General features: G+C 36.8%; 28 protein-coding genes, 1 long non-coding RNA gene and 1 other non-coding gene across 39 annotated transcripts in view; 17 read left to right on the top strand and 13 right to left on the bottom strand.

Moving 5' to 3' along the window:
• Nucleotides 1-5,737: 5,737 nt before the first annotated feature.
• Nucleotides 5,738-12,875, bottom strand: LOC133864629 (cytochrome b5). Of its 2 annotated transcripts, XR_009899528.1 has the most exons (5): nucleotides 12,720-12,875; nucleotides 12,460-12,557; nucleotides 8,509-8,575; nucleotides 8,029-8,334; nucleotides 5,738-5,917 (listed from the first exon to the last, which is right to left on the bottom strand). XR_009899528.1 is itself a non-coding variant. In XM_062301019.1 (4 exons), the coding sequence occupies exons 2-4, from the start codon at nucleotides 12,553-12,555 to the stop codon at nucleotides 8,096-8,098; spliced, it is 402 nt and encodes a 133-aa protein (XP_062157003.1). In that variant the 5' UTR covers nucleotides 12,556-12,557; nucleotides 12,720-12,875; the 3' UTR covers nucleotides 8,013-8,095. The 2 variants fall into 2 exon arrangements, 1 of the variants encoding a protein (XP_062157003.1); XM_062301019.1 differs by lacking the exon at nucleotides 5,738-5,917 and having other exon boundaries at nucleotides 8,013-8,334.
• Nucleotides 12,876-49,461: 36,586 nt separating this feature from the next.
• On the bottom strand, nucleotides 49,462-50,934 carry LOC133864942 (lignin-forming anionic peroxidase-like). Its single transcript, XM_062301393.1, has 4 exons — nucleotides 50,580-50,934; nucleotides 50,301-50,492; nucleotides 50,043-50,208; nucleotides 49,462-49,924 (listed from the first exon to the last, which is right to left on the bottom strand). Exons 1-4 carry the CDS (start codon nucleotides 50,796-50,798, stop codon nucleotides 49,530-49,532), a joined length of 972 nt encoding a protein of 323 aa, XP_062157377.1. The 5' UTR covers nucleotides 50,799-50,934; the 3' UTR covers nucleotides 49,462-49,529.
• A 2,124-nt stretch (nucleotides 50,935-53,058) lies between these two features.
• LOC133864625 (protein TILLER ANGLE CONTROL 1) lies at nucleotides 53,059-55,836 on the bottom strand. Its single transcript, XM_062301013.1, has 5 exons — nucleotides 55,739-55,836; nucleotides 55,594-55,639; nucleotides 54,865-55,517; nucleotides 54,492-54,639; nucleotides 53,059-53,210 (listed from the first exon to the last, which is right to left on the bottom strand). Exons 1-5 carry the CDS (start codon nucleotides 55,742-55,744, stop codon nucleotides 53,197-53,199), a joined length of 867 nt encoding a protein of 288 aa, XP_062156997.1. The 5' UTR covers nucleotides 55,745-55,836; the 3' UTR covers nucleotides 53,059-53,196.
• Nucleotides 55,837-73,259: 17,423 nt separating this feature from the next.
• On the bottom strand, nucleotides 73,260-74,847 carry LOC133864828 (vegetative cell wall protein gp1). Its single transcript, XM_062301255.1, has one exon. The coding sequence runs from the start codon at nucleotides 74,773-74,775 to the stop codon at nucleotides 73,483-73,485; it is 1,293 nt and encodes a 430-aa protein (XP_062157239.1). The 5' UTR covers nucleotides 74,776-74,847; the 3' UTR covers nucleotides 73,260-73,482.
• An 11,229-nt stretch (nucleotides 74,848-86,076) lies between these two features.
• Nucleotides 86,077-88,356, bottom strand: LOC133864056 (uncharacterized). The gene is made up of 4 exons (XM_062300253.1): nucleotides 88,054-88,356; nucleotides 87,718-87,974; nucleotides 86,648-86,807; nucleotides 86,077-86,513 (listed from the first exon to the last, which is right to left on the bottom strand). Exons 1-4 carry the CDS (start codon nucleotides 88,274-88,276, stop codon nucleotides 86,335-86,337), a joined length of 819 nt encoding a protein of 272 aa, XP_062156237.1. The 5' UTR covers nucleotides 88,277-88,356; the 3' UTR covers nucleotides 86,077-86,334.
• Nucleotides 88,357-89,954: 1,598 nt separating this feature from the next.
• Nucleotides 89,955-90,581, top strand: LOC133863121 (uncharacterized). The gene has a single exon (XM_062299112.1). It carries the CDS (start codon nucleotides 89,955-89,957, stop codon nucleotides 90,579-90,581), a length of 627 nt encoding a protein of 208 aa, XP_062155096.1.
• A 13,118-nt stretch (nucleotides 90,582-103,699) lies between these two features.
• On the top strand, nucleotides 103,700-104,131 carry LOC133863120 (uncharacterized mitochondrial protein AtMg00310-like). Its single transcript, XM_062299110.1, has one exon. It carries the CDS (start codon nucleotides 103,700-103,702, stop codon nucleotides 104,129-104,131), a length of 432 nt encoding a protein of 143 aa, XP_062155094.1.
• A 5,188-nt stretch (nucleotides 104,132-109,319) lies between these two features.
• LOC133862951 (AAA-ATPase At2g46620) lies at nucleotides 109,320-111,610 on the top strand. The gene has a single exon (XM_062298878.1). The coding sequence runs from the start codon at nucleotides 109,733-109,735 to the stop codon at nucleotides 111,236-111,238; it is 1,506 nt and encodes a 501-aa protein (XP_062154862.1). The 5' UTR covers nucleotides 109,320-109,732; the 3' UTR covers nucleotides 111,239-111,610.
• Nucleotides 111,611-115,203: 3,593 nt separating this feature from the next.
• On the bottom strand, nucleotides 115,204-117,064 carry LOC133864542 (ras-related protein RABA3). The gene is made up of 2 exons (XM_062300913.1): nucleotides 116,546-117,064; nucleotides 115,204-115,701 (listed from the first exon to the last, which is right to left on the bottom strand). The coding sequence occupies exons 1-2, from the start codon at nucleotides 116,800-116,802 to the stop codon at nucleotides 115,245-115,247; spliced, it is 714 nt and encodes a 237-aa protein (XP_062156897.1). The 5' UTR covers nucleotides 116,803-117,064; the 3' UTR covers nucleotides 115,204-115,244.
• Nucleotides 117,065-123,874: 6,810 nt separating this feature from the next.
• Nucleotides 123,875-128,757, top strand: LOC133863639 (pentatricopeptide repeat-containing protein At5g16420, mitochondrial). Of its 3 annotated transcripts, XM_062299676.1 has the most exons (3): nucleotides 123,875-125,670; nucleotides 126,441-126,580; nucleotides 127,104-128,757. In XM_062299676.1, the coding sequence occupies exon 1, from the start codon at nucleotides 123,938-123,940 to the stop codon at nucleotides 125,537-125,539; it is 1,602 nt and encodes a 533-aa protein (XP_062155660.1). In that variant the 5' UTR covers nucleotides 123,875-123,937; the 3' UTR covers nucleotides 125,540-125,670; nucleotides 126,441-126,580; nucleotides 127,104-128,757. The 3 variants fall into 3 exon arrangements, with proteins under 3 accessions (XP_062155660.1, XP_062155661.1, XP_062155659.1); XM_062299677.1 differs by lacking the exon at nucleotides 126,441-126,580; XM_062299675.1 differs by having other exon boundaries at nucleotides 123,875-126,580.
• A 3,325-nt stretch (nucleotides 128,758-132,082) lies between these two features.
• Nucleotides 132,083-140,527, top strand: LOC133862767 (U-box domain-containing protein 24-like). Its single transcript, XM_062298640.1, has 5 exons — nucleotides 132,083-132,436; nucleotides 133,251-134,646; nucleotides 135,211-135,514; nucleotides 136,703-137,193; nucleotides 138,874-140,527. The coding sequence occupies exons 2-5, from the start codon at nucleotides 133,417-133,419 to the stop codon at nucleotides 139,867-139,869; spliced, it is 3,021 nt and encodes a 1,006-aa protein (XP_062154624.1). The 5' UTR covers nucleotides 132,083-132,436; nucleotides 133,251-133,416; the 3' UTR covers nucleotides 139,870-140,527.
• Nucleotides 140,528-140,658: 131 nt separating this feature from the next.
• On the top strand, nucleotides 140,659-142,779 carry LOC133862768 (pentatricopeptide repeat-containing protein At5g08510). Its single transcript, XM_062298641.1, has 2 exons — nucleotides 140,659-142,012; nucleotides 142,113-142,779. Exons 1-2 carry the CDS (start codon nucleotides 141,086-141,088, stop codon nucleotides 142,710-142,712), a joined length of 1,527 nt encoding a protein of 508 aa, XP_062154625.1. The 5' UTR covers nucleotides 140,659-141,085; the 3' UTR covers nucleotides 142,713-142,779.
• A 1,466-nt stretch (nucleotides 142,780-144,245) lies between these two features.
• On the bottom strand, nucleotides 144,246-150,314 carry LOC133863092 (calcium-transporting ATPase, endoplasmic reticulum-type). Of its 2 annotated transcripts, none has more exons than XM_062299083.1 (8): nucleotides 150,165-150,314; nucleotides 148,199-149,744; nucleotides 147,991-148,112; nucleotides 146,832-147,110; nucleotides 146,359-146,742; nucleotides 145,934-146,043; nucleotides 145,632-145,860; nucleotides 144,246-144,994 (listed from the first exon to the last, which is right to left on the bottom strand). In XM_062299083.1, exons 2-8 carry the CDS (start codon nucleotides 149,664-149,666, stop codon nucleotides 144,434-144,436), a joined length of 3,153 nt encoding a protein of 1,050 aa, XP_062155067.1. In that variant the 5' UTR covers nucleotides 149,667-149,744; nucleotides 150,165-150,314; the 3' UTR covers nucleotides 144,246-144,433. The 2 variants fall into 2 exon arrangements, with proteins under 2 accessions (XP_062155067.1, XP_062155068.1); XM_062299084.1 differs by having other exon boundaries at nucleotides 150,145-150,278.
• A 14,184-nt stretch (nucleotides 150,315-164,498) lies between these two features.
• Nucleotides 164,499-168,106, top strand: LOC133864349 (serine/arginine-rich splicing factor RS31-like). 3 transcript variants are annotated; one of them, XM_062300647.1, is made up of 6 exons: nucleotides 164,499-164,636; nucleotides 164,979-165,095; nucleotides 166,799-166,911; nucleotides 167,048-167,277; nucleotides 167,389-167,667; nucleotides 167,823-168,106. In XM_062300647.1, the coding sequence occupies exons 2-6, from the start codon at nucleotides 164,990-164,992 to the stop codon at nucleotides 167,851-167,853; spliced, it is 759 nt and encodes a 252-aa protein (XP_062156631.1). In that variant the 5' UTR covers nucleotides 164,499-164,636; nucleotides 164,979-164,989; the 3' UTR covers nucleotides 167,854-168,106. The 3 variants fall into 3 exon arrangements, with proteins under 3 accessions (XP_062156631.1, XP_062156632.1, XP_062156633.1); XM_062300648.1 differs by lacking the exon at nucleotides 164,499-164,636 and adding an exon at nucleotides 164,766-164,878; XM_062300649.1 differs by lacking the exons at nucleotides 164,499-164,636; nucleotides 164,979-165,095 and adding an exon at nucleotides 166,210-166,664.
• A 1,821-nt stretch (nucleotides 168,107-169,927) lies between these two features.
• Nucleotides 169,928-170,527, bottom strand: LOC133864157 (calcium-binding protein KIC-like). The gene has a single exon (XM_062300408.1). It carries the CDS (start codon nucleotides 170,442-170,444, stop codon nucleotides 170,088-170,090), a length of 357 nt encoding a protein of 118 aa, XP_062156392.1. The 5' UTR covers nucleotides 170,445-170,527; the 3' UTR covers nucleotides 169,928-170,087.
• A 4,598-nt stretch (nucleotides 170,528-175,125) lies between these two features.
• Nucleotides 175,126-177,173, bottom strand: LOC133864321 (protein yippee-like At4g27745). Its single transcript, XM_062300611.1, has 3 exons — nucleotides 177,067-177,173; nucleotides 176,475-176,601; nucleotides 175,126-175,511 (listed from the first exon to the last, which is right to left on the bottom strand). Exons 2-3 carry the CDS (start codon nucleotides 176,565-176,567, stop codon nucleotides 175,284-175,286), a joined length of 321 nt encoding a protein of 106 aa, XP_062156595.1. The 5' UTR covers nucleotides 176,568-176,601; nucleotides 177,067-177,173; the 3' UTR covers nucleotides 175,126-175,283.
• Nucleotides 177,174-179,421: 2,248 nt separating this feature from the next.
• Nucleotides 179,422-182,211, top strand: LOC133863485 (uncharacterized). Its single transcript, XM_062299435.1, has 4 exons — nucleotides 179,422-179,647; nucleotides 180,357-180,499; nucleotides 180,629-180,719; nucleotides 181,982-182,211. Exons 2-4 carry the CDS (start codon nucleotides 180,386-180,388, stop codon nucleotides 182,110-182,112), a joined length of 336 nt encoding a protein of 111 aa, XP_062155419.1. The 5' UTR covers nucleotides 179,422-179,647; nucleotides 180,357-180,385; the 3' UTR covers nucleotides 182,113-182,211.
• A 3,230-nt stretch (nucleotides 182,212-185,441) lies between these two features.
• On the bottom strand, nucleotides 185,442-190,295 carry LOC133863484 (serine/threonine-protein kinase WNK8-like). Its single transcript, XM_062299434.1, has 7 exons — nucleotides 189,670-190,295; nucleotides 187,967-188,004; nucleotides 187,573-187,800; nucleotides 187,271-187,491; nucleotides 187,038-187,195; nucleotides 186,529-186,931; nucleotides 185,442-186,427 (listed from the first exon to the last, which is right to left on the bottom strand). Exons 1-7 carry the CDS (start codon nucleotides 189,787-189,789, stop codon nucleotides 185,559-185,561), a joined length of 2,037 nt encoding a protein of 678 aa, XP_062155418.1. The 5' UTR covers nucleotides 189,790-190,295; the 3' UTR covers nucleotides 185,442-185,558.
• Nucleotides 190,296-191,792: 1,497 nt separating this feature from the next.
• TRNAV-AAC (transfer RNA valine (anticodon AAC)) lies at nucleotides 191,793-191,866 on the top strand. Its single transcript has one exon. It is a non-coding gene; the product is annotated as a tRNA-Val (tRNA).
• Nucleotides 191,867-191,939: 73 nt separating this feature from the next.
• On the top strand, nucleotides 191,940-199,125 carry LOC133863694 (bifunctional fucokinase/fucose pyrophosphorylase). The gene is made up of 7 exons (XM_062299743.1): nucleotides 191,940-192,501; nucleotides 193,127-193,382; nucleotides 193,768-194,132; nucleotides 195,627-195,753; nucleotides 195,855-196,868; nucleotides 197,147-197,880; nucleotides 198,463-199,125. The coding sequence occupies exons 1-7, from the start codon at nucleotides 192,136-192,138 to the stop codon at nucleotides 198,871-198,873; spliced, it is 3,273 nt and encodes a 1,090-aa protein (XP_062155727.1). The 5' UTR covers nucleotides 191,940-192,135; the 3' UTR covers nucleotides 198,874-199,125.
• A 2,353-nt stretch (nucleotides 199,126-201,478) lies between these two features.
• LOC133863082 (protein LEAD-SENSITIVE 1-like) lies at nucleotides 201,479-206,804 on the top strand. Of its 4 annotated transcripts, none has more exons than XM_062299070.1 (3): nucleotides 201,479-201,611; nucleotides 201,720-201,892; nucleotides 205,860-206,804. In XM_062299070.1, the coding sequence occupies exons 2-3, from the start codon at nucleotides 201,799-201,801 to the stop codon at nucleotides 206,558-206,560; spliced, it is 795 nt and encodes a 264-aa protein (XP_062155054.1). In that variant the 5' UTR covers nucleotides 201,479-201,611; nucleotides 201,720-201,798; the 3' UTR covers nucleotides 206,561-206,804. The 4 variants fall into 4 exon arrangements, with proteins under 4 accessions (XP_062155054.1, XP_062155055.1, XP_062155058.1 ...); XM_062299071.1 differs by having other exon boundaries at nucleotides 201,491-201,646; XM_062299074.1 differs by having other exon boundaries at nucleotides 201,501-201,646; nucleotides 201,762-201,892.
• Nucleotides 206,805-206,929: 125 nt separating this feature from the next.
• Nucleotides 206,930-209,296, top strand: LOC133863084 (protein LEAD-SENSITIVE 1-like). Its single transcript, XM_062299075.1, has 3 exons — nucleotides 206,930-207,070; nucleotides 207,289-208,124; nucleotides 208,274-209,296. Exons 2-3 carry the CDS (start codon nucleotides 208,031-208,033, stop codon nucleotides 208,954-208,956), a joined length of 777 nt encoding a protein of 258 aa, XP_062155059.1. The 5' UTR covers nucleotides 206,930-207,070; nucleotides 207,289-208,030; the 3' UTR covers nucleotides 208,957-209,296.
• Nucleotides 209,297-210,628: 1,332 nt separating this feature from the next.
• On the top strand, nucleotides 210,629-215,536 carry LOC133864042 (uncharacterized). The gene is made up of 5 exons (XM_062300236.1): nucleotides 210,629-210,906; nucleotides 211,792-212,490; nucleotides 213,941-214,837; nucleotides 214,931-215,041; nucleotides 215,173-215,536. The coding sequence occupies exons 1-4, from the start codon at nucleotides 210,813-210,815 to the stop codon at nucleotides 214,963-214,965; spliced, it is 1,725 nt and encodes a 574-aa protein (XP_062156220.1). The 5' UTR covers nucleotides 210,629-210,812; the 3' UTR covers nucleotides 214,966-215,041; nucleotides 215,173-215,536.
• Nucleotides 215,537-217,026: 1,490 nt separating this feature from the next.
• On the top strand, nucleotides 217,027-221,123 carry LOC133863953 (uncharacterized). Its single transcript, XM_062300118.1, has 5 exons — nucleotides 217,027-217,270; nucleotides 218,124-218,822; nucleotides 219,604-220,431; nucleotides 220,539-220,736; nucleotides 220,844-221,123. The coding sequence occupies exons 1-3, from the start codon at nucleotides 217,177-217,179 to the stop codon at nucleotides 220,344-220,346; spliced, it is 1,536 nt and encodes a 511-aa protein (XP_062156102.1). The 5' UTR covers nucleotides 217,027-217,176; the 3' UTR covers nucleotides 220,347-220,431; nucleotides 220,539-220,736; nucleotides 220,844-221,123.
• A 3,284-nt stretch (nucleotides 221,124-224,407) lies between these two features.
• Nucleotides 224,408-230,244, bottom strand: LOC133864720 (uncharacterized). The gene is made up of 5 exons (XM_062301130.1): nucleotides 230,053-230,244; nucleotides 227,947-228,642; nucleotides 226,424-226,870; nucleotides 224,859-225,689; nucleotides 224,408-224,751 (listed from the first exon to the last, which is right to left on the bottom strand). The coding sequence occupies exons 1-5, from the start codon at nucleotides 230,144-230,146 to the stop codon at nucleotides 224,717-224,719; spliced, it is 2,103 nt and encodes a 700-aa protein (XP_062157114.1). The 5' UTR covers nucleotides 230,147-230,244; the 3' UTR covers nucleotides 224,408-224,716.
• Nucleotides 230,245-236,790: 6,546 nt separating this feature from the next.
• On the top strand, nucleotides 236,791-242,255 carry LOC133863978 (uncharacterized). The gene is made up of 4 exons (XM_062300157.1): nucleotides 236,791-236,944; nucleotides 238,023-238,973; nucleotides 240,993-241,754; nucleotides 241,862-242,255. The coding sequence occupies exons 1-4, from the start codon at nucleotides 236,851-236,853 to the stop codon at nucleotides 241,894-241,896; spliced, it is 1,842 nt and encodes a 613-aa protein (XP_062156141.1). The 5' UTR covers nucleotides 236,791-236,850; the 3' UTR covers nucleotides 241,897-242,255.
• A 7,396-nt stretch (nucleotides 242,256-249,651) lies between these two features.
• Nucleotides 249,652-250,596, top strand: LOC133863119 (uncharacterized). The gene has a single exon (XM_062299109.1). It carries the CDS (start codon nucleotides 249,652-249,654, stop codon nucleotides 250,594-250,596), a length of 945 nt encoding a protein of 314 aa, XP_062155093.1.
• A 12,603-nt stretch (nucleotides 250,597-263,199) lies between these two features.
• Nucleotides 263,200-265,898, bottom strand: LOC133864655 (uncharacterized). Its single transcript, XR_009899543.1, has 3 exons — nucleotides 265,682-265,898; nucleotides 265,539-265,604; nucleotides 263,200-263,519 (listed from the first exon to the last, which is right to left on the bottom strand). It is a non-coding gene; the product is annotated as an uncharacterized LOC133864655 (long non-coding RNA).
• A 1,455-nt stretch (nucleotides 265,899-267,353) lies between these two features.
• On the bottom strand, nucleotides 267,354-269,510 carry LOC133863117 (uncharacterized). Its single transcript, XM_062299108.1, has 3 exons — nucleotides 268,583-269,510; nucleotides 267,876-268,358; nucleotides 267,354-267,685 (listed from the first exon to the last, which is right to left on the bottom strand). The coding sequence occupies exons 1-3, from the start codon at nucleotides 269,508-269,510 to the stop codon at nucleotides 267,354-267,356; spliced, it is 1,743 nt and encodes a 580-aa protein (XP_062155092.1).
• A 15,574-nt stretch (nucleotides 269,511-285,084) lies between these two features.
• Nucleotides 285,085-285,095, top strand: part of LOC133863116 (protein LEAD-SENSITIVE 1-like) — a 1,294-nt gene continuing 1,283 nt past the window's right edge. Inside the window, exon 1 of the mRNA XM_062299107.1 lies at nucleotides 285,085-285,095. This exon is cut by the window's right edge and continues 446 nt beyond it. Within this exon, the coding sequence (XP_062155091.1) occupies nucleotides 285,085-285,095 (11 nt within the window).

Raw genomic sequence — 285,095 nt, 5'->3', positions numbered from 1 at the left:
TAATTTTTTTGATGCGTCCACGTGGTCTTTTGCTTAAGTAAGACCAAATTAGTTAGTGGTTTATTAAAAAGAAACTATAAAATAATCATAGTGGATAGTGAAATATTAATCATTCGATTAAAAAATTACAAAAGTTTCAAACTTAATAAATTAGTTTGATCAATGACTTAATTTTGATTAAAGATCTTATATATATATATATATATAAAACAAAAAAATAGTATATATATATATATATATATATATATGGTGTGTGTGTGTATATAATAAATAAAAATATAGAAGTATAAAAAGACAGAATTTTACTAAAATTATATGAAAAAAAAAAAGTGACATTTGGTTTCAAAGAGAATATTATTAGTAACACATCAGACATCGGGGTTTGATTCATACACAACATCATCACAACAACCCCTCACATGAGGGTGGGCTCCAGTGTGTGGGGCCCACCCTCATGTGAGGGGTTGTGTTGGTGTTGTAAATTTAACATTTTCCATTAAGTTAAGCGCCACATATACGTATGTAGTTACCGCTTACCTCACTAACGTATTCAAGATGGTGTTGACCATCTAGAATGGTAAGGTATTTTATACTTGGGACCAATCAATATCGATCGATCAATTTATAAAAGTGGACAAGTATTTAATTGTGACATCAAGCTAGTGATGTGTTCGTTTCGAACCAGATTAAAATTTTTGATGGCTATATGGCTATTGCATCAGCATGACGTACGTAATATAAAATTAATGCCAGCATGCATGTATCGATCCGTGGTTATTGTTAATTACAAATACAAATGGATCTTCTTCCTCTTCCTTCTCAGTCTCTCTCTTGTGAGTTGTGAATATAGTTTTGCTTCCAAGTCACTCAACAACAGGATGAAGAAAATAAACATTCAAAATTTAATCTGGCAGATCGATTTCTCTGCCTGGGCATCGCATTTTTCTATAGGTTTTTTTTTTGGGAGATTATCCCCTATATTTTTGCCTTTTCTGATGTCCAAATTTTTTTTCAAGCTTTCGTTAAAATCATAATAGCAGGATATGTAGAAAGTGTTCGCCTCCGCTGGAGCTTTTTTGAATTTTTCTATAACAATCCCCCCATATATCACTTGTTGATGGACATCGCTACAGAATATGATAAGTAGTACTTCACATCCAGTCCACAAATAGGACACAAGAGAAGTCCTGAACAATCTTTTTTTCAATTAAATTTTCCTTGGTTAACAACAAAGTATTGCTTGGTTTCCTTAATAAACTTTCATCACTCCTGTGACATTTAGTTGCCATATCATCTTCCACGCACTGCTATAGAAAGAGGTGGTAGTGCTTTCGCCAGTAGCGTGTTTGGTTCTATTCTTTTCCAAATGGTATGCGCTTTTTACTGAAAATCCCTCATTGGATGTACTAATCCAAGCTAATTGATCAGTTTGGTTATTGGGATAATTGCCAAACTACAGATCCTTTCAGCCTCATCTTCATTAAAAAATCTCCTTAATAAGTGACATTTTCCATGCACCATGCACCTTGTATTTTCATCAATTAGCTCATTTACTCTTTGCATCTCTATCCAGAAACCTCACTGCCGGTGGTTAAATCGTAAAAGTTGACGGATTAAGGAGCCATTTGTCTTCCCAAACTTTTAAGCTAGACTCATTCCCCACTTTCCAAACTAGCTGTGCCTTTAGAAGATCCTTGACATTCTACAAGCTAGCATAAGATGTCCTTTGTCCCAGTAGGTTAGTAAGCTAGCTAGGAATATTCCAAATAACTCTTTATAGGACCTCTTAGATATATAAGACATGATCAATTATGTTATAAAGTCGTAATTAGTTTTAAAAATTAACAGTGTTACATATAATATAGATAGTGATATTTGTACAACTTCTATAACAGCTCTGATAATCTATTTTCTATATAATATCAGATAACTGAGTATGTACTGGATGATCATGAGTAGAGACTAGTGTATGAATTTTTTTTGTGTAGAATGAATCCTAAATCTCCTTCATGATTGCGGAAAAATGCCATTAGACTAGGTGTACACGATCAGTGGTAGATGACTAGCTAGTAGGATAGATTTTATTATTTCTTAGATTCGTTTGAATAGATTCTTTAGGCAATCAAGGTCTTGTACGTATCTGTAAAAAAAATGAAGAGAAGCAAAAATTCAATGCCCAAAAAGTAATTAAAAAAAGAAGACTCACCACTAACGTTTGCAGTGTACGTTGATAAGTTGTTTTTGTTCATTTGGCTTATACAATTAAGTCTGCTGAGAGGAACACATGCATAGTTCCAATGACAATGATCAAAAGAACAAATATTATGTAGCCTTTCGCTAGCTAGCTAGCTTAATGAATTTGATAAAGACCCCCCACCAATTCAATTAGGTAAGTATCAATATAGATGGGCTTTGATCACATAGCTAGCTGCAAGAACCTCTCTGAACCGGTCTCCTAGCTAGACAGATAGTGACTGGAAAAGACATCTAAACAAAACAAACAAAACAGGATGACTTCCTATGTTCGGATAAGGAACAATGATATGATGCTCAAAGTATGATGGTTTTCCTTGACTTGTTCACGTCCATTTCAATCTGATTACTTGCACATTTGGATTAATGTTTGTTCCGAGAGTTACGTTGCATGTCCTCATACATGAAATTGCCATTAGGTCATGTTTTAATAAAAAATTGCCCACTTGCTAACTCTACTGAATGAGCCTAGAATCTATCTAGAAGTAAATACTGCTTTGATTTTAGTTCTACGTAGTTGGACGTTTGTGTTAGGTTTTGACCAGACTGAGGAACGTACCTAATACATGAAGATGCCTGCATGTTATATAATTCACTTTAGATGTTTGCTTCATTTGTTTTGCCAAGTGCTTCCGATGGGGAGTGAAATATACTTGAGTAGGAACTTACCTAAAACATATAATATTTAAGAAACCTACGTCACATATACATGTATATGTCATTGTGTGTGTACCGGGGAGAGAAACTTTTTCAGGATAACCTTCAAAATTTGGTAAACAAAATAACATGGTTTCACCAAAAAAAAAAAAAAACCCCTAGCAATATAGGTTTAAAGTTCGTATAATAAAATGAAAAAAAGGTTAGCTTGTAGTTAACTAATCAATCAACCTGATGATCATTATTAATAGTTAAGGATATTCTTTTACCTATACCATTTGACATGAATGCCCTATTACAAACTAATCATCGTTTAATTGTTAAGATTTTTCTACTACAATAGTTACCTAAATGAGTTCACATGAATGATTACGAACTTCCCTATCTGCCTAGCTAGTTGTTGAACTAGCTCATTCACAACATCTAATCTACCCTCTAAATTATGAACACGGCAAATCCCAGGAATCTTGCAGACTTGGGGCACAAATCATACCGTACAGTCGACATCTTTATCTTTAGAGTTGGCATATATTGTCATCTTCAGTAGATGAAAATAGTACCAAGGTTTTGGAAGATAGACCCCTATAGTTTGTTTCAATCTGGCACCGCAATCTGCAATCTGACAAGAAATAAAAAGCAGATGATCGACGTACCCCTACTAAACAGTGAGATTCTACTATTCTCTCTCCATTAATATAATATATATATGTATTATGGCTGAATTGTCTTTAGCGATGGTGAATATTGGTTGAATTATCAGTGTTCACCATCGATCACTACAATCATCAATCATGTGTATTTCGGCATTCCGTAGAATTAATATACACCATTCATGCTTAATAGCACTAATAAATGGTGAACTTGCACGTTTTCTATGGCTTCTTTACGATTCATGCTCAATATATTTCACTTGGAATGGAGAGATCGAAAAGACATTTCATTTAATGTTGTTACGTTGCATCCTATTCCATAATTTAGAGTTCTTCTATTTGTATATATATATATTTAAGAATGTTATTATTTTTAGGAGTTCTCATTAATTATTGCCTTAAGAAAATTAGGGGTAAAATTGTAATATTGCATCGAATTTATCTAGAAGTTCCTAATAAACTAAGTTTCTTAGCCAGAAAAAAAAAATAAAAAATTTACTTATAAATTAAGAAAAGCTTCCTCCATAACCAATTAGCTTTTCAAGACAAATTTTATTTTTTGGGCTGAAAGACAAATTTTTGTTAGTACGTTGATGTGGCAGGTATTTTTCTCGATCTTTACGTTTTTGGCCCCGGCCCTTTATTTTCTTCGTTCTTTATTGTTGCCTTGTTGGATTTGATTTCTTTTGTTTGTTCTTATATATGACGCAAAAGTCCAACACATACCTCAACCTGATCACTAATTACAAATGTTTGAGGGTAATATCAATCATTTCATACAAGAAGAGTGAAATTCATGGGGGTTGTAACATTTCCTATCCAAGCTAGGCCTAAGTTAGTCCTTAAGCAAGCCCAAGGAGATGGACTTAAGATGTGCATACTCGTTTAATTGGGCCTAAGTTAAACTAGCTAGAAGATTAATCAAAAATCTATTAAACATGAGTTAAAATTTTTTATTTTCTAAATATATTTTGAGGATGACATGTTGCTTAATGGTTTGAGGTGAGGTGGCAGATGGGGACACTAAAAAAAAAAACGCAAATTCTGGACGATTTTTTTCTAAACGGTTTTAAAAACAGTCTAAAATTAAATTTTTACAGACGGTTTTTTTGAAAACCGTCCGTAAAAAAATAAATACGACGGTTTTAAAAAAACTATCTGTAAATTTACAGAAGGTTTAGATGAACCGTCTGAAAAAAATAAATTTTCAGATGGTTTCTTGAAACCGTCTGCAATTTTAACAACTAAAACTCATCCCTATTAATTTCATGTGATCGATCCGCACCACAAAATAACACCCCACATCTCAGCCGTCTCTTTCAAAATTATCAACCACTCATATAACACCACCCCACAATCCACATTACTTTATTCACAGACTTGGCCAAGGATTCCCAAGAGGTAGGGCGTGCAAGTCTCGTTGATCTTCTTCTTCTCAATCCGGCTGGCGACTGAAGTCGAGTGACGGGATCTGGACGGAACCGCGGGATCGGGACAATTGGAACGGAACGGCGGGAGAGAGTGTTGGAGATGGAGGGCCGAATCTGTGAAACCCACGCAGGTGTGCGTGGGTTTCCGGCAGATCTGGTGAGGACGTCGGGATTTTCGGCCGAAACTGGCTCTGGGTCGTTTGGGGTTGGAGCTAACGGGTTGGTAATTGGGGTGGGTTTCGGTGATTCTGGGTTGTGTTTAAAAGTGTGTGGATTTCCGGGGTATCTGGCGAGGAAGTCGGGATTTCTAGCCGGATCCGGCCGAAATCGGCTCTGGGTCATTTGGGGTTGGTTTGGTACTAGGGGTGGGTTTCAGTGTTTCTAGGTTGTTTCGATGCTTTTGGGTTGTTTCGTGTTTCTGGGTTTCGATGGGGGGTTTGGTTCCAGAATTAACTTTTTTTTTCGTAGTGGGATGACTTTGAATCCTCATGGGGCCACATCACCATGGTTTAAAGATTGTTTTCTTTGAATTGATTTTTTAGGACAAATCTCTACAATATTTCCTAGCATGTAAAACCCTAAAAATCCTCTTAATATTTTTCTCAATCTCTCTTTTTCTCCTCAAAAATCGGGTACCCTATGTTTCTCAATCACTGTTTCGTTTTAAAATTTAAATCAAGCACAAAAGGGAGGAAATTGAGATTGTTTAGGGAATTAACTACTAGGTGTGGATGGTCCAAGGTATCATATTTCCCTACACATCATATGCATGCTATGCATCTAATCCCTTTTTGAGTCCATGTTCAAAGTAGTATAATAGAAAGGAAAGAGGTTACATTCATGCATGGGGAGTCAAAAACTGCATTAATCATTCAATACCCCACCAAATACCCTAGTATGACGCCACCTTGAAGAAGCACTAAGAGCCTGTTTGAGAAAGTAATCATAGAAGAAGAAAGAATAAAATAAATAAATAAATAAAAAAGAAAAGAAAAAGAAGTAAGGAAATAATATTTAAATGGGATATGAAAAGATAAGGAAATGTGGACTGTTTTTGAATATGGAAACAAAAAATAGTTTGGTTCAATAAATTTGAAAAAAAACTATCAAAAATATTCTTGAAAAACTCAAAAAAGTAAATCAACATGCTTTTAAAAACTCATTAATCAACATGCTTTTATATATGCAAAGAAATAATGTCTATGTTCAATTATTTCATTCATTAATCAACAACTTTGATTATTATTTTGAGAAATTTCACTACAAAAAAAGGTTGTTAGTGTCGTTTGAATAGCGGCGTTTGAACTCAAACGCTGCTAATTAGGAGTGCTTGAGTTCAAACGACACTAAACAGTTAGTGTCGTTTGAATAATCAACAACACTAACCGTTTAATGTCGTTTACTGTTCAAACAATATTAACTTTTTAGTGTCGTTTGAATAGTTAAATGAACACTAAATTGTAATTTTGAAGAAAAAGAATTAAAAATTTCTAAAGGCCTCTCTTTCATTTGTTTTTTTTTTCCTCCCTCCTTTTATTTCCTCTTATTCTTCTCCACTGAATCATGTATTCCATGAAGAAGAAGAAGAAGAAGAAAAAAAAAAAAAAAAAAAGGGAGGGGGGGGGGGGGGGGGCCGGACGCAAAAAAAAAAAAAAAAGAAAGAAGAAAAAAAAACCAGAAAAATAGAAGGGGGAGATCTCAAAGAGAGAGAGGGGGGAAGGATAATATATAAATAGGAAGGATTTTAGTGTCGTTTAAACAATAAACGACACTAAAAAATTGAATTTAGTGTTGTTTGAACAGTAAAATGCTCTAAATTTTACGTCATTTTATACAAGCGACAATATCCCAAGTGTCGTTATTTATTTATTTATTTTTATGAACTATGCAAGTCATGATAATTGTTCCAAGGATATATATATATATACACTTGGTAAATATTCCAAATTTTGGAAGTGTTTTTCTTTTTTTGAAAGCAAAAGAAGCAATTTATTTGATTGCATTGAATGATTTTTTTTTTTTTTTTTTTTTTTTTTTTATTTTTTTTTTATATATATATATATATATATATTTTATTGCAGTAACTGTTAAGTGAAATTTTTTATTTTATTTTGTATTCATACAAAGAAGATTTTGTATTTTTCTTTTTATATTATTTTTTCGAATGTTCATAATTATTTGACTTTCATTTGTATTGAAATATAATAAGTATAACAGTAACAATATCATATATTCCTACCTATTTTCTATTAATGTTTTGATAATCAAAATTCAAGTTTTCTTCTTTATATTTTTCATTTTAAACTACACCTTAGGAACAACTATTTAACATGTTTTAATTCATTTCAATGTTTTATGGATTTTTTTTTTTTTTTAAAAAAAATGTGTGCGATTTACTTGTATTTTTAGGCATTTTTTTGGAAGTGTTTCTTTTTTTCTTTTTCTTTTTTTTTTTTAAAAAAAAAACCAGAAGAAGACAAAAAATTATATGATTATTATGCAGAAAATGAATAAAAACATTTTCAAAACACCAAAGAAATAATAAAGCATTGAATCTGATATGAGATTTATTTGATTGCATTAAATCTTGACCGAAAGATTTTGTTTCACTTCGTATTCATATCAAAATTATATATATTTTTTCAAATGTTCATAATTATGAGTTCAAATAATAGATATCACACTTACCATATCATAGATCGATTTCTATTAATTTTATATTAATCATTTGATAATCATTTCGTGCTTTATATATTTATGCAATATTTTATGTATGATCATGGTGTCACTATGTTAAATAATGTATTGGTGTAAAACTTTTAGTATGTCTTTTTATTAAAAGAAGGGTGATAGATTAGTTTACAAATCTTTTTTAAATTACAATGAAAAATCCTGTGTATGGCGCAGGTTATGGGCTAATTACTCGTTAAAAAAAAAAAAAAAAAAAAAAAAAAAAAAAAAAAAAAAGAAGAAAGAAAAGGGAAGAAAAGAAAAGAAAAGAAGAAGGTGTGAGGGGACAGAATTAAAAAATGAACCACCTATAAGTAATAATTTGTTCTCAAGCCTTTGTCTCAGCCGTAAACTCCATGGATGAAAAAGGTCGAACTACCCTTTTTTGCTGAAGTACTGCAGTGCGAAAGCTAGTCCCAAGATCAACAACGGCACCAGAACTAGCAAGATTTTCATTGCAGATACTAGAGAATGGTTTTGTTGGGGAGCAGGACTGTGCTTATTTTTCATTGGAATAGCCGGTTTATCAAACTCACCAATATAATATTTTTTCATCATCTCCTTTGCAGAATCACTGTGGCCGACAAATTCAAACTCATCTGTGGCATCCTTCTCTGCAAAATTTGTATAGACTTTTAGTCTTTTTTTTTTTTTTTTTGTTTGGTTGCCAATTAAGACACTAGTAGTAACATTAATCATCATTACTAAATAAGAGATACTAGTACTATTAGTCACCTGACTTAAAACAGAAAAATGAAGCAACTAATTAACATGAAGAGATTGCTTACCCGTGGATGATACCAAAACTTCACCACCTCCTGGATGATCGTCCAGAAATGGGGTGACATCGTACACCTGAAAGAGCATTAAAACATATACCATTCAGCAAAATCATCTCTTTTAACGAGACAGCCCAACATACCGATCGAAGAGAATATCTTTTACTGTACGTGACTAGTGGAAAATTGTAGTTTTGACTAGAGAATATCTAATCCACCCTATCTGAACCAAGATCCAAAGAAATTCCTTTCAATTCAAAAGATCTCATTCTAAAGATTAGGTCAAACTTCACCATGCGATAAATTAAACAACCCGATTTATTAAGGCACTGCAGTATGTTTCTAGTCCTATATATAATGTTCCACTATCTGGAAAGTTGCATATATAGCCAATCCTTTAATTAATTAGAGGCCATTGCAGCTTTTTTGGTAATCTGCTTGATTAGTGTTTAAGTCTGAAAGCACCATTGAGCACCGCAATTTTACTTATTACTTTTCCATATATTTCTACTTTCTTTTACTTTTCTTCAAGATCTGGGCCTACAAAGGGGAAATCAAACTCAAGGGGATCGGAAGTCCTAAAGAAAACCTTTCATTTTCTTTTCTCTGTTTGAATGTTTGAAAATCATTGCTGGCAAATAAGAAGCAAATGTTGAGAAATTAAGTTTCAGCTGATTACGCTAGCGTGGTAAACAAAATATACCAACAGATATAAGAATTTCTATTAATTACAACTTCAACTTATGTGTAGTAGCCACATTGATAATTCATCCATAATTATTTTATTTTATTTTTCAGGCAAAACACTATAGTTCATCCATAGTTGTTGGAATCTTGTACATCATATGTACAGTGGAATAATCTCAAGAACGCTTCATTAAAACATGGATAAATCATGCTTTAAAAATTAAAACAAGAGAAGAGCACTCATATGGCCGCGGAGTACTCTCACGGCTACACAGCTTTTAGGTTGGTTTTGTTTTCTTCTTTCTTTCTTCAAGAAACACAGTCAAGAAGGGATTTTAGAATCTCTAGATCTTCTCCTCAATGGCTGAATATGACTTAAAGAATTGATTATGTGTGAGTGCATCTTATGCTTTCACAATATTTAAACTTCTCCTTTTTATAGTCACATACAGGCGCATGGAAGATGCTAGAAACCTAGTGATACATGGCCAATTGTGAGAGCTAAGGTCTTTATGGGGCTTACTTACCCGAGTAGGACTTTAGGGAGCCTAAGAACTACTCAAGCAGGTAGCCTCCATAAGGGCTCTATCATAATAGCTCGCTCGAAGGTATAGGAGAGCGAAGAAAAATGTTTAGCGTGGAGTAAAATGTTGATTAACCTAAAAATGTTTTAAGTTTACGAAAGAAAATAATTTTCATGAGGCTTAATTAAAATAGTTTATGTTTTTTATTTGCGTAAATCATTTTTTGATGTTCTCTCACACGCCCGGGTAAGCAATTCTGAGATGGCCCTTATAGGGCTATTTGCTACATGCACATGTCTTCCCAAGCAATTGAATAACAAATCTTTGTCTTCCCAAGGCATGCCTCCTTAATTCTTTCTTTTATTTTTTTTCTTCTTTCTTTTAAGTCTCATTCTTTCTTTAATTTTCTTCTTTATGTCGCAACCAGCCCCTAGAGCAAGCCGTTGCAGACCCAGAACGTGAAGATAGCACTCAAAGAGTCGGGCCTGGCCTCAAAGGTCATGGCAGTCAGTATGGGCCACGAAGAGCACGTCCTTGGTGTGACCCACAAAACAGCGGGCCGAGACACTGACTTGGTTATCCCAGAGGTGGAGCTTGCCGTCCCAAGATCTGAAGAGTGTGAATTGGCATGAAGATTTTCTCTTGATGGACCCGAAAGATTTTCTCACAATGAAGAACTAACTCTATCCGCATCAAGTCGTTAGGCGAGACGAAAATATTGTTTTGCTTCAAATCCAAAGCTCTCATGGAGATGAAAAAGGTGCCGCACATACTTGGCATAGAGGTGGAATTGAATGGGCCGGGATTTTGGGGTGTTGTTTGTTTGTTGTTTGGATGCTGAGAAAATTTCAGCTACCAATTTTTTATTTTTTTTTAATTATTAATTTTGATTCACGTCGTTTATTTAAATTACGTCATTTATTTAAACGACGTACATCAATTTCTACAGTAACGACATAACAAATGACGTTGCTTACTAAACAACGTCAAACAATTGATTGTCGTCATTACACTCGTAACGACGACATTTGGCTTAGGTTGGCACAAAAGTGACACGTAATGACTTTCTCGACCAATTTATCGTGACCAAATCAAAGCGATGTCAATCAAAAGACATGAACCATTTCGCATCGTGTTAAGGTAGTTTAGTATCATTTTTTAAATTATGCCAGTTGGACTTTTTTCGGTAGTGTGATAAAGGCCTTTAGGGATACATTTTTACTATGTTGAAGTATATTGAATTGTACTACATTGTATGATATTTATAGAGGTAATAAGGGTGGGAAGCTAGGGTGACCAAGGTAAGGAATCAATGATACGACAGCACGAATTAGGAAGAAAAAAAAAAAAAGACAGACAGTACCATTAGAAAAACGCCATTTAGAGTCGTTTTTCTTCACGTTGTTTGGTTCAAACGACGTTAATTAAGGATGAAGTTTTACGTTATTTTTTCTAAATGACTTAAACGACATTCACATAATGGTGCTATCGCCTATCTTCATTCTCTAGAACACGACAAGAAAAGAGTTTTGTCGTCGTTTAGGTTTAAAAGAGATTATAAACGACGACAAAATATGATATTTACTCGTCATTTGTATAAAAGGACGTGATTTATTTATTATTTTAATTGAGTGAAAGATTAAAGTAGAATTGCGTACGTGGTGGAAGACAGGCTATACAGGCTTGACTTGCGTGGTTTGTCATTGTTTTTCAATTGAGTGAAAGATTAAAGTAGATCATTGCGTACGTGGTGGAATTAAGATGGGCTGTAAAGCTTGCATCGCGTGAGCCAAGACAATTGGCCGGTTTCTTCGGCAGGCAAATTTCAAACTTTCCTAACACACGGCTAGCAATATTGCATGACTCACGGACTTTCAAAGCTTTCAAACTTTTATTTTTTTGGCCAATAAAACTTTCAGACTTGCTTGCATTAATTGCATAGAAGAATAAATTAAGAGAATTGAAGTTTAATGCGTAGAAGAAAAGCCAAAGGAAAAGTTTCAACACCGAGTTTTTGGCGCCCCCCCAAGGGAGAGCATCGGCAGATGATAACTGCCACTACCTCAACCAAGTCCCACAGATCCTCGTCCTCCATCTCGTACTTCCGGTTTCCAGAAGCCACCGGCGCCATAGGTTCATTCAACTAAGTCCGACGGATGACCAGTTACTCCCTCTTCCACCACGTCGTCGATCTATGCGGCCATGAAAGGTTTTTCTCACTTTTACGACGACCTCGCCGAATCCGAATCTCGATTTCAGATCTCGACAGGTATATATATATCATGTCGAAAATCAAAGGACGACAATTAAACGACGTAACGCTATTCACGTAGGTTATTTGACAATTGACGTCGTTTGAAGTTTGGTTTTTTGTAATGGAGACCTAGCTAGAAGGAAAGTAAATCATGCTAACATTGAATATATATATATATATATATATATATATATATATATATATATATAGAAAAGATTACAACATTTTATTAATTCAATATTTAGGCAAAAACAAGTATAGCTAGTATAAAAAACAAAAAGTGATAGGAATTTTCTCTTTGACGAACATATTATCCACGTACAAAACCAAGAGAATTGTATATCCACTGAAACAGTCAATTTTTCAGAAACTGAAATCATGCAGACATGATTTGTAAAACGATCCGCGCATATTAACGAGATAAACATAATAGACTTCCTAAACTACATTAGCAACGCGCATGTGTTTGGAATTAACAAAAGCCATAAAGCTTACCTTTCCAGAGACAACAATCCAGCAGTCCTCCTTATTATTGTGCTTCGCCACCTCTTCTAAGGCATAAACTTTGGCATTTGAAGCCATCCCTGCCATCACTACAGGGTTGATCCCCCAAGAACTCAAACGATTATACATAAAAACAAGGAAAAAGAAAAGGCGAAGAAAAGAAGAGAAGAGAAAACATGGAAATCTCTGAATTGGATTCGATAATATAAAGTGTGTAATGGCTCATAAAGATTGCATGAAAACGTTCTTACATGGTAGAATGAAAACGGGCCTTGAGAGTCTGAGAGAAGATGGCCGGCTCTGAATGACAGTTTTTCCTCGGTATTAAAGCACTTTCTATACGTACTTCGGTTTGAAAATTTCAAGTTGACTTTAAGCAAGCAATCTCATAGTCGTGAGTCCCACGACGGGCATTACCAAGCGAGTGGGTTTGTGCGATGTTGGGATGCATCAAGTGGCCACATGCAGGCAATTGAAGGGGCACGACTGAAGTTTAATGTGCCTTAATATTTTTTTATTTTTTTTTTCATATATTTTTATCAACAACATATGGGGCTGGTCGGGTTAACTTATATAACATGACTTGTATGCGATCCTTAATATCCCTCTTAGTCCATGTCTTCCCCCTGATCGGCTGATTTGGAAGGATTCAAAAGATGGCAATTCAAGTTCTCGGTCAGGGAGTGTTTTACCATTTGGGTCTGTGCCTTAATGACCTTTATAAGGGGCAATGTTCTAGGGGATTAGAGGAGAAGTTAATTTGGAAGCTCATTTGGAGTTTAAAGGTTCCAAATTAGGTAAAGACCTTTACTTGGCGTGCCTGCCATGATATTCTGCCCACTAAGTCCAATCTTTTGAAGCCTAAAGTGATTGAGGAAGACATTTGTCCTCGCTGTAACTTGGAGAAGGAGACTTTATTTCATGCTATTTGGCTTTGCCATGCGGCCTAGGATGTATGAGGGGACTCCAAGTATGAAGTGCATGCATCATGCTTTGTAATTCTTTTAAATCCCTTTTTGAGGAATGTATGTCCAGATTCTCCAAGGAAGATATGGAACTCTTTGTTAATATTGCACGTAAGATCTGGCTTAGAAGAAATGTTCTCATTTTTTAAGGTTGTTTTAAACATTCTTCGGATGTTCTTAAATCTTTGATGATTTCCTTGCAAGACTATCTTAATAGTGCCGTGACAACACTAATGGCCAGGAGCCGGATGCATCTACAATTCATAAGTGTCAAGTGTGGTCAGCTCCTCCTCCAAACTTCATTAAAATCAATTGGGATGCGGCTTTAAACTCTAGTAGAGGCTATGTTGGTTTTGGTTTGGTGGCTAAGAATTGTAATGATGTTTTTTTGGCTGCCAAATGTATTGTGCATCATTAGAAAATAGAGGCAATATTAGCGAAAGCCTTGGCAGCTTTTTGGGCAGTTAGATTGTGCATGGAGATGGATTTCGTGAGGTAATCTTTGAGGGAGATGCGACTCAAGTGGTTGATGAGATTTATTCCCCTCTTCCTCATCTTTCTAAATTTGGCCATGCTATATTACTGAAAGTGTTGCCCATGACATTTATCACTTGACATCTGCCAAATTTGCTCACATTAAAAGGGAAGAAAATGTAGTTGCTCATTGTTTAGCAAAGTTGGTAGTTGACTAGAATTTATCTTCTTGTTGGATGGTTGAGACACCGACTTATTTTGTAGATTTATTGGTTAGAGATTGTTTGCATCTCTAGATTTTGTTTAGAATCACCTTTGTATTTCTCTAGTTTAATGTGAAGTTAATTCTTCTGTTCATAAAAAAAAAAAAAAAAAAAAAAAAAAAAAAAAAAAAAAAAAAAAAAAAAAACCAAACAAATATGACTTGTGTGTTTATCAAATAGGTTAGATAGGTCATGTTGGGTCACTTGCTTATTTAAATTAGTTGTGTTAAGATTAAAAGATTTGACTAATTTACATAAACGGTTCATGCTTGCCAAAATTGACCCTTAACTGGTTGGCGAATCGACCCAAATTTGACACATTAACCCTAATTGTTAGCCTATATTTGTAACATGAGTGGGGGTATGTTAAAATGACATTATTTTCCATTGAATTAATGTTTTTACATGTGATGGAAATTGTTAGTTTGTAATTGGTCACATTCTGTTGGACAAAATCATTTCTTTGTAATGATGCTCTTTAACAGGAATTCCGCTATTCAGAAGTGTTTTCAGAAGATTCTGTCACAGTTTGCAAGTCAGAAAATTTGGTTCCATGCCAGCCATCCGAACGACTTGTCATACCGTTCGGATGCCCAGCTGTCCAAAGCACCAGCCGTCCGGACGACGTGTCATACCGTCTGGACGCACATCAGACTATAGCATCATCCGTCCGGATGAAGTGGATTCCCGTCCGGACTTTCCTCTGTGTTGAAAAGCTTCAAACTGCTCCAGCTTGCATCTGTCTGGACGATTCAACATCCCGTCCGGACGACCCTCAGTGTTTGATTAAGCTTTAGGATTTCTTTCCAAAACACAAATATGGGAAGATTGCTGCAACCGTCCGGACGACGTGGATTTCCGTCCGGAAGCGCTTATCCATAAGGCAAGTATCGCAATTCAAATCCAGACGTCCGGACGCCAGTCATTATGGTTTGGATGCGCGTGTATCAAATAAGGAAATTGCGTGCATCAGAATAACCGTCCGGATGATCATCCTCCTCGTCCGGACGCGCGAAGCCTCTATATGGAAATTACTTGCAGTGAACGTGCGACCGTCCGGACGACAAGGCAACACCGTCCGGACGCGGCTCTCAAACAGGAAAGATTTTCAGCGAAATTTTCAGAATTTCGGTCACACAGTTATCCGCCCGGACGGCCTTTGACCATCGTCCGGACGACACCCAATTTTATCAAGCCATACGCTCATTTGAACTGTCAGCCTATAAATAGAGGCTACTAGGCTTGAGAGCTACAAGAATTCGGTATTGAATTCAGTATTGAATTCCACTAGTGCTTAGAGAGCTATATTGAGTCTATTGACCTGAGTTGATCTCTTTGAAGCCGTTGTTGTGTGTGCTGTTGTTGCGCTTAAACTGAAGTCTATCTTAGGGGTTGGCCCTAAGGTAAATGATTCCATTGAAGACCCCTTCAGGTAGGAGACCTAGTTGGGAGGCGTTCGTGTTGGGTTACACGTTAGAGTTCAAGGTACGACCAATGCATCAGGGGTATGTGAGTGCTACTACTTTGTAACAAGCTTTGTCTTCTGAATAGTGGATATCTTGGGTTTGGCTGCCCCGGAGTGGTTTTTCTCTTAATTGAGTTTCCACTTCGTCAACAAAATATTTGTCTCCTTTAATTTTCGCATTTAATATTTTGTTGCACACTGTTCACACACACTTGTATAAATTAGAAGTCTCTTTATTTTTCAATTGGTATCAGAGCTTGGTACACTCTGTTAGGATTTATTTCCTGAGTGCGATCATTATCTTCTATGACTTCTATTTTTTTGATTACACCTTTTATCATGAATTCTTCTCAGTTATCTAATGAGGATTATGATATTAAGCTCTTTAAGATTTTTAATAAATTGAAGAATGCTCAACATTCTAAAGTTTCTCATAAAGAGGTTAAAAATGTGAAGCAAGAAAAAGAGTCTTTAATTGTTCAGTTATCTGAATCACATGCTTTGATTGACTCTTTGAGATCCGAGAATACCATGCTATTTAACATTATTGATACACTTGAGAATAAATTAAAAGAATCTGAGAATCTCTTGAAAAAATTCTCGAGTGATAATTTGAAGAGCATGCTCTGTATTCATTTAGATATTTCTAACAAGCCTGCTTTAATTGTTAATGATATGGCACTTCTACTTCACATACTTCTGATTTTGAATTAGATTCTGTTGATATTAAGCCTGTGATAGTAGATGCAGCTTGTTCTGAAAACTCTTGCTTGAATAATTGTGTGAAGCCAAAATCCAAAGACACAGGTACACAAGTTCATGGTAAGTTTGCCCCTACTTGTCATAATTGTGGGAAGATTGGTCATATCAGGCCAAATTGTTATTTGTTGAGATCCCACAGGCCTTGGATTAAGTAGGATGCTCTGAGGAAAAGTGAAATTAAAGATTCTTCCTCATCTAAATATGTCCCTCCTCATAGGAGACATATAAAAGGTAAGGGCAATGTTATTTGTAAGAATGCTAATCATAATTCTGCAGAGAATGTCAATAAGCATTCAAACAAAAGAAGCTTGCCCACCTGTCATCACTGTGGCATCACTGGTCACATCCAACCCAAATGTTCACATCTCTAGGCTTAGAAGTCGAAGGTTCAAAGGGAGCTTCCAGCAAGAACTACATCAGGCATTCTACCTTTGACAGCACATCAGGCTTCACGGCATCAGCAACAGTTTGTTCCTATCAATCAAAGTGGCAAAACAAAGAAGAACAAATCAATGAGCTACAAGAGAAAGCCGCAGAAGCCCATTAGCTACCATAACTATGAAGGGTTTCTGAGTTTGATGCAAGGAATGCTAAGGAGAATGGACAACATGGACAAGACGTGCAAGGCACCGCCACGGGTCAAGCAGGTATGGGTCAAGAATGATGAGACCATTCACCCCTTAAGGGGGGGTGGACTCATCTTGTAAATGTGAAGTCTCACCATGCTTAGGATTTTGGTTCCTAAATCCTAGTGCATGTCAGGTATGTTTGCATTGCATTGTTTTTCATGTCATATCTTATTCATGCTTTGCACTCTGTTTGAGGAACCATTTATTCTATCCCCTATATATTTTCTTGTTATCTTGAGAAATTTCTGCAGATTTTTTTTTTTTTTGGATGACAGTTAAAAGCACGTCGGGCGGCTACTTTTATGTTTTGGTATTTATAAACCTCTCACCATGATGACAGGTTTGGTTTTACCTTACATGCTGAGACTAAATGTTATTTCCTTTTCCATAAGCATATTCTTGTTGTTTTTCTGTCTCATTTTTTTTCAACCAAAAAAAAAAAAAAAAATTGGGGGAGAAGATGAGGATTTTTTTTTTTTTTTTTTTTTTTTTTTTTTTTTCTCTTGATAGCTTTTTAGATATTCCATGTGTTTTTGCCTAATATCTCAGTTCATTGTACATTGACTAAATATGCTTATATATGATTGAGAGTTTATGCATGATATCTGCTAAGTTTTCATGTTGCATCTTAATGATAGATAATTACTTTCTTTATGCGATGAAAATGTGCACTATCCAAGGCTCCCCTAAGATACATCATTTTCCTCTCTGACTTCTTGCTTCTAGAAATTCTAATGCGAGAGATATCTTTGATTAAGATGGTCAAATTGACCACATGCTGTAACGCCCCGTCTTTTACAAAAAGACGTAAGTGAAAATTTCAATTTTTACGTGACATTACGACATCATCAGAGTTATAAATTGGCTGCGGAATATTTTTTTTAATGATAACATATCAGAGCTTCTAACAAAAATACTTCAAAATATATAGAAAGAGTGTAATTGAATAATTACACATTAAAATAGTATTTGTACCATGTATGGCACAGATAATTTACAAACATTATATTCATAGCATCATTAATACATACCAACAAAAATATAAATATTGTTCTCCGGATATTATAATAATGGACTAAACATAGTAGTCCACAAAAATGGGAGGCATCCTAGCCTCATATACTGCCAACAAGATCATCTAATGGTCTGGGCAATCCTGATACTCCTCATCTTCATAACTTGCATTAATATATAATACAGAGAGAAACAATAATACAAAAATACCTAGTGAGTCCACTGTTTTCAATGCAATGATATGATGTAATGACAGTTTTATATGCAGAGTCTTAATTATTTTCTTCTTGCACTCCTCTCATACCATGGCCATTAAATCCTGTTCGTTTAAGCGGCTAATTATTGGAGCACAGACTCCCTTACCATGTTTTCTTAACTTTTCCGCACTAGTAGTCAAAGTAGCATATTTAGTACATTAGTCATCCCGACAACCAAGTACATTGACCATCCCGACAGTTAATTAAGTAGCCATAACTTGCCTAGCACATTGACCATCCCGACAGCCAATTTGTACTTATTATTGTTTTTGCACAAGCGGTATGCCTGTCCATTGGTCATCCCAACAACCAACTTGTTATTAAACCTGCATAATTTTTACAACAATATGCAATATACTATTCCTATGCATATAATTAAATAAAGCAGAAATCACAACATTATAAAAAACAACCACGTATGATCCTCAGTGAGTAAGAATACTCATAGTTTTCTGCTACAAAGAAAGATCCACAGGAATAATGACTGCACAGTTATATACATTTGATAATATATTAGTATAAAATACTAAGAGCCTATTTTAACATTTTATCACTTTCGACTTATAATCACTTATCCCAATTTCTAATGTCACTCAGATATTATAACGGCATAAAATAGGTTAATTATATTACCACGTATTCGTGTGGGCATTATTATGACATTAGCATTACAAGCTTATATATATATATTTTTGTACCAAATCGACATAGTGACTCCATTAATATAATTAATGGGTTTTATATTTTAAAAGTACACAAGCAAGCGGTACAATATAAATAATTCTTATTTTAATCTTATTATAAAATTTGGGTGGAATAACGGCATTAGTGTTAACGACATTAGTGTTACTAATGCCTAAAAATACTTTTAGAATTTTTGGCGGCATAACAGCATTTTTGTAAAATATTACTTTTTACTCGGGCATCATAATGATGCGATTTATTACTTAAATGCGCCACTTGAAATGCCCCGTTAAAACACACTTTAAAATATTAGATACTTAAAATAATAAAAACCGTAAATTTACAAAATATTAAAACAAAGTTAATAACTTAGAAATTATATAAAACAAATCAAAACCTTCGATTAGATACTTACCAAGTATCTCAAACCATCCACACTAGAATTGGCCAAGTCAGAGGCAAAATAGAGTTCATTTTCTTTATTTTATTTCTTTGCTTTTTGTCTATTCTTTTTGTGTATCCACCGAATTGCCCAAGGAGAGAAGAGCTTGTTCTTTGTTTTCAGAAAAAGTGAGTAATATAAAACAACAGAAAGATGACTTACGAGAGAGAAAGTGAGGTGGGTCCTAGAGTCTTCTTTTTCTTTCTTTTCTTTTCCATTATCTTTTATCGAAGTTGACTCAAGACTTTCCTCTTCTTCTTTATCTTTTCTTCTTCTTTGTCCTATTAATCTCCTTTACAGCAGGTGAAACCCGAGAAAGACAGTGAAGAGAAAGGGAGAGAAAGAGAGTCAGAGAGAGAGACTACCTTCTGTCTTTCGATCTTCCTTTCTTGCTGCTGGACAAGTTATTGTACTAAAGAAGAAGAAATGAAAACTAGAGAGAGAGACCCGGTTTTTCTGTTGTAAAACCGTGACAGAAACAGAGGGGAAAATCTACTGGTTTCCTGTTAGAACTAAAATGGAAAGAGAGAATTTCTGCTGCAGTTTGGGGGATTTCTTTCACTGCAAAAGGAAGGGTATTAAGAGGGATGCTACACATGCACCCTTCATCCCCCCTTTATAATAAAAAAATTGGTTTTAAGGAAAAAGTTGTCTCTGATGTCACATTAGAGACAACTTTTTCCTTAAAATCAATTTTTTTAAGGAAAAGGGGGAGACAAAGGAGGGATGAGTGGTGAATTTCTAGCATTTCTCAGGGTATTAAACCCACAGTTTGGCTATGAAAAAGACGGAGAGGAAGAGAAATTGTGTCTGAAACTTGAAGAGGACTTGTTCCTTTATAGAGCACTCGAACGGCCTGGATGCATTTGAGCTGAAATTGATCTAATGGCTGTGCATCAAACGTGGAGAAGACGCGTGTGGATGGCGGGCTGGTTCGTGGATGAATGCATGTGGAAGAAAAATCTGCAAATGAGATTCCCTTATCAACTTCTAACGAGTGTTTAGGATCTAAATTTCCTCTTAACTAAGTTTTCTTCCGTTTTAGTTTTGTAGCTACTGGGTTGGGCTTATTAAGCATATGCTGGAAATGAGTATAGGTTGGTGTTGGCATGGATTGGGCTGTTGGGTCATCTTCACGTAGGCTGGGGCTGGGTGTGTGTTATTTGGGAATAAAATGGGCCACAAATGTTATGTCTGAATTTTCGTCCTAATCAGAGGTAGAGTTTTTCGCGGATATTTTCGCACCCTAAACGGAGTTCAAAAAATTATGAAATTCGGAGGGTAGTTAGAGGACTTCGAGACGAGCGTTCTGGCTTTTGAATCGACCAAAACGGAGTTTGTTTGACCCTATTTTCGTTATTCCAAAGTTTAAGGTCCGTTTAAACTTTTTATTAAACTGAAACTATAAATGCTCCTTAAAAAATGAATATTTATTTTCATAAATATTCATATTTATTCTTTTACGTCATTATTAGATTATAAATCATATTTTAAGATATTTTATTCAATATCTTAAAATACGGGGTATTACACATGCTAGTTGAACCTAGAGCCTAAAAATTCAAGCACTCTCTAGGTTGCAACATCACTAGAATCAAGTAGTAATTTTTCAGTTTTCTGTGCTATATGCTTAGATTCACTACTTCTGTGCTTAAATAATCATTGTCCTTCATGGTGCAAGTAAAATTTTACCTTGTCCTTTATGGTACAAGTAAAACAATTAGGTGCTGCATCTTAGGGGGAGTGTATCAGATGTGGGTGGCTAGGCCCTAGTAATTAATAAGGTTTGACTTTTGACTAATCTTTCATTGATTTTCTCTCTTGTCTAGAAAATCTAGTTGCTTTTTGTCATATCAGTTACATTCATACCTTTTGGGAAAAGTCTTCACACACATACACGCATTGCATGAGTTGAGTAAACTATTTAAAATTTCTATCTGCAGGGAAATTTGTGCGTATTGAATACTTAACTCTCATTTATATATTTGCATATTTTTGCAATTGCTATTTGACTGTTTTATCAGTTGATTATACATGCGTGTTTTGAAGTTAACTTCTGGGAAAAATATTTTTCTGCAAATTTTTTCCAAGTTTCAGATTTTCAGTGTGAAGTGTTTGGATGAACCTATTCTTACGTTCGAACGAGCGCAGTCTTGCCGTACACTGTCCTAGTAGTAGCCGTTCGAATGGTTAAGTGACTGGATCTCTACAGGTTTAAGACTTGCGTCTCTTTCTCTGCCATACACACATCTTTGCATTTTTATTTATTAATCATGGCATGTTGTGTGTTTTTCTCGTGGATTTCTCACGAGATTTTAGCATTCTTTGCACATCTCTTCTCATCCCATGATCTTCATTGTGTCTTCCGTTATTCTTTTAAGTTTTTGTGCTTTTAGAATATTGGAATATTTGTTGGGATATTTTCTTGAGATAGTGTGCATGAAAATCCTATTATGTCTGTGTGTTGGGTTGATATTGATATATCTGGGTCATTTGGATTGCAATCTTTGCTTTTTTACTACTTGGGCATCCAATTGACAGCTGTCATAATACCACTTTCTTTTTGGGATTAACAGGATCTAATATTCCTTTGTGGTGTTATTTTTGGAAATATTTCTGTTTAGATCTCTACAGGAATATGTCATCCAGCAGCTCCCTGCACAATATCTGACAGATGGATCATTTGGAAAACTGACCGTTGTTGAAGTTGGATGTTCAAATTCCAAATGTCTTAGGATTAAGATGAGCTTTTTCCCCTAGCTCATGTAGAGCCTTCCGTAGTATTCCCTCAAATCCGTATCAGTTAGAGGTTTAGCGGTGAATCTTCTCATTTTTCTAGCAAACCAGTTGCTTAGAGGATGTTAATCTGCGGATAATCAGTTTTCGGCTTTGCAAAATCAAGAAATTAAAGATTTTTCAGTCCATGGTTCCCGGCTTCCTGATCTAGAAGCCGAAGTAGTACAAATCCAGCTTTTTATAAGGACTTCTCTCCGTTACTTGATTTAAGTGGATCAGCAGGATTGGGTACTTGGAGGATTTTTGTTCCTCTCTTTTGGGCCACTTGCAAACTTTTCTCTATTTTCCTATTGTTTTGGATTTTAGAACCTTTTTGTCTGTGGATTTTGTATACTCTGTTTACCCTTGTATTGTTGAGACATCAAGGGGGAGTATCTTCTTACTATGGTCTTTCTATACTCTGTTTACCCTTTGTTCCTTTGTGACAAAAAAAGGGGGAGTATATGTTAGTTTTGGACCAGAATTGTACTTTTAACCGGTCAAGTGATTTTTGTCCCAGAATGGCCAAATGGGGAGTTTGTTAGTTTGTAATTGGCCACATTCTGTTGAACAAAATCACTTCTTTGTAATGATGCTCTTTAACAGGGATTACGCTATTCAGAAGTATTTTCAGAATATTCTGCATAGTTTGCAAGTCAGAAAATTCGATTCTCTGCCAGCCGCCCAGACGACGTGTCGTACCTTCCGGACGCACATCAGACTATAGCATCATCCGTCCGAACGACGTGGATTCCCGTTCGGACCTTCCTCTCTATCGAGAAGCTTCGAATTGCTTCAGCTTGCATCCGTCCGGACGATTCAGCATCCCGTCCGGACGACCCTCAATGTTTGATCAAGCTTCAGGATTTCTTTCCAAAACACAGATATGGGAAGATTGCTGCAACCGTTCAGACGACGTGGATTTCCGTCCGGACTCGTTCATCCATAAGGCAAGTATCGCAATTCAAATCCAGACGTCCGGACGCCAGTCATCATGGTCCGTACGCGCGTGTATCAAATAAGGAAATTGCGTGCATCAGAACAACCGTTCGGACGGTCATCCTCCCTATCCGGACGTGCGAAGCCTCTATATGGAAATTACTTGCAGCGAACGTGCGACTGTCAGGACGACAAGGCAACATCGTCCGGACGCGGCTGTCAAACAGGAAAGATTTTCAGCGAAATTTTTAGAATTTCGGTCACACAATTGTCCGTTCGGACGGCCTATGACCACCGTCAGGACGGCACCCAGTTTTATCAAGCCAGACGCTCATTTGAACTATCAGCCTGTAAATAGAGGCCCCTAGGCTTGAGAACTGTAAGAATTCGGTATTGAATTCCACTAGTGCTTAGAGAGCTATATTGTGAGTCTATCGAACTGAGTTGATCTCTCTGAAGCCGTTGCTATGTGTGCTGTTACTGCGCTTAAACTGAAGTTTATCTTAGGGGTTAGCCCTAAGGTAAAGGATTCCATTGAAGACCCCTTCAGGTAGGAGACCTGGTTAGGAGGCGTTCGTGTTGGGTTACACGTTAGAGTTCAAGGTACGACCACTGCATCAGGGATATGTGAGTGCTACTACTTTGTAACTAGCTTTGTCTTTTGAATTGCGGATATCCTGGGTTTGGCTGCCTCGGAGTAGTTTTTCTCTTAATTGAATTTGCACTTCGTCAACAAAATATTTGTCTCCTTTAATTTCCACATTTAATATTTTGTTGCACACTGTTCACACACACTTGTATAAATTAGAAGTCTCTTTATTTTTCTAAAATAACAAGTTGCACACCCACCATTCATTTTTTAATTCAGGTAATGAATTATGACCCCCAAAAAAAAAAAAAAAGCAAAAGAAAAAAAATTGAACAAGTATATTAGCTAACATTTATGCGCACAGATGTCCAAGCCTTGATGGGAAGAAGGAGAGTCACGCATACACAGGCTTTGAGATCAAACCAAGAGACAAGGCACTTGACATTCTAGATAGTGCGTTACATGCAACCAGTGAACAACTGGATTCTATGTTATTTACATGTTATTTAAATTCCTTCAAAGACGGTGTTGTCCTGTACCAATTCCAAAATATTCTAAGGAAAGGCAACGTTGGCTAGATGCTGGCTAATGTAGAGGGTTAGTACGTGTAGAGTTTATCACAGGTTGTAGTAGTAGACTAAGGTCTCGTTTGGTTTGCGGAATAGATCCCTGGAATGGAATGGCTATTCCTATGGAATAGCCATTCTTTTGTTTGGTAGGAGTCTATTCCATAGAATAGCTATTTCCATTGGAATAGCTATTCCAATGGGAATAGATTAGATTTTCTAGAAAAATTACTATTTATTTTTTATTTTCTTTCAATTTTTTTTTTTTTTAGAAAAAAAAGGGAAAAAATCGAAACCCCACCCCCCTTAACAGTGGCTGGCCGACCACCCCAATGGGTGGTCGCACCACCCCCGAAACGCATCGTGGTGGACTCCCGGGGCGATTTGGGGGTGGCACAGGCCACCCCCGATTCTCATCGGCCACCCCCTGGATATTTCGTGGGTGGCCGACCACCCATTGTGGTGGTCGGCCACCCTACAGTATTCAAAAAAAAATAATTATTTTTTTTTATAATTTAAGTTTTTTATTTTTTATTTTTAAAATATATATAATGTGAGGTTTTTTTTAGTAATTTTGATTGTATTCCAATTAATGTATACGAGTTGTTACCAAACTAAATATTAAGAATAACCATTCCATTCTACCACCTTCTATTCTTAGGAATAGCTATTCATTTTCCTAATGGAATAGTCATTCCGCAAACCAAACGAGGCCTAAGTGGTGGGTTAATTAGTTATCTTAGTGTTAATGGGTTTAGCAGTTATTTTATTTCAATTGTGTTTAAACCAGATTACAGTATTGAATAAATCATCGAATTACTTAGAATCTTGAAGTATGAGGAATTGACCCATTGAAGTGTCAAAATAGTACTATCAATCACAAAATACAATATCAAAGAAGTAGACTCATAATAAGTGGTATCAGAACCGCATTCTCGTGACCACGGTGGAAGGCACACGTTTTGCCCAACTAACCGAAGGAGTAGCTTCCAACAAACAGGCCATTATCCAACATGTCGATCTACTGAAGACTTCGGAGAAAATAATGGTAGTCATAATGTCATTAATGAAAGAGGGGGAGTAATTCATAAAAGAACCATTAAGTTGGACTCTCCCAAGTTTGATGGGATTGACCCAATCAATTGGATCTTGAAAGCCCAACAGTTTTTTTCTTATATCCAAACAACAAAAAATCAAATGGTGCCAATAGCTGCCTTCCACATGGAGGGAAGAACACTTTGTATCATTGGTTGATGGATTCAGGTTACACTGGGGGATGAGAGGAATTTATAATTGCCCTCAAGGTAAGGTTTGCTCCCTCAGCTTTTGATGATCCTGTAGGGGCTTTTACTAAGCTCAAATAAACATCAACTGTAGAGGAATATCATAGTTTGAAATCCTTTCCAGTAGGATCCAAGGAATGAGTGAGGAGTTTAAGGTTAGTACATTTCTAAGTGGGTTGAAAGAGGAAGTAAGGATCACAGTAACCGTATTGAAACCTAATGCACTGACAATAAATTTTGGGCTGGCAAGGTTGCAAGAGGAAGAAGTTAATTAGAGGAGTAGAGGTTACAAAAATTAATCTTGGCTACCCAATTTCCAGAATTATGCCAAGCTAGCCCCATCTCCTAACATAACTCGATTCCTTGCCCCAAACACACCCTCGGAAAACTGAAACACCAACCCCACATATCCTACCAATTTCAACAAAAGACCTAGTATACCTATTAAAAGATTAACACCAGCCCAAATGCAAGAAAGAAGGGAAAAAGGGTTTCGTTACAATTGTGATGTGATAAATGCTGAATGTTACACATTCAAGCCCCTTAATTTACATATGTTAAGTTCTTAATTTTGTTATAGTTTGATGTTTTGTGTTGTTTTTGTGTTTTCTTAAACTCACTTTTAGATAGATTCAATTCCAATCAATTTTGAATTTAAGGAAAAAGAAGTCGGCAAAAATTCGTTATTTTTGGAAAGAATCCAGATGAGCATGTCTCAGTAATTTAATCATAACTTTCGGCTCAAATATTGGATTGCAACAAAATTATTGGCGTTGGAAAGCTACGACAAAATGAAATAAATATGTCAGAAATAGATTTTTCCTAATTCCGATGTTTACCATGCGAAAATCGCACTGAAATAAAAGTCCGTAAATCTGTACTAATTTTGGAATCATTTTCCTACTTGGATGGAAATTTCAGAAAATGAAAAGACTTGTAATTATTTTATTGGACTAGAAGACCTATTTATAATTGTTCTAGGATTTCTAGAGCTTCTCTAATCCCTATAAATAGGCCTCTAACCTTTGAAGAAAAATACGCGCAAGCTTTGAGGAAGAATCAAAGGCTACATAAAAAAGAAGGTTATTTCTAGTTTTTATTTTCTTTCTTCCTTTATTTATTTTCTGTATGTATATAATTTTAGTTTATATAAGTTATAACTAATACTTTAGTTAGGGCTCGATTGAAGCCCTAATCATGTCTCTTTAAGTTTTTCAATTTGCTTTGCTACAATTTATATATTGATGCTTAACTTGATTAATTCTAGTTCCTTGAATTCTTCGCATGTTTATGTTTGGCCATCATATGCATGTGGTATGGATTGTTATTTATGTCAATTTGGATGCCTGATGTTATCAGTCATGGAAAAATATATTACGTATATTTCTTCTCTTTGTTTACAATGACTATGGGGTGATTTTATACAAGAGACTTTCTATTTTAGCCTACGTAGATTTTGGCAAGAATCATGGCTGACCCTTGTAACAAGGGATATACAATCAGAGATCTTCCTATAATCCCTCTTCCTAGAACCTCTCCTAGAATATCTGATTCTTTCTATAATTAACTCACGCCAACACTCCCCCTCAAGTTGGTGCATACAGATCTTTCATGCCCAACTTGTCAAGTGAGTTGTAAAAGTTCTTGCTGCATACTGCCTTTGTGAGAATATCTGCCAACTGGTCTTCGGATTTGACGAACGGAAATCGAATTATCTTATTCTCAAGATTTTGCTTGATGAAATGTCGATCCACTTCCACGTGTTTGGTCCGGTCATGTTGCACAAGATTGTGTGAAATATCAATAGCAGCCTTATTATCGCAAAATAGGTCCATCTCGTCATTTGGGGCAAACCCAATTTCTGTTAATAGCCTTCTAAGCTAGAGAAGCTCACATAGGCCTTTAGCCATCCCGCGGAATTCAGCTTCAGCACTTGACAAAGCCACCACATTCTGTTTCTTACTTCTCCACGTCACCAGGTTCCCTCCAACAAACGTGAAGTACCCAGCGGTGGATTTTCGATCGGTTATATTTCCTGCCCAATCTGCATCTGTATAACCCTCGACTCTAAGATGATTGTTCTTAGAGAACATAAGCCCTTTCCTTGGAGATGATTTTAAGTATCGAAGAATTCTGAGTACTGCATCCATGTGATCCTCTCTTGGACAATGCATGAATTGGCTTACCACACTCACTGCGTAGGCAATATCTGGGAGAGTGTGTGAGAGGTAAATGAGTTTTCCCACTAACTTCTGGTATCTTTCTTTGTTGGTTGGCACCTGGTCTGGGTATTCTCCCAATTTGTGATTCTGAACAATTGGTGTGTCTGCCGGCTTGCATTCTAGTAGTCCAACCTCTGATAGGAGGTCTAGAATATATTTTCGCTGGGAGAGACATATACCCTGCTTGGATCTAGCAACTTCAATCCCTAGAAAATATTTGAGTCATCCTAGATTCTTCATCTCGAATTCAGTTGCCAACTGTTCTTCATCTCCCGTAATGATCATGTCATCCACATAGATTATTAAAGCTGTGACTTTGCCTCTTTGACGCTTTAAGAAGAGTGTATGATCTGAGTGGCTTTGCTGATAGCCATATTTCTTCATAGCCAAACTGAATCGCCCGAACCATGCTCTAGGTGATTGTTTCAAGCCATACAATGCTCGTTGTAGTTTGCACACCACCTCATCTCCAGAAGTAGCTGTGTAGCCTGGTGGAAGATCCATGTAGACCTCCTCTTCCAGATCACCATGAAGAAAGGCATTCTTTACATCAAACTGGTGTAGTGGCCAGTCAAGGTTTGCTGCAAGGGATAACAACACTCTAACTGAGGTCAATTTCACTACCGGTGAGAATGTCTCTTGGTAGTCTATCCCATATGTTTGGGTGTAACCCTTTGCTACGAGTCTTGCCTTGTATCGGTCGATCGAGCCATCTGCCTTGTGTTTAATGGAGAACACCCATTTACACCCCATCGTTTTCTTTCCTCTGGGCAAGGGAACAAGAGTCCATGTGCCATTTTTCTGTAGTGCCTCCAGTTCTTCCTTCACAGCCTGGGTCCATTTAGAGTTTGTCAAGGCTTCATGTATATTGGAGGGAACAGGGCACGAGGAGAGTTCGTGCACTAAGGCCTTGAGTGGTTCAGAAAGGCTTTCTGTGGATACATAGTTGGCAATTGGATACTTTGAGCTCTGTTCTTCAATATCTGGAGAATATCGATTCGGTGGTTTGCCACGATTATGCTTGAAAGGTAAAGTATAGCCAACATGTACATCTATATCATTAGAGTTTGAAGATATAGTAAGAGAGTTTACCTCAGGAGTATTCCCAGGAGATGGGTCATCGGGTACTGTTGAGTGGGGGGGGTCTTCTGTTTCGACTTCTGTTTCAGGAGATGTACCTAGTTCTGTGTTGAGTTCCTTATTGACTTCTTCAGAAGGTGTACCCAGTTCTGTATTGACTTCCATCTCAGTGTTGTTAATGTCATTGTCTTTCAAACTCGGCTAGTCAAATTGTAGCCAATTCGGCTCGTCATTCCTGATCTCCCCCTGACGAGGAGAATCGGGTACTGAAAAAGAGAAAAATGTCTCTGATTCCAAGAAGGTGACATCCATGGTCACATAGGTGCGTTTGGTGGCTAGATCATAGCACCGATATCCCTTCTGATGAACGGCATACCCCAAGAAGAGACACCGAACAGCGCACGGGTCAAGTTTCGAGCGCTGGTTCTTATGAAGGTGGACAAAAACCACACAGCCAAATATCCGAGGAGGAAGCAATAACATCGTGGGAATGGAGACATACATGGACAGGGCCTGTAATGCAGACTTGAACTCCAAGACTTTTGAGGGCATCCGATTGAGGAGGTCCACGACTGTGGCAACAGCATCAGGCCAATGTCGACTAGGGACATGAGCTCCAAGTAATAAAGCCCGGGCAGTTTCAAGTATATGGCGATTCTTTCTCTCGGTAACACCATTTTGTTGAGGGGTCTGTGGACAGGAGGTCTCATGGATAAGGCCATGTTGCTGAAAATAAGCCTGAGATTGGTGGTTCACATATTCACCGCCATTGTCAGAGCGTAGGACCTGAATCCTAGCTGAGAATTGAGTTTGCACCATAGTATGGAAGGACTGAAATGTAGTCAGTACTTCGTTTTTATGCTTCAACAAATAGAGCCACGTCATGCGAGTGCAATCGTCTATATATATGACAAACCAATGGAAACCAGATATAGTAGTAACCGGGGAAGGACCCCACACATCGGAGTGGATTAGAGCAAAAGGAATAGTACTTTTATTCAAACTCAAAGGATAATTAGCTCTATGGCTTTTAGCAAGAATGCAAGTTTCACATTTGAGGTTACAAGGTGAAATATTTGAAAACAAAGCAGGAAATAGGTACTTCATATAACCAAAGGACGGGTGTCCTAACCGACGATGCCATAGCCAAATTTGTCGCTCGTTCTTGTCAACCGGAGGGCGCATGTGATGTGCTCGGCCCATACTGAAATCATCCACGTAATAAAGCCCCCCCTCTTAGTACCACACCCAATGATCTCCTTGGTAAGAATATCCTGAAGTAGACAAAATGTAGCATACATTAGAACCACACAGTTTAAAGCCTCTGTCACTTGGCTTACAGAAAGCAGTTTATGGGATAGAGAAGGAACAAGCAAAGTATGAGTTAGTGATAAGGTGGGTGACAAGTCCACAGTGCCAGTCCCTGTAACAGGTGATACGACCCCATTGGCGTTAGCAATACAGGTGCGCCGTGGTGTGGATTTTTTTGAGAAATCTGCTTCATCAAATGTCATGTGGTTGGTGGCTCCCATGTCAACTACCCAGGATTTTTGATCACCATCTAGAGACGAACCACACAGAGCAGTACCTGGTTCAGTGTTGGGTAAATCACCCTGGGCCGTCTCCTTGGTCTCCTCGGCGGCGGCTACTGCAACCTAACCTGTTCCTCCATCAGTGGCCTCTCGACGTTTCTGGGCTTGAAGTTCGTTCCACCAGTCCGGGTAGCCGTGTAGTTTGAAGCAATTGTCACGGGTGTGTTTCAGGTTGCCGCAGTAGGAGCACTTCGTCCCATCAGAGGAAGACGCACGCGGCTTTGAGGCGGTACTAGCCTTCCCATTAGCCAGAGAGAGAGACCGGTTAGGACCTAGAGTTGAGTGTCCAGGCTTGAAGCCCTTTGAGGCCATAACGGCACCTGGATTGTCAGATGGGCCATTGTTGCTCATAACAGTTTGCCGGACAGCCTCTCGGCGAACGTGAGCATATGCTAGCTCAATTGTAGGAAACGGTCTCATCTGTAGTATGTCACTTCGAATATTATCAAGCTTATCATCGAGGCCATCCAAGAATGAGTAAACTCGGTCTTCTTGCAACATGTCATTATAGCGCTGAATATCACCCACGCATTCCATTGGGTTTGGGCGACGAAAATCGATCTCGCGCCATAACCCTTGGAGATCAGTAAAGTACTTCTCAAGAGAACCACCCGCTTGTTTCAGACGGGTCACCCGTCGCCTGAGATCATACACCTGAGTCGTATCGCTTCCATCAAAATAAGTAGTAGCAATAGAATCCCATACTTGTTTTGCAGTCGGAAATCGAATAAAGTTGCTGATTAGTGATGGGTCCATGGAGTTAATAAGCCATCCTTTAACAATGGCGTTGTCTGTGTGCCATTTGCGGAAGGATGGGTCATTCGGAGGAGGTTGAACGATGTCGCCGTTAATGAATCCCAATTTGTCTTTGCCGAAGATGTACATCTCAACAACTTGGGACCAAAGAGCATAATTGAAGCCGTCCAATTTGATGCCAATTGGAGCAGCAACACTGTCGAGGGTCTGGGTAGGGGCTGAAGTTTTGTTCAGAACTTCAGTCATTCGGGTAGTTAACTCAGTGATGATGGCTGTGGAGTGAGGATCATTGGTTTGACTGGATTCTGCATGGGGGGCAGTGGTAAGGGTTCCAGGTTCTGCCATGAGTGCAGAGGCAGGGGTTGTGGCGGCAAGTGGTGAAGGATAATAGGGTTAGAGGAACAAATTGGGTTGAAGAGAAAACTTGCATAGGATCGCAACACGCTCTGATACCATGTTATCAGTCATGGAAAAATATATTACGTATATTTCTTCTCTTTGTTTACAATGACTATGGGGTGATTTTATACAAGAGACTTTCTATTTTAGCCTACGTAGATTTTGGCAAGAATCACGGCTAACCCTTGTAACAAGGGATATACAATCAGAGATCTTCCTATAATCCATCTTCCTAGAACCTCTCTTAGAATATCTGATTCTTTCTATAATCAACTCACGCCAACACCTGAGTCCTGGGCATAATAGAGTAACGAAAGAACTTCGACACAGGTTCTTGGATTAATCAACATAAAGGCAATTGGAATAGATACCATGTTCCAATCTGAATGTGTTTACCGATTTACATAGATTTAAGCTCTTTTGAAGAACAACTTAGTAGATACCATGCTAAATCCTTCAAGGAAGAAAATAGTTAGAGTAGATACCATGCCTAACTCGTTGCATAGGAAAATCAATAGCTTTAGGAGAAGATACCATTCTCTTGTGGCTAGTAAACATTAAGCCTCATGTTATGATTGTAGTATTGTGCATATTGCGAATCTTATTTGAGTATGATTAGCGGTGGATATTGAAGCCCTACCTTTTCTTCATATTATTTTTAATTCAATCTTTTATCTTGTCTTTTTCAACATATCTCTTTTAGGAATTTCTCTTTAAATACAATTTATACCAATCCTCGTGGGAATGATCTCGTATTTGCCTGCTATACTATTGTTTTGATCTTGTACACTTGCGAGTAAAACGTACAAGTATTTGCCTATTTATTTAGGTAGATATTTACACAACAAGTTTTTGGCTGATGATAAATTCTAGCCTGGCCATAGATGTAGCAGACCTAGGCTTTACATGTTGAAAAGAGTTAACTTGGTAGAATAAGAGGAAATAAGGGTAGAGGAGGTAGTGCAAGAAAAGGAACTTGAATGTAAAATACAAGAAGTAGAACTGTTGGACATTTCCTTGCATGCTCTGGCAGGAGCTCTTGCTCCTAGAACTATGCAGTTGATTGAAAGAGTTGGGCCCCAAACCGTGGTGATCCTAGTTGACACTGGCAGTACATATAGCTTTATGGATCAAAATGTAGCAAAGAAGATTCAACTACCAGTACAATAGGAAAACAAGCAGACAATCATGGTGGCTAATGGTGATACTATTCCTTGTCTAGCTTGCTATAAGACAGTTTCCTTCAACTTACAAGGGTACAATTTCCAAACTACTCTACATCTTTTAATTTTAGGAGGATGTGATATCGTGTTGGGGGTGGATTGGCTAAGCACTCTAGGTCCTATCCTCTGGGATTTTATTGAGCTTACCGTGAAATTCACACATCAAAATCGGGACGTGGCATTGCAAGGATTGGTCTCAACCGTGACCAACCTAGAGGTAGGAGAAACTATTCCAAAGAAGGCAGGGTAGATTGCAAAGGAGTTTGGTTGCAACTTGTAGGAATGGAGGAACCAAAACCAAAGCAATTCCAACACCCACCCATTACTGCTAGATGAAATCAATGGCATATTTAAGGAGCCAACAAAATTGCCACCAACAAGGTGCTTCGACCACAAGATCAACTTGATAGAGGGAGCTAAACCAATATGTATAAGACCTTACAAGTACCCTTACTACCAAAAGGAGGAAATCGAAAAGCTAGTTGGGGAAATGTTAACTTCTTGAATCATCAAGCCCAGCCAGAGTCTTTATTCTTCTCCAATGTTGCTAGTAAGGAAGGCCGGTGGAAGCTAGAGGATGTGTGTGGATTATCGTGTCCTTAACAAGACACCATCAAAGATAAGTATCATATTCCTAACATTGATTAACTTCTAGACGAATTACATGGGTCAGTCATCTTTTATAAACTCGAACTTAGGTCTGGTTATCATCAAATCAAGATGAAGCCAGAGGATGTACCAAAGACTGCATTTAGGACTCAAGAGGGACACTATGAGATTCTAGTTATGCCCTTTGGGCTGACTAATGTTCCCTTGACTTTTCCAGGTTTAATGAATGAAGTGTTTAGGCCACACCTAAGGAAATGTGTCTTGGTATTTTTTTTTTTTTTGATGATATATTGGTTTACAACAAGAATCTAAAGGGTGTCTTAAACACTTAAGGGTCCGTTTCGGTTTGCGATTTCAAAAAGTGCAATTTAAAAATAACGATTTTAAAATGTGCGATTTGAAAAGGTGATTTTTAAAAACGCAGTTAAATGTTTGGTAAAATCATAGTTTGGCCTTTAAAATTATTCGTTTTCAAAAAAGCATCCCATTCTCTGCGATTTGAAAAAACAGTTTTCTATGTTTTCAAATTGCAATTCCCAAACGATTCATTTTCTGCAATTTGGTTTAAAATCACACTTTTTGTCTACGAAATCACATCTCAAACACACTTTAAATGCTGTATTAGAAATTCAGCAACTCCATCAGCTATATGCTAAGATTTCTAAGTGTCAATTTGGGTGCATAGAAGTAGACTACTTATGGCACTTAATTTCAAAGGAGGGGGTGAAAGTAGACCCAACCAAAATCAAAGCTATGCTTAAATGGCCAATTCCTAAAACCATCAAATCCTTGAGAGGGTTTTTAGGCTTAACGAGGTACTATCGGAAGTTTGTAAAAGGATATGGGGGAATAGCAACTCCACTAACTACATCATTAAGGACGGATGCCTTCAGATGGAGTGAAATGGATGAGGAAAGTTTCAACCTACTCAAGAAGACAATGTCCACTCCTCCAATTATAGGCCTCCTAGACTTTTCAAAGCACTTTGTAATCTAGTGTGATGTCTCAGGCGAGGGAATAAGGGCAATATTAATGCAAAATGGGTGCCCTCTTGCCTATTTGAGCCAAGGGCTAAAAGGCAAGAATTTGAGCCTATCTACTTATGAGAAGGAATTACTAGCCCTGGTAATGGTCATAAGGAAGAGGAGGCACTACTTGCTAGGGCAAAGCTTTAAGGTTCGAACTGATCTACAAGCCCTAAAGTATCTACTTGAACAGAGAATTAGCACCCCAGCCCAGCAAAAATGGGTGTCTAAACTGCTAGGCTTTGACTTTACAGTGGAGTATAAGAAGGGAAGGGAGAACTGAGTAGCAGATGCCTTATCCAGATTAGAGTGGCCAGAGACACAATCAAAGATCAACCATTAGGCAGTTGACACAGATACCACTGAACAAACCGCAACAAGCAAGTCAAGGGGCAATGTAGAAGCCGACATGGAAGCACAATCAATAAGCACACTACGACCAACGTGGATAGGGAGACTCACAGGTATTTATGCAGAATATCCGCAGCTCCAACAGCTAATCCAGTAGTTCCAGCAGGGGGACTTAGATCCAATGAAGTACCACTTCCAGAATGGATTGCTTTTCTACAAAAGGAGAATCCACCTTGGTACCTTGACGAATTTCCAGCAGTAGATCCTACAACAATTTAATAATAGTCCGTTAGTAGGTCATATGGGGACACAAAAGACATATTCAAGGTTGAAAAAAGTACTTTACTGGCCTGGAATGAGACAGGAGCTTCGGAAACGCATCAAGGAGTGCGATATTTTCCAGTACAACAAAACAAAGAACCTTCACCCTGTTGGACTGTTGCAGCCACTACCCATTCTGGATCGGAATTGGACAGAGGTAAGCATAGATTTCATACAAGGTTTATTTAACTCACAGGGAAAAAATGTCTTCTTGGTTGTGATTGACCGAGTGAGCAAATACGCTCATTTCATTCCCTTAACCCATCCATATATGGCGGGATCTGTGTCCAATCTGTTTGTGGATCACATCTTCAAATTGCACAGGCTACCCAAGTCCATTGTCAGTGATAGGGACCCGGTGTTCACCAGTCACTTCTGGAAGGAGTTATTTTCGTGTGAGTGATATTATGGCCTTTCTAGGTGATCCAGCAGATAGGTATGGTGAACAACAAGCTAGATCTACACCCCTAACTCCTAGATCTACCCAATATTTTACTTTTCTAATCTCAAAAAGAAGCTGGGCACTCTGATTGAACCTTAACAACAACTCCAAGCTGTCACCCTCGAGGGAACACTTATCCCTGAACCAGAGACTGTGCTACAGAACAAGACACTACACAGGAAGATCTAGACGAGCACAGATGTCCAAGCCTTGATGGGAAGAAGGAGAGTCATGCATACACATGGCTTTGAGATCAAACTAAGAGACAAGGCACTCGACATTCTAGATAGTGCGTTCCAGCCAGTGCACAGCTGGATACTATATTATTTAAATGTTATTTAAATTCCTTCAAAGATGGCGTCGTCCTGTACCAATTTCAGAATATTCTGAGGAGATCGATGCAACGTGGGCTGGATGCTGGCTAATGTAGTGGGTCAGTACGTATATAGTCTATCATGGGCTGTAGTAGTGGAATGTATAGTGGACTAAGTGGTGGGTTAATCAATTATCTTAGTGTTAATCGGGTTAGCAGTTATTTTATTTCAGTTGTATTCACTACAAAAAATGATGACATTTGCCACGTGGCTACAATAGAGGTTACTGTAGCCACGTGGCTGGATAGCCACGTATCATAATGACAACATGGCTAGATGTAGCGGGGAGACATGTGGACACGTGTAATTATGGGACGCGGCCACGTAGCCGCGTGTCTCAAATACACGTGGCTACAGTCCGCCACGTGTATTTGTGCATGTGTCCAAATGGACACTTGTTCCATATGCCACGTGGCCAACTGTAGTTTTTTTTTTTCTTTTCTTTTTTAATTTTTTTTTAAAAAAAAAACAAATAATACTACTATATACATGCATAATGACTCGTTTTATACACAATGCATATAAATCCTTTGATGTAATTTTTTTTTTAGAATTAAAAAAAAATCGTATTATTATTATGGCTATGTATAGTATATACACTTAATTAGGTTTAGGTTTTAGGGTTTATGGCTATATATAGTATATACACTTAATTAGGGTTAGGTTTTAAGGTTTATGGCTATATATAGTATATACACTTAATTAGTATAAATATATATATATATATATATATATATATATATATATATATATATATATATATACATTTAATTAGTGTTAGGTTTTAGGGTTTATGGCTATATATAGTAAATACACTTAATTAGTATATATATATACACTTAATTAGTGTTAGGTTTTAGGGTTTATGGCTATATATATATATATATATATACACTTAATTAGTGTTAGGTTTTAGGGTTTATGGCTATATATAGTATATACACTTAATTAGGGTTATGTTTTAGCATTATGTGCTATATATATGTAAATAGTGTACTTAGGGTTTAAGGGTTTAGTTCTTTATATACGAAATACTTATAAGTAAACCCTAACCCTAATTAGGATTAGCGTTTACATTTGTGGACGTACTACAAATAAATTTTTATTTATTTTATACTTTATCAATTTAGTACTAATTTATATATATATATATATATATATATATATATATATATATATATATATATATATATATATATATATATATATATATATATATATATATATATATATATATATATATATATATATATATATATATATATATATATATATAATACATATCTATATACAAGTGTTAATGATATATTTTACTAATAGAACCCTAATCCTAGTTTAGTGTTATATGTATATTGTACAAAACTAAACTCTAATTTGTTGCTATATACTATATATTAATATAGTAATAAACCCTAACTAACTAACTAACTATATATATATATATATATCACCCAGTTATTTTAAGTTTTATACACTATCGCCTTAACAATCCTTGTATAAAAGAGAAATCTACAAATAAATACAAAATCTATAATTAATACTATATACATGCATAATTCACGTAAGCGGTTTAAAAACTATATACATGCATAATGACTCGTATATACCCTAACCCTATTGTTTGTGCTATATATAGTATGCGTATATATATATAGGGCTTAGGGTTAAGCACTATGTATAGTACATACACTTAGGGTCGGGTTAGAGTTTGTATTTGTTTTCACAAATACAAAATATATATAGATATATATTTTATTCTTTTCCAAAATACATTAAAATATATATATATATATATATATATATATATATATATATATATATATATATATATATATATATATATATATATATATATATATATATATATATATCACAAATGGCGACGTGTAGTAAATTACACGTCGCCCAATTGGGAAGTGGAATTATGACACGTCCTAGATTGGCCACGTGGCCATAATTTTGCCTAGTGCGTTGCACGGGACAATTCCCGCGCGCCACTTGGCCATTTATATTTTTTTTTTAAAAATAATAACTTTAAAATATAATTAATATTTTATTTTTAAAAAATATATTTATATTCAAATGGGTAGCTTCCTCTGGAAGCTACCCATTTGAATCTACTCTCTCTCTCTCTCTCTCTCTCTCTCTCTCTCCGTCACAGCACCATCGGCTGGCAGCTCCACCACCGCGCGTCCGGCCCTCCTGCCGGCATGGTTCCTCCACCATCAACGGTGTACTCTCTCTCTCTACCTCTCTCGGCTTCATATCCCCCTCTCTGTCTATACCTCTCTCTCTCTCTGTCTCTCTGTCTCTCTCTAACCTAAATGAGGTAAACTCTGGCCGGCGCTACTCTTTCCAGCCATCATAGTGGAGAAGTTCAGTTTCCCTCTCTCTCTCTCTATAATATCTCCCTCTCTATCTCTATATACATACATCTCTCTCTCTCTCTCTCTCTCTCTCTCTCTATCTCTGTCTCTCTCTCTAAACTCCGGCCTAAACCCACTCTCTCCGGTAAGGGTTCGTTCAGTACCCTCTCTCTCTCTCTCTTGGTTTATACATACAGTGTAATGTTCTAACGGTTTTTTTTTTCTCTCTCATCCAAAAATGCAGGTACACAGATATAAGAATCATTAATTACACCACAAAATTCATTGTGAGTAATTTTAAAATTTTTGGAACTTGTTTTTTTTGGTATAATGTATTTGTGTATATATTTTCCTAATTGATTTTTTTGCAATTAACAATGAAATTTTTTTGCTTTTTCCATGCAATGCTACTGATTTTGTTGGGTTTGTATATATATTGTTGTCTATTTTTCGGGGTTTTGCTGCAATTGGTCATTATGCATGGGAAATATGTTGTTTTGTGATATATTTTACTGTGCTACAAATTTGTGTTGCTATTACCATTTTTTTTGCAATTAACAATGAAATTTTTTTGCTTTTTCCATGCAATGCTACTGATTTTGTTGGGTTTGTATATATATTGTTGTCTATTTTTCGGGGTTTTGCTGCAATTGGTCATTATGCATGGGAAATATGTTGTTTTGTGATATATTTTACTGTGCTACAAATTTGTGTTGCTATTACCATTTTTGGCAATTTTTTTTAAAAAAAACAGAATAAACAAACTCTTCATCATTTTAACTTTAAAATAAAATGATCGTAACCAATAATTTCAACCAAAATTAAAATCAATAATTAAAATCAATTTCTTAAAAAAACGAGAATAAACAAACTCGCCATCTTTTAACTTTATAATAAAATGATCTTACACAATAATTTCAACCAAAATTATAATCAATAATTATAATCAATTTTTTTTTAAAAAAAAACGAGAATAAACAAACTCGCCATCATTTTCACTTTATAATAAAATGGTCTTAACCAATCATTTTAACCAAAATTATAATCAACGATTTTGGTACAAATTTTAAACAAATTTGCCACCGTCTACCATTTACAATAATATAATTTATTAAACAATTTATAACAAAGTTCAAAAGCCTAAACAATCCTAAACCCTAAACCCTAAATCCTAAACAACCCTAAACCCACAATCCTAAACCCTAAACAACCTTAAACCCTAAACCATAAACCAAAAACCATAAACCCTAAACCCTAAACAACCCTAAAACCTAAACCAATAATTATAATCAATAATTTATGTGGAAGAAGAAATATAAACTATAAAAATAATTTCTTATTGTGTTACTAATTTTATAAATTGGGTCTATTTTTGGAAACAAATTTAATACAAATTTGCCAACGTCTGCCATTTACAATAATATAATTTATTAAACAATTTATAACAAAGGTCAAAACCCTAAACCCTAAACTCTAAACCAAAAACCCTAAACCCTAAACAACCCTAAAACCTAAACCAATAATTATAATCAATAATTTATGTGGAAGAAGAAATATAAACTGTAAAAATAACAAATATTGTGTTACTAATTTTATAAATTGTGTTTATTTTTGGAAACAAATTTAACTGGCCATGTTACTAATATTTTTTTAAAACATTTTAAAACAATACTTCGAATCAACAGTTTCAAACAAACATTAAATTAAAACAAGATCAACGACCACGTTAATCTCTTTATAAGTTCATATTCTAAGGAATATAAGCACTTTAATTACTTAAATCAAATATCTTAATTTGTTTCAGTCTGTTAAATCATGTACAGAGAAATATGGACAAGTCTTGGATGTTAGCACGTAGGGGTACGACACAGTATAACGACGGGTGAAGAGCGTTTGTAGAATTTGCCGTTAGTAACTGTACGGCTGCTGATGACAAAATTTGTTGTCCATGTAAGTACTGTCGAAATAACCAACGACACGCCCCGGATTACATTCTTGCCCACCTGACAAGGGGTAGGGGAATGTCTCCGGGATACAGTTTGTGGTATATGCATGGTGAGACCGTACAAGGGTATGTTGTTCCTGGTCGGTGTTCGAGTCATCCCAATGTCACTGATTCGGCTGCTGGTAGCACTGAACATGGTGAATGCACAGAACAAGGCGGAGGTCTGGAACAGGGTGGTGACGTGAGCGCCATGCTGCCTGATGCCTTCGGCGTGCACGAAGTGGGTAAAGCCGTTAGTATCTAGCCGCAAGAAGTTAATGAAGGAACCTCTAGAGGGGACGCATTGAAATACTATGAGTTGTTAAAGACTACCGAGAAGCCACTTCACCCTAGTATCAAGCATAGTAAATTGAGTGTTACTGTACACATGTACAACTTGAAGTGCGTTAGAGGTATTAGTAACAAAAAAATTTCTGATATTCCCGAGCTTATTAATCAGTTGTTGGCTTCTAGCGATGAGACCTTGCCAATTAATACATACGAGGCGAATAAGTTTATCAGTTCCATGGGTCTCGGGTATGAAAAGATTCTGGCGTACCATAATAACTGTATGTTATTCTGGAAAGACAATAAAGACTTAAATTCATGTACCGTATGTGGGGAATCTAAGTGGAGGGCTGAAACACATTTATATCAAGATGGTGAGGTCATATCATCATGGAAAAAGCATCCAGTGAAGGTGTTGAGGTGGTTTCCTCTAACCCCACGGCTACAGAGGTTATTCATGTCGGAACATACTGCGCCCTATATGAGATGGCTTGCAGAAGGCCGCACCAGGGATGGCGTATTGAGGCACCCGACCGAAGGTGAGGCATGGAGATCGTTCGACATTGTACATCCAAATTTTATGTCAGACAGTAGGAACGTGCAGCTTGGTTTCACAGCAGATGGATTTAATCATTTTGGGAACATGAGCACATCCCACAGCACATGGCCCGTAATGATTGTGCAGTACAATTTGCCTCCTTGGATGTGCATGAAACAGACGTCGTTCATCCTGTCACTGGTTATCCCTAGACCGAGCTCACCTGGTATGGATATCGGCGTCTACCTTCAGCCATTGATTGATGAGTTGCTGGAACTGTGGAATGTAGGGGTACGAACATTTGATGCTTCAAAGATGGAAAATTTTAATATGCGAGCTCAGTTGATATGGACAATAAACGACTTACCGGCGTATGCAGATTTATCCGATTGCCCTAACAGGAGTGTGAAGACATGTCCTTGCTATATGCATTCGACACGCTCTAAATATTTGAAGAACGGAGAGAAATTTTGCTATATGGGGCACATGAGATACTTGCCAACTAAACATCTGTGGTGGCTAAACAGAAGAACATTTGACGGTATTGAAGAATTTGAGTGCGCTCTAAATGTGCCATGCGGGAATGAGATCCTCCAACAGTTGGACGGAATTGCATTTGGGGATGAGAACACGGGTAAGAAGAAACGGAAGAAGCGAAAGACGGGTGCAACAAGTTCTGATGATGTTGTGTGGAAGAAGAAAAGTATTTTCTTCAGATTGCCATACTGGAAAGACAATTTGCTTCGGCATAATCTTGATGTCATGCACATAGAAAAAAATGTCATGGACAATATACTTGGCACTATTTTCGACATCAAAGGAAAAACGAAGGACAACCTGGCAGCTCGGCTGAACTTGCAGGAAATGGGGTTAAGACTTAAATTGCATCCGTTCACAGTCGCAAATGGTAAGACATATATGCCCGCAGCTTGTCACACGATGTCTAGGGAGGACAAAGAAAGTTTTCTAAAGGTTCTTCGAAATGTGAGAGTCGCAGACGGATATGCCACAAACATTTCACTGTGTGTTTGGCTCAAGGAACGTACAATTTTGGGGTTGAAGAGCCATAATAGCCACGTACTGATGCAACAGCTTCTCCCAATTGCATTGCGCCAGTCACTGCCGGATAAAGTGGTTAGACCTCTTGTGCAGATGTCTGCATTTTTCAGAGGCATATGCTCAACCAAGCTAACACAAGATGAGATGGACCGACTGTAGGGTGACGTCTGTATCAGTTTGTGCAAGTTGGAACAGGTATTTCCTTCAGGGTTTTTTACCAGCATGATCCACTTGGTCGTGCATCTTGTGCGTGAGTGTAGACTCAGCGGACCAGTGCAGTATAGGTGGATGTACCCGACAGAGAGGTAAAATTAGAGAATATATATATATATATTAATTATTTTGATGTATTTGGTTGGACAAACTGAAAATGTCTTGATGTGCATGTGTGTACACCAGGAGCCTTGGGGGTTTCAAGTCTAATGTGCGAAATAAAGCGGCTCCTGAGGGTTGCATTGCGGAGGGTTACATAGCGACCGAACTGGTAACGTTCTGTTCGAGGTATCTAGATAACGCACCAACCTTCCACCACAGACCTCAGAAAAATCCTGATGGTTCAAAGGGGGCGGGAATGAGAGTTAGCCTAAACCGGTTGGCAATGAACCAGATTCACCGTTATATTATGTTCAACTCTGAAGAGTTCCTCCATTTGCGGATGTAAGTAGTGTTTACAGATTTAACACGATTCAAATACAATTATTAATAATAATTAGTACATAATTATATCCACTGAATGTAGGATGCACAAAAACGCGCTTAGGCGATCATGCACTAGGGGTCGCATTACGGACGCTCTTATTGAAGCCCAACATCATGAGTAGTTCTGCGAATGGTACTGTGCATATGTAAGGAAATGATGGTATTTTTGTATATAGTATTTATGCAGTGTAATTTAAGATAGGAATTACATGCCCCACATGTACAATGTGGTCTTTAATATTTGAAATTATAACATAGGTTGATGGCCTGGACGATCAACATAGGGAGGAATTGGACCACAAATTGGTTATGCATTGGAGATGGTTGAAGGAGACAGCAATCAAGTATAACAGGTACGTGGTAAATGGCAAACTGTTTCACATGCTTGCCCATGATGTGGGTAGGAGGACCCAGAACAGCGGCGTATGTGTGCCAACAGTTGAAGGCGAAACGTACTACGGGCAGTTAATCGATATAGTTGAGGTCGAGTACTATGACAGGACTACGTACGTCCTATTCAAGTGCAATTGGGCGGACCCCATTGTTAGGTTGTGATTGGCTACATTTTGATTGGACAAAATCACTTATATGTAAAGATGCTTTTTAACAGGGTTTTTGTTATTCAGAAATGCTTCAGAAGATTTTGCACTGTTTGCAAGTCAGAGATTTCGGTTCCTTGTCAGCCGTCCGGACGACGTGTCATCCCATCCAGACGCCCAGTTGTCCAAAGCTTCAGTCATCCGGACGACGAGACATACCGTCCGGACGTTCTTCAGACTAAAGCATCATCCATTCGGAAGATGTGGTTTTCCATCCAGACACTCCTCTGTATCGAGAAGCTTCTGTTCTAGCTTGCATCCGTCCGGACAACTCAGCAGCCCGTCCAGACGACCCTCAATGTTCAATCAAGATTCAGATTTTCTTTCCAAAAAGCAATTATGGGAAGATTGCTGCAACCGTCCGGACGTGCTACTTCTTAAGGCAAGTTCGCAATTCAAACTCAACCGTTCGGACGCCGATCTTCCATGGTCCGGACACGCGTATGACAGATATGGAAATTGCGTGCAGCAGATCACCCGTCCGGACGGCCATCCTCCTGGTCCGGACATGCGAAACCTTTATAAGGAAATTACTTGCAGCGGACATGCGACCGTCCGGACGATAGTACCTCACCGTCCGGACGCAGCTCTCAAACAGGAAAGATTTTCAGCAAAAATCTCATAATTTTGATCGCACAGTTGTCCGTCCGAACGGCCCATGACCACTGTCCGGACGGCACCCAGCTTTATCAAGCCAGATGCTTATTTGAGTCCTCAGCCTATAAATAGAGGCCCCTATGCTTGAGAACTGCAAGAATTTGGTATTGAATTCCATTAGAGCTTAGAGAGTTATTTTGTGAGGTTATTGAGCTGATTTGTTCTCTCTAGAGCTGTTGTTGTGTGTGCTGTTGATGCACTTAAACTGAAGTCTATCTTAGGGGTCGACCCTAAGGTAAAGGATTTTATTGAAGACCCCTTGAGGTAAGAGACCTGGTTGGGAGGCGTTCGTGTTGGATTACACGTTAGAGAGCAAGTACGACCACTGCATTAGGGGTATGTGAGTGTTACTATCTTGTATCTAGTCTTGTGTTCTAAATAGTGGATATCCTAGGTTTGGCTGCCCCGAAGTGGTTTTTCTCATTTTGAGTTTCCACTTCGTTAACGAAAATCTTGTGTTATTTATTTTCTGCATTATTTTGTTAACACATTGTGTGCACACACTTGTTATTTGTTTTAGAAGTCAATTTCATTTTTCACCCACGATAAACAGGGGATTCATAATAGACGATTATGGCCTAGTGTTTGTCAACTTCAATCACCTCGTCCACAGGGGAGAACCGATTACTGATGAGCCTTACATGCTGACATCTCAAGTAGACCAAGTATTTTACGTTGAAGATGGAAGGAACCCAAATTGGGTTTGTGTCGTGAGGACTAAACCGTGAAACGTGTATGACGTTGGTCAGGGGGAAGGGAGTAATGACGCAAGTGCAACCTATCACGAGTGCGTACCGCTCGTATTAGCCACTACTGACCTACACGATATGAATGATGAATTTGAGCACGACAGGCCCGACATTGATCCGATTGAAGCTCTCGTTGAATGAGTGCTATATTCATTGTTGGTACAATTCGCTTAAACTAAATATACATTTATAATTTGTAACATATAATAATTAATAAATCTGATCATTGCATAATTTTAATAAATCTCATTGTATAATTTGCATGTTCCTTACTAATATATAATTTTAGTAACGTCTTTAATAATTTTTATACATTGTTTGCAGGTACCGATGGATCAGAGATTTCCTCCTTGTGCACATTGGGCACCACGCCTACCCATGCCCTCCATGACCACGTCCATAACTCAGGCGTCACTGCATACTGTGCCGCGGCCACACCACCCAAATGCCGTTTATAGACCAATCCTACCGGCTACGGCGGGGATGACCCCGTCAGATCACGGGCAAACCAACTCAGCTGGATATTATTGTTCTCCATATTGGTGCCACCAATGTTCTCGCAGATGGGGATGACCTCACCGGGTCATGTGACTCGATGGTGGGCGCGAGAGGGTCATGATGGGATCAGCCCACATTGGGCTAATTTGCTGTACTTTCCATATACCTATACTAGACCTACGCCATGTGGATCTGACAGTGAGACACAGGATGATAGGTTTCCACTGCCACAGCCGGGGGAGAGGCAGATACCGGCTATGGGGGTGAGATAGATGCTGCCACCGGGAGAGAGCTAGGGCCCTGCGCCTGGGGTGAGCCAGGCTCCAACTTCGGGGGAGACCCAGATGCCACTTTCTGGGGAGAGTCAGGGGCTAGATCTGGGGGAAACCCAGATGCCCCCTGAGGGGGACTTTGCGATGTTGGGTCCTAATCAATTGGCCCTCGAAAGTCCCCAGGATATGCTTTCAGATGACGATCAGCATCCTCCCCCGGAGGAAGGGATTAGCGAAGAGCATGCAGGCTACCCAGTGACCCAGCGTATACAGACTGACCAGATTCGGTAAGTACATATTTATACATCATTGAAACCCATAATATTAAATTTAAGTTTAATATTAAGTTTGAAAATAACATAAATTAAATTATATAATTAGTTTTTTAGTATATTAAATTAAATGTTTTATATTCTTTGAATAGGGTACAATCCAGAAGGGAGCATCTATTTATGAGATGATTAGGGACCCGGTGAGGAATTGGGTGCTCCCGAGAGGGAAGAAGGTTGTGTTGCAATACAATGCTGCAACACAACCCGTAGGACAAGCCTGCAATCGTTTTAGGTGTGCTACGGGCATGCTTGTGAGGAGCGAGTCCCACATACATATGCATGGGCTGATATTGGATGTAAGCACCATTCGTGGAAGTCAAAATTTAAAAAATCGCTAGATATTCGAGACAATGACAAGCCCGAGAGTATACGTGCAAGAGTGCCTAATGCAGTTTTTGAGAAGTATGACAGAACAAAAGTGGAGGACCTGCTGAGGGATAATTGTACTGAGCAGAAAAAGGTATGTAGGTATTTGAATATATTACTATTAATGTTGTGTATTTTTCATAACTGTTCATTTAATTTGCGTAGGCGATATGTGAACGGATGAAGCAGATGCGGGAGCAGAACGACCTCCCCCTTTGTTTGGGATCTAAAAGTTATGCCAGATTTAATCACGATGAGGTATGAACAAATATATGTAGATGTTATAATATTTGTGTCCAAATGTTTTTTTTTTTTTTTTACATTAAATTTATATTACTATTTGTTATTTATTTCAATTGGATTGCGACTGGCATCTTCATTTGGCACGCCCCCCACTCGAGCTGAGTCGTTCGTGAAGATGCACACTAGGAAGGACGACACTTACCTTAACGAACGTACACGAGTCTTATGTGTATGCTACTGATCTATTTTACTAATATTTATAAGTTATGTATGTGATAAAGTACATATTGAATTTTTGTGTATTTTATGTTGACGACGTACAGGAGAGGATGACACAGAATTTATCCAGTGATCCTACCGCAACTCAGAGCGTGTCAGATGACACGGTGCGTTGGGCATCGAACGACGCGTACGAACAAGTGTTGGGGAGGCTTGAGTACGCAGGGAGGGTTCGGCAGGTTGGCCTGAACGTTACTCCGATACGTGAGACGTGTTTCTCATATCGGGCTCGCTCACAAGGGGGGTCATCTCAGGGCACATCTCGGGACTGGGTCTCACATGACAGGAGGATGGCGACAATGGAGACGTTGCTACGGGCTGAGAGAGAGATGAATGACGCCTTGGAGCAGCGCATGCGACAACTCGAGGTGATCCTCACCTCTACGGGAGTATCGCATGTGAGCCCAGGTGCTCAGTAGTCTCCACCTGTAAACGGAGGTAATACGTCGTCTGTTTGTAGTGTTTCTGCAGGTATGATTAATATTGTGTAAACTGCTTATTTTTAATTGTTTTGATTATTTGAGAAAATTTGCATATAATTACTATATTTTTTTAATTGTTTTCATTACTTGCAGGTAATGCGACAACGATTGATCCGTTGTCGCCTATTGGACGACAGTTGAGCCAGCACTCTCCCGTCGGGACACCATCGCCCGCTACATCATCCCTCGCGCAGCAATCGCCCGTTGGCGAGCACAAGCCTACTACGGGAGATCGTGATCAGCAGAGACGATCTTCAGCTCAGTAGATATTCTGTTCATTTATGTTTTGTTAGTAACAAACATGTTCATTGTGTAATTTGATTTGTGTACATAATTTATTAGTACAAACACGTTTATTAGTACATAATTTTCAAATTTTTGATTTTTGTATTTTGATTTTGTGTTTGCGGTAAATTTTAAATGTTCTTCTAATATTTTTGTGAAATTTTTGGGTAAAATGAATTTTATGATAGTTTTAGAAAAAATAAAATAAATAAATAAAATTGTGCCACGTGGCAAATTTCCAGCAGCCGACTGTGGCCACATGTATTGTAATCCACGTGGCAATAGTCGGCAACGTGCATTGTAATACACGTTTTCATCTGTCTGCCACGTGTATTAATGTTCACGTGGCCGACATGCCACGTGGATTAAATCCACGCGGCTGACGTGTCAAACACGTGTATCTCCAGCACTCTCCTGTCGGGACACCATCGCCTGCTACACCATCCATCGCACAGCAATCGCCCGTTGGCGAGCACAAGCCTACTACGGGAGATCGTGATCAGCAGAGACGATCTTCAGCTCAGTAGATATTCTGTTCATTTATGTTTTGTTAGTAACAAACATGTTCATTGTGTAATTTGATTTGTGTACATAATTTATTAGTACAAACACGTTTATTAGTACATAATTTTCAAATTATTGATTTTTGTATTTTGATTTTGTGTTTGCGGTAAATTTTAAATGTTCTTCTAATATTTTTGTGAAATTTTTGGGTAAAATGAATTTTATAATAGTTTTAGAAAAAATAAAATAAATAAATAAAATTGTGCCACGTGGCAAATTTCCAGCAGCCGACTGTGGCCACATGTATTGTAATCCACGTGGCAATAGTCGGCAACGTGCATTGTAATACACGTTTTCATCTGTCTGCCACGTGTATTAATGTTCACGTGGCCGACATGCCACGTGGATTAAATCCACGCGGCTGACGTGTTAGACACGTGTATCTCCAGTACTCTCCCGTTGGGACACCATCGCTCGCTACACCATCCCTCGCGCAGCAATCGCCCGTTGGCGAGCACAAGCCTACTACGGGAGATCGTGATCAGCAGAGACGGTCTTCAGCTTAGTAGATATTCTGTTCGTTTATGTTTTGTTAGTAACAAACATGTTCATTGTGTAATTTGATTTGTGTACATAATTTATTAGTACAAACACGTTTATTAGTACATAATTTTCAAATTATTGATTTTTGTATTTTGATTTTGTGTTTGCGGTAAATTTTAAATGTTCTTCTAATATTTTTGTGAAATTTTTGGGTAAAATGAATTTTGTGATAGTTTTAGAAAAAATAAAATAAAATTGTGCCACAGCGGCCGACTGTTGCCAGATGTATTGTAATCCACGTGGCAACAATCGGCAACGTGCATTGTAATACACGTTTTCATCTGTCTGCCACGTGTATTAATGTTCACGTGGCCGACATGCCACGTGGATTAAATCCACATGATTGACGTGTCAGACACGTGTATCTTAGTACATGCAGCTGACATGTCAGCCGCATGTGTAGTACACGTGGCTGACAGGCAGACACGTGTACTGAGATACACGTGGCACATTGGCCACATGTATTTGGTGGGCACGTGGCAGGTTGTGCATTTCGTAACAACCGGATCTGCCACGTCGCACACACGTGGCCATTTACACGTGTATAACAGCTTGTCACGTGTATGGGTCCGATACACGTGGCAACCTGCAAGTGTCATTTTTTTTGTGGTGATTTAAACTAGATTACAGTATTGAATAGATCATCAGATTACTCATAATCTTGAAGTAGGATAAATTGACCACTTGAAGTGTCAAAACAATAGTTTCAATCACAAAATACAATCTCTATGAAGTAGGCTCATAACACACAATTTAATTAGTTGACAACATTACAAAATTTTCGTATCTGCCCTTCAGAACCAGTGGTAGGATCAATATCTCCCATCTTTAACATGGCAGCTGCAAAGTCTGCCGGGAAAGTTGAGCTGCTCTTGCTATACTCTGTAACAATGCTGTCTGTGGATCCTCCACTAAAGAGTATTTGATCAGATTGTAGCAGGCCCTTCTTCTGAATGAGATTCTTGAAGTAGTTATAATCAAAAGAATTGGGAGTCACCAAATCAAGCGGCGCTAGATTCCCATCGCTATCTCCATCAAGATCAGAACACCTGCGCTTTCTAGTGCTAGCAAACCCAGCGTCGATATCACTTGCATTGCTGTGAATCCTATCACGGAAGGTCCGGCAACTTGCTTGGCCAATTGTATGTGCTCCTGTACATTTTCATGAAGACATTTAGCATTTAGCCGTGTCGCGCTTAATTATCTTGACATGATAATATTATTACTTCTTTTAGTATATGTCATGATCATAGAGTAATTAGGCTCAAACCTGAAAGCGCAACCATGTCTCTTTCATTCAAACCTTTGTTACCAAACAAGGATATTAGGCTCTCAAGGTTGTCTGTAAACCTTGGAAGGTTGCTCTCAGCTAGGCTACGGCTTGCTGTTGTGGAGTCTCTTCTTCCAAGCTTGACCGTCCATGTCGGTCCACCCACCTGATTGTGAACGCAGAAAGTTCATCAATTACTAATTAGACGATAATTACATTTCATTTAAGGTCAACAAATTAATTTCCTAGTATACTCACAGCAACAGATGCGTCGCGAGCGGCAACTGCAACAATATCTGCACATGATACAGTGGCAGGACAAATGCTTTCCACTTGGGATTTGACATCCTCTATGACATTGTATCCTCTGACTGAGTTGTCATTGTTTACAGCTTTTTTCTCGCTCGATATTGAAGGAGCATCATCAAGCAAGATTGATGCATCACAACCCTGCAAACAAATGACTCATAGTGTTAAATTTAGTCTGTCGAAAACTTGGCGTGGAAACTTTTACACATTTTAGTTAAGGTTAATTACCTGAACAAAACAGTCGTGAAAATGGAGCCGAATGAGGGATGCTGCCATTCTGCGCTCACGAGAGACGGCTGTCCTGATAGCTGTCCGGATCGTACTAAGTGCTTTTGGACATGTGTTGTCGTAAAACGCAGACGATAGGTGTGCTTCACATTCCGTGTTTGACAGAAACAAAAACATAGCAAGAATCAAGCAGATACAAATACAATTAGTAGAAGCCATGCTCTGTTTCTTTTCAGATGAACCCCAGAATTTATCTTGTTTCAATAAAGACACCAGCTCAGTTACAGAAAATTGACAGGCAGAGACCGAGAATATATGCAATTGAGGTAATTGGGTAGAAGTTAGAGTAGAGATCGAGAAGAAGGATGGATGGAGGAGAGCACGAGCATGGGATCCCATTTATAGCAAATGCGCCACCTTGTTAGAGTCGTCTATTGCGCGCATATATATGAATTGTTCTTCATAATCGGCCTCCATGAAAAGTCCACCTTGTACTTTTCAATGTGTCATGCATGCAGTTTATTAGAAACAATCAAAATTCTAATGCGCATATGAATTTTCGTCACCCACTTTGGGTTCGTCCCCACCCACATAAATGAGAAACGAAACACGAAATTGACCTTTACTTCTTCTCCACTTTACTTTCAATGTTCTTTTTATGTTTCCTATATATATTTGCTTAATTTGCTTGGAGAAAAACTTGTTTTGGGTTTTGAGTGAAGAAAATGTTGGTCTCAACTTGAGGCGCGGCATGGTCACCCCACGTGTTTACTGTGCACAAAAACAGAGCTCCTGTCCTCTATCAAAATTTTGGTCTCAACATTTTTTATTTTTTATTTTAATAAAATACACTGCAAATAATTCAATTATTCATAATATATTCAACAATCTCTAAAAAAATAATAACAATTCAAAATTATTGTTTTAGATGAATAATTATAGAAATCAATATAATAGATATACTGAAATATGATTTCGCTGTAGGCTCCATAGGTCTACAGTACTATACCATAGAAGAAAAGGTTCACCGAATAAATACTCTGCTTTGCCCTCAAAATAAAATAATCTCCCCGTATGACTCACATTTTATGTCACATAATATTTGGACATATCATATATATATATATATATATATATATATCTTTCTTTCCATTCTACACTCGTACAATACTTCAAGAATTACAAAGCACCCTTACATAAACACAAATGTTTTTAAGTTACAACTAGAGTTAATTATCATTTTGTCATTTTATGAAAATAATTATTTTTTTGTTAAAATACACCAACAATCCCCCACTTATTTTAATAAAAATATATTGACAATATAAAGGCAAAGAGGAATCATCAAAAAAAAAAAAAAAAAAATAGACTCTAATATCTCATTTTATTTTCATAAAATGAATGTAGAACTGCACATGGCCTAAGAAACAGCCATTGAAATCATGTTGCTTCAAGTTCTTCAAATGGTTTGATTGTTCTACAAAGGGACTTATTTGTAGTGTGAATCATAACCTAAATTTGTTTGAAGCAAATTTGTTCTAGTTTTTGTTTTCACTACAAATTCATATGCAAATTTAGGATTTGGTTACGAGAAAAAATTCAAAGTTTTATCATAATTTTCTAGGACAACTACGCTTTACCCCCTCCCCCGCCCAAATGTTTCACCTCTTCTTCAATCTTGCCTCCAAAGTGAAAAAAAAAATTGCAATGCACCCCAACCAAGTTTTAAAAAATTTCAATGTTACCCATCAATTACTTAAGTTCATCCTTTTTTATGGAAATAGACGCACGTGGGTTTTAAAAGCAATTCTTCTCGAAATATCCAGCTACCACCACTCGGCCAGCCTGTGGGTGGCGCATGGGGGTGGCCGAACCCATGGGGCCAAATGGGGGCGGCCAAAGCCACGGTGGCCCACCCAATCACCCCCAAGTTGGCCGAATAGGGGTGGCTGAGCCAGCCCCTAGGCCAAACGGGGGTTGTTCGCCACTCCCAAGCAGGCTGAATGGGGTGGCTGAGACACTTCCCAAATTTTATTTTATTTTTAGTCGTTTTTTTTTAAAAAAGAAAATTGATTTTTTAAAGGAATATTTCAGGAATAATTGCTTTTAAAAACTTACGTGCGTCACACGTGGGTCTTTTTCCGCAGAAAATGACGGACTTAAGTAACAAATGGTAACATTAAAAAATTTTAAAACTTGGTTGGGATGCATTGCAATTTTTTTTTCACTTTGGAAGCAAAATTGAAAAAGAGGTGAAACATTGAAGGGTACAATGTATTTTTTCCTAATTTTATTTTTCCATGAAATCCACATTCGGTATAAACTCCAAACGCCCAAAAAATGGGTAACCATCATGTGTTTTTAAAATTTAGGATCCAAATTTGAGATGATAGAGTCCATTCCCAAATTGACGAAAGAACAAAAAATTGTCCATACATTATCATGCGCCAAACTTCCATCATACACTAAAGTGAAAACATAGAAGAAAGTCACAAAACATAAATACATACCCAATAGTTCAAATACAAGAAAACCTAATCCACATGGTCCTTGAAAAATTATTTTACATAGCAATAACAAAAACACATTTCTAGGAAACCAGGCCATTACTTAAATCTCAGACTGTAGCACCTGCAACAACACGAGGGAAGAAATATATTTATATATATATATATCAACAAAACTCACGACCAAATAGGCAAAACTTATTGCAATTATATGATAAAATGCATCGCTAGAAACACATAAAATGGTTTCGTTTCTACGAGGCCCTCAAGCAATGATACATATATAGCAGGCTCCTTATATAAAAGCTACAACCACCATTCTATTATTATGAGCATATATATGATTAGGAATGATTCCAATGTGATTAAATTGACACCTTCTTGGTTGGATTTATCTTCAGAGTATTGTGCATAGTGTTATTTCCCATTGCAGAAGGGACCCGTTACCAGTAGATGCCTATAGCAGTAGGGAAAATGACAGTAAGGATGGCTTCTTCTTTTTTGTCTACCCACCTTGACCTTCTCATGCGTTTAGAGTACGTACAACTAGAACAGGTTAATAAAGCTTCAATAGTACAAGAAGAAAGGCTTGAGTTTTAGGATCAAAAGGCCATAGAAGGTGAAATTACAAGGGGAATTCTTTTCTCTCAGTTTTTGGGCTTTCACTATTCATATAATTGACACGTACGCGGTGAAAAGGTTTTCCCACCCAACATGCAGGACCAAATGAAACGGCCACACATACAGGTGTACACATTTTGCTCAATCTAGCTGTCCACAATTAATATGCAAGGCTAATTCTAGATATCTAACTTTAATTTTTTCACTATTCTATTTTGCTGATGTTAATTCTTTGATTAGTCTTTGTTAAAAAGAGTAATGGTATATACTCAACTTCTATTTCACTGGATTGATATGACAATAACTATCAATCTTTATTAAAAAAATAATAATAATAATAATATAAAAAAATGGGATAATTAAAGATATTATGTATATATATATATATATATAATCCAATTGATTCTTCTTCCAAGATATAGTGATAATTGTGAGATAAAAGTATAGTTTCTACTTGAAAAAAGCGGGAATGTTTTTTTTTTTTTTTCTTCCTCGTTTCTATTTAGAACGTGAAGAACGAAATAAGTCAAATTTTACTTTTTTTTTCCCCGAAAGGTTACGGGATGTCGCCGTGATAGTATATATTTTACATCAGCGTCCCAATCAGTGGGTTTCAAGCTATTGAAAAGATCGATTAGGCTCTAGGCATCCATTAGTAATCTACCACTTTTAGCTAACACTTTAACATCTATTTGCTCTCAACCATGTCACCTTTTTGAATTGAAGAAATTATGAATGTAATCTAGTGGAAAAAAAAAAAAGAAATTGTTAAATTGAAGAATACCTTGAGTTGAAAGCAGAGTAGCCGAGTCAGAGGCCCCATGTTCGCCATTGGTGATAAGTCCTACTGCACCAGGCTTCTGGCCATCTGATTTCTGCATCTTCACATCAAACTCTGGATGGATCTTCCTTTTCAACATTCTTTTCACCAGCTATGGCATTACAAATGGGTTAACCAATTCATCAAAACTTAATTAGCATATTCTATTATATATAGAGGCCTCTCAGATTAATACACTACTACGTACCTTATGACTAGCTACCTCATTAAAACAAACAAGTAGCAATTATTTAGTACTAAATTCACACAGAAAATCATTGACCAGGAAAGATGATCATGACTATAGGGAAGGAGAAAAGAAAACAATATTACTCACTCGTTGCAGATTTTTGATCGGACGTGAATCCTCTTTAACACGAGGAATAAACTTCTTGGCAAATGAGAGGCCATTCTTGGTTCGAAGAACTGGTGTTTTACCCGAATCTGGGAGGGATTTGTCAGGATCAAGTTTTCCTTTCACATCTGCATCAGCCAAGAAAAGATCAGCCAGAGTTATTCTTTCTCCTTTCTTTTTCTTTCGCTCGCCTTCCTCGTCCAACTGAACGCTGGGTTCCGCAGACCCCATGAATGGAGTTAGAGATACACCATCAACAGTCATGATGACATCAGGTCTAGGGACATTGTCATGATGATCAGGATTTGATTCAAAATCCTCAAAATTGTGTCCATATGTTGTGAACATCAATGGGTCCAGTTCTTCATGTTCGACATTGTCGTTGCTGCCATCACCACCGTCCACCGAGTCTTGTTCTACCTCAGCCTCTTCATCCTCTTCCTCACTTTGCAAAATCAAATATTCCTTCTGTTGGTTGAAGGGTTTTAGAGGATCCAGCCCGAACGTTCCAATTGTTAGAATGCCATCCCCCCAACCATCAAGCACATCAACAAGGGCAACTTGTTTGAGTAACGCCTGCTTGTCAATGCCATTTGTAGTCGATTCAGTTGTTTTCACATTCCCAGCTAACCCATCTGCGCAGAAAAAGGAAAATGTCAACAAATCTGACAAGAATAAATTCATAAAGACCAAAAGTTACGAAAATCAAACCCTTGAGGACGGTATGATGAAACCTCCTGTGTACCCAGTTGAAGATCTGTCACAAAGAAAGTAAAATACAAAAGTTAAGTGGATTCATAAGAACATGTGAGTGATAGATATAGTCTAGCAAAGAAAATAGTTGCTTCTAATTTACCTTCATTTTTCTTTTTCTTTTTTTTCCTCTGCAAGTCGTCGAGTGAGTCTGTGGTACAAAGGAAATTTCAAATTAAGGAAAGGATTATGGGGGAGAACCAAAAGGAGGCCAACTGGATGGGAGAATCAGATGAAGACACGTGTCCAGGGGGAAAGTGGGGCCTAAGATTTAGCCATGTTTGTGTTGCTCATGGCATGTTTGACGAGCCACCATGTTGGGTCTCTCTGGAATGATCGATGTGCCGAAATTCTCGAAAATGACATGATTAATTTGTTGCCCCGACCAGTGGAATTCATGTTTTACATATAAACTAACCTCTGTCTACCTTGTTTCTTTTTTTGTTTCTTTTTTTTTTTGTTTCTTTTTTTTTTCTTTTTTTTTCTTTTTTCACTTTTCATCCTCATTTTTCCGCTTTATATTAGCCTTTGAACTGTTAAAAAGTTTTCAAAAATAATGTAGTAATTATGTTTGACTATGTTTTTGAATTATAGAAGACATTTAAAGAGTTTTAAGAAGAGGAGAGTCCACGTAAAATAGAGAGAGAATAATAATGTCTTTCACATCACACTATTGCTTTAAAGTAATACTTGTATGTATGCTTTGGTACGATGCAAAGCAACGTCGTGAGAGTGAGTTGTAGGGTGCTTTTGTCGCGGTAAGATCATGATTATTAATTTTTGGACAAATATGATCATATGATTTCTTGATTTGACCTAGATCGTAGAATAATTCTAATACTTAGATTTACTTGACCCTTAGCAAAATCCATTGTAAAATTTTAAGTTTGATCTTATAGTTGAAATTAAGTAATTGTTACTAACAATTTTGATTTAACGATTATAATTAAACAAAATTTAATTTAACAGTCAAGATTAAGTGTCTGTTAATATTGAATGGTCAGATTTTACTGACGGTTGAATTAGCCGTTATTATCTATTAATTTTGAAAATGCATGTTTGTTAATGAACATGTATTAAAATTGTTAAATTGACATTATATGTAACTCATTTTAGTCCAGTTTTAAACACACGAAAATTTTCTCTTTCTTCTATCTCTCTCAAAATCCTTATGTACTTTTGAAATTCGTGTTTCTCTCCTTGATAGAATAGAAATTATGTGGGTAATATGGTTTGATTTCGTTTTATGCAAAATGCAATCAAACTTCAGTGGTTTTATGCTTCTTAAGAAAAGTGACTTTGTAATGAATCCTATGAGCACTTATTTTTTCCATTTTATATTTTTGTACTAACATCTCATATTCCTTGTCTATCATTAAGATTTAGGGTTAAATATATTTTTGTTTCATGTGATTTAAAATTTTTATTCTTGGCCCCCTCAATTTTGTTTTTTTTTCATAGATGGTACATGTGTTATGGGAAAAAACGAAGATAGTACCTTCGTCCATTTTTCCGTCCAAAACTGACGGATTTCCACAGCGATACATGGCAATATTAAAATTACGACATATGACTGCCATTTTTTTTTTTAGAGGCTTTTTTTAAAAATATATGTAGGAGTGGCTGAGCCACCATGCACTTTGGGCCACATGGGGTGGCTAGCCACCCCCCAATGCCAATTTTAGGGGTGGCCAATGGCAAAATAAATAAATAAATGTTTTGGCTCTTGGGAGTGGCCGAACCACTCTTAACCCAAATGGGGGTGGATTCAACCACCCCCAAAACTAGCCTTGTTAGCCACCCCCTTGTCCAAAATGGGGGTGGCCGGCCACCCCCATGTGGCCCAAAGGGGTGGCTCACATTTTTTTAAAATAATAATAAAATAAAAAAGGCTCAAAATAATATATATATATATATATATATATATATATATATGGCAACCACGTGTCATAATTTTAATGGTGTCATGTGTCGTTGACGTGAAAATCTGTCAGTTTTAGACAGAAAAATGGACGGAGGTATTATCTCCATCTTTTCCCATAACACAAATACCACCTATAAATAAATAAAAATTAAGGAGGCAAAAAATAAAGGTTATAAACCACAGGAAGGGTGTAAGGTATTTAACCCTAAGATTTATCTCTATATTTTTTCATACTTTTTCCCCTCTAATTGTTTCTTGTTCCTGGATTATTATCAATTAGATAATCTATATCTATAAGCAACTGAATACAATGAAGCTGGGAAGAAAGTTATAATTGATCATAACATAAATAAATGAAATAAGAAGAGCCAATATTCTCCTATTCTCATTTACTTAATTAGTAAAAGAAAAGAAAAATAAAATAATATCAGATCGAATAAAGTGAGATTAGAGAAATGAGCATTAGACATGTCTTCACTACGTACAAAAAAAAATCCAAAGGTTTATGTCACTTGAATAGTGTTGTTATTTTTTATTTTTGTTTAAAAATTGACACTATCCATTTTACTTCGTTTAAATAGTGTCCATTGGAAAAGGACAGTAATCATAGGGTTTGGATTCTATATTAGCATTGTTTACTATTCCAACGATGCTAATTAAAAGCGCTTGAGCTCAAATGACAGTATTCATTTAGTGTCGTTTGAACAATAAATGACAGTACTATTTATCTTCTAAAATCTCTATAACACACTGGTTCCTTATTGTGAAAATGAGTACCCTTCATAGAGAGTGGGTAGTTTATAAGAGATATTCATGAATCATGAGTGTTAAGTTACACATTGTCTACTTACTATATGAAATTGTGTTTTATAAATGATTCTAGAAAAACTCCAAATCAACTAATCATTTTAGAGTGATAGCATAAATATGACTAACGCTTTTTTTTCTAGGTTGTTTCAAATGGTATCAGAACGACCTAATAATGCCAAGCCATATGGTACTAGAGCACCACATGGCGTGGCGTAGATAAGAATGTAAGGGATTTAAAAGGGGAATTTGTAACACTCTAGTCTCATATGAGGAATATGAGTAGCTCACATAGAGAGTGTATATTTTATAAAAGATATATATGGATGTTAAATCCCACATTACTTACTTACTTACTAGGTAAAACTATGCTTTATAAGTGATTATTGAGAAGCTCCAATTTGACTAATCCTTTTGGATGATAGTGCAGATATGACAAGAACTTTTCTCCAAGTCGTTACAATCTCAATGTAAAATAAATACATAAATAGATAAATAAATAACTATGTGAAGCATTATTTCCTTAACCTCTTCATCGCTCAAATTTTTATGCTAAATTATCTATGATACATGAACCCCAAATGGCCACCAGTGTCGTTTGTACAAAATGACACTAAATGTTAAAATTCTTTTTATATATTTGGCTTCTTCTACCTTTTGTCTTTCAAACTCAATTTTTTTCTCCCCTGAAGAGTAGCTTTTGTACTGCTCCTTCACACCGTACCGGTAAGCTCTTGAATTTATAGCATTTCTCTCTCTACTTTCTCTAACTCTAACTCTTTTCTCTTGGCTTTTTCTTTTCTTTTTATATGTTTGTCAAAGGAGTCTCCTGCACTCCAGCGCAGGACTCTCCTACTCTCCATGAAAAAAAAAAGAAAAAGAAAAGAGAAAGAACCTGAACTTCTTAATTTTATTTATTTATTTTTTTTTAATTATAGTTTAGTGTCGTTTGAGCTCAAACGGCGTCAATTAGCATCATTTGAACAGTAAACAACACTATTCTGAATTCTCGACCTTGAGTTTAATTAGCATCGTTTATGAAACGATATTATTCAAATGACACTAATTGAATAATGCCATTTTTTGGGCCATAATCGACACTAAACTACCCCCTCTCTCCTTTTTTGTAGTGCGGCAATCGAAAGTCTTTGCTATAGTTGTATTTGTTGCTACATGTGCATCTCATAACTCCATAATTGATGTCAGGGCTGCAATTGAGTTAAGAAATAGATGTTCACACTTGGTTCATATAATTTTGTTTTAAATATAAGCCGAACTCAAGCTTTATCACTAAATTTAGTAAATTAGATTTTACTATATCTTATAACCTAATATACAATGTTAAATAATCTAACCTCGAGCCTCTATAAGTATGTTTTCTAGTATATATATATACATTCATTACACGCATATATACACATATCTATATCAAGAACTACAATCTTCAAGCTTTTATCTATTACAATATGCAGGATTCTCTTTTATCTTTTAAAATTTTTAAGATATTCTAACTAGAAAGTTGAAAAAATAACAATAATAAGCCACAATTTATGTTCAACCTCGGTTCCTTTATTAGCATGAGTCGAATTAAAATGAGTTAAGCTCAAGCTTGATTTGTTCATGAACAGCTCAGTTCATTTACCGTTTTAACTATGTCTAATAAGCTTCTCAAACTCTTTGAATTTGATGTTGCAACCAATGGAGGAGCCAAGGGGTGAGAGTAGTAATTATAGACGCCAAATTAATGTCTTTTATGTCCTTCTAATAATGATGTAACTTTTAAAATCATCATTAGACTTTTGAGTGATCATTATTGAATTTTGATCAAATTGTAATTTTAAAAAGCACATGATTATTAGAGGGATAAAAAAAAAAAAAATGAGTATGACGTCTAGAATTACTCGTGCAAGAGGGGCAAATGAACCGGACCCCCCTAAAAAAAATTTAATTGGTGTGAAGTTTACAAAATTTCTTTTCCTTCACGAGGGATACACTACTATTTAGTTCATTTGATGGTCTTCCTATGGCCTCGAACAAATTCAAAAGCACAAATAAGTCCATCGATCAGTCCAAAGATCACGTTGATATCTCTACTAAAGTGGTTTTCTGTGATTCTGTCGCTTCTTCATTTCATTGTTTAGGAAAGCTTAGTCATTAATTATTACCCACATTAATCGTATCGCCTTTCATCTATGAGCAGGTAAAAAGCATGTTTCGTTTGGGTGTTTATTTTTGAAATCAGAATTCAATTCTAATTTGGTGTATGAATTTTAAGATTTGACTTTGTGAGATAAAATTATAAAAGGTTGAATAAAAAATTATTTGTATAGAAAATATTGAATAAAATATGATTTTTTTTAAAAAAAAAAACAAAAACAAAATCATATTTGTTTTTGAAATCATGGTTGCCCAACGATAGGAACCCCCAATTTAAAGAAACTAAAAATATATGGTAAAAATATAAATTATTAAACCAAAAACAACAGTCAATCATGTGCCAATTTCCAACTTAATTTGTCACCTAGCCCAAAATTGATCATCATGACCAAAATCTTTAGTGTTTTTCCGGTACTAATAATAATAATAATAATAATAATAACCATTATGTTACTAAAAAACCAAGGCAGATATTCCTTGCCAAAAGGGAAAATATAACCAATGAGGCCTATATAATGCCCACTATATATTGAAGTTGCTTGCAGTTTGGACAAAAAACAAAAACAAAAAACTTGCTTGCAGTTAACATATTCTAAGCCAAAGGCAACAATTCATAATTAAAAGTAGGACACCAAATTGTTGGAAACAACATCAAATATCCAAATAATAGATCGAATTTCACATTTGAAAAATGAGGAAGCCATAGGTAATTTCATTTCTTTCTTCTTCTTCTTTTTTTTTTTTTTATGGAAGTAATTAAGTAATTTCATTTCAAACCAGCAGAACAACTGATAAGATTTTTCAATTGCGTCCATAATGAACGTTATTTTTCTAATGTGACACTACCATCACTTTAAATGCTTCAGTCCAACTACTACTAATTATTTAATCAAATTCGAACAAAAGATCCTTCACAATGTAAGAGCATCCAAACATAAAAACAACAAAATCAATTTAAGCAGAAAAGACAATAAAAAGAAAGAAACAAATTTTAAAAATCAAAAAATAATTAATGAGAACCATAGTTAGTCTAATACAAGACACTCATTTCCTTGGAACCAAAAGGATAAGATAACACATTAAAAAACAAAACATTTCACATAATTAATTTCTCAAAGAGGGTAATTAAGCATTGAAAACAAGAAAAATGGTATATGCCCCCCGTGAACCAAAATCTTAGAATACTTCTGCAAAGTTTGAAGTTTAACAATAGGGCAACTTTGGGGAGCATTCAGTACTCCTAGGCTTTGAAAACTTGAAGTGGTTGCAATTATGGAGATTGTAGAAAATTCTACTTTGATATAGCGAAAGATGAAAAGGAGAGAATTAAAGAACATTTTCGTCCTCAGTCCTAAAAACCTTAAACCCACAAATTTAGAGAAGAAACAACTAAGTCAAATCCTACTTTATTGAAAAACTAAGCAAGAAAGGCTCTACCGAAATAACATATATATATACTTATATCCAAACCCTAAAATTATGAATTGACCCCTAAGATTAATATTGTGAAACATAAAATAAAATCCAGCCCGACAAAGGTCCCCAAATAATTAACAAAACAAAAAAGCACACATTCGAATGTTCATTGAATGCATGCAAAACTCTAGCTATGGACGACAAGCTCTGTCTCCAAACACTCAATGAGCAAGTCTCAAGTGAAAATCTCTGGTTGACCATTGTTCGAACGCGTATTCATGAACGGCTATTGATCGCTGACGTACAGAAGAGTTCTTCGTGTCCTGGCCTTTTGAGAAGAGTTGACTGACTTTTCCAAGGTCACGTCTTTTTCAGAGCTTTTGCTTTACTTTTGCTATCAACTCTTTGTGCAACGGACGTCGCTCGATCATGTATGTTCGATCTGTTGATGATTAATCGGGTCATTTATTTGACCTCTTTCGGCTTGTTTATGAGCTTTTGTTAGGGTTTGTCTACTCTCTGTGTTTTTCTTCCGTTTTAATTTCCTCATTTTTCCTCTAGCTCCCATATTGAATAATAAAAAAAAAAATGATGCCCCCAAAATGGAGGTAACTAAATCTAGTTTGCACAGTAAACTTCACATATGGTTATACTATAATTTTTCCAGAATCAGAACACTGTTCGCCTGCATCATTCAGTGCCGCCACGTACGCCACTGCACCTCCATTAAAATTAATTGAGAAGGTAAAAAACAATATAAATTTTTTGTAATTTTTTCTACTGTTCAAATTTAATTTAATTTTATTCTTTCTTTATTTTTATTTTTTAAAAAAAAATTAATAGTTTTCATTTCTTAATCAAGAAAATAGAGCTAATTGCTCTAACTATATCTTTCATCCAAACTTGATGTTTAACGGCAACCTAAATTAAACTATGTGCCATTGTGTAATGTATTCGCAAACTCTTCTAATATGTATAACTTGCCCATTCGAAAAATGACTATATAAGGTCATAATTCAATTCGAATATCATCTACAAGTTGTCCAAACCTATTATATATTATATTCATATATGTCGGCATTCCAAACTACTTCTATAGTTCATGTAATAAAAACATATTTAACGCAAGACTACGTACGTACAATTATAGCGCTAGAAAAGGAGCAAAAGAGAAATATGGCAAACAGACATTCTTTTCAATAATGCTCTCTCATAGAAATAAGCTTATTGCACAACAATTCGATTGACTTGCTTAATCTGATCAAAAAGATTGTGACCCATACTCTTATTATTTGGGCATGATTATATGGAAGAACCCTGACCTCTCTTTTTTCCTCCAACTTTTGCTTTATCATAACTGGCCAGCTCCTAGCTATCTCTGAGAGTTGCAAAACAATCACGACCAGAAATCTAAAAGAGCTTTTACACAGACCCACCCATCAAAAAGATGTATCATATCTGCTATCAAATGCACATGCAAAGTTTTACACAGCACCCAGACGGGAGACCCACTTAAAGTTTGATAACTTTTAGGCCAAATACGACGGGACTATGGGAGTGTTTCCAATTGGCTTATTTTTGCTTTGAGAATTTGTTATGGACATTGCTTTCCTCCAGGCTCCAGGTCCCCTCCACCAACAATTATTATTGTTGTTGTCGTTGTTATTATTATTATCCTTGCTGTTATTATCATTAAAGGCAGAGCTGGTTTTCTGTGCATCCGCTTGTAATTAAATTGCTTCCAATATTTTCAATCTGTCTTGGGGTGCCTCATTCATGATCAGATTATCATAACAAGAAACATCTCTACCAAAATCCACATTAATTAATTATTTCTTACCAAACTGGAATTTCTATAAGTAACTATCATTTGCATATCAAACAATTAAGTGATTGGGGTACTCCTGGATCCCAATAGATCATTCAAGATTTAGCTTCAATTCGGAACGACTATGATCAAACATAATAGTTTTTGGTGCTCGAATTAGAATTGTTGAATTCCAAATCATGGGTTTAATCTCAAGTTATGCTGGTGAAGGATTTCAAGAATTTTCTGGTCCAAAATATCTATATACGGTGCCAAAGAATGTGAGATATGTAACCAGATAGATGTTGAATGCTAGGGGTGTAAACCCGGAGCCGGTTCCCGGTTATTGGGTAATAACCGGGAACCGGCTCCAGGGTCCCTGATTATTGAATTTCAATAACCGGCTCCGGAACCGGATATTCTAGTTATCCAGACCAAGTAGTATTAAAAAAAAAAAAAAATTACTTTTTGGGCCTATTTTAAGTATTGGGCCTACTTTTTTGGACTTCATTTAAGCTTTTTTGAACTTTATTAAAACGATTTAGCCCAACTTTTAAGGTATTGGGCCTAATTCAATCAATAAATTTCAATTACTGTAACAAAGAAATCCTGGTTTCTCATTTGTGACATCCTGTAGATTCATTTCAGCCCATCATCATTCAACCACATAAATGCAGTAGCAAATTAAATCCAAATTTCAATTACTGTAACAAAGAATTCCTAGTTTCTCATTTGTGCCATCCTGTTTGGCCGTAAGCTAGGACACATACATTATGCCCATCAACTACAGATTTGAGGATTGGTTCAATGGTTCCACCTCAACAAAAATATTCTTTGCAAAAATTTCTAGCACCAGATCAAAACAAACCAAGATTTATAATATTAAATCTTGTTTATTTGTGCTTTTGTGTATGTGATGCTAGAAAGATATCTATTTTATGTACTCAAGCACCAGATCAAAATAGAAAGTAGTCAAAGTATGAGATTTAAAGAGATCTAAAAACAAACATATATAAAAGAAAGTATTCAAAGTATCAAAACATATCTAAAAATGAACCAGATTTAAAGAACAAAAATTAACAAGATCTATAGAGATTTAAAACCATCAAACTGATAAAGCCATTAAAGAACAAAAATTAACAAGAACAACATACATAACCGTCTGCTAGATTGCTTCTTTTGCTTCTCTATTAAATAACATTCTTATGTTTTTGATTACTTAATGGCCTTTGGTTTCTTAAACCAATGTCTTTTGGTTTCCTAAATTGAAGTCTTAACTTAGATGATGTTATTGGTGTTTATTATAATAAAGAGGGAGAAGAAAATGCTTTGGACGTTTGTTTTTTGTATGCCTATATATATGATTTGTAAGGTGTTTTGATATATGAGAAAGTGAAGAAGAATTCCTCCACTCTTTCCTAAGTCATATTTTGTCTTTTAGTAATAAAAAAGACAGAGTGAAAGAGAAACATACATGTGACTAGTTAGTAAACTAGTTTGTCTTTCAAATTGGTATCAAAGCCAATTCCCATTTTTCGTCCCTTCTGGAAATGGAATCCAATAGTGTCTAGCAACAAAGCCCTAGATTATCAAAAGATAACTATTGGTCGTTGCTTATCCAAATGAGAGCCCTATTTGGGTTTTCAAGATCAGTGGGAACTCATAACCAACGGATTTATGGAACCCACTGAAAAGGAAGAAGCTGAATACACAGCAAATGAGAAGAAGGCTTTTAAGGAGCAGATGAAGAAGGATAAAAATGCCTTGTTTCTACTCAATCAAGGGTTGGATGAGTCTACCTTCGAGAAAGTTGTTGAAGCAACGACAAGTAAACAAGCATGAGAGATTTTAGCTTCCATCTTCAAAGGAGACGAACAGGTGAGACAGGTCCCTCCAAACATTACAAGGCGAGTTCGAGGCTCTTCACATGAAGGATGGAGAATCGATGTCTGATTATTTTTCATGATTGTTGGTAATTGTGAATAGTTTGAAAAGAAACCATGACAAGCTCGATGACATTCAAGTCATTGAAAAGGTACTTCAATCCCTTTCCTCTAAATTTGAGCATGTATTTGTAGATATCGAAGAGTACTCTAAGGACTTGGAGAAACTTAAAAATAGGAGTTGTTGGGTTCACTACAAATACATGAGCAAAGGATGCAGAAGAATCCTAATTTTGTTGTATTGGAACACGCACTAGAGTCAAAATTGACTATAAATTATCAAAGAAAATCCAACTCCAATCGTGGCCTTGGTAAAAGCCAGGGACGTGGTACTTACTAAAGACCTAGCCAAAGTCAACAGGTGAATCAAAGCTTCAGAGGTCGAGAATGAGAAGGCAACCAAGGAAGAGAAAGATCCACACATAGACGTGGAAACACCAAGAATATCCAATGCTGCAACTGCAAGAAGTTTGGATATTATGCCTCAGATTGTTGGCACAAAGACGATGAACAAGTCAATGTTGCATAAGCAACAAATGATGTTTGTGGTGAGTCTACCTTACTTCTCGCTCATGATGATTCAGATTTACAATATGAGGCTTTGTACCTCTATTCTGGCGCAAGCAATCATATGTGTCGGAGGAAAGATCTATTCGTAGAACTCATAAAAGGAGTTCACGAAAATGTGAATTTGGGATACTCCTCCAAACTCCCATTTGAATACAAAGGGAAAATAAAAATCTATCAAAAGAATGGTGAGAAAGAGTATATTTCTAATGTTTATTATGTGCCTAACATGAAAAGCAACATTCTCAGCTTTGGGCAGCTACTCAAGAAAGGGTATAACATACATATGAAGGACTACTCTCTTACTTTGAGAGATACGTGTAGAAGGATTGTGGCTAATGTTCTAATGACCAATAATCACATGTTCCCATTATATCTTAATATAAAGACCGAGAAGTGCTTTTATGGATTCAAGGAAAATGCGTCATGGAAACGGTTTAAAACTACTATCTTCATATGGCATGATGCATGGAATACTAGTGATCAAGCCATCGAACAACATTTGTGAAGGATGTATAATTAGCAAGCAGGCACGACTTCCTTTTCCCAGCGACAAATCTTGGAGAGCATCGATCGTCACCATTGCAGCTGCTTCATACTGACATATGTGGACCAATAAAGCCCATGTTCTTAGAAGGTAATAGATACTTTATTACATTTATTGATGACTTTAGCAAAAAACTTTGGATTTATTTTCTTAAAGAAAAGTCAGCTGCCTTTATTGTATTCAAGAACTTTAAAGCTCTTGTTGAAAATCAAAGTGGTCACAAGCTTGTAACTCTCCGCTCTGACCGAGGTAGCAGGGACGGAGGGAGGGGGGCTGGCAGGGGCCATGCCCCCCCCCCCCCCCCCCCCCCCAATTTCCTAAAAAAAAATTATTATTAGATGGAAAAAAAAAATTCTAAAAAATTAAAAAATATAAGGTAAAAATAAAAATTTAGTTTATTTGGCCCCTACCAAAAAAATTTACTGGCCATTGGCCCCTGCCCATAAGAACTTCTAACTCCGTCCCTGCGAGGTAGTGAATACACCTCAAAAGAATTTGATAAGTATTGCATGGAACAAGGAATAAAGCATCAGTTTACTGCAGCTTACCCACCACAAAAAAAAAAAAAAAAAAAAAAAAAAAAAAAAAGGATTGCCGAAAGAAAGAATCGTACCATTCTTAATATGACCAAAACCATGCTCAATGAGAAAAGACTGCCAAAACAATTATGGACAGAAGCTGTGGCATGCTCAACATATCTACTCAATCGATGTCCTATCAAAAGTGTCAAGAATATGACACCTCAAGAGGCGTGGAGCGGTTACAAGCCAAGTGTTGCCCACATAAGAATCTTTAGGTGTGTTGCATATTTTCAAGTTTCTGAATTCAAGAGGAAGAAGTTTGATGATCGTGGTGAGAAATGTATCTTCCTCGGATATAGCAAAGAGTCAAAGGCATACAAGCTCTACAACCCACTAGCAAAAAAAAGTAGTGATCAGTAGAGACGTTATCTTTGATGAAGAAAGTGTGTGGAGCTAGAGCAATGAAGACAAGGCCAAAGAACAACAAGTGTTGGAGGAGCCCTATTTGCTCTCAACAGAAGCTCCACCAAGTACCCCACCATCTTCTCAGCCTACAACACCATCCTCAGCACATAGGGACTCTACACCTTCTATGGGAGATAGCAACAGCAGATCCTCCACAAATCAAAGTGCAATTAATATGAGAAGTCTCAAGAAAATCTATGAGCAAACAAAAGATGGAGAAACTAATCTTTTTTGCCTATATGTTGATCATGAGCCTCTCACATTCCAAGCCGTAGAAGAAGATTGTTGGCAATCAGCAATGGAAGAGGAGATACACCAGCATCAATTACCGAAGATATTCCATCAAAGTGAATGAAAGACTTAATTTCGAATAGAAGATAAATGCGTGAGGTTCAAGTTGACAAATCAGCTCATCAATTTCCTTGTGGTTTACAATCAAATTTTCTCCTAACTTCCATATTATGTTCTCATCTTCTTTATTATTATTTCTCACACAACTGCTTTTTGCTTCTTATATTTTTGTTGTTTTCGTAGGACCTTATGTCTAACACCCTCATGTTTATACTTAGGAAATTTTGACCAAGGTCTTGAGCCTAAACTTAGGAACCAATGTCATTAGGCCTAGTAAGCTTAATAAAGACTGGATTAAACCCTCTAAAGGAGATATGGAAAATACTTGATTTCATAAATTAAAAATTAATTATAACATATGCTATATAGAACAATATGAAATAAAACCTTATGATTTTAATGTAATTACATGACCTCTTTTAATTATGTACATTAACTAACTCCAATCATGTTTAATTATAAATGACCCTTATTAATTAAGTTGTTTTGGAATCATAAACCACTCCATGCATACGACCACTTAAGTAAAAAGAAAAGTAAGCTTTACATGGGATGGACTAGTTAATAGAAGCAATTTTTCTTCATTTGGAAGAGCATGACTCATTTTTGACTTCCCCAAATGAAGCTTGTTCCTTGCCTCCAATTCCCTCATTTCACATGTCCACCCCTCTCATTTCACTCCATCTACTCTTTCTTTTTTCCTCACATCTCAACTCCTCCAAGAACTCATCCCACTCCTTTACTAGCTAGAGAAGCCTTTGAGTTCTAGTGTGAATTTCGCCTTAACTTTGTAAATAACACATCCTCTCCTCTTTCAAGCTACCATTTATGTTATGTTTTAACTTGTATGTTATATTTTATTTGGATATTTAAAACCATGTAATATCATGCTTCATCCTAGATGAGAGATTTTACTTATGTTGTATTAATCTTTGTTTAAACTATGAAAATGAGACTACTATTTTATTAGGTAATTTAATCCATATATTGTTAAATTTCTTTTTATACCATGAAAACACATGTTAAGAAAACCTCATAAAAGTATGTGTTGTAACCAAACCTATGTACCTTATGCATTATTTTCTTAAATCACATTTACCTTAACTAATTAAATGACCAAGAGTTTTGTAAATAACCAAGTGTATGAACATATGAACACCACCTTGCTCTAAAGAAGATTTCATAATGACCCTTCAATAATATTCTTCATGGAAATGACCTAGAATTCATACCAAAAGTCCATAGTTGTGAAATGATGTGAAAAATGGTTTTAAAAATGAGTAGTGAGTTTGGATTTTAGATTAGGTCATAATCTTTTATAACCAAAAAGTTTTATAGCATGGTTCTTTTGAGTTATAAAATATTTCTAAACATTAACATTTAAAGTGATGTTAAAACTATTTTAAGAAAATATGTTATTTCTCATGTAAGACATCAAGAAAGGCTATGATTTAAATCTGAAAATTTTATTTCCATGGCATGTTTGAGTGGGTGTTTGATCCAAAATTTATTAAGTGGATAACTTTATGTGTGTTTTGGGCCAATGGGCCAAGTAGGCTAAGTGAAGAGCACTAGTTTAGACCCAATTAGTGAGTTATGGGCCTTAGTGCTTAACCTAGTTAGAATGATGTCCAAATAGGCCATTATTGACCCAAGCCCCCATAAAAACAATTTGGAGATTCTTTTAAAAAAATAATATTAATTAATTAATTAATTAATAACAAAATAATAATAATAATTTAAAATAATAATGATAATAATCTCTTTTAATAAGGGGAAGGGTGGGGAAGGTTGGGGAAGGTTGTATAAGAGACGACGGACTTTTAATTAAAGTCTTTGAGTAGCTAGCTCTGTGCCAACCTAGATGAACTTTATTATTCAAGATTCTCGCCTACCTTTACCGCAGTAGCAAGGTAAGTGGTATTCTTTACTCCTTCCAAATGCATTTCAATTCTAAAGATTTTCAATTTCGTACTATACATGTTATGATAGATTATTTTGAAAGTTTGATTACCCTGCAAAGTAATGCTTTATTATTATCTTAAATATTTTAATGACATGTACTTATTAGTTATTATGACATTTATCATAATTTGTTAGTACTTTATATATGTTCTTCTTCTTTTTTTTCATGTCATCATATGATTTAAAAATCTCATTACATTAAAATGATTTATAACTAGATTATCACTCAAAAGTGGGTATAAATGCTTAGTATCAAAAGGATGATTTCAAATAAGGGAAGCTTCTATTTTAGTCATTTTTCTCAAATGAAGAAAAATTCCATTTATGGAAAGTTTCTAAATAAGAAAAGTTTTCATTTTAGGAAACTTTCCCAGTAAGGAAAGTGTTACGGAAAGAAGTGGTACCCTTTTCACATGCTAATTTATATGATTACTGAAAGTTTAAAGAAGTAAAGAATAATCATGTGTAAGGTAGAACCAAATTATGTAAATGACTATTTTAAGACACTTGGCCGGCCTAAGGAAAAGTAGTACGGTACCGGGCTAGAATGGAGTGCGCCACACTGAAGTTACGGTTACATGAAGGTGTGGACATCACTAAGTTGTCATGATGAGTACACCCAGAATTTAATCAACTGACCAGGGCACCTCGCGACCACGAGTGTTACCTGATCCTTGAAGGTTGGATCACACAACCCCATGTATACAGGACGTAATTGTATACAAGGTCATAAATGACAAGTGAAAAGATAAATTTTTTACTCATTCAAAAATCACGTCTTTGTATCAAGTTTGATGAAAAAAGTTGTTTTATGAAATTATTCTAGACATGTTTTGTTTAGTAAAACTAAGAAAAATGTTTTTATGACAGAAAAATGAAGTTTAATTCAAGTAATTATTTTATGTTATATGCTTAAGTCCCACCTTCAAATTTTCATGTTACCTTATTTCAAAAGGTTTCAACCTCAACCGTTTTAACTCAGTTGGGAATATTACTTACTGAGTCTTTCGCTCACCCCTTACTTTCTCCCCCTTTTCAGGTTTTGAAGCAAATGGGTTGGTGGCCGGAATGCTTAGGCTTTTTGGGGCCATCGTATCATCCACTATGTTACTGTTATTGCATTTATATTCTGTCAAACTATGTTTTAAGTTAGTAAGAACATCGAGCACAAACAAACAAAAAAAAATGGATCACTTAACTTATTAAGTTGTGTTATTGTGTACTCTTTATGTTAAGAACTTATTTATGCTTTCGCAAAAATATTATTTTTCTCATGACATGCATGGTAATAGTTTATAAGTGTTCTAGCGTTCTAAAATGTAACATTGCACCTATGAGACTTTAAGGCTAATGGACTAGGGTCTTTTGAGTCTGGGCGTTACATTATGTGTGTTTAGTTTACACATTGGTTTGATGTTCGAGTAGGTACGATTCTCTTTCCTTGCACATTGTGCATTTCCTTTCCATGGTATTCTATGTACACAATTATAGATATGAATCTACAATCTTAGCACCCCACAGAATCGCGTGTATATTTTATATATATATATATATATATATATATATATATATATATATATATATATATATATGTAGCAGGAAACATTTCCCCGTCTACTCTTCTCCCCGTCTACTCTTCTCAGTTTCATCTCTCTCTCTCTCTCTCTCTCTCTCTCTCTCTCTCTGAGTTTTTGTGTTGCTTTTGTTTCTTTCACCGATATTCTTTTGCCTCTCCTTCAACAACAATATTCTTTTATACAGTTGAATTCCAAGATCTTCTTATTCTTCCTGTGTTTTTCCATTCATCTTCTTGATATGTCCCATTCACCCATATCTTTTTCTCATGCCTGTCATCTTTGTTTTGGTTCTAGATGCCACTGGAAAAATCTAACCCACAAGCTAACAATTACAAAAATTTGTGATACATGGGATGGGCACCGCCCACCAGAGCTGTTAAGGAACGTGCAGTTGAGATAAACCAACCACGAGTAGTCAAATATAAGCAGGAAAGTTTATTGAATTCATCTATCTAAAGAGACGGCGTCAATATCAATAAACGATTTGTTAATGTTTGACTTTTAAAGTATTGAAATTAAATCTCAACCATTCATTATTTTAACAAGCATATATGATTTAATTATTTCTACAGGATAAAAGCCAAATCCGGATGAGAGTATTGTATTTAGCATTTTTCATATTACTAACAAGAAAAAATTATTTATTACTATTCATTACCTTTAGGCGGAAAGCAATATAACCAGTCCACTCATATAAATGGTAAATCTAGCATGAATTTCAGTTTTGAGATTAATTATCATGTGAGAAGAGAATATAATATTATTCATAGAGTTATGAAGAATTACTCTGTAAAATGAAAATTCTTTCATATTGAGCACTCCACATCCGGCTAGTTTCTGGCTAAAGATTTGACTAGCTACTACAATGCTCAATAACTTATGGGCGCATAAGTTAAATTAATTTTTTTTTTTTTAAAGAAAAAATAATAATTTGATTCTCTCCTCTTTGGGAATAGTGAAAATAAGTAAACAAAAAAAAGTAAAAATAACATTTTAAATGAAATGGTAAAGGTGGATAACTAAAATGCTTAGTTGGATGTAAGTGTTTTGTAACTAAAATAGAAAAATGTACTCTTTAATTAGCTAAATATTTGTTATTGGCTACCCATTATTTTGGTTTAGGATTCTTCTTACATGTTAGAATATATTATATTCATTGGTCATTTATGCATACAGAAACTCATGTAGAAAGGGAATTCGTACGGCTGCACGAGGACTTGAAAAGGCTAGGAACCGATTTTGATTTTGAACCTATTCTTTCTGTGACTCCTCTTAACTAAGACGTACAATAGATCTAATAATTAATGCTTAATTGAAGTTGGAGTTGGAGTCAATTTGATTTCATTATACATATTGGGACTGGGTTAGGTCGATTAGGCCCAGCGTTAATCCCCCTAGCTAGTCCAGCCATTCTCTTTTATGATACTAAGCCAGAGACATGCAGACTGAATAATAATTACATCAACCATTTTTTTTTTTTTTTTATTTAGAAATATTCAATATTCACGTTGAATTAACGGCCGAATTCCATGCTGGGGATGCGACCGCGGTTCAATAAAGGTTCGTAGATATAGCAATTAGCAAACCGCTCCTTTTATTACAATTTACGAAACATATATAGGCAATGGACGATCTTCAGCTACACTCCACTGGAAGTGGAACCCAACCATGAAGAATCAGAATCCAAGCCCCGCTTATAAGCGCTTTATATAATCACTCCACCTTTATTTTTGTCTTACATATAGTAGCCTAACTTGAAAAACGAAAGTAATTAAAAAGAAAAACCTTCGACGTCTCTCCCTAATTCTGGCTGCCATCAACGCGATCCTTGACCTGGAACTCGCCAGAGGGCTTCCTGGAGAGAGCGAGGTGCACTCCAGGGTCATGGTGAGTCAATGAAGAATTATAGAGGATGGAGTTGTTAATGCTCTGGACATTGCTGTTCATGAAGGCATTCATGGGCACTGAATTTGTTGCTTTGCCTTTTTGAGCACTCTTGTCCTTCTTTGGATTCCCCTCCTTATCACTACTGGAATAACTTTCCGACTGATCATTTCCACGGGTTCCATTTTTAGGATTGCCCTTCTTATGAAGATAATGAGGGTCATGTTTGTTTGGGGAATGGATTAGTTCCATGGAAGCACCTTTGTTTTCGCCAGCAATTGTTATGACCCTCATACCCATCTCCTCAGAATCCGAAACCTTTTTGTGGCTGCCTTTCTCCTTCTCCTTATTGGTTTCCACACCTTGCTGTCCATTACGGATAATGCTAGGCTTGTTGTAAGTCTCACCAAGTTCCCTCTGTGAGTCGCCATACCCAGTACCGATCCACGGCTTAGGCCTTTCAATGGTCTTTTGCACCAGCACAGTCTTCTGCTCGGCCTCCATTGGGATCTTTTGCTCGGGCTCCGTCTCGGTCAACTTAAATTGGGAAGGTGGCAGGTTTAGAGGAGAGGGTGGGGGAGCGGTAGTAGGCTTAAAGGTTTTGGGTGGGCTTTCAGCGGCAGGCTTAACGATCTTAGGGCTGGGCGCGCGAGCAGTGGCGGTGATGGCAGCTCTGGTAGTGGGGAAAGTCTGTGCAATCGGAGAAGTTTGAACCGAAGGGGAGGATGGCGGCACTGCTTTAGGGGTTGGTGGAGAAGGCGGCACTGAAGAGGAAGGAGCTGCAACAGTGGTGGGTTTAGGTGATGATGGCACTGAATATGTGGATGTGACCAGAGGCACTGTAGAAGGCGGTAATATTGTCGCTTTTTGGGCTGGACTTGTCGGCACTGATGACGAAGGAGCGGAAGCCCTCGGAGTTGGAGAGGATGGAACTGAGGCGGTAGTGGGCCTAGTGGCAACAGGAGGTGGCGATGCAAAAGTGGCAGGAGCCGGTGCTGGCGGCGGAGAAGCTGCGGGTGGTGGTGTGGGCTCTTGAGTTTGAATTGGCTGAGAAGGCGCCAATGGCCTAAAGGTAGGCCGAACTACAGGTGGGCGTGGCACCTCTGGGACTGGGGCTGGAGGCGGGGCTGGGGCTGCGGCTGGGGCTGGGGCGGCTGGGCGGGACATGGAAGCTAAACGGAACCATGGACGAGCGGGTTGGTTAGCCATAACGAAGATCTCAAAGAGAGAAATAGAAGTCTAGAACTGGACAAGAAACCTTGGAATGGGCACAAAAATAGATGGCTGATATGCGTTGTTATTTATAGTTTTACAAGCCACGAGAATTCCAGCTCAAAAAAATAAAAATAAAAAAGGAACAAAAAAAACAGGATTCCAGTTGAAGAAATAAACCGAAGCATGCAAAACACGGCGCCCGGGGGAGAAAGCTGGACGAGAGAGGAACAGAACAGGGAAGGCATCGGATTCCCAAGTAGACAAAGTTTCACAAAGTAAGATTGGTATCCGTTGGAGTCATTTAGAAGACCTTGCTTTTTCAGCCCACGATATCTCTTTGCTTCCCATTGGCGATTATTCATTGAATTAATGGAAAGACTATATAGCTACTTATAAAGTTTAACCCCAAATTAACCAACGGTCCCATTTTTTGCATTCGTCTCCAAAGCAAAACTTATAAGCTCCATCCGTTGTCTTCCTTACTCGTACAGCCGTACAGGTTCTTAGTTCAGATTTAAGGAAGAACAGGAGCGCTAGCTCCAATAACCCCTTAGGTATTAAATTATTAATTATTCTAAAGTTTAATTCCATAAAAAATAATAATTAATACTCTTCCCCTCTCACGTGTACTCAAAACTTTTATAGTCAGTTTAATTTGTCCACGAAATAAACTTTTAGAATAGAATGATTATTCTTATAGAATAACCGTACTTTTATTTGGCATTGACCAATTCTTATAAATAATTAGTTATTCCCAATAGACAACATAAAAAAAAAAAAAAAAAAAAAAAAAATCATTTTTTCTATTTTATATTATTTTAATTAACCCTTCCACCCTCAAAAAAAAAAAAAAGAATTTGGAGGTGCCTTGTCCACCTCCGATTCGCGTCGGGGGTGGTAGCAACCATCCACAAGCGTCGTCAGTGTCACCAAACTAATTAAGGAATAAAAATAATTATTTTTTTTAGTAATTTTGATTCAATTCTAATTAGGACATGATATCTTTTGTCACCAAATTAAAAAATAAAAATAACTATTTTATTTCACTTTTATTCCTTCTCCGTAATAACTATTCAATATTTTTATGATAGAATACCCGTTACGTGTACCCAGAGACGGATGGAGGGGGGGGGCTGGCAGGGGCCATGGCCCCCCTCAATTTCCTTGAAAAAAAAAATTTCTTAGGTTAAAATAAAAAAGTCTCGAAAAAAATATATATATATAAGCTAAAAAATTAAAAATTTAGCCTATTGATTCCTATCAATAATTTTTTTTTTCCATCGGCCCCTGCCTATAAGAACTTCTGGCTCCGTTCCTGCGTGTACCAAATAAGGTGGCACGAAGAAACAAAATTCTTTCCAGGAAATCTTTCTATTGAAGCGAATGTTGACTTAATGAAACTATTACTCTGCAGAGAACTGCTCATGCATGTATTATTTACTTAATTTTTGCGGCCCACATTTTGTGCATTAATGGCTCCTGCTTCTAGCGGCTCTGTGTCTCCACAATCACGGCTGCCGCTTTCCAGCTCATGGTGAGATGGGCGTCATATTCAATTAACCCCTGTGCTTGTAGCGGCTCTGATCTCATACATGCATAACAATCACTAAAAACACCTTTCTTTCTACGATTCTCCAAAGGAAATGCATGCATTAACACATTCTTGCAAGCAGTAAATGAAGGATTAATACCGTCTTCTTTCTGACTTTGCTTGCGGAGAGAGTAAGATTCTGATGCCGTCTACTACTTTCTCTTTTTACCTTTTCTAGCCTGAGAGATGCTTCAATTAAGTGCCTTCCTTTAACGTACGGGTGGTCAATTTTTTATGTTTGAGCAATATATATATATATTAATTAAGGGTCTCCTTATAATTTTAAACGCAAGAAAACGAGGACGTACAGTCGAGTAATATTGATGGAGGTTCCAAAATCCCAATGATGCCCAGATGAAACCCAAAAAAGTGTCTCCTTGCTTCAATAAAGAAGAAAAGAACCTAAGAGGTGGACCATGTTGGTCCTCAGAATATCTACCTTTTTTCATTTTGCTGTTACTTTACATTGTAGGTCTCCAAGTCACGTCATCTTTTGATTCAATCATCAATATCAATAGGGAGCAAATTAGCTTTGCTTAATTATTTATATTCTCAATCTTTTTTTAATTTGTTACAATCCTCTACTACTAAGGATTAGAAGTACATTAAAGATCATGTGTGTAGAGTAGTCTTTTGCATGTTGAATAGTGTTTTAGTTGGTCTCAAGTATTTCAGTGTAGTAAAGTTAGTAATTGTACGTCAAATAAAGGTGATCATCTTTTGAGATGTTCCATATATTGTTGTTACAAATAGGAGTCTTTGATTGTAAGTTGTCTCATATTAGGAGTCTTATTGTTGGATGTAAGTCTATTTAAAGATTATTTGAGTGCTAATAAAAATATAGAGAGCAGTTTATTTCTAAACCCTTAGTTTGAAGGAGGTTCAAATTTTCTCTAAGAACTTACCCTAAATTACCACCTCGTTATAGCTAGACTTGATATTCAGGTTCCTAACATTATTAATCGATACAAACCTCAAGTAGAAAACTCATCCTTAAATTCAGTTTGCAAGGAAAATATGCCCAAGAGCTTATATAAACACATGGCTAAGATTGTACTTAAGCCATGTGGGACACCTGGGATCATAACATTCTATCACGCTTTCGAAACTGGCATTTATGCCAGCTCATGCTTTCTATAGACATTGACCCAGTAATAGCCATTTTTCGTTTTAAAGACTTCACTCATATATCTATCGGTATTTAATTAATAACTTAATATTATTATATTATAATCCTTCCCCAATATTTTTCACAAGTGCCACTCGATGAAGGCGTTGAGAAACGACAATACGAAGGCCCATGTACCGCCATTACGGGACTTGGCTCGGGAGAGAGCCGAACCGAGAGGAGGGAGTAGATCCAACTGAGCCATGACACTGGATCGAGAGACATAATAATTTTGAGCATGAAATGAAAGCCTTGGATGATAACAATGAATTCTAGAGGAAAATAAGAGAGTAGTCTCGATTAGTCTCGATTTAGCAGTGTAACGAGCCATGGTGGCTCTTCGGCCAATGATTATATAGCATGCCTCGCATTTGATTTCCTCTGTTTTAATGCGAGGAATTGTGGCTATATGATTTGAAAACGTGTCCCACATCTGGCCGTTGGATCAAACTAGTCAATCTTCCCTACCACATGGATGCCACATGTTAAACTTCTTCAAGCTTCCATTTATTCTCAACCGTCGATCAGCCTTTCGAATTCCAACATGATGCTGTAGGCTTGTAGCCATTGGACCAAAACACCTGATTCACTAGGAAGAAAAAAAAAGTATTTATATCAATCAAATCGTCTAAAAAAAAAAAATTAATTAGACAGTCTGATATTTTGTCTTTTAAAATTCCCATCTCTCATATAGTTGCATGCAATGGGTTTTGATACGGAATTCTATATAATTGCACACGAATCGCATGAAATAATTTACACATGGAAAATTGCATTTAAACCCTTTCTATTATCCATGCGGCCGGCAATGCGTTCCGACAAAGATGTTGAGGATTTGAGTGAGGAGATTGTGACATCCCTATATAAGTTAGACCCACATTGAGTGGTTGGATTGCCCACATTGAGTCTGCGAATTATAAAAGTGCTCATGAATGCTAAATCTCACATTATTCGTTACAATATTAGTGATTCTAGGGAGCTCTAATTGCACATTGACTAGTCTTTTTTAAGTAATAGTGTAAATATGGCTAATACTTTTCCTAAGTAGTTACAATGTTAGTGCATTTAGAATGCTTCGAGCTAAATCGCCAGCAAAATATATTTTTCAAATTATTTTCAATTGAATATATGTTTATATATGCTAAAATACAAATACTCTAAATCTCGAGAGAATAATGAATCCAAATAGAAAGTGTTGATTGCTTTGAATTGCTAACGGGTGAGATCATTATAGTTTTGTGGAAATGCTTATACTAAATATGGAACCCATAATCTTTGTAAGAAATATAAGTATCCCCTTGAGATAATTTAACCGCATTGATTAGTTAACTTTAGGCTGGTAATTTTAGTTAAGTATTTTCTAAAAATAAATACTCTTGAAGAGTTGATTTCTAATAAGAGTATCGATGATAATGTGTGAGATTAGGTTTTCAAGGTCTATGTTTTGGGCTTCCATGGCAGCCGAGAAGAGTTGGAGGTTAGGAAAGGGATGGGGAGTAAGGGGGAAAGAGGTTGACTTGGGTTAGGCCACAAGGATAAGTAGGGCAGGGGGAGGGGGGGAGATTCAGGGTCTCGGGGGAAGAGGGAGCTCTGGAAAGAAGAGCGAGCAGAGTTCTACAAAGGTGGATTTAAATGTAAAGATAATAAAGAAAGTAAGATTAATGCTTTTGTTGGAGAAATAATTAACACCAAAGACATGTGGGCCTAAGGTAGTATCGGGGGCCGAGCCCATCGGGTTGGCTCGGCCAGATCAGACCCAAGTACAAGACCATTCGTTATCTCCAAAAAGACAGATATTCAGAATATATCAAAATAGGCTTCTATCCCATCAAATATGGGATAAGGTACCTAATAGAATGACATTAGCTAAAGGGGTAGTGTTCTATCCAGTTTGGACTCTACTACCCAATTTGAATTCTATGAAGATAAGACTCAAGACTATGTGATCTAGGACTCAGACTCCTAATCAGAAAGATAAGATTCAAGACTATGTGATCTAGGACTCAGACTCCTAATTAAATTATGCTCCAAGCACTCTAGCGGTTTTATAACTATGAACTGTGAGTCTATAAATAAGACTACGGTGTCAGGTATTAAAAAAACAAGCAGATTCTCTGAGCTTTTGAGATTACATATATTTTCCAGAAAATTAGTTTGAACTGACTTAGGCATCGGAGTAGGAGTCCGGTCGGCACCCCCATAGTCCGACGAGCCGTTTATTATTTTGCAGATTACGAGGAGAGCGAAGATTAAGGAAGGCAACGAATCACAAGGCAACACGTCACCGTACCGGAAACTGTACCAACAGTTTGGCGCCATCTGTGGGAACGAAGAATCGTTCTTACGAAAAAATAAATCCGCAACGGTGACTGCGTGATCAAATCAAGTCTAAAATCTCATATCGGAATCTAATAGCACCAAATCGGTGCTTACAATATACTAGATCTATGCTCAGAGGTAATGGATTTACATGAGTGTACAGTTGCAAATTCGTATGACTTGCTTTATGATGGGTCAATTTGTTTCTAAAAACAAATCAAAAAGAAAAGAAAAGACCAAGTGATGTATAAGGCTCCAGGTATTTTGTCCAAGTCAGACCTCCAACCTCCAGAAAATTTAACTGAAAAAGGAGAAGATGGTTTAAAAAAAAAATAGGGGAACCTACGGGTTTGCCTAAGTCTTGACTCGATCTGGTTCCTGCTTTCTTCTTTGAAGAAGCAAATGGGCACGAGATCAAAACCCTCGTCAATGGGAAGATCCAACAGGAGTTTGAAGCCAGATCTATTGCCAATGGAATGGTGCTAGAATCTGTCCAAGAAGACAACCAGACCTTGACCGCGACCCGCCGGAATCTAAAGCCAGATCCGAAACCACAGCGCCAGTGAGGGGATTGGAGTATCACCGCATGATTTTCCAGAGCTCATAGCGGAACCAGATCACAGCCAAGACTTTCGTAACTACCGAGCCATGGTTGTCGAGGACGAACAGATCGTAGCCCAGGCCTTTCTCGTAAAAGGTTTGCATGGTGGTATTGGCAAGAGGCTCGACTATAATCGGATTTGATGATTGGAGATACTGGAATTGAATTTCTACAGAAGAATCTAGCGCACGAACCTGGCTGTGCTTCAAGGCAATCGTGAGGAAAGGCCCACACGTTCATCGCCCGATCTAAACCCAGGAGATACCGATTCATTAACCAGAACCTCGCCATGATCAAATTTAGAGTGCAACAGCGTGGCCGCCCAGTACTCCTCGGTCAGCACCAGGTGGGTCGTTTTCGAAACTCCCAGAATCTCTGGGCTCAGTCTAGAATCTTATGCTCGAGCCAAAATTCAGAAGTGGGTCCGAGAGACCATAAAAAGAGAAAAAAGAGAAGACCTAGAGATGCATCCGGACACTCCAAAAAGTTCCAGAAGCCTCCTCCTCGAAGCCCTCTCGTATGCAGAGCACCACGTCGAGTTCGGGTCTGGTAGGTGTGACGTCGAGGAGCGTGGTGTCGTTTTTGGTATCTGGGTCTTTGCATGGGTTTCTGATGACTTGTTCAGCTCAGAGGAAGAAGATGGAGACACGGTGCTGTGGACACAAACAGAATTTCAAAGTGTGGATTGTGGAAACACAGCGCTGTCAAGGAGGACCCGAATCAAATAAACAATCACGTGCCAAGAGCTCGGGTCACTGCCAAATGACCGAGGCATGACTTGCCAGTTCGGTCATTCTTCTGTTCAAAAGCCGGTTAAGCCGATCTTGTTTGTGACGTTCTCTGTGTTCAATATGTGAATTCTAAAAATGTCAAAAAAAAAAAAAAAAAAAAAAAAAAAAAAAGGATTATGAATGGAGGTTAGTATACTCCGAGGAATTTTATCCCGAGGTGGCAACCCTCCAAAAAGTTAGATCTGAGGTGTTTTACTGAGGAAGAAAGTTAGATCCGAGGTGTTTTACCGAGGAGAAAAGTTTAATCCGAAGTGTTTTACCAATGAAGAAAGTTAGATCCGAGATGTTTTACCGAGGAGAAAAGTTTGATCCGAGGTGTTTTACCAATGAAGAAAGTTAGATCCGAGATGTTTTACCGAGGCAGAAAGTTAGTTCCGAGGTGTTCTACACAAGTGAAAAGTTAGATTCGAAGTGATATACCGAGGGGAAAGTTAGATCCGAGGTGTTTTACCGAGGCGAAAAGTTAGATCCGAGGTGATATACCGAGAAGAAAGTATAATCCGAGAAGTTTGATCCGAGGGTATTCTACCGAGGCGAAAAGTATGTATCGAGATGACACATACCGAGAGTATTATTCCGAGGGTACTATCCCGAGGAGACTATGCCCGAGCTCCTAGTTCCAAATGGCATACTTTGAGGACCCCTCTAGATTTGCCATCCTCCTAAGTGCACAGTCACGTGCCGAGGGACAAATTCGAGCCGAGGGTCCAGTTTGAGGAACTCTCCCAAAGAGCACCATATCGAGTGGCGTGCAGGATAAGGAGCTCCAAGTAAGACGGTCCATCTTCATTGAATTCACCAGATAAGTTCATACTCTTCTTTTACAACTATGATTTATGTTAAAGTAAGGATAAATGTTGGTTTTTATCAACCAGAAAAAAATATTTTTTTTTTTTGATAAAATAGACTCGTGTGTTGAGGCCTCACTCCTGCCGTGAGTGAAAGGATCACAAAATCATCTCGACGGATGAAAAGGATATATAGTGCTACTGTGCATTCTGCTATTTTGTTTTAGTATATGCAGTGCTTTGTTAACCCTTTTTGCAGAAAAGATACGGGGAGACAACCCCTACAACAAATTAAACAAGGAAAGTCTCTCGGTCAATCCAACACAGAGAGCCAAGGAGACAACCTTGCAGAGAAAACAAGAAAAGTCTCTCGGTCAGTCCAACACCGAAAGCCAAGAAGACAACCTTGCAGAGAAAACAAGGAAAGTCTCTCGGTTAGTCCAACACCGAGAGCCGGGGAGACAACCCTGCAGAAAAAACAAGGAAAGTCTCTCAGTTAGTCCAACACCGAGAGCAAGGAAGAACAGACAGTCCCCAGGTATCGATTGATCTCTGCTAAGAATAAAGCAGCAGTCCGAGACAAAATGGAAGCACTTCTTCATCAAACTTCTCCAAAGATGATCAAGCTACATCAGCGTCCATCTGACTCCCCACCTCGAACGACTCGAAAGAGTTATGGTGGGGATGTTCGGGAAAGAAATCCGCCCAAATCCTTTCCTCGAACAACCCGAAAGGGTCAGGGAAAGGATACAAAGGGTTGAAACCTCCCGGTTAGAGGTTTCCGAAGGATGAAAACTAGAATCCGCCCGAATCCTTTCCTCGAACAGCCCGAAAGGGCCAGGGAAAGGATACAAAGGGTTGAAACCCCTCGGTTGGGGGTTTCCGAAGGATAAGGCTAAGGATATCCAAAGAAGAATCCACCTGAATCCTTTCCTCGAACAGCTCGAAAAGGCCAGGGAAAGGATACAAAGGGTTGAAACCTCCCGATTGGAGGTTTCCGAAGGATAAAATGATGGATATCCCGATTAGAATCCGCCCGAGTCCTTTCCTCGAACAACCCGAAAGGGTCATGGAAAGGATACAAAGGGTTGAAACCTCCCGGTTGGAGGTTTCCGAAGGATAAGGTTAAAGATATCCTGAATCCTTTCCTCGAACGACCCGAAAGGGTTATGGAAATGATACGACGGCGGGATTGCAGGTTTTCGGAAGGACAAGAACATCCAAGATAGAATCGGCCCGAGTCCTTTCCTCGGACGACCCGAAATGGTTATGGAAAGGACACCAAGACAAGAAAACCTCTCGGTTAGAGGTCTCCAGACGTTAAAAGATTGGAGCATTCAAAGATAAAGAAATTAAAAGCTAAAGATTTCAAGTTATGATTTCATTTCAGTAATATATAAAGTCTTTTACAGGTCACAAAGATTTTAGAAAGGAAGGTAAAGCTCAGCGACCTGACTACCCACCTCGAACGACTTAACCTGCGGTCGCAGACTAAAGTTATGGGGGGTAGCTCAGAAAGGTAAACAGGATGAAAAAGCTTCAGGATGATAGAACTTCAGGAAAGATTCAGAAAGATAAAGATTCAGAAAGATAAAGCATAAAAAAGATAAAGCTTCAGAAAGAGTTTCAGTAAAGATTCAGGAAGATAAAGCTTCAAGGATGACAAAGGTTCAGGATGACAAAGGTTCAGGATGGTAAAGGTTTAAGGAGATAAGGCTTCAGGATGATAAAGCTTCAGGAAAACAAACAGGAAGGTAAAGGTTTAGAAAGACAGATCTTCAGGAAGGAAAAGGTTCAGGGAGATAAAGTTTCAGAATGACAAAGCTTTAGGACGACAAAGCTTTAGGATGACAAAGCTTCAGAATGATAAAGTTTCAGGAATAAAAAGCTTCAGGAAGGTATGAGGATAAAACCTCTTTAAAAAATCATTAAGTAAGACTCAACACTTTGATGCAAATAGTTTTTTTATTCTCCTCTGTAAAATTTTTCAACAAACCGATTGTTTGTTCAAAATATTTGGGATAGCTTAATTTCAAAAAATTAGACCAGTTCTTCCCTCGGAAAAAACTGACACAAACCGATTGTTTGTTCGAGTTTTGGAGGTAACTCTAGTATAAAAAGTAAGATTTTTCTCTCCTAGTCACGGAGTTCAAAACAAAGATTTTTCCCTCTTCAGCTCGGAGGTTAAAACAAAAGATTTTTCCCTCTTCAGCTCGGAGGTTAAAACAAAAGATTTTTTCTCTCCTAGTCACGGAGTTCAAAACAAAAAGATTTTTGAAACAAAAGATTTTTCTTACCCTCCTCGGAGTTAACTTACGCAAACCGATTGTTTGTTCAAGTTATTAGAAGATAAGTGAGAATTGATTTGTCATGGAAAATTTTTCCATAACAAAGAATTCAAACATTACAAAGTTCGAAAATAAAGATATTCACAGGTGAGACCAAGCTAGATGGTGTTCAGATTAGAAGATTTGGTACGCCAAACACAAAACCTCGGGCCAGCAGAAGCCCCTAGTCGTTATAAGTCTCAGACAACCAAAGCCTCAGCGCTAGTCTGGGCCTCCGAAGCCCCTAGGAGAGATTTTTGTGGAAACGGTCTACGAAGCGCTACCGATGAAGAAGCTTCGGGTATGTTAAGCCTTTTCTTCAACGGTTTACCATTTTTATCAGACAGAACCTTGATCTCAGGAAAGTCGTACGCAAAGTGTTCTCTCAGAGTGGCATTTCACCACAATCTTGGTGAAATCAACTACATCAGTCCGATCCATCTCCTGCCGAGAGTAGGAAATCATTTTTACAACTTTGGCCCTACCGACAATATTATGTAGAGGCATTTATGAAGAAGATATCTATGAGAAGTTGCTATTAGTACTATGACAGATCACAAGTTGGATCCACTCAACGCGATCCAAGGAGGAGATAAACTTTTAGCAACTACTTCAGGGAAATCAGGTATCAGTTATCCCTGGTAGAATTGGGATAGGACTTATGGTCCAATCAGATAAAAAGAATGATCAGATCAGAAGTCTAAGAAGATATCAGATTAGAAGTCTAGTAAAGGATCAGAGTCCAATTAGAACTCTAACAGCAGTTCTAGATCGACAAGGAACAGGAATTCCAATACTTCCAGAGATTTGAGACATTATTCGTCATAATTACTTTGAAAGAGACGGCAATTGTCAGATACAGATTATGGAAGATCCAGATTCAGAAATTGAGGTATTTAATTCTCTTACATTCTAAATTCAAATAAGAGAATTAGGGGGGTAACTGTTGGAGAAATAATTAACACCAAAGACATGTGAGCCTAAGGTAGTATCGGGGGCCGAGCCCATCGGGTTGGCCCGGCCAGATCAGACCCAAGTACAAGACCATTCGTTATCTCCAAAAAGACAGATATTCAGAATATATCAAAATAGGCTTCTATCCCATCAAATATGGGATAAGGTACCTAATAGAATGACATTAGCTAAAGGGGTAGTGTTCTATCCAGTTTGGACTCTACTACCCAATTTGAATTCTATGAAGATAAGACTCAAGACTATGTGATCTAGGACTCAGACTCCTAATCAGAAAGATAAGATTCAAGACTATGTGATCTAGGACTCAGACTCCTAATTAAATTATGCTCCAAGCACTCTAGCAGTTTTATAACTGCGAACTGTGAGTCTATAAATAAGACTACGGCGTCAGGTATTAAAAAAACAAGCAGATTCTCTGTGCTTTTGAGATTACATATATTTTCCAGAAAATTAGTTTGAACTGACTTAGGCATCGGAGTAGGGGTCCAGTCGGCACCCCCATAGTCCGACGAGCCGTTTATTATTTTGCAGATTACGAGGAGAGCGAAGATTAAGGAAGGCAACGAATCACAAGGCAACACGTCACCGTACCGGAAACTGTACCAACAGTTTTAATTTCTAAAACATGATCTATTCTCAAGCAATTCAAAAAAGAAAGTATGCACTCTATTTTGGGAGAGAAGCATTCATGCAGATTATGAACATACACAACAGATCAGTTGGGGGAAGTGATGATTTACAGTGAAAGTTGGAAGGAATAATTTGATTAAAATAGCTGTCAACCATTACATAGTCAAAACACTAAAGTATTTGATGCCTAGAAGACCAATGTCATGCTCTTCAAGGAATGAACATAATCAGAAGGCTGTCACCTTCATTTAGTCAAACATAATCAAATGCTTCAAAGTATTTCAAAAAAGTTTGAAGTTACAGATGATACAAGTAAAAAACAGACAAAATACAAGAGAGCTAAGACTTGGAAGGTCTGTCAGTTCAAGGCCAGCTAGTGAATTCAAAAACTTTGAAAACTATTTCGATTCCAGTGGGGATCTGGTAGATAAAGAATAGAACATTCAGCACATTCAATGCAATGTGAAGATTTCTAGCCGTCTCACTACCTTTCTGCATTGGTGGTACAAGAGCCGCAGCGGCTGCCCATAGCACTGTAATGGCTGTTCACATAAATTGTACAACCAAAATCAGTAGGATATCCGAAAATGCAGAACAGCAACCTATGTTCTCAATTCTAAGCTTTATCATTTGCTCTTCTGTCCGATTCAACTAAATTGCAAACCTAATAATTTACCTGCTCCATAATACAAATGAGGCCCTGGAAACAGCTTTCCCGTTCTAAACCACGTGTTTAGTCCTCCGAAAACAGCCTCAAACACCCCGAATCCTAACAGTATTGCCCCTGCATTGAAGTGCCTATCCCTGTAAGACCCTTTCAGCAACTCCTTCCTCTCCTGAATTTGACAAACCAATGGCTTAGACCCCCTACAGGTGACATTATACTTCTCTCTTTTCCGATGCATAAATTATGTAACATAAACACTAAATTCTGTTTCACAACAATAAGCTGGAAAACTTATACTCCTACAAGTATTGCAGTGTCATACAAATAATCACTTTTGTATTCCAAAGCAAAATGGCCACCAACACTGGGGATTTGGACTTGAATTAGGTATTTTCTTCATTGTGAATGGGCATTTTTTAAAATGTAAGTAGATTTGATTGATCATAAGTATGGTCCAATAAAGGATAGTCTTTCTCTTTTTCTCTTTAGTATAGGTTATATACACAAGAAGACAGAAGAGAAAAAAGAGAAAAAGGAAAGGGATTTTCTCTACAATCTCTTGCAAAACTTTGATCCAAAGTATTTTGGTGTGTTTGTGTGTATAAATACATTGTGCGAGTGTGAGATTATAAGAGTTTAGGTGATTGGGTTGTATACCACTCTTGTAGAGAAGTAAGTTTCTAAACCTCTGTTGTTAAAATTTCTTCAATTGATAGTAATTTCTCCCTTGTCAGACTGCCCAAAGATGTAGATTTTAGTACAGAACCACCTAAATAGTCTTACTTGTAATTGCATTGTTATTCATTTTCTTACAAACTTTCTTTACTTTTTTGTTAGAATATTAATTTAAATACATTTTTTATCGGCTTTTTGAGATAAATTGTGATTTAACATTATATCAGTCCAAAAAGTTTGGACCTTGTCTCCTTAATTTGGTATAAATGCACTTGGTTTGCTTGGTTTGGTTTAGTTTAGGTATTCGTTGAAATAGTTTGGCAAATCAATCTATCGGTGGGTCTTCACCAAAACAGCATTTTAAAGGAAATTCCTGTAACAATATGAGTTACAAGCGCGCCTACCTCAGTGAGTTGCTGAATTTTGAGGTTAACCGGAGACGGCGCCGTTTCCACTGGTGTCCCTTCTGGAGTAACCGGGGCAGGCTTCACCTGCTTCTTGAGCTCGTTGATCTCATTTTGCGTCGTCCGGACTCGCCGCCATTGCCAACCCAAATACCCAGCCCACAATGTGTAGACGAACAAACTACCCATCACGATGGGGTGTATGAGCGCAAATGTCCTTCCCTCCAATATTCCAAACTCCCCACCGACAGCAAGCGCTTCCTATTTAATCACATTGAACCCAAAGAAGTTAGAATTCCAAGAACAAAAGCGAAGAGGTCTGATATTGGTGTGTACTTGCCTGTTGGTCTAGAAAGAACGGAATTGCGAGTGCTGTGAGTGGAAGAGAAGCCGATTTAAGAGCATGGATGGTATGAGGGAAGAGTAATTGTGGGTTGGTTGTTGAGTCTTTGGATGCATTCAATTTTGTTGGGTTGGAGGGAATTTTCAGTTTTGAGTAGCACTGGAGCGGTTTCCCAGAGAGAAGATGGGGTTTGAGAAGGCTGAGGGTGGCAGCCATTGCCGTTTCTTCCCAGTTGTGAGCGCACTGAGCAGAAAGATCGAGAGGGCCGACGAAGACAAGATAAAAGCAGAGTTCAATATGGGGTTTACATTTCATTTTATTTCGTTTGCTCTCTGCAGAAATGGGGCCCCACTCCCGAGACCAAGGACTCCACAAGACCTTTACAGAAGCTACGGTTTTTTCTCCTTTTTTTTTTTAAAAAAAAAAAAAAAAAACAAATGATAGTAATTAAGAAGTACACGTATATGTAGGCTTGGCAATTTTTCGACCCGCGAATCTAACACGAACACGACATGAATATAAAGGGTTTGGGTTTAGACTATAACCCGTTTATGACCTGTTAATTCGTTTATGACCCACCAACCTGTTTATGACCCGTTTACGACCCATCAACCCGTTTATAACATATTTATGACGCGATAATTACATATTTTTTACCAAATTAGTTAAATGGGTTGACACGCTAACCCGATAGGTTGACACGACAACCCGAATTGCCAAGCTTACGTATATGGAACAAACTTAAAAATAAATAAATAATACTAATAATAAGGGTTAATTTTATTTATTTTATTTTTTTTTAATGCGTGTGATTTGCACTTTTATCAAACATCTACTTCGGTTTTAAAAACTATCAAAAGTAATACTTAAGTTTTTTTCGTTTTCTATTTTGATCCTCTGTTTATATACCGTCAAAATTGAAAGTGCCACCATGTCAAAGCCATTCAATATGTGTTTTGTTTCCCTCATGTCACGTCATTCTTGCAACATCAGCATTCTTTAAAAACAAAAAATAAAATTTGAAAATAAAAAAATTGGCAATGAGAGATCATCCCCGCACCGGTATCCTCCCTTGACCGTTGCGGTGAGTGGAAGAGGGAGATATCTCCATGTGGGTCAGGGGTACATCGCCGGGGGGGGGTGGATCTCACCCCAAACTTTGTTTGGACTAATTTTTCAATGTGTATTAATATTGTTCAATCAGTAAATTTATGTTGATCAAACGATCGCTTTTTTTCTGAAACCCACATGGTTCTTCACTTAACCGTTCGAATGGTATTGATCATCGATCGAACGATAGGGTTTTGCTAACTTCCTACGTTTCACATCCTTCAATCGGTACCTTCCCACTGATAAAACACCCAAACTTATTTCACCAAGTGTTTCTGAGACCCATTTTTCCTAATTTTTTACCTTATTCTTTACTCTTTATTTATTCTCATAACCCTTTTTAAGGTGTTCTTAAGTCTTAACCCTAATTTAGTACGGAGTATTACAAAATGTCTATATGCCATTAAGTATATTGTCGAGGGGGGAACCAACATGACACCAACCATGCACTTGACTCAGCCTAATATCAAAAACCACACTTGCAATTCTTGAGCACTTGCTTTGAAATATTCAAACATTTCTCTCCAACCAACTGGAGTACACAGAAGAGTTTTTGGTGATCGAATCCAAAAATCATCACATCGCCAAGATTAAAACAGGTGGAACTAGGTTTTTTCTTCCTCTGAACCTTACGAGTGAAGCTGTCTGGCTCTCTGATCTTTTGGGGTCTAGAGTGTTAGTTCTTTCTCTTGTCCTTTGAGACCAAGAGAGAGTTTTCTTCTTCAATATTAGTGTCTGAGCTTGCTCTTTGGTTTGTCTTTTATTTGTTTCTTTATTTGAAGAAATGGAGGAAGTATTAACGGAAAAATGGGGGAAGTTCTCCCTCAATGAGGACGAAAATGAGGGGGTTTCATTGGATTTGGAGGAGATAGCACCGATGGTACAAAGAGGAAGATTCTGCTTGATTGGGAAGCTTTTGGCAGATCGTATTGTACCAAAAGATTTTTTCAAGGTTCCGCTTCTCAAAGCTTGGAGACCGAAAGGAACAGCCTCATTTCAAGTGATAGGGGGGAATCTGTTTATAGTAGATCTTGAGTATGAGGAGGATAAAGATCGCATTTTGGCAGGTAAACCTTGGTTATTTGATGGCAACCTGGTCTCCCTAGCAGTCTTTGATGGTCTAACTCCTCCAGCAAAGATGAATTTTGATACTGAAGCTTTCTGGGTTTGCATGTATAATCTGCCTTTGGCGTGTATGGGAAAAGAAACTGGCCAAAAAATAGGAGCTTCAGTTGGGGTAGTCCAGGAGGTAGATGTGGAGGAAGATGAACCCGGTTGGGGTGAATATCTTCGGGTGAAAATCCTTATAGATCTCTCCAAGCCTTTAGCGAGAGGTAGGATGTTACATGTCCATAAGCAGTCACTATGGATTGCTTTCAAGTACAAAAAATTGCCCAAATTATGTTACTAGTGTGGCAAGATAATTCACGGGAACGAAGGATGCAGCAAAGTTGGCAGTAGACGGCCATCCGTGCACGAACCTGGTTAACCCTTCGGGCCATGGTTAAAGGTAATCTTTCCCATGAGAAGATATGCTGGGTCTAAAAAGAAGTCTGGGACACATAGAACTCAAGGAGAAGAAGGAGCTCATCAGAGTTGGTGGCCAAACTCGGAGGAAGGACGGAAGGAGTTGGTGATTTCCCAAACCGGTGATTCTGGAAGAGCAGAAGCAAAAGATGGGCTAGGCAGTAACCCTGGCAAGCAGGAGCAGAGACTAGACATGGGTAAATCTAGTAGTGTCAGACAGAAATCTAATGAAGGGGATTTTTTACTTCTGGAACAAGCTGAAGCGGATTTTGGGGCGGATCAGAAGGAGGAGCTATTGGGTAATTGCAATTTAAGGCTGTCTGATGTGATCGCGGACGTCCGGGATCAGGAGGAGATTAATGCTACTGAAGCCTACTCTAAGGAGAAAAAAGAGGGGGGGCTCAACGACGTGCGGAAAGGGCGGAAAGGAAAAAGTTATATAAATGAAAAGTTTTCTACAAGTGGATTGTTTAATACTATGCCTGAAGAAAGTGTGGATCCTGAACAAAAAAGTAATAAGAATTTGGCCCAAAGATATGTGGGCCAATGGAACTCAGACCAAAATCGTATGGAGTGGACCAGCCTTAAAGAGGGAGAGGAAGTCCTGCTGGAAAGGGATCCGAAGTCAGCCACATACTTCCCATGTGTTGAGTCCAGAAGTGATTCTTTGGGAACTAAAGATTACATGGCTACCCCACAAAAGATGGAGCTTTATGAAGATAAGACAAATAAATCCTTTGAATGTTTTTTGAAGGTTCTCGTATCAGAGACCCAGTCTAAGTCCACTCAGTTGGCCAGCAACAAGGAGGTGGGTGACAAGGCGACTTGGAAAAGGAAAATCCGGCAAACACATTCTCCAGTTCTTTCTGTAAACCTAGATGATGAGAAAGAAGGCAAAAGGAAGGTTGAGGATTCGGAAGAGGACACAGCAAAGAGTCAGGCTAAGAAAGGAAGAAAGATGGAGGTGGTTACTTCTCCTCAAACGGAAGATCAGGCGGTGGCTGGGTCCCAGCCCCGCCCTCAACTATGATTCTTTTATGCTGGAACTGCCCGGGGGTTTGGGAACCCCCGGGCAGTTCGATTCCTTCGCCGGATGGTGAAGGTTAAGAGACCCCATTTGGTTTTCTTAATGGAGACCAAAATGCAGCAAAGGAAAGCATAATCAATAAGAACCAAGCTTGGTTTCGATAGTTGTTTTGTGGTGGACTGTAAAGGTAAGAGTGGAGGCTTAATGCTGCTATGGAATTCTAATTATTCTGTGGAGATACAGAATTACAGTCGAAGACATATTAATGCTGTTGTGCACAGTCACTCTGATGACCCATCTTGGAAGTTAACAGGTTTCTACGGACACCCAGAGGCTGCAAAAAGAGGTGAATCTTGGTCCTTGCTCAGACATTTATCAACTCTTTCCCCTTCTCCTTGGATTTGCGTGGGTGATTTCAATGAAATCACCACGGCTGCTGAAAAATCCAGTCATACAATTAGGCCTTTTATCCCAAATGAAAGCTTTTCAAAAGGCACTTTTTGACAGCCAATTAGGAGACTTGGGCTTTGTTGGCCCAAAATTCACTTGGTGTAATGGGAGGGGTGGAAGGGATTTCCTAAGGAAAGGCTGGATAGGGTTGTAGCAAATTTTGAATGGTGTTCCATTTTCAATGTGGTGGAGGTCGCAGTTTTGGCTAATAGTTGCTCGGATCATAATCCCCTCCTGGTTTCTTTCTCTCATGCCAATGATGTGGTGTGGCAGAAGAACAAAATTTTCAGATATAAAGCAGCATGGTCAAAGCATCCTGATCAGAAGGAAATTATTAAGAAGGTGTGGAGGCCAAAAAATGATAATGAGAATTCATGGATAAATATTCAGGGAAATCTGAAAGGGTGTAGGAAGTCTTTGAAAAAGTGGGTGTGGAGACAAAAGATTCCAGTAGAGCTACAAATTGAGGCAAAAACGAAAGAGTTACTTTCTGTCCAGATGAGTGACAATAGTGATGCCCAAGTTGAGGAAAACAGGATCAATGAGGAGTTGCATGTTATGCTGGAGCAAGAGGAACTAAAGTGGAAACAAAGGGCAAAAGTAAACTGGCTGCAAAATAGAGATAGAAATACAAAGTTTTTTCATGCTTATACAAATCAGAGGAAGAAGAGGAATCATATTTCCAAAATTATTGACAAGGATGGCAGGCTATGTTCTTCAAAGGAGGATATTGAGGAAGCTTTCATTTCTTTCTTCAATGAATTATTCACGGCTAGCCAGCATCTGGAGGTTGAGCCCTGCACAATTTCATTGGTTCAGAAGGTTTCTCCTGATATGAACTGAAAATTGTTGTCCTCCTTTACTCAATAGGAGATCTCAGTAGCTTTGTCTCAAATGTCACCTCTGAAGGCTCCAAGGCCAGACGGATTCTCAGCCAGCTTTATCATTCAAACTGGACTACTATCAGTACTGAGGTATGTAATGCGATTTTACATTTCCTTAACACGGGTGAATTGGATGATAATATTAATTCTACTTTCATAGCCCTTATTCCTAAGGTGCAGAAACCTATAAATATTTCAGATTTTAGACCTATCAGTTTATGCAATGTTATTTTTAAATTGATCTCAAAAGTCTTGGCTAACTGACTCAAACAAGTTTTGCCTGATATTATTTCTTGTAATCAAAGTGCATTCATTCTCGGGAGGTTGATTTCAGACAACATCCTAGTTGCCTATGAAACTTTGCACACAATGAAAAATCAATTGTGGAGTAAGGTGGGCTATTTGGGCATCAAATTAGATATGAGTAAAGCTTTTAACCGAATCGAATGGCCCTTCCTGGAGGCTGTGATGCTTAAGCTGGGTTTTGATCCAAGATGGGTTTGTTTGGTAATGAAATGTGTAACTTCGGTTAGATACTCAATCATTGTCAATGGGAATCCAGTAGGGGATTTTACTCCTTCAAGGGAAATCAGTCAGGGGGATCCATTATCCCCCTACCTCTTCTTGTTATGTGCTGAATGCTTTTCCTCTATGCTTCACCATGCGGAACAGAGAGGCTTTATCTCTGGAGTTCCAACTTCTCCAAAAGGGCTAAGAATTAGCCACCTATTTTTCGCTGATGATAGCTTGCTCTTCTGCAAAGCTAACAGAGTGGAGTGGAGACGTTTGATGAAAGATTATAAGCACCTATGAGGCTAGCTCAGGACAAAAGGTGAACCTTCAAAAGACTTCAGCTTTCTTCAGTAGAAATACAAGCCTTGACAGAAGACAAGAAATACTTCAACTCTCTGGATTTTCAGAATTGCATAGTATTGAAGCTTACCTTGGCCTACCTACCTTTGTGGGCAGATCTCGTAATCAGGCTTTTCATTTTATTAAGAAGAAAGTTTGGAACAAGCTGAATAACTGGAAGATTAATTTTCTCTCTCAAGCTGGTAAGGAGATTCTATTGAAGGCGGTGATCCAAGCCATCCCAATTTATTGCATGTGTATTTTCCGACTCCTTATTTCTCTTTGCAAAGATATAAATGGTATGATGCAGAGATTTTTGTGGAATCATATGTCAAAAACCTCAAAGATCCCCTGGATGAGTTGGGATAGATTGAGCCGTTCTAAGTCAATGGGCGGGCTTGGCTTCAGAGACTTGGTAGTCTTCAACCAAGCTCTCCTAGCCAAGCAAGGTTGGAGATTAATTTAGAACCCAAATTCACTCACGGCTAGAATTTTCAAGAACAAATACTATCCTTCTACCACTTTTTTGGAAGCGTCTCAAAGGCCTTAGATTTCTTTTGTTTGGAGAAGTCTTCTAAATGCAAGAAATCTGTTGAAGCAAGGTCTCCTATGGAGAGTAGGGGATGGTCGATTCATTAAAGTTTGGAAGGATCGTTGGCTTCCAACGCCAACTACTCATTCAGTTCAGTCTCCTCAAGTAAGGTTGGGGGAAGAGGCTACAGTTTCTGAGTTGATAGACATGGAGAGGGGGTGCTGGAACACTTCTATTATCTATGAAATATTTTCAGAAGAAGAAGCAAAGGTTATTGTAAATATCCCTTTGAGTTTACGCCTTCCTCCAAACCGTCTAATTAGGACTGGTACTGCAAGTGGGATCTTCACTGTTAAAAGTGCTTACCATTTGGGGATGGAACTCAAGGAAAGGGAAAGAGGCCAATGTTCTACTGTTGTTATAGATTCAGGTGTGTGGAAGGCAATTTGGGATATGAAAGTGCCGAATTCTATAAAGCTCTTCACTTGGCGAGCCTGTCAAAATATTCTGCCTTCAAGGGTTAATCTGTTTCAGCGCAAGGTGGTGGATGATTGTTCCTGTCCTTGCTGTGGCTCAGAAGAAGAAACAACCATACACGCTGTGTGGTCATGTCCTGCTGCCCAAGACATGTGGGGTGAAAAGTTCTCTTGTTTCCAAAAATGTAATACCCATCTGTCGAGCTTTGTGCATTTACTGGAATATAGTTTGCAAAGGTTCAGCAAGGATCAAGTGGAGCTTTTGGCAGTTGTGGCGAGGAAAGTTTGGCTTCGTAGAAACTCTTTGGTTTTTGAAGGGGTGTTAAGACATCCAAAAGAGGTGTTAGAAGAAGCTATCCTGTCGTTAGAGGATTTTAGGAAATGGAACAGCTTGGAGGAATCTAATGTTCTGCAGTCAGAAAGTGTTTCCTCCTCCAGGATGGATAGATGGAGTCCTCCCCCCCCATGGACAAGTAAAAGTTAATTGGGATGCCTCTATAAATTTTAAGAAAAAAATGCATAGGGGTGGGCATTGTGGCTAGAAATAGTTTGGGGGATTTTGTGGGTGGACGTAGTATCATGCAGAATATCGAAACTGACTCCAGAATTGCAGAATCCTTTGCTGCTTTAATGGCAATTTTGTTTTGTAAAGAGCTGGGCCTTAGTGAAATCATCTTTGAAGGAGATGCTGCCCAAGTTATTTATGATATTAATTCTCCTCCTCCACATTTCTCCAAGGCTGGGCATATAACAAAGAGTGTATCATTGGAGCTAAAAAGTTTTCAATTTGCAGATTTTGTTCATGTACCCAGAGAGTTGAATGGCGTGGCACACGTTCTAGCCAAGGTAGGAGCTTTGTATAATCTAGACTGTTGTTGGTTGGAAGAAATACCTGCATGTATTTCTAATTTGGTGCTTAGGGAAAAGATTTTTGTCCCTAGATCTCTTGTTGTGGGATCCTGATTTGTAGTTTTTGAAGATTTCTATAGGAATTTTTTCCTGGTTCAAAAAAAAAAAAAAAAAAAAAAAAACTTGGAGTACACTGTAGCAACAAACATCAGCTTGCAAATTAATCTAAGGAGATCCTTCAAATTAAATCACTATCCAATACAAAAGGCAAAGCCATCTCACACTTTTAGAAAAAGAAGATAGTCTATTCCTATTTCTTTCATTTTTTTTAGAGAAACATGTATTTTTCTCATTTTATAATAAAAAAATATGTATTTCTCTTCGCAATGGAATAGTTATTCTTATGGAAATAACTATTCCTATAAATAAACTCTTAGCAAATGAAAGAATAAGAGAACTATTCTGCGAATCAAACGATACCTAAATTATTAATTTAATTTGTCTCAAATTAAGACCTTTAAATTATTTTTTAACTTGAAAGAAACGATTTATAATTTAGATAGACTATAAAGACTGATTTTGCCGTTTAAAATAGATGCTCATAAAATATGGGGGAGTCTTTCAGGTAATGCCTTACTAAGAGAGACCAAATCAGTGTTTAGCTTTAGGTAATCAGCCCAAAAGGCAAAAGTCAAAGAGATTAAATGGGCTGTTGACTCCAGGAAGATCAACCAATATTTTTAGACGAGAACGATAAACTCTCTATTTTTTAGTTAATAAAATTAACCTTTTTTAATTTAATTAGCAATTTTATAAAAGCATTATACAATAAAAAAACTCTCTAAATCTCACTCTATTCTATTTAAATATAAATTTTATTCTACCTTCAATCTTTTTTTATTCTCAAAATCACACCAGAAACCGAGAAAGAGTGCGAAAATGAGAAAGAGTGTGAGAAAATGAATATAAAAATGTATGAAAATGAGATAGAAATAAAAATTGTTTCTTCAAATATGTAGTACAAATCTGACAAATATTATAACAAAGAATAAAAAAAAGAGCTTGATAAATTATGGTTTTAAGAAATTTTAGCCAAAATTTGACTAAGCATCACTTTTAGAAAGCTCAATTGGAATGCTCCCCCAATCAGAGCATTTGTTATAGCATTTCAAGCAACATTAGTTATTTTAACTAATTAAAAAACACAATTATTTATTTTATCTATTACATTTTCAATACAAACTCTAACAAATATTGTATTCCATTCTCTATTCTCTTTAAATATAACTAATACATGTCTTGCATTTTTGTGAAAATATTTAAATAATGTAGATCTTTTGGAATATTGGAAGTTGATTGAATTAGCTTTTACCATAAATTTTGAGTCACGATGGTTGATTTAATTCGTTGGGGAAAGAGTAAGATCACTCCCTAGGATTTGACCTTTGACAAATAGTTTTATAAGATTTAAAAAGTGACAAATCAGTTCATATGATATCCTACGTGACAAATAATTCCTTACATTGAATTCTCGTTTAAAATTATGACAAAAAACCGTCAATATGCCACATAATCATCAAAAGAACATAGACACGTGTCTCGTATTAGCGGGAAAATGCTATGTTGAATTCGACATGTAAATTTTTTTTCTGCCAAACAGTATATATATATATATATATATATATTTTTCAAAAAAAAAAAAAAACCAGTAGCCATCCACCACAACTCGTGCTCTCTCTCTCTCTCTCTCTCTCTCTATATATATATACATTTTAATTTATTTATTTATTTTCTAGTAAGACAGATTACATGTCAAATCTAGCATGGCATTTTGCCATTGACTCATCATATGAGCTGATAATTAGGGCCGGCAATTTTGACAAGACACGACAATCCGAGACGAACACGACACAAAATTAACGGGTTTGGGTCTACCTTAAACGGGTTTTGGTCATAAACGGATAGACCAGTTTATCTCATTTTGCCGGGTCGGGTCGCGGGTCACCCGCCAGACACGATTACCCTTTTTTTTTAATTATATATATATTTTATTAAAAAAAAAAAAAAAAAAAAAAAGGAAATGGGATTAGTCTGATTAGGTTGCCCTAACTTCTTAACTTCTTCGGTTTTCCTTTCTTTCTCCTTCACACCGCGCCGCCCCGCCCCATCTTCTTCCACTTTCTTCTTCTTCAACGCCGTGCCACCACGGCCGCCACCCCCTCTTCTTCTTCCTCTCGCTAGACCCACTCGATGTAGAGACGCTCTCTCTCTTTGGTCTCCTTCAACGCCGCCTCTTCTTCTTCAGCAATCTACATGTTAATTTTGCCATAAGTGGAAAGAAAACAGAGCAAATATTTTTCATCTGCAATGGGAATCTAGGTATCAATTGCGTCGCAGGAGACTCGCCGTGAAAAAGTGATGTTTTTAGAAGGAAGTAATTTTTCCAATGGAAATCTTGGTCTTGGGCCTTGGCTCTCTTTGCTCTAATCAAGGGAGCAAAGGAGTGAACCAAAGACGCTGCAATTCTCTACTAAGTTTGTTGATGGTTTAATCTCTCTGCTTTAGAATTTACTTGCTTTTCATTCCCATGGAAAAAAAGTTTACTTCTCATACATTGGATTTTTCTTTTTTCTTTTTTTTTCCCAGAAAATTCAGAAGCATTTATGATTTTGGCAATGAATTAGGTCTCTGTATGGTGCTAATTATGAGTGTATAATAATATTTTACGCCATGTTACTAAAGATAAATTCGACCATATATACAACACAGCTGAAATTCAGTTGATCATGCATGGTATATAATCTTGAATTTCTTGGTAAAAATCAAAGAAAGTTATTTTTTTTTGCTATTTTTTTTTATTCAGCTAATAACCTGGTTCTCTGCCTGCAGTTTTTCTGAGTAATTGGATGACATGGTTCTTTAACTTTCAATGACAAACTTATAGCTGATTTTCATTCTGACTGCATTCGATTGTTGTATTGATTTTGCATTTATTCTCTTGATTTTGGAAGAGGCTAAGTTTAAGACTTTAAGTAGGGTGATTTTTTTTTTCTTTTTCCGTAATATATGTTTGCAGTTTTTTTTTTTTTTTTTTAAAATAAAAAATAAAAAAAAATTTTAACGGGTCAAACGGGTCGTGTTGACCCGATTCAACCCATTATGTTAAACGGGTTTCACGGGTCATATCGGGTGACCCGTGAAATTACCGTGTTCGTGTCGTGTCTGGGTCTAGGCTAAACGGGTCGCTGGTCTTAACGGGTCGTATCGAGTATCCGTTTTGCCAGCCCTACTGATAATGCCATTCAAAATCCAATTCAAAATATAAATGATATAAAGACATTTTTTAAACATCTCCTACGCATCTCATTTTCAAATTTACCGTTGGATATATGGGACATAATGTAGGTTCTACAAATCCAATAGTGTATTTAAAACTTGGTTGTATGAAGATGTGTAAAAGATGTATGAAAAAAAAAAATATATATATATATATATATATATATATAATATAAAGAAAATTAAGCAGAATAATGAAATAAAGACAAAAAATTTTACATGGTTCGGTCTTTTTTTTACGTCCACATGATAAAGTTCAAAAGGAACAATATATGCGTATTGTTTCTCATTTAAAAGCAAGTCCAGTGTAGGGAGTTGTTTGTCGAATACAATACTAAGAATTGATTTGCTACTTTTTAAAACCTAAAGATCTATTTATCAATTGGTCAAATCTCATGGATTGATGTACAACTATTGTAAAACTTAAATAATTTTTTTAAAAAATAAACCATTGAATATGTATGAAAATATATCCAATTATTAGTTTGAATAAAAATTGTACAACATCTCCAAGGGGAAGTAGAAGTCACTAATTCGAATCCTCCCTCTTGTGTGGATCGTGGATATGTCATGAAAAAAGAAAAAAAAAAAAAAAAAAAAGAATAAAAATTGTACAACAATAAATTCTATAAATGAAATGCATTAGTACTAAACTAAAAGAGGGTTATTAAACTTTAAAGTTGACAATATGTATTTTTGTATATATTAATTGCACAGATAATGGAATAAAAAGCATGCTAAAAAAAAAAAAAAAAAAGAGCTTGAAATTTTAATCATTAATTAATAATTCAACTCTATTTTTTCGCGTCAAATTCGGCCCCTAGCTTGGATAAAAGCTGGCTTCTTCCCCGTATACAAGATTATCTTCCTTAAAAATGTCCTAATTAAATAAATAACATCCTGTAGACTTTCTGCATATAGTAATATGTAGAACATTTTACCTGACTCCTAAAAGTAGCGACAAAAATGATAAACAGATAAAGGCAAGCAGCCAACTAATTATGATCCGTGTCCTTCAATTGTCTCTTAAGCCCAAGTTCTACTCGGAATAATTCATTTTGGTTCATTAGCGTTTTGAAGTAAATCAAACAAAATTTAGCTGGGGCTCGTTTGTTAATATATATTTTTTTATAAAAAAAAAAAAAAAAAAGCATTAATAAATAATTCAACACAAATTATCAAAATTATTTTTATCTTTACATCACATCATAAAGAAGAAGAAGAAGAAGAAGAAAAAAAATACCACTTTCTTGTTCAACTTTGAAACTTTCATTCACTCACTAAAAGTCAAACATTTGACTGATGCCTCTACGCGCAGCGTACACGCTTAAAAATTGAGTAATATCTTTAGCCCGGAAAAAATCGAGACCGTTAAATCATAGGTAAGCAGTGTAGCAAGATGGCTCGTCCGTCCACGCGGAGAAAATTTGAACAAGAAACTACCCATTTTTCCTAATTAGTTGGTTGTCACCGATTAAGTCTGAGAGAGAGAGAGAGAAAAAGAAAGGTATATTCGGATATTTCACAAATTTCTTCTCTACTTATCTTATGTTTAACTTGGGGAGCTATCTTGCTTTAAAATTAATAGTCATATAATAAATTGAACAAATTTTGGTCAAATTATATAAATATTATATTAAACTTGTGCTACAAGCAAATGACCCTCTACTCCTCTTCCTCCACTTCCCGGTGACCGCCAAGTTTTACTCATAATTATTAACTACATGCAGCTCGCGGTATAGGCGCTAAAATAAGGGGTTCGATAGGGAAGGTTGAAGAAATTGCTGTTGCGGCAGATGATGTGGGATGGCGTCGTTATCTTCGGGTAAGGGTTGCTATCAACTTGTTCAACCCATTGGATCGGGGTCGTTCTCTGAACCTGGCAGTGTAACGACCTACCCCCAATGACACAATATTGTCCGCTTTTGGCTCCCCAAACCAGACTTTCCAGGAGGTCACCCATCCTGGGATTGCTCTCGCAGAAGCACGCTTAACTGCGGAGTTCTGATAGGTTCATGACCATCACGGCTTTAAAATGCGTTGTGTCATAAATGGTGCATTTATACATATAAGCACATCCTCATTCTCAGGCGATGTGGGACATCACAATCACCCCCTTTTTGGACCCAGCGTCCCCGCTGGCGTCCCTCATTGGGCTTTTGCACGCTCCCACCATCTCAGGCTGGGCAATGGCTCTGATACCATTTGTAACGATCCACCCACAATGACACAATATTGTCCGCTTTTGGCTCCCCAAACCAGACTTTCCAGGAGGTCACCCATCCTGGGATTGCTCTCGCAAAAGCACGCTTAACTCTTCTGAGCTAGAACTGCCGAGGGCTTGGGACCCCTCGGTCAGTTCAGGACCTTCGCTCCGTAGTGAAGGAGAAGCTTCCCAACTTTGTGTTCCTTATAGAAACTAAAGTGAGGAGCAGAAGACTTGAAGAAATAAGGATTAAATTGGGTTTTGAAGGCTTGATGACGGTGGATCCTCAAGGTTTAAGTAGGGGATTGGCTCTGTTTTGGAGGCATGTGAACGAGGTTCAGATCCTCAACTATTCGAGGTGGCATATTAGTGCCATTGTGACTAGTTCGAGGTCAGACCACTCTTGGAAGTTCATCGGGTTTTATGGTAACCCGGACCGTTCCCAACGAGGGGAATCATGGAAACTCCTCCAACATTTAAGTAGTCACTCTCCACAGGCATGGCTGTGCGCGGGGGATTTTAACGAGATTGTGGATGCCATGGAGAAAGTGGGGGGTAACAGACGCAACAATGCTCAGATGGGTGTCTTCAGAAGAACGCTGAATGCTTGCAATCTAGGTGACCTGGGTTTCCGCTGCTCAAAGTTCACTTGGAGTAACAAGCAAAGCTCTTCGAGCTTCATTAAGGCGCGTCTTGACCGAGCTATGGCCAATACTGAGTGGTGTGACCTGTACCCAATCGCCTCGGTTGAGGTTTTGGCAGCACGGACATCTGATCACAAGCCTATCCTAATTAGGTTTAGTTCTAGCAACATCCGAAGGGAGCCAAGTACGTTCAAATAAGAAGCTAGCTGGGGGTTAGATGAACAGTGCAAAGCAGTGGTTGAGGCAGCCTGGGGGAGGGACATAGCTGGGGTGACGGCTGCAGCCTCTACAAAGGTTAAACTGGTACACTGTCAACATGCTCTATCTTCCTGGAGCTCAGCGAAATATGGCAATGCCAAGCGTGATATTAAAAGATTGACTGGAAAACTTGAAGCCATGCAACGCCAAGAATCCCCCGAGAATCAAACAGAGATCAGAAAAATGCAGAATGAGTTAGAAAAGCTTCTGGAGATGGAAGATGTTAAATGGAGGCAGAGGGCCAAACGCAACTAGTTTGTCAATGGGGATAGGAATACAAAATTCTTTCACGCTTGGGCATCCCAGAGACAGAGACAAAATACCATTACAAAGGTTTTGGATTTGGAGGGGAATTTGTGGACTGCTCAAGAGGAGATAGGCAGGGCTTTCTCTTCCTATATCCAGAAGCTTTTCTCTACGGAGGGGTCGGTGGGTTCGGATGAGGTGTTGGCTGCAGTACAACCGACAATGTCTCCGGAGATGAACGCAGGGCTTTTGAAACCATTTGTAGCTGAAGAAGTTGATGTAGCCCTCAAACAAATGCACCCGACGAAAGCACTTGGGCCTGATGGATTCGGTGCCTGTTTTTACCAAAAGTTTTGGAGTATTGCGGGGGAATCGGTGAAGGGGACAGCTCTAGAATTTTTAAATTCAAGTATCTTTGATCCTTCTCTTAACTCTACTCATATTGTGCTTATACCAAAGACTTCTCATGCATGTTCTGTCACAGATTATAGGCTTATAAGTTTGTGTAATGTTTTATACAAATTAGTGGCAAAAGTCCTCGCAAATAGGCTTAAGAAGGTTCTGCCCTAGATTATTTCACAGCACCAAAGTGCCTTTGTCCCAGGGAGACTGATTACAGACAATGTCCTGCTAGCTTACGGGGCCCTCCACACTATGAACTCAAGGATGTAGGGGAAGAAGGGCTTTATGGCCTTAAAATTGGACATATCCAAGGCATACGATCGGGTCAAATGGGACTTTCTTGAAGCAATGATGGCGAATATGGGTTTTGATGCGCATTGGATTGGACTCATAATGTCCTGTGTCAAATCGGTCTCCTACACCATCGTGCTTAATGGAACCCCGTATGAAAAGTTCTTCCCCATGAGAGGAATCAGGCAAAGGGACCCTCTGTCCCCTTACCTGTTCCTATTGTGTGCTGAGGGGCTAAGCAGTTTATTGAAAAAAGCGGAGGCTGAAGGCACGATTACAGGCGTGCCTATTGCTGCCCGGGGCTCTCGGTTAAGCCATCTCCTTTTTGCAGACGATAGCCTTCTGTTTTGTCGTGCAAATTTCAGGGAATGGGGGAATGTCATGAATATCCTAAAGAGGTATGAGCTGGCCTCAAGGCAGATGTTGAACACCTAGAAAACCTCCATCTTCTACAATCGGAATACAGGGCAGCCATTCATAGACTTCATCACTTCTTCAATCGGCATTGTGGCTTCCCAAAATTTTGATAAGTACTTGGGCCTTCCGGCTATGGTGGGACGATCCAAGCTCAGAACCTTTGATGCCATTAAGAGCCGAGTGCAGCGTAGACTAGATGGGTGGAAGGAAAAACTGTTGTCCCAAGCTGGCAAAGAAATCCTCCTAAAAATAGTGGCCCAGGCTATACCGTCGTATTGCATGAGCATTTTTTTGCAGCCCACGTCTCTTTGCCGAGAGCTAAATGTGATGATGAATCGCTATCGGTGGGGAAATCAATCGAGCAGTAAGGGAATCTTGTGGAAAAGTTGGACAAAATTGGGTATGTCAAAAAGGAAAGGAGGGTTAGGCTTCAGAGACTTGCACCTTTTCAACTTAGCTCTTTTGGCCAAACAAGCATGGCGCCTCATTCAAGACCCGGATTCAATGGCAGCAAAGTTCCTAAAGGAAAAATATTTTCCACAGGGTCCTTTCTTGCAAGCATAGCTGGGACATAGGCCGTCCTATGCATGGAGGAGCATTTTTCAAGCTAAGTATATTGTTGAACAGGGTATGGGGTGGAGGGTTGGCAATGGTGAGATGATAAAAGTTTGGGGAGACAGGTGGCTATTGGCTCCATCCCCTCACGTTATTAGAACCCCCGTCATTGTGCTTTCCCCGGATGCTAAGGTTAGCTCGCTTATTGATTCAGAGTCGGGGTGGTGGAATTATTCCCTCATCACGTCTATATTTGAGAGAAACGAAGTTGAGCAGATTTGCAGTGTTCCTTTAAGTCCTATGAAACATCTAGATAAGGTGATATGGAGTGGAACTAAGCATGGTGGCTTTACGGTGAGGAGTGCATATCACATGGCAGTCCAACAGAAACAAATGGATTATGGTGAATACTGCTCTCAGTACAAAGAATAGGAGCAGTTTTGGAATTCTCTGTGGTGTCTTGATGCCCCAGCTTCTTTAATAAATTTTGCTTGGAAGGTTAGTCATAACATTCTACCAACCAAGGAGAATCTTTTTCAGAAGCATATTATAGAGGATCCTCTGTGCCCTTTATGTACATTGTCCCCTGAGTCCACTTATCACATTCTTTGGAGTTGCCCATCGTTTATGGCGGTTTGGCAAGAAGGGAGCAAGCGTCTACAAAAGCTCTCTTTAGTGGAAGGGGATGATATGGAGCTCGTAAAATAGCTACGGGATAAACTTCCATTGGCTGAATATGTGGAGGCCTTTTCCATAGCCAGACTGATTTGGATGAGGCATAATAAGCTCATTTTTAACAACCAGTTCTCTCATCCTACTCTTGTACCAGTGCAGGCAAGGGAGATGATTGAAGACTTCCGGGTAGCAAATGTAAGGGACCATCGTTTGGAGTTGGAGGTAGAAGAGACCCACCCAACACCGAAATGGTTAAAGCCCCCTCTAGAATGGGTTAAGTGCAATTGGGATGCGGCAGTGGATGAGGCGGGACAACAGATGGGAGTAGCTATGGTGGTGAGAGACTATGCTAGAGAGGTCGTAGCTGCTGCCATCAGATCTTTCCTTTTCATCACTGTTCCTACGATGGCAGAGGCATTGGGAGCATGGCATGCTATATCGCTTTGCAGGGCGTGGGAATTGGCTAGGGTGATTTTTTAGGGCGATTTCTCTGTTGTGGTGGACACTTTGAACAAAGAAGCATCGTCTTGTACCTCCTATGGGCATATTGTGGAGGACACACGGTCTTTGTTTCAAAACTTCCATGCTGTTAAAGTAAGGCATGTTCGTAGGCTAGCCAACTAGGTTGCTCATGAGTTGGCTAAAGTTGCATTAGATTACAAATCGGACTTCAAATGGCTGGGGGCATGTCCTCAGCAAATTTCACTTGTTGTTTCCTTAGAGCAAGGCTAGCTCTTTTTAATGAAATCTCTATTTCTCAAAGAAAAAAAAAAAAAAAAAACGAAAGAAGTAAAGAAAGAAAAAAGAAGAATAGGGAAAAGCTCTCAACACAAAAATGTGCACAACCACTCATATTGGTATGATTCATGTGAGTGAATGAGCCTCACCCATATGAATTTGTGCACAACCTACTGTGCAGAGATCAGTTCTCATGCATATATGCCCTTTAGGAATGCTGAGGGCGATTATCCTTTTAGCCATCCCTTGATTTTCGAGTTATATATAACTCATTCCATCAAACAATTACTTTTAGGTTTTGCTTATCAAATTTTTTTTTCTCTTATCTTTTGTTTTTGGTTCCATAAACAAAAAAGTATAAACAAATAAAACAAAACATTAAACACTCATAAAAATAATTTTTACTTGAAAAATCTTATATATCACATTTTTATTTCACAAGGCTGATGTGGTAATACTCCCCCTCATAGGAAGAGGTAAATTTAAATTATCATTTATCCCAAAAGTTTAAGCTGATAGGAAGAGGTATATAAAATTTTTAATCAATACTTTAACACTCTCCCTCACGTGTGAGCTTAAACTCCATTTTAATAGGTCAAGCCCAACACATAGAATGTTTAATTGAATTGAAAGTAAATGAAGGAAACATGGTTCGAACTGAGGATTTCTACTTTGATACCATGTTAAACAACCACTTATTTCAAAAGTCTAAACTGATAGGAAGAGATAAATTTAATTAATACTTTAACAGGTGAAGATAATACAATTATGGAAGGTGGAGAATATCAAAATTAAATCTGATTACCTAAAAGATATGAAATGACATGTAATTAGAATGAGTTGATTACATAACCAATAACAGGCCAACAAACAACGCACTACAAAAAATTCTGCATTTAGTGGCGTGCCTATAGAAAAGTACTTTTTGACACCTCACTAATTAGTGGCGTATTAAAAAGTAACACCTCCTTAATTACTAACCTTCTAAAAAGACCACTAATCAAAGGTCACTATTGTTTAGTGACTTTTCAGACATCTTGAAAAGCCACTAAAACTTAGTCACAAAAATCATATATTTTTGTAGTGAGGCCAAAAGATGGGTTACATGGGCCAAATATAGGCGCCACTTAGTTAACAAAACAAGACATGTTATTTAGGGGTCAAATCTATTGAACCACCTAAACAACGTGTCCTTTATAACAAAGAGCAAGGAGACAGCTTTTCTTTTTCCTGACAGAAGCTAAACTACCTGTTGTTTATGAGTGAAAACTGTTGACCTACCTAAACGACCGTTGTTTAGGGCTCAAAATTATTGAACCATCCAAATGTCTTGTCATTTTCAACAAACTTTGAAGGCATCTAAATGATTGTCGTTCATAACAGATAAAAAAATGAGATACCTAAATGGCCCGTCATTTAGAACAAGGAAAATGCTCAAAATACTCATGGTGCACAACAAGTGCATTACCACAAAGCACAATGAAGTAAACCCCACATAATGGAATCCACTCAATTGCATGTGCCTTGTGATAGTGCACTTGTTGTGCACTATGAGTGCATATATCACCCACTTTACAATGGAGTGAACCCCACATTGAGATCCACTTTATTGTGCCATGTGGTAATCTACTTATTTTGCATTATAAGTACATGCATCACTTCTCTTAGAACAAAGAATGATGAAGCAGTCGGCGTGTGGGACGTGTGACAAGGCTGGCAGAAACTTTTAATAGTATGTGTGGGCGCAAGAGACCTCCATTGTAAACATTGTAAAAAAAAAATAAAAAAATAAAAAAATAAAAAAAAAATCTTAGTCAAAGATTTTTGACGTTAAAATCGACCCCTTGGACAAAAGCTGGCTTCTTCCCTGTATACAATAACATCCTGTGGACTTTCAGCATACACAAAACATTTTGCCTGACTCCTAAAAGTAGGCGACAAAAATGCAACGAATGAGTACTGCGTCGTTCAATTGTCTCTGAAGGCCAAGTTCTAGCATTTTCAAGTAAATCGAACAAAATCTCTAATAATAATATAGATATAAAAAATAAAAAAAAATAAAAAGAAAGGAAAAAGGCTGCAAAGGAACAAAGGTGTACGTGGTTTAATGGCGTCGGTCCAATATTCTCGTTTCACAAAATCTTGTTCAACTTTGAAACTTGACAAAGCCTAACCTTTTTTGAGTGATGCCTGATGGCAGTTGCCAGTTGGAGTTGGTGAACGCGCAGTGTACACGCAAGGGCTTAAAAATAATAAAATTAACCATTAAATGGTAACCACAAGAAACTACTACTTTTAGTTTCTTGTTTGGGTTGGTTCGGTCTTAGAGATAAGAGAAAAGAAAGGAAGGATATTCCAATTTCATCTCCACTTAATACTTATCTTCGATTTGGGGAACTTCCTAAAAGTTACCACAATCTTTGTTCAAATTATCTCTATATATTATATTAAACTTGTGCAACTTACAAATTAGGTTTATAGACAAACAAAACAAAACAGAACATAAAAATATACTTAAAAATACATATATAAAAAAAAAAAAAATTACTTAGAAAAATGTTATATACCACATTGTTATCTCGTAATGCTAGAAGTATCTCTTGTGTTCTTGAAATAATCATTGAACTTGTGATTGATTATTATTGAATTTTGATTAAATAGTAATTTTAAAAGTCACTTCATTTTTTAGAGACAGACACACGAGAGGAAGAGGGAGTTCTAAAATTACTTTATAATACTTGTGTGGCAGTCGTAATCAATGTTAAACTCTTTTTAAACAATTTTTTTTTTCAAAAAGAAAGAAAGAAAAAAAACTCTCAAATTCAAATCACGTTAACAAAGAAACGGATCTTAATTTTCTATAGTAGTGATGAGTGACTGGATGGCCACGGAGCGGTATCGGAAGAAGCCTAATTCATTGTTCACACGCATAAGAACCTGCTCAACAAAGTCATAGGCTCTATAGTCATGTAGGCATCTAAAGTTGAAAAAGGGATTAACATTTTTAAATTAAATTATTTCGATTTTGTCAAATGATTTAAGTAAAATATAATAAAATGAAATAATATCTTGTACCAATGATAAATATAGAAATAGTAACCAATTATTTTAAGATTTTAAAAACTCCATAAAAAAAAAATTAAAATTAAAATAAGGTGGTGAACTGTATCCTGAGGTCTGCCCACCCCAGATGGAAAATCCCTCGGGAAAACCAAAAAAAGGGACCCGGACTATGCAAGTTGATTGAGGGAATGCTAATTGATGGAGTAATATCTTATCAAGAAAATCACCTCTTTTTGTAATTAAAATGTTATTAATCAAAATAAATATCTTAGTATGATAAAGTATTAAAGATATCATTAAGGGAGGATTAGGAGGATCTACATTGTTTATATAAAAATGGTTTTGGATGTGTACCGAAAATCTATTGTTGTGACTCATGGGTGACCCGACCCGAACAAATAGCGAGAAGGTCAACCGCGCAATCCAGCTTTTTTTACGGAGTAAGACCGGATTGGGGGTTATAAAAATCCTGAACCATGCGCCAACCGGCGGGGGGTGAATCCACCGTTTCAACTTTCAACCCCACTGGCAATAACCCGAAAAAGAAAATAATAATACTATTAAAAAAAAAAAAAAAAAAAAAAAAAAAAAGAAAAGAAAAAGGGAAATAGTGCCTGAGCCTGAGGTAGTTATGAACATATCCGATGCAGACTGGCATATGACGGATATATTTGGAAGAATCCCGAAAGAAGAGCCAAATTCCTTTAAAAAAAGAAAAAAAAAAAAAAAAGGCTATCACCGTCATGGCTGGAAAGTTGCTCGAAATGACGGAGAAATAAAGGAGATTTCCATCTTCATCACTCCCCAACCTCTAAAAATATGCAGCCGCAGCTCTTTTCACCTCTGTCTCTTCTCTGACGTATCCAAGTTGCCGGCAAGCAGCCGTCTATCTATTTAATTTTGGAATGGGGGTATGTAATTGTCAGATATAAGTCATTCACACGTTTTCTTTAAACCTTCCCCCTTTTCTTCCTCTTTTACCTTTTCTCCATCAAATCTACCTAGACTTCTCCCATGAACCAAAAAACACCTATAGAAATTCTCTTTCCGTCCAAACTTCCTTTATAGGGGGGGAGGGGAGGGGGAAAAACCCCACCTCTTCATACTCTAAGTTTGTGCCTCACGAGAGACACCATGGTTCTGCGAAACCTGATTCTTCTCGGAATTGTAATTGTTTGTCTTCTCGTGGTGATTCGGGTGCTTCTCTTCAAGACGGGGTTGATTTATATCGTGAAGAAATGGTGGAGATGGATCGAGGATTGTTTTCATGTGACCCAGTTCCTCAAAGTCCCCGAATACAACGAGAACATGCAGGAGAATCAGCTTTACAAGAAAGTGTCACTTTACCTCAATTCCTTGTCTACCCTCGAAGATTCCGACTTCACGAACCTCGTCACCGGCAAGAAGCCCAACGACATCGTTCTCTGCCTCGACCCCAACCAGACCGTCGAGGACAACTATCTCGGTGCCATAGTAACCTGGACCAACGGCGACAACATCGAACAAAACGGTAGCAGGAGCTTCGTGTTGAAGGTCAGAAAGGCCGACAAGCGCAGAATCCTCAAGCCGTATCTCCAGCACATCCACACGGTGGCCGATGAAATCGAGCAGAGAAAGCAGCGGGACTTGAAGCTCTACGTGAATATCAATAATCCAGACGAAGACGAAGATCGTCATGATCATCTTCTTCATCGCCGCGATGGCGGTAACGTACGGTGGAGATCTGTTCCCTTCACGCACCCTTCAACGTTCGAAACTGTCGCCATGGAAGACGATCTCAAAAACAAGGTGAAATCCGACCTCGAATCGTTCCTCAAAGCCAAACAGTTCTATCACCGGCTAGGCCGCGTTTGGAAGCGGAGCTATCTCTTGTACGGCCCACCTGGAACTGGGAAGTCGAGCTTCGTGGCGGCCATGGCTAATTTTCTATCCTACGATGTCTATGAAATTGATCTTTCGAAGATTCTAAACGATTCCGATCTGAATTTTGTTTTATTACAGACAACAAGCAAGTCTATTATTGTCGTAGAAGACCTTGATCGGTTTCTGACGGAGAAATCAACGGCCGTGAGTTTCTCCGGCGTGTTGAACTTCATGGATGGGATATTAAACTCGTGCTGCGCTGAAGAGAGGGTTATGGTTTTCACGATGAATAGCAAGGATCACATTGACCCAGCTTTACTTAGACCCGGTCGTATCGATGTTCATATTCATTTTCCTCTTTGTGATTTTGTAGCATTCAAAACGTTGGCCAATAGCTACTTGGGGCTTAAGGATCACAAGCTTTTTTCTCATGTGGAGGAGATTTTTCAAAGCGGGGCGAGTTTGAGCCCGGCCGAAATTGGTGAGCTGATGATTGCGAACCGAAACTCGCCGAGTCGGGCTATAAAATCGGTCATCACGGCGTTGCAAACGGACGGTGACGGGAGGGGTGTCGGGAAGATCGGATCGCGATTGGGAAATAACGGGCCGAGAAAGTCCGTGGAAGAAGCGGGCGAAACGGGTGGGGTTTTTTGCGGTGAAGGTGGTCATACAGTTAAGGAGGAGTTTCGTAAATTTTACGGTTTCTTGAGACTGAAGACCAACAAGGTCTCTCATTCTCAATCGTTCGATTCGAGTTCAGCGCAGAAGGAAGGGTGAGTGCATGTATGCTTCAGAAATGTTTCGGGAAAAATTCCCACGATTCCGACGTGTCAGAATTTCAATGGGGGAGGGGGTATAGAACAAAATTCAGATATGTGGGCATATCTTTGAGACGTCATCAATTGGGGCTATCTAAGATTTCTTGTACACATTCATACAGGCATAGTTTTGTGCTGTCGGTATTTAATTTGTTGGACCCATTGATTGCAGATGCCCAAATTAGAAAATATGATTCATTCTATGATTATTTTGCCTTCATCAAATGTCTTTCACTTTGTTAGGCAGCCCCATTGGAATGTAAACGGAACAATACTAGTCTCATGGTTAATAGGATACGTGCTCAACGTGTACAGCTTGTTGATTTGTTTATTATTATGTCCTCTTCTCCTACCTTTTGTTAAAGAATTGAAGGATTAAAGTGAAGAAACAAATCGAGTTATTTAATAACATTTTTTACAGGAAAAAAAGTGCTAAAAGGAATTCTTGTATAGACATGATTAAACTGTAAAGAGAAATCTATATTGGAGTTGTTGGTTTTAAGTGACGGAAGTCATCTTCCCTTTACCCTTCCTTTGGGGTGTTTTTTTAATAGGAAAAACAAAAAGAAAGAAAGTGACCAAAGTCACAGGCAGACCACTAATACTGTGATGGGCAACGTGGGAAGGTCATTTTCTCATTTTTGGAGCGGAGCAATTTCTTTTTCTATTCAGAAAAGCTGTGCATTTTTCTCATCATTGGTGATGATGTACTTTGGGCCTTCATTGATAAAGCCATTTTGTCTTCAGCCAAAACTACTTCATTTTCTTGCTCCTCGTGGATCACAAACGCGCAATTTACTCGACTTTTATGCGTTAAAAGTGGTTCTTTCCCGCTATTACCCGTAGGCCGTGTTTGGTCGTCCTAGGGACGCGTTTTTGTGGACAATTCTCGAATTGAAAATTATAAAAAGAAAAATATTTACACAAGTGGTTGCTTTCTGGTGGTTCTCAGCCATTCTTTTATTGCTTTTGTCTAAACATAGCCGTGGAAGGATTGCGTAAAGATATGGTAGAATTCATCCCTTCTTGAGAATAGTAGTTACATCCGATCTGGCTGAAAAACTAAGCAACACAGCCAATTAACTACCATTTCTACCAAGGAATAAAATTTAAAAAAAAAAAAAAAAAAAGTTGCTTTATTCTGATCCACTTTATATGAGTCTAGTTTCTGTCTATTTTTTGTATGAACCGAATATATTCAATTGGAAAAAGATAAAATATAAATTCTTTACACACCTACCTTCTCACGTGAGGGAAAATTCATACTAGATGAGCTTCAGCGCATATCAAATTTACACAAGAATTGAAAGAAAAATAAAACACACACACAATCCCACTTTATATATTTCTGTTTGTCTTTAGGCCGACCATCTTACCAATAAATTGACCCTTTTAGGTACAATTATTTTATCCGTTTGTTAAACTCTTCTTTTTACTTTTAACCTTTTTTTTAAAAAAAAAATAAATATAATTATGAAATAAAATAATTGTGTTGTAGGCCTTACTTTCCTTTTCACCAGCAATAAAAGAAAGGCATTTAATTTCATGAGAAGTCCAATCATGGGGGGGGGGCTATAGTGTGAGTCAGGCCAGCTGGTTCTGTTATCCTTAATTAAAAGTTTTTTATTTTTTTGAGTCATTAATTGAAAGTTTTAATTAATAATTAATATATGGTTGGATGGGTGACAAGTGACAACCATACATTCTGCCACCCTATATTCGTCCTGCAGTGCCCCGGATGCACGGTGTATTGATTACCATCGCTAGTCTTTTCTTATTCTAAATCATTACAAATTATTTCGAGTTTTCTCCTTTCTTTTCTTTTCTTTTCTTTTTTTATTATTATTAACTGAAACTTTTTTAAATGAATATAGAGGAGAATAATTATTATTGTTAGTTCAATTTTCATGAATCATGATATACCCAGCTGTGAGATTGCTGAAAGTTCGATTCTACCAATGTCAAAAGTAACACCTCATCATTATTTCTCGAAAGACAAAATAATGATGGTTGTCTGAAGAAGCTCAGAAGTCAGAAGTTTTATAGTTTCATAATGTTAGTTGTCACCAGACACCAATCGTACCTAATTCATAATTGTGTTTGGTTTGGTTTTTAAGCATCAAAAATTGGTACTAAATAAAAAAACAAAATCAAAATGCAATCTTTAGTAATATTCGTATTCGGATCTATAAAATGCAGTTATCATCTTTAAATATCTGCATCTGTATTATATGATTATTATTTATATCTGCATGATTGTTGTAGTTATTAAATGCGATTATTATCCATATATAAGATAATGTCCGTTTTAGATTACTATATAAATCTATATGCAAGATTAAATAATATGGTTATTATTATATGCAAGCTTAAATAAATTACGATTTTGTTTATTACATAATTCATGATTATCGGTCATAGAGGATCATTATTTCATAGAGTAATCAGGATTTAGATTATCAAAGAAGAAAAAAAAAAAAAAAAAAAAAAAGTAAATGCAATGAGGTAGAACTTTGAGATGATAGTAAAAAAAAAAAAAATCCTAAAAGTCAAACTTTTCAAATTCAAAACGACATTATTTTAGTATATATATATGGAATGAGAGTGTGGTTATTAACCGCCATCCGCATCCACATGTATATATAATGGTTTTTGCTAACCGCATCTGCATACCATATAATCGCTATCCACATCCACATATATAGACAGTAATTTTTATTAACTGCATTCGTATATGCTGATAATAGTTATACGTGGATAGCGAATGCATGCAGGTTCCATCCACTTGCATTTTCACCCCTAGCTTTTAGGGCATAGACTTACCAATTTGCACCTACAGGGATATCCAGGCGAATATAGTTCTGAGTCGACAGTATTTTAAAGAAGAATTGAAATGCAGTAAATATGAGTTTCGAACTCGTAACCAAAAAGTCCCTTTTACCTAGCTTGAGCTTACCTTTCATAATCGCTTTGATATAACCGCCGCCCTTATGTCACGTTCTAGCCTTATAGTTGGAGCACTGCACACCCCATGATTGCGTAGGGTTAAGCATCCAATAACCCCATAAATTAGGAGTGTATCTTGCATGTTGAGCTGGAGTGCAATTATAGGGCATAGGGGACCGGTTTCGAGCCCTAGAAATATAAGTATGCTATATGCCTAAATTTATATATGTTTCCTTAACATGCTTTAAAAAGGGCATGCACAAGCCAAAAGTCGCAACATGAATGCCATATTTTTATTTTAAAAGCTTTTCTAGAAATATATATCTATTTCTGAGGTTCCATCAATGTCAAAAATATCCAACAGTTAGATTTTAGAATATCTATATTTATATAGGAGTTATATTTTGGCTTTAAAATAAATTAAAAATCAACTGCTAAAAACTTTGTCCATTTTTCTTTTGGGTCCATAATGTGTTAGTCAGTGTTGTATCATGCTTACATTAGGACTAGCAATTTTTTACACAATTTATAAACCTGATACGAATCTAGCACAAAATTAGTAGGTTAGAGTTGATATATATAGTCTTATATATATTCTTTGCAACGACTCAAACCTAACACGAGACATTCAGAACTAAAAATTTTTAACACAACCTGCAAACTTGACAGAAACCTAATACGAAATTAATATGTTATGGTTGAAAGGTCCGACTCTTTTATTAAATAGGTTGAATTATGGTTTAACCTATATAGTCTTCTACTCATGCCTCAACACAATATAAACCCAACACGTAATCACAAATGGTTTTATTTACCCTACGTTACAAGGCAAAGCATTAGCACAGGATGAGCCTTCGTACCCAATTCCAATATACGAAATTGATTCATATTCAAATTTGTATATTCTATTAAACCTAGAAGGGTGCTTCTGAGTTCTCTAAACAAGAACACAAAGACAAACAAAATAGGTCAAATTCATGATTAATAATGCCCTGATTTTCTTCTTGATATAAAAGGGTCTAACAAGAGCATGCAGACAATTTCTTCATCTCACTAATTTCCAAGTCAGCCCCCGAAATAATATCAATCTTGGACCCTTTAAGGGCCGCGGCATCACCACCGTTGGATTTGGCTAAATTGCCACGTTCCAAAGTCTTCTTAGAAACCACACCGTAAATTTCTTCAAGTAGCCTAAAAAATGCACTGTCCACGTTGTCACCGCTGAGGGCTGATGTCTCTGAGAAAAAAAGGCCCTGATTCTCTGCAAACTCAATAGCATCTTCAGTGGGCACGGCCCTCAGGTCCATCAGATCTGCTTTGTTCCCAATCAGCGTGATCACGATTGAATTATCTGCGTGGGCCCGGAGTTCCTCCACCCACCTCGCCACATGATCGAAGCTGGGCCTCTTCGTAATGTCGTACACCAGCATGGCCCCTAGTGCTCCCCTGTAGTACGCACTTGTCACAGCCCGGTACCTATGAATTATTTGTACAAATTAATGTCACGTCTAAACACATTTAATTAAAACTTGCTTAAACTCCCCCAACTAGTCGATTATTGCATTATTTTCTTCAAAATCTGGTGATATTCTATAAATCCGAGAAGAAAAAAAAAATTGAAAATTAATTTTATTGCATTTCTCTATCATTTCTTGGCCTACAACAATATATGCCTGCAAATCATTTTCAACTTTTAATACGTGTCAAAATTGTAAGCAAGCCTCTAATGCTTTTCAATTGTGTCAAAAACTTTAGGATGTCTAGTATTTTTTACTGACATGATTGAATATCTTCACATTTTTATTTTATTTTATTATGATTAATACTATTTAGTAGATTAAAATTACGTAACACTTACAAATTAGCTTTTGAGTCAAAAGAAACAGTTTACTAAATACAGATTGTTTGGTGTGCGAATTTTATAAAAATATTTAAAATTATAAATATTAAGATGACTTATTTTTTTTAAGTTATGTTTAGATGGTCTAAAAAATTTGAGACAAAATTAACAAAAGTTGAATAAAATTGAAATTCTAAAATACAATATTTAAAAAACAAAAATCACCGACACATTATGGATCCCAATATTTGATGGAATATTACTAATTTGGGTAATGAAATATGCTGACCATTACAGGTAAACTATGCTTAGTCAAAACGGGAGTGTGTGTGTGTGTGTATATATATATATATATATATATAATCAATGCCTCCATTAACGTTAAGATTCAAACTCTCAGAAGCAGAGAAAAGACAGATAAAAAAAAGAAAAAAGATGGTAGAATAATTTGTGGGAGGGAGAGAGAACCGAGAAGTGAACCTTTCTTGGCCAGCAGTATCCCAGATCTGGGCCTTGATGAGTTTGCCCTTAATGGAAACAGTCCTGGTCTGGAACTCAACACCAATGGTGGACTTGGAGTCAATGCAGAACTCGTTCTTAGCAAACCTGGACAGCAGCTGACTCTTCCCCACCGCGGAGTCTCCGATCACCACCACCTTGAACACATAATCAATTTTCTCCGGCACATCCTCTTGGCAACTAGTCTCCGTCTCAATCCCACTCATTTCTTGATTCATTTTCACCCCAGATGGATGTGAGCTGGAGGGGTATGTGACACAACTCTTGTGTCTTCGTCGTTTTTGTGTTGGAGGTAAGTAGGAGTTAGTAAAGGCAGAGACAAAGGATTGAAAAGATGAGGCGGACGACAGACAGGACTGGGGTACTTCTCCCGACTCTCAAGGGTAACGATGATAAAGAGAGTCAAGTTATGAAATATGGTCTTGTCCTTTTCTTCTCTTTATTGCTTTTTCCACACCAGTAGCATTATTTTTTTTCATATAGTGAGATTCAGCCTCATTTTCGGCTCAACACTGTCTGCCAAAACCTCTTGTAGGTTTGCTAATGGATTACGGATTGAATCATTTTCCTACATTAAAAATTAAAAAGAAAAAACTTTTGAAAAATGAGAGAGGCTGGTTAGGTATGCCCATTTGTGTTTTTTTTCTTGTTTTCTGTTTATGGATGTATTTTAATTGAACGAATCCGGAGCAATATCATCAGGTTTTTATAGTTTTTTTTTTTAATAAAAAAAAAAAATTAAAGAATTAAACTACTTTTGGTTTTTCTATTCGAATAAACTCAACAATAATTTTTCTTATTTTTCTTTTATATTATTTAAATATTTTTTCAAATAAATATTAAAAAAAAAAAGCAAAAGAAAGATATAGTTTGTTTATACATTAAAATAATGTTAACCGAATCAAAAGTATTATCCTAGATTTGGATATGATTTTTTACAATTTTAAAAAAAATTGTAAATTCTAAAATTATGTGAATTTAGGTCATTCCTTGCATCGAACGGCTTGAAAAATTATACATATTAATAAGGTGGCACATTACTGAGGCAGCCAAAAATAATTTTTCTTTCAAAATGTTTTTTTCTTAACTTTTGAAGCGACACTCGTTCATAAAATTAAAAGACAGTTTTTTGTTCAAAACTTTTTTACGACGTAAAGCGTAAAAGCTTAAAGAAAATATACACAATTTTATTAGTTCTATGTCACATTTTTAACATGTATCATTTTTCACACTGTTCAATGCAAGGAACAGTTTGAATTCCCATAATTTGATAATCTACAATTTATTTAAAATTATAGAGATTCCTTATCCCATTGGTTTAGGATAATACTTTTGGTCCCTTTGGTTTAAGGAACACCAAATAAGTCTGTTACTTTTTTAAAGAATTTTCATAAATTTAAAAAATAAAATAAAATTTTAAAAAACTGCTACTAATAATTTTAGACAAGACGAGAGATCCACTTTCTTTAATGGTTCATTATTTAAAATTAGTACATGAAGGTGCTACATCATTTTGATTTGAAATTGGGAGGAAACTTGTCGTAAGGGCTAGGGCACCCATGAGAGCAATCATACTTAACAACTTGATAAAGCTGTCTTTGACCTATTCAAAGTGAAGTGGAGCAACTAGGGATGATGATCACCGACACAAATTTGGTGGGATGACATTCCTGGGAATCATGACGTAGGCCCACATCTTAATAGGAATATAAAATTGGTTTTTTTTTAAAAAAAAAATTAAAAAATTAAAAAAAACAGGAATATAAAATCAACAACCAAACCTTATCATATTGGCTACCATAAATGCTATTTCATTATCCGAATTATTGGGCAGCAGCAGCAAAACAATTGGAATGTGTGGAAGTATCACCAAAAATCAATTCAATGTGTTGTCACTTCATCTTTTTTTTTATTTTATTAAAAAAGAATAAAAAAAAAAAGGTGTGTGCTTTCTGTCTTACATCGGAGAGGAATGTAGAGTGAAGCGGCCTTATAAGCTCATTCTTCTCTTCAAGAGATAGACCATTTTGAAGAGATATTCTGGATTTAGCTTGTAAGACTGTCTGTGTCTACCTCTTCCTCTTAAAATCAATCCGATGTGTTATGACTTCATCCCAATTTTTCATTTCCCCTATTCTATCAAAAAAAAAAAAAAACACCCCCTCAATAAATCACATCAAATCTCAATTAATATATTTAGAAAAAGAAAAAAAAAAATTGAAAAGAAAAATTCCAAACCAGTCTCACCACTGTTTGGGAGTGGCTGAGCCACCTACGAAAACTGTTTAGGGGTGGTTCAGTTTTTTTAATGTTTTTTCGTTATATATATTTCTTTAATTGGGTTGAAAAAAATTTGAGACCGGGTGAAAAAAAATTGAGTTGAGTTGAAAAGAAATTGAGTGGAGCCAAATATGACTTCTTAAAAAGAAAAAAAATCTCTCTTTCTCTCTCCTTAGGCAAGCAATTGCCTCTATTGGTCTGGCATGGTTCAATCAAACATGCAACCAAAAGGAGGACATACATACGTAACACATTTTAAAGTTGTTTGGGAGAATTTTCTTACTTTTATGCTCCGTTTGTTTCGACGTAAAATGATTTCCGACGTAAAATAATTTTGATCTCAAAAATATTTTTCGGTGTTTGGCTCGCACGAAAAAATTATAAAATGTAAAAATCAGAGTTTGGCAAATGCCGTCGGAATCCGACAACGTCCGATCGCCATTGCCGAATTCCAGCGAGAAAGTTTGACCGGATCCGGCCAAAATGGCCAGATTCCAAATCCGGCCCGATCAATGGCAGGATCCGATCATATTCAGCCGAATTTGGCAGCATTTGCCAAATAGTTTCAAAAGCGAATAGTTATAATTCGGCCATCATGTCAGAGAATCAGGAGGTTCATGGCCAAGGACCTATTAATTTCAAAAGAAATAGATAGTTTATGCGTCTAACAATACATAATTTTATATTATTTAATACTTTTAAAAATCGTGTTTATATAAATCTCCGTCTCATTTTGGAAGGGAGGATCTTATTTTCTACTTCTCTATGTATGCTCATTGTTTTGGTTATTAATGTGAAAAATCTTACACGAATGAGTATTCATTTTAATTTCAATTAATATGACATTTAAAAATACCATTAAATTTTTAATTTTTTCTAACTCGAGAATGGGTTAGATTTCTCCATTAAAATTACTGACCAGCTTGGTCCCTATAGAAACCAAGTTAGTATAAATAAATTAAATTCTCTCGCACCTTTTCAGTACTACTACAGTACCCCCCCCCCCCCCCCCCCAAAAAAAAAGCCATGCCAAATCAAGTGGTGGTTGGGAGGCAAATGACGATGGCCCCCCTGCAGTTGGTGTAGGGGTGTAAACCCGAAGCGGGTTCCCGGGTATTGGGTGAAAACCGGGAACCGGCTTCAAGTACTCGGGTTTTTTATATTCAACACCCGGCCCCAGACCGAATAACCGCCCGGACCCGGGTATCCCGGTTATCCAGTCCGGGTGGTATATTTTTTTTTAAAAAAAATTAATTTTTGTAACAAATAACCATTTCCATTGCAAAAAAAATCACAATTACGTGTAACAAAACCTGAATTGAAATCTTGAGATGGCTGGACTAAGATAGATGGGCTTATGTGATTCTAAAACATTCACTTTATTACAATAATATTCAGCTCAAAAGAGAAGTAATAGAGAGTGCTGAAGCACCGAGCAGTCGAGCACGAGCTAGTGAGCCACCTATTATGCCAAACCCCAGAAAGTCAAAAAAAAAAAACTCAAATATTTTAAAAAAGTTTCAAAGATTCAAGATTTTGGGCTGAAGTTTCAAACCTGTGGAATCGAATTTCACAGAACTCTCGTAGGGGTTATCGGGGCCGAGTACGGGAGGGGTCGAAGCGTTGGCGTGGCTGTACGAAGCCGAGTAGGGATTCGGAATTTGGGAAGGGTTTGGGAGAATCGGAGTAGTTTGATGCTGATCGTAAGGTGGATAATAGGGCTGCTGCTGATTGGGAGGTTGGTAGGGCATGTGGGACTCAAAAGGAGGGAACGAACAGGGCAGATTGGGGTTTGTGGTTGGGGTGTACGAAGGAGCAGTTGAAGGGAGAGGGGGAGGAGCAGGGGCAGGGACAGGATCGGGATTTTGAGAAAATGGAGGGTACGTGGAGGGATAAATGGGGTAATCAGAGGGAGAATAGCCAGAGGTGAAGGGTGGCGCGGAGGCGTAAGGGTTCGGTAAAGGATCAGTGGGCTGAACGTCGTGAACGAGTCACAGTGAGGAAATTGTGATGGAGAGAAGGAGATGATTCAAAGAAGTGATGCAGAGTTTTGATTTTTGAATGGATTTTTGAAGTGATGCAGAGAAGTGAGCGGCGGCACTGAGGAAATTGAAGGGTCTTTGACTCTTTTGAGTTTTGATACTTGACAATGATAGGGCAACAAAATTGTTAAGAAAATGACAAAATGCTCCTCACCCTTTTTAAGCCCATAGTAAGTTGTGTCGTATTAAGATAAAAGGGTAGAGGGTAAATTTTTTTTTTTTTTAATTAAATAACCTACCTGGAGCCGGATACCTGGGTATATCCGAGGTTTTTTGAAATAAATACCCGGCTACGGCTCCGGGTACCACCCAGATTTTCCGGTTTCTCGGAGCCGGTTAATGCTCGGATCCAATTTCCCGGCCGGTTATATTCGGTCCGAATTTACACCCCTAAGTTGGTGATGTTGGTGGCGGTGGTGGTGGAGTGTTTAATAAATTAGTAGTTAATTATTTTATTATATTCTTCCAATGGAAAGGCAAAGGCTTGTTTGAGGAGACGATGGTGGCCGGATATATAGAATCAACTAGACACGTACTGTGTTCTGCTTTAATACCCTATTATTGAGAGATCTTTTTGGTGGGAAAATAGTTTTCTGATGCACTCCACCACGTGTCCTTTTTCCTCGAGTTTGACTGTCTCTTCCCCTTCACAACTTTTTTTTTTCCTCTTTTAGCCAACTCGATTTGACTCCTTATGCTCCAATCTCCACTGTCCGTCCCATTCTTTTCTAATTTCAAAAGAATTAGAAAATCTTATGCTCCGTTTATTTCGGCGTAAAATGATTTCGGCATTTTTCGGTGTTTGGTAGGAGCGAAAATAATAGTCAACCGGAAAATGATTTCTGTTTGACCAAAAATGCTTATTAAATTTCGGAAAATGATTTACGCTTTTTAAATCGTTTTCCGAAGACATCAGACGCAGTCGATCTATTTTAAACGACATAGTCGACCTTCACGTTCAAGTAGCCGACCACCATCGAAATATTGCCGGTATCGGAATCCGACAACATCCGGTTAATGTTGCCGGAATCCGGCCACCTTCGCCGGAATCCAGTCAGCCAGATTCCGGCGACCAATCTGACCGGATTCCAGCCAGTTGGCCGGATCTGGCCAGAGAGCCGGATTTCGGCCGGCTGGCCGGCCCTGGCTAGAGAGGCCGGATCCCGGCCAGCCTTGGCCAAAGAGGCCGGTTCCCGGCCGAGCGATCGGACGGATCTGGCCAGATCCGGCCAGCCTGCCGGGATCCGGCCTTTTGTGCCGGAATCCGGCTATCCCAGATTCCAAAGAAACGGTCCGGATTCCGGCCTTTATCTCGAATTCTGGCTATATTAGCCGAAATCAGGAAAAAATAGTCAGAATCTTGTCGGTCAGCGACCGAATCTCGTCATCGATGATTTTATATTATTTTACATTAATATTTTTATGTTGTGAATAAAAATTGATTTTTATAAGTTAATATGATTGAATAAAAATATAAAAAAATATTTACGATTTTCCGTACGCGCCAAACACCGGAAAATGCTTTCGACGGAAAATGATTTCCTGAAAAATGACTTCCCTGAAACCATTTTACGTAGAAACAAACGGAGCATTATAGGCAATTGTCGCAAAATACTCCGGCGCCTGTTGGATTCCGACGATCGACAATTGTTAAATTTTGACAATCGAATATCAAACGTACGTGTAAGAATGAAGAGTTTAATTTTAAAAAACGATTTACGGTTTTAAAAATTGTAAATCGTTTTTCGAAAATTAATGAAGTTTTTACGGTCAAACTGAAAACGATTTTCGTTAACCATTATTTTCGCCCCCACCAAACACCGTAAAATGTCGAAATTATTTTTCAGAAATCATTTTACGCCAAAACAAACGGAGCATTAATCATGCAATAAAATCGTTGAATAGCATGCACCCTAATTGATAGATAATTAGTAATGCTATAAGGAAGATTTATGTTCTCTTTTTATTTCCCTAAATGCGATGTCGATTTCAAAATCACCCTTAAATCAAAATTTCTTAATAGTTCATCTTAAATTTAATGATAATTTTAAAAGTGACATCACTTTTGAAATGATAAAAATAAAACATGAGTCTTATATATAGCATTACACATAAATAATAGATGAGCCATTGCTTCATATTAGATAGTGTTGGGGCAAAAATAAATTTTCTGGCTGAATTGAAGGGGGCTTGTCTCCCAACTCTTTCACCTTTTTGCCTTTGAAAATATCTCAAAAAATCATATATATTAAAAAATAAAATTAATCACCTCAGGAGTGTTGGAATTTTGAAGGAAATAGAATACAGATAATTGGAAGGATCTTCCCGCCAGTGAAAATTCAGGAGGATAAATATATAGAAAATAGTATGAATAAATTGTGTGTAAATTCTCTCTGACCCCATCTGTATTTATAAAATACAATTTAACTCTTCACCAAGAATTACATTGTTTCTCTTTAATAACCTCAAAAAAAAAAAAGTTATTCCCTTTCATAAAGTTGGTTAGATATGAAAATGATCACACTCCCCTTTCATCATTTTTTTTTTTAATTTTTTTAATTTTTTATTTCATTCATTATTTATAAATCACATTATTTTTTTCATTTCTTTGTTTTAGATCTTAATAGTAATACTATTTAGTACAACTATTATAAAAATAGAATGACATAACAGTAAAAAATTAGCTTTAATTTTTTTAATACTAATCTAATAATTATTTTTTTTAATATTAATCTAATGATTAATTTTTATTACTATTTTATTAAATTATATGATAATCATATAATAATCTATTAATTAAGTAGCAGCCTTACTCTACCTTTAATAAATCCATTCTCTCTCTCAAAAATTAAATAAATCCATTGTCGTTTTGACGTCATACGAGTAGTTTGCAACGTGTGTTTGTCGGACCGAACGGCACGCCGCTTTGTGATTTGATTTTGCGCTGAAAGGCGACATGTTGTCTCCTCTCGACGAATGAAATACATCTTCAACCTACAGTTCTTCGCCCAAAGTAAAAGACCTCTCGACCATGTTACGTCGCGGCCAGTCTTACCACCGCCACCTCATGATCGCCACCGTCCGTTTCCGTCCGTTCTCCACCGTCGATCCCAACCAGACTATTCCCCAATCCTACACCGTCACGCCTCCGATCAAGCCCTGGCCCCAGCGGCTCTACCCCAAGCGCCTCGTCTCCATGGTCACTCGCCAGCAAAATCTCGACCTTGCCGTCCAAATCTTCCACTACGCTGGCAAATTCCACCACGGTTTTTCCCACAATTACGACACCTACCACGCCATCATCCAACGCCTCGGCCGCGCCCGCGAGTTCGAAGCCGTCGAGTCCTTGCTCTCGGAGCTTAGTCGTTCTCAGATCAAATGCGGCGAAAACCTTTTTATCGACGTAATTCGAAGTTATGGCCTCGCGGGTCGACCTGATTCGGCGTTAAAAACCTTCCTACGCATTGAAGACTTCGGTATTCAACGCTCGGTGAGGTCGTTGAACACTTTGTTAAACGCTTTGGTTCAGACCAGGCGGTATAGTTTTGTGCATGTATTGTTCAAGAACAGTAAATCGAGATTTGGGGTCGTGCCTAATGTGTTCACGTGTAATATTTTGATCAAAGGCATGTGTAAGAAGAATGAGGTGGAAGGTGCAGTCAAGGTGCTCGATGAAATGCCTGCGATGGGAATGATACCTAATTTGGTTACTTACACTACGATTTTAGGTGGGTATGTTGCGCGGGGAGATATGGTTAGTGCGAAGAAGGTTTTTGGTGAGCTTTTGGATAGAGGATGGATGCCCGATGCGACTGCGTATACAGTTTTGATGGATGGCTTTTGTAAGCTAGGGAGGTTGGTCGATGCAATCAAGGTGATGGATGATATGGAGGAGAATGGGGTTGAGCCGAATGAGATTGCTTACGATGTCATGATTGATGCTTATTGTAAAGCGAAAAGGTCAGGGGAAGCACGTAACTTGCTTGATGATATGCTTGAGAAGAAGTATATACCGAACTCGACACTTTGTTGTAAGGTGATCGATGTGTTGTGCGTAGAAGGGAAGGTTGAGGATGCGTGTTTGTTGTGGAAGAGGCTATTGAAGAAGAATGTTATGCCGGATAATGTTATATTGAGCTCCCTTATACATTGGCTTTGTAATAAGGGGAAAATATGGGAAGCCAGGAAGTTATTTGATGAGTTTGAGAAGGGTTCCATTCCAAGTGTTTTGACGTATAATACACTTATAGCGGGGATGTGCGAGAGAGGGGAGTTGTATGAAGCGGGGAGGTTGTGGGATCACATGGTGGAAAAGGGATGTGCTCCTAATGCTTTTACGTATAACATGTTGATTAAGGGGTTTCGTAAGGTTGGCAATGCAAAGGAGGGGATCAGAATCCTGGAGGAGATGTTGGAAAAAGGATGTTTGCCGAACAATTCGACTTACTCTATATTGATTGAGGGACTTTATGACTCGGGACAGGAAGAAGAAGTCGTAAAGGTTCTTTCATTGGCCATGTCAAATGGAGGAGTTGACAGTGATTCTTGGGGCATTTTCTTTACCGAGATGATTGATAATCTTGATAGTGGGACATGTGATCTCAACAGAATATTAATGGAGAGTGCTTCTTAAAACTATACTGAATATATGGTCACATTCACAGAGATGAGGTTACGGGTGGATCAATTTGAGATAATGCAGGAGTCAACTTCAAAAATGCATCTGCGGTGTCTTTGCTTCTTAACAAAGATGTCCCTGAACAGGTTTGCCGTGTTATGTGTTTAACTCCAAAAATGCATTAATTAGTCATGCAGAATGGGCTGTGCTTGGTGAACAGTGTGTTTGAGTTGCCCTTGCTCAATTCACTGTCTTAGTGTGCATATCTATTATCAGAGAGGTGAATAGCAAGGGTTCTCATCCATTCATGACTTTGTAGGAACATAGTCTGATGGGAGCTGAGCTGTTGGGCCAAACGCATTTAAGCAGGATTAGGATCGCCTTTATTTCATGATCTCGATTTAAAGTTAGTGCATCTAATGATGTATATGATGCTATATTATTTAAGCTTTTTAAAGGACGTGCTAATATTGTTATCATACACATGGTTAGATGCACCAACTTTAAATTCTGACTATGAAATGAATAGTCATTTGAAATGAAGAGATCCTATTCCTAGGAGCAGGTCTAGGAAGAAACTGGTCTTATTGTGAACTTTCAGAATGTTTCAGTTCTGGTGATTGGCCAGGATATTAGTCTGTTGGTGCCAAGAACCTTGTCTGAAGCATATTCATTATTCATTTTGTTTAATTTGGTTAGTTCTCAGCCAAGTGAAACTATATAGGAAAACGATAAATTCTTTTTCCATGAAATTGTGAAAAAAAAAAAAAAAAAAAAAAAAAAAAAACTCGGACAGTGGAAGTAATTATCTGCACTCTGCATTGGTCAAATCCTTGAGATCGCTTATTCGCTTGTAGCTTTTTTGTCTGTATATTGTTGAAAGTCATTCACCTATTTAATGTGTCCGCTCAAGTAGGTGCGGGGACAAGACGGTAGGTGCGGTCCAAGCCTAATATTCAAAGAGAACCAGAACATAGGCCGCAACTGTTCAATTTCTCGATCAAGAGTGCTTTGAATGAAAATTTGCATGTGAATCACTGCTGCAACTTGACTATTGTGAGTATTAGGCTTCAGAAATTTGAACTCAATTATGCAGCACGAAATTTTGCATCATGTAATTGACCATTTCATTGCTGTTGGTGTGTTTCAATAAAATTATTTATTTTCGTGAATATATTATGAAAAATTTATAACCCATTAAATTGAATGGTTGTTGCAAATTATTTCTATCCTACTAATTACCTCTTTTATTTTGTGATTTAGCTCTCCATTATATTGTTGTTTATTTTTCCATTATGGGCAAAAAAGGGTCTTGCTTTGGTGGAACTTTTGCTCTATGGTATAGTATAGACCCATACAGCGTACAGTCTATATGATTTGGCTGTTATGTCCTGGGGGTGGCGCTCTGGTGACCTTGCTATATTGGTTGGGATGTATTTTGAAATATTCTCCCACGTGCGTAAAACGCCTTGAAAGAGAATGAAATATCCGTGCTTCAGACAAGTTATATATCAGTGACATATATTTCCTATATTTTTGTGATTAAAAAAAAAATCTATTATACATTCTGTTGATGCAGATTTTGGACGGCCGGACTAACGATGAGTCACCTACAAGTCAAAGGAAAACCTATCGAGGTGACGCCTACCGGTGGGGGGGAGGGTCGGTGGGGAACCTCCGATGTTTAAGTCAATTAAGCCCCCTTTTGGAAGAGAAAACTAAAGTAGACAAGAAATATATGCAACAACTATGTTGCTGATTACCTCAAATGCGGCTGAAGTAGACTTTGTTCGGTCGATGCCCCAACCATGAAGATGTTGTTGGTCGGACAGTTTATGGCTGACTGGCTAGTACTTGTGCATGGATGTTGATAGTTTGGGCAAATCGTGCCCACATAGTGCTCGCGCAAGAAGACTTTACATTATTAAGAGTATAAAATAAAACTATACCTGGGTCTGGACGGCTCTAGAACAAACCATAGCGGGTGGCATGGCGATGCGCGATGCTTGCGTGCTTGGGAGGTGGTTGTTGTTGGCTGAGGGAGCAAGTGCTTGGTCTCGGTGCGTAAGGAGCTTGGACCTGTGCGATGTTTGCTTATAACATCGCATGTCCGAGTGCCGAGGAGGTACCTTGAGATCAATGTTGTACCTAGGGTCCGAGTTGGTTCCTTGGACCCGAGGAGGTGGTGTTACCTTGATTAATCGATAGTTTCTCAAGGCACTAAAAGTTCTCGTCGGGTCAGGAGGTCCCCAAGGCTTTTTGTATTATTATTCATCTAAAATAACAATTTGAAATTGTTATTATTTGTTGTGAACTAAGCAAATAATAAAATAAGTTCGGTGATATAAAAAAAATTATGGTGTGGTTTATGCATTGCAATCATAGAAGTAGAAGTATTTATTAGTGGCAATAATTTATTTGACCACTGACATTGAAGCTTTATGCATTGCAATGCATATGTTATTGGCATCTGCAGGACTAGTTTTGTTCTCCCAGCCGTAGGGTTGTGGAGTTGTGGTCCCTCCCGGAGTTGGATCCAGTGAGGTTGGTGTTTTTCTTTCGTTGTTTTGTTTTTGGTTTTGTTGTTGTTGGTGCAAACAGAAGGATTCCTAGGCTCTGGCCTTTGGGAATGGCCGATGTCGGTGGGTCTCTGGTGGAGTTGTGCTTTATTGCTAGATCTATAAGTATCGGCTGGGTGTTCGTTGAGATGAGCTTTTCTTTAGTGGTCGCCGGCCTCCTTCGGTCTCGGTAGTCACCTGACGGAGCTGTGCGGTTCTTTCTTACACAGCTCGTGGCCAGCACGCGTTGGGGAGTGTCCTCCCTGGAATAGCGCGTGAGGGTCACAATTTGTATATCCGGCTTCGTTTAGTTTCGATCTGGGCTTTTGGAGGTCGTTTGATGCTGGAAGGGTTCTTGGAGTAGGCGCGTGTTCTACACGCCCTGAGCTCCGGTGGCGGTTCTCCTGGTGATGGTTTTCTGGTTTTTTCTGTTTGTATTTGTACATTCTTGTATCTTTGTTCATAGTCTATCTTTTGGTAGCAGTTTTGAGTCAGGATTTTTCCTGACTTAGTGGATGGAGTTTTTTTTTAGCTTTATTCACTACAATGGCCTACGGGCATTGATGTAGCCTTCGGGCAGTGTTCTCAGCTTCTTTGCTCTTGTATTTGTTCAATGGCTTTGGCCTTGATGTAATCCCCTTTGGGGCTTCAATTCAACAATGAAGGTTTCTGGAATTTGTTCAAAAAAAAGAAAAAAAGAATATGCTTAATAGGTGTATGAATTTATAGCCATGTTGATTCTGCTGGCACTTTGGCTAGTGGGGTGGGGTTATAGCCATAAGGGTGTGTTCCCAGTTGAAATATAAGGACTAATCCTGTACCAGCATCTGGATTATGCAAACATTTTGATGCATGCATCAGCTGGGAATAAAGTTGGTGCTCCACTTTTTAATTTAAGAATAGCTATACCCTCACATCGGCTTTTAACTTTAAAAGGACCAATTCCACTTATTTTAAAATAATAATATTCTTTATTCCTATCACTAATTATAATCCATTAAAATTGTTGAGAAATGCTATACCTACCAAATTTTTTGATCCTAAATAATGTGTCACAATTTCATGTGATCAATTATTTTGGTAAATATGTCACAATCCCATGTGATTGTGACATATCATTTTGGAAGAAAAATTTGAAACCTCTAGCACTTCTCATTATTGAATAGGGTCATCTCCATCTCAAATGAAATGGATAGTATCCATTCTATACTCAGGATTTAAAGTCAATGTATCTAACAGTATAAATCATGCCACGTGATAAATATGTCAGCATATAATTCAAAAAAATTAAATGATGTAGATTATTTCTTCTTCTCTTTTGTGATTTAATCTCCATTATGCTGTGGTTTATTTGTCCATTATGTTAACTTACAAGCATCTATATTTATACAAGAGTTCTCTCTAATTCTTGAAGTAATATATGTATATAGAATGGAAAGATATTTGATGTGTCCATATGGAGAAATTATTTTTATTTTGAGGGCAAGAAAGGGTGTTTCTTTGGTGGAGCTTTTTCTTATGGCATAGTATAGGCCCATGTAATCTGCAACCTACATGATTAGGCTGTTTCATCCGAGGACGGACTGCCTGAGAACCGCTGCACTGGTTGAGATGTATTTTTCAAATATTTTCTTCTTGTGGAGCAAAATGCTTTAATTGCTCTCTCTCTCTATATATATATATAAATTTTGAGCTTTTTAAGCCTGATTTGGTTGTCTTCTCCGGCCGGCCCGTCGCTGTTAGCTTTGCAAAACCTTAGCTGTAGAAAAATTGGAGAAGTCAATTCAGTATTTGGAATTTAAGAGGATAACAGTGTGCATTCAGGGACTTGGTTTGACTCTAAGAGTTGAATTAGTCAATTCTATGACAATCCGGCAGCTTTCTTCATGTTAATACTAATTAATCAAACAATTTGTTAAATAAGCACTAGCCTTTTACTTTAAGAATTGAGAAAATTTTCTTGTTTGTTTAGCGCGGAGGCGATGAGAATTAATCCACCTCAACATCCATTATCCATCCTCCCTAAATCTTTTTATTGATTTTTTTTTTTTAAAAAAATTTTTTTGCTTCCAAATCCAATTGTGCTCTTTTCACCAATTAATCCTTTCTTTTTACGTGACCCGTATTGACTTGGTTATTGAATTTCACCAAACTCTTTAACAAAAATTCTACCGAATGTTCCTCTAACGTGTCAACTTCCCATCCACGCCTTAGGAGTTAGGACCGACCTAGTTTTTTTTTTTTTTTTTTTTTTTTTTTTTTTTTAATTTCTTTTTTCCTATATATATTGCTTTTTCCTTTGACTTGTATATATTTATACTGGTGGCACTACTCAGACGGGGAACAAAGAGCAACGAATGCATAATAAACAAACGATGTCACATCGCATACATCTTAAAATTATCATAAGTTTTTTTTTTTTTTTTTTTTTTTTTTTTTTTTTTTTTAAATATAAATAATAATAAAATTGGGTTTGATTCTTGTGGGAAATTTCACTTACCCCATAAACTACCAAGCATTTTTTAAACTCTCTAAACTTTAAAAATTTGCAATATGGAGTTTTAATATTTCAACCCCTTTGAATTACCTTATCCGGTATAATTTTTTTTGTTAAATCTAACTGAGAAAAAAAAAGATTAAAATACCCCTTTATAATTTTCCTTTTCAAAAAGAAAAAGTAAAAAAAAGAAAAGAAAAAAGGCCCTGGGTTGACCTTTCTTTATTTTTCTGATATTTTTACTCTTTCTTTAAAAAAAAAAAATGATTTTGTTTTTTTAAGACTAAAGGGTATAATTGTATTTTAATCTTATAGGGGTAGAATATACATTTTAAATACTAGCCATTTAAGTTATATAAAAAAGAAATTAAATTAAATAGTAGGGGGTTGATTGAAAGAGGTTGAAATATTAGAACCTCGGCAGAATAAATTTTTAGAATTTAAGAGAGATATTGAATGGTGTATATATTATCGCATAATGAATATCTTGTCAAGTTATTTAAAATTTTTAATTAATGTGATACTATGTACATCGTTAGATGCATCAAAATAAAATTTAAATTGTGAAAATCTAATGATTTATATGTTGCTACATAATGAATATTTTGTCACATTATTTAAAACTTTTGATTGTTGTAGCACCATGTACATGGGTAGATTCAACAAAACAAAATCAAAACTGTGAAATGATTCATCTTTGTTTAAATTGAAATTGAAAGAAACCTATGGATTTGGATCCTCTATAATCTCCCGTCTGAAGAGAGAGGTAGGGAAAATTCTAGGGAGCTAAGAGTGAGGCCCTTGCCCCGAGTGGACCCTACTTGAGCAAGAGAGCCCTCTCCGATACTCTTTAAAAAAAAAAAAGAAAAAAAGACAAATATTGAGTGTGTTTTGTAAAAGATTTGTTGTGAGTTTTTTGTTTGAATAGAAATAAGAAGTGATTAATGTGATATAAAGATTAAATGAGATTTGATTTTTTTTTTTTGCTAGATAAAGGTGAAAAAATGTGTTTGATAATAATTTTGAATAAATATTGATTTTTTTTTTTTTAAAAAAAAAATTCTGAGAAGTGAAAACAAAAACAAAAATATTTGCCAAATGATGCGAATATCATTTGTAAGATTGCGGTCCGAATCCTATTTCGTTGTATTGAAGAATTTGATAATCCAAATCTCAATTACTATATGAGATAATGATTCTCTATGATTAATAATTGTGAATTGAATAACTAGTAAAATCTTAATAACTTATATATAGTAATAACCGCATTATTTAATCTTGTAAATAAATTATTAGATTTAGATAGTAATTCAAAGCGTTCATTAATTCATATGCGGATAGCGGATAATAATTATATTTATTAATCGCAATAACTGAGCGAATACGAATAAAAATTACTTGATGCTCGTTCGAATACTTAAAAGTGATATCCACGTTCTGTAAATATAAATACAAAAATATTACTAATATCCGCAACCCACCTCTCCGTTATCGCCCCCCTACAAATCTACAACGATACTGAATTGTGACCTGCAGGCTCCAAGGTCAAAGATGGACTGAGAAACAAAAAACAGGCCACAAAGACTTGAGGGAGAACTTTTCAAGGAAAGGCTAATCTTAATAAAGAGGGGATGAGAGAAAGATAGAGCGTAAGGAAAAAGAAAGAAAGAAAGACTAATCTGACTTTTCAATTATTCTTTCTATTTTTTTTAGAGCTCTCTCTGCGGTACGATTGCTAGTCTCTTCCAGAGACAAGACCACTATTTTCCCAGAAAAAATCTGAGCTCATTTTCCCGGAAAATTGAGTGAAACGATCGTTGCTTCTGTGTATTTTCATGGGCTTTAACTCATTCTCAGGTCTGTCTCTTTTTCTTTCATCTTCTTGATATCAGCGAAGACTTCGTTGACTATAAGTCCTACGTTGTTGGTTCCTACAACTTGTTTGATGGGTTCCTTCTGAATTTCATTTTTAGCTTCAAATTACAGAAGAAATTTGAAAACTGAACCTTGTTGAATTGGGACTAGAATTCACACGGACTTACCCTATCTATCTTTTGTTGAAGTCCATGCTACTGTACATCATGAATTTTTTGGGTTTAATTGGAAGTAGGTATCGAGAATGGTTCCGTTGAGTCTGTTTGGTTTCCAGGAATGTAGGAAAGGAGCATTCATTATAATTGAGCTGTAGTTTTTTCTTCATTTGGCATGTGGGGTATCAAAGAGCTTTACTCAAATGAGTTCCGATACAAACATTTTGGCATTTGGGTTTTGCCATTTATTGGAAATGAAAATAATATTGCCTTCCTTTGGTACGAGAACTAAATGGTAGAGTAATAGTAACATTGGATGGAATATTTTTTTTTCTGGGATTTTCTAAGAGTGGAAAGCTCACCTAAATCAAGCCCAGTAATTATGAGACACATTAAGTGGGAGCTTTCATACTTTAAAATAATGTAAAGTCCAGTATTCAAGATTTGATTTATTTTTCTTAGCAATCAAATGGAGCAATACGCATGCGGTTTAAATTTTTATGTGCTTTTGCTTTCCACTTTAAATGTGCAGCAACTTAATGCAGGCTTGGGTGCATCTTTAAGTAAGTTGTATATAATTGATCTAGTATAGGAAACACTGAGCTCATAACTGACTCACTTGTTTCAAATTGATATTGAAGGTATGAGAAAATATCCGAAGGGTGTTACGGGTGCCAAAGTGGTTCTGGATCAGAAGTTGAAGTTCCAGGTTGTAGTCCTGAGATCTGCCTTCTGTCATCTTTAGTCTGTTTTTATCACATGGGAAAAAAGGATTTTACTTCCTAGCTTTAATTTGGCTGCAATATTATGGCAGTGGATGTGGTCACTAGTGCCTCTATCATTCCGGGTTCAGAAGTCCTTTCTCAGACTGTAGAGGCCATTCTCGAGATTGTAATTGCTGCCAATGACGTCCTTGTTAAGAAGGATAGTTTTAAGGAACTTGCAGCGTACTTGGAAAGAGTTGTTCCTGTCCTGAAAGAGTTGAATAGGAAAAATGTTCGTGATTCTGAGAGCTTAAACAATGCTATTCAGATTCTCAACCAAGAAATAAGAACTGCAAAGCAACTGACTTTGGAGTGCAGCAAGAGAAATAAGGTATATCTCTTAATGAATTGTCGGGCAACAGTTAAGCGCTTAGAGGACACAGTGAGAGAGATCAGTCGGGCACTAAGTCTCCTTCCTTTGGCCTCTCTGAATCTTTCATCTGCCATTAGTGAAGAGATTGGGGAGCTCTGTGACAATATGCAGAGAGCTGAATTTAAGGCAGCCATAGCAGAAGAAGAGATTTTGGAGAAAATCGAGTCAGGAATACAGGAGAGGAATGTTGATCGTTCTTATGCCAATAATTTGCTGGTTCTCATAGCAGAAGCTGTTGGGATCTCGACTGATAGGTCTGCACTGAAGAAGGAATTTGAAGAATTCAAGAATGAGATAGAAAATGTGCGGCTGAGGAAGAACGAAGCTGAAGCAATACAAATGGATCAGATAATGTCATTACTAGAAAGGGCTGATGCTACTTCATCTCCTAAGGAGAAAGAAATTAAGTATTTTTCCAAGCGGAAATCTTTGGGTAGTCAACCATTGGAACCTCTTCAATCATTTTATTGCCCAATAACACGCGATGTTATGCTGGATCCTGTGGAAACTTCTTCAGGACAGACATTTGAGAGAAGTGCAATTGAAAAATGGTTTGCAGATGGGAACACATTGTGTCCTCTGACCATGAACACTTTAGACACATCAGTGTTACGACCTAATAAAACTCTGCGGCAATCAATTGAAGAATGGAAGGATAGAAACACCATGATTACAATTGCTTCCATCAAACCAAAACTCATGTCTGAAGAGGAAGATGTACTTCGTAGCCTAGAACAGCTACTGGATCTCTGTGAACAAAGAGACCTGCACAGGGAATGGGTAATATTGGAGAACTATATACCGAATCTTATTCAACTTCTTGGTGACAAAAATCGTGACATAAGGAATCATGTTCTTGTCATCCTCTGCATTTTGGCTAAGGATAGTGATGATGCTAAGGTGTGTCTTTATTTAATTTGAACAATATTAGTTTGTCTCCATCTTTTCTTGTCTTTTATTAAGTTTACAACAGTTAGCTATATTCTCATTGAAACTGGCCTTTCTAAAATGTTATTAATGACATGCGGCTATTTGATTGGGCTTGTTGAAGAATCGGATTGATATTGGACAATAAGTATTTGAACATGTGTGCTTAGAATATATTTATGTATAGGATTCTCAGATACTATAATTCTTACTTTTTTATCTTCATATAGGCGTGAATCTTATTTCTGTTACATTGGATTTATATGTATGTAAACTGGGTCCAAGAGTATTTCATTTTTAGGAATTTTTTATACTTGATAGAAAGTTATTGATGAATTATTACTGTCATTTTTGTTTTTGAATGGGTATCCCTCATAGTGGAGAACCTAATTCACTCCATTTTAACTCTAGATAGCCCCTTGTGCTGTATAGTTTTCTTTTGTAAAAAACCACCTCTGCAATATAGATTCATACAGCTAGAATGCTGATAACAGTTGTAGATTTTTTTTCCTCAAGAAACTCAGAAACATTTTGCAGGAAAGAATTGCAAAAGTTGATGATGCAATTGAATCTATTGTTCGATCTCTTGGGCGCCGTGTTGCAGAAAGAAAGTTAGCAGTGGCATTACTTTTGGAATTATCAAAATCTAATTCAGTAAGAGACTGCATAGGAAATGTTCAAGGTTGCATATTGCTATTGGTGACTATGTCAAGCAGTGACGATGGTCAAGCTGCCAGAGATGCCCAGGCACTGTTGGAGAATCTCTCATTCTCTGATCAGAATGTAATACAAATGGCAAAGACAAATTATTTTAAATATTTGCTGCAGCGTCTCTCGACAGGTTCTTTTTTCAATAAACATTTTGTCACTTTAGTTTGTCATGAATTGCCCTGTAAAGAATTTTAATTTTTTGTTTTTGGTTGTGCAATAGGAAGGCCCCTCATATTGAGTTTTGAAACTTTAATAAGGATTTACTCTGTAGTTAACAGTTCTAGCCTGGATACTAGAATAGATGAACTGCAAACCCTGGACCCTTTGCACTTTAATAGAGTCTCCTTTATCTCAAGCACATTCTTCGATAGTTATCCATCCTAACAGAATTTCTTCATAGCATCACATACAATGACCTATCTTGGATAAATATGTAATTAGAAAAGGACCAAATGAAAAAGACAATTTCCAGGAAATGATGAAACCGAGTGGAGCATGACTAGATGGATGATGAAGGACCACGTTATGCTTTATGTTGGATAGTTGATCATAATGTGCAATTATGTCTTGAGTTCAAAATTTAAGTTGAAAAAAGAAAAAGAAGGTTCCTTCTGAAGGGAATCATATAGTATATTAGCTAATAAGATCAGGAGTACTTCTTTTATTTATCATCAATACAGTTTACTTGGCAGTGATCCAACTTCAAGAGAAACCAATTGCATTAAACTACTCAACTTTATTGAACTCTTGAAAACAGACATCATTAATGTGCATTAATCTGTTAAAAACCTAATAGAGTAAGGTTCCGTGGAAGCTTAAATTGGAAGTATCAATTTTGTAAATGTATTTGGAAAACAAGGACCACGTTATGCTCTATGTTGGATAGTTGATCATAATGTGCAATTATGTCTTGAGTTCAAAATTTAAGTTGAAAAAAAAAAAAAAAAGGTTCCTTCTGAAGGGAATCATATAGTATATTAGCTAATAAGATCAGGAGTACTTCTTTTATTTATCATCAGTACAGTTTACTTGGCAGTGATCCAACTTCAAGAGAAACCAATTGCATTAAACTACTCAACTTTATTGAACTCTTGAAAACAGACATCATTAATGTGCATTAATCTGTTAAAAACCTAATAGAGTAAGGTTCTGTGGAAGCTTAAATTGGAAGTATCAATTTTGTAAATGTATTTGGAAAACTTTTAGTAATGGGTATATGAGGGGGAATTTCTGTATCTTTGCTTCACTTGTTTCAAAGGCTTGGGCTTATGATAAAGAAATATAGTTATGCAATAACTTGGCTCATTTTATTATGCAGGACCAGAAGATGTAAAAATGGTTATGGCAACAACTTTGTCAGAAATGGAGTTGACTGACCACAATAAAGAATCGTTGTTTGAAGCAGGTGCTCTAGGTCCTCTTCTTCACTTTGCCACACAGGGTGACACTCAGATGAGAAAAGTAGCTTTCAGAGCTCTTCAGAACCTCTCTAGTTTACCAAAAAATGGCCTGCAGATTGTTAGAGAAGGTGCAGTGCGTCCATTACTTGACGTTCTCTTCCAACATAGCTCGTCATCACATAGTCTGCGTGAACATGTAGCAGGCACAATCATGCATCTAGCTATATCAACTGTGTCTCAGGGATCCAGCCAGACACCGGTTTCATTGTTGGAATCTGATGAAGATATTTTCATGCTATTCTCTTTAATCAACTTGACAGGGCCTGATGTACAACAAAGCATTATCCGAACCTTCCAGGCCTTGTGCCAATCTCCTTCTGCTACAAATATCAAGAACAAATTAAAACAGGTATACATCTATATTGGAAACATGTTTTATTTCAATGAGAACAGGTTTCATGATGACAGAAAATGCCAAACAAAAGGTAAATCGGTTCTGGAAGAATGAAAGGCAAGATAACGCCAATGGCTGGCTGGCTAGTCTAAGGAAAGTTTGCTAGTCTATTGCAAAGGTGCAAAAGGTCATCAAGGAAATGGTCCTACCTTAAAGCTTTCTTTTTAAAGGGATTGGCATATTTGGGATTCTAGTGAAAATCATTATATAATATATTAGGATACCATTCAATCCAAAAGCTTGTACCTATTGGCTTAGGCTCAATTATCTTATACTAACCATTCACACTTATGACAACTATCCAATGCTGGACTAAAACATTTTTTATACTCACACGTGTGTACTTAATAATCTCCATCTCATGTGTGTGTCCGTCACCACTGTTACACCCCTCAAACAAAAGCTTTATCAATTTTATGGGCATCTCTACGATAACTTGTGTGAGCTATGTAGACTTTATCCATACCATGCACTTTTCTCCCTACTCCAACTTTGAAAGGGACCCACCATCCCTGCATGCATACTGTCTTTGCTCTAACTGTAAAAGACACCTCTATCATCCACCATACGGCACACTACCATTAGCTCGGATGTCACTTGTTTAGGAGATTGACATATTGGGAATTGGGAATTTTTCTTGTAAAACCATAATATAATATATTGGGACACCACTCAACTCAAAGGTTTAAGCCTAGATTTAGACCCAATTATGTTATATTAACCGCTCACATTTGTGATTACTATCCATTGTGGTACTTAACATTTTGTATACTCACATATGTATACTTATTACTTTATGTGAAGGGAAAGAGATGGTTGTAGAACGTCTTAGGATTATAAAATGAATTAAAATAATGATGAGACCAAGCATAAGAGTATCATGATCTGTTTAATAAGCTAAACCAAGCCAAGTCAGATCCCAATTGTAAGTGCATGCAGGAAATTGTCAGCAATGGCCTTGATGCCTAAGCTTTGCTTAGTTTCCACTGGTTGCCAAGTGTGAAATTAGTTGGTTAGGCTAGGTGACATAATATAGAATGAAGCTTTCACCCGTTGTGTACTCTCTCTCTCTATCCTCTCCCTTGCCCCACCACCCCCTGGTTTCTCTCTTCCCCCTTAGTGCAATGACATGAATGATTTATTGTTATTGGTACAATCAATAATTTACTGTTTGCAACCTTTCTTAACTCTGGCTCCTGAATAGTTTGAACTACTTGGTTGTTAAAATGTTCTACTTTTTGGAATTAAGAAATAACTAGAAGAAATGATTATTTTTGCCCAGTCAAGTAAGAACCACTTTAAGCAAGCCCCTGCCTCTCTCTCTCTCTCCTTTTTTTTTTTTTTTTTTTTTTTTTTTTTTTTTTTTGCCCTTTTATAATTTCACCTTCTTTCTTGTTCTTCTTTTACCCTTTCTTATGAAATCACATAGGCCGGGTTACTTCTTCTCTCCACTCCTTACTAACATGCTGTGAAGATGGGGAACGTGATAAGCTTTTCTTTTTCAAAAAATATTACTTTTTTATTCATCCCATAACTCGTCTTAATTGTAATACTGCCAAATGCTTACTTATTCTCGATTTAATCAGTTCTGTAGATACAGTATGTCAACATTAACTGGTTTTATTACATTTTCAGTGCTCAGCTGTGCAAGTACTGGTTCATTTGTGTGAGCATGATAACGTAGATGTACGAGCACATGCTGTAAAGCTATTCAATTGCCTAGCAGAAGATGGCGATGAAGCCGCCATCCTGGAGCACGTAGGTCAGAAGTGCATTGAGACTTTACTCGGGATCATCAAATCTTCTCACGATGAAGAAGAGATTGCTTCTGCAATGGGCATTATCTTTAACCTTCCAGAAACCTCCCAGATCACTCAGTGGCTTCTGGATGCTGGGGCACTTCCAGTAATTTTCAGTTATATTCATAATGGCAAGCATAAAGATCCCAACAAAAATCAGTTGATAGAGAATGCTGTTGGAGTCCTATGTCGTTTTGCAGCACCAACAAACTTGGAATGGCAAAAGAGTGCAGCTGAAACTGGCATTATACCCTTGTTGGCACAGTTACTAGAGGTTGGAACCACCTTGACAAAAAAACGTGCAGCAATTTCTCTTTGTCGATTTTCAGAGAGTTCACTTGGACTGAGCAGGTCAGTACCAAAGCGTAAGGGGCTCTGGTGCTTCTCAGCTCCACCAGAAACTATCTGCCCGGTTCATGGAGGAATCTGTAGCACTGAATCGTCATTTTGCCTCGTGGAGGCTGATGCTGTGAAACCGCTAGTGAGAATTCTCGGGGAATCCGATCCTGGAGTTTGCGAGGCTTCTTTAGATGCGCTGTTGACTTTAATTGAAGGTCAGAGACTCCAGAGTGGTAGTAAGGTGCTTGCAGAAGCAAATGCCATACCACCAATAATAAAATTTCTTGGTTCCCCTTCTCCCAGCTTGCAGGAGAAGGCTCTACATGCTCTAGAGAGGGTTTTTCGGTTAGTGGAGTTCAAACTGAAGTATGGAGCCATAGCACAGATGCCATTGGTTGACTTAACACAGCGGGGAAGTGGTAGTGTGAAGGCTCTGGCTGCGAGAATACTTGCTCACTTAAATGTTCTTCATGATCAGTCTTCATATTTCTAAAAGATCAAGGAGTTGAAGATGAGCAAGAAACTGGTTTTGATATTTTTAATGTTGCGAGAATCATAAAAAAGATGCAGGAAGGCATGCATGGCTAGGAATGGGACCTTGGCATATCTGGAGGGGGCAGAGCATACCTCGTTTCCCCGCTGTAATTGGGCATTCCATGTTGCAGCTAAGAAGACAAACCAGATTGACCATGTGACCTGAAGTGCGGAGTTTGGTTCATTTATCTGGGAGTCACAGCTACCTAAATCCAATTTGTACTATTATTGTCCGAGTAATGCAAGAAATTGCATTTTTATCTTACAACTATCTCACAATGCTGATGTGACAGTCCTAACTAAACTCTTGGATCAATCCTTATTAAAAAAAATATCCAAGAGTTGGTTGAAATTGTCACGTTTGCATTGTAAAATAGGTGTGGAATAAAAATGTAGTATATAGCATTTTTCTGTCTGTCCATGGTAGGCCTTCAGACCGGTAGGAAATAAACTGTGACTCATTAAACGCCCCAGGATGTACTCATTTTGCATTATGTCTGCATATTGATGCTTGATTGGTTTATCAGTAGAAGAAGATAAATCCTTATGTGCCACCAGTGGCCTCGACTATTCTATCAAAATGAGGCCATTTTTTTATTAGATTTGAATTCTTTGCCGATTCTAGGATGTGGATTCTTTGATTCTTGTTTATAATGAAAAGAACTGTAAAAGAATAGAGAATAGGGTCCTGTCTTGAATTGTTATATCTTGTCTTACATTTTCTTGTTCGGATATTAAAAGCCTATTATTTGGACTTAATAGCCTAAATTGGATTATGGCTTTGTGTTTGGCAAGCCAAGGTGCACAGATGTAAGCCATTCGGACAAGACATGGATGGGCTAGCCCATGGCAACCCAAATTGGATATGTAATGGCATCATCGGTCTGGAAATTGTCGCACTTCCTAACACAAGTGTTTGACTCAAACGAGCCCTTAATTTGCCGTGAAAGGAACGAGAGCTAATTGGTGCCCACAACGTAGGTTCTACCCCATGTGTTTACAAACATGTATAACAGTTGTGCAGGAGTCTTTCCTCTTAAGGGACCCAAAAAGAGAAACATGAAATAAACAGAAGCCTCTGGCCGAAAAGCAACAAAACAAAAGCCACCCATTAACTTGCTAGGGCCATTCAGAGAATTGGGCTACAAGGCGATGCCACATACAACGGGTTTGTTATGAACCAGCTGAAGCAAATCCACGCCTACACTCTTAGAAATGGCATAGACCACGCCAAAACCCTCATTGTTAGGCTACTTCAAATCCCCAACCTTTTGTATGCCCAAAAGCTGTTCGACCTTATTCCCAAGCCAACCGTCTTTCTCTATAACAAGCTCATTCAAGCCTATTCTTGTCATGGACAATACTACCGGAGCGTATTTCTCTACTCCCAAATGTGCCTTCAAGGCTGTCCCCCAAACCAGCACAGCTTCACCTTCCTCTTCGCCACTTGTGCTTCCCTCTCCTCCCCTCGCCACGGCCAAATGCTCCACGCCCATTTTCTCAAGTTGGGTTTCGAATATGACGTGTTTGCCTTGACTGCTTTGGTTGACATGTATGCTAAGCTGGGCATGTTGGCCTCAGCACGCCAAAAATTTGACGAAATGCATGTAAGAGATATACCCACTTGGAATTCAATCATTGCGGGCTATGCCAGGTCCGGGGATATGGAGGGTGCGTTAGAATTGTTCGGTTTGATGCCTTACAGAAATGTGGTATCGTGGACGGCAATGATATCTGGCTACTCACAAAATGGACAATACGCGAAGGCCTTAAGGATGTTTTTCAGGATGGAAAAGGAGAAAGATGTGAGGCCGAATGAAGTGACTATAGCTAGTGTTCTTCCAGCTTGCGCAAATCTTGGGGCGCTGGAGGTTGGAGAGAGGATTGAAGCATATGCTAGAAAAAATGGGTTCTTCGAGAATTTGTATGTAAGCAATGCTGTATTGGAAATGTATGCAAGGTGTGGTAAAATTGACGTGGCTTGGCATGTGTTTTATGAGATTGGCCGCCGCAGAACATTGTGCTCTTGGAACTCAATGATCACGGGTTTAGCTGTCCACGGAAGATGCAACCAGGCTCTAGAGCTTTATGATCAAATGCTGGTATGCAGTCTCTTCGCTTAGCTCTCTTTCCTTAATGAGTGACTAGTATTGAGCTTTTAGGTTCTCACTCTCACTTTTGTGTACTGTGGCCTTATACCAGAGAGAAGGAATGGCACCAGATGATGTAACATTTGTGGGACTTCTCTTGGCATGTACTCATGGAGGCATGATCATAAAAGGCCGACAACTCTTTGGATCAATGGAAAAAAACTTTCATATCACGCCCAAATTAGAACACTATGGATGCATGATTGATCTGCTAGGCCGTTCTGGAGAACTGCAAGAAGCTTATGATCTCATACAAAGTATGCCTATGAAACCAGATTGTGTTGTATGGGGTGCACTTCTGGGGGCTTGCAGTTTCCATGGTAATGTTGAGCTGGCTGAAATAGCAGCCGATTCCCTCTTTGAGCTTGAACCATGGAATCCAGGTAACTATGTCATTCTTTCGAATATTTATGCGTCAGCAGGCCGATGGGCTGCGGTTTCAAAGCTAAGGAAGTTGATGAAGGGTGGCCAAATTACAAAGGCAGCAGGATATAGTTCAATTGAAGAGGGAGGCCAAATTCATAATTTCATTGTGGACGATAGATCACATCCAAAAAGTGATGAACTATATGCTTTACTGGATGGAGTTTATACAAAGATGAAGCTTCCAAGAAATGCAACTGATTGCGAATCCGACCTTGAAGAACAATGATACCAATATATTCTTAATTTATTGGATAGTTCACTTGAATAAAGCTGGGAAAATTTTTCAAAGTCATTTGGCACAGCACGGCACAGCATAGCATTAGATATAGTAAGTATCCAGGTTCAAATAGTGGATGGTTCACTATAACTAACGTGCCTTTTCCTACCGGCTTAAGAAAGATCTTTCACCTTGCATTTTCTGATGCTATTCTCAACTTTTTCTAGGAGATTTAGAGGAGAGGCAGACTTAGATGTTAGACTTTTGGTTGGCTTTCTCCAACCCAAGGACTAATCTGAGGTCCCGTACAATCCAGCTTATCAGAAATTCAAGATATTACTGCAACGCACATAGGACTTGAAATTCCTGTATAATCCAGCTGATGCAAAATTCTGTTTCGGTCCCAGTATGAAACTCTCTACCTAAAAGGAACTATAAATAGCACCTTACCCGCTCGAGCACCAATTAGAAAGGATCTAAATGGGCCCACGATGCGAGGGATCTACAAACACTCCCTCAAAACAAATTGAACCATAGCCTGACCCCAACTCAATCAAAGGAATAGTGGTAGAATGCCCGTGGACATGGATTAATGGGCATGAATTCCACCCCTTAGCATAGCACTTATGTAGTCTCAAACTCATGTCCTCTCTTCACCTCTTTGGACTAATCTTTACTATTAAGCCAACTCTTCTGGTGGTAAGTTCACTCCTTCACTCGCGAGCTACTTTTTATTCTTTTGGGATTTTTACTCACTAATCATTGTTCATATTCCTTTTCTTTGGACTCACTCTTTTGTTTAAAAGTAACTCCACTCTTTTGTTTAAAAGTAATGTTATTTAGTAAACTGCTATACGACTGCTCGTACAATTGAAATTATGTGGCAATGAAAATTAACCTTTATTTTTTTATTTTTTTTTAGAAATGAAAATCAGCTTTTAAATTAATAACGGCTTGTTAAAAATGAAAATCGATAGTTGATTTTCACTGTCATATCATCACAGTCGTATAACAATTGTATAGCAATCTACTAAATAGTATTTTTTTTTTTTTTTCCTTACAAGTGTTGCTAGTCACTTTTTAAAACTCTTTAAAAACAAACTCTTTAAATGTTTCTCTACTTTAAATAAATACCTTTTTTTTTATAAGTCACAATAACTTGCCAACGACCTAGAACAAGAGGGAGGGGGTGATGGAAGACATCTATATGCTAGGATTAGTTTTGTCTAAACCTATCTTCTTATCCTTTGCTTTAAGTGGTTAATAGTTGCTGATTTCTATCTTGTGTCCTCTGTTTTATCAAGATGATTATCCTGAACACAGCGAGCCCAAAGTTCCAGTCAGCCGCTCGTTATTCATTCCAAAATCCAAAGTTGCCCACATGTTAACAGCTATAAAAGTAGCCGATAATTTGAAAGACAGCTCACTCAAAAGAATTAAGGTTACGTTTGGTACGCGAATGGCAATGCATAGGCACAAAGTTCTGTATTGTTGAAGTGAGAAAAAAGCAGAATTTAGGATGATAGCATCGGAGATAAGCGATGAAACGATACTTCTAAATTTCTTTTTCTTTTTTTCTAATGTTTATGAACAAACGTGACTGGTGTGTCCTCCATATAAAACCCTACAACCTTTCAGAAAAATAAATTTATGAATGAATGGTTTGGTCCATCTGCGAGCTCCTGTATGAAGTTGCTTTCCCGCCAATCATGGGCTTGAAATTTTTGTTATCATTCTGTCTTCTCCTTTGCCATCCACCTTTGACTCCTCCCCACAAATTTAAGAACCTCCTCAATAAGAATCACAGGTGCTGATATCAAAATGACCAAAATCCACTCGTTCAGAGTCAATGGTACGACACCAAACACGTCTGCCAGGAAGGGAACGTAGAGTATGAGGCAGTGAAGTCCAAATGAGACTGACATGGCAACCAAAAGCCAAGGGTTCCTCCATGGTGGCATTTTCACCAAGCTATTGTCTTCGGAAACGGCATTCAGGGAATTGAACATCTCGATTGCCACCAAGACAGAAAGTGATAGAGTCATTGCCTTCACTTTGCCGACGGAAAAATAGTCGCAAGGGTCTGTAAAAGAGATCGTGCGGCCCCCGGCAACCGTGAATGGGCTCGCTGTGAAATTCGACCACGACGGGCACTCCCCCCAATTGCGAAGCTGAGATAATTCAACTAGTGTATGCCCATCACTGATGAGATTGATACCCATAAAAGAAGGTTGAGTGTACCACAAGACAAAGATGCCAACGGTTGCAATGCCCACATAGGAACCAATTACCTGCCATTACACACAGTGGATATTAACAACTTCACTTAATTGATATGTAGAGTGAACTTTTCAGTAGCAGTTTATCTCATGGGAGTGAATGGTAGAAAGTTTTTCTCAAAAAACAAAAAAAAAAAAAAGTATTTCCTAAAATAGGAACTGAAACAGAACTAGTTTTTGCCATTGTGAATAATTCCATTTGTAGTTTCAAATAACCCACCACCACTATCGCCATCATCCTCTCCACTTCAACCACATAACTATCCCCAGCTGCCATGATAGGACATAGTAGATAGAAATATTTTAAAGGACTTAAATTTCATAACATTAATTATTACATAGAAAAGACCTTTATTCATTCCTACTCTTTAATGTTACTATTTAGTTCCAAGCTTAAAAGGGGACAAATGACCCACTATGAATGCAAATAGTTCTGAGTGATATGAAACACTACGAATTACAAAACCAAATGGGATTATTGCCCAATAATTTTATTGGAAACTGAAAATATTGGTTTATCTTCAATTATGTGGTTAAGCCACAGTTCTGCTAGGTTCAGATAGTAGCAAATTATATATAAGAAGGGACTAGCATAACTTCTGCCATACAGAAGTTGGAGGCAAAGATGAAGAGTGTAAATCATACTAACCAAATAACGGAGAAGAACCCAAGAATGTATTAGAGCATCGTCACTTCGGCGGGGTGGTTTCCGCATTATATCAACATCGGCAGGGTTAAAACCAAGAGCGGTTGCAGGAGGGCCATCAGTAACCAAATTCACCCACAGGAGCTGCACAGGTATCATACATTCTGGTATCCCCAGTGCAGCAGTCAAGAATATGGATATTACCTCTCCAACATTTGATGATATCATGTACCTGAAGGCTGAGGAAATTAAAAGAATTCCTTGAATCAGTCAAAAGGGACAAGGAGACAAAGTAAGAGATGTACCTGATAAAGGCTTTCATGTTATTATAAATTGACCGACCCTCTGCGACAGCCAAAACAATGGAACTAAAATTATCATCTGCCAAAATCATATCTGAAGCTTCTTTTGCAACCTGTAATGTTTAAAAATGGAGGGTTATTAACTAACCAGTAACCATCATGATTCTAAAAGGATCTTAAAGTCATACCACAATGCCCAAAGTTAAAGAGAAAATTATCTGTTCTAACATAAGGCATAGGTTTATTTCAGTGCAAGGAAAATCTAACAATGGTTAAAAACTGGATGCTGCATTGCCCTTTACGCTACAGCACTGGCTTGTGGTGGCAACCCCTTCGCAGCAGGAGGTATTGAGGGAAGGAGAGATTAAGACAGCCCACAACAGAAAAGGCATATTACAGAAGCCCTAAGGATTAATTGGATATATTACCTCAGTACCAGTAATTCCCATGGCAATCCCAATGTCAGCAAGTTTAAGAGCAGGCGCATCATTTACTCCATCTCCAGTCATTGCAACAATCTCCCCCATCTCCTTCAGCATCCTCACAATTTCTTGCTTATGCCTAGGCTCGGCACGCGAGAAAACCTTCCCTCCAGGTTTTGACAACATTTCAATTTGTTGTGGAGACGATAGTGCCATGAACTCTTTACCTGTTAAACTTCTCCCTCTAAGATCCTCACCTTTAAAAAACAAATTAATTTCCTGACAAATGGCCTCAGCTGTGGATTTATTGTCTCCAGTTATCACCATAACTTTAATCCCAGCTCCTCTACAATCCTCAATTGCTTTATGAACTTCATCACGCGGAGGGTCCTGTTCAATTTAGTTATTAAATAAAAGTCTTTATAAGATACAGATTTAATTAATTGATGTGAACAGAAAAACCAGTGACATATACTCACTCTCAGACCAACAACCCCAACAAAAACTAAGTCACTTTCAACTGAGGAGTAGTAAGCTGGATCAAGCAACTTCTTATGGGCAGGATGATTCTCAGCATAGTAGTCAGAAAACTCTCCCAATTCATCCTTATATGCCAAACCCAAGCAACGCAATCCCTTTGAACTCATCTCCTGGAGTTTCAAAAGCAATAGTTGCCTACAAGGTTCATCTATTGGAATAAGGGATCCATCGGCAAGTTGGACGTGAGAAGTGCGCTCCAGTATACTCTCAACAGCACCCTGTAAATCTCAAATTAAAAGAAAAAAAAAAAAAAAATGTACAAGTACGTTAGATGAAATAAGTGTTGAAATATGCTGCAATTTCTGAATAAAGCAATGTTGACCTGACCACAAAGAAGTTATCTAGCAACTGTCTGAAGGGTTATATATAAAATCAGACAATTCAGTCAGCAATTTCATCTGGACAAAAATACTGATCAAACAGGTTGCACTTCCACTTTCTGCAAGTCCTCCCCACAAACTAATTTTGATGAGTTTATCAAGCTTGTTTTTATTTTAACTGTGTATGCAATTTAACAAAAAAAAAAATTAATAATTAAAAAAAAAAAAATAAAAAAAAATAAAAAAAAAAAAAAAAATCCAAAACCTTGATTTTTAACAAAAGCATCAGAGTAAACAATATCACTACTGAGCATTGTTTTCAAGACAAGAAAGTCAACCCTGTCAAAATTCAACTCACATCAGTAAAAATTCAAACAGGCATCACTGAGACAGATATAGAGCCAACTTTGCCAAGGTGACACTAGTCAGGATGCTTTCTCAAGAAAATTCATCAACAATTTAGTAGTGCAAAAGAAAATAATACTATTAACACTGGACTGTAACCGGTTATTTACACAATTCTGTTGTTTATGCAGTCATTATAATACACTAAAAGTATACAATATAACAAGTTATCTCAGGCTGACTTCTTGGAGTGAAGTCAACCTTCCAAATAACACTTTACTGGGAGGAAAGATTGAAGATGTCACTTAATCTTCTGCTCATTTTACCAACAGCAAATTCAAAAGGTCAAAACCAAGTTGTAGAAAGCAATTTGGACATAGAAATTAGCCATCTTCCTTTTGATAAAGGTATGAAGTTCAAAAATGACAATCACCTTGACAAGAAGTCGGTTATGCCCAGATGGCTCCCGCACAATAACACTCATTGACTTGCGGATGCGATCAAACTCCAATGTGGCAACCCTTTTGGATCTTTTCACCCACCATTCACAACAGCCTGCAGTAAGCAAAAGTGAATAAATGTGGAAAATTTCACTACTGTCACACAATTTACGTCATTCATAGAAAGTTTTTTCTGCTCACCTAATTTCACCCTGCTGCGGTCAATCAAATAGTTTGCAGCAAGTTGTGTATCGCGAATTTTGTTCCTCACCTTGGCATCTGGAACTCCCATCTTTTCAACCAAAACCTTAAGAGCTGCCTCAGTGGGCAAACCCGTAGCTCTATAGAGTCGGCCATCAAAGAAGATCCCAGCATCATTGCAAACAGCACATATTTCTGCCATGGCTTGCAAATTGGCATCCATATTGTAGCAAGTCCAGTCAACAATTCCCCCGTCCTTGGGATCATAAGTAGTGCCGTCAACACGAAAGATTCGAGAAGCCGTTGTTTTCCCTCCCAAAGTGAAGAATTCTGTCACAGACATCTGATTTGTAGTCAAAGTCCCAGTTTTATCTGAACAAATCACAGTTGTACATCCTAAGGTTTCTACACTGGGAAGCTTCCGGACAATTGCATTTTTTTGTGCCATTTTCCTCGTACCAAGAGCCAAAGAGGTCGTAATAACAGCAGGAAGGCCTTCTGGGATGGCAGCAACCGCTAAAGCAACAGCAATCTTAAAATAGTAGGTGCATTTCTCAAAGGAAAATTGAATATTCGTAGGCCATCCATCCACAACATCCCATGAGAGGAAATTTTTGTAGTTTATGATCCACACAACGAGGCAAACAAGGCCAATTGCAGTAGTAAGCCTGCTCCCAAATTCATCCAGCTTCTTCTTCAAAGGGGTGTCACTGTCTTCCAGAGAAGCCTCGTGTATTTGCTTTTGTATCTTCCCAATCTCAGTGTTCATCCCCGTACTAACAACAATACAGACACAGCTCCCATTGACAACTGTTGTGCCTGCAAAAACCATATTCTCTTTAGCTTGCAACTCACAGTCATCCATGAATAGAGGATCAGTGCCTTTCAAAACGGGCATAGCCTCTCCAGTCAACGAGCTCTGCTCAACTCTAAAAGTCGTCGTTTTCAAAGCCGCAATTCTCATGTCAGCGGGGACTTTGTCACCAACCTGCAATTCCACAATATCACCCGGGACGAACTCTCGCGCCGGCAAGTCCGGCACCAAGTACTCATCCCTTAAAACCTTTCCAGATTCACATTGCATCTCTTTTAGCGCCTCAAGCGCCCTTTCGGCATTGCTCTCTTGCCAAACTCCAACAATGGCGTTGAGGACTAGAATCAAGACAATTACAAAGGGTTCCACAAAAGCTTCAAATCCAGACTCCCCAGATTCGCTTCCATGCATGTAAGCTAGAATAAATGATATACAGGCTGCAACTAGAAGTATCTTTACAAGCATGTCATCAAATTGTTCTAATACAAGTCGCCATAACGGCTTGCCCTTCTCTTTGGTGAGCTCGTTCCAACCATACCTCTCACGCCGCTTCTCAACCTCGTAACTGCTCAAACCCTTGTCAAGCTTCACATTGAACTCTTTCAAACACTGCTCCACGGACCATGACCATGCAGGGAATGGTTTCTCGTCCATTGATGGATCAATTTGGAGTTCAAATTCCACACCAAACGAATATTTTAATCAAAATTCTCTTGAAATCATACCAAATTCCTGAAAATAGACAAACACAAGAACAAATTTCAGCAAACAAATTAAACTTCCACAAGGACGTTTATTGTTCAGAACAATTACAAACTACCATCCACTTATTTTCCTCTCGAGTCCCTCCAGAGGCAAATAATGAAACCAAAAAAAATAAAAAATAAAAGAACCCCCTCTAACTTCTTCTTTACTACCACAGCTAGCCAAAAACAGTCTGCAAATGACAGCACACACTACAAACTGCCAACTAAACATCAACCTTAATAATAGCCACATAAATGAAACCCAACATGAGATTCAGAAAAAGCATTACAAAATAATGCGGCAAAAAATAAAAAAGGTACCCACAGAAACCCAGATGGCAAAACCAGAAGAAAACACTGAAATTTGAATTATATATCCAACATACATGAAGGAAAATAAATGAACCTTTGAACAACAAGAGGAAGTAAACAGCAAAGTTGATGGCTTGGAGACAAAGCAAAGCCCAAAGAAAAATTCTTTGAGTTCACTCTCTCTCTGAGAGCGAAAACTGAAAACCTTGTCAAACACACAAAGGAATATAAGTAAAGAGTAGGACTAATCCTATTCTTTGGCTTTACTTTGCCTCTCAGTGCGTTCGGAATTTTGGCATCTTTTAAAACTTTGGTTTTGAAAGAATCTTAGAATCCTCTGCAAAAACGGTTAAAATTTTAAAAAAAGAAGACCTAGCCAATTAATGCCCTTCAAAGTCTGGCTTAACTACAGATCGTTGATTTTTCCATGCCACTGCCCTTTTTGGGTAAGTTAATGCTGTTGACTTGTGGCCATACCCATATGATAGAATATCTGTGTGTGTGTTTTCTTTATTTTTTTATTTTTGAACCCCAAGACAGCTATCTCCAACAGAGTAGTTATTTTAACCAAAATAGTTAAATATGACTATTTTGAACATTTTTTCCCCTCCAACAGATTAGCTACTATGACTTTTTATCTTCAACATTGAATAGTGAATAGCCAACACTGGCTATTCACTGTTCACCTGTTTATAAATTTTTTATTAATATTTTTTCTCTCTCTTCTTCTCCCTCTCTATCATTTAATAAAAGAAAATGATTAAAAAACAATATTTTAATGAAATGAAGAGTAGAATAAAGAGTATTGTTGGAGTGTTTTTAACTGTTAGAGTAGCTAAAATAAATATTTATAGTTTTTGAGTAGCTACTTTAACTTTAACTGCTTGAGATAGACACAAAAGCAATAGACACAAAAGCAAAACCAAGAAACAAATGTAGAAACACCCAACAAACACAGTAGATTAGTTGGTGAAATGCGAGACACAGCGGGGACCTGCTGGATTTTATATTTGTTGACCTAATCGCAGTGTGGAAGGGCGAAGGCTATGACTTTGCTAGCTGGAGTTCACGTTATAAATTCAAAAAAATTGCACATATAACTCTAATTACTAATAAAGTTTATTAAACTTTAATCTTTCACAAAAAAACATCAGGCTTATAAAGTTCACAACCTAGACATACCTTGACAATGTGAGACTCTTAACACGCCCCCTCATGTGTAGCACTATTGTCCAAATACGTGTACAACAGGAAGGAAGGTCCAACATTGTTCAAGACTCTAAAGCTCTGGTACCATAATAAAATCTATTAAGTCTTACTCTTTCACAAAATACACTTTAAAGGGAGATGTTTGTTCAAGGCTTATAAAAGCCTATAACTTAAGTATACATTGACAATGTGAGACTCTTAACAGTTACAACATAAAAAATTAATTAAAAAAAGAAAAAAAGAAAAAGGCAAGATAATGGAAAAGAAAAAACAAACTGGCAAGGGGTTTAAATGTTTATAGGTGGCCAAGCCACCCAAATATGATTGCTGGAGGTGGCTCAGTTATAATCCACAGCTAGGGTTTAATATTTTTCTTTTGCTTTTTTTCTCTAAAGAGTTTTTTTTTTTTTTTTTTTTTGAAAAAATTTAAGGTGTTCGTGATTTTTTAAATCAAACTAAGTATATTATAATTTTTTTGATAATTAAAAAAAATATATTATTTCAATTAAAAATAAAATATTATAAATTATCTGATAATTCGAAGTAAGTATACTTTATTTTTCCTTTTAAATTGTTTGGTTGGTTGGTGTCGGCTGGCGGCCAGCCCAAGTGTTGCAAATTTTCAAACTTGAAAACATAGACAAACTTTTGTCTCGATTGCTGAAATATTTTAGGATTAAAAAAGTGATGGCGCCACGATCCACGTCTGTGAAAATGCTACCTTAATTTACCTAAATGTGTTTGGCTAATTAATTAGTTACCCAAATTTTACTTAGGAATTTGAACGAATACATTATTATACATGGATGAAATAATTGAAGGGCAAAAATAAATGCTATTAATGGGTTAGCTTGCAAGGGCTCGTACGTCAGTAAATAATATGTTTTTGAATTTATTGTTTATATATATATATATAGAGTTCCAGTGACAGAAGGAAATGGCTTTTTATAGGACTCTGACAGTGGAGTGGGGACGGGACAGGACAGCTAGACAGGCTTCTGCGTTGCGCGTCAAATGAGAGGAGGCAATCTTTTATGCGAGCAACCAAAGTTCCAGGAAACTTCTTTGTCTTTTTTTCTTGTCTTTTTTTTTTTAATTAAAAAAAAAAATTCAGGAAACTTCTTTGTCTTACTTAAATTAGAGTATCACCGAATTAGAGAATCTGACAAAGCTAGGCATGGGACCGCGTAATTTTTTTTTGTAGCTTCCTTTTGTGGACATGTGCTTTCTTTTTTCTGACCATAAACAAATATTTGCTTTAAAACAGAGTACTACGCAAGATAGCATGATGGCATTGGCAGGTTATTTTCTGCTAAACTGAGAAAGAATTTCCACTCATTAAACAAAAAAAAAAAAGGAATTCCCACTGTAAAAGTTAAATCAAAATGTGTTGCGTAAGAATCATTCTGTTTGTTAATGTAATTTGAATGGAGTTTTTTTTTTTTTTTTTTTTTTTTTTTTTTTTTATATTATTTAAAAAGGTGTTTTGATTTTACATAAATATGAAAATAGTTTTAAGCGTTTTTTCATAATTTTATTTTTATTATTTGTAATATTTTGTTCCGAAGAAAAAAATAAAAGGACCAAGAAAAAAAAACTTTAACAAACAGCAAATTTTGTAATAGTACAAGCCCGTTTAAAATTATTTTCGATTTTGCCGTTTTTGAAAAGTTGTTTTCAAGCAAAATAAAAAATAAAAAATAAAAAACAAAAAAGTTCTGGGCTACTTTGATACCGACAAACTCTTTCTTCAGGGGAGTGATCCTTGCACTCTTTGTGCACAACAATGGTACAACACCAAGGCACATTGGGGTGGAACCCAATGTGTGGGCTCCACCCCAATGTACCTTGGTGTTGTGTCATTGTTGTGCATTGTGAGTGTTTTGATCATTTTTCAATCACTAAGGAAAAACTATAAAGTGCATTTGATTTTATATTAGTCTCACTGTAGTTTCAAGAGAAATATGATTTTAAGTTCTGAAAATATTTAATTTGTGTTTTCGGTTTCGGCAATATTTTTGAGAGCTAGTTACAGAAAATACCTAATTTGGTAAAATTTTACAAAATTCTTTTTACTTTTCAAATGCTAAAAACTCATATCAAGTGTCGGTTATGTTTTTAGATGTGCCCACTGCATTAAAGATTAGCAATTGTTGACACAATCTCACGAATTCGACACAAAATTAAAAAGTAAGAGTTGAATTTAAAATGGTTCGGATCATAAGCGGATCAGCCCGTTAGATTTATTTGATAAACGGATCAACCCGTCATACCCACAGGTCGACCAGTATACTAAAACTTTTTTTTTTTTTTTTTCTTGTCACTAAAAAATAAGACTACGTTAGTAACGTTACCTCTCTCTTTCTACGTTTCATTGCTTTCAATTTCACAATTACGTACAAAACGCAAGACATTCACACATAAAACACAAAGTAAATTGACTTTCAAGTTTTCGCCTTTCACCCAGTTTCCAACTGGATTTCACTTTTCAGCTTGCAAGTCTTGCATCTCAGAACCTATTGGTTGTTGCTAGAGCTTGCTACGCACACGTCACACAGTAACGCCTATCAAATATCAATCAGTCTGAATCTCTGATCACCTGGAGCCTTGTTTCACGGAGATTATGGGTTTGTTTGGCAAAGATCTATACAGAACAGAACAGAGTAGTGGGATTGTTAATTTTGAAATTAGTAAAAAGTGATAATGTGATATAAAATAAAAAGAATTTGTATAAAAAAGTAAAAAAGTTTTGTATTGTAGTGAATTTTTTTGTTTAGATAATAATAAAAACTTATTGATGTGATATAAAAAGTGAAAAAAGTGGGAATGTTTTGATGTTGATTAGTAGTGGAAAATATATAAAAAAAAAAAAATGAAAAAAAAAGTACATAAACAGTGCTGTTCTGTAATATTGCTCGACAAACAAACCCTATATCACTACACAGTCTCCTAGCCGAAACTCTTCATTCTTCTCCTTTGCACTTTCATTTCATCTAGCTTTGCAACCTTTGCCTTTGTTCTTTCTTGCAAATGCAGCAAAACTCAAATTAAGTGACAAAAAAAAAAACCAAAGAACAAAGGTGCTGGCAAATGTATATACAGAATAGAATAGTGGGTTGTTAATTTTGAAATTAGTAAAAAGTGATGATATGATATAAAGTAAAAATAATTTATGTAGAAAAGTGAAAAAGTTTTGTATTGTAGTGAATTTTTTTATTTGAATAGTTAATAAAAAGTTATTGATGTGATATAAAAAACGAGAATGCTTTGATGTTAATTGTTATTGAAAAATGTAAAATTAAAATTAAAAAAAATGTGAACAGTAACATCTAAAGTTTTGCCGTTACTGTGAACTGGAAAAAGTTGATCGCAACTAACAAAGAAACTCTCCCTCTCTCTCAGCACTTCTGTGGGACCGTGAGTGTCTTTGGCTATTTGTTTAGGCAAGTTAAAAATTTTGATACTCAAGGTTCATCATATATTTCTCTCAAGTCCTTTTTCTGAATTTTCTTTTCCAACTTGCTCATTAGATCTTGAGCAAAATTTGTCAAGAAAATTCTGAACATATAGATTCTTTCATAACTAGAGGTCACTTTGAAACACATCTTCCCTAACCAAAGCATGTGAGCATATGTCTGTGACTATGTGGTTGTAATGACGAGAAACATGTTGTACATCTTTGACTCTTTGTTTGTTAAAATTGTTAAGTATTTTTAAAATTACTTAACAAGCTTGAAATTGGGTTTTGGTTTGTTTTTTACTACTTCTAATATTTAGCTTCTTTGTTCTGAAAACGTGTGAATCATAATCTCAGAGGCCTAAACCCAATGTATATGCACCGAAGGTCATCTACCACGTACAATTCTTTATTAAATCTGATCACCGCTCTTTTTTTCTTTTTTTAATAATCTTTGGAGAATAAATAAAAGCAAAATAAGGATCATATTTAATCCATTTATAAAGTATTCCACCATGATGTCTAAGCTGAGTTTTAGAGCAGATTGGTGCTCTGAAATGGAAAAACACCTGGACTTCACTTTAATTTGCTTTTATAAATATACAAAGCAAAGGTGTAGAAATTGTCATATATATATATATATATATATATATATATATATATATATGCACCCGCAATGATAGGAAACATGTTGTACATCTATGTCTTTGTCTATTAAAATTGTTAAGTGTTTTTAAAATTACTTAACAAGCTCGAAATTGGGTGGTGGTGTTGTTTTTTTCTTTTCTTTTTCTTTTTCTTACTGCCTCTAACATTCAAATTCTTTGTTCTTAAACGATCCATGATGTGTACAGATGAGTGACGAAGAACGTGTGGCAAATCTTCTTGAAGTAGAAGATTATGAATATTTGATTGAACTAGATACAATAGAAGATGTCCCTATTAGTATGGGGAGTAGTATTAAAAAAAGGCCCAAAAGCGTAGGAAGACATCGGATGTTTGGAACTATTTTAATTACATTCCTGGTAAATGTCCAAATGACGACAAGCCACGGGCCAAATGCAAGTATTGTGATACTACACACGTGGTTCTAGGTGCATATGGAATTGGAAATCTAAAGCGTCACATAAAAAAATGCTCGAGGAGAAACACGTGTGATATTGGGCAGCTGCTCATATCCCAAAATCAATGGTCTTTGTCTATAAGTGCCTCTAAATTTGACACTGAAAAATTTAGAGAATTATTCATTACTTTAGTTATTAAGCATAACTTGCCATTTCGATTTGTTGAGTATGATGGTATAAGAGAAATGTTGCAATACTTGCGAAATGATGTGCCACTCATCTCTAGAAATACTACTAAGTTTGATATGATTAAAATGTATCGAAGGGAAAATGGTTAAATTTATGTTGAATGCTTCTCCTGGGAGGATCTGTTTAATATCTGATTTGTAAACTTCTTTGACAACTGATGGGTATATGTGTCTCACAACAAATTTTCTTGACAAAAATTGGGTCTTACATAAAAGGGTGTTGAATTTTTCCTTCATGCCCCCACCACATAATAGTATCTCTCTGTGTGAAAAATTTTATAATTTGCTACCAGAGTGGGGGATTGAGACTAAGATTTTCTCTATAACCTTAGATGACGCTTCTTCCAATGATGTTTCTGTTGATTTATTAAAAAATCAATTGAACATTAAGAAAGTTCTTTCTTCTACTGGTGAGTTCTTTCACCTTTGTTGCTGTGAACATATTCTTAATCTGATTATACAAGATGGGTTGAAAGAGATTGATAGTTCTCTCCACAAGGTTCGTGAGAGCATTAAGTATGTTAAATGATCAAAAGGGAGGAAAAAGAGGTTTCTTGAATCTGTGAATCAAATGTCTTTGGACGGTAGAAAGAGATTGAGACAAGATGTTCCAACTAGATAGAATTCCACCTTCCTAATGCCTAAGAGTGTTGTTTCTTATTGGCATGCTTTTTGTCATTTAGAGTTGATTGATTCTAACTTTAAGCATTGCCCTAGTGTACTTGAGTGAGAAAATGTGGATAGTATTAGAACTTTCTTGGCTTGTTTTTATCATGCTACTTGTGACTTTTCTGGTACTAAGTATTCCATAGCCAACTTATACTTTCCAGCGGTTTTCATGATCTATGCGACATTGAAGCAACATAATGAGAGTGAAGATGGGTATAAGAAATTAATGTTGTGAAGACCCTTTTTTTCTTTTTCTTTTTTTGAAAACATTCAACATAAATAAGTCATCACAGTGGCACAACTATTTGTCGCTCAACCAACATGTGGCATATGCACCTGATAATCAAAATTACATCTAAGTAGCGAAAAACATAATGATACAATCGTAATCTCGGCGGAAAAGCATATCCATAATAGAACCTATTGTTTACACAAATGAGCCATAATGAGTCTATTTGTTTAAGACTTAACAACATTTACATCGTATAACAAAAGAATGGCTACGCAAAATAATAAATGACACGTAGGTCACAAGCCATATACAAGATGCACAAAAGAGTGGACATCATAATCTAACACATTACAACTGTCGCATCAGGCTTCATTAGTAATATCCCAAATACAGAGCTATTGGATTGTCATTCACCTCAGGTGTACCTGCAGCCAAATGAGTAGCATCTATACGGTTGTGGTGATAGCCACATACGTATAGGTGAAAGAATGAGATCATCGTCTCAGTATAAAACATACCGAGACCTCAATGGTATAAAAATCATTGAGTTTTCACAAAAAAACTGAGTTTTATTTTCTATCATACGTTTACTATACTGCTATCGTTTTGAGTTATGAAATTCGTCCCTTAGAAACAATAATGTAGTTGGTAAAGTAAACACCGATATATTATAAATTCATTAAAGCGTACTATGTAGCTGTGAACATATATAGAAGTTCCAGTCATCTCACATTGGAAGCTTCTACATATAGACTCATCTACAATATATTACTTTTATATTTGGTAGCTCCGTTATACCATGATCCAACATTTCCAAATGTAGATAACTCCATGTCAAGTTCATTATAGCTTCGTGCTAAATGAACGACAGTCCGCCTACCTACTATAGGACACTTGCATTACCCAATCTGGTAGCGTAAACATATAGTATACTGAAGCTCAAAACAATGACATCTTGCTCAGCAATACAAAGATCTAGCGTTTCTAAATATAGGTACCTCCGTGTCTATGTGCATTACAGCTTCATGCCGAATGAACGACAGTCCGCCCACCTACTACAAGACACTTGCATTACCCAATCTGGTAGCATAAACATCTAAATATATTAAAGTTCAATGCCCTTAAATTAATGCAATCTAGTCGATAGAAATATACATATGCTCTTGCCCATTAAGACTCATATGCATACTAATATGTCTAACATAAAAACTACTATATATCATATCATGAAAACATCACACTCCTAAAAACAATGCTATACATGCTTAAGTTTTCTATCTCTTTTATTTATTTTCTCTTTTTAGCTATATGGGGCTTGCCTCAGTTTTCTCTTTTAAGTCATTTTTCTTTGATGTATGAGGCTTGCCCCGAGGTAGTGAAAGCTTGTAATCACCCCCAATGACTAATCCCTTCATACAATTTGGAGGCTTGCAATCTTTTATTTTTTTTATTTTACTATTATCTTGTTCGATGTACATGCTTCATGCTTGCTGTTCAAATTCTATATTCCTTCTCTTTGCAAACAATGCATTCTTTACGAAATGGTAAGACCAGTCAACATGTTATTCCTCAAACAGCTTTGCATAATTTAAATCCCAACAACAGTAAGCAATCAAATATTTCAAATCATTTCAAATAACACTTTTCATTCATGCAACAATTCTCATAAACATCATTGCTATATCTCAACATAATTGAAACTACCTAAATATTTCAAAACGCATAATTATCATAATGTCGGTTCGGTAATAAAACACATATTATTTGCATTTCTGTTAGGTACATAGAAATAGTGTCTTTTTCTCAGTGAGTAGAATACTCATTTTAGGCCGCTTGTATACAAATCTCCCAACGACTCTAAGCTCAACTCGCAATGTCTCTAAAAACATAGCACATTGCACTTATTTAGCATTCTAAACAATAAATACTCTAAGTAGCACTTGAATCGTTCAAGAGCTATATGGTTGGATTACCCATAAAGTTCTGAGGGTTCCAAACATATACCCATAAACACTAATCACTAACCCAATACAATAATGTTAACCCATAAAGAAGTCTTAGGGTTAAACCCACAAAATACTACTTAAATAAAATGCCCATAAATTTAGGGTTTGAGGAAACTTACCCATAAATTCACCCAAACAATATCTGAAGTTTGGGGAACTACAAGCAAGCTCTAAGTAGATGTTGAAAACCATGTTGATCCTCAAGAATATCCCCTGGAGACTATGGAAATGATGAAGGTAAAATTATATGTTTATTTATTGAATTATGTGACATTATTAGTATATATCATTTAGTTTAGCAAATTATGTTTGTATTCTCTCTTTTTCATGCAGGATTTTGATACATTTGAAATGAATGATGTTGGTATACAAAAGAGTCAAATGGAACTTTATTTGGATGAACTTAGGCTGGATAGGAATGCGAAATTCAACATTCTTGCATTTTGGAAAGGAAATGAATTTCATTATCATGATGTAGCTTGTATGGCTCATGATATTTCTACAGTTGCATCAGAATCCACTTTTAGTGTTTGTGGGCGTGTGATTGATCAATTTAGGAGTTCGCTCAAGCCTGATGTCGTTGAGGCACTAGTTTGCACTAGAGATTGGTTATATTAAGAGCAATGTAATATTATTTCTATTATTAGTTATTTGCATATTTAATTTCTTCATTAACTTGTAGAAGTTTTTTACTATACTAGATAATAACTCTAATTCTTATCTTTTGATATAGAACACACACAAATGAAGTTGGATGAGCTAGTAGAAGATATTATGACAATGGATATCAATTCCAAGGACATTTCATCTGGTTCGAGATCTGTTATTATTCCTTAACTTTGTAAGTTTTCAGTTTTAGTTGATGTAAGTTGTTGGTATAACAAACTTGTTGTGTCACTGTTTGCTTCAATTTGTATTTGTGCAATTTTTTTTTGATTCAATACCTTGATTCGAGACTTTAATTTTAATGATTAGGCAAATCCTACTAGTTTCAAACGCGTTTAGTTTCTACAATGAAACATAATTTTGCTTTTGTGTGTTTAGTGAACATCCTTGTAACCTACATGCCTTGTTTAGGAACGCACATTTTTGAGTTTGTATTTGTATTTTTTTTTTCCCCTTTATTTTGCGAAATGAAATCAAACCAAATTCAAGTTTTATAAAAAACTAAATGCAAGTACCTTAACCAAATTTTGAAATGACTGGTGAAAAAGAAAGCTTCTTCATCATCATCTAGGAGCTACTTTTGTAATATGTTTGGATTATATTGTTGAAGTGCATGGGTTTTTTATACACTTTGTATTCTTGTGACTCTTTTAAGTCCCGCATTTTTCAAGGAAGAGTTCCTACTTGGGTTTATTTTTGACTTGTTTTTAAGATTGACATCCATGTGTCTCATTTCCACTCAGGTTCTCAAAGATATAATTTCAACTATGTAAGGGCAGTAAGGCAATCCAACCGATCATGTGTGGAGCTATCTTGTTGAGCCAAAGCCAATGAGCCAATGATTGAAACCTGATTTTGGGCATATTGTTAGTGAAGCAAATGATATAAAGGCTTATCATCCTAAGGCTTCATTTTTTTGGAGACTAGCTTAAATTTTTAAAAGACATTATTAAGTTCAACATTTTGAAATTTTTATTACTTATTTTGTTGATGTACATTTTATTTGCAATTCAAGTCATGGTTGATTTTTTATAATATTTATATAGCATTTCCATGACAAAGATAATCACAGATAGTTGGCTCTTTGATAGCCATTTTTTGTGTTGAAACAATGAAACTTTAAAGTAGTAACTTCTCTTTTTTAGTTTGGTCGGATAGTGGAGTAATATGATTATTCAGACAATATGATTTTTTTTAGTTTATATTTGTGTTTTTTATTTTTATTTTTATGGTATTTATTATATAATGGGTCAAATAGAGCGTGTCAACCTAATACGACTTGTTTAACAAATGTGTCAAACGGGTCGTGTCAACTTGTTATTTAAGTGGATCGAAGAGTCTGACCCTTTTAGCTAAACGGTCGTGTCAGGGTTAACATTTAATGGGTTGACCCGAACCTGACATGTGAACCCATTTTGCCAGCCCTAGGACAATAACACACTTTTCAAAACAAACTATAAAACTCTTTAAAAAAAAATTCACAAAACACTTTTCAAAAAATCAAATACATAACGCTTCTTAAAAAGTAACTAAACATATAGTCTTTTTTTTTTTTTTTTTTTTTTTTTTTTTTTTTTTTAAGGTGAGGATGTTGCCTTGTTACACATAAAAAATAAAAATAAATAAATAAAACTGTATAGATTGATGTGGCGATTCATGGTGGTTGCCTAACCCGTGGAAGTGATCACCGTTGATGGTAGTGACCACCACATCCGCATATGCGGATAACGGATAATAGTATGGTTAGTTGCGATTAATAATCGCTCATGTACAACCCTACATCAAAGGGTTACCATAAAACTGATAATATTCACAAATAAATTCAAAAAACCTATCATGCAAATGATTCTCAAAATCATGCCACAATTCACCACTTAAGATTAGGTCAAACTCCTCAAAAAATCAGCTTAGAGATATGGTCCAAAGCTGGCCTCATGTTTGGATCCCCAACATCCATCCTCAAAATGTTCAATAGCTATAAAACACAAATATTTTACAGGTGAAAAAGATAAAAGTGTAAGTCCACGACAATTCACGTAGAATGCGCTTCTCCAAAGGCTCAACAACGGAACTTGGCTCTATGCCTATACCCTGGATTTCTTTCAAAAAGTCATAGGCTTATGCCCGAATGTCCTTGTCTTTGAAAGGAAACACCTCAAGATGTTCCTTTCGTAAATGAGGATCCTGTAAAATGCAAAAAAGAAAAAGAAAAAAGAAAAGAAAAAAGAGGATCATGTAAAATGAGGTGAGGTCAAATAAAAGATCTTACGCAATATGTTTATTTTCCTACAGCAAAAGCTTGAATGTCTCGAATTCAAGACATGCTTCATAAACTAGTGAATAATACAATACACACTAAGCATGTAATCATATGGTGAACTCAGTTATTTTAGCAAAAATGTTTTCAAATCACAAGTAGTAACTTAATGTGTAATCCTCTGTTAAATGACAAGAATATCATGATGATGTATTATAATTATAATATATGATATATAAAGTAGACACGTCATAGTTTAATTCCATATAATATATCCAAGCTCTTAACGCGTTATTGGTAAGGTTGACGCTATTTCGAGGAACCTATAGTATAACACTAATGCTCTGATGGTGCCGCATACCGCCATCGCTAGTGGTTCGACCGGATTTAAACTTCGAGTGATCTACACTACTAACGATGACATCACTGTGATCACCAATCAAACATGGTTGCACCGATCACCTATAAAATTATTGGATCTAAGGCTAAATAATAAACATAAATCTTTTTGACTATAAGAAATAACCCGAATGATAGTAGGCCATGGTCTTCATCCGTATATAAAGCACCAAGTCATACGATACAATTTGCTATTATCTTTTATATGCATGCATTTACAAAACTCTCATATTACATCATTTCATTATTCATCATACGATTTCACAAAAATAGAGTTCACATTGCTCTAAAATTAATTTCATGTGATTTACAAACATGCACGTTTAACATATAAAGTAATCATGCTAAGAAGGAATTAAAATAACAAGTATCCTGGTCAGTTTACTCATCCGAGTTGTAAGGCTCATTCGAATAAACTTCCAGAGTCTTTTCACCCTCAGAATATGTGAAAATGTCTAATATCAATGCTTAATCTAAGATAAAATGCTCTTAAACTTAATATGGGAACAAAATGTCATTATGCCTAGCCATTGAACATTCATTTATCGGGTCAATCAATCAATTGATATATTCAGTGTAGGCGGTTTGTTTTCTTACAATCTCACTAAAACTTCCAAAGTCATGACTTAATACATAACCTCAACAAAGAGTAATTAAGTTCATTGCATAAAAAATAAAAAATAAAAAAGGAACTATGTGCCATCTACTGTCCACAAGTGGATCACATGATGTGCTTGTGTTAAGTAAAAATAAAATAAACTATAATTGGGCATTGCAAATTGAGTTGTAGATGGATAGGGTCATTGCAAAAATTGAAACATTAAGGAAGATACATTGTAAATTGCATCGTTTGAGGGGGTAAGTGCAATTTTCCTAATTATACTACTTAGAAGAAAAATGAATTATAGTGCTACCCAGTTCTTTGGTAAAAGATCATTGTGTTGCCTTAATTGGTCCCTAAGGTTCTACACTTTTAAAAATAGTTATATAATTTTTTATTTTTTTAAAAAAAGGAAAACTACATTTACCTTCTTCTAACTATTATGTGATTTGTAATCTTCCTCCAAACTTTTAAAAAGTTACAATTTGGGAGTATAATCTATTGGCTCTTTTCAATTACCCCCTAGTACCATTAACATTTTTTGTTAAATAAAACGCCTAAAGTGTAAGTTTTCTGTTATACCCCTATAAAATTTATTTTAAAAATACAACTATGCCCTTAGATAAAAAAAAAAAAAATAAATAAATAAAAGGAGGAAAAACGTAAAAAAATTCAGCCAAAAAAAGAAGAAGACTCATAGCGTGGCCTTGCGTCACTCAAGACGTAGAGGTTGTGAGTCACCCGCAACTGCACAATAAAATGGACATGTCATATCTATCACTTTCGGTAAAACTCTAATTATATCTGTAAAAATAATAAAATTATATAAAAAAAAAAAAGAGAAAATATTTTTTAAAAAAGAAGGAAAAATTTAAGAAAATACCACCTATGCCGGCCTCTACCTCATAGAGGTGAGTTTAATTTTTAACTTTGCTATTTTTAATTTGTTTCCATTTTTTTAATTTATTTTGAAGGATATAATTGAAATTTCACGAGAAGTAATAGGTATACGACTATACGTGGTTATGGATGATTTGGAGAATGATGGGCGTGACAGAAGCTTTGTCATCAATTTGAATGGAAAAGTTAAAGGTACATTTAACGTTAAAATTATGTATACAATTATATACATAATTTTATATTATTTAAATTTTTTAAAATACATAATAACATTAATTTCATATATACCGTTAAATGTACTAATTTTAAATTCTGATAATGAAATGAATACTGTTAATTTTATGAAATAAGATCATCTCAATTTCAAATGAAATGAATAGTCTCTATTTCATGATTATGATTAAAAATTGGTGCATCTAATGGTATACATTTCATATACATTGTTGGATGCACAAACTTTATATCGTAACCATTCATTTAATTTGAAATTGAGATGTTATCGTTGGTTAGGGTAATTTAAATGATTTAATGAACATCTATCTATCCTTTAATCTTAAAAATTCTGACGTGGCCCGTGATAATTGGGGGCCTTCGCTTGGTTAAGCCCAAATTGAAGTTAATAACGTCTTTTGGGCTTTAATTATTCTTTGAACCACATAATATCCGTCGAAGACTCAAAGTCCACTCGCTACCCACTCTACCAGGCAACACCGTCCGATCCTCTAACGATCGGACGGCCACAAAGAACGTTTAGCATAAAAATTCAGGGCTTTTGTTTGGCAATATAAACACACAAACGCAGGCTACTCTGTAATCCTAGGGTTGGCTTCTGCCTGAGAGGAAACGAAGGCTTTTAAGGTTCTTTCATCTAATCCTATGTTAATCTGTCTCGTCTTTTTAAATAATTACCTTTGCATTATCTTCCTCTTGCTCGGTGATTTCTTGCGCTTTTTTGTTTTTTCAGTTTTTCATCATCTTCTTGTTCCTCTGGTTGGTTTCTCAGAAAAGACGAAAACCAAAGGAAGATTCTTCCTTCTATGGTTTTTTCAGTTTTTGGTTCCCAAGAAGGAAGATAAACAACCTGGCTTGGCTTTTTCGTTGTATTTTTTTCTCAGGAGCCAAACGGAGCTTTATGCTTGTTATATAGTCATTTTATTTTATTTTGTGTTATCTGATTATTGGTCGTACATTTTGTTGTAGTGGTTGCGACGATGAGGCCGATTTTCGTGGGCAACTTCGGGTACGATTCCCGCCAGTCTGACCTGGAGCGTTTGTTCGGAAAGTATGGGAAGATCGAGCGTGTGGACATGAAATCTGGTTTGTTCGATTTTGATGTTGTCGCATTTTATAGGCCTTGAATGGTATATATGTCGAAGTTGTCTGTGATATATAGGCACTTCTCATTAAGGTGGACTGAATTTTGCTATTCATAACTGCGTGGCAATTGTGGGTTTTAACTAGTGCATTTTAGATCTTTCCTACTCCATATCGAAGTAGTAGCATTATCATAGGAAAGCCTTTCCTGGCGGTGGCTTACATTCCAGCCGGAATTTGTGTATGTTGTGTCGTTTGCTATTGTTCTGTTATGTATTCTTGAGTATTGGTAGTCAGTAATTAGCTTGTTTCAATCGAACACGTGCTTCTGGGTGTTGTCCACTTGTGGAAGTGTGAGCTTGTGGGTTATCTTTCCTTCAGGAGTTTGATACTATATGCCTGCCATTTGTGGATTAGCTTGGGGATGGGTTATTTGATCACATGATTCGAGATTAATCTTTCAGCTCATCTCTTCTTTGGTATACAAAATTTTGATTCAAGAATAATCTAACGGTTTGAGGTTCTTGTATTGACTTTCTAATTGAGTATCCTACTATATCTCTTAGAAGTGCCAATTTGGTTGTTAAATTATGTGAAAAGTCATGCCCTGTGGTCCCCATTTTTATTGGTATACCTTTTTGATTGATCTGGATGTTCTAAAAAAATGGGCTTGTATTCTTTGTTTTAATTGATTGAAACTTAAAAAGTTTAAAGTTCGTTCATTACTGAACTCTTTTTTTTTTTTTTTTCGTCTGTTTGGGGCACTCTCTCCTTCTGGTCCCTTCTTCCTTTTTCTGTCGTCGTCAATTCTTCGGTAAATCAGTTTTTAGATAGAGTGGTATGGGTTGTAGTTTCTAGGTGAACTTTTGAGCTGTGGCTGCTTCCTTGATTACTGGGCACAAGGATATCCATTACGGTGATTTTTAATTAACAAAAGTTTTCTACACATCAATTCATTGGATTTGGATATGTAGCTACTTGTGTAGTGTGCATATCTAATACCTGTTTCCAGATGGAAATGAATGGGAGCCACAAATTTGCAATTTCGTTGGAGAAAATCTCCATATTTAAGTGTTTCTTTTGACGCAGGAGCTTCTACTAATGGAAAATGAGCTGTGAGCTTCTATCTGGGCTCGCCAACATCTGTGCAAAATACTTATTTTGGAAAGGAAACCTTCTTGCATGCCTGCTCTCCTTCTACCCAAAGATAGCATCATCCTGCATTTTCTACACTCCGATCAATCCTTCACTCACTCACTTCATCGCTTGCCACTTCACAAGAATTCTCATTGTGGAATCAGTTCATTTATTATGCCATGCCCACGAACAATGATCATAGGGGATCAATGAATCTGTCATGCAATGCCAACAACTGGTTATAGTGGGATCAATGAAATCTGTCATGCTAGGTCTTCCGTTACTGAACTCGTGCTTTCTGAATGGCGAAGCATGCTTAGCAGTGACACTTCAGACCCGAAATTTTGGATTAAAACTTTTTACATGCTACACTCATTAGTTCATCATGCAACGCCTCTACGGCCTTATGTGCATCAGCTCCTCTCTTATATGCAGGTGTTGTATTTTTTATTTAGCATTTGCCAGCGTAAAAAGAAAACCTGGGGTTAACTTGCTGCCAGCTGAGTGGATGATATGCTAATGCAACCCATCTTCAGTTCTGCCTCTGATTTTTATATATATTGCTGCAGGTTTTGCTTTTGTTTATTTTATGGATGAGCATGATGCTGAAGATGCTATTCGTGGCATTGATAATAGGCCATTTGGTAATGACAGGCGTAGGCTCTCGGTGGAGTGGGCTAGGGTATGATAAGATTTTACAGTCTCCCTTTTATGGCACTTATATTTAATCTTGTTCTTGAAGTTATGAGTATTTTTCTTTTGACTAATTTGCATAGGAATCAGTATCCCATTCTTCCTGATCATGACTATTCTTTCAGGGTGAACGAGGTCGGCCTAGCGATGGATCTAGGTCAGCGGCAAACCAGAGGCCTACTAAAACCTTGTTTGTAATTAACTTTGATCCGAAACGTACAACTGTTCGTGATATAGAAAGACACTTTGAATCTTATGGAAAGATCCTTCATGTTCGTATTCGACGGAACTTTGCATTCGTACAGTTTGAGACTCAAGAAGACGCTACCAAAGCCCTCGATTGTACTCACATGAGGTTGGTAGTATGGTTTTTCGTTGTATTGCTTGGTTAACTCCCTCGTGATTTCAGTATAATTCTTATCATACATTTACCTTTGAAATTGATGAATATTTTGTCGTATTGCAGCAAGCTATTAGACAGGGTAGTATCCGTTGAATATGCTCTGAGGGATGATGATGAGAAGGGAGACAGGTATTATGATAGCCCTAGAAGAGGAGGGTATGGTGGGCGTGGGGTTAGTCCCTACAGAAGATCACCAAGTCCAGTGTATCACAGGCGCCCAAGTCCTGGTTACGGTCGTCCCCGCAGCCCTGTCTATGACAGGTACAATGGCCCAACATTTGACAGGCGCCGTAGTCCTGATTATGGTAGGAACAGGAGTCCAGAATATGGCCGATACCGGAGGTATTCGTAACTTGTAGTGTCTTTTGTGTTGGTAATATCATTTTGTGAAATTTTGCATTTTTTAAATTCTGTGTTTGTGACTTCTTTGCTTGTCTTGCATTTGATTTTTTTTTTAATCTTCATTTTTTTCTTCTTCCTTGAATCTCTACTTGCAGCCGGTCACCTCTTAGAAGGTCAAGAACTTGAAGGATAATCCCCTGGTTCCTGGGAAGTAACAAAAACTGAACTTGGATTTCGGTACTCTTAGCTTAAGGTACATATTTCAGAGGAGAAAGCATTTCCGCACAGTACTTGGGTATTTTCAGTTGTACGCTGTATGGCATATGGATTTTAGGTTTAAGGTATCGATAAATTTATGGATTTTTAGGCTCGAGTGTATTTGCGTAACTTTGAAGTTTCAATGACTCGATGTTATGTTTAAAGTGATTCGCATTTAACATTTCACCTGTTTACAGTTTAGTTCATTGGGGTTTGCCTCCAAAGCCTGAAACCTGATACCCCTGTGCGATAAGTCGTGAGACGGGCATCCAATTTAGACCCTTCCAATAACAGCCCAATCAACTCCATCCCCTTGAGTGCCATCATTCTTTATTCTTAACTCCGCCATTCGAAATCAAGGTTGTCTTTGTAAATGGAAGATTGATCAGCTTTTGAACATCCTTTGTTGGTTGGTCTGTACATAACCTCGTCATAATGGTCGTTTAAACTCTGTACGGGAAGCATTTTCATGTCCATTCTCTCCCGCGGTAAACTGGTAATGGTCTCATTGTCAACTGTGTGCGCTGTTCTGGCAACCCTATCTAAGGCTCTACTTATGCAGGATTGGAAAGAAAAAAACCGAGGCTGGAAGTGCTCCCCATTTCATGAACCGTAAAATGTGACCACCACCCCTTAGTTATTCTGCGATTTCCATGGCTGAAGGCAACCATGGAACCGTTGTTTTTAAATCATTGGGGGGACTCGACTCTTTATCAATCAAGCAAATGAAAATATAGTTAAAAAGGTTTTTTTTTGGGGATATTGAAAGAGAAATGATTAATTTCATTTTCCTGTCCTTGAACGTCATTCGCTTTTTTAATTGAGGAAAGAGATACAATAATGGTTATTTTTTATTTTTATTTTTTTTTAAAAAAATGTGTCCCATCGGTTAGGAACTCTTATGCATGATTAAGGTGTTTTGGAAGCAAGTATCAGATGATTTATCACAAATAAGTAAAAGTAAATTCTACTTTATCTCAAAAGCTGAATTATATAAATGAGATGATTTATCACAAATAAGTCTCAGATGCAGCTTACAGTCATTTTTCGTTAACTTTAGCATTTTTAAATGTTATAATTTGATTTTAAGATCAAATATGAATATCTATTTTTTATATTATTACCTTATAAGTGGAGGCTATATAGCCTAGTGTGCTTCCTGCGGTTTTCGGAATGGCACATGACACATCTACAAGCTAGAGATATTTTGTGGAGAAAGAAACGAAAGAAAAAACGTATGACACTGAAATGACAACTCTTTCATCACGGGGCAATATCAGAGGTTGCAAGGCATTTTGTCAACTGTCCATCACAACTACTTACAAATGACACAACATTACATGGGTGATGGCAACATTATTTGATTGGATAATGGCAATTATCTATCCAAATTGTTATAATACACTTATTCGACTAAACTTTGAACTGTTCCGTCAATTTTATATAGCTTTTGTCATATTATTTGTCCGAATTGCTAGCCGATTATGGTGGATCAAATGACAAAATTATCTTGATTGAATGCTGAGTATCACATCTAACTTGGCAATTTCCTACTCGTAACTAATCCAGTTCTACAATTCTATTCTGAAAATGAAGTGTTATAGGCTATGAGGTCATTAGTCACAGTCTCATAGAGCAACTCCCTCGGGCTCCTCTTCTTTTTACAATAAATATCTACGACAATTATTTGCTTGAATTGTTAGCAATTTTGACAGATAATGCGAGATATTTTGTTTGGGCTCACCTGCCCAAATAAGTAGCCAATCACATATATTACTTGTCCGAATTGTTAGCAATTTAGGCCGGTAATTACTGTAGATCCCAATCTCTTTTTGTGCAGATGTAATCTAAAAGCTACAAAATACGGTGTAACATATCCTTTTCAACATTGAAATGACAATATCAGTGATATAGTTTCCACCTTGTCTTGAGCAATTAATTAACGTAAGATCGTTCACAGGTTTGTCGGATGTTTAGGTCCCTATATGTTGACCCAAAAACATTAATAAGACATACCATTCATAATTCCCAATCATATTGCACGATCTCATGTTGATGAAAAACAACAGCCTGCAGCAATCTTAACAAACAATTGGCTCACGATCAACTGATCAATATAGAATTAACATAGAAATAGTAGTAACACATTAATTAATAATTAATCAAGTTGAAGACTTGCTGAGCTCTTGGTGAAGGGCCTTCTCCAGCCATGCCTCTGCATCCTCCATCATCCCAGGGCTGAGTCTGACCATGAGGATGCAGAATTCAGTCTCGTTAAGCACGCCGTCGCCGTCGAGATCGCCTTCTTTAACCATCGCCTCGGCGTCGTCTTTGCTCATCCCCTCCATGCCCAGTTGTGCTGAATTTCTCCTCAGAGACTCCGACGTTATCAACCTCCTTTCTGGGTCTGCCAGCAGCCTGAAGCCCTTGCACAGTTCACCCACAAAGGCCTCAACATCCAGCTTGTCAGCCATCACCGGCAACAAGTCCTCAAATGTGAGTTTGGTATTGTTTTCCATACTTCTTCTTTTCAATATTGGAATGAAGAAGAAATGTGTGATATATATAACAGTAGCATGGAAATTGGAAAGTTTGATTGCTTTCTCTTGTGGGGGGTCTACGCAATGAATTGTCATGAATCAAGTTCTGGCATCAGAGCCGTGCAACTCATGCATATTGTAATCAAGACACGTGGGCGGTACAGATTCTCTGGCTCTTCGTTGTCGATGGTAGTGCAACCACTTGATAAATGTTCCGAAAACTATTGACTTTATTATTATTTTTTAATTCTAGTTTGAAGGGCTTCTGGGAAGGTGCTATTGGAATTTGGAAGGGCAAAAGGATATCTTCTGGCGGACAGACGTAATCTTCATAGGTTGGAAGAGAGGCTATTTTTGTCAGGAGCTTGGCTTCTACGAAGCTTCCTTTTCTCTTTCAGTTTTTGATATTTTTGGACTCTTCCATTTTGTTTTATGTCCATGAAATGTGCCGTCCATTTTATTTATTTATTTTTAAAAATCATAACTAACCTAACAGTTCGAGCAATGAAGCATGTTCATGTTTAATTAACACCCGATAAGTAAGACTTAAAATTTAATTAATAAATTACTTAATATTCTAAGTAATGGGATTCTCATATATCATGCTATGAATAGCTAGAAATTTTAGAAAAGATGTCATTCGTTTGATGAGAAATAAAAGGGAATATCGAAAATTTGAGTGGCTAAAGTTGAAGCAGTTACTTTCGAAGAATCAAAAAGAGAAGCAACAACTGAACATAGTCGAAAAAATGATTCTTAACTTTTTTTCTCTCATTCAAAACCGTGCATGAGACTTTCATCTTGCACGGCTCCTAAGTTATAATAGACGTAACTTTATTTTTCATATGAGCCTTGTAACGACTCATGAAAAAATGCTAGTTACATTTGCATTATCACTCTAAAATGATTAGTCAATGTGAAGCTTTTTCTTAGAATATCGTTTAAAGTTCAGTTTCACTTAATAATTAGATAAAGTGAGACTTAGCCCCCCAAGCCCCAAGCTTGAGGCCCCAAGTCGATCCCAAGGTTTTCTTAAAAATATATATATAAAAAAAAGACATTAAAAAAAAAATTAAAAATTTTACCCCTAATATTTTATTATTATTATTATTATTATTTTTCGAATCCCAAATGCTGGCTTCGTCCGTGTCTTGTCCGGCCCTCCCAAACCATATATTTTGCACGTTATAAATTTTTTAGCCACGAGTTTTATGGATTGTCTTCTACAATAATATCAAAAATAATTATCGGTCTAAATTATTTAGAATTTGAATAAATAATATGAGAAATCTCAAAATCCAATTAAAATCGTTATCGGATTTATCCCACTTCCTTTCTCACTGCTGACATCACAGACATGACTGCTATATTTGGAGTATTCTAAACAGAATAAAATGAAGATTATTCCATTCACAAAATAACCAATAATTAATCAGGCAATTTTCAAAAAAAAAAATTAATTAATTAATTAATTAATTAATTAATCAGGCAGCATACTAGTCAAAAGCATGGTGGTTAACTTTTAAGTTCCCCACCTGAAAATCAGTAACGTATTGCAAAATAATAATTGCAGAGCTACATGAATTTCTTATAAATTAGGTTACAAAAAAATTTCTTCAATTCAATTTCTAAAAGTGTCACGTATTTCTTAAGGTACGTTTTTTAATAGCACGTGCTTAAAAAGACCTACCGACACATGATACCAACTCCTTTAATGCTAAATGAGTATTTGGACAAGAAGAAGAGCACAAACAAGATGGACATGTTCCAAGTATGAAATACTTTGCATTTGCAATAGGATAGGAATCCCACTTGGCTGCCAATTTTCTTTGTCAACGAAGACTTTTCAAAGATATATTTTCCTTCCTTGTGCTTATCCATCCTTACTAGATTTGAAAATTCTGATTTAGACCATAATTAGTTGTTAAACATAAAATTACCAAACCAATTGTTAAGACAAATTATCACAGTAATCATTACACCAAAATCTAAGAAAGAATAAAATCAAACAGCATAGATTTTGGTAATGAAGTGAAACATTTCTTAAGGGTTATCTAAAAGTAAAACCAAGGCTAGCCAACCCCCAAAGCATCAACTATAAAAGACTTATGTTGCAAATTAATCATGCTTACAAAACATTTGTACTCCCAAGACTCAATTTGTAACCCCGGCAAACGACATATTCACCTCCCACCGCAGTGGCTCCAGAACTCTAGCCGCTTTCTAAAAGGATCACCTTTATGAACGAACCTCGTCTACTTCAACCTAGAATTCTAATGGTTGTAAGTTTTTCTATTGTTTGAATGACAATAATGAAACAATGAAGAAGGATTGTAACTGTTTAGGCTCAAGAACAATAAAAATGAGCTCTCAAATAATAATGAAACAATGTCTCTCTAAGCCTATGGAAGCCGTGTTATGCGAAGTTTATATAGAGAAAAAAAAAAAAATAAAGTCTTAGATCAAAGTTAGTTGTAATTAAAACACTTAGAAATGAAGTTCGATCGATTGAGAAATTAGGGTTTCACAAATAAATCTGCAATTTCATCACCTCGCTCAAACAAGCCTCTTGTCTTTTAGTATTGAACAACTTTGTATCCCTTCGATCAATCGAGCTTAGACTAAGCCATCGACCAAACGTCACGGTTTTTGATATTGGGCTTGCTACACTACTTTGGTAGAACAAGATTAGATTGAGGCATCAACCCAAATATTTCAAACTTCAATTTTTGACATTTTTTTTTTTTTGTACCACATTTTGATCTTGACTCAACTTTAAACCTGAACCTTGAAAACATACTACATTTTGACACATAATTTTCTATTACTAAAAATTAAGTTTGTTTTAGGCCGGGCATGGCTAAGCCTTTTAGTTTTGAAAAATGTTAGATTTACAACACCAATACAACAAGTGTATAACAACTCCTAACATGAGGGTGGGCCCCACACACTGAGGTCCACCCTCATGTGATGAGTTGTTGTGCAGTTGTTGTGATGGTGTAGTGCAGGAATCAAATCCCTTTAATTTTTCCATGCAATGAATTTGTCATCGTGAAGGGAGACGTGTTCTTCACATCTAAAGCAATGGAATAATTAATTTAGAAAAAAAAAAAAAAAAAGCAATGGAATAATCGGTTCCGGCATAGAAAATGCTTTTCACCAATCAGTACTGCTGCTTCACTATACAAAATGGCATAGAATAGTGAAAAAAAGTTTAATCAGAACAATAAAATTACAAATGGAATATTGAGAAAATATTCTAAGAAAAATTTCAATAATCAACCGATTGCCCATTTATATATATAAAAACAAATTAAAAAAAGAAAATTTAATAAGAATCAGTAAAATATTAAATGTAGTAGAAAGGCTGGAACCTTCAAAGAAAGTTAGGGTTCTTTTCTATGCAAAAAAATAATAAAAAAAGCTATTAGCATGATTCAATCACAAGTCTCTTGTTGAGAAAAGAAAGACTTTATTTACTAGACTAAATGACACCCACTTGATAGATGTTTTCATTAAAAAAAGAGAAAAACAATCCGGCTTACATCCTATAAATATAATAACTGGACATCTCTAGTAAATAAAATGAATGGTTCAGATTGAAGAGTAGTTTATTCAAAGCAAACAATGTCATGAATGATGGGCAAAATGTTGGAAGGTGTTTGTTCAAGACACCGCCATAAGATGGGGAGGCTCACAAGCCACACCAGGCCTCCACCTGTGGAGGGTGGCCCACACGGCAACCCCCAGCCCATAGGGTGGCCAACCAGGTGGTGGGGGTGGCTTCTCTCTTTCCAATACTGCTGTCGTTGAACGGTTGACACTTTATTGGACGGATATAATATAGAAGGGCCGTTTAAAATTTGTAAAAAACTCAAACAAGTAAATTCAATTTTTTTTTAAAAAAAATTGAGGGAGTAATCGCAAATAGCACGTTTACTCATAAATTTACTTTACATTTACCCAAATAAAAAAAGGCTTAAAAGTGGAATGGTGGAAACTTGCTCGGTTCTCGAAAGCCATACCAAGACATGGTTTGACAGGGTAGCTTACTTGGAAAAACAGAATGTCTTTTGAAGTGGTGGCATATTGTGAAAACAGGTTGTCAGCTAAAGATAGATGGAAGCAATGGAGATCCAATGGTGGTGCTTTGTATCTTTTGCAGAGGTATTGAAAGTAGAGATCATCCATGATTGTGGCTTCTCCAATGGGACGACAAGGCATTTCAATGGACCGTGGCAAATTGAAGAGGCAAAAGCTTTCACATAATAATGACAAGTCTTGTTTGGTCTGGTCATATTTGCCAAATGTGGATTGAAATGCATGCAAGAATCCATGGTATGAAAGAGGTGAGATCTGGACTGCTTGCACAGCTAAATAAGCTCCATGGATGTGAACTAGGGAGAAACAGAAGCAGCTCTTCTGGCTAGCTTCTAACTTGGCTGTCTTTTATGATAAAATTTCTCTTATCTTGGAAGGGGGACTCCTTCCCTAATTGTAATAGTGGCCATCAAAAATCAATCTGTATTCATTGATCTCGACTGTTGTACTTCTTTTTGACTAATGAAAGATAATTCATCTTAAACTTCTCGATTGATGCAGAAATTAATGCAAGTTTCCCCCACCCCCACAAATGTATGCTCCAGTTGTATACATGAGATGAGAAGAATAATGACAAATTCCCTCAATAAAAATGAAATCTTTTGCACCCTTCAATTCTTTTGTGCAAGCCCACAAATACAAGCAGGAAGTAATTAATTAGCTGTAAACAATAAAAAAAGAAGAAGAAGAAGATGGATTCACAGCCATTACTGTCTGCTACCAATTTTCCTTGACGATTTTAATATTTTCGAGCACGAATTTGCCTTCTTTGTACTTCTGGGGTGCCTGGTAAGCTCGTTCATACTTCCAACCCAGCAACTCCCGGCAATGAGAGCAAAATACGTCAGCAATTGTGTGGAGACCTGTAATAAGGTGTCGGTCCTCTTTTGGCCCTTCCACAATGTTCATCGCATGGGAGAACAGAAAGGCCCTGCCGTTGCCCGACTACAATATATTGAGAAAAAACAATGTAAAAATCTTGAGCTTTTTAAGAATTGACATATGCAATCTAGAAAACAAACACATGGAGAATCAGCAAATACTTACTATATTTCCATATAATCTGAGAAGACAAAGAGACGAAAAAGAAGAGATGTGGAGGAAGAGTGTGTGAGAATAAAAGGTCTTTGGGGGTGAGATTGAGATCATGTTCGAGCAATGCGCACCCCATAAGGAGCCCTCTCGCAATAGCCAGCCTAGAGGCGTGGGAGTAATATAAACCTAAGGTAAAACTCATTCTTGAAAATCGGGTTACAAGGAGAGGACGTCCAAAAACTTATATACACATAGCTAAGATTAGAATTAATCCATGTGGGACACGAGAATCGTAATTTATCACCGCGCTTTCGCAGCTGACGTCCGTAGCAGCACACTCTATTAACACTGACCTAATACTAGCCATTTTTATTTTGGTGGCTCTACTCACCTACCGGTATTTTGATTTAGCCTATAGGTTTCCCCCTTCGTGACTCAAACCTATGATGTAGTGTTTGACTATGATACAAAATAATACAATATTTGAGAATAACTCACCGTTAAAAACTGGTTTACATGGGGAGAGTGCCCAAAAGCTTATCTTATATACACATGGTTAAGATTAGACTTAACCTATGTGAGACATAAAGATCATAACAGGGAGAGCAACGTAAACCATTTTTGGATTCATCAGAGTTATTTTCTCTACTTAACTGAAAATATTTTCAGGTGGACAATACTTTAGGCACACTTAAAAGTAGGAAAAAACAGCGAAAAAAAACAGGGCCTACATTCGACTTCATCCATCCATATAGCCACCACAAAGCAAACTTTGAATCACATACACTACTCTGACCAGACAAATTTGATCAATTTAAGCCTAGATATTCCAAACTTGGAGAAGATCATATCAATTATCAAGAGTGAGTTCACCTGGAAAGCCTTGGAAATGATATCGTCGTGACGAGATACATGGTTCCGGCACTTGCAGCAGCTGTACAACCGTGGCCCAACCAAGCCCTCCATTGCCTTGTAGAATTGGCTCGATCAATGCAAAAATCTCAAGAAAAATCAATTAATAATTACAACCCAAACTTCTCCGGCCTCAAAAAGACTGAAAAGCAAATGAATTCGCCAAACCCATCTTTTGGCTATGAAAAAGATGAAGATTGGCATCAATGATTGAGATGTAGTTTAATGAAAAGATTGACTCAAGATTCCAAACAAGACACAAGACATTGATTGATAAACAAACAATTGGGGTTGATAAAGACAGAATTAGATTGAATATTGAGTCCCATTAGCATTAAAAAATCAATATTGAAAATAAATAAAGAAATAAAAAAGTAAATATAACTAAATCAAGATCATCCTTGTTTGTTGATTAGGAACTAGTTTAGCACCTACCCATTAAAAAATAAACAGATATACGAAAATGAATGGATTAAAGGAGAAGCTTGAAATATTATTAAAAGGATCAAAAGCCTATTATTTATTTTTCCGCAAGCTAATCATATATACTTACCTTTTCAAAAAACAAATCTATTAAAAATCCAAGGACTCGTGGTTAGTAGTCTACTGTGAAAACCACAATTTTTCCAGAACCTAGATAGTTGTAGAGATAATACATTTTCTGGTTGAGATTTATTCAAACTTAAATGGAGAAATAGATAAATTAATTAATTAATTAATTCTATTAGAGTTCTATAACTCTTGTAGTTGGACACTATCCCTAATCAATTGAGTTTATCTGTTAACTTTCGAAATTTAAATAGAATTATCTAAATCTATATGTTAAATGGAGTACCCATTATGAGTGTCAACCTAAAATCCAACTATGAGTGTGTGAGAGAGTCTTATTGTGATAAGGTTTGAGCAGAAACTACTCTTTTGTCTTATGCTCTGTTTGTTTCGACGTAAAATGGTTTCGTCGTAAAATATTTTCGACGAAATCAATTTCAGAAAAAAATTATTTTCTTGAAAATATTTTTCGGCGTTTGGTTCGCACGAAAAAATTACGAAGAGGGAAAATGCAGCTGTCACCGGAATCCGGCAACGGCGACTAGCCGTTGCCAGATTCTGGTAGGACTCCTCTGACTCCTATCAGATCCGGTCGAATCAGTGGCTGGGTCCGGTCATATCCGGCTGGATTCCGACCATTTTGGCCAGATCCGGTCGGATTAGTGGCTGATCAGGTCGGATTCCGGCCGATTTCTGACCATGGCCGGATTTCGACCAGATTCTGCCAGAATCTGGTCCGCCGGCATCCGGCGACGGTGGCCGGATGTCGCCGGATTCCGGCGCCGGCATTATTCCGCTGCCTAGATGATGCCGGATTTCGGTGCCGCCTGGTTTTGGACGACCGACTATTGCCGAATTCAAGCAGTCAGATATCAAACGTGCGTGCAATGACAAAGAATATAATTTCGGAAAACGATTTACGGTTTTTAAAACTATAAATCATTTTTCAAAAATTAAAAAAGATTTTACGGTCAAACTGAAAATGGTTTTCGTTGACCATTATTTTCGCCCCTACCAAACACTATAAAATACGAAAATCATTTTCCAGAAATCATTTTACACCGAAACAAACGGAACATTATTATTATTTTATTTTGTTGATATGGCGCTATCAATCATTAGATTATTTTTTTAACAAGGGAATTGGCACTGCGAAGCTCATCCTCGAGCTTTGGGCAAGTTGGGTGGGTTTTTCCCTCTTGTTTTGTTCTTGCCACGAGAAAGACATACAAAAGAGGTATGCCAAGCAGGCGGAACACTCATTAACCTTATTGTTCTCACTGTTTGGGCTCCCTTCCATTAGGGTTGGCAAAACGGGTAATCGTGCTGAAGTTGACCTGCCAACCTGAATTCGATACGATTAGCTAATTGGGTTGAAATACAAAATCGGAACATGACACGATTATAAGCCAGGTTGTTTGATATGACACGATTAACCTGTTTAGTTAATGGGTCGTGTCGGGTTGACCCGACCCGATTGTTTTTAAAGATTTTTTAAATGGGTTTTGAATTTTGATTAGGCATATATGAGCTAATAATGGGGCATTTGACTTAAACTAAAAATTCTCTAGCACCAACCCACCAACTACTTGCTTTAATTTACTATTATTCTAGCACCAAGCTATGAGAACAGTGCGTCATTATTATATTTTGGTTTTTTACTAAATAAACGGGTTGACAGGCTCGAACCCTATAACTACGTGTCGGATTCGCGGGTCGTGTCAAAAATTGCTAATCCTACCTTCCATTCATTTAGCCAGAAGCTATGGCAGCTCCAACTCTGAGAAGTTGGGCTCAACTACGTTAACATTGATAAAGTTCATTGAACCTTACTCTTCTACAAAAGGCACATTAAGAGAAGATATTTGTTCAAGGCTTATAAAGCCCATAACTCAAGTATACCTTAGCAATGTGGGACTCTTAACACGCCCCTTACGTGTGATACTATTATCCAAACACGTGTACAACGGAAAGGAATGCTCAACATTATCCAAGGTCCTGAAGTTCTGAACTATGATAAAGTTCATTGAATCTTAATCTTTCACAAAAAACACCTTAAGGGAAGAGGTTTGCTCAAAGCTTATAAAACCCACAACTTAAATATACTTTAGCAATATAAAACTCTTAACAAACATAATATAATAATTATAAAATAAAAATATGATTTATAGCATTACTCGTTTCGAGTTTACTGCATAAGCATACGTCGAAGATATATAATGATGCGCTTGTTTTTTCGTAAAAAAAAAAATTAATAAAAGAAGAAGAAAAGAAATATGGGACACAAAAATTTCAAAATAACAGGGGTATAAATGAAAGGATTCTGGAAGAATCCCGAAAAATCTAGGGGCAATGAAAAAAGGTATTAAAAAAAAAAAAAAGTCCATGTAACTGATCCAAAAGTCCAAACCCTCTTGGTTGATCTCTTGATGACCGAAACCATAAAGGGCTCCAGTTAGGGTTTCAGACAAAACCCTAAACTCTAATTCCAAATTATCCGGGTAGACCCGAAATCATCTGGGCATTCTATGCCAAATTCCTCCGAATCAAACCCGATCAGTGTTCTTACTTCTTCATATTCTCACGTATGTAAACATTGTCCAAACGCTTTCTCTTTGAACAGCTTATTGTTATTGCCATGAGTTTTTGGGGTTGTTAATATGTATGATGCAAGAAAAAATTTGGAAATCATGAGCAAAAATTTAACAAAGGCTGTTTTTTTTTTTTTTTAAAACAACAAAATCTTTTTCGAATTGCTATTCCGGGTTTTATATGGGATTACTGTTAACATTTCTCATATAATCTTTTAGATTAAGAACTAACTCTCTTGTATTGTGTAAGTTCTAGTTATCCTTCTATCGAAAATAGGTTGATTTAACTGTCGGTTGTATTGTTGTAATGTTCTCTACAATCTTGGCATTGGTGGTCATCATTAAATTTTAATCCTTTTACCACATAGTGATGGATACCTTTTGAGAAAAGGCTTCCCCATAATTTTTTTCTTCTGTTTGATACTCATATTCATTTTCTTAATTTGTTGGGTTCAAAAATTTTGCAATGCGTGGTATAGAGACATTTATGGACAATAATTGCAGATGTGTAAACATGATATATGAATGTGTTGAGGGAAAAGAATGCAGAGGGTTTGCACTAGAAGTTTATTGTTTTCGAATTCAAATTCAGAATGGAGGGTTGCAATTTTGAAATATTTTTTGGTTTTTTATTTGTTATTGGAGTGAATAATTGTCCAATTTGGCACAATGTATTAACTTGTTGAGAGGGAAAAAATTGCAGAGAGGGATTGTGTTAGAAGTTGATAACAAATGGAATTTTGTCCAACTTGCGGGACCATGCTGCAGTATGAGTTGCCCTATCTGGGCCGTCCTTCTAGATTCTTCTGCCCGGCATGTCCCTATGTATGCTACTTAGAGAACAAGGTATAGTCCATTGAATAAGTCATTGTAGTTAACTGATTGATGTGTGAAGATCTCCCATTCTACTCTTTTGTGGTATGTATAATATCTCTATGATTTCATGTCCATGTGTGTGTGGTTTCATGATTGCAGGTTAAGATAAAGAAAAAGCAACCTCTGGTTAAGAAAGATTTAGAGCCTGTCGTCACAGATGATGACATGAAGAATGCGTCTCAGACTGATGGTGCGTTTCTTGCTATATTTTGATATATCTTCTTTTGTCAGAAAGCATCTTCCTAACTCAAAAGAAAGAAAATATAGTTAATTTTTATATGTATTGCAATAAATGTTTTTATCTGATTTAACTTTGATGATCACCCAAGAATACTCTTTTTAGTTCATTAACTGGTTGTGTTTGGTATATAGAATTGAACATAGTTTGTTTTTTTGTGTTTTTTTTCTTCCCTTTTTGTTCTGCACCTTTCTGCTCAGTGATTCTTGCTGCGGCTGTTAGATTTGGTACTTCTATGTGTGAGTTGAAGTTCATCAATCTGTCTGATGGTATTGATGGAAATGAGACTCAATCTGTATCAGTTGTAGTTTACTGATAACATATATATCACAGACGCCATTTTAATGTTAAACTTTTGGTCATGCTACTTACTACTTTGGGGGGGGGGGGGGGTGGTGAGGCCTTATATGCTGAACTGATCGGACCACCCAGTTTGGTACGATATACTTATATTTGCCTGAAAAGTGGTTAGAAATTGTAATATCTTTTGTATGTATGCTGCTTGCTGATGGCTTGGATCCCATTTGTTGAGATCGATGAGAAGCAAGAAGATATAGGTTAGATTTACAAACAACTTTCTTGAGGACACAATGGATAGATGCCAGTTGGGATGGTTTGGCCAGGTGTGGCAAAACCAATTACTCCCTGATCTTTTATATGGATCAAGTTGAATGTGTTCGGTGGACTGGAGGGGGCCCAGGAAAAAATTGCAGGCCACAGTTTTGGAATTTCGGTTGATATATGATTTAGAGAAATTAGCCTTTCTCCCTTGGGCTAGGCTTTGGTGGTAAAGGGGTGGATGGGAGTTGTAAGATGGTCCAAGAAAGAAAATAGGGTACATAAGTGACATAATGTAGGACTAAGACCTTTTTTACTCATGGGTGTGGGATAAATCCTGTTCTCTGATATATTCTTTACATATTTGGAGTTATTGATCTTGATTGACTTCGTATGTAATTTATTTTTCTGAACTAGATAGAGTAAAACTTTGTCATGGATGTTCAGCTTCATGACAAAGATTATTTGGTGCTCAAAGTTTGAAGGTTGAAACATGAATTATTATCTTATTGCTAAGCTTCCAGTTTTCTTGTCGATGTTCTTGTCTATGCTGATTCCTTGCAAATGTTTTCAAGAGATGATGGCTAATACTGCAATTTGACTTCTTGTTTTTGTTTTTCCTGGACCTTTCTTTCGTACCTTTTTTTTTTTGGCAGCATCATGCCCGAAATGTGGTCATGGAAGGGCTGCTTATGTTCAATTTCAGACTAGATCAGCCGATGAGCCGGCCACAACATTTTATACGTGCTTGAATGAGACTTGTAGAAACAAATGGCGTGATGATTAAATGCTTTTGTCATGCACATATTTCAGTCTTTCCAACTACGCAGTATAAGGAGGTTTTTGCACATTTGAAGTTCAGTTTATTCTCAAGCTCTCTTAATTATCATATCTTTTTCCTTTTTTTAAATACAATATTTATTAACAATTTAATTTGTGGATTTGTCTGATGGTATTGAGTGGGGCAATCACTGTGGATTTGTCTGAGCTTGCTTGCCAGACAGACATAACTAATGGAATTCTAATGACTGACTTATCAGCATTGAGCATTGTAAACCATATCACTGTCAGCATAGCAAGTAGAGCATCAAACTCATCACCCATGGCAGCACGCCATTCAGGAGACTTCTCAGCTTGAGAGTAGCATGTAGGCTCAATTGGAATAGAGACACTGGTAAGAGCACAGACAGGATGCTTGGTAGAGAAGAAGGAAGTGTAATCAGGAAAGGACTGAGACCTCAATGTACCGGTCTTAGACTGTGTGACCATTGAATGAGAAGGACTAAGAGCTGAGGAAGCCTCGAATAAGGAAGAAATAAGGGGATCACTGGATTCGATAGATGGTGAAGTATCAACTTGAGGAGAGGACAAAGGAGCACTCGGTAGAGGTGAGTGTGGATCCTGCACTGCAGGAGGAACAACACTTGGAACTGGAGTAATCTGCATTGAAGAAGATGAGTGAAAGCTAGGAAAAGCAGGAAAAGAAGCAGTAGAGACCGAAGCAACAAGAGCAGAATCAGATAAAACACCCTCTGTGGTTGGAAACCGAGATTCATCAAAAACAACATGCCTTTGACACATACACCTTACGAGACACAAGATCTAGACAACGATACCCACGTTGATTAGAGCTATATCCAAGAAAGATGCAATGTTTACTCTTGAACTTTAATTTATGAGTGGAGTAAGGATGTAAAAGAGGAAAACAAGAACACCCAAAGGAACGAAACAAGGAATAATCGGGACCTTTCTTAAAGAGTTTAAAAAATGGAGAAACATCTCCAAGAACAGAAGAAGGAAGCCGATTGATGATAAAAACAGAAGTGACAAACGCATCAACCCAAAAAATGGAAGAAAGATGTGATTGAGCAGCAAAGAAAGACCCATTTCCATGATATGTCGATGCTTACGCTCGGCCATACCATTTTATTGTGGTATATGTGGACAAGAAACACGGTGGAGTATGCCATGAGTAACCAGAAATTTTTTAAATTGGTTAGACATGTATTCACCACTACCATCACATTGAAATTGTTTGATGGAAGAAGAGAACTGATTTTCCACAAGAGACTTAAATTGGACAAAAACTTGAAACACATGATTTATTATGGATGGGAGACAACCAGGTAAATATGAAAAAATCATCAATAAAAAGAACATAGTAAGAACAGCCACCTAAGGACTTCATAGAGCATGACCAAACATCCGAATGGATGAGATCTAAAGGACATAAAGAGACACAAAGAGAATGGTGAAATGGAAGCTGCTTGCTTATGCCAAGTTGACAAGGTTCACAGACACCATCAAAATGCTTAACCCCACTGAGCGGAAGGGAAAATTGCTGCAACAAATGAGAAACAACTGGCTGAGAGGCATGACCAAGCCGAGAATGCCACGCAGTTGCAGAAGTCTTGACACCTAAGAAAGCAGTCAAGGCATGCTGCTTATTGACCGAGAAAGACTTCAAATGAAGAGGATAGAGACCACCTTCACTTCGGCCTTCCAGAAGAGTGAGACCCGTGTGGTTGCCCTTAACAAAGTAATGAGAACCATTGAGAAGAAAGAAACAATCATTATCTCGACAAAATTGATTAATGGAGAGAAGATTAGCATAAGCTTTAACATGGGGGTGGATTAGCATGGCTGTTCTCAAGGTTGGCAGTGATGTGTTGGTTCGCAGCACTGTCAGCATACCCAAGACTATTATTAGCAGTTTGGTTGGAGGTAGCCACCATTGCAGACAATTGAGTAGGAGGATGACGACCTTGGAAGGCATGATCCATCCTATGAAAGCAATCCAACGCTTGGTGACTCAACTTCCCACATATTTGACATGGGGGTCTGGCAGGGGAAGAAGATGGAGGCTGAAACTTTGATGAAGAAGATGTAGTCTTAGGACCATTCCAGCGTTTTCTAGAGGCTTTAGGCTTACGGTTGTAATTGTTGGCAGTAGGCTTGGAGGAGGACATGGCAAACTGGTGAGTGTCTGCAGTATTGGAAGCGGTTTGGCTATCCAATAGAAGCTCATAAGAAAGCAATTCATCTTGAAACTCACTAAAAGTGAGAGATTTGTAGCAGGAAGCCACAGACAGTGATGTAACCACAGGATTGAAGGACGGGTGAAGACCACCAACCACATAACCAATAAGAGCATCTTCAGTAACCGGTTGACCCATAGCTGCAAGTTGAGCAGAAAACTGCTTGGCAGCTTCAATATATTCAGAACAATCTTTAGAGCCTTGATGAAGACTCTGAAGTTGGCACTAAAGATGAGAAATCCGGGTTTTGGAATGAGAAGCAAATCGGTTGGAGAGGGAGTCCCAAACTTGTCAAGCGCTGGTGACACCAAAGGTGGTTGACATCACTTTCTCCGTGAGAGTGGCATTAAGCCAAGAAAGAACAAACTGATCTTTCTTAGTCCAAAGCAGAAAAGTTGGAGACAGGGTAGCAGTAGCTTTTCCTTGATCATCCAGGACATACTTGGGAGGGCACGGTTCAGAACCATCCATGAAACCCATTAAGTCATTTGTCTTCAAAATTGAAGCCACTTGGTTAGACCACGTGATGTAGTTGGGTCCTTCCAATTTGAAGGTCATAAGCTGGCCAATATTAGGCGGAACAAATTGGACAGCAGAGTTGGAAGCCATTGATAGAGAGAAAAGAAGAAAGAAAAAGTAGCGGAAATGTAGAAGAGATCGAAAAATTCTGCGTGAGTAATTTAGAGCTCTAATACCATAAAAGATTTTGAACTTCAATGATTTGTATTGATGTGTAGTAACGTATATATAGAGAAAATAGTTACATGATCTTTTGATCAGTTAAGTAAACCTATCTAATGTTTGAATTACAAATATAAACCTTATCTAGCTTATTTAGAGTTTGAACAGAATTCAAACTCCCTATTTGCATGACATGTGCAATGCTCAAAACGGATAATTAGTAAATTAAGGAATTTATATTTACACACCAACAATGTTTAACAGGAAATTAGCCCCCCAAAGCACAAAAATTAACCCGAAGGATCACGACTTCCACCCCCCACCCCCCCCCCCCCCCCCCCCCCCCCCCAAAAAAAAAAAAAAAAAAAAAAAAAGAAAAAGAAAAAGAAAAATGAGCAGCGTCCCATATGAGTTTCCAATTAATAAATCACAACCCTCGATAGAAATTTCAGAGGATCTTACGGCCAACAATGAAACGAATAGAAAAAAAGAGGGTTCAGCTACATGCTCTTAGTCAATGGACAGCCAGCTTCTTCTTTGCTAACCATCGCTTTTTGGTGGCCTCCAATGCTTCTTCCCTCATCCTAGAAAGTTCCTGAAACCAATGCTGATACTGTGCCTCAATTGCATCAAGTTCCAACTTTAGATCAACATCTACATCTTTGTTTGCTTCGGACAATGACGAACAGCTGCTTGTCAAACTCATAAGGTTTGATTTTCCACGTAGAACAGGCAACGAGTTCTTTGCATATTCGTCAACGATGCATTCTGCACCACTGCTATCAATTCCTTGAAATCTGCAGTCATCATAATATGTATCCCTAAGCTCTAGCTCAGAGAAGGATCCACTCAAGCCTTTATAGCTTCCTTCGATATGGCGATCAACGGATTCAGAGGCTTTTTCATTTTTGTTGGAAGCATCTTCTACCAGTATCTCTGAAGCAACGGATGCTTCAGAATGTTCATCTTCGAGATTAGCCAAACTTGGGGAAGAATTACAGTCACCATGGCAAATATTGCCGTCAGGATTATTGCAGATAACACCTTCTTGAGGACATGTAGTATTTACCCCCGACATAACATCTTGTTCAACCACCGACCCAGCTGGATCACTAGTTAGCATTAAATCCCACGGACATGCCATTAATGTTTTGCCATCTTCCAAGACTGGGGAAACATCATGGGGAGTTCTTGCTCCGCTTGAGGAGTAATCAGATGAAGGCTTCCACCCAGGTAGGAGTTTCATTATCAAGTAATCAATTAACTCAGCTATGAATGCCACATCATGATCTGGTAACTCCAGTTGCTCAACCATCTCGCCGGCCACTGAAAGTGCAGTATCAGTATCAAGGTAAAAGAGAAAGTGTATATTCCGTACCCGACCTGCAAGTAATAAAACCAAATCCATGTTATTGTGCTACAAAACTGGAGTACTGATCGATGATCAAAATACATGTTCACTTCCAATGTGTATACTCACTTACCACAAGAGTTGGCAATACGCAACGTCAATGATACTGAATTGTCGTCATTTTTCTTGCCTTTTAATCTAAATTCATTGTTCTTATTTGTCCTCTGAAATTCCAAAACTGGACAGCATTGGCTCTCATTGTTGCTTCCGGAACACGTGCTTAAAGAAATCTTCTTATAGTCAGTATCTATGTCCATGGAATGAGGGCCTGACTTGGTTAAACCATTTGCTTTGGGACTTTGGTCAGGTAACTGTAACGGATCACGGATTGGTTCCTTTGGATTCTCAACTCGAAGGAATTGGTCTTGAAGAAGCTCCTTTGCAGACAATCTCTCAGACACTGAGACCAGACACTTCTGAATAAACTCCTTAATTTGGGGATCACTTACCTTACTAAGGGAAGCAGGTTTGATGCCCTACAACAGAGCACATCAGAATATAAATTAAATGATTACATAGCAGTTCAACTCCAAAACGCTCAAGTAGATGGAAGCGAGATAGGTTGACAGTTGCTGAACTTACAGAGATAACCTTCTTATAGATTTGAGCAGGATTTTTGCATTCGCTATATGGATACTCAAAAGTAACCATCTCCAACATGCACATCCCAAAAGAATATATGTCAACAAGTTCATTATATTCCTCTTCATATAGCTCAGGAGCCATAAACTCAGGAGTCCCTAACGGTAAAAAATGGAAAGTTCACTAATTTCCCCAGGTCTGTCTAATAAAACCAAGAGCATGAGAAGCCTTACCAATCACACTTCGAGCAGTAGGCTGCTGCATCACAGTTGCCAATCCAAGGTCTCCAATCTTAACTTCTCCATGATTTCCATTAACAAAAATGTTGTCACATTTTAAGTCCCTGTGAATAATAGGTGGGTTGTGACCGTGAAGATAGACTAAACCTCGGAGAATCTGCCTTGCCCAATTCTTTATGGCCTTCATATCGACATTTTTATGCTTCTTACGGTATCTAAACACCAAAAGGTATCAATCACAAATAATACAGCCAAGCAATGCAATGACAGAATAGGAATCAACAAAGAGAACATACTGCCTAAGATTCCCAGATGTGAAGAGCTCAGTCATCATGTTGACAGTTTTCTTGTTATCATCCACCCAGGAATTATAGAACTTGATGATATTATCATGTTTCAAAGATTTCAGCAGATGAACTTCAGAATACAATTTTTCCAAATCTTCTGGTGACTGCAAGACATCATCAATCCTCACTTGATTCCAGGCAACTTCTATTCCATCAACTTCATCAAATGCCTTATAACTGCGAAAAAGAAATCAGGAAGCTGAAGTCAAACCATTCTAGAAGTTAATAAAATGTTTCTTTCTTAAAGAATAACTTCTAGGAAAATAGATCAAAATAAAAATCAAAATAGAGAGAGAGAGAGAGAGAGAGAGAGAGAGAGAGAGAGAGAGTTGTGTAATCATACACGGTCTTGAAAGCACCCTTGCCCAAAATTTCATTGTACTGTTACAAAGGGAAATAAGACAAAACAAAAGTGTACATCAATAAAAGAAAAATCAATGACCAAAGTGAGAAAAAAAAGATTGACTTCATCTCACAAAGAATAAAATGGCCACTCCAAATCCAATGATTTCTTTTTTTGCCATTGGCAAAGATGAAAACAGGAGCTTCCAGGCATTTAACCTCAATTTGTTGCTTATTACATCAAAATTAGAAATCAAAACCTCAAGTACAATATCATGCATCCACTAAAAACTTGGAATCATCAGTACAATACTAACAAAGTATAACATGTCCATCAAAAGTCAATTTCCAGTCAATGCCAACTACATGTGGAATTGAAGACAGAACAAAAGCAAAACTCCAATACACAGCATTATAGGTAGTCACTTGAATCATGGGCTTGAGTCATAAGCTCAAATTATCCACCTACCATCAATTACAAGGTTCCAGTTTCAATACAAGATTGCCCACAAAGGAAAAAGTACACTCCATTGTATGGTAATACATAAAAACGCTAGTGAAAATTGAATACAACCCATTTCAAGCTAGAATGACATGATTAATCAACCAATCTTAGGGTAAACTGCCCCTTCTCCTGATTAATTACACTCAACTCTTTATTTCTTCATATACATCAAAGACGATACTCAACAATTTTACTGCAAATAAATTATAGAGTTAAATACATTTTTAGTACCTGAGTTTTGAAAATTTTATTTTTTGATACCTGAGTTTCAATTCGCATCACAGATGGTACCTTCATTTTGGAAAAAGACCAAATTAGTACCTCAATCAAGTTTTCTGTACAAAAACTAACAGCCCACTACGTCACTACCACTTAGCACCACTAGGAACACGACACCTATTCCTTCCGACATGTTAGCACCTACATAATTGCCAAATCCCCCCAAAATCAGTAAATGACGTGGGTGTGTGATGTGGAAGTGTTTGGGTGATTTGACAATTATGTGGATGCTGATATGTCGGAAGGGACATGTGTCGTGTTCCTAATGGTGTTAAGTAGCAGTGACGTGGCGGGCCGTTAGTTTTTGAACGGAAAACTTGACTGAAGTACTAATTTGGTCTTTTTTCAAAACTGAAGTACCATTTGTGATGTAAATTAAAACTCATGTACCAAAAAATAAAGTTTTCAAAACTCAGGTACTAAAAACATATTTAACCCTAAATTATATTATAGAGCTGTTTTCTTTCACTCATATAACTATCTAATTTCATTCTGCAATCCAAAAAAATAAAAAATGAAGAGACAATGAAGATATCTATTGAATTCATTCCACCTCTTTTTCTGTAAATACTAGAAGAAAGGAATAAGAAAAGTTTATGTTTCAATGAACCACAGGTTGATATCTTCACAACTCAGCGAAGCATAGATCTAGTTTCTGATCAACAAAAAGACGACTATTAAAACCCAAACACTTTAACTCAATCTCCTCACCTGTAAGAAAGAACAACAAAAAAGGAAAAGAAAAAAACAAACTGCGAATTTATGCAATCCAAAGCAATGCAATGCTGATTTCCAAACAGTGTCAGTCATACAAAGTTTCAGGCTACATAAATCATAAACACAAAACAACACATTTTATTAACAAATCCAATGTACAACAACGCCAATTCGTATAATTAAGGTAGTGGCTAATCAAATACCCGAACGTATCGACCGGTCGAGTCTTTCTCTACATATTCAACCACGGCATCAGGAGGCTCGACCATCGTCCCACACACTCCATTATTCGCTGGCGTTACGGATCCAGCACTAGAACTCATTCCTGCCAAGAACCAAACAGCTACCAAAACAACAGGGATTTAGATTTTTTTTTTTTTACTCTTTTATATTTGAATCGCGGGTCAATTTAGCCCTTTTCTTTTATTGGTTTTTTGGGTTGGAGAACAATCAAAGCAATCGCCGCAGATTAACCCCGAGATCATAATGACAATGGCGATGCTCGGAGAAGGCTTCGGAGGCAATGCAGAAGGAATCGAATGCCGATTGCGAACGGAATCGGCATTCGACGACAATGCATTGAGGCAATGAAGCTAAATTCGCAGCCCCAACTTCCATGCCACGTATTTTACTCATCCTCGCACCGATCCCAACAACACCCACTTCTCAATTACCATTTTTTTCACCAACCCAGGTCCCAAAAGCTCCCCAAAAAACAAAAATCAAAACCCAAAACAAAATTGAAAAAGAAAAAGATTAAAAAAGAAAAAGAAAAGGATTAACCCAAATGAGGTGCAATGGGGGACAGACAAAATTGGGTGGGGGGGGGGGGGGGGGGGGGGGGAAGCGAGAAAGGATTGTGCTTAGAAGGAAGATCGAGATCGAGAGGGACCGTTGGGAATGAGAGGAAATGAGAATGAACGAGCGGGAGGTGCGGAAGACAAGGTAGCAACAACACTTGGCTGGCTCGTAGCCAAGAGGCGCAGAGTTCTAGAACACGACGTCGCGTCGTCCGTTTACATGTTGTTACGAAGTACAAGTGCCGTGAATTGAACTGTCAATAACCATTCAAGCAGGATAGGATCTCTCTCCATTTCAACTGGGTAGTTGAAATGTACAAAACTTATTCCACGATTTAATTAAATATAATTTTGCATATTTAATGATGGTAAATGTTAGAGTTTATTTTAATATATATTTTTTTTAATGATGTGAATTTAATTTTTTTGGCTTAAAAGAATTTTTTTTATTATTATTAAATTTATGTTATTCAAAAGAATACTAGAAAGAACTTTATCATTTCTTATTAATGTGTGTTGTTATATGTTGAATATATTATTATATTATTTTAAAAAATTAAAAAATATAAAACTATATATATATATATTATTAGATACAATAAAATTAATTTTTTACTTTTTATTTTATAAATAGCAAAATAAAATCTTGATCATACATGGCTTCTTTCCATTTGATTTCAAGCAACAAAATTCTAATCTAACGTCTCATGTAACAGAAATCTAGTTTCATTTATTAAATGAGCCCGTCCTCCAATAAACTTATATAATTTTTTTTGGGATAATTATATTACTGGTCATTAGAGTTGACCTAAATTATAAATCACTCCATGTGGTACAAAAAGTTTATGGAAGGTCTCTGTGGTAAACTATAATTACGAATCACTCCCTGAATCCGTTTTCAGTCCACTAAGTTAACAAATTCCGTTAGTTTGTCACGTCATACCTAATAGGAAATCGACATGTGGCCACCCTAGGGGAGGCCATGCGCCATCCCTAGACGTGGCCAGCCACCTTTTTGCTATTTTTTTTTTAAGTTTTATTTATTTATATTTTTTTTTATTGTAATGGATATGTGTCGATTTTTTATTGAGTATGACGTGACAAACTAACGGAATTTGTTAATTTTGTGGACAGAAAACGGGTTCAGTGAGTAATTCGTAATTGTAGTTTACTACAGGGACCCTCCATAAATTTTTTGTACCACAGGAAATGATTTGTAATTTAGGCTAATCCTAGAGACCAATAGTTCAATTATCCCTAATTTTTTTAATTGTTCTGTAACATCTTAACTTAAGTATTAAAAATGAATATTTTTTAATATAATAAATATAGTTTTAAATTCTTGTAATTGTGAATTTTCATATAAATATATGTGCATATTTACTTGTGTATATGTTTTAACATAGTAACCAAAAAAAAGAAAAAAAGAGCAAGTCAAAAAAATGGACCTATGATCAAACACATTGGAAGAGACAATCTTTGATTTAATTTATATTTATTTAATTTTCTACTTACTACACAACAGGGGTGTCGTGGTGTAGTTGGTTATCACGTCAGTCTAACACACTGAAGGTCTCCGGTTCGAACCCGGGCGACGCCACTTTCGTGAAAATAATCATTTTGATGTGTGTTTTTTGGAAGAAAGCACGACGTACGACATAAACGACGTCGTATACGATGGGCGTCTTGATCGACCACGGTGGTCCACGCATTTGGTTTAACCCGGGAAGTCGCTTCACGATTTGGGTAGTTACTCACTGAGTGAGATCTCGGACATTTTTGGTCTCTCTTTCTTTCTCAGTCCTCACTACTCGCACTCCCACCCAACCGATCTCGGAATTTTCCGACACTTTCTTGGGAAAGACGGAGATGGAGAGCAGTCGAGAAAACAGATTCTGGAGGAACAAACAGGAACATAAACATAAACAGAGGAAGGCTGACTTGGACGCAGTGCTTCGGAAATCGTGGTACCATCTGCGGCTGTCAGTGAGGCACCCTTCCAGGGTCCCCACCTGGGACGCCATCGTGCTCACGGCCGCCAGCCCCGAGCAGGCCCAGCTCTACGACTGGCAGCTCAAGCGCGCCAAGCGCATGGGCCGCGTCTCCCCCTCCACCGTCACTCTCGCCGTGCCCGACCCCCACGGCCAGCGGATCGGCTCCGGAGCTGCCACTCTCCACGCCATTCACGCCCTCGCTGCGCATTACCAGCACCTCGGCCTTCATCTCGCCCCCGCGGTACGTAAATTTGGTCGTGTACTATAGCTCGTTTTGTGGCTCTCATTCGTATAATAATTTTGGTCATGCCGTAATGCTGAAAGAAACTTAAGAGTTTTTTTTTTTTTTTTTTTTTTTTTTTTTTTTTTGGGGGTTCATATGATGTTTTTCTGTCAAGGAAACTATGGGTGCTCACTCACATTCCTTTTTCCCAGCAAAAGAATTTGGGGAAGGAAGGGGTAGTACAAAAGTTCAAGAGCCAGAGTAATACAAAGGGTGGTGAACAAATTGGAAATAGTGGCATTTTCATGATATTGCAGCCCTTACTTTACGTACTGCATCAATTCTAGGTGATATAATTGTAAATGAAAATCCTGTGCTAATTCATAATGGGTCAATGGGGCTATTTGATTTCTGTGGAGCAACTAACGGTGCTTAAATGTGCCAGCATGTGCCCTTTATCTTATGTTTTATGTGTTGAGAATTATGGGAACATTAGGTTTTGTGGTTGTCTTTTGTGTGCTGCTGCATTACATAAGAATCTAAATCATTCCTCTTGCTTATGGGGGAGAGGATGGGAAATATCTTTGTTGCCATTTGGGAAATTCATTAATTGCTCGCTTTGATGGTTGCTTATGATCAACAGGCAGGAACCACAGACAATAGCAGTTCCAACAATGAAGTCCCTCTCATGCCAATGGTTAGCTTCATGGCCAAAAAGCATATACTATTGCTTCATGCTGGAGGTGACTCTAAAAGGGTCCCATGGGCAAATCCTATGGGAAAAGTTTTCCTGCCGCTTCCGTATTTGGGAGCAGATGACCCTGATGGGCCAGTTCCGCTGCTTTTTGACCATATACTGGCCATTGCTTCTTGTGCAAGACAAGCCTTTAAAAATGAAGGTTATTTGTTCTGTCTATTTCATTTGAGTGAAAACTTGGCAATATTGTTACCAAACGGTCTTTCTTACTCAAAGTTGACTTCCTACGTGTAAAAACTTTTGATATGGGTATGTTTATGTGTATGTTTAATGTCAAGAATACGGATATATGCATATATTATTGACTTGAATAGTTCTGTTTATCTGAGTCTTATATTAACGATTACCTCATAACATTAACCATTGTTATTAGTATTTGAATCTTTGCTAAGTTAATTGCAAATATGCTACATATGGGAAAAGTATATTGATTTAGGTGCTCAGAAGGTTGTTTGCTGTCTCAAATATAATCTCTTATAGTATATGGATGTTACTAACAGGATATATATATTTTTTAATCTTTGCAGGCGGTATATTTATTATGACTGGAGATGTTCTTCCGTGTTTTGATGCCTCCACCATGGTACTTCCAGAGAACACATCCTGCATCATCACTGTTCCGATCACCCTAGATATTGCTTCTAACCATGGTGTCATTGTGGCATCTCAAAGTGGGATTACGGCTAAAAGTGTTTTGGTCAGTTTAGTTGACAATCTTCTACAAAAACCCAGCATACGCGAGCTTGTTGAGAAGAAGGCAATTCTGGATGATGGTAGAACACTACTTGACACAGGAATGATAGCAGTTAGAGGTCAAGCCTGGGTGGAGCTTGTTAAGCTTGCATGTTCCTGCCAACCAATGATTTCAGAGCTTCTGAAGAGCAGAAAAGAGGCAAGCACTGATGTTTATTCATGTCAATATTTTATATTTTTACCATAACATAAGAAAGAAAATTTCCTTATGTGTATCTTCTCAGGGAAAAGAAAATAGAAAAAAAGGAAACTTTTGCTTAAGTTTGTCTGTGATGTCTCTTTGTGTAGGACTACGTTTAAGTGCTCACAGGATGTGAACTCTCTATATGACAAGTTAAATTTAGGAATAGAAAGTAAACTAGATACTTGGATTCATTCTTGCAATGCTGACTATTAACCGCAGTTTGTCTAGTTTAACTGGAAGAGAGGAACACTATGGAAAATGAAACTCTGTTGTTTGATGTTGTTCAATGCATCCTCTTATTTTACAAAGTTAGTTTATTATTTTTCCTAATTATACTTTCACGTCCTATTACTTCCCACTTGATGCCTGTTTTTGCATTTTCCTTGGATTGGCTTCTGTTTCAATTTTTATAATCCTTCTTTCTCTCCCTTAGAGTTTCTGCAGACATGTCTCAGACAAGAGAGTTTGCAGGCATTTAAATTTTTTAACCACTGCTTTAGTTGGAGCAACTGCTAGTACCAGGAGACTTTTGGGTGATCAATATTGCATTGACCTATTCTTTTCTTTTTTTGGTTTTGGTTTTGTTTTGTTTTTTTTTCCCGGAGTTGATGAAGTCAAAAATAGATCAGATGCATCATGTTGATAATGTAATCTCTTTTCTCAATGATTGACTTCACAAGATGCAATCGAACTCAACCAAGTTTCATCACAGTCGGTTGGGGTCTGCTACCCAAGCCCCTGGTCACATTCAGCTTTCTTCAGTGCCATGTCTATTGAAATGTAGGCTATTACGCTTTCTTTCATTATTATTTTTTATTGACCTTCCTTGTTTTGGCCTATTGCATTTGGCTTGAAGCAAAACACTTCTTATCGTTGCAGTCACTTATCTTCATTGCCCATGACAAAGCCATGTTAGCTGAATCTTTCTTATGTTGTCTACCTTCATTTTACACCAGTGAATTGCTTGTTTATTAATTCATTTCTTGTCATCCTAGTTATCCATCTCTGTATCCTTATTTTACCTGCACATATTATATTCTTCTAGTATAGATTATATTTTATTTTAAAGAGATAAACCAATTACAGCTTACTGCAAAAGCAAATATTTGCTTTACCATTTTGTTTTCATTTTATGGGCAAGGCCCTCTTCAATATCTCTTCCTTTGGATGATTGTTCTGACATTTTATACACCTTATGTTTAGCCATCTCTTGGCCTTCAATGATTCTCTTTTCCTGATTTTTACACTTTGCTTTACAAAAACTATATTCCATCTTCTTTGTCTTGAATCATACTGCATGATTCAATCATCTCTTCAACTTGTTGTGGGAATAACTTCTAATTTCGAGTTGTAAATCCTTGGGTTTATTGTTACATGTTGGATATGCTTACAATATAACCAATGCCGACATCTTTTACTCTAATATATATTGCTTTTTATTTTCTACAGATGAGTTTATATGAAGATCTGGTAGCAGCTTGGGTACCTGCAAAACATGAGTGGTTGCAACAACGCCCTTTGGGTGAAGAACTGGTCAGCAGATTGGGAAAAAACAAGATGTTTAGCTATTGTGCTTGTATGTTAAACACTGCTGCAAGTATCTAAATCTTGTTATTGTTCTTACAATTTATATAATTGCTATATTGGTGTTGTCCTTGCTCTATTTTGCCACTGCAGATGATTTGTTGTTCTTACATTTTGGAACCTCAAGTGAAGTTTTGGATCACCTAAGTGGGGCTAGTCCAGGACTTGTTGGCCGAAGACACTTGTGTTCCATCCCAGCAACAACTGTTTCTGACATTGCATCATCTGCTGTTGTTCTTTCAAGTAAAATTGCACCTGGGGTGTCAGTTGGGGAAGATTCTCTTCTGTATGATTCATCCATTTCTAGTGGCATACAAATTGGTTCCCAATCTATAGTTGTTGGTATCAATGTCCCAGGAGACAATGGGAGGACAGCAGAAGATTCAATTAAGTTCATGCTTCCTGATCGCCATTGCCTTTGGGAGGTTCCGTTAGTAGGATGCACTGAAAGAGTTATTGTGTATTGTGGCCTCCATGATAACCCAAAAAATTCACTTTCTAGGGATGGGACTTTTTGTGGGAAACCTTGGAAGAAGGTCTTTCATGACCTATGCATCCAAGAAAGTGATCTGTGGGCCTCGACAGTTACACAGGACAAATGCTTATGGAATGCAAAGATATTCCCCATTCTTCCTTACTTTGAAATGCTTACTTTGGCAACATGGTTGATGGGCTTGAGTGACGAAAAAACCAACTACTTGCTTCTCTTATGGAAAAATGCGCGCCGTGTCAGTTTGGAGGAGTTGCATAGATCAATTGACTTCACAGAGATGTGTATAAGCTCCAGTAATCATCAAGCAGATCTTGCAGCTGGAATTGCTAAAGCATGCATTAATTATGGCATGCTTGGACGCAACTTATCGCAATTGTGTGGAGAAATTCTTCAAAAGGAAGTTTCAGGAGTCAAAATATGTAAGGACTTCCTGGATATGTGTCCCAGACTTCAGGAGCAGAACTCTCGGATTCTTCCCAAAAGTCGGGCATACCAGGTGCAAGTTGATCTGCTTCGAGCATGCAGTGACGAAGCAAGAGCATGTGAGTTGGAGCACAACATTTGGGATGCGGTTGCTGATGAAACGGCTTCAGCAGTAAGATATGGTTTTAAAGGTAGATTTAAAGATTCCTCTTGTAAATAATGTCAAATTATATTAATTGGGAAAGAACTTCTGATGACAAAACTGAGCTATATCAATACATCACTGAATTACCACTTAAAAGTTCTGAAGAAACTTGTGTTTCTTCTATTGTCCTTCCTTTTTAAGTAGTTGTTTCACGTCTTTCAAGATACTTAGTATATTTATAATTTGTGTTCTGTTGGAGCTATTATATTATGCTCTTGATTTTTAAGGGCCAGTGATTTACACACCTTTCTTTGTGGTCTGTAGAACATCTCTTGGAGTCTCCCAGCAACATGTCTGCTTCAGCATATGAGAACAAGAAGTTTGATGGCTGTGTTGATAGATCTTTCCACCCTAGAATGATAAAGGTTGAATTACCTGTTCGTGTAGATTTTGTTGGGGGTTGGAGTGATACTCCTCCATGGAGCTTAGAGCGTGCTGGTTGTGTTCTGAATATGGCAATCAATCTGGAAGGTTCCCTTCCCATTGGCGCCATCATAGAGACGACAGAAACAGCTGGAGTATCAATAAGCGATGATGCTGGAAACCAGTTACATGTTGAAGATCTTACCTCTATTTCAGCTCCATTTGAAAGCGGTGATCCATTTCGGCTCGTCAAATCCGCATTAGTTGTGACTGGCATTATTCATGATGACATTCTTTTGTCCATGGGTTTGCTAATCAGGACATGGGCCAATGTCCCACGTGGTAGTGGCTTGGGGACTTCTAGCATCTTAGCTGCTGCTGTTGTGAAAGGACTTCTCCAGATAACTGATGGGGATGACAGTAATGAAAGTGTCGCTAGACTTGTTTTGGTATTAGAGCAGCTTATGGGAACAGGAGGTGGTTGGCAGGATCAAATTGGAGGTCTGTACCCTGGAATAAAATTTACTGCAAGTTTTCCTGGAATTCCATTGCGGCTTCAAGTCATCCCCCTCGTAGCTTCTCCTCAGCTGACTCTAGAGTTGCAGCAACGCTTACTTGTGGTATTTACTGGTCAAGTAAGTATTTATCCATTTTTTTTTTCTCATTTCCATAAAATGTTTTTCGAGATACTGAAACTCTATATGTGTATTGGGGCCCTGCTATTTATATGGTGGATCAGGTTCCTTATATTAAGGCTGGCTTAGTTTTCATGAACTTGATTATTAAATAGTTGACATCCGACATTTTGAGATTCAGGAATCCACCAGTCAAGTGCTCCTGTGTTGTCTTTTTTCACTGCAGAGATAGATGTTGGATTGGCCCTTGAATGGTTATCAAGCTAACAAGTGCAACCAGACCTGTGACAGATTTGCAAAACCTGAACTTTTCTTTATCACTTAGCCCAAGTCATTTAAGCATTGATAGATCGTTATGGCAATTTCATTTGATATATATATAGGCACAAATTTATAAAGAAAGAAATGGCGAAGATAAAAGTACATGAGCACCATAAGCTCAAGAAACAAGAGCATGGCTCTTTGATTGCATCTGTTGTTTTGGTTGTCTAAGCTGAAGTAATGATGCACCAGAAATTATCTTTATATTGGGTCGACATAAGATATTTTGTAACGGGATTACATGCACCAAATGCTGTGCAGGTTCGACTTGCACACCAAGTTTTGCAAAAAGTGGTAACCAGATATCTTCGACGAGATAACCTTCTTGTGTCTAGTATCAAGCGTCTTGCTGAATTGGCAAAGATTGGAAGGGAAGCTTTAATGAACTGTGACATTGATGAGTTAGGGGAAATAATGTTGGAGGCTTGGAGGTTGCATCAGGAACTTGACCCTTACTGCAGCAACCAGTTTGTCGACCGCCTCTTTTCATTTGCTGACCCTTACTGCAGTGGCTACAAGCTTGTGGGTGCTGGTGGTGGGGGCTTTGCTTTGTTACTTGCCAAGGATGCTTGCAGTGCCAACGAACTAAGGCAATTGCTAGAAGCAGATCCAAGCTTTGACGTGAAAATCTATGATTGGAATATTAATTGTGAAGAGGTTATCAGCAGGTAGCATATTATTTTTTAGATTGATGATTATTTATTCTTTATTTTAGATTATGATGCTTGTTCAGATTGTTGAGGTGTGCGTCATTCATGTAAATTCTGTAAAATGAAAGACCAGAGGAAAACTACAGAAAGAAAGTATTGTTTAAGCTCAATAAATTTCAGCAGTGTAGCTGATGTATTGTGATGTATAATTTGCATGTAAATAATTAGAAAGAAAGAAAAGGCTTAGCAAATTATTCTTACGTAGTTGCTTTCACCTCATTATTTTATTCAAACCAAGATTTATCCGGTACCCTATATTAATGTTAAACTATTATTAATAGATTCTTTTAATCACAACAAACTCTTCTAACACTTTCTTAAAATGACACAAATTTTTGTAAATATGTCAGCTAACTGTTTTTATACTTCATGAATAGTGTAAATAGTATCTTATCTAGAATAAAATGACAATAAATATCTACAAGATTGGTTCTTTCGCGAAAAAATTGGTTAGACCCAATTTGTAGAGCAACTTGGTTATCACAAAACAACGGAATAGGAATATGATTTGAGAATCAAATTTCTTGGAGAAAATGTTCTAGCCACATTAATTCAGTAGCAGTACGTAGGAGTGTACGTGCGGGCATATATTAACCGCCTATAGCTGCTATCCGCACCTATTCATTATTCATGATCTGCTATTTGTACATGTAGATGCGAATGTGATTAACAAAAATTATTATCCGCATGTGCAATATATATATATATATATATATATATATATATATATATATATATATATATATATATTCAACACAAACACAACGCCATTAACATTCATTTATGAATGTGTTACATTTAAAGAATTTATGTTTTTCTATGTTTTGAATTTGTAATATATATATTGGATTTGTAATTTTTTTTTTTTAAATGTTTGTTGGCTTGATTGTTATATTCATTGAATCATGGATAAAAAGACATAGGGGTATTTCTTGTGAGCATTGATTACTATGAATATTTTGAGGTTGTATCCATCATCCCATTTTTTTTTTTACCAATTCTACATATTTTTGGTGTTGCATCATTTTTTCAAAACAAGTTCAAAAAACTAAAAATCGGTCTAAATTATTTTTAAAAGCTTTTAAAATATGGCAATTACCTATTTGCAGATTGCAGATAATAATCATTATAACCGCGCAAATGAGGATAATAAAAAAATAATACGGATGCTTAAGTAAATATGTAAAAGAGATATATGCATTTTGCAGATGCGGAGACAAATATTACAACTAACCGCATCCGCATCCGCAGGTGCACCCCTAGCAGTATGAGCCATTGCCCTGCACTTTGCTTTGACACTAGACCATACTACTGCTGTTTGTTTCTTAATTTTCCAAATGACCAGATTACCACCTAAAAATGGAATATATGCTGTAGTAGACTGCATCAGTAAAATCTTCAACCCTGAAATATTTGTTCAGTCTATAACAATAACCCAAAGACATATTCGTATATACACCCATATAGATCTTGGTTATAATCAAAGACTTAGCCGTTGAAGCAGTGAGCTACAAAAGTTGTAGCTTTGGCTTGCGGCTTTTTGGGGGTGGGGTCAGAAGGCTTGGACGAAGATGTAGTTTTGTCGGTCCAACGTGGGCTAATTAGTAGGCTGTTTTATAAAGTTTTCAAATAAAGATTTGATTCCCCCGCTCCTCCCAAAATAATAATAATAAAAAAAAAAAAAAAAAAGATGCTCCTTAACCCTTGATGCAACAGTCAATTGAGTTCCAATTTGAGTTGATATTGCTGCAATAGGTTGAAACACAAACCGAACCAAATCCTTGAACTTTAAAACATAGAGAAATACTATTTCTTTATCTCCGGCCGAACTCTTATCAAACTTCAACAATTAATCAAGAGATAGGTAAGACATATATACAAGAAAAATTAATTCAATAGTTGGTTTGAAAAAGTCTGACGAGAGTTTGACAAAAATTAGAGAAGTAACATTTTTCTAAAACATAATTCCATGTCTGGTTCATAAGCTGCATAATTAATAAGAAAAACTTCACTTATAACTTTTAAACTTCATCTATTTTGAAAGAATGTATCTAAATTTTAAAACGTCTCAATTTAAAATATTTATTTTTTAGAAAGTTTCAATCTCGGTTCTCCATTAGAATTTTCTTAATTAATAATTCATCTAGAGACATTTTAAAGATTAAATACTTTATTTTAAAAAAAAAAGATCAAAGTTCACAAATTATAAGGAAAGTTATTCCCCTAATTAATAATCATTCGTCTAATGCCATTTTCGAACAATTTTCTTGATAAAGCTATAAAAAGCATTATCAAGAAAATTTACAAAAAAGGAGCTTAAAGCGAAAAAAGAAGCAAAAAAAGGGTGTGACGTGTAAGATAAAGGTATAACTTGGAAACATAGCAAAGAATCCGAGGTGACTGGTGAGGTCCATAAAATTCCTTTCCCCCTCGGAAACGGTGTCGCTTTCCCTGACATTAATTGCCGTGGACATCAAACGTTCCTAGAATAGGACTTAATGTAACGGAATTACGGAATAGACCTTATTATTGTTAGCAACCAGAGAGTTACTTTTATTCCAAAAAAAAAAAAAAAAAAAAAAAAAAAACAGAGAGCTACTTTAAGAGGAAAAGGCAAGGAAAACATGGAGGATCGTCCTCATCACCTACAATGATGACGGCCTTTTATATTGGTAAAGGTCGTTGAGCCGATCCATTTTGGTCAGCCAATCATTCCTTGCCGCACCCATATCTATGTAACTATGTTTTATTTTGTGTTTAGTAGTATTTCTTCGAAAAACATTCTCAGATTATGGTTTAGTTTTGCAGTGTCATATTTATAGCGACCGTATGTACATTCTGTGGATTTAGAGGGTAGAGCATAGCAGACAGAGAGAGAGACAGGGAAATGGGTCTGCTCACCAACAGAGTGGAGAGAAGTGAGATCAAGCCCGGAGACCACATCTACACCTACAGAGCTATCTTCACCTACTCCCACCACGGTCTCTCTCTCTCTCTCTCTCTCTCTCTCTCTCTCTCTGTATTTCTATGATTAAGCAACGACAGTCATCAACATCTTTGCAAAATTATGGAATGTGGGTTCCTTATCTGATTCATGATACTGGGTCTGTCTTTTTTTTTTTGGAGGGTTGACTCAGAGTTTTTGCTTTCGGGGGTTTATCATGCAATTTTGGTTTTGTTTGTGTGAATTGTCAACATGCTTTTTTCTGGGTTGACTATTTTTCACCTTAATAATACCTGTTTGTGGGATGTTGTCCTGTTTCATCTTTTACAATAGCTGAATCGTAAATTGTAATCCATCAAAATGTTTGATGGGTCCCGTTGAATTATGTGATACTCTGTTAATGTATTTCTGCCGTATATCATGATGTCCAGAAATTGACCATCGCTTTGTGTGTTGTGGAATTGGATTGCAGATTTACTTTTCTTGCAAGTTTTTGCTTGTGCATCACTGGATTTATTGATTATTGTATCCATTGGCTTTTGCAAGGAAGGCAGAAATTCCTCTAGTAGACCAACTTTTCAGATTCTTTTTTATGCTGCAATTTCTTGTCAAATAGGCGGATGGTTATTGAACTCTTCCTCAATTGGAAGAATGCTTCCGTTGACTTCTGCTCATGCTTCATTTCGCATTATGAGTTTGAGTATTGGGATTAATTTTTAGTGCGTACTTATGTATTGGTAACGCTTCTTTTGGTTACTGTGATTATGTAGGATAAGTTAAGGAATTAGTATTACGATTTGTATTGCTAATGCTCCTTGTTAATGGTTTTGGGATGGTTATAAAGAAAAAAATGTTTACATTCACTATGAAGATAGTCAAATGGAGGCTTTTAGGTTCCAAGTGATTGGGCACATTAAAGCAAAAGATCACATCAAAGACCCATCACTAGAGTGGATTGATTTAATAAGGGTGTTCCCAATGCAATAACAGATCTGGCTATTTGTATTTTCGGATTCCATTTATGTTGAGTTCTGTATGTGTTCTCTAACATTCACTATGAAGATAGTCAAATGGAGGCTTTTAGGTTCTAAGTGATTGGGCACATTTAAGCAAAAGATCACATCAAAGACCCATCACTAGAGTGGATTGATTTAATAAGGGTGTTCCCAATGCAATAGCACATCTGGCTATTTGTATTTTCAGATTCCATTTATGTTGAGTTCTGTATGTGTTCTCTAATATGCACAGAAAATAGCTAACGAGAAATATAGATGCCTCTCTCTCCCCTCCAGTGGTTTGTTTGTCAAGCCATTCTTTATGAACTTTTTTTCTTGCCAAATTCTAGTTGTCTCCTTTGCCACCCAAAAAAAATAACACGTTTTTATCCACCATCTCTGCTAGAAGTCTTTAATGTCTTATCACTACAAGTGCTGAACATTGGAGCATGACGAAAATGAAAGCTAACTCGATGCCTCTAAAATTTATTTTGTCCTTTTCATATTGTAACGACCCACCTCAACGACACAATATTGTTTGCTTTTAACTCCTCCGAACCAAACTTCCCAGGAGGTCACCCATCCTAGTACTACTTTCGTAGAAGCACGCTTAACTGCGGAGTTCTGATAGGTTCATGGCCATCATGGCTTTAAAATGCGTTGTGTCAAGAACGCGTTGTGTCAAGAAGAGTGTGTTTATACATATAAGCACATCCCCATTCCTTGGCGATGTAGGACGTCACAATCACCCCCTCTTGGGACTTAGCGTCTCCGTTGGCGACCCTCATGGGATCACCTTATTCTTGGTGTTCCAGCAAGTGCCCGTTGGCGACTCTCATGGGCTTGTGCACGCTCCCCCCATCTCAGACTGACTTTGATACCATTTGCAACAACCTACTCCAACGACCCAATATTGTCCGCTTTTAACTTCCTCGAATCAGACTTCTCAGGAGGTCACCCATCCTGGTACTATTATTGTAGAATCAAGTTTAATTGCGGAGTTCTGATAGGTTCACGACCATCACATCTTTAAAACGCGTTGTGTCAAAAATGGTGTGTTTATACATTTAAGCACATCTCCATTCCCAAGCGATGTGGGACGTTACAATCACCCCCTCTTGGTACCCAGAGTTCCCGCTGGCGACCCTCATGAGATCACCCTATTCTTGGTGTCCCAGTAAGTGCCTGCTGGTGACTCTCATGGCCTTGTGCACGCTCCCCCCCATCTCAGGCTGGGCAATGGCTCTGATACCATTTGCAATAACTCACCCCAACGACATAATATTGTCCACTTTTAGCTCTCCGAACTAGACTTCCCAAGAGGTCACCCATTCTGGTACTACTCTCGTAGAAGCATGCTTAACTGTAGAGTTCTGATAGGTTCATGACCATCAAGGTTTTAAAACATGTTGTGTCAAGAAGTGTGTGTTTATACATTTAAGCACATCCCCATTCTCAGACGATGTGGGATGTCACACATATAATGCTTTCATGTCATCGAGTAACTTGTTAGTCTACTCTTTAGTTTTTTTTTTTTGGGTGGGGGGGGGGGGGGGGGGAGGTGTTAAGTTTGTACTCCACCGGCTTTCAATGGGAGTGAGCCAGAATTTTCTAGATGTCAAGGGCTATGAGACATGACATGAAGGTGTCCAAGGGAATGTGTTATGTTGGACAGGGAAGATAAATTGTAAAAATGATGGGCAACTGGACTTTCAATGGAAATCTCTACTAATCAATTGATGGTTATTTTGCAACCTAAGCAACTTTGTTAAATAATTCAATAGCTGCAAATGGAGTTCGAAGGATTTGTCTAACTAACTTCATGAAGATGTAAGTTCTAATGTTTAATTTTTAAGAATTTCTTTATTGTGAAAATCAAGGTTATATTGTTGGAATATTGAAGGATTACAACCCTGCACCAGGATCTATAGATGCCAGAGTATTGTTTGTTTTTGTGAGTACTAGTTATAATTGAGATTGTGTACGTTTTCCCAAAATGTAAGGAGTTGAAAAGTGAAAACAACATTCTTCTCTGTACATGTCCCATATAGATTGTCCTAGGATGGCTATGTTTTCCCTCGCCCTTTCATTGTTGCTTATAATGCCTTAATTATTGACATCCTAATGAAATTTGGATTCAAAGAGTGGGCTTCCCATGTAGTAAACTAGACCTTAAAGAAATTCATCTTAACACATGAAGGTGATTTCTTGTAACATGCCATTCATTTGCAGAGCTTTCGCAGAGATACATCTGAGTGAAATAACATATTGCTGTGAAAGAAATTGTGCGATATCATTTCCTTCTTAGAATACTTGATTTATAGAACTCAAAGAAGTTAAGAGGGTAGATATCTGAATGTGGAAGTCATCATCTTTGTCTTCATGATCATCAACTCGAGGATTCTTTTACTGCCATCGATGCGTTTAGTTCAATCTTAATTCTGTTTGCCTCATAAATTGTAGTATAAAATGTTAATTCAGCTTACCTCCTCATAATTTATAGTGTAATGCTAGTTCAGATCAGAAAAGCTGTCACTTTATGGCTTGTGCTTCACTATTTAGTGGTTGCATTTACACTAATCTCTTTTTATGGCCTGTAATTTGGGGTTGTAACATTGGGCCACATGCTACTTGAAATATTGATCGGCTTTGCATAGCTTAATATAGTGATGACCTGTCTATTGCACTCTAGTAGATGTAGAAGTATAAAATGAAAATTTGATATATGTCATCCTTCAAATTTTCCATGTGTTAGTCCCGATGTATGTTTCCCTTAATTTAACATCAATTCCGAGCCCATATATTCTGGGTTCCTCCACTGCCTCGTAAAACTGTACTGGTTGACAATGTAGTATCAACAATCGACTAATGTGGCCACCTTTTATTCTGTTAACGAATATAACCTTACCTCAAGAAGCTTTCAAACAGCTGAAAATAATCTCAATTGCTTTTAGGTGACCCCTTTTGTCGTTGGAACAAGCTTAATCATGAGCAATATTGAATATGCAGGTATCTTTGTTGGGGGAAGCAAGGTGGTCCATTTTAGACCTGAGAGAAATTTGAATTCAAGCACTGGGACATCCTCTGATTCTGACTTTTATGATTCAACACTGAGCCTCCCATCATCCTGTTCTACCTTTCCCGACTGTGGATTTAGGCAACCCAACAGTGGTGTAATCCTCTCTTGCCTGGACTGTTTCCTTCGAAATGGATCTCTGTATTGTTTTGAATATGGAGTTACTCCATCAGCTTTCCTTGCTAAGGTTCGGGGCGGCACATGCTCCACTGCAACATCTGACCCGCAGGAAACAGTTATCCACCGAGCAATGTATCTTCTTCAAAATGGATTTGGCAATTATGATGTGTTTCAAAACAATTGCGAAGACTTTACGCTTTATTGCAAAACTGGTCTTCTGATAATGGACAAACTGGGGGTTGGAAGAAGTGGTCAAGCCTCTTCTGTCATTGGTGCCCCATTGGCTGCCATTCTTTCTTCTCCTCTGAAGTTGCTGATGCCAAGTCCTGTTGGTGTGGCTACGGTAACGGCTGGGATGTACTGTATGAGCAGGTATGCAACTGATATTGGGGTTCGGACTGATGTGATCAAGGTGGCAGTGGAGGACTTGGCTGTGAACCTGGGTTGGGCAGGCCATCATGAAGAAGTAGCTGATGACAGTGAGGCTTCTTCTAACCAACTGATTGCCATATGATGCGAAATTTCATCCTTGTGCATGCAAAGCTGCTGTGAACATTATTTATGGTCAGTGTTGATCAACTTTTGTGGACATTGATATGTGAACTTCTGATGCGGTGCCCCTTTTCCCTCCTAAATTTGTTAGTTGTTGTACAATGCTTTCTGGCCTTGTGATGTGCATGAAATGATGTAAGAACCATACTCTCATTGCAGATTAAGTTTAGAAGTAGTGACGATGGGTGGTGTGTTCTAGGTTGTAACTAAGTCGTGTAATTTTTAATGTTGCTGTTGCACTTGCAATGGTCTGTCAAGGCATGTAGCCTTGAAGGAATGTTTAATGCTTTCAACCAAGCATTACAGAGGCCAGAGAGTGGTGATTAAACCAACCAACGACCCCGAGTGGGTTTCTCCATAGGAAAACAAAAAAAAACTCAAAGCACAGCAGCCACGATTGCTGTTCTGCTGGTTACACCAAAATCACTGACGACGACGATCACATCACTGTAGACATCGACCCCTAACACAGGTATTATTAAGCCCATTACTCAATAGTCTTCGATCAATACAATGATTAAAATACTCCTGAAACAAATTTCTAACACACTGGGCTGGTTCAACGGATTGCCAAGATTAATATCTCTTGAATGTTTTGACTTATCCATTACCAAGAGTTGCCTCTTGGTTGGTTATAAACAACCTCAAAATCTTTCTCATCTTTCTCGTATCATTTTCTGTCATTTGCAGTCAGGTTGTGAGCATGTGTGTTTTGTTCTTGAAACAAAATATCGCTGTTTGAGTTCGCCCTTTCAACACATCTGTAAACAGTATAGAGCACTTACAAAAGACGCGCTGGCACACTGTTTGTCTGCGGCACTCGCTCTCTGAGCATGAGGGAAAGCAAACTGTAGGCGTTGATGGAGCATTTCGAATTTGTCTTGAGTGAGTGGAGGAGGTGGGCTAAGTGGCAAACCAGTTACCATTCTTCCCATTCTTCATAAATTCTTGCACGGGAATCCAAAAATATTGATTAACAACGAAAAGAAGAAGCAAAAGGGTACTGCTTGAAAACAAAGCAAGAATCCGAGGTACATAAAATTCCTTTCCCACCTGGAGATCGAATCAGTTCATGCTGACTGGATCAATTAGTTGCCTCAGAGTTAGTTATTCAGTTTTCTGATAGTTAACAGTTTGTTCGTGTATAAATATCAATACTTTGTATCAAAGTAAATCCAACTGAGAATTTCATCTTCTCCATATCTACTCTCTAGTTTTCTTTGTTTTCTCTGTCTATACATTACAGTAAAATTGACCGACACGCCGTCGCTTTCCCTTACATTAGTTGCCGTGGACACTGGACATCAAACGACCTTATTATTATTAGCAACCATACAGTCAATTTAAGAGGAAAAGGTAAAGAAAACATGCAGGATCTTCCCTGAATAGCAGAGCATTGACTATTGGACTTCGGTTGAACGAAAATAGGGAGATGGGTCTGCTCAACAACAAAGTGGAGAGAAGTGCGATCAAGCCCGGAGACCACATCTACACCTACAGAGCTGTTTTCACCTACTCCCACCACGGTCTGTGCGTGCGATCAAACATGTCTTCAACATGTTTGTAAAATTGTTCCTTATCTGATTCATGATGCTGGGGTCTCTTTCCTTCTCCCTTTTTTTTTTTTTTTTTTTTGGGTTGTCGAGCATAATCATGAGCCATATTGAATTTGCAGGTATCTTTGTTGGGGGAAACAAGGTGGTCCATTTTAGACCCGAGAGAAATTTGAATTCAAGCGCCGGGACATCTTCTGATTCTGACTTTTATGATTCAACGTTGAGCCTCCCGTCATCCTGTTGTACCTTTCCCGACTGTGGATTTAGGAAACCCAACAGTTGTGTAGTCCTTTCTTGCCTGGATTGTTTCCTTGGAAATGGATCTCTGCATCGTTACAAATATGGAGTTTCTCCATCAGTTTTCCTTGCTAAGGCGCGGGGTGGCACATGCTCCATTGCAAAATCTGACCCACCAGAAGCAGTTATCCGCCGAGCATTGTATCTTCTTCAAAATGGATTTGGCAATTATGATGTCTTCGAAAACAACTGCGAAGACTTTGCGCTTTATTGCGAAACTGGTCTTCAGATAGTAGACCGAAAGAAAAAAACTGATAATGGAAAAACTGGGGGTAGCAGCCGAAAAGAAGTAAAACAGGGGGTCGGGAGTAGTGGTCAAGCCTCTGCTGTGATTGGTGCTCCATTGGCTGCCATTCTTTCTTCTCCTCTCAAGTGGCTGATTCCAAGTCCTGTTGGTGTGGCTACGGTTACGGCTGGGATGTATTGTTTGAACAGGTATGCAAATGATATTGGCGTTCGAGATGATGTTATCAAGGTGACAGTGGAGGACTTGGCTGGGAAGTAGCTGTTGACACTGAGGCTTCTAACCAACTGATTGCCAGGGATGAGGATCTCCGACAACTTCAAATAAATTATAGAATCTAAAATTATGGAATTCATGCCATTTCTTGCAAAAAAATACCATACATTAAAAAGGTGGCCAATGAGAATTTAGTGTATTTTCATAACGTTCTTGTTCTCAATGTTGTAAACAAGTTTTGAATCAAAAAGTTGTCTTTTTGTTTTACGAAGAAGAAGGTTCTGTTTAAAAGTGAAGGCGAAGCCTTTTGAGACTGAAATTCTTTCTGACTGTCTCAGTAACATGCTACATTTTTAATAAGTATAATATTTTTTAAGCCGTTCGATGCAAAGAAGAGCTTGAATTCTGTTATTTTAGACTAAAGAATCCTGATCCGATGAGGCGAAATTTCATCCTTATGCATGCAAAGCTGCTGCGTAGATTTTGCTTTTGTGAACATTGATAAGTGAACTATCTTTCCCCCCGCTTCCCGATCTTCTCCCTCTCTTTCTCTCATAAATCTGTTAGTTGTTGTACAATATTGTTTTGTGGTGTTGTGCTGTGCATGAAATGTTGTAAGAAATATGCTCTCATTGCAGATAACGGTCTATCAAGGATTCAAGGGCACGAACGAATGACGAATACTTTCCGAGCATAAAACGCAACATCGTTAGGCCCACTCCTTTGCAAGCTGTCCCCTTTTCCCCCATAGCTTATGGTATTTCTTCCACCAGTCTTTCAAGATTGGCTTATCTTTTTTCTGCCCTTTCTTTTACTGCTTTCTACTTTTCCTTTTGTCTAAAGTCTTCTCTCTTGTGAGGCCTTATCCGTCGCCTCTCCGTCGACCTCTCTGCTCTCCAATGCCGCCCTCCATGCTTCCGCGTAAAACATTTTCAGTTGACTAGAAAAGCCTATTTTTTTTAAGCTGCATAAACTGATATCTCTTGTTTATTTTCGTAAATCATTTTTTCTAGTTTGAAATTTTATTTCTCGCACGCATTCTCTCGCAGTTCATTTTCCGCCGTCACCGGACGTCGCCGACTGTCGCTAATTTTCCATACGAGCTAAATGCCGAAAAATGTTTTCAGCTGAAATTATTTTCTTGATTTTTTTCCAACCTAAAAGATTTTAGGTCGAAACAATTGATGCCATTTTCTAACAATATATTTTAGTGACAGGGATTGCATTAGGAAGAAAATTTACAGTCGTTGATCTATATCTTGTACGGAACTTTTAATAACATATATAGAGGTCCACAGACTTTCATTTTCCTTCCATGGGAATCCAAAAATATTGATTAAGAATTTGAGAAGGAAAAAGAAAAAGCAAAAAGAGAGGTTAGAGAAAAAAGAAGCAAATTAAACAGGGTGTGAGATAAAAAGGTACAAAGTTGAAAACAAAGCAAAGAATCCGAGGTCCATAAAATTCCCTTCCACCTAGGAATTGAAACGGCGTCGCTTGCCCTTACATTAATTGGCGCCGACTTCAAACAACCTTATTATTATGAAAATTGTTAGGAGTACCAAATTTTTTATCGAGTAATAAGTATTAAAATAATGCGAAGCTTAATCATTGAAAATAATTAAAATAATTAATAAAAAAATGCTACATATATCAATAGATAATAAGCTCTACTTCATCTTGGAAGTTGGTATCATCTCTTGATTTAAGAGGAAAAGGTTAAGAAAATATGCAGGATCGTCCCTGAACAGCAGAGTATTTACTTCAGTTGGACGAAAAATTCTGTTAGGACCCCAGAGAATGAAAAAAAAAAAAAAAAAACAAATTTACTCCTTTAGTTTAAATGCTGTGGATTTAGAGAGTAGAGCATAGCAGAGAGAGAGAGAGAGAGAAAAAGGGAGATGGATCTGCTCGCCAACAGAGTGCAGAGAAGTGAGATCAAGCTCGGAGACCACATCTACACCTACAGAGCTGTCGTCGCCTACTCCCACCACGGTCTCTCTCTCTCTCTCTCTCTCTCTCTCTCTCTCTCTCTCTCTCTCTCTATGAATGATTTCTTAATGACGATCATCAACATGTTAGCAAATTTGTTCCTTACGATTCAGTCATTTTAGTTTGTGTCACAGAGTTTTGTTTGTGTCAATTTGCTTTCGGGGGTTTTCATTTTAGTTTTAGTTTCTCTTTTTCTCCCCCAGATTTTCTTTCTTTCTTTCTTTCTTTCTTTCTTTTAACGTGGTTTCTAGTATGCATCATTCATTCCGCATTTATTGTTAAATGTTATAAACGTGTTCATCATTAAATTCAATTGAAAACACAAAATCTCCAATTATGACAATTCTAATAAGGTTGTTTGTTAGCCCAGGGAAAAAAAAAAAAAAAAATCATCTTAATTAACCCATGAATGTGATTTCTTGCAACATGCCATTCATTTGCAGAGCTTTGGCAGAGATTCATCAGAATTATTTAACATATTGCTGTGAAAGAAATTGTCCGATTTCTTAGAATACTTGATTTATATAATTCAAACAAGTTAAGAGGGTATATCTGAACGTGGAGGTTATCGTCCTCAACACTAATCTGCATTTTTATGGCCGGTAATGGATGGATTTGTATGCATTTGGGGTTGAACGACCATTGGACCACATCCACATGCTACTGAAGTATTGATCAGCTTTGCATGGCTTATGAGGCTGCCTCATAAAGCTGTAGTGGTTGATAATGTAGTATCAGCTATCTACTAATGCGATCACATTTTATTATGTTAACGAATATAACTTACCTCAACGACCTTTCAAACAGCTTACAACAATCTCAATGGCTTTTAGTTGACTCTTTTTGTTGTTGGATCAAGCTTAATCATGAGCCATATTGAATTTGCAGGTATCTTTGTTGGGGAAAACAAGGTGGTCCATTTCACACCTGATAGAGATTCGAATTCAAACATTTGGGTATCTTCTGATTCTAGCTTTCATAACTCAAGCTTGATCTGTTCTTCCTGTCCCGAATGTGGGTTTAGGAAACCCAACAGTGGTGTAGTCCGCTCTTGCCTGGATTGTTTCCTTGGAAATGGATCTCTGTATCGTTTCAAATATGGAGTTTCTCGATCAGTTTTCTTTGCTCATGTGCGGGGTGGCACATGCTCCCTCGCAAAATCTGACCCACCAGAAGAAGTTATCCACCGAGCATTGTGTCTTCTTCAAAGTGGATTTGGCAATTACCGTGTGTTTCAAAACAACTGCGAAGACTTTGCGCTTTATTGCAAAACTGGTCTTCGGGTAGTAGACAAAAAAAACACTGATACTGGAACAAGTGGTCAAGCCATTTCTGTCTCTTCTGTCGTTGGTGCCTCATTGCCTGGCATTATTTTTTCCTTTCTGAAGCGGCAGAATCCAATTTGTGCGGTTACTTTATCGGCTGGGACGTACAGTATGAACAGGTATGCAAATGACATTGGCGTTCGAGATGATGTGATCAGGGTGCGAGTGGAGGACTTGGCTGTGAACCTGGTTTGGGCAGGCCCTCGTGAGGAAGTAGCTGATGACAGTGAGGCTTCAGAGCAAGATTTTGTTGATTCTGCAGGTATGTTCTTTTTATTTTTTTATTATGAAAATCATGATAATTAAGATCTTGGAATTTATTGAGTATTATTTAGATTTATTTTATATGCCGTATCAGAACTTATAAGAGTCTGAGTAATAACTTTCATGATTTTTCATTAGGGATAATTGCACCGTTGGTCTCTGTGGTATGTCATAATTATTTTTCACTTCCTATGGTTTAAAAAGTGCATGGGAGGTCCCTGTGATATGCAATAATTACGTTTTACTTCCTGAGTCGATTTCCGTCCACAATTTTGACGGAATCTGTTAGCCCTACACGTCAACGCCACGTGTCGCCAATAAGATGGCGACACGTGTCCATCTTTTATAAAAAATATAAATTTATTAAATAATAAATTTATTTATTTATTTTTTTAAAAAAAAAGGAAAAAAAAAAAGGAAAACTGGCAGGCAAGGGGTGGCTGGGGGTGGCCCAGCCACCATTTTCCTTTTTTTTTTTTTGTTTTTGTTTTTGTTTTTTTTGTTTTTTTTTTGAATTTTTTTTTAAAAATAAGTATTTTTATTTATTTTTTAATAAATTTATATTATTTTATTAAGATGGACATGTCAGTGCCACGTGTCGCCATCTTAATGGAGACACGTGGCGCTGACGTGACATTTGACGGAATATGTTAAAATTTTTAACGGAATTTGACTGTAGGGATCGATTTGTAATTATTGCATATCACAGGGACCTTCCATGCACTTTTTAAACCATAGGGAGTGAAAAATAATTATGGCATAACACATGGATCAACGGTTCAATTATCCATTTCCATTATATTATTAGTTTTTACTTTTATTCTATTTTTGTCTCTTTATCCACTTCGCATGAATATATATAATCTTAATCCGTGAAGTATTACCATGGATATCTGCCGTAATATGAATCTTTTGCTCTTTGTTAATGTTCAGAGTTAAATTTATGTCTTGCATTGTTATTGTTTCGATTTGAGATCTATATTATGAAATAGTTTTGTATCACTAAATTTATCCAACTAGAAATTAAAATTCATAGATTTCAAATTGTCTGTTCGAAACTTAATATCCATATCCCAAGTATTAATACAATTATGACATTGCAAGATTTTTTATTTATTTATTTTTTTTTAATCACAAGAATATTTTGAATTGGCCCGAAAGTGCACCACCTTTCAAGTGGTTGATAAACTGAGATAGGATAATTAATGTATACCCTTAATTGTGAGCTGGAACTGGAGACCCAAAAGTAAAGACTTATCGAATTACAAATGCATTATTAATTATTTCTAATAGGCGAAAGGGAATAACCATAATGATTAAACTTTTTAGTATATTGTAATTTTCACCAAAATGTGAATTGCGGTTGTACTATTTACTATTTATTAAATTATTATTTTATGTTCGATAACTCAAAATCATTAATATGGTAAGCATTTATTTGATTGCAGTGTCAGTTTCAATTCTTGATGGAACAAATTTCTCTGATTGGTCTGAACAAGTTCAGTTTTACCTTGGTCTTTGGGATCTTGATTTGGCACTGCGGATTGAGAGACCGCCTACTATTACCAATTCAAGTAGTATGGAAGAAAAGGCTATATACAAGACTTGGGAGCGATCGAATAGATTGAGCATTATGTTTATGCGAATGAAAATAGCAGACAATATTAAATCAACTCTTCCTGAATATGATAGTGCTAAAGAATTCTTTCAAACCATGGAAGAACGTTTCCGATCGATTGACAACTCTCTTACAGGGACATTGATGGATGAACTTACTACCATGAAATTTGATGGTACACGTGAGATGCATGAGCATATCATTGAAATGACAAATTTAGCTACTAAATTAAAGGCTCTTGGGATGAATGTGGATGAGTTATTTCTCGTACAATTGATTTTGAACTCTTTGCCTCCTCAGTATGAATCATTTCAAATTCATTACAATACTACTAAAGATAATTGGAATGTAAATGAATTGATCAGTATGCTTGTTCGAGAAGAGGCAAGGCTTGAGCAACAAGGACATCATTTAGTTCACCTTGTAAGTCAAGGAGACAAAAGGATAGAGCCACTTGAAGTTAATGGGCTTTCTCAAGTAATTGAGATTCATGAGAAGAGACAAAACAGTGTCATAGAGCCACCTGAAGTTAATGAACATCATCAAGTAATTGAGATTCATGAGAAGAGACAAAACAGTGTCATAGAGCCACCTGAAGTTAATGAACATCATCAAGTAATTGAGGTTCATGAGAGGAGTCAAAACAATGTCACGTGCTATTTCTGCAATAAGATTGGGCATATAAAGAGAAATTGCCACAAACGCAGAGCATGGTTTGAAAAGAGGGGTAAGTTTTTAGCTTGCGTATGTTTCGAATCAAATCTTTTTGAAGTTCTTTCTAGTACTTGGTAAATTGACTCATGTTTCTAATTCGATGCAGGGATTCCTTACAATCCAAACCATAAACCCAAATAAAAATTTCATATTCATGGACAATGGAATCAAAGTTCCAGTTGTTGCCATCAGGGCTTTCGTTTGTTTCTAAATACTGGTTTTTACCTAGATTTTTTTTAGACACTTTATATTTCTTCTATTTCTTGAAATTTTGTTTCTTTGTCTAAATTTTGTTTCTCTGCTGTGATTGGTGTTCCATTGGCTGCCATTCTTTCTTCTCCTCTCAAGTGGCTGATTCCAAGTCCTGTTGGTGTGGCTACGGTTACGGCTGGGATGTACTGTTTGAACAGGTATGCAAATGATATTGGCGTTCGAGATGATGTTATCAAGGTGACAGTGGAGGACTTGGCTGGGAAGTAGCTGTTGACACTGAGGCTTCTAACCAACTGATTGCCAGGAATGAGGATCTCCGACAACTTCAAATAAATTATAGAATCTAAAATTATGGAATTCATGCCATTTCTTGCAAAAAAATACCATACATTAAAAAGGTGGCCAATGAGAATTTAGTTTATTTTCATAATGTTCTTGTTCTCAATGTTGTAAACAAGTTTTGAATCAAAAAGTTGTCTTTTTGTTTTACGAAGAAGAAGGTTATGTTTAAAAGTGAAGAAGAAGCTAGCCTTTTGAGACTGAAATTCTTTTTGACTGTCTCGGTAACATGCCACATTTTTAATAGGTATAACATTTTTTAAGCCGTTCGATGCAAAGAAGAGCTTGAATTCTGTTATTTTAGACTAAAGAATCCTGATCCGTTGAGGCGAAATTTCAACCTTATGCATGCAAAGCTGCTACGTAGATTTTGCTTTTGTGAACATTGAAAAGTGAACTATCTTTCCCCCCGCTTCCCGATCTTCTCCCTCTCTTTCTCTCATAAATCTGTTAGTTGTTGTACAATATTGTTTTGTGGTGTTGTGCTGTGCATGAAATGTTGTAAGAAATATGCTCTCATTGCAGATAATGGTCTATCAAGGATTCAAGGGCACGAACGAATGACGAATACTTTCCGAGCATAAAACGCAACATCGTTAGGCCCACTCCTTTGCAAGCTGTCCCCTTTTCCCCCATAGCTTATGGTATTTCTTCCACCAGTCTTTCAAGATTGGCTTATCTTTTTTCTGCCCTTTCTTTTACTGCTTTCTACTTTTTCTTTTGTCTAAAGTCTTCTCTCTTGTGAGGCCTTATCCGTCGCCTCTCCGTCAACCTCTCTGCTCTCCAATGCCGCCCTCCATGCTTCCTCCTAAAACATTTTCAGTTGACCAGAAAAGCCTATTTTTTTTTTTTAAATTGCATAAACTGGTTTCTCTTGTTTATTTTCGTAAATCATTTTTTCTAGTTTGAAATTTTTTTCTCGCACGCATTCTCTTGTAGTTCATTTTCTGCCGTCACCGGCCGTCGCCGACTATCGCTAATTTTCCATACGAGCTAAATGCCGAAAATTTTTTTCAGCTGAAATTATTTTCTTGATTTTTTTCCTTAACATAAAACATTTTACGTCGAAATAATTGATGCCATTTTCTAACAATATATTTTAGTGACAGGGATTGCATTAGGAAGAAAATTTACAGTCGTTGATCTATATCTTGTACGGAACTTTTAATAACATATATAGAGGTCCACAGACTTTCATTTTCCTTGAATGGGAATCCAAAAATATTGATTAATAAGAATTTAAGAAGGAAAAAGAAAAAGCAAAAAGGGAGCTTAGAGAAAAAAGAAGCAAATTAAACAGGGTGTGAGATAAAAAGGTACAACGTTGGAAACAAAGCAAAGAATCCGAGGTCCATAAAATTCCCTTCCACCTAGGAAACGGCGTCGCTTGCCCTTACATTAATTAATTGGCCCCGACTTCAAACGACCTTGTTATTATGAAAAATGTTAGGAGTACCAAATTTTTTATCGAGTGACAAGTATTAAAATGATGCGAAGCTTAATTATTAAAAATAATTAAAATAATTAATAAAAAAATGCTACATATATCAATAAATAATAAGCTCCACTTTATCTTGAAAGTTGGTATCATCTCTTGATTTAAGAGGAAAAGGTTAAGAAAATATGCAGGATCGTCCCTGAACAGCAGAGTATTTACTTCAGTTGGACGAAAAATTCTGTTAAGACCCCAGAGAATGAAAAAAAAAAAAAAAAAAACAAATTTACTCCTTTAGTTTACATGCTGTGGATTTAGAGAGTAGAGCATAGGAGAGAGAGAGAGAGAGAGAGAGAAAAAGGGAGATGGATCTGCTCGCCAACAGAGTGCAGAGAAGTGAGATCAAGCTCGGAGACCACATCTACACCTACAGAGCTGTCGTCACCTACTCCCACCACGGTCTCTCTCTCTCTCTCTCTATCTATAAATGATTTCTTCATGACGATCATCAACATGTTAGCAAATTTGTTCCTTAGGATTCATTCATTTTAGTTTGTGTCACAGAGTTTTGTTTGTATCAATTTGCTTTCGGGGGTTTTCATTTTAGTTTTAGTTTCTCTTTTTCTCCCCCAGATTTTTTTTCTTTCTTTCTTTTAACGTGGTTTCTAGTATGCATCATTCATTCCACATTTATTGTTAAATGTTATAAACGTATTCATCATTAAATTCAATTGAAAACACAAAATCTCGCAATTATGGCAATTCTAACAAGGTTGTTTGTTAGCCCAGGGAAAAAAAAAAAAAAAAAATCATCTTAATTAACCCATGAATGTGATTTCTTCCAACATGCCATTCCTTTGCAGAGCTTTGGCAGAGATTCATCAGAATTATTTAACATATTGCTGTGAAAGAAATTGTCCGATTTCTTAGAATACTTGATTTATATAACTCAAACAAGTTAAGAGGGTATATCTGAATGTGGAGGTTATCGTCCTCAACACTAATCTGCATTTTTATGGCCGGTAATGGATAGATTTGTATGCATTTGGGGTTGAACGACCATTAGACCACATCCACATGCTACTGAAGTATTGATCAGCTTTGCATGGCTTATGAGGCTGCCTCATAAAGCTGTAGTACGTGGTTGACAATGTAGTATCAGCTATCTACTAATGCGATCACATTTTATTATGTTAACGAATATAACTTACCTCAACGACCTTTCAAACAGCTTACAATAATCTCAATGGCTTTTAGTTGACTCTATTTGTTGTTGGATCAAGCTTAATCATGAGCCATATTGAATTTGCAGGTATCTTTGTTGGGGAAAACAAGGTGGTCCATTTCACACCTGACAGAGATTCGAATTCAAACATTTGGGTATCTTCTGATTCTAGCTTTTATAACTCAAGCTTGATCTGTTCTTCCTATCCCGAATGTGGGTTTAGGAAACCCAAAAGTGGTGTAGTCCGCTCTTGCCTGGATTGTTTCCTTGGAAATGGATCTCTGTATCGTTTCAAATATGGAGTTTCTAGAACAGTTTTCTTTGCTCATGTGCGGGGTGGCACATGCTCCACTGCAAAATCTGACCCACCAGGGGCAGCTCTCCACCGAGCATTGTATCTTCTTCAAAGTGGATTTGGCAATTATCATGTGTTTCAAAACAACTGCGAAGACTTTGCACTTTATTGCAAAACTGGGCTTCGGGTAGTAGACAAAAAAAACACTGATACTAGAACAAGTGGTCAAGCCATTTCTGTCTCTTCTGTCGTTGGTGCCTCATTGCCTGGCATTATTTTTTCCTTTCTGAAGCGGCAGAATCCAATTTGTGCGGTTACTTTATCGGCTGGGACGTACAGTATGAACAGGTATGCAAATGACATTGGCGTTCGAGATGATGTGATCAGGGTGCGAGTGGAGGACTTGGCTGTGAACCTGGGTTGGGCAGACCCTCATGAGGAAGTAGCTGATGACAGTGAGGCTTCAGAGCAAGATCTTGTTGATTCTGCAGGTATGTTCTTTTTATTTGTTTATTATGAAAATCATGATTATTAAGATCTTGGAATTTATTGAGTATTACTTAGATTTATTTTTTATGCCGTATCAGAACTTATAAGAGTCTGAGTAATAACTTTCATGATTTTCCATTATATTATTAGTTTCTAGTTTTATTCTATTTTTGTCTCTTTGTCCACTTCGCATGAATATATATATAATCTTGATCCGTGAAGAACCATGGATATCTGCCGTAATATGAATCTTCTGCTCTTTGTTAATGTTCAGAGTTAAATTTGTGTCTTGCATTGTTATTGTTTCGATTTGAGATCTATATTATAAAATAGTTTTGTATCACTGAATTTATCCAACTAGAAATTAAGATTCATAGATTTCAAGTTGTCTGTTCGAAACTTAATATCCATATCCCAAGTATTAAGACAATTATGACATTGCAAGATTTTTGGAATTTTTTTTTAATCACAAGAATATTTTGAATTGGCTCGAAGGTACAGCACCTTTCAAGTGGTTGATAAACTGAGATAGGATAATTAATGTATACCCTTAATTGAGAGCTGGAACTGGAGACCCAAAAGTAAAGACTTATCGAATTACAAATGCATTATAAATTATTTCTAATAGGCGAAAGGGAATAACCATAATGATTAAACTTTTTATTATATTGTAATTTTCACCAAAATGTGAATTGCGGTAGTACTATTTACTATTTATTAAATTATTATTTTATGTTCGATAACTCAAAATCATTAATATGGTAAGCATTTATTTGATTGCAGTGTCAGTTTCAATTCTTGATGGAACGAATTTCTCTTATTGGTCTGAACAAGTTCAGTTTTACCTTGGTCTTTGGAATCTTGATTTGGCACTCTGGATTGAGAGACCGCCTACTATTACTGATTCAAGTAGTACGGAAGAAAAGGCTATATACAAGGCTTGGGAGCGATCGAATAGATTGAGCATTATGTTTATGCGAACGAAAATAACAGACAATATTAAATCAACTCTTCCTGAATGTGATAGTGCTAAAGAATTCTTTCAAACCGTGGAAGAACGTTTCCGATCAGTTGACAACTCTCTTACGGGGACATTGATGGATAAACTTACCACCATGAAATTTGATGGTACACGTGAGATGCATGAGCATATCATTGAAATGACAAATTTAGCTACTAAATTAAAGGCTCTTGGGATGAATGTGGATGAGTTATTTCTCGTACAATTGATTTTGAACTCTTTGCCTCCTCGGTATGAATCATTTCAAATTCATTACAATACTACTAAAGATAATTGGAATGTAAATGAATTGATCAGTATGCTTGTTCAAGAAAAGGCAAGGCTTGAGCAACAAGGACATCATTCAGTTCACCTTATAGGTCAAGGAGACAAAAGGATACAGCTACTTGAAGTTAATGGACCTTCTCAAGTAATTGAGGTTCATGAGAAGAGACAAAATAATGTTATAGAGCCACCTGAAGTTAATGAACATCCTCAAGTAATTGAGGTTCATAAGAGGAGATAAAACAATAACAAGTGCTATTTTTGTGGTAAGAAAGGGCATAAACAAAAAAATTGCCACAAACACATGGCATGGTTTGAAGAGAGAGGTAAGTTTTTAGCTTGCTTATGTTTCGAATTAAACCTTATTGAAGTTCCTTCCAATACTTGGTGGATTGACTCATGTTCTACTGTTCATGTTTCTAATTCATTGAAGTTAATGAACCTCCTCAAGTAATTGAGGTTCATGAGAAGAGACAAAACAATGTCATAGAGCCACCTGAAGTTAATGAACATCCTCAAGTAATTGAGGTTCATAAGAGGAGACAAAACAATCGCAAGTGTTATTTCTGCGGTAAGAATGGGCATAAACAGAAAAATTGCTACAAACGCAGGGCATGGTTTGAAGAGAGAGGTAAGTTTTTAGCTTGCTTATGTTTCGAATTAAACCTTATTGAAGTTCCTTCCAATACTTGGTGGATTGACTCATGTTTTGCTGTTCATGTTTCTAATTCATTGCAGGGCTTCCTTACCATCCAGACCTTAAACTGAGATGAAAATTTCATATTCATGGAAAATGGAGTCAAAGTTGCAATTGTTGCCATCAGGACCTTCGTTTGTTTCTAAGTACTAGTTGTTACCTATGTTTGTTTCAAACACTATGTCTCTTCTGTTTCTTGAAATTTTCTTTGTCTAAACTTGATCTTTATAGCTATGTGATGGTTTCAGATAAGGTTGTACATGGGGTGGGATATTAACCGCAACTATCTGCTATCCGCATATGTTGATCCAGTTAACAAAAGTCAATATTCACATATACGGATGTGGATATTAGTTTCAGAGTATGTAGATGCGGTTATTATATATATGTGTGTGTATATATACATACATATATAACTATGCACATGTATCAAATTTTAAAAAGTTTGTAATGTCACATCTCTTGTTAGGGTTTGGGGTTAAATCATATGGAATATAGGTAAAATATCCCTTATACCTTTGTATTTAAAAATTATTTAATTTTTTTTTTTAAAAAAAAAAATGGAACCCATGGCTTGGCTGTGGGTCAGCCCGACAATAATTTTTTTTTTTTCCTTTTTTTTTTTTAATTTTTATTTAAAATTGTAAACAATGATATTTTGAGTATTTTGGCATCCTTTTTTAGGATTTGACAAAAAATCTACTGTAGGGGTGACATTGCAATTTTTTTTTAAGTTGAATATACTAAATTGAGAGTTTTTGAACTTTAGAGAGATAATTGCAAAAGCGAAAAAAAAAAAAAATTCAGAAGGTTGAGTGCAATTTCCCCTTATTTTTATGTTGGAATGTGAAATCAAGATATTGATTTCATCTAAAATACTAGGGCTTAAAAAAACACTAAAACATGCCAAAAATACTAAAGATAGGCCCAAAATACTTTAAAAAAAAAAAAAAAAAATTGTTTAAACTATGCCATAATAGAAATCAAAAGAAGTTCCAAAAGATTAAATAGGCCCAAAAGGCGCATTACTTGATATGTGATAATAGATAATAACCGCATAATGCGGATACCTAAAAGTGATATCCGCATTTGCAACCTTAGTTTCAGACACTTTTGTTGGTTATGAGATTCTAGTGAATATGATTAGAAGTATGTTAAGTAACTATACTTTTAACACCAAGACTATTCTATTTTACATTTTTTCCATTCCTAACAAAAATTAATCATTTTTCTCTAATAGAATAGTCATTCTGTATACCAAACGTAACTTTAGTCATCCAAGATTGATTTCTTGGTCGGAGAGAAGAACTTTGCCGTACAAGAACTTCAAGATACCTTGAAATCAATACCCTTTAGCAAAATTATCAACTAATATGATCAATTAATTAGATTGGGCAAATTAGTGACTTTTGCTTCATGAGGCATGAATGAAATAGGTAGAATAGAATAGTTTTGATATTAAAAGTATATGATAAGGATCTAACACTTGAAATAACCATTCTCATGGTCAATGAGGGAATGACAGAAATTTCTTACAAACCAGTTTGTAGGAAATTTTCTACAACCCACATGTAAGAATGACATGTGTCATTTAAGCATGTGAGAATCATATGTTTTTTTTTATTAATGCTATTAAAAAAAATGTGAAATAAAAAAACATGTGAGAAGTCCATGCTATTAAAACATGTGTTTTTCACATGCCAAAAGACACATGTCAATCTTATATATGGTTTGTATGAAATTTCTTATAAACCGGTTTGTAAGAAATTTATATTCATGAGAGAATGTCTATTCTTTAAATTGAAGAATAATTATTTTTGTTATTTTTAGAGAAATAGCTATTCCTCAATATACTGAATAGTCATTCCCTCATTGCCCAAAAGAATGACTATTTCAAGGCTATTTCATTTCACATTTTTTTATTTTTAATAAAAAAAAATTATTTATTTTCTTAACGGAATAGCCATTCCATGTACAAAAAATAACCTTAATTGCAATTTCCATTGTAATGGCCAATTCTTTCGGGAGCTTTGAAAAAGAGGAGCTCAATGTCATGCAAGCATCACTAATGTGGCTTTTGGTTAATTTGTGGAATTTAAGATTCTTTTCATCATCATGTTTTGGAATTATTAGGAATTTAATAGGATTCTTGAAAATATTAGATTCTTATATTTTGTTTACTATATAGAAGGCAAGTTGTAGGAATTATTTATTCTTTTCAAAACATTCTTATGTTTCTCGATCTCTTCAAGTGCATAAGGTTGTTTGATACAAAATTATCTAAAAATTAAAAAAAAAAAATACATAGAAGAAAAATTATAAAGAAACTGTGGTTTTTTCTTAATTTCATTTTCAATATATAAATTGTCTATATTATTTGATTTATTTTCAACTGTAGCCAAATAAGGCAACCGACAACCACCAACTATGGAGCAAGCAAAATAAGGAGAAAACACAACTGCAAAATGCTGAAACAAGCCCAAAAAACTCAAACCGAGGCAAAAAAACCAAAATATCATGTAGATGAAGAGAACTAACATGTACCAACCGGAAAATGATAACTACTAACTAGCATCGAAATCGGCTGAATACGTACAAACCAAATGGGAGCTTGGATTTCCTAATCCTGGATAAAGAATAGTGTGACCAAACAACCTTCTTCTTCTCCAAACCTTGTCGGAAATTCGCTAATAACACTCAGAAGGTGCCAACGACCATTACGATGGTGGTGACAAAATCAATTGATAACCACAACCACACAAGAATCCATCGCAACACCACTGTTAGTGTTACTGAAATCGTCAAACCACTATCACAATCATCTCTGGCCACCAAAGACAACAACAAGCATCACAGAGAGTGAGTTTTCTATATAAATAAAATAAAATAAGGCCACGATTATGGTTCTGCTGATTACATAAAAACAATAGACGACGACGGAAAATATGGCAGTAGCATCAATGACATCACACCGCTGATGATGACGGTTCTTAACAGAATCTGAATGTGTAGAGTGAATGTGAGGAAGAAGATGAACTCAGAGAGAGAAAGTGAGACTGAAATCTGATCTCATTTGGTAAAATGAAATATTACAGTAAGGTTTGTATATATACAAACAGGAAAGCGAATAGGATAATTACACGTGTATGAACTAATCTAATAGATTGAACAGAATTACAATTAGATTAAAAACTAATCTAACTAATCTGATAGTTCTCAACGCAAATACTACTAAGCCCATTGCTTGGTGTAAGACCTAATAATAATTTAAGCCCATTGCAATGTCACCTCTACGGTAGGATTTTTTTATTAAATTCTAAAGAATGATACCAAAATACTCAAAATATTCCTATTTAAAATTTTAAATAAAAGTTTTTTTTAAAAAATTGTTGTTGGCCTGACCCACGGCCAAGCCATGGGTTCCATTTTTTTTTTTAAAAAAAAATTAAATAATTTTTAAATACAAGGGTATAAGGGACATTTTACCTATACTCTATATGATTTAACCTCAAACCCTAACAAGAGATGTGACATTACAAACTTTTTAAAGTTTGATACATGTGCATAGTTATATATGTATGTATACACATACACACACACACATATACATAATGACCGCATCTACATACTCTGAAACTGATATCCGCATCCGTATATATGAATATTGACTTTTGTTAACTGGATCAACATATGCGGATAGCAGATAGTTGCAGTTAATATCCCACCCCATGTACAACCTTATCTGAAACCATCACATAGCTATAAAGATCAAGTTTAGACAAAGAAAATTTCAAGAAACAAAAGAGACAAAGTGTTTGAAACAAACATAAGTATCAACTAGTACTTAGAAACAAATGAAGGTCCTGATGGCAACAATTGCAAATTTGACTCCATTTTCCATGAATATGAAATTTTCATCTCAGTTTAAGGTCTGGATGGTAAGGAAGCCCTGCAATGAATTAGAAACATGAACAACAAAACATGAGTCAATCCACCAAGTATTGGAAGGAACTTCAATAAGGTTTAATTCGAAACATAAGCAAGCTAAAAACTTACCTCTCTCTTCAAACCATGCCCTGCGTTTGTGGCAATTTTTCTTTTTATGCCCATTCATACCACAGAAATAGCACTTGAGATTGTTTTGTCTCCTCCTATAAACCTCAATTACTTGAGGATGTTCATTAACTTCAGGTGGCTCTATGACATTGTTTTGTCTATTCTCATGAACCTCAATTACTTGAGGAGGTCCACTAACTTCAAGTAGCTCTACCCTTCTGTCTTGTTGACTTACAAGGTGATTTGAATAATGTCTTTGTTGCTCAAGTCTTGTCTCTTCTTGAAGAAGCAAACTGATCAATTCATTTACATTCCAATTATCTTTAGTTGTATTAATGTAATGATTTTGAAATGACTCATACTGAGGAGGCAAAGAGCTTAAAATCCATTGTACGAGAAATAACTCATTCACATTCATCCCAAGAGCCTTTAATTTAGTAATTAAATTTGCCATTTCAATGATATGCTCATGCATCTCACGTGTACCATCAAATTTCATAGTGGTAAGTTCATCCATCAATGTCCTCGTAAGAGAGTTGTCAACCGATCGGAAACGCTCTTCCAAGGCTTGAAAGAGTTCCTTAGCACTATCACATTCAGGAAGAGTTGATTTGATATTGTCTGCTATTTTCGTTTGCATAAGCATAATGCTCAATCTATTCGATTGCTCCCAAGTCTTGTATATAGCCTTTTCTTCAATACTACTTGAATCAGTGATAGTAGGCGGTCTCTCAACCCGGAGTGCCAAATCACGATCCCAAAGACCAAGGTAAAGCTGAACTTGTTCCGACCAATCAGAGAAATTCGTTCCATCAAGAATTGAAACTAACACTGCAATCAAATAAATGCTTACCATATTAATGATAATTGCAATATACTAAAAAGTTTAATCATTATGGTTATTCCCTTTTGCCTATTAGAAATAATTAATAATGCATTTGTGATTCGATAAGTCTTTACTTTTGGGTCTCCCGTTCCAGCTCTCAATTAAGGGTATATATTAATTATCCTATCTCAGTTTATCAATCACTTGAAAGGTGGTGCACCTTTGGGCCAGTCCAAAACATTCTTGTGATTAAAAAAAAAAGCTTCCAAAAATCTTGCAATGTCATAATTGTCTTAATACTTGGGAATACTTGGGAATACTTGGGATATGGATATTAAGTTTCAAACAGACAACTTGAAATCTATGAATCTTAATTTCTAGTTGGATAAATTTTGTGATGCAAAAACTATTTCATAATATAGATTTAAAATTGAAACAATAACAATGCAAGACACAAATTTAACTCTGAACATTAACAAAGAGCAAAAGATTCATATATATTACGGCAGATATCCATGGTACTTCACGGATCAAGATAAAATATATTCATGCGAAGTGGACAAAGGGACTAAAATAGAATAAAACTATAAACTAATAATATAATGGAAAATCATGAAAATTATTACTCAGACTCTTATAAGTTCTGATACGGTATATAAAATAAATCTAAGTAATACTCAATAAATTCTAAGATCTTAACTATCATGATTTTCACAATAAACAAATAAAAAGAACATACCTGCAGAATCAACAAGATCTTGCTCTAAAGCCTCACTTTCATCAGCTACTTCCTCATGAGGGCCTGCCATTTCAATGATATGCTCATGCATCTCACGTGTACCATCAAATTTCATAGTGGTAAGTTCATCCATCAATGTCCTCGTAAGAGAGTTGTCAACCGATCGGAAACGCTCTTCCAAGGTTTGAAAGAGTTCCTTAGCACTATCACATTCAGGAAGAGTTGATTTGATATTGTCTGCTATTTTCGTTTGCATAAGCATAATGCTCAATCTATTCGATTGCTCCCAAGTCTTGTATATAGCCTTTTCTTCAATACTACTTGAATCAGTGATAGTAGGCGGTCTCTCAATCCGGAGTGCCAAATCACGATCCCAAAGACCAAGGTAAAACTGAACTTGTTCCGACCAATTAGAGAAATTCGTTCCATCAAGAATTGAAACTAACACTGCAATCAAATAAATGCTTACCATATTAATGATAATTGCAATATACTAAAAAGTTTAATCATTATGGTTATTCCCTTTTGCCTATTAGAAATAATTAATAATGCATTTGGGATTCGATAAGTCTTTACTTTTGTGATTCGATAAGTCTTTATCAATCACTTGAAAGGTGGTGCACCTTTGGGCCAGTCCAAAACATTCTTGTGATTAAAAAAAAAAAAAAAAAGCTTCCAAAAATCTTGCAATGTCATAATTGTCTTAATGCTTGGGAATACTTGGGATATGGATATTAAGTTTCAAACAGACAACTTGAAATCTATGAATCTTAATTTCTAGTTGGATAAATTTTGTGATACAAAAACTATTTCATAATATAGACTTAAAATCGAAACAATAACAATGCAAGACACAAATTTAACTCTAAACATTAACAAAGAGCAAAAGATTCATATATATTACGGCAGATATCCATGGTACTTCACGGATCAAGATAAAATATATTCATGCGAAGTGGACAAAGGGACTAAAATAGAATAGAGTAATGATTCACTACCACCTAAATATACAACTTTTCACCACCTTGTCTACGTGGCAAGGTGGTCCCCCACCTTAATTTATTTTTAAAAAATAAAAAAACTCAAAAAATAGTGGGGGACCACCTTGCCACATAAGCAAGGTGGTGAAAAGTTGTATATTTAGGTGGCATTGAATCATTATTCAATAGAATAAAACTAAAAACTAATAGAGTAATGATTCACTATCACCTAAATATACAACTTTTTACCACCTTGTCTATGTGGCAAGGTGGTCCCTCACCTTAATTTATTTTTAAAAAATAAAAAAACTCAAAAAGTAGTGGGGGACCACCTTGCCACATAGGCAAGGTGGTGAAAAGTTGTATATTTGGGTGGCATTGAATCATTATTCAAACTAATAATATAATGGAAAATCATGAAAATTATTACTCAGACTCTTATAAGTTCTGATACGGCATATAAAATAAATCTAAGTAATACTCAATAAATTCTAAGATCTTAACTATCATGATTTTCACAATAAACAAATAAAAAGAACATACCTGCAGAGTCAACAAGATCTTGCTCTGAAGCCTCACTTTCATCAGCTACTTCCTCATGAGGGCCTGCCCAACCCAGGTTCACAGCCAAGTCCTCCACTGCCACCTTGATCACATCATCTCGAACGCCAATGTCAGTTTTATACCTGTTCATACAGTACATCCCAGCCGAAAAAGTAGCTGCACAAACAGGACTTGGATTCTTCCGCTTCAGATAAGAAAAAATAAGGCCAGGCAATGAGGCACCAATGCCACCAACCACAGAAAAGGCTTGACCACTTGTTCCAATACCAGTGTTTATTTCGTCTACTACTCGAAGACCAGTTTTGCAATAAAGCGCAAAGTCTTCACAGTTGTTTTGAAACACATCATAATTGCCAAATCCACTTTCAAGAAGATACAACGCTCGGTGAATAACTGCTTCTGGTGGGTCAGATTTTGCAGTGGAGCATGTGCCACCCCGCACATGAGCAAAGAAAACTAATCGAGAAACTCCATATTCGAAACGATACAGAGATCCATTTCCAAGGAAACAATCCAGGCAAGAGCGGACTACACCCCTGTTGGATTGCCCAAATCCACAGTCGGAAAAGGAAGAACATGTCAACGTTGACTTATAAAAGCTAGGTACCCAAATGTTTGAATTCGAATCTCTATCAGGTGTGAAATGGACCACCTTGTTTTCCCCAACAAAGATACCTGCAAATTCAATATGGCTCATGATTAAGCTTGATCCAACAACAAAAGGAGTCAACTAAAAGCCATTGAGATTATTGTAAGCTGTTTGAAAGGTCGTTGAGGTAAGTTATATTCGTTAACATAATAAAATGTGATCGCATTAGTAGATAGCTGATACTACGTTGTCAACCACTACAGCTTTATGAGGCAGCCTCATAAACCATGCAAAGCTGATCAATACTTCAGTAACATGTGGATGTGGTCCAATGGTCGTTCAACCCCAAATGCATACAAAGCCATCCATTACCGGCCATAAAAATGCAGATTAGTGTTGAGGACGATAACCTCCACATTCAGATATACCCTCTTAACTTGTTTGTGTTATGTAAATCAAGTATTCTAAGATATCGGACAATTTCTTTCACAGCAATATGTTAAATAATTCTGATGAATCTCTGCCAAAGCTCTGCAAATGAATGGCATGTTGCAAGAAATCACATTCATCGGTTATGAAGATGATTTTTTTTTTTTCCCCCGGGCTAACAAACAACCTTAGAATTGTCATAATTGCGAGATTTTGTGTTTTCAATTGAATTTAATGATGAACACGTTTATGACATTTAACAATAAATGTGGAATGAATGATGCATACTAGAAATTCATTATGTCGGTTCTGTTTTGGGTGCCAGGAATCGATTGATCATTTGTTCTTCCAATGTAGTTTCTGTAGACGAGTTTGGCGTCATTTGATGGCTGCTCTTGTATTTCTGACCCTTGTGTGCACTGGGATGATGTTTTGGTCTGGAGCTGCACTTTGAAGGGTAAAAGTCTGCAGAATATTCTATGTAAGCTCTGTTTGGCAGCAGCTATATACCATCTATGGAGGCTGAGAAATGACCTTTGTTATGGTAATACTCCTTTGACTGAAGAAGCTCTTGTTGCTCGAATTAAAGGTGAGGTTAGAGCTCGAGTTCTGTCTAAGTAGGAAGTTGAAGAACATCTCGGGTAGCATTGCACAGCAGTGGCGTTTGTGAAACTGCAGTTGTCTTGTTTTCTGATTTAATTGTTCTGTTTGATGGCTATGCTATAATTTGTTTTGATTGATTAGGTTGCTGTATAGAGAGTTTGTTCTCTTGGTTGTTTGTTGTATCCGGTGTTTGCTGGAGTGATGTTTTCTGTTGTGTTTGGTTTATAAAGCATTGATTCATCCAAAAAAAAAAAAAAAAAAAAAAAAAAAAAAAGAAAGAAAAAAAATCTGGGGGAAACAAAGAGAAACTAAAACTAAAATGAAAACCCCCGAAAGCAAATTGACACAAACGAAACTCAATCTGTGACACAAACTAAAATGACTGAATCATAAGGAACAAATTTGCTAACATGTTGATGATCGTCATTTGTTAATCATTCATAGAGAGAGAGAGAGAGAGAGACCGTGGTGGGAGTAGGTGACGACAGCTCTGTAGGTGTAGATGTGGTCTCCGAGCTTGATCTCACTTCTCTGCACTCTGTTGGCGAGCAGATCCATCTCCCTTTCTCTCTCTCTCTCTCTCTCTCTGCTATACTCTACGCTCTAAATCCACAGCATGTAAACTAAAGGAGTAAATTTGTCTTCTTTTTTTTAATTTTTTTCATTCTCTCGGGTCTTAGCAGAATTTTTCGTCCAACTGAAGTAAATACTCTGCTGTTCAGGGACGACCCAGCGTGGGAAAGGGACGGGCAGGGGACGGCTAAAGGTCCCTGCCCATCACTACTCCTGACACCATATTATAGAATTTTCACGGAATTACTTCAAAATTAAGAAAGAGAAGGCTAGCAAATGTTAAGTTACTAGCCTCTCTCACCTTTTTATTATATATATATATGCTAGCTCGTAACCCGTGCTATGCCCGGGTTTCTTCCTTATAATTCAGTTTCATAAAATAATAAAAAAAAAAAAAAAAAAGGGAAGAAGAGAAGCATAGAAAATATAGATAAAAAATGAAAACTGAAAAACACTAATATAATATAATAGGGACAAAATTTTTTTATAAACTGATTTATAGGAAATTTTCTACAACTCACATTTAAAAAAGACATGTATCCTTTAAACATGTGAGAAACACATGTTTTTTTATTAATACTAAAAAAAAAGCATTTACGAAGTACATGCTATTTAAATAACATATGCTTCTCACATTTCAAATGACATATGTCAATCTTATATGTGAATTGTAAGAAATTTCCTACAAACCGGTTTGTAGGAAATTTCTATCCATATAATAGTGTTATCTTTTTTGTATTATACAAAGTAATAAAAATACTACTTAATAAACATAATACGCTAAAAAATCATCATACCCCGTACAAAAAACAACCACAGTAAACTCTCTCTCACTATCATTTTCTTGAATTTAGTGTAAAATTTACAAAAGATAAAATAAGTAATTTGAATGAAAAATAATATATTAATTACATAAAAAATAAAGAAAAAAAGAAGAAGAGAGGAAATGAAATAAGAGAACCATAGAAAATATAGACAAAAAATGAAAAATGAAAAATACTTATAGAATAAATTAGAGTTTTCTTTTCCATATACTTTTCCGGTTCATATGAAATCTTGAAAATCAATATTGTCTATCAATTAAGCACGTTAACAATGTGCATTATACAGAGAAAAAAAATCAGTGAACAATGTAAATTAAAAAATCGTCATACTTCGTACTTAAAACAATAATTAATGTAAACTCTCTCTCTCTCCATGGTTTCCTTGAATTCAATGTAAAATTTAGAAAAGGAAAAAGAAAAAAGAAAAAAGCAATTTGAACAAAAAAATAATATAAATTAGGAAATAGGGACAAAACAAAAATGTAAAGAAAGAACAAAATCATAGAAAATAAAGTAAAAAAAAAATGATAACCACTAATATAATAGAAAATAACTATTTTTTTATATACTTTTTCCAGTTCTAAAAAAATTTGTAGGTATAGGAAGAAACTACGGTCAGATAGATATTTTTTAATTCGACCATCATTCTTATATATTGCGTAAAAGAAACTACTTTTTCAACAAAAAAAATAATAATAATATAAATTATCAATGCAAAAATAAGGATAGAAAATCAAATTAGAAAAACAGAAGCACATAAAATAAATACAAACATATTATTTACAATTCTATTGAACACAACCCCAACAAACTTGAAAGACAAACTAAAAAAAAAAGGCTATAGCAGTATTACAAACAAAAAGGTTCCAACAATAGCAAAAACTTCGCTCTCTTTGCTTTGAGCACCACTCTCCGGTAATGTAAACAACATTGCAGTTTTGCATAGCCACAAACCATTACTTCTCCATATATTTATTTGAGAAAGCGAGAGATATTGGAGTGACTTTTGACATTTCCCAGAGAAAAAAAAAATTGACATTTGACTCTTTGAGGTTTAGTTTGTAACGGACATTTAGTGGGAGAGGAAGCAGTGTTAGAGTAAAAGATTTTACTTAAAGGAAGAGAGAGATGTAGAAATTAGTGAGAATTTAATGACAACCAAATTAAATGTTTCTATTCATTTTCTATTCAATGAAAGAGATTTGATTAGGAATACGTTTCTATTCATTTTTTATTCAATATAAGATAGTTAATTAGTCATATTAAATACACCATTTATTTTACTTGAAATACACAGACCGGTTTAGTTTTACTTAAATTACCAGTTTTTTACTCAAATGGCCGGTTCAATATTTAAAAGTATGAATTCATGCCACGTGTCCTAATTCTAGGCCAACTCTAAGTTAGAACTCGGCTTTTATATATATATATATGATATGATATGATATGTTTCAATAAAAATAAAATCCATATAATTTTGAACATTAAAAAAAAAACATTTCAAATTTAATGCTTAATTAACTCTTTAGTGTTTTAAAAGCATTTATATTCCTTTTGTGCACAATAATCAAATAAAATTTTGCATTTTTTGACTTTCAAAAGCAGAATAACACTTACAAAAAATAAGTGAAAATCGTAAAAATCACATAAAAGAAAAACAAATATCCCATAAAACATTTAAATCAATTAATACATAAGACCCTTATTTTTAGTTTAATTCATATAAATTAAAACATATTAAAATATTTATTCACATAAGTGTAGTTTAGAATGAAAATAAGTATGAACAAGAAAAATAGCAAGAAGAAAACCACGATTTTGATTATCAAAATATAAAATAGAAAATTAGTAGGAATTTTTTTTTTATGTTGGTGTGATACCTATTATATTTCAATCCTATATAATTCTGAACATTCGAAAAAGCAAATGAACAAAAAAAAAAATCTCATAAACATTCAAATGAAGAATTGTTCAATCACAAATTTCACAAACAAAATGGAAACATATTTAGATTTCAACCAAAAATATAAAAATACCAAAGAATCATACTTATATCATTAATTGAGAGAGAGAGGCTACTTGTATCATTAATAGAGAGAGAGAGAGATTAAATAGACCGGTTATATTTAGATTTCAATAAAAAATATAAAAATACCAAAGAGTCATACTTATATAATTAATTGAGAGAGAAATGGGCTACTTGTATAATTAATAGAGAGAGAGAGAGAAGGGGAGAGATTAAATAGACCAGTTCAATTTTATTTAAAATACCGGTTCAGTATTTAAATGACCGGTTTAGTCACTAAAAAGTATGGGTTCATGCCACGTGTCACTATTTTATGTCATTCTAAAGAAAAACTCGGCTTTTATATATATATATATATATATATATATATGATATATGATATTGTAAAATTCAATACAAAGATCGACTAAAATAGCACTGTAACAATCTCTATCACCAACTGTTAGTACGTAGGTGAACCATAATATACCCAGGTATTACTAAGAGTTGTATCTCTTGGATGTTTAACTTATCCATTACCAAGCTGAGTTGTGTCTCGCTGTAATTGGTTATAAATAACTAATGAGAATGTGTGCTAGCTAGTGCATCATCCAGGACATAAAAAACATCTATCTTATGATCATTTTCTCTTTATAAAATTTAGGTTGTACGTGGACATGTATGTATGTATGTTTTGTTCTTGAAATAAAACACTGTTGTTAATTTGAGTTCTTTCAACATATATCTTGAACGTATGTGATAGGCATATTTAAGTAGTACTGTAAAACACTTAACAAAAATCTTGGTTTGTAAGATCCATCTTGTAACGATCCACCCTCAATGACACAATACTGTCCGCTTTTGGCTCTCCATATCAGACTTCGTAGGGGGTCACCCATCCTAGAATTGCTCTCGCAGCGACTCGCTTAACTGCGGAGTTCTGATAGGTTCATTACCATCACGGCTTTAAAACGCGTTGTGTCATATAGGGTGCATTTATACATATAAGCATATCCTCATTCACAGCCGATGTGGGATGTCACAATCACCCCCCCTTGGGACCCAGCGTCCTCGCTGGCGACCCTCATGGGATCACCCCATTCTTGGCATCCCAGCGAGTGCCCGCCGGCAACTCTCTTGGGCTTGTGCACGCTCCCACCATCTCAGGCTGGGCAATGGCTCTGATACCATTTGTAACGATCCACCCCCAATGCCACAATACTGTCCGCTTTTGGCTCTCCATATCAGACTTCCCAGGGGGTCACCCATCCTGGAATTGCTCTCGCAGCGACTCGCTTAACTGCGGAGTTCTGATAGGTTCATTACTATCACGGCTTTAAAACGCGTTGTGTCATATAGGGTGCATTTATACATATAAGCACATCCTCATTCCCAGGCGATGTGGGATGTCACACATCTCAAGAAAAACATTCAGACCAAACAAATCCTTATGTTTTCATGTTCATGTTGGGTTTATAATTCGGATTAATTATGAGGCCACTTAATTCCTAAGTTGCGTTTATAATTCTGCATGATTCATTCCCCAATCCCCGTGGACAAGTCCAGCGCCTAACTAAAGAAATGTTTTTATAATGTTTTCAAAATAAATTGATGCTTCCAACGAATAAAAAAAATAAAAGTAAAAAAGAAAAAAGATGCTCCTTATTCCTTAATTAATTAGATAATTAAAGCATTACGTACAAAAAAAGAAGCTTAGAGAAATAAAGAAGCAAAAAGGGTGTGTGAGGTAAAGGTACATGTGCAGCAGCTTAGACACGAAGCAATTAAAGGTCCGAGGTCCAGAAAATTTCTTTCCCACTCCGAAACGGCGTCGCTTTCCCTTAGATTAATTGCCATGGACATCAATATTCCCTAGAGTAGGACTTCATGTAAGGGAACCACAGATAATTTAAGAGGAAAAGGTAAAGAAAACACGTAGCTGGGGTTTTTTTTTTCTAATTTTAGGTTATCAGGGCTCGACGGTTTTGAGAAAACCGTCTATAAATATTATAGACAGTTTTAAAAAACCGTCTATAATATTTATAGACGGTTTAAAAAAAACCGTCCGGAATTAGAAATTCCGGACAGTTTTCTCAAAACCGTCAATATATTTTTACAGACGGTTTTAAAAAACTGTCTGTAATTTTATAATTACAGACCGTCCGTGTTTTTAAGGACGGTTTACTCAAACCGTCCATATTTTTTTTTCCCCGACGGTTTAAGCAAAAAAGGTCTACAATTTTTTTTTTATAGACGGTTTTTAAAACCGTCTATAAAAAAACCATCCAGAAATCCCCTTTTTTTTTTGTAGTGACTTCAAAATTAAGAAAGAGAAGGCTAGCAAATGTTACTAGCCTCTCTCACCTTTTTATTATTTATATATATATATATATATATATTGTAAAATTCAATACAAAGACTAAAATAGCACTGTAACAATCTCTATCATCAAGTACTGTTAGTAGGTGAACCATAATATACCCAGGTATTACTAAGAGTTGTATCTCTTGGATGTTTAACTTATCCATTACCAAGCTGAGTTGTGTCTCGTTGTAATTGGTTGTAAATAACTAATTAATGAGAATGTGTGCTAGCGCATCATCCATGATATAAAAAACATTTATCTTATGATCATTTTCTCTTTATAAAATTTAGGTTGTACGTGGACATGTATGTATGTATGTTTTGTTCTTGAAATAAAACACTGTTGTTTGAGTTCTTTCAACATATATCTTGAACGTATGCGAGAGGCATCTTTAAGCAGTACTGTAAAACACTTACAAAAATCTTGGTTTGTAAGATCGATCTCAAGAAAATTAAACATTCAGACCAAACAAATCCTTATGTTTTCATGTTCATGTTGGGTTTATAATTCGGATTAATTATGAGTATTAGAAAATAAAGAGAAGACTGAAAATACAGAGAAGCAGTGAAGGAGAAGAGGAAGAACACAAGTGAAAATTAAGGACTACATTGTTGCTGATTTCATTGCATTCTGATTACAAAATAGTCTAATATATAGACTGAACAAAAGGGTAAAGACTAGAGTACAAAGAGATAAACTAAAGGTTGAAAACATGGAGTTATGGGTTGAGGAATGGCAAGAGATCAGAGGTATGGCTTGGCTGTGACTTGTTTGTTCTGCAATGGTAATTAACTTGATGATGAAGAGATCCGCTGATGACTTGCAGCAGACTGGATGACTTGCTGCAGAGGAGTGGCTTGCTTGCTGTAGAGGTTTATCCTCTAATAATGAGGCCAGTTAATTCCTAAGTTGGGTTTATAATTCTGATTCATTCCCCAAACCCCGTGGACAAGTCCAGCGCCTAACTAAAGAACTGTTTTTATAATGTTTTAAAAATAAATTGATGCGTCCAACCAATAAAACAAATAAAAGTAAAAAAGAAAAAAGATGCTCCTTATTCCTTAATTAATTAGATAATTAAAGCATTACGTACAAAAAAGAAGCTTAGAGAAATAAAGAAGCAAAAAGGGTGTGTGAGGTAAAGGTACATGTGCAGCAGCTTAGACACGAAGCAATTAAAGGTCCGAGGTCCAGAAAATTTCTTTCCCACTCCGAAACGGCGTCGCTTTCCCTTAGATTAATTGCCATGGACATCAATATTCCCTAGACTAGGACTTCATGTAAGGGAACCACAGATAATTTAAGAGGAAAAGGTAAAGAAAACACGTAGCTAGGATCGTCCCTGAAAAGCAGAGCATTAATTGAACCAAAAAGTCAGTCAAGCCCGAGAAAAAAAAAAAAAACAATAAATTTACTCCTTTAGCTTACATATATGTTGTGGATTTAGATCGAGAGTAGAGCATTGCAGAGAGAGATCGAGAGAGAAAAGGGGAAGATGGGTCTCCTCATCAACAGAGTGGAGAGAAGAGAGATCAAGCCCGGAGACCACATCTACACTTACAGAACTGCCTTCACCTACTCCCACCACGGTCTGTGTGTGTGTGTGTTTCTATGATTTTCTTAATGCCGACCATTAACATGTTTGCAAAATTGTTCCTTAATTATCTGATTCATGATGCTGGGTCTGTCTTTGCTTTTCTTTATCTCTTTTTATTTTTATTTTTTGGGGGGGGGGGGTCTCCGAGTTTCTTTTTTTCCCCCAGAGTTTTGTTTGTGTCAATATCTTAACGTACACATGAATTGTGATTTCTTGCAACATGCCATTCATTTGGAGAGCTTCATCAGAATGACCTTTAACATATATATTTCTGTGAAAGAAATTGTGCGATTTCTTAGAATACTTGATTTATATAACTCAAACAAGTTAAGAGCAGCTAGGATGGATATCTGAACGTGGAGGTCATCATCTTTATCTTCATTATCCATCCTCAAACTCGTTTACTGCTATATATTGATGATTTTAGTTCGAACTTTTTCATTCTGTTTGCCATGTAAATTGTGTTGTGAGTGAGTCCGATCCCGTGCACATTGAGAAAGTATAAAGAAAAAGAATGGTTAGTATATATATCTAAGTGGACCCAAGCCATTAGCCTAGACTTTTGGGTTAGAGTGGTGTCCAAATATGTATATTAATATACTCTTGGTAAAACTCGATCTCTAACCGTTTATCTCCCCAACAAATTGTAGTGTAATGCTAGCTCAGATCAGAAAAGATGTTACATTATTATGGCTTGTGCTTCATTATTGAGTGGTTGCATTTACACTATCTATGCATTTGGGGTTGAACCATTGGACGACATGCTATTGAAGTATTGATCAGCTTTGCATGGCTTAATATGGCGGTGAGCTGTCTATTGCTCTCTAGTAGATGTAGGAGTTTAAAACTAAAATTTGATATATATATATCATCTTTCAAATTTCCCATTGTGTATTCTGTGCTCCTCCTTCACTGCCTCATAAAGCTGTAGTGGTTGACAATGTAGGTCACATTGTATTATGTTAAGGATATAACTTTACCTCGACGAAATTTCAAACAGTTGACAATAATCTCAATGGCTCCTTTTGTTATTGGGTCAAGCCTAATCATGAGCCATATTGAATTTGCAGGTATCTTTGTTGGGGAAAACAAGGTGGTCCATGTTACATCTGATAAAAATTTGAATTCAAGCAGTGGGATATCTTCTGATTCTAGCTTTTATAATTCAAGGTTGATCTGCTCTTCCTATCCCGAATGTGGATTTAGGAAACCCAACAGTGGTGTAGTCCGTTCTTGCCTGGATTGTTTCCTTCGAAATGAATCTCTGTATCGTTACGAATATGGAGTTTCCCAATCAGTTTTCTTTGCTCATGTGCGGGGTGGCACATGCACCACTGCAAAGTCTGACCCACCAGCAGAAGTTATCCGAAGAGCATCGTATCTTCTTGAAAGTGGATTTGGCAATTATGATTTGATTCAAAACAACTGCGAAGATTTTGCGCTTTATTGCAAAACTGGTCTTCTGACATTAGACAAAATAAAAACTGATATTGGAAAAACTGGGGGTAGCCACCAAAAAAAAGCAAACAAACTGGGGGTTGGAGCAAGTGGTCAAGTCTCTTCCGTCTCTTCTGTCCTTGATGCCCTATTGGAGGCCATTCCTGGATTTGGCAATAATGATTTGCTTCAAAACAACTGTGAAGATTTTGCGCTTTATCGCAAAACTGGTCTTCTGGCATTAGACAAAATAAAAACTGTTTTTGACAAAGCTCGGGGTAGCCACCAAAAAAAAGCAAACAAACTGGGGGTTGGAGCAAGTGGTCAAGTCTCTTCTGTCTTTGGTGCCAGATTAGAGGCTTGTCTGAATTTGTGGATGCCATCTCATGTTAGCCGGGCTATGGTAAAGGCTGCAGAAAATTACTCTTTGGACAGGTATGAAGCTGATATTGGCGTTCGAGATGATGTGATGAAGGTGGCAGTGGAGGACTTGGCTGTTAAACTGGGTTGGGAAGGCCAACATCATGAGGAAGTAGCTGATGACGCTGAGGCTTCAAAGCGAGACTTTGTTGCAATGAATTCAGGTATATATGTTCTTTTGTTAGTTTATTGTGAATATAAATTATTTAATGTTACGTATATTAATTATTTAATTTTAGCAAAAAGTACACATATCCATTACCCAGTTGTCAATATGCTCCCTAAAGTACGTATTAATTGTGTAACTCCACGAAGAGAAATGAGCTACAAACTGGTGTTTAGTAATTAGTTACAAATTAATCTAATAAAGTGACATGTGTCCTTTAACATGTGAGAAGTTAAGTGATACATGTCATCATTTTATTGGTGTTGATATGGACATTAACGAAATCTGTCAAGCATTTTGATTACAATGACTAAATTGTTATTTTGCCCTACCCTAATGACCTCTAAATTATTTTTATACCGCGGTGAACTATTTGTAATTTAGACCAATTACATTGATTGATTTTGTATTTATTCAGGAAAAAAAAAGTTTTTTTTTTTTTAATTATTCCACCCTTGGTTTTTTTTTTTTTTTTTTTTTTTCTTTTTGTTTAAAAAATAGTTTTTTTTTTTTTTTAAAAAAAAAAAATTAGTTTTTAAGAGAATAAGGTTATTATCGAAAAAATTGACCTTTTGGGCACACCTTAGTAGTTTGATTAGTCACTTTAGCACATTTAAAAATTCATCGGGCTATTTTAAAATCAATTATTAGTTTAGGGGAAATTTTTATATTTTTCAAAAAAATTATATTAAAAAAAAAACGAAAAAGGAAAAAGCTTACATACCCCTCTCAAACTACCACCCAATTGACAATGTTCTCCCAAACTTTTAATTAGGACAATGTCTCCACTACCAAAAAATTGTCAATGTTCCACAAGGACAGCAAAAAGATTAAAATGACCTTTACAAAATTTTCAATTAAACAAAATTACTCCTATAAATTCATTAAAAAAAAAAATTAAAAATTAAAAAATAAAAAACAAAAATTATTATTTTTTTTTTTAAAAAAAAGAAAGTTTTAATTTTTTTTTTTTTTGAAAAAACGAAAAGTTTTGATTTCTTTGAAAAAAAATAATTTAAAAATGAAAATTTTTTAAAATATTCTTTTAATTTTTAAATTTGGCCGCCCATGGTTTTTATGTATTTATTCTTTTAATTTTTTTTTTTAGTTGGAGTTTTTTTTTTTTTTTTTTTTTTTTTTGAATTTTTGTTTATTAAGGGTATTTTCGTCATTGGGGGAATGTTGACAATTTTTGGTAGTTTGGGAGGGAGTGAGAACATTGTCTAAATTGAAAGTTTTGGGGGGACATTATCAATTGAATTGTAGTTTGAGAGAGGGTATGTGAGTTTTACCCAAAAAAAAAAAAAAATTGGGAAGTTGCATGTGACTTTTTGTGGTTTTTTTGAGATTTTTCTCACATTTAAGGAAGGAAATAGGTTATAGGAAAGCTGTTGCGAGTACTCTAAACCAAAGAAACAGAAAGGAAAACAAATGTGCTACCCTAAATTTGGGTAACACATCTATTTCCCTTAACATTATTTTAATATAAAAGTATTTTCTCTTTCTTCTAACATTTATTTGAAAGAATATTTAAATAGCTTTATTTTTTCTCTCTATTTCACCTATCATTTATTTGAAAGAATATTTAAATGGTATATAAAAATGATAAGGGAAGCAATTGTGAAATTTATTTTAATAGAGAAGCAAAAAATAGTTTGGTTTCCTGAATTTAAGAAAAATCTAAGGGAAGTTGCTACTAGTACACAAATGTAATATTTTGGATTGTCCCAAGGATGCACCACCTTTCAAGTTATTGATAAATTGAGATACGATAATTAATGTGTATCTTTAATTGAAAGTTAGAACCGAATAGCCAAAGGTAACATACCTATCGAATTACGAATGCGTTAATTATTTTAATAGGTGAAAGGGAATCACCATAATGATTAATTTTTTTTGTATATTATAATTTCAATCCAAATGTGAATTGTGGTAGTACTACTTACTATTTATTAACTTATTGTTTTATGTTTGATAACTCAAAGCATTAATATAGGGAGCATTTATTTGTTTACAGTGTCAATTCCAATTCTTGATGGAACAAATTTCTCAAAATGGTCTGAACAAGTTCAGTTTTACCTTGGTCTTTGGGATCTTGATTTAGCACTCCGGACTGAGAAACCGCCTACTATTACTGATTCAAGCAGTCCAAAAGAAAAGGCTAGATACAAGTTTTGGGAGCGATCAAACAGATTAAGCGTTATGTTTATGCGAATGAACATGGTAGACAATATTAAATCAACTCTTTCTGAATGTGACACTGCTAAAGAATTATTTAAAACCATGGAAAAACGTTTCCAATCGATTGACAAGTCTCTTACGGGAACATTGATGGATGAACTTACCGCCATGAAATTTGATGGTACACGTGAAATACATGAGCATATCCTTGAAATGACAAATAAAGCTACCAAATTAAGGGCTCTTGGAATGAATGTGGATGAGTTATTTCTCGTACAATTGATTTTGGACTCCTTGCCTCCCCAGTATGAAGTTCAAGAAGAGATAAGGCTTGAGCAACAAAGACATTATTCAGTTCACCCTGTAAGTCAAGGAGTCAAAAAGATTGAGCCACCTGAAGTTAATGGGCCTTCTCAAGTAATTGAGGTTCATGAGAAGAGACAAAACAATTTCATAGAGCCACCTGAAGTTAATGAACTTCATCAAGTAATTGAGGTTCATGAGAGGAGACAAAACAATGTCACATGCTATTTCTGCAATCAGGTTGGGCATACGAAGAAAAATTGCCACAAACGCAGGATATGGTTTGAAAAGAAGGGTAAGTTTTTAGTTTGCGTATGTTTCGAATCAAATCTTATTGAAGTTTTTTCTAGTACTTGGTAAATTGACTCATGTTTTATTGTTCATGTTTTTAATTTGATGCAGGGATTCCTTACAATTCAAACCATAAACCCAAATAAAAATTTCATATTCATAGACAATGGAATCAAAGTTCCAGTTGTTACCATCGGGGCTTTCGTTTGTTTCTAGATACTGATTGTTACCTAGATTTGTTTTAGACATTTTATGTTTCTTCTATTTCTTAAAATTTGGTTTCTTTGCCTAAAGTTGATCTTGATGGCTATCTGATGGTTTCATATTGGGGATTATACCCTAAATCCCAAAAAGATGAAATCAAAGTAGGTGATGAAGTAGATGGGAGGCATCGAAATAAAAGTATCATTTGGTAAATTATTGGGAGCTCATGCAGCCTATGCTGAATTAATATATCGTGTTTTGGGGATGTTTTATTTTTGAATGATATTTCAGTTTGTAATAAATAAAGTTATTATACACTGATCTACTTAGTTTAGCATATGACACATGATCCTTTTATATTGTGCATGTAAATGGTCATTTAATTACATTGAATATAGACTATGGTGTGAGGAAAATGAGATTATAATACAAGATCTTAGACTATAAACCTTGTAGCATAAAACCCTATTGTTCGCAATTAGTAATGGAATTTGGCATTCCATTTGCGAAGATTGTTACGCATCAATCATGATAATCTATTTTGATCGAGTGAAGTAAAGACTTTAGGTTGATGTGTATGCGTAATGCACTGAACGAATCATGTGACTATATGAGTCATCATTCCTATGAAACACTGTCAATATGAATAAATTAGCTCACAAAAGACTTCTTATGATATTGATTCTAAATCCTAAAAGGATTGTGGAAATAGATGTCAAGTGTAGATCATTTTGATCCAATTAGGAGAGAGACATTTACTGGGGTTAAAATTCTCAGTGCGTTGGGTGATCGCATGTATTATTGAGGAACACATTTGACATTTCTCAAGAAGGAATCCAAGTACTTTCTTTAAAAAAGATAAAAAGTTTACTTTTGAGATAGAATTATTCTCAGTTTCTGGCCAGGACATTTTGGTAAGAGTTGTTAAAATACTTATGTACATGGTGAAAAGAGTTTTTCACAAGTATGAGAATAATACATAAAATCAGTTACTTAAAGGATACAAATATAGAGAATTAAAGTGACTTTATTATTGAATTTATTTTTTTTTGTCACAATATATTATTGACTTTAATTTTGTTTTGGAAAGTTTCGTTGAGAAATCAAAAGCCAATATTGAGAATTTTCTAAGGGATAAATTGATTTAATAAAAAAATATAAGGAAGAATTACATTTTGCCCCGTAAACTACCACATCGACCATAAGAAAGTATTCAATTATCATTTTTGCTCATTGTTCCCCCTTCAATTAGTCAGACCCGTTAACTCGAACTGTCAACACCTCATGCGCGCATCACGTGCTGTTTTAATTATTTTTCCCCCTCTTTTACCCTCAGTTTCAAAGACCCAACTTGAACTCATTCTCACCTCCCGGCCTAGTCAACTCGATCATCCATGTTCACCTTCTGTCCATCCGCTCAAAGCTCCTCTCCATCCTGGCCTTCCATTCCACAGCCTCTACTGCACCTTCCACCTCTTCCTTCACTATCTCATGCGACAAATCCTGACACTTCATAGCAACCTAAAGAAACAGAAAGAAAGCGAAATGGAAATTAAACTGATCGAGGGACGAATCAAACGACGAGGTACCACAGTTCTCAAAGAGCCTCAATCTCCATCAATCCGTACATTTGAAGTTAATTTATAGCAATAATAGCCTCTATGAACAAAACTGAGAAACGAAAAGAGAGACTTTGAGGCAAGTTCTCGAGGACCTATTATACTGGCTTCCACTCGAGCTTTTCTACACGGAGGAGTGAAGAACCCAATATCACCTGTGGGCCACATTTACTCACGGGCAGCCTGCCCCTCACCGTCACTGGCATTTGTTCAAGATCCAGATCAAGACTAGAATTTTGTATGGCATTTGTTTTACTCTTTTGTTCTTTTGATCATGTCAATGTTCATCCATCAACATTATTACTTTGGCTATAATTAGACAGAATGTTTTGTGTTACGTGGGATTGTTTCGAAAGGAGGCTTAGAAGTACTGTCTTTGTTCTTTGGTAAAATTACCCTGCAAATTGCAGCACTATTGTTGTCCATATTAAAGTTTCAAACCACGGATTTGTGAAATTGCAGGCAGGGGGTTGGATGAAGGTAGAAGAAAATGACACAGTGTCTTTTAATATTCTCCAAAACGAGTCGTTTAAATAAACTTTGTTGTTAGTTGACCAAAGGTCCAAACGATGCGTTTGAAGCCTGCCCAGTATGTTGTCCCTTTTTCTTTTTTTTTTTCTTTAACGCGTCACTGCTTGTTACGACATAATATATTAATACCTTGATCTGTTAAGGTGCCGACAATAGAGGAGAAGAATAGGGACCTCTGTAGCTTGGTCATTCAATTCATACCACCTCTAACTCCTCCTCAGTTGCCTGCAGGTTCAGTGTTTAGGACATTCTTACAGAATATTTTATTAAAAAATGGAGGAGCAGATCGTAATGTACTACCTCCTGGAGTTTCAAGCAACTTGGTTCTTGTTTCTTTGTACACAGTTATACTCCATTTTTTGTCTGAAGGATTTGGCATTAGGGATATCTGTGGCTGGTTGAAGAGCTGCGAAACCATTGATCCCAGTGTCGGTTTTCTTCATAGAGGTGGTCAACAAAGTTTTCCCTTGTACTTATTTCTAAGAAATGATCCACATCGAACTGACATATCGAGGCTTGGAGGATCATTCAGTCATCTATTGAAATCAAATCCTGCAAATAATGAGGAAGCAGAAGTGATCTGGTGGGATGAAGGCTGTATGGATGACGAAGAAACCAGATTAACCTTTGTTGTTACCCACTTCAATGACCCAGAGTAACCTTTGTTGTCAAACACGGACTTGCTTCATTTGTCACCTTTGTTGTTACCCGCTTCAATGACCCAAGGATATCAAGTGCAGATCTTAGGGATCTTCTCCTTCAATCTATATCGGTCCTGGTACAGTAAGGAATATTTGGCAAGAACTGAATTTTCAGTTTCCATTCGAGAAATGCAAGAAAAGTTCCAGTTACAACATATATGGTATTGATGAGTCATACAAGTTATCAGTTCCTGTATCTGGGAAGCCTGTTTTTGCATTTCTCGAAGCACAGACAGTTTATGGGGCTTTACATGGGCTTCAAACATTCAGCCAATTATGCTATTTTAACTTTAGAACAAGCATATGAAGTTCCTATGGTCCCATGGACTGTTATAACAAGCTGGCTAAGGATCCGAGACAAGTTACTGGAAGGTTGGCACATTTCAGGTGTTTACTGATTCTGAATCAAAGAGGAGTTGCAGCTGCTCCTTTAGCTGGACCAGGCAGGGTTGCTCCTGAAGAGCCAGGCTCCTGCTGTACTCAATAGCAAGACAGGGCACATCTTTAGTTCTTAGAATAACGAAAGCTCCTGAACCGTGACATACAGCAGCAGTGTCTCCTTGCTTGCGAGAGACTTTTATGCCGGCCGTTATTCCCGGCTCTGTTATGAAAGAAAGAGGCTGACTCATCTCACTAAAAAAAAAAAAAAAAAACAACTATTTACGTCATTTTAAAAAAGTCTTTATCATCTAAAAAAAAAAGGTCTTTATCCAAGGTAAAAGTGACGTTCTCTCTCTCTCTCAAAGACCTCCCCCTTTCTCCAGAAACTTCTCCCTACCGGTTCTTGCTGCTTGCCGGGGGAGGGAGGTTCCAAGCCTCCCTCCTCCCGGTTTTTGTTTCTTCTCTTAGCCTTTTCGGGCTAGAGAGGTTTTGTTCCTCTCTGGTTTTTTCCAGCGAAGGCTAAAGTCTCCCAGCCATTAGGGTTGTTTGGAGTTTTGAGTCCCCCCGGACTTGTTCCAGTGGTGATTTTTAGTCCTTCTAGTCCGTTTGGACTATGGAGGTTTGTGTAGTCTTTTAGTTTTCTTTTTAGTCTTCTTTGGTTGGTAGGAAAACATTTCAGAGAGGCGTCGGAAGGGGAGAATTCGCCGATCGTGCCGCTGGCAGAAGATCTTGGTTGGGCTTCAATTTTTATGTGACGACCGTTTTTTTTTTTTATTTAAAAAAATAAAATAAAATACAAACGGATCTTCACAGTGGCACTACATGTTGCTCAACCAACATATGACACATGCCCCATAACATACACCTGATAATCAGAGTTACATCTAACAGCGGAATATAATAATCAATGTGCAGCGGAACACATATCATAAGCGGAAATACATCTAATACATAACAGTTAATTACAACAAGAGCCATTTACAAGTCTATCTATTTAAGGCTTATAAAACATATTACACTAATTACATACTAAATATAGGCTCAACAAATACATGCGTCACGTAGAACACGAGCCATAAATAAAAAACCCAAAATGCGGATTACCCATGAGTCCGTGACTTATGACTGTCGCGATATGCTCCAATCATAGCATCCCATACACTAGGTGGACGAGTCAATAACTATATCCGCAAAACCTGCAACCAAAGCATAAACGTATGCACGGTTGTGGGGGTTGCCGCATCCGTACAGATGGAATTATGAGCCCACCGTCTTAGCATAAATAAATACACTAAGACCTCAGAGGTATACTATTCACTGAGTTTTCGCAAAGAACCAACTTTTCTTTTCTAGTCATGCGTACACTATAACCGCCACCAATTTTATAAACTTTTGTTTGAAAATCCCCATAACTGATATAGCACACACCGGCTAATAGAAAACATTTGAACATACTTGGCAGCTAAGATTATACGTAGAAGTTCTGTTGTAGAAACAACTACGTACGACCTCACCTACGATAATACTTTAAGGTTTGTTTGCTTAGGTTTACATAATCCTTACGTTAGAAATCAATGGCATTTAAATCATGCAACTATCCGATAGAAATATACAAAAGCTCTTTCCATTAAAACTCTTATGCATACCAATACGTATAGCAAAACTACTCATAGTATAAAAACATCATACTCATCAAAACCATGCTATAAATGATTATGCAATGCACATCATGGAAATTAATCCAAGCATAATGGAAATTAATCCAAGCATCATGGGAGTTACCCCAAGCATCATGGGTTTTACCCCAAGCATCATGGAAATTAATCCAAGCATCATGAGTGTTACCCCAAGCATAGTTTCCCGTGAGTTGTAAACCTCACTTCGATGCACGTTTAGCGTTCATATGCATATGCCTCATGCTCTAAAACAATATACATTTCATTTCATGAATTATGCCTTTAACACATGCTTTCTTTATAAAAACGTAAACGATTTAACATGTCATTTCTTAAACAATTTGCATAACTTAAATCTCCAACTTATACTCACTCTAAACTCGCATATCATATTCATACTTCAAAACATCATCATAATTTCAATATACTCAAAAGTACTCAAATCATCCAAAACAGATCATAATCAACATACAATTAGTTCAGGTTTGTAAAACAATATATATTTTGCAATTCATCATTTAAGAAAATAATACTTCTCAGTGAGTAGAATACTCACCTTGGCTGCGCGGATATTAAGCACTAGGTCTCCTAGACACCACCATGCAATGCATTACTGTAAAAACAATACATTGCACATTATTGACAGCTTTTAATATTGGACTCACAATTAACTCTTAAATTGCTCAAGAGCTAACCCGTGGAAAACTCATAATATTTCTAGGGTTTCCAAATATTTACCCATAGTCCTAAACACTAGCTAAACTCAATTAACACTAACCCAAAGTATTCACTAAGGGTTAGATATTAAAATCATCATTTAATTATTTACCTATAACATTAATTGCTAACCCGTAATTAATTTCACTAACCCATACATTATTTTCACTAACACTTTTATAATAATATTAGCCCTAAAACTATATTCACAAATCTCTAAATTATGTCTCACTAACATTTTCTCAATATCATTAACTCTAATATTATGTTTATAAATCTTTTTACATCAATTACTAACCTATTAACATAATTTAACTATCTAAATTTTAATCACTTAAAACTCCCAAATTAATTTAACCCATCAAATTAGGGTTTCTAAAATTAACCTATAATTTATAAAATACTAACTTAGTCACAACAAATATTAATCTCACTAACATAAACACTAATATATTTAAAATAACGTTAATCCATAAATTAGGAATTAAAGGAACTTACCCAAAATTTCACCAAACCAAAACCCATGGTTTGGGTAGCCTCAAACAAGTTCCAAGTAACCCATTACCTAAAGAAAACACTAGATTAAACCCATATTTTTAGATTTTAATCCAAAATCTCAAGAACTCGAGTTTTGTGTTTTACCTCAAAATGATCGGTGAAAATGTAGATCGGGCTTCGTAAATCACGTTACCGAAGTCGGATTTGAGATTGAACGGTTGGATCTTCGTGGATGATGAATTTTATATCAAAAACTGAAGAAAAACCCTCCCCTATTTTTTTTTGTTTCTCTCGGGTCTGCATGGTGCAGGTGTGGGGCGCATATGCGTCTCACACTTGTTCTTTTTGTTCTTTTTTTTTTTTTAAATGGCCATCTGGCCTTTTCTTTCTTTTCTTGAATGTGGGGCGCAGGTCGCCCCACCTTCATATATATATATCTTTTATTTATTTTATATTAATTTTATTTTCTATTTCTTTCTATTATTTTTTTTTTCTATTTTCTATTCTTTTCTATTTCTTTTGGTCCTAAAAATATCACTTATATTTTTTTTTCATAACTACCATTTACAAATTCATAAGATAAAAATAAAACACTTTGTTTTATTTATCCACATTAAATAAATTTATTTTTATTTAACCCTAATAAAATTATTTTATAAATTTTGGTCTTTAAAAATATTATCTTGCATTTTAAATACACCTAATTAAGTTTAATAAATTATTTACACAAATTTACACTTTAGTTATTAAATAATGTCCCGGACATTACATTTTATCACTCTTTGAGGCCAGATCTGCGCTGTTTCGTAGCCCCCTAGTCGACACGCGCCCCCTTGCCATGCTCATCGTCGTCCTCTGGTTCAGACGCTACCTTCTACGGCCGGAAAGCTCAGCGGTGATCGGCGCGTGGTATCCACGCGCCAGGGTGTTCTACACACTTTGGGCTGCGATTGATCGCCACGTTTCGTATCTTTGCTGTGTCTGGTGGTGCCCGGGGGTTTTCTTGTTTTAAGATGTTGCAGGGGTTTGTCCTGTGGCAGCTCGTGTGTTACACGCGCCGTCTCCGGTGGTGGTTCCTCCGACGACAGTTCCTGCTTTGAGTTTTTTTTTGCTTTTTGACAGATTGTATTTAACAGTTTGCTTTGGGTTTGATTTAGCCTGGTCATTGCTTTTAAGCACAAGTTTGTGACCGACTCCATAGTGCAAGTAGAGGTTCATATCTCAAAGTAGAGGCACATTTCTGTTGGTTAGGCTTATTGGTAGCAGCTGTTGGTATAATCTGTGTTCTGGGTAACTGTAATGGGGTACTTGTATTATGTTGAGTCCCTGTAATCTGTATCTTCGTTACCCTTTGGGTGTTATTAATGAAATCATTACACTTTCCCTCCAAAAAAAAAGAGGTAAAAGTGACGTTAAAAAGTTTGTGTCCTTTTTTACATGACCTATGCAAAAAGTAGGGAGCCTTTGGTCTAGAAAAAACTATAACGTTGGGACAATGTTTAAATTGTGCAAAAACAGCAATCGTCTTCGGCAAGAATACCGGCAGTGCTTTTAGAGCCCATATCCAATAGGTGATGGGATTTCCAGCTACTAGAGGATATGAAAAATATCTAGGCCTCCTTGCCCTTGTTGGTCATTGTAAGTTGAAGGCTTTTGTTAAAATAAAGGGTAGAGTGCAAAAAATTTTGGATGGTTGGAAGGAGCGGTTCTTATCAAAAGGGGGAAAGGAGATATTAATTAAGACGATCATTCAAGCTATTCCCACTTATAGTATGAGCATTTTTTTGTTGCCTAAACAATTATGCTCTACTTTAAATGGTTTGATTAATCGTTTTTTGTGCGGTCATCAACATAACAACCATCGGACAGCTTGGGTGGGGTGGGAAAAACTGGACAAGTCAAAGAAAAGTGGAGGATTGTGGTTCCGGAACTTGGAGGTGTTTAATGTGGCCCTTCTTGCAATTTGCAAAGCAGGGGTGGAGATTGTTAAGGGACCCAAATTCTTTGGTGGCTCAAATTCTTCGCGAAAAGTACTTCCCGAACGGTTCTTTTTGACTGCTCAATTAGGCCGAGCCCCTTCACTGGCCTGGAGAAGCATTCATTCAGCCAGGGGTGTTCATGAAAGGGGATTACGTCGGAGAGTGGGGAACGGAAAAAGTATTCACATATGGGGTGATAAATGGCTGCCATCCTCTCATAATTTCCAGGTACAATCTCCAGTGAACATTCTAAATCCGAATGCTCGAGTTTGCTCATTAATTAATCGGGAAACCAGATGGTGGGATGTCCCTCTTATTCGGATGATTTTCTCTCTGGAGGAGGCCGAAGCAATTTGTGGAATGCCCCTTAGTTTTTTACGAAAGCTTGATTTTTTTATCTGGAATGGGACAAAACATGGAAGTTTCACTATATTGATTTTCAGAGAGGGAGATGTGCGAGAAAAGTTTGGAGAGAAGAAAGAGTTGAAAGCTCTGGAATTATTATTAAACTCAGTAAAGTACATACTGAATTACAACTGAGAGAAAGATATTTATACTAAAGTTAATCTAACTGTTCAACTAATATCAGTTAAAACTAACTGTATAACAAAAAGAAAAACTAAATAACAAATCTGTCGAAAACTAATCTGATAAAAATATCTCAATACCCCCCCTCAAGATGAAGGGAATAGATCAAGGACATTCATCTTGGACTTAAGCAGCTGAAAAGGACCCCAAGCTAAAGCTTTTGTGAAGATATCAGCAATCTGATGCTGAGTGTTGATGTGGAGAGTACGTATAATGCCATCTTGAATCTTATCTCGTACAAAATGACAGTCAAGCTCGATGTGCTTGGTCCTTTCATGAAAAACTGGGTTTGCTGCAATATGGAGGGCAGCCTTGCTATCACAAAAAAGCAATGCAGCCTGTGGATGCTCAATCTTAAAATCCTTAAGCAAAGCAAGAAGCCAAATGATTTCACATGCAGTGGAGGCCATGGACCGGTACTCTGCCTCTGCTGAAGACCGAGAAACGGTGTGTTGTTTCTTAGATTTCCAAGAAATGAGAGAATCACCTAAGAAAACACAAAATCTTGTGATAGAACGACGTGTATCCGGGCAACCTGCCCAATCTGAATCACAAAAGGCCTTTAAATGAAGTTCAGATGCAGCAGAAAAGAAAAGGCCTTGACCAGGAGAGCTTTTAAGATATCGTAAAACTCTATAGGCTGCATCAAGATGAGTTTCACGAGGATGAGCCATGAACTGGCTGAGTTTCTGGACTGCATAAGAAATGTCAGGCCGGGTTATGGTCAAATATAGAAGACGACCAACTAACCGACGATAGACCGAGGGATTCTCAAGTAAAACACCATCAGATTGAGACAACTTCAAGTTGGATTCCATAGGAAATTTTGCAGGCTTGGAGGCAAGTAACCCATATTCATCAATGATCTCCAAGGCATATTTACGCTGGGAAACAGAAATACCCTGAGTATTCCGAGCAACTTCTAAACCAAGAAAACACTTGAGAGGACCAAGGTCTTTCAATTTAAACTGAGTGTCTAAAAAATCAGTCAACTGAGAAATGGCCTGAGAATCATTATTGGCCAATATAATATTGTCAACATATACCAGCAAAACCACAAAAGAAGAACCTTGAACCCGGGTAAACAGAGAATAATCAGAACGGGATTGAGAAAATCCAGAATTGAGCAAAGTGATTGAAAATTTTGAGAACCACTGTCTAGAAGCCTGCTTTAAGCCGTATAAGGACTTAGTCAATTTACAAACTTTAGAAGACTCTCTGTTTGAAGAACAACCAGCAGATAGTAAATTCCCTTTACAATTAAAACCGGGAGGAAGAGTCATGTAGACCTCTTCATGTAAATCACCATGCAAAAATGCATTGTTTACATCTAATTGGTGAAGAAACCAATTTTTAGATGCAGCAACAGCCAGTAAAATGCGGACAGTGGTGAGTTTAGCCACCAGTGAAAAAGTGTCATAATAGTCTAGACCTTCGCATTGGGTGTACCCCTTGGCAAAAGCCTAGCCTTGTAACGTTCTATAGAACCATCAGCTTTATATTTGAGTTTATAAACCCATTTACAACCAATAGGCTGCTTATGAGAAGGCAAATCAACGATTGTCCAAGTATTGTTAAGCTCAAGAGCAGAAATCTCAGCATGCATAGCATCTATCCATTGCTGAGATTTCACTGCTTGATGAAAAAATTTGGGTTCAACATGTGAAGAAATACTAAGACAAAAGTGTTTGTGTTTAGAAGAAAGTTTATGATAAGCAAGACAAGAAGAAAGAGAGTAAGGAATACCTGATTTGTTAGAAGAAGATGAAGAGGATGGGTGAGTAGCAAGTTGGCAATGGTAGTCTTGCAAAAAACCTGGTCTACATTTAGCACGAGTAGACTTTCGAGAAGGAACAATATTTGTAACAGAGGTAATATCTGTAGAAGGAATATCAATAGGACCAGAAACAATATCTGGAGGAAGATGATGAATATCTGAAGAAACAATATCAATAGGCTGAGCATTATCAGTAGACTGAGGAGAAAAAGATGGTACAATGTGAGGAGAACTAGACTCTGTAGATTCAGAAAAAGGAACTGGTAAAACAGAAGGATTAGAAGATAAAGGATCAGAATTAGGAACAGATTTATAAGGAAAAACTGATTCATGAAAGATCACATTTCGAGAGACAAAAATTGATTTAGATTTCAAATTCAACAACTTGAAACCTTTGACACCAGCTGGATAACCTAAAAATAGACAAGGAGTAGCCCTAGGATCAAATTTGTGACGATTTCTAGTCAAGGTTGAAGCAAAACACAAGCATCCAAAAACCCGTAAATGTGAATAAGAAGAAGATTTTGAAAATAATATCTCATAAGGAGATTTATTTGACAATAGGAGAGTTGGAATGCGATTAATAAGGTGAACTGCAGTGAGAACACAGTCACCCCAAAAATGCAATGGAAGATGAGATTGAAAACGTAAGGCACGAGCGACATTTAAAAGATGTTGATGTTTACGTTCAACAATGGCATTTTGTTGAGGAGTCTCAACACATGTTCGGTGATGAATAACACCTTTAGTCATATAAAAATTGACCATATCAAATTCAAAACCATTGTCCGAACGCAAACATTTGATTTTGGTATGAAACTGAGTTTCAACCAAGTGAAAAAAATACTGAATGAAATAACGAGTTTGAGACTTGGAATGCATTAAAAACACCCATGTAAAACGGCTGAAATCATCCACAATGGTAAAAAAAAAACTATTATTATTGGATTTCACAGCAAAGGGACCCCATATATCACAGTGGATCATGTCAAACAAAGACTGAGATACAGAAGTACTAGAAGAAAAAGGAAGCCTATGCTGTTTTGCTAAGGGACAAACTGTACAAATGGATTCAGAATTACAAGAAACAGAGGGAATGAAATTTACTAACAATTTCATCCTAGAATTCGACAGATGACCTAACCTATAATGCCATAGGTCAGTGGAAACATCCTTTATTGAAACAGAATATACTTGTGCAGAATGAAAAAGAGGCTTATGCAGCAAGTAAAAGAGACCACCTTGCCGTCTACCCACGCCAATCGTCATCCAGTCCAACAAACTCTGTATGAAACAAAAATTGGCAAGAAAAATTAGACAATAGTTAAGAGATTTAATCAACTTGCTAACAGAAATCAAGTTGAAAGAGAAGGAAGGAACATAGAGAACATCATGTAATGTAAGATGCTTAGAGAGTTTGACAGTACCAATATCTGTAACTATGGCATAATTACCATTTGGTAATTTGACATGAGAAGCAATAGTAGCAGTAATTGAAGTGAATAATGACATGGAACTGATCATGTGATCAGTGGCACCAGTGTCAATTATCCAAGAAGAAGATTTATCAGATGAAATAGCAGGTGAAGTATGTGATGATGAAAATACAGAATGTTTCATATCCAAAGAAATAGAAACATTAGCAGAATGAACCATGGATTGCTTCATGTTCGAAAGGAAGGAAGCAAAAAAAAAAAGGAAGTGAATTAGAAACATTACCTCCCATGTTGGAGAACAAATGATCCTGAGAGCTACCTACTTGAAGTGTTGAAGGAGAATTCTCAGAAACTGAAGTTGAAGGTTTAAGGAGAGAAAGCAGTTGTTGAATCTGCTCTTGAGAAATAGAAAGCTGAGGAATCTGAAAAGATTGATCAACTTCTTGGACTTGATTTGCTGAAATGGTATTCGGCTTGTTCTTGTTGAACTTGTACCCTGGGGAGTACCCATGCAATTTATAACATTTTTCCATTGTGTGGCCGAGCAGACCACAATGAGTACACAAAGGCCTGTCCTTACGAAAAGAAGATTTGCCATTGTGATGTTGCGGATTCTGATATTGTGATGAAGCTCTAGTCATCAGTGCAGCAGTTTCCACTTGAACAGGATGAACAGAAATCTCATGCTGCCTTTCCTCTTGAATAACCAAAGAAAATACCTTATTGATCGAAGGTAATGGATCAATGAGGAGGATCTGCCCACGGATCTGAGCAAAACTGTCATTCAGTCCCATGAGGAACTGAAAAACGTAATCTTGATGTGAATGATCAGCCAGAATTTTAGGATTATCACAGGAACACTGTGGAATTGGCCGATAATTGGTCAATTCGTCCCAAAGCCCCTTGAGTCGGGTAAAATACTCACTGACAGTAAGGTTTTGTTGTGAATGCGAGGAAATTGCCTTTTGCAATTGGAAGATTCGAGGGCCATTCTTCTATGAAAAACGATCCTTCAAATCGTTCCACATATCATCGGCCGAGTTGATGTAAATTACACTGGCGGCAATATCCTTGGACACAGAATTCAAAATCCAGGACAAAACCATATTATTGCTGCGATTCCAGGCATGAAATTCATCTTCAAGCTCAGCAGATGGTTTCTTGATCGATCCATCAATAAACTTGAGCTTATTTTTGGCTGTTAAAGCCATGATCATGGAACGGCTCCAAATGTGATAGTTGTCGCCTTGAAGAACTTGAGAAACCAAGACGGAACCGGGACTGTCCCCGTGATGAAGATAATAAGGACTGGAAGAATCAGAGAACGCAAAAGAGAATGAGCCAGACGCCATGGATGGCTGCTCTGATGCCATATTGATTTTCATAGAGGGAGATATGGAAGAAAAGTTTGGAGAGAAGAAAGAGTTGAAAGCTCTGGAATTATTATTAAACTCAGTAAAGTACATACTGAATTACAACTGAGAGAAAGATATTTATACTAAAGTTAATCTAATTGTTCAACTAATATCAGTTAAAACTAACTGTATAACAAAAAGAAAAACTAAATAACAAATCTGTCGAAAACTAATATGATAAAAATATCTCAATACACTATAAGGAGTGCTTATCACCTTCAGTTAGCAAGGAGGGCTAGAGATACAGGAGAAAGTTCCAGGTCTAAGGAAGTGTCGGGGGTGTGGTCATCTTTGTGGTCTCTGCAGGCTACAGGGGTACTTAAACACTTTTTCTGGAAGGTTTGCAATAATGCTCTCCCAACTAAAGAAAATTTGTACAGGAGGAAGATTTTGTAGGATCCTCTCTGTCCGATCTATGCAAATCAGGTGGAAACGGTTTGGCATGTTCTATGGGACTGTCCGGCGTTTGTGGATGTTTGGCAAGAGAGTCATCGGAAGATTCACAAACTGTCTTTGGTGGAGAGTGATGGTTTGGGTTGGGTGCAGCAACTATGTCCAAATTGGATTCAAATGTCCTTCTTGAAGCTCTTTCAGTAGCTAGGTGTATTTGGCTTAGACGAAATGGTGTTGTTTTTAGGTAGGGATTTTCTAATCCACGGTAGATTGTAACACAGGGCCGAGAGGTTGTGTGTAATTTTGTGGACACAAACAGCAAGACTAGCATGGGAGAGTCGGACCCTTTGGTCCTTGAACTAAAATGGTTAAAGCCTTCTCTGACTTGGGTCAAATTGAATTGGGATGCGGCCATTAGCTCTTCATCAAAGATCATGGGAGTGGGAGTGGGGGTTGTGGCTCGTAATGATAAGGGGGCTTTTTGGCCGGTTTGTCTGCTCCAGTCCCGTTCGTGGTGGACCCTACGACAGCGGAAGTGATGGCTGATTGGCGGGCGGTGAAGTTGGGGATAGAGAAGGGCTATCAACAGATTATTCTGGAGGGAGAATCCATGCTTATTGTTAGTGCACTGAATCAAGCAAGGCCGGCCCGATATATTTGGGGGCCTTAAGCGAAAAGTTTAAGTGATGCATTTTATTTAAAATTAAATATAAATTAAATATTATTTAATTTAAAATTATATTTTTATTTAAAATACATTCTTCTCGCTTTTTGAGATTGCAAAATTACTTATTAAGTTTTTATATTCAAGTTTTTTTTAACATTTCCTTTTCAATTGATAATATGTCTGATCCATTTAATCTTTCTTGTGACATTGTTAATCTTAGGTAGGATTTTATTAATTTCAATTTTGAAAAACTTCTTTCTGCAGAAGCAACTGTAACTGGTATTGTCAATAAAATTCTATAAGCGATACTTGCATTAGGAAAAGAATCAAGTCTTTTTATATAATTTAATGTGTCAATTGGAGTACTTTCTTCTATTTGTAAAATTTCTGTTAAAACTTTTAGTTCTGAAAATAAATCTAAGCCATCAATATCATCTTTGTCAAAGATTGAATTCTCCTTAATCTTTATGGTATGATTATCTTACACTTTTAACCTGCACAAAGAAAGACAAATTAGTATAAAAATATTTCCTAAAATCAAATAAATAAATTAATGCAATTGATTGATTGATTTTTTTTTTGTAACTAACCCATTTTCTTTTTTATCGTTGAGTAGATATTGAATGGTTTTAAGGACTTGAATAATAAGTTATAGGAAAAGAAAGAAAATGGAGAAGAAGAGAGAAATTCAAATTTCGAATAAGATTGACTTGAATAGAGAACTTGAAAAAAAAAAAAAAAAAAAAAGGAAAGTTGGGCGTACAAGACTTTCCATCTTCAATGTACGAGACTTTCTATTTTTCAAAAAGACTTCCCATCTTCTTTCACTCTTAGCATTTAATTTAATTTAATTTTTTTTTTTCATCCGACTTACAGGATGGAACTTAAAAAAAAAAAAAAAAAAAAAGAGAACGTTGGGCGTACAGGACTTTCCATCTTTCAAAAAGACTTTCCATCTTCTTTCACTCTTCGCATTTAATTTTTTTTTTTTTCATCATGAACTTTGGGCGAACAGGACAATCTATTTAATTATATCTTTTTTCTATTTTTTTTTTTTTAATGAAACTCTCCATCTTCATTGATATTTCCTAAATTGGGGCCTTATTAATTTTATTTTTACCAGATTTTGGGGCTTTAATTGAGGCCTTATTAATTTTATTTTTACCAGATTTTGGGGCCTTATTAATTTTATTTTTAGTTTTTTACCATATTTTGGAGCCTTATTAAAGTGTATTAATGACAATTAAAGTCTTTTTTTTTTAAAAAAAAAAAAAAAATTTATTAATAATTTTTTATTGGGGGCCTTAGGCGACTGCCTAATTCGCCTAAGGCCCCGGCCAGCCTTGGAATCAAGCTGCTCCATGTATGAGTGGTTATGGTCAAATGATTGAGGACATCCAGGTTTTTTTGTTGTCTTTCTCCTCTTTTGTTGTTCGTCATGTGGGTTGAAAAGCAAACTTTGCAATCCATACTCTAGCAAAAAATGCTTTGTCTTTGGTTTCTGACTTGTTGTGTAATGTTCGGGACATTAATTAATAATTAAGTATATATTTGAGTAAATAATTAATTAAAATTAATTAAGTATCATTAAAAATGTAAGTGAATATTTTTAAAAGTCTAAAGAAACTAGAAAATAAATAGAAATAATAGAAAAAAAAGAAAGAAAATAAAACAAAATAAATTATAAAAGAAATGAACTTTGAAAAGAAATTAGAAAAGAAAATTAAATAAGAAAAAGAAAAAGGAAAAAAATGAGAAGAGACGTGCGCCTCAATTCTCAAAAAAGAAAGGACATGGTCATTAAAACAAGGGACACGGACGGCATTTCAAGGAAAAAAAAAAAAAAAAAAAAAGAAGAGAAAAATCAGAAAAAGTTAAAAGATAAGTAAAAAAAAAAAAAAAAAAGAAGATAAAAAAGAACAGAAGCGCCTCTGTGCCCTATTTTCGAAAAAGTGGCAGAATGGTCCTTAGCTTCATTTTTCTCGCTTTCTCTTTGGTTTTTATATAAAAATTATCATTTACGAAGATTTAACCGTCCAAACTCAAATTCATTTTTGGTAACGTGATCTATGTAGTCCGACCTACGTTTTCACCGATCGTTTTGAGGTAAAACACTAAACTTGTGTTCTTAAGATTTTGGGTTAAAATCTTAAAATGTGAGTTTAATCTAATATTTTCTTTAGGCAATGGGTTACTTAGAATTTGCTTGAGGCCATCCAAACCATGGGTTTTAGTTTAGTGAAATTTTGGTAAATTCCTTAAAGCTTAACTTTTTGGTATTTAATTTTAGTGGTGTTTTTGTGTGATTAACCTTTAGTAAATGCTATTGAGTAATAATATTGTGTTTGTGGTAGTGTTTTATAATTTTGGGTTTAAGTTTAGAAGCCCTAATTTGATGGGTTAAATTAATTTGGGGTTCTTAGTGTTTAAAACTTAGATTATTAATTTGTGGATTAATTGTAGTTATTGTGATGATTAATCCTAAATTAGTTTTAGGTTTTGTAAAAATAAGTATTTATGGGGATAGGTTCTAATGTTAGTAAAAATAAATAATTGTGGGTATTTAGCTTAAATAGTATTTGTGAAGTTAACCCTAAGATTTTCTTATGGGTTAATGTTATTTTAAATGTGTTAATAATTTAAGTTAATAAATTAATAATTAAGTTAGTAATTATTGCAAAAAGAATAGTGAATATAATTTTATGGTTAATGTTAGTATAAAAGTGTTAGTGTAAATAATTTATGAGTTAGTAATTAATTAAATGGTGATTTTAATATCTAACCCTTAGTAAATACTTTGTGTTAGTGTTAATGGAGTTTAGTTAGTGTCTAAATTTATGGGTGTGTAATTGGGACCCTTAAAATAATATGGGTTTTCTAAGGGTTAGCTCTTAAGCAATTTAAGAGTTAAATGTCAGTCTAATGTTAGAAAATGTCAAATAATGTACAATGTGTATTTTCACAGTGATACATTGCAAGTTGGTGTCTAGGAGACTTAATGCTTAATATCTGCGCAGGCAAGGTGAGTAATGGCCATACCGTGTTCGGATTGCTGTCTTTGGAATGTCTTCTTCTCGTACCCTGAGCTAATGGTATCCCGAAAGCAGATCTATCTTTGAAAATACTGAAGCTCCCTTGAGTTGATCGAACAAGTAGTCGATCCTTGGTAAAGGATATTTATTTTTAACTGTCACCTTGTTCAACTCACGGTAATCTATGCACATCTGCATAGACCCATCCTTCTTCTTTACAAACAAAACCGGCGCTCCCCACGGAGATACACTAGGCCGAATGAAACACCCTCAAACGACTACCTAATTGACAATGTCCCCCTCCCCCAAACTTTCAATCGGGAGGATAATGTCTCCTCAAAACTACCAAAAAAGTTGTCAACGTTCCCTCCAAGGCTAACAAAAACATAAAAATGACCTTATAAATTTTTCAATAAAACAAAATACCCTTATAAATTCATTAAAAATATGATTTTTTTTTTTTAAAAAAAAAAAAACCGAAAATTGTATCGAAAATTCATAGAGTAAGATATCGATTTTGAATCGATCATCATAAGAAGAATTAGGCAAAAAATTAGGCTATATTCTAGGAAAATAAAACTTCCATCGAAGAGAAGCAAATGAAAGGTTTTCATAAAAATTCTCGTAGAATCGAGAATGAAGTTTTCATTCTGTACATGCCAGATCACAAATTAGTAACCGCATCAAATCTTTTAAAAAAAAAATGAATTTTTTAATTTCTATGAAAAAAAAAAATATTTAAAAAAATATTTTAATTTTTAAATTTGGTAACCTATGGTTTTTATGTTTTTTTTTTTTACTAAGGGTATTTTCATCATTAGAGGAATGATGACAAATTTTGGTGTTTGAGAGGACATTGTCCAAATTTAAATTTTTTGGGGGATACTGTCAATTGGATGGTAATTTGAAGGGAGTATGTGGACTTTACAACAACAACCAAGAAAAAAAAAAGAACCGGGAAGCTGCATGTGACCTTTTGTGGGTTTTTGAGATTCTTCCTACATTTAAGGAATGAAATAGGTTATAGGCAAATTGATTTGAAGCCACATGATTATGTGCTAGTTTACTTTACACTGAATTGAACTTGTAAGACCTTAGCCTGTCATTTGTAAGTCGAGTACTTTAAACCAAGGGAACACTAAGGGAACCAAAAGTGCGACCCTTATCTAGGGTAGCACATTTGTTTCCCTTAACATTATTTTAATATAAAAATGCTTTATCTTTCCTCTCTCTTTCCTCTATATAACATTTATTTGAAATAATATTTAAATAGCTTTATCTTTTCTTTCTCTTTCCTCTATCATTTATTTGAAAGAATATTTAAATGGTATATGCAAAAGATAATGGAAGCAATTGTGGGGTTTATTTGAATAGAAAACAAAAAGTAGTTTGGTTTCCTAAATTTAAGGAAACTCTTGAGGAAGTTGTTGCTAGTACACAAATGCAATATTTTGGATTGTCCCAAAAATGCACCACCTTTCAAGTGATTGATAAATTGAGATACGATAATCAATGTGTATCTTTAATTGAGAGTTAGAACTTAAAACCCAAAGGTAACATACCTATTGAATTACGGATGCGTTACTAATTATTTTAATATGTGAAAGGGAATTACCATAATGATTAAATTTTTTTTTTTTTTTTTTTTTTTTTTTTTTTTTTTTTGTATATTATAATTTCAACCCAAATGTGAATTGTGGTAGTACTACTTATTATTTTATGTTTGATAACCCAAAGCATTAATATAGTGAACATTTATTTGATTGCAGTGTCAATTCCAATTCTTGATGGAAAGAATTTCTCAGATTGGTCTGAACTAGTTTGCTTTACCTTGGTCTTCAAGATCTTGATTTGGTACTCCGGACTGAAAAACCACCTACTATTAATTCAAGCAGTGCAGAAGAAAATGCTATATATAACTCCTGGGAGAGATCAGACAAATTAAGCATTATGTTTATGCGAATGAAAATAACAAACAATATTTAAGTCAACTCTTCCTAAATGTGACGGTGCCAAAGAATTCTTTAAAATTGTGGAAGAACATTTCCGATCAACTGACAACTCTCTTACGGAGATATTGATGGATGAACTTACCACCATGAAATTTGATGGTACATGATAAATCTAGCTACTAAATTAAAGGCTCTTGGGGTGAATGTGGATGAGTTACTTCTCGTACAATTGATTTTGAACTCTTTGCCTCCTCAGTATGAATCATTTCAAATTCATTACAGTAATACTAAAGATAATTGGAATGTAAATGAATTGATTAGTTTGCTTGTTCAAGAAGAGGCAATGCTTGAGCAATAAGGACATCATTCAGTTCACCTTGTAAGTCAAGGAGACAAAAAGGATAGAGCTACTTGAAGTTAATGGACCTCCTCAAGTAATTGAGATTCATGAAAATAGACAAAACAATGTCATAGAGCCACCTGAAGTTAATGAACATCCTCAAGTAATTGAGGTTCATGAGAGGAGACAAAACAATGTCACATGCTATTTCTATGGTAAGAATGGGCATAAACAGAAAAATTGCCACAAACGCAGGGCATGGTTTGAAAAGAGGGGTCAGTTTTTAGCTTACGTATGTTTCGAATCAAATCTTATTGAGGTTTTTTCTAGTACTTGGTAAATTGACTCATGTTTTATTGTTCATGTTTTTAATTCGATGCAGGGATTCCTTACAATCCAAACCATAAATCCAAATAAAAATTTCATATTCATGGACAATGGAATCAAAGTTCTAGTTGTTGCCATCGGGGCTTTCATTTGTTTCTAGATACTGGCTTTTACCTAGATTTGTTTTAGACACTTTATGTTTCTTCTATTTCTTGAAATTTTGTTTCTTTGTCTAAACTTGATCTTGATGGCTATATGATGGTTTCATGTTATGGATTATGCCATAAAGCCCATAAATGTGAAATCAAAGTAGGTGATAACATAGCTGGGAGGCACAAAAATAAGGGTATCATCTTGTATATTATTGGGAGCTCATCCATGCCGAATTAATTGTATTCTGGGGATGTTTTATTTTTGAATGATATTTCAGTTTGTAAAGAATAAAGTTAGGGTAAATATAAAAAAGCCACCTGAATTAACAACCAATTTTACAATAGCCTACTGAATTTTCAAGTATATTAATGTAACACATCAAACTACCAAAGTGTGCCAAAAATGCTACTTTTGTCGAAATATTCATATAATACCCATATCTCTTAAAAATTAAAATAAAATAAGGCCATGATTGTGGTTCTGTTGATTACACAAAAACAATAGACGACGACGGAAAATATGGTAGCGGCATCAATGACATCACACCGCTGATGATGGCGGTCTCAACGCAAGTACTATTAAGTCCATTGCTTGGTGTAAGAACTAATAATAATTTAAAAGAGATAAAAGAAATAGTGGAAACACAAATTTTAGGTAGTTCGGCCTATAACCTATATTTACACGTCAAAACCTTTTGTTGGCTATATCTTTCCTTGATTCATTTAATTATATATATACAAGATTTTATAAGATGCCAAAAAAAAAAAAAAAAGAAAAAAAAAAAAAGAAAAAAAAAAAGTGGAAAAAAGAAAAAGAAAAAGGAATTGGCACAAAATCGAATATATTCTTCTTCTTTTTTTGACATGTTCACACAAAAAATCGAATTTATACTAGCATTAGCCAATAGCTCTGATACCAGATGTGACAACCCGTTTTTTTTTTTTTTTTTGGAAACGTACAAACGGATCTTCACAGTGGCACGACTACATGTCGCTCAGCCAACATATGACACATGTCCCATAACATGCACCTGATAATCAGAGTTACATTTAACAGCGGAATATAGTAATCAATGTGCAGGGGAACACATATCATAAGCGGAAATACATCTAATATACAACAGTTAATTACAACAAGAGCCATTTACAAGTCTATCTATTTAAGGCTTATATAACATATTACACTAATTACATTCTAAAATATAGGCTCAACAAATACATGTGCCACGTAGGACATGAGCCATAGATAAAATACCCAAAATGCGGACTACCCATGAGTCTGTGACTTATGACTGTCGCGATGTGCTCCAATCATAGTATCCCATACACTAGGTGGATGAGTCAATATCTATATCCGTAGAACCTGCAACCAAAGCATCAATGTCTGCATGGTTGCGGGGGTTGCCGCATCCGTACAGGTAGAATTATGAGCCCACCGCCTTAGCATAAATAAATACACTAAGACCTCAGAGGTATACTATTCACTGAGTTTTCGCAAAGAACCAACTTTTCATTCCTAGTCATGCGTACACTATAACAGCCACCAATTTTATAAGCTTTTGTTTGAAAACCCCCATAGCTGATATAGCGGACACCGACTACTAGAAAACATTTAAACATACTAGGCAGCTAAGATTATACGTAAAAGTTCTATTATAGAAAACAATGACATTTAAATCATGCAACTATCCGATAGAAATATACATAAGTTCTTTTCCATTGAGACTCTTATGCATACTAATACGTCTAGTAAAACTACTCATAGTGTAAAAACATCACTCATAAAAACAATGCTATACATGCTCATGCTAATGGTTTTATGCCTTGGGAATCGAACTCAAGTATAGTGCTTCAAGGGAATCTAACCCAAGTAAGCACTAGTACCTCAAGGGAATCTAACCCAAGTAGGCACCTCATGGGAATCTAACCCATGGTCGAGGACCTGAGAATCTAACCCAAGTAAGTACCTCCTGAGTACTTCAAGGGAATCGAACCCAAGTAAGTACTAATACCTCAAAGGAATCTAACCCAAGTAGGCACCTCATGGGAATCTAACCCATGGTCAAGGACCTCAAGGGAATCTAACCCAAGTAAGTACCTCGTGAATACCTCAAGGGAATCTAACCCAAGTAGGCACCTCATGGGAATCTAACCCATGTATAATTTTCCGTGGGCTGTGAACCTCACTTCGATGCACGTTAAGCGTTCATATGCTTATGCCTCATGCCTTAAAAATAATATACATTTTATTTCATGAATCATGCCTTAAACACATGCTTTCTTTATAAAACATAAATAAGTCCAACATAACATTTTTTAGACAATTTGCATAACTTAAATCTCCAACTTATACTCACTCTTAGATCCCATATCATATTCATATTTCAAAACATCATTATAATTTCAATACATTCAAAAGTACTCAAATCATCCAAAACAGTTCATAATCAACATACAGTTGGTTCAAGTTTGTAAAACAATATATATTTTGCAATTCATCATATATGAAAATAATACTTCTCAGTGAGTAGAATACTCATATTGGCTGCGTGGATATTAAGCACTAGGTCTCCTAGACACTACCTTGCAATGTATAACTGTGGAATAACACATTGTACTATTTAGCACTTTAAATAATTAACATCCTAATTAGCACTTGAATCGTTCAAGGCTAAACCGATGGAAAACCCATAATATTTTTAAGGGTTCCAAACGTCTACCTATAAATCTTAGACACTATCTAAAACTCAAATAATACTAACCCGAAGTATTTATTAAGGATTAGATATTAAAATTACTATTTAATTAATTACTAACCCGCAATTAATTTTACAAACCCGTAAATTATTTTCACTAACACTTATAATAATATTAGCCATAAAATTATATTCACTAATCTCTAGATTATTTTTCACTAACATTTTCTTAATATCATTAACTCTAATATTATTTTCATTAATCTTTTACAATAATTATTAACTTATTAACTTAAATCATTAACTCATTTAAAATAACATTAACCCATAAGAAAATCTTATGGTTAACTTCGCAAATACTATTTAAGCTAAATATCTATAATTATTTATCTTTACTAATATTAGAACCTAATTCATAAATACTTATTTTTTACAAAACCCATAGCTACTTTGGGATTAATCATCACTATAACCACAATTAATCCACAAATTAACAATCTAGGTTTTAAACACTTAAAAACTCTAAATTAATTTAACCCATCAAATTAGAGTTTTCAAACTTAAACCATAATTTATTTTACTAACCCATAACATAATATTACTATTTAAACACTAATAACACTAACCCATAAGATTTACTTAGGATTAGACACAAGAAATCGCAATTAAAATACATAACCCAAAAGTTAGGGTTTAAGGAAACTTACCAAAATTCACCCAAACCAAAACCCATGGTTTGGGTAGTCTTAAGCAAGTTCCAAGTAACCCATTACCTAAAGAAAATACTAAATTAAACTCACATTTCAATATTTTAACCCAAAATTACGAAATCATGAGTTTAATGTTTTACCTCAAAACGATCGGTGAAAATGTAGATCCAAGTGCAAAGATCACGTTTCCAAAGACGGATCGAAGATCGGACCGTTAGATCTTCGTAGATCACAATTTTTCTACAAAAAGACTCCCTCTTTTGCTTTCTTTTATTTTATTTTTCTGCTTCTCTCTTAAAGAGAAAGGCTCTCGGGAGCCTTTTTGTCCCGGCGCCGCTTTGGCTTCTTTTATATATATATATATATATATATATATATATATATATATATATAATTTTATTTGATGGCCATTTGGCCATTTCTTTATTAAATGGCCAAGTGGCCATTTGAGTGAGTGTGGGGCGCAGGTCTGCGCCCCATGCTCCAATATATATATATATTTCTATTTCATTTCTTTTTAATTTTATTTTCTTTTAATTTTATTTTCTTTATTTTATTTTATTCCTTAATTTCTTTTATATTTATTTTTCATTTCTAATTTCTTTTCTATTATTTCTATTATTTATTTTATTTAGACTTTAAAAATATTCAATTGCATTTTTAATAATACTAAAATAATTTTAATTAATCATTTACTCAAATTTTATACTCTAATTATTAAATAATATCTCGGATATTACACCAGATAAGAACTAATAAAAGTACATATCGAGATCCATATCGAGATCCATCATAATACTGCACCTCAATTATGCATGTTAATTGGCCGTAGTATGGGGTGTCATCTTCAGTGGATACACAAACTCCGCTATTTTGTGTTGATTTACTATTTTCAGAATCTCTAATGCAAAACATCATGTCATTCGTTACATATCGCTTAAATTCTAGGGCCAGCTTTACAGGACCTATGGAATGAGATTTAATTTTATCATCAAGTTCATTTCTTCGTGAGTCATCCATGTTCTCAACCTGATATTTGGACATTGTTCGTAACGATGAGTAAAATAAGAGAAATGCTTAAAAATGAAAATCAAGTGTTATATTATTGAACTTAAAATAACACTTACAAAGCCCCGGAACCAATCACAAAATTGATCTCTGTGCAACTTATCTAATTCATTTGCCGGTCGGCGATCCCTACGATTTCTTCTCCTTAGCTCCTCCTTATGCATCCTATATTTGTGGGAAGCGCCACAAAGTCATGTTATAATTACATCGTCATCATTTAATGATTCTTTAAAGTGTAAAAAAAAAAAAAAAAAAAAACAACTCACGTGCAAAATGGAATGAAATCATCAGAGTTGAAGAGTATATATCGATGTGCCTGAACCCACGATTTTTCATCAAGACTAACACTCTTGACCTCTCCTCTAGCATCGTTAGGGTTTCTGAGTGGTCTACTGAATATTGTTTGTGAGGATTCCAAATAGCGTGAACAAAAAGTCAGTAATTCCTCAGCTACATACCCTTCAGCAATAGAACCTTCAGGTGCAGCTTTATTGCGTACGTAACCCTTATATCTACGTAAGCACCTATATTGTATGAAGTATATAAGTATCATGTCAAATAAAAGCACAATATAATGTTAGATTGCGATATAATAATGTCATACCTCTCAAACGGATACATCCATCGATAGTGAACAGGTCCACCTAGCTTACATTCAGTAGCCAAGTGTACAAGGAGGTGCACCATTACTGTGAAAAATCCGGGTGGGAAGATCCTTTCCAATTGGCATAATATGTAAGGGTTTCAGGACTCAAGTCGATCCAAATCTTCTAATCGTAGCGTTTTGGAACAAATCTCTCTAAAGAAGCCAGACAACGCAATCAAAGGTTCCACAACCTTCTTCGTTAAGGATCCACGTAAAGCAATTGGCATAAGTTGTTGCATTAGAATGTGACTATCATGACTTTTCAAACCCACAAGACTACATTCTTCAACTTTGGCACAACGTGAAACGTTTGAAGCATATCCATTAGGCACTTTTACATTTTGTATAACCTTCAAGAAGTCCTTTTTCTCCTTCTTAGTCATTGTAAAACAAGCTACCGGCAAATATGTCTTGTTTGCAGCTCTGGGAACTGGGTGAAGTTCAGGTCTCAAACCCATTTTTTTTTAAGTCAAGACGTGCTTTTAAGTTATCCTTTGTTTTGTTTTCCATGTTCAATAACGTGCCAATAATATTGTCGACCACATTTTTTTCTATGTGCATCACATCAAGATTGTGACGCAACATATTATTTTTCCAATAAGGTAATGTGAATAAAATACTCTGCTTCTTCCATATCAATTGCTTATCATAATCCACTTGAACAATATTTGGTCTTTTCCTAATAGCCTCAATGACACTGTCAATACCCTGAACTTGTCTCCATATTTCATCACCAGTTGGCATAGGAGGCGGATGATCTAATTCTTGGGTACCATCAAATGACCTTGCTTCCTTTCTCCACCTATGATCCATTGGCAAGAATCGTCTATGTCCCATATAGCAAAATTTATTCCCATATTTTAACCACTCAGACTTTGTATTACCCATACAACATGGACATGCAAAACGTCCTTTTGTACTCCACCCAGACACATCACCATACGCAGGAAAATCATTTATCGTCCACATCAAAGCAGCATGCATCGTAAATGTCTGATTAGAGGATACATCATAGGTTGGTTCGCCAACATCCCATAATTCCTTCAACTCTGATATTAGAGGCTCTAGGTACACATCTATTTTTAAAGAGGGCGATTTTCGTCCTGGAATAAGCAACGACAACATTAAAGATAATTATTTCATGTACATCCAAGGAGGAAAATTGTACGGTACCAATATAACTAGCTAAGTACTGTAACTAGTGCTCATGTTGCCAAACGGATTAAATCCATCTGTCGCTAACCTAAGCCTAACATTGCGCGAGTCAGAAGCAAAATCTGGGTACTTTGAATCAAATGCCTTCCAAGCTAAGGATGCCTTAATATACCGTCATCCATGCGCTTCTCAGCATGCCACTTCATATGTAAAGCGGTTTTCGATGACATGAATAGCCTTTGCAATCTTGATTTCAAAGGAAACCACCGCAATACCTTCTTTGGTTTCCTCTTCAATTTTTGTGATGGCTCAACCCCATCTTTATTCTGGTTCCACTTTGACTTTCCACACACTTTACAGTTTTCCACATTCTCGTTGTCCTTCCAAGACAACATGCAACCATTAACACAAACCAGAATCTTCTCATATCCAAGCCCTAACTCCCTCATGTACTTTTTAACCTTATATGTATTCTTTGGTAACGAGGCATCCGATGGAAGCATTTTATTCAGTATTTCAAGCAACCATGTAAAAGAGTTATTAGACCATCCACCCATACACTTTAAATTATACAAGTCTACAATAGCGGAAAACTTAGTATATTCAGTGCACCCTTCATATAATGGCTTGTTGGCATCATTCAGGAAATTATAAAACTTTTGAGTCTCCTCACTGGCACCTTGTCGATCTTCGTATACACCTTCAGTTTCATCACCCATTTCTGATATAGGGCATTGACTCAAACCAGGATCTTGTTCGAGATCATGAGTGGGAAAAACCTCATGCAACATGTCACACATCCCGCTAGAACTGTCATGTATTGGCTCCCAATGAATAGGGGTGTTAGTAGCCTGACTAGAAGTAGCTCCAAGTTGTTCTCCATGAGCATACCAACAAGTGTAACCCTGACAAATCCCATAATTTATCAAATGTGCATATACCATACCCCGTACCCACGAGGTGCCATTGGCACACCTCGTACATGGGCAACGAATTGTATCATTAACAGCCTCGTTGTTAAATGCGAACTCCAAAAACTCATTAACCCCTCTAACATACTCTTCTGACCATTTATTCTCTGTCATCCAACTCTTGTTCATCTCAACTATATCAAATGCATAAGAACTAATTAACTAGCGTTTAAAAGTTATACAAAAATGATTTATCTAAAGTGAGAAACAAAGAGTTCAGATAAAAGAAATATGATAATGATATTATTAAAGATACTCAACATTACCCACATGATAGACTATTGTGTATGACTTCAATGATTATGCTAAAATATGAGATTAATATTAAGGAATGGGCTTAATTTTAAGTTAAGAAGCGCAATAAAAATATAACAACATCGATATAACTTGAGGCCTAGTGGTAATAACTTACAATTTATTTTGTCACGCTTAATATTAATTTATTCAATTTTCCTTCACGAGTTTTCATATTTCATATTTGTTAAATCTACTATGACACGAGCTCATTTAAAATTTAATTGGAACTCAATGAAATCATTATTATTTTTCTCAAATAACTATAATTATAGACTTTATACAATTTTAGAAATAATTTAACTATATATTATACACAAGGGCGAAGGGAGGGGGGTTGAGAGGGTTCAAATGCCCCTCCTCACTTCCTAAAAAATCTCCTTACCCTTGGTTTAATTTTTTTTCTATGCCTCTGACAGTAGCGGAGCCAGAATTTTAGTTCAGAGGGTCAAAATTAAAAAGTAAAGTCGAACAAAAATGGGTGAAATATATATATATATACCGATTTGTAGGAAATTTCTGTCATATATATATACATATACACACATTCACAAGCAATTAATTTGGTTGAACTATATAAATATAAAAGCTTATGTAGACATTTTTATTATTTAATAATAAATTTAAAAATTAATTATTTTAGAAATTTGATTACATGCCTGGAATTTTCAACAAATATAAATAGTCAAAAAAAGTATTGCCTTTATGCCTTATTTTAGTCTTCTTTTTTTCCGCTCTAAACACTTTATTTGAATTATTTAACGGTTTGAAAAGAAAATTTTGGTTGACTGAATCTCACAGATGGCAATTCTAAAATCACAGTTGGACTGCTGAACTGTTATATTCTTGAACTGAGCTTGTTTCAAATTTTGTAAAAGTCAAATTGCATCTTAGTTTAGGTTTTTTTACTTTCCCTTTTTCCCTTATGTTTGCTTAGAAAAAAAAAACCAAAATAAAAAAACACATAATTTACGTTTTAAATTCTTATATATGCATGTGTCGGCACTAATCAGACTAATAAATACCCTTAAAAAAAATTAGACTAATAAAAAAAAAAAAAATCAAATCAACAAATTGCATGCGTTTTTATAATTCAACTCTCATTTAAAAAATAAAAATAAAAAAATCAACACGTAATTGAGCAACTTAACTCAAGTTACTCAATACTCTAATAAATGGCTAAAGTTTAAAATCCTAAAGAAACGACGCAGTTTTGTAACTCTGAAGAATCTACTACACGCGCACCTAAGAAGCCATCTGAGCCTTTTTGCTCAAATAAACGCAGCGTTTATATTTTACTTAAACACAACGTTTTGATAAAAGACTTGGAAGTGTCCACGTCATTGTCGTCTTCCTGGGTCTTAATCCCTAATATCGCTTAAACTTCTAAACACATGAACAGTAGAAGTGTGAAATAAGGAAGTAAAACACAGAAACGTAATCCTGGTCCTCCTGAAAATTTTGCCGGTAGTGTTGATGCTCCTGGAATGCCCCCCCTTAACAATTCATCAAGGGGAAACTTGCCCACCTATTGCCGTGGTTTTTTTTTTTTTTTTTTTTTGTCTGCCTTAACTCAAACGTTTTTCATTTCTGTAAGGTAAAAAAAAAATACAGAGTCGAGAGGTTGAAGAAGGGTCCGGATGAAGGTGGAGGACAAGCTAACAAGTGACAAGGCAACATTATTTTTCCTTGTCTCCAAAGGATCAAAACGCACCGTCAAATGAAGTCTACAATTAAAGAGTCAAGACTCATCACTCAGCAGTCAAGTCTACAACTCTACAAACTTGAGATTGCAGCTACAAGGACAATTGGACAAGGACGGATTGGATCAAAAAATCATCAGATGTGATTTAAGTCTAACAAGCAGTGGCATCCTTTTGGAGGCTTAAATCATAAAATCAAAAGTAAAAAGTAATTACTTACAAAATAATAATAATAATAATAATAATAATAATAATAATAATAATAATAATGTAAAAAGTAATTTACTGTAGCTTAAAGACCTTGGAAGTGATCTAATTAACCATAACAAACAATTAATGTCGGTACAGTTTCCGGTATGGTGTGAATCTGCACGTTCCTTTGATGTTCTTCATGCCTCTCAATAATTCTGCAAAACAACAAAAACTAGGGACCCTTCCGGGGGTCCCGCTCCGATGCCTAAGTTAGCTTCTGTGAGAAAATAATGCTCTATGCATAAAATTCTGAGACTTAGTTTATACCTGGGGTATGGGCCTATTTATAGGCAAAGAGGTGGAGTCAAAGCTGGATTAGAATTCCTGCTCCTTATCGATCTAGAAATGCTGATTTCCCTGAAGTAGTTGCTAAATGTCTATCTTCTCCTTGGATCGGGTTGAGTGGAATTTATCCCCAACAGTTACCCCCTAATTCCCTTATCCGAAGCTTGCTTGAATAATGGGAATTCCATGTCTAAGGAAACCCGAGCTTTGTCTCCTTCTGAAAACCTGCTAACCTGCAAAACCTGAGGGTTAAATCTTACCCCCCATTACCTTCTTGTTTTTCCTTATGGTTTTCTCCCTGTCTCTTGAAAAACCTGCAAAACCCGAGGGTTAAATCCGACCCCCCTAGCTCTCTTTATTTCTCTCTCTCGACAAGGACTGATCCGAGACTCTTGGCTAGGACTGATCCGAGAGTTTTCTTCCTGTACTCGGCTAGGACTGATCAGAGACTCTCGGCTAGGACTGATTCGAGAGTTTTCTTCTTGTACTCGGCTAGGACTGATCCGAGAGTTTTCCTCTTGCTCCCGGCTAGGATTGATCCGAGAGACCTTTGCCTGCAAAAGAAGTGACATCAATGGGTGCCCGGTCCCTAGACCGGGAACACTCCAATGCTTAAGTCAGCTCTATTCTTTTATTCTGAAAATACTTATTCCCAAAATCTGGGGAATTTTCTGTCTTTTATTATAACTAGTCTGAGTTAAAAATAAAAGTCTAGTTCTTTGCAAACATAAATGCTAAAAATAAAAGTCTAGCCTAAAATTCCCGAGAATCCTTTTTATGGGATCACGGGCAGATACTGCTGTTGCCTCGGCTCTCTATGCCTTGGGCTTCTGCTTCCTTGGTCTTCTCTTCTTTCTATGTCATCTCGGGGATCATTCTCTTGATGCCTCTTGCCTAGCTGAGGACGGTCTCGGGGATAGTAATCCCGTGGCTGCTGATCTCGGGGCTGATAGTCCTGATGATTTCAAGGCCTGTTATTTCCTTGTTGGTTCCGTTTTTCTCCCAAGAACCGAACCAGCTTGCCATTCTTTATGAATTCTTCTATTAACAAACTTAGGGTTACGAATGACCTGCTTGTTTATGAAAATCACAATATTTGCCTGCATTCCTGTAAGGAGGATTACCTGGTATCTTTTGTGGTTCCCGAAACGCCGGATCTCTTTTTATCTCCATAAGGACTTCTGATATCTCAGCATTGAGAGGTATAAAATTGTAATCTTTGAACTTCTTTACCTGCCTCTGCTCTTCTCCATCAGCTTTCCTGAATTCTTTCCTTTTCTTTTCTGGGGCTGTCTCTCGGGGTAGCCTAGAGCTGGCCATAGACTTTAGCGTCTCTTCCTGATTGATGAATTCTTCTACCTTATCCATAAGGCCTTGCAAGGTACTCGGTTGCTTCCGGACCAACTTCTTCATCAAAGGCTCCTCGGGTGAAATTCCTTGATAAATGGCAGCAAAGACCATATCCTCGGTCGAATCTTTGACCGTTACCTTCTCTCGGTTAAACCGAGCCATGAACTCCTTAAGACTTTCGTTGCTTTGCTGGTGCAATGATAGCAAATATCCCGAAGGCTTCTTCCTTGTCCGGAAAGCCAAGAACTCCGTTAGGAATATCTTAGACAATTCCTTGAACTGATCAACATAATTCGGTGGCAGCTTCCTGAACCAGTCTCAGGCATTCCCCGAAAGAGTAAGAGGGAAGGCTCGACATGCTACTTCATCGGGTGTCCCGTAAAGGTCTAGATGAGCTCGAAAATTTTCTAGGTGATCCAAGGGATCTCCGTCTCCTGCATAACTTAGAATTTGGGGTACCTTAAACTTCTCGGGAAGCCGATAGTCTGCCACCCGTCTGGTGAAGGGTGAATCTGTACCCATTAGGAGCTTGTCCACCACTACGGATCTGCTTTTGTCCTTTCTTTCCATCTCCATGTACGTGCCCCTTCTCTCCAGCTCAGCAATAACTCTGCTCAGATCTCCTTGGCGATCATCCTCCCTCCGAGGATTAGTGTTGCTGTTGTGATCTTCTTCCTCACGCTCATCCCTGTTCATCTCGGGATTGGGCTGTTTCGGCCTCCTGCGCAGCAACTCGGCATTCCGCTGTGTTAAGGATTCAATCTAGGCTTCCAACGCTGCTATGCGATCTTGATCTCCACCCCCTGGGGGAGGGTTCGGTGGAGGCTGCTGATTATTTTGAATAACTGGCTCCATTCGGACTATGGGCTCTCGGTTGGTCTAGCTTCCGGAACGTGTGTTCATCACCATGCTGGATCTTCTTTTTCTTTTATGAGGAACGAATAATCATTCCCACAGATGGCGCCAAACTGTTGGTACAATTTCTGGTATGGTGTGAATCTGCACGTTCCTTTGATGTTTTTCACGCCTCTCAATAATTCTGCAAAACAACAAAAACTAGGGACCCTTCCGGGGGTCCCGCTCCGATGCCTAAGTTAGCTTCTGTGAGAAAATAATGCTCTATGCATAAAATTCTGAGACTTAGTTTATACCTGGGGTATGGGCCTATTTATAGGCAAAGAGGTGGAGTCAAAGCTGGATTAGAATTCCTGCTCCTTATCGATCTAGAACTGCTGATTTTCCTGAAGTAGTTGCTAAATGTCTATCTCCTCCTTGGATCGGGTTGAGTAGAATTTATCCCCAACAATTAACAAGCAGTGGAGTGGGGCCACAGACTACAGCTACCGCTTGGAGTCTAAAAACAAATTGTTATTCGGATTCTCAAAGCTGTGTGGAGCCGTTAGCCGTGTGCCAGTGCGTGACTATGCGTGTCAATGGTGTCATAGATTGAATGTCAAATCATAAAATACGTTTGTTTTTCTATAGCTTTGGCCTTCACTCTTCAGATCTTGTGAGTTGTGGCTTGAAAAATAAACACTACTGTTATTAGGTATTTCTTCCGACTGAAAGCATTCAATCCGTTCAAAATAATTTCTATACACAATTTAGCCTTCAGGCATGTAATATACTTTTATATGGATTAAAATTAAAAAATTTTTTATTTTTTTATTATTTTTTTGTTTAGATTGCTTTTTTTTTTTTTTTTTTTTTATAATTATTTTTCTATTTAATTGTTTATAAACATATCATTTTTGTTTCATATTTTTAATTATATAAAATATATAATTGTAGTTGCTTGAGATTATGAAGAATAATAATTCAATTGAACTACAATCAAATTCTAAACAACATTTAAAAAGTATATCTATAAAAAAGACCTTGTCAAACATTTGATCATAATTTTTTACAAATACAATTTGAAAAACATGCCATCGTTTTTAATTAATTTTTGTTGAACTGTTTTTATTTATTCATAAAAAAAAGGTAAGAAATTCTAGACTCCCTCATTTAAAATTTTAGCTTCGCCACTGTTAATACACGTATAAATAAATATTTCATAACAAATAACATATATTTAAATATAAAAAACTTACATAAACATTTTTTATTATTTAATAATAAGCATAAAAACAAATTAGTATAAAAACTTCCATGGACATTTTTTTTTATCATTATTGTTCTGGCTGAAGTTTGAATTCGTGTGTGCTTTGCAAAACAAAGCAACAAAAATAACACTTGTAGTCAGAACAAAACAACAAAGCAAAAAATTAAAATAAAAGTGTCCCAAAAAACTTGAGGTATAAATACCCACTAAACTTTTTTTTTTATTATTATTTATTTATTTATTTATTTTTTTATATGATTCACCAAACATGTATGAATATTAATGGCAAAGGTTTATTCCAAATGGTTTATTTCAAGTGTGTCTCTTCATGTCTTTCAAATACACAAATTGTCAATGACAATTTGTGGTGAAGTTTGAACCACGTGATCTTCCCAGTAGTTCATATAGATAGGACTATTTCTCAACTAAAGTAGCAATCAGTCTGCAACGTGCTGCTCGAGGAAGCACAATCAACACGCCTATCAGCCACCTATCTAAGCTATTTCTGAAAGTCTAACGCTTTATCTGATATGCATATTCAAATAAAACATAAAATAAGAAGTTCAGTACTACAAGAATTCATTAGAGATAGAAAGAGCCATCTTCTTCATTGAATCCTCTACTTCCCTAAATCAAAGAAAGAAGCTCGAGAAAGAGTCCCATTTGTATGGTTCCGCATGTTAGGGAAATATTTTTCCCCACTTTGGAGTGGGGCCAGGTTTGCCCCACAAGTGGGATTTCGGACCCCGGAAAGGATTAGTCCCCGGACATGAACCTTGGTCACAGGAAGCCTTAAATATTTATAAGACCAGTCAAATCAAGTCAGAGAAGATATCAGACGTCCCCATTGGGCCTTGTGCTTGACAGGGGCAAAATGGACATATAGCATGCAGGGATATAAAAGGGAGTACAAAAATTATTTGGGCAGAATCTTTTATTATTCTCTCTATCTCTCTCTCTCTCTCTCTCTCTCTCTCTCTCTCTCTCTCTCTCTCTCTCTCTCTCTCTCTCTCTCTCTCTCTCTCTCTCTCTCTCTCTCTCTCTCTCTCTCTTCTTCATACAAACACTTGACTGACTTGATCGTCGGAGGAGGCTCTGCCGGCCAACCCCCGGTGGGCCTTTCTTGTTTTGTAGGCCAAGGCACGGGCGAAGGGGACGTCTCTAATGGTGCCACGTCACCGAACCAAAAAGCTCCTCAACAATTGGCGTCGTCTGTGGGAACGACGTGGTCGCTCCTACCAAAACAAAAATCCAGAACGGTGACTAGTGACCGGAAACACCCTTCGTCAAGGAAGGGAGAGCAGATGGAGTAGATTTGGGGTTTATGTCTGACAGATCTGGACGCAAAGGTTACGAACCCGAACCTAAGAGCAACAGATTTGCACTTATTAACGATGTTTCTAAAGGAACTCATCCCAGTATGGCTTTTTGTTGGCAGTCGTATCTGTGTGTGGACAAGATAAGTTTTCTGCTCTTCTTCCACGGTCTGAATTAGTTGCAACTCTGTATCTTTGCTTTAGAAAATTTCAAGTTCAAAATGATATTTTGATAATCTAGACGGAAGAAGGTAATTTCTTGGTAGTCAACCTCGGAAGGCAAAGGATGAGTGAGGATTCCCATAGTTGATTAGAAAGCTTATGGAAGGTGATTGGTGATTTCACACGTGTGAAAGGAATGGCTTTTAATATTAAATGTATTTGTGAAAAGCACAAGGTGAAGAAGTGGACACGTTTCAGATTAAAAGAAGGTTGTAAGAAGCATAAGCCTTTGCTATATTGGTTGTTGTGTAAAGTCATGCTTCTCTGACAATACCATTAATTGTGCTTGGAAACTAATGAGGATGAAATTCTTCTATTACCCATGCTGTCACTTGATTTCATGGGTTCTCTCTTCAGTATTACTGAGGTTATATTCAAATCTTTATGGACTCAGAAGGTCCCCTCGGAAGGTTTATGCTTTTGCGCAGGACGACGTGTCACGTAACTCAGGATGAGCTCATCACCTTGTCGGCGAATGCCTTCGCAAGCATGCAATTATATGGGTTTGTGATAGTCGTCCCATATTTTTATGAATTTTGGAGAAAGGAGGAAATTTCTCGCGAAAGAGAAGAAGAGTGCTTTTAATCTGCTTGAGCCGTACACCAAATGGAGTTGAAGATCAGTTTTGCACGTGCCAGCAGAGAAGAAAAATCATGGAGAAGAGTGGGTCTTGCTTTATTGGTTTTTGTGGGAAATGATGTCTTTCTGACAACATCATATATTAAAATTGAAAGTAGACGGGCTACGAAGCAACGTTTCTCCCCGGACACACTCTGTAGCAAGATGAATGGGAGGCTATACACGCTCTTCGAAGACCAGAAGGGCGGAGATAAGTTCATTTTTCTCTTTTTATTTCATTTTATTAAATTCTGGAAATAAAAAATTGGTGGTATGGATATATACATATATACCTCTTAGGATAAAGCCCAAGGGTAATAAATTTCGAAGTATCAGACTTGGGAAGGTCTCTCCAGTGAAAGACAAAGACTAATAGTTAGTTAACTATTGTGCCTTTATGGGACATAATTGCTGAGATTTTTGATGATTTCATGATTTCAAGAGTAAGTGCTAGACATATTCTTCTGTGCCTACTAACTCTTAATTAATACTTGGGCTTATGAAGGGAAGTACAAGGAAATGCTTTTTTAAACCCTGTTATAGGCATGATGGAAAAGAAGGGATCATCATTGGATGTTGGACTTTCAAGTCTTGATGTGCACCGTGGACATGCTAATTATGGCGGAATTTTATTGTTCACTTTGGAAGGCAGCAGCTCAGCACCCTTCACGCCTGCTCTGATGATGTTCATTGTAGGAATGGGAGCTAATCCCACCTTGATATCCCCCTGTTTGGATTTATTAATCTTTCTATATAACACTTTTGTAGGAACTTTTGTTTTTATTGTGCAAACGAATAAAGCGAAAAGGAAAGCTCTCGAAGTTACATTCCGAGAGCATTGTTTGAGGGCAAGTGCTGGATTAATTTTCGATGACACTTCCGGATTAATAAACAAGGAATCAGAGGAGGTGACCTCGTTAAAAAACAAGGGCGAGGAGGTGACCTCGTTAAAGAAAAAGGAATCCGAGGATAGTACCTTGTAGAAAACAGGGCCGAGGACTTGGCACCCCTCCTGGTTCTGGACAAGGGGGTGATGAGGAGCCCGCCCTTAATAGGGGAGTCACGGGAGAATGTCCGATCTCGGACTTCGCACCCCTCCTGGTTCAGGACAGAGGGGTGATGAGGAGCCCGCCCTTAACAGGGGAGTCACGGGAGAATGTCCGATCTTGGACTTGGCACCCCTCCTGGGTCAGGATAGGGGGGTGATGAAGAGCCCGCCCTTAACAGGGGAGTCACGGGAGAATGTCCGACCTCGGACTTGGCACCCCTCCTAGTTGAGGATAGAACCTCGTTAAAAATAATGGCCGATGATAGTACCTCGTAAAAAATAGGGCCGAGGATAGGACCTCGTAAAAAATAGGGAGAGGAGTAATAACCTCATTAAAAATCAGAAAGGTCAAGGAGAGGAGATAACCTCGTTAAAAAACAAGGAGATGAGACAATCTTATAAAAAAACAACAAAAACAAAACAAGGAAGAAGACGAGGATAAGACCTCGTGAGAATCAAGACATCGGACAGGGACCACCCCTCCTGGTAGAGGACATGGGGGTGATGAGAAACGTCCGATCGTGGACAAGGGACCACCCCTCCTTGTAAAGGACAGGGGGTGATGAGGAACGTCCGATATCTCGGACAGGGACACCCCTCCTGGTTGAGGACAGGGGTGTAGTGTAGGACTTGAGGCCCTAGCAACATCGGCATTTGGCTTTTCAGATCCTTAGCAGTTCTCCCACGTCCAAGCCATTGATTCATTTTCAGGGGCTCATGTCGCTATGTGACCTGGTCAGATCTGTATTCCCAGAACAAATCACTCGGGTCAGTTCTACTCGGACCGAAGTGATTTGGGGGGGTAAGAGATTGGGGGATTGATTATTGAATATGTGCTGGGTACATTACGGGGAGAGCAAACCCCTACAACAAATTAGGATGAGGAGCACAACCTCATATATATATATATATATATAAAAACCCTATAATAAATCAGGGGATTACAACCTCTATAGCGGATCATCATGGGAAGACGACTCATCTCCATTAACAGGACTCCCTCGGATTTTTTAGTTTAGGGAGGTTTCAAAGGGTAATTGAAAAGATAATCTAGTCTCACAGATGACCTGCGAGGCCAGGCCTACATTTATGCATAAAGGAGGAGATCGAGATAAAGACGTCAAAAGGAAGAATTGAATTGCTTGAATAGCAAAGAAATGAGATAATTATTGATCATTGCATGAATAGAACTTAATATGGGTACAAATTTTGTGCAATCTCCTGTTCCGAGGAACCCTCTTGAGGGGTACCTCCCGAGGACCAACTTTTTTAAGTTGGGTGGCAATACTCGTAGAATTCTTTCTTGAATTGAGGATTCTTCTTTTGGATAAAGAGATAAGAAAAATATTGATGTTTTGCATGCTGACTTTACAAAGTTGGAAAGGGTGTAGTCAAAGACTGTCTTTTTTTGGATATGGGGTAGATCTCCCCGCCTAACAATGTGGATCCTATCCATGAATCATGAGAAATAAAATTGAAGGTTTGTCAGTTGGGATCTCGAACAATGAGTCCGAGATCGAAGGCTCAAATTTATCAGTCAAAGACAGTTAGTGGCAGGCTTGAGGTCATGTAAAAGAAAGGGAGCCGAATTTTCCCACTTACCCAAGCAGACTGTCTGTAGGCTGCTACAGCTTGTAGATGAGGAGAACACCTCGTTAGAAACAAAGGATCCCGCATTGAAAGTGGGATAAATTAGGGGGAAATCTTTTATTGGATTAAGTCGAAATGCCTACATCCCGGCCCCGGGATAACTCTAACGAGTCCAGGAATTCAAATAGAAGCGAATATGTCCATGGATAACGCCAGAATAACTGCTTCTCCATCTGCCCCAATGAAATCCCACTCATCACCAAAACTTATCGGAATGAAGGTTGGAAACGCCAGGGAAGCTGATCTATCGAGTGCTGTAGATTAGTAACAAGAGATCCGGCATGGAAAATTATAATTTCCCATCTTCAACATCACTTGCTGCTTGGGAACCCCTTAGAGCAAAGAGCGAATCCCTCTAACAAGGGATCTGGCATGGAAAATTATAATGTCCCTTTGCAGTAGACTTTGCTTCCGGGACATTAGTGATATTTGGATTCCTATTGGGGGACAATGAGGCGTTTCATGGATAGTTCCTCCTTAGACAATGAGGTCTTCCTCGGATAAGGAAACAAAAAATTCCTCTCGGACAAAACGTCCCCCGTTGGATAAGGGGATGAATTAAACGTGGCGCTAGAAGGATGAATTAAAGCTCATCTTTGGATGGAGTGGAGACTTACCTCGGATGAGGAGACCGATGTAGTCCCAAGAAACACGTGATGAAATAAGGATAACTATGATGGCTGACCTCCTTCAAGCGGAAGACCATGTCTTCGGATTTGGATGATTACCCTCTCTCGGATGGAGAAGCAACCCCAGTAACTCTTTTTTCTTGGATAGAAAGGGGAGTGGCTCTGGGACAACTTCGGACGCCACTTTCTCCGGATATGGGGGTAGAAGGAAAATCCACATAAGCTTTGTTAATTTGAGCGGGCGGGCTCCAAATTGTGAATTAATGCACTATTTTCGGGTTCAGGCTATCCTGCCTAATCAAAAGGGATTCCTCGAGCACCCTTGACATGAAGATCGTAACTTAAAAGGACAACTAACCAGAGCCTACACAATTGATCAGACCCACCGGAAGAATTATCCGACAAGGATAAAATTGGGGCCTGACGGTGTTGATATGCTTGCAGGCTTGTGGCATAAATTTTGAGAAAATGAAGAAGCCAAGCTGAGAATGATAAAAATGTTTGTATCATCTATAAGGCTGAGAAGTGCTGGAATAATGATTGAGGAATGATTATTAGAACATAAGTCCGACGATTGGGATTGAGGGATCAAGCCATGGCTGGTGTATGTGAATAGGGAAGCCCCGATGTCCCTCAAGGTCTAAACACTGTCATTCAAGGCAATGGAGAAGTCTTCTGACTTGTATATTGGAATGGTTAGTACAAGTATCAAAGGGCACCAGTCCTTATATAAGGATTAAACTGGGAAAATGTCTCAATGCGGTGAGCGTGGATTTGAACGCCTTGTCAATTGGGAAAATCTTTCATAAGTAAAGGTATTTGTGAAAAGCGGTTGTGGTTCCAACTGACTTTCCGAATGTAGAAGGCACTCGCTTTGGGAAGTCGTCCCCGGAATCTCGACCTTTGTTGTACTGTCATCTCTTGTTGCAGCGCCAGGAAAATGCTTGAAAGCAAGGAGGAGTTGCGACCTCTGAACTACCGTCTTCGTTTGAAATACTCCTCGGACAAGCAGAAGGATTGACGGGCTAAACCTATAATTTAGGTAAGGAATTCCTGCACAGCACTCAAGATCTACTATAGCATTCGAATTCTCCAATGGCAGGCTACCCTTATAATAAACCATTGTGGTCGGGGACTGTGCCCACTTAATCATATGGCTTGTCCGGCTCGGATAAAAACAAGACACAGAATAATGACACCCCTCCTGGTTGAGAACAAGGGGGGTGATGAGAAACGTCTGACCTCGGATAGGGGTGTCAAAAGAGACCACCCTGGGAGTGAAACTACCGACGTCGGGCTGAAATCAACTTTCCGGAAGTTGTATCCACTTGGGGTTATATCGAAGACAGGAGATTTCTGGTCTAACGACCTAGAAGTCGAGTAGAGAAATCGGGACGGTTACCTCTTCTTTGAAGGGACGGAAAGGACCATTGTGTCCCCAATAGTCCCCGGACTTCAGGCGTATCGGTTAACAGGCATCTATCAACCATAGGAAATTGACGGTCCGGCAATAAGTTCCCTACTATCGAAAGCAAGGAGTATGTTAAAATGCCATCGGAATCATTGTCTGGGGAAGCATAATGCTAATGCTTGGCATGATATTGTGCGGGCTTAATTTTATGATTTATGAAACATCTATTTCGGTGGTAATCCGAGGAGATTATTAGAGGTTAATTTAGGATTCACGTCGTAAAGGCATAACTTTCGTCAAAGAAGAAGATTTTATTAGATTTACTCAGAGTACACACGTACATGAAAACGAAGAGAACAGACAACCCCGAAAGAATACTATGCATGGTAGTCATTTGATTACAAGTAATCCTAACACTGCGAAGAGGAATTGCCTGAAAATCTTGAAGGGATCATCCGCGCAAATCCCAAGCACGGCTTGAACAGTTGGGCTCCTGCGAGCTGTAGGGGCAAAATTTAGGTGCTGCACAATTCCTGTGGGCTGGACAGGAACAGGTTGTCGTAAAGCCGGGGGTCACACACCCTTGTGTGTTTAAAGCCGGAGATCACACATTCAATAGAACCGCCGTGAGGAGCGAATACTCCAGGGCCATCCATGATGAATTTGTGAATATGCTCGGTTGTGAGGACCGCGCCAGGAATGAGGAGTATTGCGAGAAGGTCTGGAGAATTCAAAAAGAATGAAAGGGAAAATCCGATCTCCGGGAAAGGAATAAAAAGAAGGGAAGATCTACTCAAATGGGCAATCTGAAGGCCAATGACATTCCAGCGAAGGAAAGTGCGAATATATAGAAAAACAATAATGATCACTGCATGCACGATTTACGGGGTGTTAGGTGCGCCTAACTGATGGTGAATTTATGACGGAAATAAATTCCTGATTGCTTGCCATAAATGGCTTGGAGCCGCATGGAGCGGCGGTCAAAGAAATGCTTAAGTTTCCCACGGAGTCCGAAGAGGGCGTTACGCAGAGTGCATGAAGAATGATCGGCAGAATCAACTGAATTCTATAGGTTCCAATAGGTAAATTCTCCCTACCTTTATAATAAAGATAGGAGAATTGGGGGGTAATTGTTAGGGAAATATTTGTCCCCACTTTGGAGTGGGGCCAGGTTTGCCCCACAAGTGGGATTTCGGACCTCGGAAAGGATTAGTCCCCAGACATGAACCTTGGTCGCAGGAAGCCTTCAATATTTATGACACCAGTCAAATTAAGTCAGAGAAGATATCAGACGTCCCCATTGGGCCTTGTGCTTGACAGGGGCAAAATGGACATATAGCATGCAAGGATATAAAAGGGAGTACAAAAATTATTTGGGCAGAATCTTTTATTATTCTCTCTCTCTCTCTCTCTCTCTCTCTCTCTCTCTCTCTCTCTCTCTCTTCTTCATACAAACACTTGACTGACTTGATCGTCGGAGGAGGCTCTGCCGGCCAACCCCCGGCGGGCCTTTCTTGTTTTGCAGGCCAAGGCGCGGGCGAAGGGGACGTCTCTGATGGTGCCACGTCACCGAACCAAAAAGCTCCTCAACACCGCACTACTTTCATCAGTAAAGATAAAATCAAGGAAGAAAGACATAAATCATGAGTAAGAAACCGTGAAAAAAATTGCTTACAGATTGTCTTCTTAAGCCGACGTTGGCTGCTGGTATTAGTTTGAAATCTCAAGAATGAGATAGATTGAGGTGGCGGCTACACGAGACGACTGATCAAGAACTTTGATCTTGGCTTGTGATTGAGGTAGCGTTAATCTTGGCTTCTAATGTGTATTATATGTGAAAGAATTTGAAAGTTAAGATAATTTTGCAGCTTTATTGCTTAATCATTATCGGTGATACATTCGATATATATAGAGAGAAAAGTCATTGTACACAACACGTTTCAGGAGATCGATTGAGAAAATTCAGGAGATTGAGATTCAATTTCTCATAGAACGTAATCAGAACAAAATCAGGTAGTTTCGAAATTTCAGGAGGGTGGGGACGTTTAACTAAGATTTCATCAACCCACAAATGTTATCCCAATACTTCTAACAGTGTTTTTTTTTTTGGATGAATCTTCTAACAGCGTTTTGCTCCAACTTATCCCAGTGTTACCTCAACAAACGCCAAGAAAGCTCCAACTTATCCCGGCATTCACTCCACATATGTCAGCAAAACTCACAATTCTTGGCGTCCAAACAAAACGCTGCAATAGCATATCTATTGCAGCATTTTGGGTTGGACGCTGCAACTCAAAACGCCGGGAAAGCCAAAATTTTTTGTAGTGTTAGCCTAGGCTTTTGGGCTAGAGTGGTGTCCAAATATGTATATTAATATACTCTTTGTAAAACTCTCTAACCGTTTATCTCCCCAACAAATTGTAGTGTAAAATTCTAGTTCAGTTTACCTCCACAAATTGTAGTGTAATGCTAGTTCAGATCAGAAAAGATGTTACATTATTATGGCTTGTGCTTCATTATTGAGTGGTTGCATTTACACTATCTATGCATTTGGGGTTGAACCATTGGACAACATGCAATTGAAGTATTCATCAGCTTTGCATGGCTTAATATGGTGGTGAGCTGTCTACCGCTCTATAGTAGATGTAGGAGTTTAAAACCAAAATTTGATATATCATCCTTCAAATTTCCCATTGTGTATTCTGTGCTCCTCCTTCACTGCCTCATAAAGCTGTAGTGGTTGACAATGTAGGTCACATTGTATTATGTTAAGGATATAACTTTACCTCGACGAAATTTCAAACAGTTGACAATAATCTCAATGGCTCCTTT

Source organism: Alnus glutinosa, chromosome 3 (genome assembly GCF_958979055.1).
Source record: "Alnus glutinosa chromosome 3, dhAlnGlut1.1, whole genome shotgun sequence".
NCBI classification, from domain to species: Eukaryota; Viridiplantae; Streptophyta; class Magnoliopsida; order Fagales; family Betulaceae; genus Alnus; species Alnus glutinosa.
The sequence above is the reverse complement of the archived record's forward strand: the minus strand, read 5'-3'. Positions and strand labels throughout refer to the sequence as shown.

Coding starts and splice junctions, on each gene's coding strand:
- LOC133864625 (XM_062301013.1), bottom strand. Junction 55,518..55,593: donor TCATCATACCGTCCTCAAGG/GTTTGATTTTCG, acceptor TTTTCTGCGCAG/ATGGGTTAGCTGGGAATGTG. Junction 54,640..54,864: donor CGATCAAAAATCTGCAACGA/GTGAGTAATATT, acceptor GTAATGCCATAG/CTGGTGAAAAGAATGTTGAA.
- LOC133864828 (XM_062301255.1), bottom strand. CDS start 74,775: ATGGCTAACCAACCCGCTCGTCCATGGTTCCGTTTAGCTTCCATGTCC.
- LOC133863484 (XM_062299434.1), bottom strand. CDS start 189,789: ATGAGTTCTAGTGCTGGATCCGTAACGCCAGCGAATAATGGAGTGTGT. Junction 187,801..187,966: donor AAGGGTGCTTTCAAGACCGT/GTATGATTACAC, acceptor TCTTTTTCGCAG/TTATAAGGCATTTGATGAAG. Junction 186,428..186,528: donor GCGTATTGCCAACTCTTGTG/GTAAGTGAGTAT, acceptor TATTACTTGCAG/GTCGGGTACGGAATATACAC.
- LOC133863084 (XM_062299075.1), top strand. CDS start 208,031: ATGGGTCTGCTCAACAACAAAGTGGAGAGAAGTGCGATCAAGCCCGGA. Junction 208,125..208,273: donor TTTCACCTACTCCCACCACG/GTCTGTGCGTGC, acceptor TTGAATTTGCAG/GTATCTTTGTTGGGGGAAAC.
- LOC133864629 (XM_062301019.1), bottom strand. CDS start 12,555: ATGGCAGGGATGGCTTCAAATGCCAAAGTTTATGCCTTAGAAGAGGTG. Junction 8,576..12,459: donor GGATTGTTGTCTCTGGAAAG/GTAAGCTTTATG, acceptor ATGCTCTTTCAG/GTGTACGATGTCACCCCATT. Junction 8,335..8,508: donor AGTTTTGGTATCATCCACGG/GTAAGCAATCTC, acceptor CAAATTTTGCAG/AGAAGGATGCCACAGATGAG.
- LOC133863121 (XM_062299112.1), top strand. CDS start 89,955: ATGGAGGAAGTATTAACGGAAAAATGGGGGAAGTTCTCCCTCAATGAG.
- LOC133863092 (XM_062299083.1), bottom strand. CDS start 149,666: ATGGACGAGAAACCATTCCCTGCATGGTCATGGTCCGTGGAGCAGTGT. Junction 146,743..146,831: donor TTGGGGTTGTTGGTCTGAGA/GTGAGTATATGT, acceptor TAAATTGAACAG/GACCCTCCGCGTGATGAAGT. Junction 144,995..145,631: donor GGGTTCTTCTCCGTTATTTG/GTTAGTATGATT, acceptor GTGTAATGGCAG/GTAATTGGTTCCTATGTGGG.
- LOC133864942 (XM_062301393.1), bottom strand. CDS start 50,798: ATGGCTTCTACTAATTGTATTTGTATCTGCTTGATTCTTGCTATGTTT. Junction 50,493..50,579: donor TTCACGACTGTTTTGTTCAG/GTAATTAACCTT, acceptor ATTTGTTTGCAG/GGTTGTGATGCATCAATCTT. Junction 50,209..50,300: donor CTCGCGACGCATCTGTTGCT/GTGAGTATACTA, acceptor GTTCACAATCAG/GTGGGTGGACCGACATGGAC.
- LOC133864349 (XM_062300647.1), top strand. CDS start 164,990: ATGAGGCCGATTTTCGTGGGCAACTTCGGGTACGATTCCCGCCAGTCT. Junction 166,912..167,047: donor TCTCGGTGGAGTGGGCTAGG/GTATGATAAGAT, acceptor CTATTCTTTCAG/GGTGAACGAGGTCGGCCTAG. Junction 167,278..167,388: donor CTCGATTGTACTCACATGAG/GTTGGTAGTATG, acceptor GTCGTATTGCAG/CAAGCTATTAGACAGGGTAG.
- LOC133864542 (XM_062300913.1), bottom strand. CDS start 116,802: ATGAATCAAGAAATGAGTGGGATTGAGACGGAGACTAGTTGCCAAGAG. Junction 115,702..116,545: donor GATACTGCTGGCCAAGAAAG/GTTCACTTCTCG, acceptor AATAATTCATAG/GTACCGGGCTGTGACAAGTG.
- LOC133864720 (XM_062301130.1), bottom strand. CDS start 230,146: ATGGATCTGCTCGCCAACAGAGTGCAGAGAAGTGAGATCAAGCTCGGA. Junction 226,871..227,946: donor AGATCTTGTTGACTCTGCAG/GTATGTTCTTTT, acceptor ATTTGATTGCAG/TGTTAGTTTCAATTCTTGAT. Junction 224,752..224,858: donor GGCATGGTTTGAAGAGAGAG/GTAAGTTTTTAG, acceptor AATTCATTGCAG/GGCTTCCTTACCATCCAGAC.
- LOC133863082 (XM_062299070.1), top strand. CDS start 201,799: ATGGGTCTGCTCACCAACAGAGTGGAGAGAAGTGAGATCAAGCCCGGA. Junction 201,893..205,859: donor CTTCACCTACTCCCACCACG/GTCTCTCTCTCT, acceptor TTGAATATGCAG/GTATCTTTGTTGGGGGAAGC.
- LOC133864157 (XM_062300408.1), bottom strand. CDS start 170,444: ATGGAAAACAATACCAAACTCACATTTGAGGACTTGTTGCCGGTGATG.
- LOC133863639 (XM_062299677.1), top strand. CDS start 123,938: ATGTTACGTCGCGGCCAGTCTTACCACCGCCACCTCATGATCGCCACC.
- LOC133864056 (XM_062300253.1), bottom strand. CDS start 88,276: ATGGCTGCCACCCTCAGCCTTCTCAAACCCCATCTTCTCTCTGGGAAA. Junction 87,975..88,053: donor CTTTCTAGACCAACAGGCAA/GTACACACCAAT, acceptor TTAAATAGGAAG/CGCTTGCTGTCGGTGGGGAG. Junction 86,514..86,647: donor TCATTTGTATTATGGAGCAG/GTAAATTATTAG, acceptor TTATGTGAACAG/CCATTACAGTGCTATGGGCA.
- LOC133863119 (XM_062299109.1), top strand. CDS start 249,652: ATGGGATTTCCAGCTACTAGAGGATATGAAAAATATCTAGGCCTCCTT.
- LOC133864321 (XM_062300611.1), bottom strand. CDS start 176,567: ATGGAGGGCTTGGTTGGGCCACGGTTGTACAGCTGCTGCAAGTGCCGG. Junction 175,512..176,474: donor TCATTTCCAAGGCTTTCCAG/GTGAACTCACTC, acceptor AATATATTGTAG/TCGGGCAACGGCAGGGCCTT.
- LOC133862767 (XM_062298640.1), top strand. CDS start 133,417: ATGGCAGTGGATGTGGTCACTAGTGCCTCTATCATTCCGGGTTCAGAA. Junction 134,647..135,210: donor AGGATAGTGATGATGCTAAG/GTGTGTCTTTAT, acceptor AACATTTTGCAG/GAAAGAATTGCAAAAGTTGA. Junction 135,515..136,702: donor GCTGCAGCGTCTCTCGACAG/GTTCTTTTTTCA, acceptor TTTATTATGCAG/GACCAGAAGATGTAAAAATG.
- LOC133864042 (XM_062300236.1), top strand. CDS start 210,813: ATGGATCTGCTCGCCAACAGAGTGCAGAGAAGTGAGATCAAGCTCGGA. Junction 210,907..211,791: donor CGTCGCCTACTCCCACCACG/GTCTCTCTCTCT, acceptor TTGAATTTGCAG/GTATCTTTGTTGGGGAAAAC. Junction 212,491..213,940: donor AGATTTTGTTGATTCTGCAG/GTATGTTCTTTT, acceptor ATTTGATTGCAG/TGTCAGTTTCAATTCTTGAT.
- LOC133863694 (XM_062299743.1), top strand. CDS start 192,136: ATGGAGAGCAGTCGAGAAAACAGATTCTGGAGGAACAAACAGGAACAT. Junction 193,383..193,767: donor ACAAGCCTTTAAAAATGAAG/GTTATTTGTTCT, acceptor TAATCTTTGCAG/GCGGTATATTTATTATGACT. Junction 197,881..198,462: donor TTGTGGTATTTACTGGTCAA/GTAAGTATTTAT, acceptor AATGCTGTGCAG/GTTCGACTTGCACACCAAGT.
- LOC133863953 (XM_062300118.1), top strand. CDS start 217,177: ATGGATCTGCTCGCCAACAGAGTGCAGAGAAGTGAGATCAAGCTCGGA. Junction 217,271..218,123: donor CGTCACCTACTCCCACCACG/GTCTCTCTCTCT, acceptor TTGAATTTGCAG/GTATCTTTGTTGGGGAAAAC. Junction 218,823..219,603: donor AGATCTTGTTGATTCTGCAG/GTATGTTCTTTT, acceptor ATTTGATTGCAG/TGTCAGTTTCAATTCTTGAT.
- LOC133862951 (XM_062298878.1), top strand. CDS start 109,733: ATGGTTCTGCGAAACCTGATTCTTCTCGGAATTGTAATTGTTTGTCTT.
- LOC133863485 (XM_062299435.1), top strand. CDS start 180,386: ATGGAATTTTGTCCAACTTGCGGGACCATGCTGCAGTATGAGTTGCCC. Junction 180,500..180,628: donor TATGCTACTTAGAGAACAAG/GTATAGTCCATT, acceptor TCATGATTGCAG/GTTAAGATAAAGAAAAAGCA. Junction 180,720..181,981: donor GAATGCGTCTCAGACTGATG/GTGCGTTTCTTG, acceptor TTTTTTTGGCAG/CATCATGCCCGAAATGTGGT.
- LOC133862768 (XM_062298641.1), top strand. CDS start 141,086: ATGAACCAGCTGAAGCAAATCCACGCCTACACTCTTAGAAATGGCATA. Junction 142,013..142,112: donor AGCTTTATGATCAAATGCTG/GTATGCAGTCTC, acceptor GCCTTATACCAG/AGAGAAGGAATGGCACCAGA.
- LOC133863978 (XM_062300157.1), top strand. CDS start 236,851: ATGGGTCTCCTCATCAACAGAGTGGAGAGAAGAGAGATCAAGCCCGGA. Junction 236,945..238,022: donor CTTCACCTACTCCCACCACG/GTCTGTGTGTGT, acceptor TTGAATTTGCAG/GTATCTTTGTTGGGGAAAAC. Junction 238,974..240,992: donor CTTTGTTGCAATGAATTCAG/GTATATATGTTC, acceptor ATTTGTTTACAG/TGTCAATTCCAATTCTTGAT.
- LOC133863117 (XM_062299108.1), bottom strand. CDS start 269,510: ATGAACAAGAGTTGGATGACAGAGAATAAATGGTCAGAAGAGTATGTT. Junction 268,359..268,582: donor TGAGAAGCGCATGGATGACG/GTATATTAAGGC, acceptor TGCTTATTCCAG/GACGAAAATCGCCCTCTTTA. Junction 267,686..267,875: donor ATTGATATGGAAGAAGCAGA/GTATTTTATTCA, acceptor AACTTCACCCAG/TTCCCAGAGCTGCAAACAAG.
- LOC133863120 (XM_062299110.1), top strand. CDS start 103,700: ATGGTGGGACGATCCAAGCTCAGAACCTTTGATGCCATTAAGAGCCGA.